Source organism: Haliotis cracherodii, unplaced genomic scaffold (genome assembly GCF_022045235.1).
Source record: "Haliotis cracherodii isolate W230 unplaced genomic scaffold, xgHalCrac1.p SCAF_15, whole genome shotgun sequence".
Lineage (NCBI taxonomy): Eukaryota > Metazoa > Mollusca > Gastropoda > Lepetellida > Haliotidae > Haliotis > Haliotis cracherodii.
In genome coordinates this window covers 18,615,184-18,899,291 of record NW_027266270.1, presented here as the reverse complement: position 1 = coordinate 18,899,291, position 284,108 = coordinate 18,615,184, and the positions used below count along the sequence as shown (strand labels likewise).

At 40.7% G+C, this 284,108-nt stretch overlaps 11 protein-coding genes across 12 annotated transcripts; 6 read left to right on the top strand and 5 right to left on the bottom strand.

Annotated features, from left to right (window-relative positions):
- Positions 1-11,109: 11,109 nt before the first annotated feature.
- Positions 11,110-62,887, bottom strand: LOC139461900 (tyrosine-protein phosphatase non-receptor type 5-like). The gene is made up of 15 exons (XM_071243389.1): positions 62,653-62,887; positions 62,216-62,448; positions 28,546-28,668; positions 23,626-23,790; positions 23,177-23,287; positions 22,274-22,485; positions 21,710-21,796; positions 19,562-19,661; positions 18,507-18,585; positions 16,954-17,030; positions 16,332-16,469; positions 15,847-15,960; positions 14,347-14,513; positions 13,454-13,567; positions 11,110-11,267 (listed from the first exon to the last, which is right to left on the bottom strand). Exons 1-15 carry the CDS (start codon positions 62,720-62,722, stop codon positions 11,171-11,173), a joined length of 1,887 nt encoding a protein of 628 aa, XP_071099490.1. The 5' UTR covers positions 62,723-62,887; the 3' UTR covers positions 11,110-11,170.
- Positions 62,888-77,756: 14,869 nt separating this feature from the next.
- Positions 77,757-160,201, bottom strand: LOC139462350 (tetraspanin-11-like). The gene is made up of 8 exons (XM_071244006.1): positions 160,062-160,201; positions 105,133-105,333; positions 99,369-99,443; positions 98,378-98,488; positions 93,737-93,949; positions 91,172-91,255; positions 83,245-86,600; positions 77,757-83,204 (listed from the first exon to the last, which is right to left on the bottom strand). The coding sequence occupies exons 1-7, from the start codon at positions 160,125-160,127 to the stop codon at positions 86,451-86,453; spliced, it is 900 nt and encodes a 299-aa protein (XP_071100107.1). The 5' UTR covers positions 160,128-160,201; the 3' UTR covers positions 77,757-83,204; positions 83,245-86,450.
- A 3,771-nt stretch (positions 160,202-163,972) lies between these two features.
- Positions 163,973-168,892, top strand: LOC139461899 (probable methyltransferase-like protein 15 homolog). The gene is made up of 5 exons (XM_071243388.1): positions 163,973-164,230; positions 164,983-165,119; positions 166,431-166,625; positions 167,518-167,712; positions 168,405-168,892. The coding sequence occupies exons 1-5, from the start codon at positions 163,979-163,981 to the stop codon at positions 168,820-168,822; spliced, it is 1,197 nt and encodes a 398-aa protein (XP_071099489.1). The 5' UTR covers positions 163,973-163,978; the 3' UTR covers positions 168,823-168,892.
- Positions 168,893-170,844: 1,952 nt separating this feature from the next.
- On the bottom strand, positions 170,845-185,032 carry LOC139462349 (endoplasmic reticulum-Golgi intermediate compartment protein 2-like). 2 transcript variants are annotated; one of them, XM_071244005.1, is made up of 10 exons: positions 184,586-185,032; positions 183,827-183,935; positions 182,843-182,889; positions 181,093-181,309; positions 179,221-179,316; positions 178,193-178,251; positions 175,180-175,278; positions 174,324-174,421; positions 172,148-172,310; positions 170,845-171,117 (listed from the first exon to the last, which is right to left on the bottom strand). In XM_071244005.1, exons 1-10 carry the CDS (start codon positions 184,698-184,700, stop codon positions 170,936-170,938), a joined length of 1,185 nt encoding a protein of 394 aa, XP_071100106.1. In that variant the 5' UTR covers positions 184,701-185,032; the 3' UTR covers positions 170,845-170,935. The 2 variants fall into 2 exon arrangements, with proteins under 2 accessions (XP_071100106.1, XP_071100105.1); XM_071244004.1 differs by lacking the exon at positions 178,193-178,251 and adding an exon at positions 176,923-176,984.
- Positions 185,033-188,831: 3,799 nt separating this feature from the next.
- On the top strand, positions 188,832-204,825 carry LOC139462347 (autophagy-related protein 101-like). The gene is made up of 9 exons (XM_071244003.1): positions 188,832-189,206; positions 192,008-192,044; positions 193,864-193,904; positions 196,197-196,280; positions 197,251-197,378; positions 199,194-199,203; positions 201,160-201,274; positions 202,034-202,200; positions 203,046-204,825. Exons 1-9 carry the CDS (start codon positions 189,177-189,179, stop codon positions 203,130-203,132), a joined length of 699 nt encoding a protein of 232 aa, XP_071100104.1. The 5' UTR covers positions 188,832-189,176; the 3' UTR covers positions 203,133-204,825.
- An 8,241-nt stretch (positions 204,826-213,066) lies between these two features.
- On the top strand, positions 213,067-218,381 carry LOC139461565 (uncharacterized). The gene is made up of 3 exons (XM_071243045.1): positions 213,067-213,153; positions 216,227-216,439; positions 217,963-218,381. The coding sequence occupies exons 1-3, from the start codon at positions 213,120-213,122 to the stop codon at positions 218,379-218,381; spliced, it is 666 nt and encodes a 221-aa protein (XP_071099146.1). The 5' UTR covers positions 213,067-213,119.
- Positions 218,382-223,839: 5,458 nt separating this feature from the next.
- LOC139461898 (cytochrome P450 3A8-like) lies at positions 223,840-235,972 on the top strand. The gene is made up of 13 exons (XM_071243387.1): positions 223,840-224,003; positions 224,978-225,074; positions 225,873-225,925; positions 226,151-226,247; positions 227,613-227,732; positions 228,303-228,391; positions 228,957-229,105; positions 229,697-229,821; positions 230,745-230,862; positions 231,517-231,674; positions 233,265-233,491; positions 234,114-234,276; positions 235,554-235,972. The coding sequence occupies exons 1-13, from the start codon at positions 223,930-223,932 to the stop codon at positions 235,629-235,631; spliced, it is 1,548 nt and encodes a 515-aa protein (XP_071099488.1). The 5' UTR covers positions 223,840-223,929; the 3' UTR covers positions 235,632-235,972.
- Positions 235,973-238,710: 2,738 nt separating this feature from the next.
- On the top strand, positions 238,711-250,350 carry LOC139462129 (uncharacterized). The gene is made up of 9 exons (XM_071243633.1): positions 238,711-238,732; positions 246,809-247,350; positions 247,503-247,709; positions 247,963-248,085; positions 248,627-248,785; positions 249,052-249,174; positions 249,421-249,456; positions 249,628-249,756; positions 249,970-250,350. The coding sequence occupies exons 1-9, from the start codon at positions 238,711-238,713 to the stop codon at positions 250,348-250,350; spliced, it is 1,722 nt and encodes a 573-aa protein (XP_071099734.1).
- Positions 250,351-253,869: 3,519 nt separating this feature from the next.
- Positions 253,870-254,931, top strand: LOC139462200 (beta-1,3-galactosyltransferase 1-like). The gene has a single exon (XM_071243774.1). The coding sequence runs from the start codon at positions 253,870-253,872 to the stop codon at positions 254,929-254,931; it is 1,062 nt and encodes a 353-aa protein (XP_071099875.1).
- A 9,906-nt stretch (positions 254,932-264,837) lies between these two features.
- LOC139462118 (beta-1,3-galactosyltransferase 5-like) lies at positions 264,838-265,887 on the bottom strand. The gene has a single exon (XM_071243625.1). The coding sequence runs from the start codon at positions 265,885-265,887 to the stop codon at positions 264,838-264,840; it is 1,050 nt and encodes a 349-aa protein (XP_071099726.1).
- Positions 265,888-282,482: 16,595 nt separating this feature from the next.
- LOC139462126 (beta-1,3-galactosyltransferase 5-like) lies at positions 282,483-283,532 on the bottom strand. Its single transcript, XM_071243630.1, has one exon. The coding sequence runs from the start codon at positions 283,530-283,532 to the stop codon at positions 282,483-282,485; it is 1,050 nt and encodes a 349-aa protein (XP_071099731.1).
- Between the last annotated feature and the right edge of the window lie 576 nt (positions 283,533-284,108).

Sequence of the window (284,108 nt, the reverse complement as noted above, 5' to 3'; positions counted from 1 at the left end):
AAGAGGCTGCACTTCTTAAAGCTGCATTATGATTGGTTCGTATGTTATTCCTTTCCCTCTTGCTTCACCTCTCCATTCATTTGATTGGCTGGAGTAATACGATTTGAAACTCATTCACACGGTAAATGGCTGTGAAATGTTCAGGTCAGTTGAACAACATGGTTGAGCATGGAGTCTTTCAGTGAGCATTGTGTATGTACAATGGAGGACCAGTAGGGCATCAGCTCTTGTTGGCCAGGGCGGTCGGGTAGCCTTGTGGTTAAAGAATTCGCTCGCCACGCTAAAGACCCAGGTTCGATTCCCGACATTTGTCCAATGTGTGAAGCTGTCCCCCACCGTGATATTGCTCGAATATTGCTAGCGGTGTTAAACCAAACTCACTCACTTACTCACTCTTGTTGGCCGTGGACACTGTTTTGTGCAACTTCATCCGTTCACACAATTTGTTTGTGAAAGACGGTGAAAAAGTGGAAGAAGCTTCTGAATGTGATTGTGAAATGTTATGTTTACTCTATGCAACTTTGTTATTTATGTCATTCATTATTTATCTATTAATAAAACACCCTCACCATGTTTACATGTCTCTTGGAATGTTTTAGCATTGTGTGAGTGAATGGTGTTTGATGCCCATGTCAACAATATTAACGGTATCTCATGACAGCCTGTAAATAATCGAGTCTGGACCAGGCAAACCAGTGACTGAAAGTATGTGCAACAGTCCAATACATTGAGGAACAATCAGGGAGTGTGACCACCATATTCATTGCCTCTTACAACAAGGTTAAGAGATGTGGATTCTGGCTAAGAATATAGGTCCCAAACAACCCATGCTTGTTTCAAGAGGCAACTTCATGGATGGGTGGCAATTGACTGCATGTCATCGTGTCCCAGTTGCATGGATTGATGCTCATGATGTCCATCACTGGATTGTCTGGCCTAGACTCGATTATTTACAGACCACCATCATATGCGACCAAATCTAATCTGTAATTTGCCCAAGCTAAATGAAAACAGAACAAGTGACAAATGTTTAAAGACAATGTATTGCACAATTCGCCATATTCCAACAGGGTACAAACAGTAAATTAATAATTGTGTCCTATATCTCATATCACAGACTGCCCAGAATACAAATAATGATAGGTAATAGAGACAAACTCACTAATATTCAACAACGAAACCGTCCAAGCTTTACAGCGCAAATAAATCAACAAGTCACAAACATTGCAGGCCAACAATTCACCAACAGTATAACACGTTACACATATTTACAGTCAGTAGGTACCAAATTGCCTCTAATAAATGCCAGAGTGCTTCAGATTGACCGACAAACGGGTCACCGACCCTTGAAAAAAATATGTCATAATGGTCCATCCCCTGGCCTGTATTTCCTTAGGTTTGGCACAACTCCGCTTTTAACAGTATTCCAGTTATATCATGGAGTGTCAGTGAGTGAGTGAGTGGTGTTACGCCGCTTTTAGCAATATTCCAGCAATATCACGGCGGGGGACACCAGAAATGGGCTTCACACATTGTACCCATGTGGGGATTCGAACCCGGGTCTTCGGCGTGACAAGCAAACGCTTTAACCACTGGGCTACCCGCCCGCCTCCATAGAGTGTCAGCTTAATATGGGAGGAAAGCCTGAAGTAATGTAGGTCTTACACTTGAAACACCCTCGGTGCTGACAAACCAAAAAACGCATTCCCTCCAAATTTGGGATATGAACCCACAATTATACGATACAGGGACCCAAATCTACACATTGAATTTGTAGAGCCTTGGGCGACTGGGCAACCCGTGTCCCCTTAAGGAAATGAACAATCCCTTTATCAAAGCAACATAATGAATGAGCCTACTGCTGCCATTACTGTTGTCTACATGGACCATAATCAGATGTTTTGTTTGTTTGTTGCTTTCCGCCACACTCCGCAATATTCCAGCTATATGATGGCAGTCTGTAAATAATCAAGTGTGGACCAGACAATCCAGTGATTGACATCACGAGCATCGATATACGCAATTGGGATATGATGACATGCTAGCCTGACCACCCGATCCCGTTAGTCGCCTCTTATGACAAGTATGAGTTGCTGAAGACCTATTTGAACCCTCTCCTCATGGTCATATTGAGATGGAGGATGCACTGCAGTCTTCATTAGTGTGCTCACTAATTAGCCCAATCAACACCCTCAGCCAATATTATTTAATGAACCAAAAAAGTAAATCATCATGAATACTTGGGGGTATTTTTTTTTTAGTAGTGAAGACTTAGCGAATAATTTCATAAAAATATCCCCCAAAATAGCCATGATCCCTAACTTTTTTTGTTCAGTATATGTGGGCATTCACCCTTTTCCTTTCAATATTACAGATGAATGTCAATACTGTCTCCCATGGAGCTATGTATGATATGGTCAGTAACAATACCATACACTGAAATTTGTTACAGGTCACCGAGAAGTTGAAATATTGACACTGGTTTTACTTAATGATATTGCCATGGCCACTTTGTAAACTTAACCTTGTGTCCTTACGTAAACTAAAATATCCTTGTAAATGTTTTCAAATTGCTGTGAAGACCAACTATGGTGGTAGTACTTGAAATGAATGATACCAAACTACGATTAATTTAGCAACTTACAAAGCAACGTTAGCACAATTTGATGCAACACATATTTCAATCTGCGATAGATGACGAGAGAAGACATCAAAAGGAAGTTCAACAACTTGAACAAACCAAGCATTCTACAGTTATTATATCTTCCTGAGGCAAGACTGTCCACTAGTCTTTTCATCAAAGTCTTGTTTCCACCCTTGACACATCAAGCCCACCCGTATCGCCCATCATATCGATAGTCCAATCAGAAAACATTTCACAAAATCAACATCCACGACTGGTACACCTTCGTATGAAAGTGATTTACCGCTGCCTGTTTTTGTTGACACAAATCTTTTAACAACAACCCCCCCCCCCCCCAACAATTGCCTATGATTTTGTATCAGGGATGAAATAGCGAATATTTTTGTTATCTAATCGACTAGGCCGTCGCCTATGGTAGTTGCTATGTTTGTGAAGCTATACGAGATAACAGCAATCTGATTGGATATCACACTTTCATTACATGGGGCACAACTCGTGATGTACATGAGGTGGCACCAGGGTCGAGTCAAGAAAAGTGGCCTTGATGTGGCAAGGGTAGAAACTAGGCTTTGATATAAGCTAGTGGACACGCTTGCCTCAGGAAGATGCATTTTTTATGAAATGAGTAATCATATAGAAATAATGATTCTATATTTATTGAACGACTTCATTTCCCTACAATGTCAAGTTCTTTGATTTTACGCCAACAATGCCATTTAACAGCCTCACAATAGTTTTATGGAACTTTCTGCTCTCGACAACAAGAAAACAACCTTACGTAGCCTGTAAGTAATGGAGACTTACAGAATGATAGATCTAACTACTTAATGACGGACTAATTAGGATACCTTGATGGGGTCATCAGGTAATACACATCAATAAAAGCGTTATCTTGTAATTATCAGTTTGTGAAAATTATAGTCCAATAAACCCATCCTTCTGGATTGTTCAGGCACATTGAAATCTATCATCAGGGTTAGAAATTATTATGTTCACCGGTTCACCAATCTCATGTGGTACACAGTTACCATCTACCTAATGGTGAAAATGGTCGTTCACATCAAATATCACTAGTCCCTTTTGAAAATACTAGTCTAGTGGGGGAAATTGGGTAGCCTAGCTGTTAAAGCGTTTGCTCATCAAGCTGAAGGCGCGGGTTCGATTCCCCACATGTGTACAATGTGCGAAGCCCATTTCTGGTGTCCCCCGCCGTAATGTTGTTGGAATATTGCTAAAAGCGGCGAAAACCCCATCTCACAAATTCACTCACTAGTCAAACGAACTTATGTTAGTTTCAAACCCTGATCACAGACCTATGTCTATCACTGAAGACTCCTCTTACTTCCAACACTGTACCAACTTATTGCGGGAGGAAAGCCTGAAGTGTTCCAAGAGACAGGTACCACTTTGGTGAAACCTGCTAGAGTGAGTGAGTGAGTGAGTTGGGTTTAACGCCGCTTTTAACATTATTCCAGTTATATCACCGCGTGTCAGCTTAATGTGGGAGGAAAGCCCGAAGTGATGCAGGTCTTAGACGTTTACCACTTCGGTGAAACCCACGAGCACGGGTATGGTGCTGACAAACCTAGAAACATAATCGGGGCGAACCGGGATTCGAACCCACAGTCATAGGTTTCTGGCGTGCCTAAGGGAGGCAACTCTGCACAGCGAATCGCGAAACCTGCTAGAACGGGTATTGTTAGACAGGCTGGTTGCCTGGCAACCAGGGATCCCCAAGGAGCAAATTCTTGGTGATTACAGGCTAGATGCAACAGCAGATATGACAACTCGTCAAATTGTCAATAACAACATGCAACAAACAAAAATAAATACCAAGATTGACAGAAATGGCAGTTTTGTTTAAAAAACTTGAACATACATTATTATTTGAGTTGAGGTCAATATTGTGCAGTTGTGAACAAAATGGCATATACGTTTCAAGTGGGTTCTGCTTAGTGATGTTTTTTGGGTGCTACAATAATACAGTCAGCTTCCTACAACCACAAAACAAAACATCAGAAAACGTTGGGTCAGGACTTCACCTAAATTATATTGGATTTCCCATAAGGCCACAAGAAACTAATTAGAACTTCATCAAAAATCTTCAAATTCGGAGGCGGGAGGCATTTTATGTTTTGACATTTTACTCTATTTAAATGAACAGACTGTGCAAGGCATCTGTTTATATTAGCTGTTAACAGTGAGTGAGTGAGTGAGTTGGGTTTAATGCCGCTTTTAACAGTATTCCAGTTATATCGCGGCGTGTCAGCTTGATGTGGAAGGAAAGCCCGAAGTGATGCAGGTCTCAGACGTTTACCACTTCGGTGAAACCCACGAGCACGGGTATGGTGCTGACAAACCAAGAAACATAATCGGGGTGAACTGGGATTTGAACCCACAATCATAGGTTTCTGGCGTGCCCAAGGAACGCAACTCTGCACAGCGAATCGTGGCGCTTTAGAGGACTGGGCCACCCGTGCCCCCTGATTCACATAGATCATGTTTGGTAGGACTATGTAATGTATACGACTCTAAAGAAGTTAATGAATGCCCAAACCTTTTATATGACCATAAGTTAATATGTCATGGCATTAAAAGATTAACTGTAGTCATATAAAAGAATCGGGTGTTCTTTACCTTCTTTTGAGTAGTATATATTATGACCTAACAAGCTTCGTATTTTCCGCTGGGTAGGTACAGGTAGGTTATTCTCATATCTATTATATATGTTAATCATTGATTCTCAAGTTGACACTGATATACCTTAAAGTTGTCCAGTTTGCTGGTTATTTCTGTCTGTTGTCAAAATGTATACATCTTATCAGTACTAAACAAATTTTTAATTTTTTGTTGTTGTTTAATGCCGCACTCAGCAATATTCCAATATACCGTAATCGAGTCTGCACCAGACAATCAGTGATTGATATCATGAGCACCGATCCGGGCAATTGGGATTGATGACATGCATCAACCAAGTCAGCGAGCCTGACCACCCGATCCCATTAGTCGCCTCTTACGACAAGCACACGGTAGTCCCTTTCTACAGCAAGCATGGGTTGCTGGAGACCTATTCTACCCCGGAATCTTCACGGGTCTCCTCATCAGGTACATGGGAGCACTAAATGCCAGGCGGAGTATTTGATGAGGGGGAAAGAGGGATGGAAAATTATTATGGTTTTAACATTAGGAAGTTATGATGTTCTTGGTGAAAAATATCAGTTTGTGGTGTGAATGAATGAACGAGTGAGGTTTAACGCCGCTTTGAACAGTATTCCAGTTATGTCAGCTAAATGTGGGAGGAAATCCTGAAGTGATGCAGGTCTCAGACGATAACCACTTTGGTAAAACCATCGATCACGGATGTAGTGCTGGCACACCTAGAAACTAATCGGAGCGAACAGGGATTTGAACCCAGAATCAAAGGTTTCTGGCATGCCCAAGTGACAACTCTGCACAGCGAATTGGAGCATCTTAGACGACTGGGCCACCCGCTCCCCCCTCACTTTGTGGAGTGAGTGAGTGAGTATGGTTTTACGCCGCTTTTAGCAATATTCCAGCAATATCATGGCGGGGGACACCAGAAATGGGCTTCACACATTGTACCCATGTCGGGAATCGAACCCGGGTCTTCGGCGTGACGAGCGAACGCTTTAACCACTAGGCTACCCGACCGCCCCCTCACTTTGTGGAAGAGGTTTAGGTATGTAGGTACAACACACAACAGTCTTATACTGCAACTATATAAAATGATTTGACTGGATATTGTGACCACATGCCAAGACAGGACAACAGAGAAATGGACACTTTGAAAGAGATAAATCTGGTCTGTACAAGTTGTACAGTAACGTCGAGCTACGGTTCAAGGGTTGTGGGATTTGATTAGTAATGTATTTTAATATCCTGAGAAAAGAACACACTTGTATCTACACAATAACATACATTTACAGGGAGACCACAATCTGGAGGCTGTGAGGAGAGAGAGTGAGTTGGGTTCTTCAGGCTCACGTGTGGAGATGGTCATGAATATGCATGAGGGCGTCTATTTTTAGATACGGACTCCTGTGGTTCAACACCATTCGTATTGGTTTGGTTGGTTTGTTGTTTTACGCCGAACACAGCAATATTCCAGCTATATGACGGCGGTCTGTAAATAATCAAATCTGGACCAGACAATCCAGTGATTGATATCATGAGCATTGATCCACGCAGTTGGGATCGATGACATGCATCAACCAAGTCAGCGAGTCTGGCCCCCCGATCCCATTAGTCGCCTCTTATGACAAGCATATTCGTCTTTACAGCAAGCATGGGTTGCTGAAGACCTATTCTACCCTGGATCTTCACAGGCCAAACACCATTAGTAACAGTAATATTGTAACAACACGATGTGATATTGGGAAATCATGACACCTCATGGACAGAAATTCACACAGCCCATTAGGCTAAGTCATTCTCACTCATGTTTAAGGTATCCTAAGGGCTGGGAGAATAGTGAACACTTTTGGGTGCTCCAATCAAAGCTATAGACTATAGGCTACCAGTTAACACAGTTAAAGGCTATAGACTGAGAGCTATTGGATAAGACTACAATACCCCACCCAGCCCTGATCCCTAATCCAGGTCTTGAAATTGATTTTTCAGTTGGATTAGAACACCCCTCTCATCTATATTCAGGCTAGTAGACTTCTTGTGACAATTTCTATCCATGCACTGTCAGCGATGTATACTACAACCAACAATACCCTAAAAAACATTTGATATTCTTGGAAGCATGAACCTTCTTGCATAAATCAATTTATTTTGGAAAATAAAGGGGGAAAATAATATTGCTGCAATTATTACAACAACAAAATTGTGACACATGTTGGATGGCCTTTAAAATGTTTTAAAAATTGTATGTCTTGATGCAGAGACAAAAATTGCAAAAGCTGACCTCGATACAACAATGTTGAATAGTAATTTTTAATAGAAGACCACTTATTTAACGGTACCTTAGCCCTTATACTTCAAAAACAATACTTATATTCTGTCAACAAATCGTATTATTTACTATTCTGCTCCATGAGCAAGTTGCCTTGTGCAGGGAATATAAAGTCTTGTCATTGTAAACAGATATTGTGTCTCACAGCTCCAAAGGGCATTATATAGGAAGAAAGACAAGATCAATGTGTAACAATACTGACTCAAGCAATACATTCTGATTATTCCTGAATAGGACCATAACAAATGTATGTATCATGCCTGGATAAGGGAATTTGTGTATCGCGATACTATGTGCCTGAATAAGAGAATTTGTGTATCGCGATACTATGTGCCTGGATAAGAGAATTCATGTATCGCAATACTATGTGCCTGGATAAGAGAATTTGTGTATCGCGATACTATGTGCCTGAATAAGAGAATTTGTGTATCGCGATATTATGTGCCTGGATAAGAGAATTCATGTATCGCAATACTATATGCCTGGATAAGAGAATTTGTGTATCACGATACTATGTGCCTGGATAAGAGAATTTGTGTATCGCGATACTATGTGCCTGGATAAGAGAATTTGTGTATCGCAATACAATGTGCCTGAATAAGAGAATTTGAGTATCACGATACTATGTGCCTGGATAAGAGAATTTGTGTATCGTGATACTATGTGCCTGGATAAGAAAATTTGTGTATCGCGATACTATGTGCCTGGATAAGAGAATTTGTGTATCGCAATACTATGTGCCTGGATAAGAAAATTTGTGTATCGCGATACTATGTGCCTGGATAAGAGAATTTGTGTATCGCGATACTATGTGCCTGGATAAGAGAATTTGTGTATCGCGATACTATGTGCCTGGATAAGACAATTTGTGTATCGCGATACTATGTGCCTGGATAAGAGAATTTGTGTATCGCGATACAATGTGCCTGAATAAGAGAATTTGTGTATCGCGATACTATGTGCCTGGATAAGAGAATTTGTGTATCGCGATACTATGTGCCTGGATAAGAGAATTGATGTATCGCAATATTATGTGCCTGGATAAGAGAATTCATGTATCGCGATACTATGTGCCTGGATAAGAGAATTGATGTATCGCGATACTATGTGCCTGGATAAGAGAATTTGTGTATCGCGATACAATGTGCCTGAATAAGAGAATTTGTGTATCGCGATACTATGTGCCTGGATAAGAGAATTGATGTATCACGATACTATGTGCCTGGATAAGAGAATTGATGTATCGCGATACTATGTGCCTGGATAAGAGAATTGATGTATCACGATACTATGTGCCTGGATAAGAGAATTGATGTTGTGATATTATGTGCCTGGATAAGAGAATTGATGTATCACGATACTATGTGCCTGGATAAGAGAATTGATGTCGTGATATTATGTGCCTGGATAAGAGAATTGATGTATCGCAAAACTATGTGCCTGGATAAGAGAATTCATGTATCACGATACTATGTGCTGACTAACCCATACAACTTCTTGACAAATAAAAAAAGATATAGATATTGAGATCTACAATTAAAAAAGAAAGAAAAGAAAAAGATGTGGCCTTTGAATAATTTTTAAAAATTTACTTCGCATGCTTGGGTTGGGACACCAGTCCTTTCATTTGTGATGGTGTACGTCTCCATGAAATGAGTTGAGTCATAACATTACGACAAATATATATAGATAGATAGTAAGGGCTGAACTGAGCTGAAAGCGCTCTCCAGTAAAAGGATCATCACTACTCCAAGTCTTATTATTATTTAAGATCACAAGTATATGTTACAGTCAGTCCTGTTCCGACCTCTCTCACCTCATAACCTCCACAAAATGATATTAATAACAAACAATGGACAACATGAACCGGTACAAGATTGACTGAATCATTTCTGTCCCCATCTTACCATGAAGCCAGTCAAGTCGCACACAGACATCACACATGAACATCACGAACAAATATCAGACAGTGATTTATATTTCTTGTCGCAAACATATCCTACCGTATTCAAAATATTAATCACCCTGCTCCAAAATGTGACCCCCATATTTTGAAAAACAAAATTTCAAATCTTAATGCAGTGTCAAAGTAGACACAATTTATGGATAACAACCTCTTAAATACTGTAATAGTATTTTGGTATAGATCCTTATACCGTTGTCAGGCAAGACTGAATGAGGGACATTTTGCTTGACAACGGTAAAAGGGTCCATACCAAAACGTCCCTTTTTACAGTAGTACAGTGTCTACTTTGTCACCCGTCAACTTCTAAGTAATGCCTATCAAACAAATTAATGCAGTGTTCAAATTTACACATGAAAGTCCTTGTCATGAACTCAATGTTAAAAGTTGAAAACTTTTGGGGTCCTTAGATCCCAAAACTACAGCAGCAAATTTTAAGGACCCGAGGATACCCCTTAATTTCAAAGACTAATGACGCTTTCAGATAGTTATTTTCAAATGTCCATACGAATAGTTATTCTCAAATGTCCTAAAGACATAGTTATTCTCAAATGTCCTAAAGACACAGTAATTCTCAAATGTCCTTAACACATAGTTATTCTCAAATTTCCTTAAGAAAAAGTTATTATCCAGTGTCCCTCATGAAACTAATAACAGAGATTTCAGTCCCATTTGTCGATTAAATATCAGATCATAAGCATAACCAAGTTCTAAATAATAGGAATAGGCAGGCTTCTTCATCTTGGGCATTTTCCTGAGCACTAGGCCTTAATATGTTGAACATGGCCTCTCCTATACTAACACTGCGGTCTCAAGCTGCTAGGCACTGAAGGCATTACATCTCACCAATCCAGACATTTTCCTCAAACTCTAAAAGCCAACAAAGACTACTTCAAATCGATAGCCATGATTTCCTGTCAGCTTGGTTTGAAAACAATTCAACGCGAATCTAAAATGAAAGCAGAAGAAGAACAACTCTCCCTGAAGTGATAAGTAAAGAGTCACTACATACTGGTTCTCCAAACTTCAGTCAAAATTATAAAAATGATGTTATGCACAATGAAATTCAATGATATGATTAAAATCTTGAACAGGTTGAATGACTTACAATAATTACTAAAGCAAGTATCGAAAAAGTAGAAAAGTATCTAAAACTTAAATTACATGCAAACTTTCTGTACAGGGGTATCAAAAGAACACGGAATTTATTGCAAAATGATTGGTGTTCAACAATGAACATGTAAACGTTTAGCAAGTATCTTACTCCAGATCTTTACAAACCACAACAGAGAGATGAAGTTATCATTCGTGATTTCAGCAATTTTTCATGAAAAATTGTCAACGTAGGATCACTTTATCAGATCCACGTTCATTTTACAATTTCAACCACCAGCATTATATTCAACCATACCACTCTTATCCCTGACCAAGTAACCTTCATGAAGGGAGATAACTCTTCCCTTACAAACCAGGAAGTGGAAGTGGACCATCATACTTCAGTCAAGATGGCGACCACAGAAGACAAGATTTGTCTGAATCAGTAGCATTAGGTGAGAGATCCCTCGTTGACGCGTGGTGAGCTTCACTCTGTCAGGTATGGGTCTTCCAGATCACGCTCGAACTGACTCAACATCTTGTGAATAAACTCATACTGTTCATGCGTTTGGATCATCCCACCCCTGGAAGAGAGAAAACATGTCATGAGAAGAGGTGAGGTGAAATGGGTTTTAGCGAGTGAGCATGGTTTTTTGCCGCTTTTAGCAATATTCCAGCAATATCACGGCGGGGGACACCAGAAATGGGCTTCACACATTGTACCATATTGGTATGTGATTCATGGAGCTCCCAAATACTGCAAAATACATACAGTAGAATATTGTACTATTGAACACACCCCCTGTGTTTTGATGCGATATGAGTAGGCTGGTAGCTGCATTTTACAACGGCTGCAGAGATAAACTTGCTTAACAATATAAAGAAAACAGGATTAATCTCATGCTTAGATTACCTCAATCTCATTAAAATGAGATACAAGTTCTCGCTATCGCCGAGGGCAGATCACATCAGAATAACCTTTCGTAAACTATGGCTGACCAATGAAATGACTAACAGGAAAATCAACGTAAGCCACTAAGAAAGCAGCTTTCTTAAGCTTTGGGGTACCAGTTTCAAACTGGCGACTTCCATTGCAGACTCCATTGCAGCCAGTAACAGTAGTTTGGTGTTAAGCTTTAATAGAGGTTGCATATTTAGAAAATATATTCTGCTGACAATGTAACATAACAATATGAATATTTCATTTTCCATTTTTATTACGTGTTTGCATCATCATCTATCGTGTAGTTGTCCGTTTTTCGATCACGAACGTTGATACAACTTAATTACATTTATTCGACATACTCGTTAATCCGACCTAATCATATGCAACCAACCATGTCGGATTAACAGGACTTGACTGTATAAGCATATGTACCGCACATATACAGTCAGTGAGTGAGTTTGGTTTAACGCCGCTTTTAACAGTATTCTAGTTATATCACGGCGTGTCAGCTTGATGTGGGAGGAAAGCCCGAAGTGATGCAGGTCTCAGACGTTTACCACTTCGGTGAAACCCACGAGCACGGGTATGGTGCTGACAAGCCTAGAAACATAATTGGGGCAAACCGGGATTCGAACCCACAATCATAGGTTTCTGGCATGCCCAAAGGACGCAACTCTGCACATTCAATCGCGGAGCCTTAGACGACTGGGCCACCCATGCCCCCCGCACATATACAGCAAATGGACGGGACCAAACAACAGTTCGTTATATCTGTCATTTTGTTGTAAGTGTGTGCGTACAGTTTACTTTTCTTCAAAAGTCCTGACTGCTGAATACAATCATATAATATTGAGGCAAATAATGAATCCTCTATGATGAATTAACAGTGATTCTTCTCCCCAAACTGATAGTCATCATTAGTTATGAGGGAGTGAGTGAGTTGTGTTTAACGCTGCTTTTAACAGTATTCCAGTTACATCATGGCATGTCAGGTTAATGTGGGAGGAAAGCCCGAAGTGATGCAGGTCTCAGATGTTTACCACTTCAGTGAAACCCACAAGCATGGGTATGGTACTGACAGACCTAGAAACATAATCGGGGCGAACCAGGATTTAAACCCATGATCATAGGTTTGTGGCCTGCACAAGGAACGCGACTCTGCACAGCAAATTGCAGGGCCTTAGACAACTGGGCCACCCGTGCCCCCCCCTCATTAGTTATGAATAAAAGGTGTACTCATTATTATCCCTTTCTCACAAGAAAACAATAACAATGAGTGAACCTTAATTATTGGTAATTACAATGAGCAGTGAATCCCCACTCGTCCAATCAGAGACCTTGTCACAACGTATTGTAGTGAGTGAGTGAGTGAGTGAGTATGGCTTTACGCCGCTTTTAGCAATATTCCAGCAATATCACGGCGGGGGACACCAGAAATGGGCTTCACACATTGTACCCATGTCGGGAATCGAACCCGGGTCTTCGGCGTGACGAGCGAACGCTTTAACCACTAGGCTACCCGACCGCCCCACAACGTATTGTAAGCTTAATATGCATTGACAAGCAGACAAGGCTTTTGCAAGTAAAAATCTACTGACATAACAAAAAAAATTCAAGTCTCTTAGTATTTGCTCAGTTTGATATATTTATCATCATATTGTATCTTGCCTAGTATGCTTAAAAACGTTTTGACTCGAGTTATTTCCATCCTTCATAGATCAGAAATATTCCCCCGACAAACAATTAAGACTTGGGGTATAAATATTACTAATACTTATAAGCTACATCAAACAAAGGGAGACAACTGTCAGCCAGAAAACCCACCTGTCAAGTCTCATGCTGCACACAATTCCCAACACGTCCACAGAATGTTCCTCTCTCAGCTGTCGAATGCCGATGCTGGTAGCAACAAAACACCCTGTTCTTCCTATACCAGCGCTAAAAATGAAATTTCAAGTTTCTATCAAACGAACGAAAGTTATGTATGCTATTTCCGGTGTTACCTGTTCATTGTAATATCTTTGAAGGAAAATACATCAAAACTTGTATGTGTGTATTATGTACACCCCACTCCACACAAAAAGTGTGCAAAAGTCAACAGAAGATGACAAACTCCCCCGGCCCCAACAATTTCTAAAGAACAATGAATACCAAGTAGTTTCGGAGGTATGGTCCAGACAAACACAACAATATGAACAAAATGAGTCAAAGTCAAACTTGTTGCTGTGGAAGTAAAAAAAAAATATAATTCTAAAACTCCCCAAAAAGCAAAAGACACCACATGGCAATCTGAACATTGTGGTTACAAAGTTTCATGAAAGATTACCTATAAGTTATACCTGTAAGTTTTAGAGATATGGAACAGGAAAACACACCACTATAGTACAGAGTCAAAGGCAAACTTGTTGCCATGGAAATGGAAAAAAAAAATAGTTGTGCAAAGTTTCATGAAAAAATACCTATAAGTTATACCTGTAAGTTTTAGAGATATGGACCAGGAAAACACACCACTATAGTACAGAGTCAAAGTCAAACTTGTTGCCATGGAAACGAAAAAAATAAAAAGTTGTGCAAAGTATCATGAAAGAATACCTATTAGTTTTGGACATATAATCCGGACAAAAAGTGTTTACAGACACAGGGACAGACAAGCTGATTATCATATTCCTCCCGTATCACATTTCAGGGTTATATTAAACCAGTAGATGTAGCAGTACCTGCAGTGCACAAGGACTGGCCCTTTAGGCGTGACGCCATCGGCCTTGTATCTGCGTAGCTCCACTTCCTTCACAAGCTCCAGCAGCATACAGGGGGATGTGGGGGGCTTGTGGTCCGGCCATGCTGTGTACCAGTAGTGGATCACATTCCGCGTCTCGCCTTGAGACTGCAACACAGCGTGGAAATGATGGTCTTACACTGCCCTTTGTTTCTTTGTTGTTTAAGGCCACACTTAGCACTCTTCCAGCAATATGATGGTGGCCGACACATAATCCAATCTAGACCAGACAACGATCCACGCTATCAGGGTACGATAATGCGCAATCAACCAAGTCACCGAGCCTGACCACCCAATCTATTTAGTCGCCAGCTACTACCAGCAATTAGGCTGTTGCCGGGCTATTCTAACCCGGATCCCCATAATAGGTGCAACAAACAATATTCCAGATAGAATACACTAGGTTATAATGAACTCAAAGGAACCCCTAATTTTAGTTCGTTATAATCGTATTTCGTAATGAAAACCATATCATGTAAGCAAACATCCGGGACCAAAAATAAGTTTGTTATGTCCGTCACGTTGTTATAAGCATGTTCGTTATAAAAGTAGCTTTCTGTATATCGCAGTGGCCTGTAAATAATCTGGTCATGCAAACAAGTGGTTGATAGCATGAACACACAAATCATCATGGCGTTTATTCTAATTCAGTTGGTGTAATTATATTATTTATTTCCCCAAATCTATTACAGACAGATCACAAGCTATGCAGAATATATCTTCCTACCCAGACTGGATTTTCCTGTCAGTGTTCAAAATTCAGGGGGAAGCCTGGGGCCCTTGAGGAGTCACTTCTGTGGTATTTGATGGTGTAATTATATTATTTATTTTCCCAAATCTATACAGACAGATCATGAACTATTCAGAATATATCTTCCTACCCCACAGAATGGATTTTAAAATTCAAAATTATCAAGAAGTCTGGGGCCCTTGAGGGTTTGCTTCTGTGGTATTTGAATCTAGGGACCCCGAATTCTTTACTTACCGTATTCGACGTAATAAGCGCCCCGCTCCAATTAGCGCCCAGGGCGATATTTGTTAATATATTGGCAAGTAAACAATCCCAATTAGCACTCCTTCCAACTGATCAATGTACACAAGACTTATTTATTCGTGTATGATACACACTCGTGTGTTACATGCACCCTTAATTATGGTCAATTTAATTCTGGAAAAATATATCTGTCATACATAAACATTTCAGGTTGTCAGCTTAAACCACAAAATTTATCTTTCAACTCTGTTTTTTTCCACCAAAAAAATATTCTAATAAGAGCCCCCTATTCCTAATTTTGAGAGCGCCTGGGAGCTTATTACGTCGAATAAGGTATTAATATTATTGCTGTGGCAAGGACCCCTTGATTTTCATGCTGTATTTTGAATACTGGCTGTAGATACGACAAAAATAAACTTGAAAAACATGTAAGAGAAAAAAGTTTACTCGTAAATGTAGATGGCGTATTTCATATCCGTTGCGCTCTATTGCTTTGTCCACGGTGACCTCTACGTCTCCGAATATGCCATATCTCTCCGTGAGGTAGTTCTCACACTTTGGCTGAAACACAAGACATGGATAACAGTCATCACACACAGCGCTGGCTTATTCTTGTGATTGTTTATGCCACTCTCAGCAATATTCCAGCTATATGATGGCTGCCTGTGAATAATTAAATCTGGATTTTGCATGACTGATTTATCACAGTAATATAAAAGAATCGAGTGTTCTTTAACTTCTTTTGAGTAGTATAGCTTAGTTTTAGAAAATTAACCTCATAAGACCATTTAAAAAAAATTTCTTCTGCTTCTTGCCAAGAAAAAAAGAAATTAAATTTGTCTGGCCTTATCAATACTTGCTTTCTTCAGAACACAAATGAGATGGTTGTACGAAGAGTCACAGTTGGCAGTCAAACCTCTTCATGAACCTACCTTATTCTTTTCTTTTAACTTTGTGATCATGACAACAATGGGCACCCTCTCGAACCATATCAGCCTCCAGATATCTACAATGGTGTGTGCCATAGGTCCCTGTGTAGCGATGTAGGCCTTCGGCTCACCCTCATAACCCTGCATGGATACATCACGTAACATTACACAAACCTGTCAGAAAAATCTTATCCTTTCATAATGAAAATTTCAGTTCATTGGTTTTGGTTGGTTTGTTGTTTAACGTCGCACTCAGCAATATTCCAGCCATATGACGGCGGTCTGTAAATAATCAAATCTGGACCAGACAATCCAGTGATTAATACCATGAGCATTGATCCCCGCAATTGGATCGATGACATGCATGAACTAAGTCAGCGAGCCTGACCCCCTGATCCCGTTAGACGCCTTTTACGAGAAGCATAGTCGCCCTTTACAGCAAGTATACCTCTTATGACAAGCATTGGTTGGTGAAGCCCTATTCTACCCCAGATCTTCACAGGCCAACAACCACCTTTTCTGACCCAGAATTCTCATTCAGATTATGTGTAATGGTTATAGTGGTTTTGCAATTGCAGAAAATTCTCAATCTTTTATCATCTAATTCATTGAGAGATGTACTCACCCTTATGTAGTTTGCATTGATGTAAGAAGAGAGAGGGTCCCTTTCTCCATCTGGTAGAATAGCTCTACTGTGCTCGTCTGAAACAGAGACCAGCCATGGGTTTGTCCGTATCGTGTGGGCAGAAAACTATTGTGGCCGTCCAGTTCTCAGTAGTCAGCCCTACTGGTGAGCATGGGGTACTATGGGCCTATTCTACCCTGAATCACACCAGTTCTCAGTAGTCAGCCCTACTGGTGAGCATGGGGTACTATGGGCCTATTCTACCCTGAATCAGACCAGTTCTCAGAAGTTAGCCCTACTGGTGAGCATGGGGTACTATGGGCCTATTCTACCCTGAATCAGACCAGTTCTCAGAAGTCAGCCCTACTGACATCAGGGGTGAATCCATACACCAGTGCATCGTGAGTATTCATGCGATGATACGATACAAGATAGTTTTCTTTCTGTATTAATACAAGATGATACACATGCTGAAATAAATTACTTACTACACTCGTTTAATGACCCCCATCCCAGCATTTTTGTCTGTCAAATATTGCAAAATGTGTTGTAATTAGCTTTTCAAATTCACAACTAAAAATAGCCACTACGAACATGTGTCAACAGACAGCTTTCCTTTGGAACCTGCTCTGAAATATTTTTAGTCAAGAAGTTTCCACATGATTTGACGTTAATATGAGTATCGTATCATCTATTCCACCCCTGAATCATTAGTCAGCCCATACAAAAACAATGGGGTCCCCGCAAAAGACATTAAAAGATGGTACTTGTTGTTACCCTGTCTGGCGCTCGGCATTAAGGGGCTAAAACAAGGACTGGTCGGCTCGGATTCAGTATACTGTATCTGAGTAGGGTATTCATGTTAAACTGGAGCATGGTATATCAGTGGGCTAGCACTATAAATCGGCATTAGTCCGGACTAGTACAAGCAAGAGAGCGCACACACACACACACACACACACCACACCACACCACACCACGACACCACACCATGACACACCACGACACCACACACCACACCACACCACACCACACCACACCACACACACACACCACACCACACCACACACCACCACACACACCACACCACACCACACACCACGCCACCACGCCACGCCACGCCACGCCACGCCACGCCACGCCACGCCACGCCACGCCACGCCACACCACACCACACCACACCACACACCACACCACACCACACACCCAATTCCACCTCACTTTACATCATAAACAGCATACAAGAACAAATGTTTAAACCATTATGACAACATCACGCTATTGTTGTTGTAGTTAAACCAGGAATTCACTTGCCATTCTGAACATCATCTCAACAAGTAAAACTGAGGCAACTACAGGTCATCAAGCAAAATTATCAAGAGAAAATATATATCAACTACAACATGGTTTAAGCCTGAGAAAACACTTGAATCTATTGATTCCGGATGTAGAAGCCACGAGCCCTGGTGAGTTGATAGAGCTCCCGGAATCAACAGATTGGAGTGATCTCCATTACAGAGACAAGCACAATCATTACAGTGTAGTATACTCACTTGGTATAATAGTTTTATATCGGTTTTTCATCCCTGAGCCAGCCACGGATACCTTTTCTGTATGATTTGTTGGGATTTCCTGAAATAACACAACGTTGACTCATGGGTCAGTCAACACACACCATGGAAAGTTCAAGTCAAAAGCAGTACAAGTCTGATCAAAGTTTAACATGAAAGGTTGAAATATGCACCATGTGAACCCAAATAATTAACCATAAATGAGTAAGTGAGTGAGTGTGCAAGTATGGCTTTAACCCACTTTTAGCAATATTCCAGCAATATTTCAGCAGTATTCCAGCAATATCCCAGCAATATTCAAACAATATTCTAGCAATATCCCAGCAATATTCAGCAATTTTTTAAACAATATTCTAGCAATATCCAGCAATGTTTTAAACAATATTCTAGCAATATTCAGCAATATTCCAACAATATTCCAGCTATGTTCCAGCAATGTTCCAGCAATGTTCCAGCAATGTTCCAGCTATGTTCCAGCAATATTCTAGCAATATCCAGCAATTTTTTTAAAAATATTCTAGCAATATCCAGCAATATTCCAGCAATATCCAGCAATTTTTTAAACAATATTCTAGCAATATCCAGCAATATTCAGCAATTTTTTAAACAATATTCAAGCAATACCCAGCAATATTCCAGCAATTTTTTAAACAATATTCTAGCAATATCCAGCAATGTTCCAGCAATATCCAGCAATGTTCCAGCTATGTTCCAGCAATGTTCCACCAATATCCAGCAATGTTCCAGCAATGTTCCAGCAATATCCAGCTATGTTCCAGCAAAGTTCCAGCAATATCCAGCTATGTTCCAGCAATGTTCCAGCAATATCCCAGCAATATCCAGCAATATTCCAGGAATATCAATACCACAGCAGGTGGACACCAGAATTAGCTTCACACACTGTACAAATGTGTGGAATCGAACCTATCGGCCTGATGAGCGACAGCTTTAACCTCAACACTACCCCACTATCGCTGTAAATGAATTCATTCATTCCGACATGTAATTTGAAGGATTTGTCTGATTCTGCTCCTCACCCAGAATTCCTCATATAAAGCTTTAGGGTGCTTAACAGCATTTCGTAAGTCTCTGCGACTGAGTCTGTTTCCTGCAGAGAGCAAAAACTCCAGTCCCGAACTGTGGAGAAAAAACAAGACCATGAACACTGTATGCACTGTAAAAACAAACACTGATATCATGAGGATAAAGTCATTCCTATTCTGGTTCACTATCAAAGATTATATGATTTTGAAGAAATAATTAACACTGGATTATTGTCAGATTTTCTATGGCAAATTTGGCTTGTGATGTGGTTATAAAAAAATCTAACTTAACAGACCCAGAAACAACAAGAGAATGAATGCACTAGTTGCTTCAAGACCATAAAACACTGCTTATACACATAAAAACATTCTCAAGGCTTTCTACAGTTACATTATGCTCAAATCAAAAACATTAATTAATTAATTCCAGGTACTGTCATGTTCAGAAGTTTCAGTCCTACTTAGTCCAATATGGCGACTACCTCTGGTTCGTTGGTTTGTTGTTTAACGCCGCACTCAGCAATATTCCAGGAAAATAATCGCGCCTGGACCTGACAATCCAGTGATTGATATCATGAGCATTGATCCAGGCAATTGGGATCGATGACATGCATGAACCAAGTCTGCAAGCCTGACCAACCAATCCCGTTAGTCGCCTCTTACAAGCAAAGTCGCCTTTTACGGTAGAGATGGGTTGCTGAAAACCTATTCTTGATCCTGTTTTTGATCCATTCCCATGATTTGGATCGATATTTTGCCTTTTTCTCCCAAAGGAATCTTTGGCGAATAATCCAGACTGCTTCTTGTCTGGCATTGATGTTTTATATTTAGAAAGGTCAGCCAAAACACTGAACAGGAACGTCTGCATGCTCTGCACCTGGAGCTTGTACCGAGTGCACCAGTAATCATGCAATATTAACCCACCGTCAATCAAGAGCTAATGTCCTAATTAACAGAAATTTCGTGCAGCTTTGAGATTGTACAATTAGGAGAGTTCACAAACATTACACTGCATGTCTTGATACTTGATGGCCCCACACAGAGTGGACTGAGTGTTTTGTTTGTTTGTTTGTTTGTTTGTTGTTTAACGACGCACTCAGCAATATTCCACCTATATGACGGCAGTCTGTAAATAATCAAGTCTGGACCAGACAATCCAATCTATGCAATTTGGATATGAGGACATGCATCAATGACAAGCATTCTTGCGACTGAGTTAGTGAGTGAGTTTGATTTGAAGTCGCTTTGAACGGTATTCCATTCATATGATGGCCTGTCAGCTGTGGGAGGAAAGCCTGAAGTGATGCTGGGCCCCGTTCCTGAAAGCAATCTTAGCGCTATGATGATCGTAACCATATGTTAAAGCATGGGACTTATGATCCCCTTAGTGCTAAGATCACTTTGTGGACATGGGCCCTGGTCTCAGGCATTTAGAAACCCAGGAACATGGGTATGGTGCAGACAAACCAAGAAAGCCTTAGACAACTTGGCCATTCGTGCATCCAAACCATCTTTGTGATCCTATGTTCCTTATCGTCCCTGGCTTCACTGACTTCACCGCTAAACATCATCACAAACAATTGTTGCTAAGCATAAATAATTCAGACTGCCCTTCTGGGACCAAATACATATTTTAACGGTGCCATGAGCACCAAAATAGTAACATTGAGGGGATTCTGAGCTAGTGAGTGAGTGAGTGAGTGTGTGAGTTGGGTTTAACGCCGCTTTTAACAGTATTCCAGTTATATCGCCACATGTCAGCTTAATGTGGGAGGAAAGCCCGAAGTGATGCACCAAAATAGGAGAAAGTTTGAACCTTTACCTTGGGACTTACTACAGTGGTTGTGATGTTACTACAATGGAGAGAGTGAGTGAGTGATGTTTAACACCGCTTTTAACTGTATTCCAGTTATTTCACGGTGTGTCAGCTTAATGTGGGAGGAAAGCCCGAAGTGATGTAGTAGTAAACGTCTGAGACCTACATCACTTCGGGCATTCCTCCCACATTAAGCTGACACGCCGTGATATAACTACAACGGAAGAAAGTTCCGGCGACAAGCAGGGGTTGCCATCAGGGGCTTATTCTGCCTTGGGCTCCCAAGGGGTTAAAACCTCCAGAAACCATCAACAATTAAGAGTTACCTTTCCTTGGGCGGTGTTCCATCCCATCTCGCCAGTTCTGGTGAGGGATTGAGATCAATTGTTAGGGAAGCGTTCGACCCTCGTCGACTGGAAATGTCAGCAATAATAAAAATCAATACAGCAACATGAACAGTTGGTGCAAAACCAGGTTTATTAGGCAGTGAGTGAGTGAGTGAGTATGGTTTTGCGCTGCTATTAGCGATATTCAGCAATATCACGGCAAGGACACCAGAAATTGGCTCCACACATTTTACCCATGGTGGGAATCGAACCCGGACTTTTGATGCAATGAGCGAATGATTTAACCACTAGGCTACCCCAACACTCCTCATACTGTGAGATAACAGCAGTCACTCAATGTAATTACACAACAACATCGGAACTTACAAAGTGTTGAAAATATGCATCATTTAAGAATCCAAAGTAAATTGTGGCTATGAATAACTTCAGTCACATGAAAGTCTAGTGCAATAATTATTCCAACAAAATAACCAAAGCGTAAATGCTCAGGGTGATTTTGCTAAAAGCAATAATTATCAATCATCGTCCGAAGAGGACACTGACCTTTCAAGAAGACCTTTGGCCTTCACCCTCATAGGTTGAGCTGGAATGGTTGTCATGCAGCCCTTAGCAACAAAAACTGGAGTGCCCTCTGGCTGTATAGTCAAAGGGTCCTTCACATCGGGCTTGATTGTCGGGTAGAATATCTGCTGGGTCGTCAGAGGCTCATTCAGCTTGTCCTTCTTATCATTCTTTCTACAGCAGCATAAGTATAGCTGGAAGATAAGACCAGAGGCGGCTTTGTTAATAGCGGTCTCCATTTACCATGTCCAGACCCTGTGTCTTTGTTTGTTGTTTAATGCCGCACTCAGCAATATTCCAGCTCTATGACTGCGGTCCGTAAATAATCGAGTCTAGACCAGAAAATCCAGTGATTGACATCATGAGCATTCATCTATGCAATTGGATACAATGACATGCATCAAAGAGCCTGACCACCCGATCCTGTCGGTCGCCTCTTGCTACAAGCATAGTCACCTTTTACAGAAAGCATGGGTTGCTGAAGACCCACTCTAACCCACATCGTCATTGGTTCCTAATGGCTTGTTGGAAAGGGACAAAACATATTCCAAAATCATTAAATTTGGGCAAGTGAAAAATATGTTTTCAGTAAGATCAGAATAATGAAATCCCTGAAGTAGATGAGAGGTTACAGGTTAAGGTGACATGCAATCCAATAGTGACTGTGCCTGCCATACTGACACCATGAGCAACTCAAGCTAAACCATGACATGACTATTTACCAGGAGGATAAACCTGAGCTACATGATTTGTTGCCATAGCAACATAACAGGCAATTCATCAGGAGGCTGAATCTGAACTATAACATGATCTGTTGCCATGAGGATTAACCTGACGGTAACACACGTAATATTAGTTGCCATGGCAACACGATGAGCTACTCACCAAGAGGATGAACATAAGGAAGAAGATGACACCGGTTCCAGCGATGATGTAGGGGAAGTAGGGCTGTGACCAGATGGGGGGGACATCATATGGATGACTGTAGATGCCGTGCTGTAACACACACATAAATGAAAACACAACCAGCATTCACAAACAAATCCAAAAATGTGATTTTCAGGCATGCTGATGCATTGGTCAAATTACCCCACTTGACAACACTTTACTGCTGTTTAAAAACCCTCAACAAAGTTTAAATTTGTTATTAGCCATCCCCAGAACCTCAATCCCATATAAAAATAGATTTCTTTTAACCATATTTTCTTAGTATAGTGCACACATTTTTTTAAATCCATAATATTGAATTTTTTTTCGAAAGATTTAGAAAACTCATGTCCATCGATCTATCCCAGTATATGTTTGTAATGTTGTCATGCTGTACATGTGCTTACATCCTGCATGATGCGGGTGATGTTGAGCTGCGGAGCCTCCTTCTGGACCGAGGCCAGCATGCCTGGTTGGAGGACCATTGTGGCCGGGATGAGATCGGAGGTCTGGAAGAAGTCATCCACACTTCCTGTTTGCAGGAAGTACAAGCTGATGACATTGCCTGCCAACTGAAACAAGGAAGTACAAGCTGATGACATTGTTTGCCAACTGAAACATGTACAAGCTGATGACATTGCCTGCCAACTGAAACAAGGAAGTACATGCTGATGACATTGCCTGCCAACTGAAACAAGGAAGTACAAGCTGATGACATTGCCTGCCAACATGTACAAGCTGATGACACTGCCTGCCAACTGAAACAAGGAAGTACAGGCTGATGACACTGCCTGCCAACTGAAACAAGGAAGTACAAGCTGATGACATTGTTTGCCAACTGAAACAAGGAAGTACAGGCTGATGACACTGCCTGCCAACTGAAACAAGGAAGTACAAGCTGATGACACTGTTTGCCAACTGAAACAAGGAAGTACAAGCTGATGACATTGCCTGCCAACTGAAACAAGGAAGTACAGGCTGATGACACTGCCTGCCAACTGAAACATGTACAAGCTGATGACATTGTTTGCCAACTGAAACAAGGAAGTACAGGCTGATGACACTGCCTGCCAACTGAAACAAGGAAGTACAAGCTGATGACATTGCCTGCCAACTGAAACAAGGAAGTACAAGCTGATGACATTGCCTGCCAACTGAAACATGTACAAGCTGATGACATTGCCTGCCAACTGAAACAAGGAAGTACAAGCTGATGACATTGCCTGCCAACATGTACAAGCTGATGACACTGCCTGCCAACTGAAACAAGGAAGTACAAGCTGATGACACTGCCTGCCAACTCAAACAAGGAAGTACAAGCTGATGACATTGTTTGCCAACTGAAACAAGGAAGTACAAGCTGATGACATTGTTTGCCAACTGAAACAAGGAAGTACATGCTGATGACATTGCCTGCCAACTGAAACAAGGAAGTACAAGCTGATGACATTGCCTGCCAACTGAAACAAGGAAGTACATGCTGATGACATTGCCTGCCAACTGAAACAAGGAAGTACAAGCTGATGACATTGCCTGCCAACTGAAACAAGGAAGTACATGCTGATGACATTGTTTGCCAACTGAAACAAGGAAGTACAAGCTGATGACATTGCCTGCCAACTGAAACTAGGCGGTACAAGCTGATGACATTGCCTGCCAACTGAAACAAGGAAGTACAGGCTGATGACATTGCCTGCCAACTGAAACAAGGAAGTACAAGCTGATGACACTGCCTGCCAACTGATACAAGGAAGTACAAGCTGATGACACTGCCTGCCAACTGATACAAGGAAGTACAAGCTGATGACATTGCCTGCCAACTGAAACAAGGAAGTACAAGCTGATGACATTGCCTGCCAACTGAAACAAGGAAGTACAGGCTGATGACATTGCCTGCCAACTGAACAAGGAAGTACAAGCTGATGACATTGCCTGCCAACTGAAACTAGGCGGTACAAGCTGATGACATTGCCTGCCAACTGAAACAAGGAAGTACAAGCTGATGACATTGTTTGCCAACTGAAACAAGGAAGTACAGGCTGATGACACTGCCTGCCAACTGAAACAAGGAAGTACAAGCTGATGACACTGCCTGCCAACTGAAACAAGGAAGTACAAGCTGATGACATTGCCTGCCAACTGAAACTAGGCGGTACAAGCTGATGACATTGTTTGCCAACTGAAACAAGGAAGTACAAGCTGATGACATTGCCTGCCAACTGAAACAAGGAAGTACAGGCTGATGACACTGCCTGCCAACTGAAACAAGGAAGTACAAGCTGATGACATTGCCTGCCAACTGAAACTAGGCGGTACAAGCTGATGACACTGTTTGCCAACTGAAACAAGGAAGTACAGGCTGATGACACTGCCTGCCAACTGAAACAAGGAAGTACAAGCTGATGACACTGCCTGCCAACTGATACAAGGAAGTACAAGCTGATGACATTGCCTGCCAACTGAAACAAGGAAGTACAGGCTGATGACATTGCCTGCCAACTGAACAAGGAAGTACAAGCTGATGACATTGCCTGCCAACTGAAACTAGGCGGTACAAGCTGATGACATTGTTTGCCAACTGAAACAAGGAAGTACAAGCTGATGACATTGTTTGCCAACTGAAACAAGGAAGTACAGGCTGATGACACTGCCTGCCAACTGAAACAAGGAAGTACAAGCTGATGACATTGCCTGCCAACTGAAACTAGGCGGTACAAGCTGATGACATTGTTTGCCAACTGAAACAAGGAAGTACAGGCTGATGACATTGCCTGCCAACTGAAACTAGGCGGTACAAGCTGATGACATTGTTTGCCAACTGAAACAAGGAAGTACAGGCTGATGACACTGCCTGCCAACTGAAACAAGGAAGTACAAGCTGATGACACTGCCTGCCAACTGATACAAGGAAGTACAAGCAGATGACATTGCCTGCCAACTGAAACAAGGAAGTACAGGCTGATGACATTGCCTGCCAACTGAACAAGGAAGTACAAGCTGATGACATTGCCTGCCAACTGAAACTAGGCGGTACAAGCTGATGACATTGTTTGCCAACTGAAACAAGGAAGTACAAGCTGATGACATTGTTTGCCAACTGAAACAAGGAAGTACAGGCTGATGACACTGCCTGCCAACTGAAACAAGGAAGTACAAGCTGATGACATTGCCTGCCAACTGAAACTAGGCGGTACAAGCTGATGACATTGTTTGCCAACTGAAACAAGGAAGTACAGGCTGATGACATTGCCTGCCAACTGAAACTAGGCGGTACAAGCTGATGACATTGTTTGCCAACTGAAACAAGGAAGTACAGGCTGATGACATTGCCTGCCAACTGAAACTAGGCGGTACAAGCTGATGACATTGCCTGCCAACTGAAACAAGGAAGTACAAGCTGATGACATTGCCTGCCAACTGAAACAAGGAAGTACAGGCTGATGACATTGCCTGCCAACTGAAACAAGGAAGTACAGGCTGATGACACTGCCTGCCAACTGAAACAAGGAAGTACAGGCTGATGACATTGTTTGCCAACTGAAACAAGGAAGTACAAGCTGATGACATTGCCTGCCAACTGAAACAAGGAAGTACAGGCTGATGACACTGCCTGCCAACTGAAACAAGGAAGTACAAGCTGATGACATTGCCTGCCAACTGAAACAAGGAGTACAGGCTGATGACATTGCCTGCCAACTGAAACAAGGAAGTACAAGCTGATGACATTGCCTGCCAACTGAAACTAGGCGGTACAAGCTGATGACATTGTTTGCCAACTGAAACAAGGAAGTACAAGCTGATGACACTGCCTGCCAACTGAAACAAGGAAGTACAAGCTGATGACATTGCCTGCCAACTGAAACAAGGAGTACAGGCTGATGACATTGCCTGCCAACTGAAACAAGGAAGTACAAGCTGATGACATTGCCTGCCAACTGAAACAAGGAAGTACAAGCTGATGACATTGTTTGCCAACTGAAACAAGGAAGTACAAGCTGATGACATTGTTTGCCAACTGAAACAAGGAAGTACAAGCTGATGACACTGCCTGCCAACTGAAACAAGGAAGTACAAGCTGATGACATTGCCTGCCAACTGAAACAAGGAAGTACAAGCTGATGACATTGCCTGCCAACTGAAACAAGGAAGTACAAGCTGATGACACTGCCTGCCAACTGAAACAAGGAAGTACAAGCTGATGACACTGCCTGCCAACTGAAACAAGGAAGTACAAGCTGATGACACTGTTTGCCAACTGAAACAAGGAAGTACAAGCTGATGACATTGTTTGCCAACTGAAACAAGGAAGTACAAGCTGATGACATTGTTTGCCAACTGAAACAAGGAAGTACAAGCTGATGACACTGCCTGCCAACTGAAACAAGGAAGTACAAGCTGATGACACTGCCTGCCAACTGAAACAAGGAAGTACAGACTGATGACATTGCCTGCCATCTGAAACAAGGAAGTACAAGCTGATGACATTGTTTGCCAACTGAAACAAGGAAGTACAAGCTGATGACATTGCCTGCCAACTGATACAAGGAAGTACAAGCCTACTCCAGTCAAAGTTGGTATGAGATTATTAAACAGTCAACCATAACTGGATATTACATTTAAAGACAATCAGTGCATGAATAAAAAATCTGTCTATTTAGCTATCACTATATTTCATCAACAACCCGACCTGTTCTTCAAGGGTGGAACGAGTTTTCATTTAAACAGCCATCTGCATAATGCTACCCTGCGCCACAGGGCCATATGACACAGTTGAACCAATCAACTCAACTCGAAAGGATGCATGGGAATCAAGCACGTTGAGATGCCCAACGCTAACACCATATTCATGTGTGCTTCACACATTGTACCCATGTCGGGAATCGAACCCAAACGCTGTGTGAACATGAAAACAAATATTTGTGAGATTATTTTTTTTAAGCAAAAATGTTTTTTTATGACATCAATGAAAGAAGCTATTAATGTAAACTAATAGTGGGATAGAAAAACAAGCTCCTCATTTTTCCCACACCTGGTCTTAAACACAATATTGTTTATCTAGTCTTTGAGTGAGTGAGTGACTGAGTATGGTTTTACGCCGCTTTTAGCAATATTCCAGCAATATCACGGCGGGGGACACCAGAAATGAGCTTCACACATTGTACCCATGTCGGGAATCGAACCCGGGCATTTCGGCGTGTCGAGCGAACGCTTTAACCACTAGGCTACCCGACCGCCCCTTCTAGTCTTTGAAGACAACTTGATCAATAATGTAGTGTTTTAAGACATAATATTCTCTCCCATATATTCTGCAATAATTAAACACTCACACTGATGCGATCTACTCTGATATTGTCAATGGGCCAGTTGAGGACTCGAGCGAATGCCTGACGTAAGCCACTCACAGCACTGTCAATGGTTCTGTTGGGGCTCTTCACTGCTACACCCAGTGTCTGCAAGAGAAAAAATAAGAATTCTGGGTTAGACAAGGCCTCTACCACTAGTCCAGAGACAACCAAAATCTTGGTGGATTCCCCCCTCCCCCCCTCCCCCCCCCCCCTCTTCACTGCTACACCCAGTGTCTGCAAGAGAAAAAATAAGTATTCTGGGTTAGACAAGGCCTCTACCACTAGTCCAGAGACAACCAAAATCTTGGTGGATTCCCCCCCCCCCCCCCCTCCCCCCCTCGAAATGTTGTTATTTAGGAGAAATCCATACAGCTTTAAACTTTGAGGTGTTTCGTTGTTGTTTTAACATCACAACATGTCATTTAAAAACGAATTAAATCAAAATCTTTGATTTTAACCAAAATCTTTGTGGATTCCCCCCCCACACACACACCCCCCACACACACACCCACCCCACCACACCCCCCACCCACCCCAAACGAAATGTTGTTATTTAGGAGAAATCCATACAGCTTTAAACTTTGAGGTGGTTCGTTGTTGTTTTAACATCACAACATGTCATTTTAAACCGAACATGTTAACGTAATGTTACACATAGCATTGCTTAATCAATGAAGAAACCCCCTCAAATTCAAAAACAGAAAGGGTTTGTCATTACACAAAATGCATTTTTAGCAAATTCTTTTTGCTGTGCACATAATCCGTGCAGTGATGCAGTCAGAAGTGGTTATCACTCATTCACCACTTCAAATTCGGTAAAATTAACAAATCAAATTTGATCATCCTTCAATGGCATGGTAGAAGGAGCTGCCATTAACCACACGACTGAAATGAGGTGAAGACTACCTGATTCAACTCATGGTGTCTCTGTGATTATTAGCTTTACAGGGTATTGTAACTTGCACAAGTCACCCGAAACAAACTTAATTGAAGCAACTCGGACAGCAATCTCATTAAAATCAGATCTTAGTTCTCGCTACCACTAAACTAAGATCTGACATCCAGTTTGGGGTCACGTCAGAACGACCTTTCACCCGACCAATCAGAGCGTCGCTTACCAGATCATGAAAGTGACAGTCGGATGTGATTTCTTGTCTGCAACCCCGAAAATCTTTTACACAGGGTATTCCGAACGATAGTCACGGGGTTAACGACTGAATCCATACAATCTAGACCATCTATTAGCCATTCCAGAATGTTCTTATGTTCAGGTTTCAAATCTTTAATCAATAATTTGTCAAAATATGTTTCGAAGCGTAGTTGCCAATTTGAAATTAGTGCCGTAAAACACGAGGAAGCTGCCTTCTGATTGGCTAATGTCGACTTCTCGTCAGTCATTCCATTGGTCTATCAAAGTTCGCGCAAGGTCGGTCTGACATGACCCATAATGGGATGTCCTCAGATCTTTGTTTAGCGGTAGCGAGAACTAAGATCTGATTTTAATGAGATTGCTCGGACAGAAGCCATGGTCAACATCAGCAGTGACTCCTGAAGAGAAGGGCTTCACACTCATACAGCCACACAAAAATAGACATAATTTATTATTTAATACAACTTCTTTATTTTACTGTAAAGGCAACGTTTCGGTATAGATCCTCATACCGTTGTCTTGCTTGACATGGTATAATGATCTATAAGGATCTGTACCAAAACATCACCTTTACAGTAAAATAAAGAAGTAAATTGTGTCTACTTTGTCATCTGTCACCTTCTAAGAAATATCTATCAAACAAGCAACATCTGGATAGCATCATTTGGGATGTGCAAGAGATATTGTGTGGGTGGATGTGCAAGTGGTATTGTGTGGGTGGATGTGCAAGAGGTATTGTGTGGTTGGATGTGCAAGAGATATTGTGTGGGTGGATGTGCAAGAGGCATTGTGTGGGTGGATGTACAACAGGCATTGTTTGGGTGGATGTGCAAGAGGCATTGTGTGGGTGGATGTGCAAGAGGCATTGTTTGGGTGGATGTGCAAGAGGCATTGTGTGGGTGGATGTGCAAGAGGCATTGTGTGGGTGGATGTACAACAGGCATTGTTTGGGTGGATGTGCAACAGGCATTGTGTGGGTGGATGTGCAAGAGGCATTGTTTGGGTGGATGTGCAAGAGGCATTGTGTGGGTGGATGTGCAAGAGGTATTGTGTGGGTGGATGTACAACAGGCATTGTTTGGGTGGATGTGCAAGAGGCATTGTGTGGGTGGATGTGCAAGAGGCATTGTTTGGGTGGATGTGCAAGAGGCATTGTGTGGGTGGATGTGCAAGAGGCATTGTGTGGGTGGATGTACAACAGGCATTGTTTGGGTGGATGTGCAACAGGCATTGTGTGGGTGGATGTGCAAGAGGCATTGTTTGGGTGGATGTGCAAGAGGCATTGTGTGGGTGGATGTGCAAGAGGTATTGTGTGGGTGGATGTACAACAGGCATTGTTTGGGTGGATGTGCAAGAGGCATTGTGTGGGTGGATGTGCAAGAGGCATTGTTTGGGTGGATGTGCAAGAGGCATTGTTTGGGTGGATGTACAACAGGCATTGTTTGGGTGGATGTACAACAGGCATTGTTTGGGTGGATGTACAACAGGCATTGTTTGGGTGGATGTGCAACAGGCATTGTTTGGGTGGATGTACAACAGGCATTGTTTGGGTGGATGTGCAACAGGCATTGTTTGGGTGGATGTGTAAGAGGCATTGTTTGGGTGGATGTACAACAGGCATTGTTTGGGTGGATGTACAACAGGCATTGTTTGGGTGGATGTACAACAGGCATTGTTTGGGTGGATGTGTAAGAGGCATTGTTTGGGTGGATGTACAACAGGCATTGTTTGGGTGGATGTACAACAGGCATTGTTTGGGTGGATGTACAACAGGCATTGTTTGGGTGGATGTGCAAGAGGCATTGTTTGGGTGGATGTACAACAGGCATTGTGTGGGTGGATGTACAACAGGCATTGTTTGGGTGGATGTGTAAGAGGCATTGTTTGGGTGGATGTGCAACAGGCATTGTTTGGGTGGATGTACAACAGGCATTGTTTGGGTGGATGTGCAAGAGGCATTGTTTGGGTGGATGTGCAAGAGGCATTGTTTGGGTGGATGTGTAAGAGGCATTGTTTGGGTGGATGTGCAACAGGCATTGTGTGGGTGGATGTACAACAGGCATTGTTTGGGTGGATGTGCAAGAGGCATTGTTTGGGTGGATGTACAACAGGCATTGTGTGGGTGGATGTACAACAGGCATTGTTTGGGTGGATGTGTAAGAGGCATTGTTTGGGTGGATGTGCAACAGGCATTGTTTGGGTGGATGTACAACAGGCATTGTTTGGGTGGATGTGCAAGAGGCATTGTTTGGGTGGATGTGCAAGAGGCATTGTGTGGGTGGATGTGCAAGAGGCATTGTGTGGGTGGATGTGCAAGAGGCATTGTGTGGTGGGATATCTTCATATGTGCAAGAGGCATTGTGTGGACTCTAGTGGAGTAGAGGTGATGATGAAGTCTATTTGGATTGGGACTGGGGTAGTTTCAGGCTGCATGGAGTGGAGTGGTGATGCACTTCTAACAAGATGTCCTCCAACAAACCAGACAATCTAACAAATACATAAACCCATATATATACCAAGAAATGATTTTCTGTTTCAAAAGTGACAACTATCACTCTCAAAGCAACAATATATGCGACAGGCAGTAACAACTACTGTAAACAGCTTTATTTCTGCGCCGTGAAAATATTGCGAATACGACACCAAAGACAATACTGCGACGAGATATTTTTGTGAGATGCTGTGTTGAGATGACCTCTCGATTACCAAACAATAGACGGCTTCTCTCCGAAGATAGTTAATCTGAGTTGGCCGTAAAATTGACCGGAAGGGATTGCGACCAATTATCAAATATGATAATTGACTCAACTCAGTGTCATGACTGTGAGTTTGAATGCAAACAAAATTGTGGACAAAATTGCAAAGGACACTGACGCAATCAAGCGAGGTTGGAAGAAGGCAGGATTACTGTGAGGTAACAGTGACACTGACTGGTCTGTTTACACTGTCATTTGTGATTTATTGTGTGACCATTCTGCATTCATTTGTGTTTTTAACTTATTGAGTAACTTGTGGTTCTGGTTGATGATTTCAACATTTGATGACGTGTTGCAATGAATAAAGTATGTATGTATTATTTATACTTATTTTTTGCGTTTTTAATTTTTGCGATTGAGTCTCGTTCGCAAAACTCGCAATAATAAAAAGGTCGCAAAAAATTCCCTGTTAACAGAAACCATATCACTGTCATAAAAAGACACCAAACTAAACCACCTTATTGCACCAGAAATACCACAGACCACAAGCCGACACATGGGCTTTCATTGCCTGACAATAGTTGTCAGCAAGAACTCTCTGCACTGAGCAACATCACAGACAGGACCAAATTGTCCCACAATTACACACCAGGCCCTTCAGCCATTTGTTGTGTCCGTATCCACTGCATATTTTAGTTCGAGCAAGACTAGCCTGCTACCTAATCCCATTATACCCCTATAATCAAGTCATGTCAGAATCAGATCACACCGAAACCAAGATGCAAGCAAAAATAAGTAATGGATGCAAAGACTAATGGCATTACAGTAGCCCTGATGCAATACTGACCTATACAAGTCCTAGATTTGGGGGAATCAACATGAAGTTGTCTTTGTCAATAATCAAATAAAGTTAGCTAAGTGAAATACTCGCCTTCCGAGGCCAGACAGCTATTGGCTATTCAAATTAGATTTCCCAAAGATAAATCGTCTTCAAGATTTACCTTGTTTGAGGCTGAAGGCGAATTGCTTAAGGAGTCTCATCAATAGCAAATGGGGGTTATTATAACAGAAGATAGGCTGCTCTGGTGTGGGATGTGCTTAAGTGGCTGCGGTTTATCGGATAAATAAAGGTCAAGACTACAGGTACTTAGATGAGACTGATATGATCCGTACCGTCAGAAAGTCAGAACTACCCTAAAGGATACAGCCTGGATAAATCTCTGTTGAATTAAAATTTATTCTTTGAGTGAGTGAGTCAGTAAATCACTGCTTTTAACGATATTTCCGTCTGGCATGGCATTCAAGCTCAATGTTGCTGGTCCAAAGTGATGACAAACATTTCAGCAATAGCACGGCGGGGGACACCAGAAATTGGTTTCACACATTGTACCATGTGGGGAATCGAACCCGTGTCTTCGGCGTGACGAACAAATGCTTGAACCACTGGGCTATGCCACTGCCCCAAAACATTTCATATGTGTATTTGAATGGTGTGAATCAGGGCAAACCTGGAACTCAGGCACGACTAAGCGACATAATTCTGGAATTCTGGGAATTTAACTGAACTGAGATTTTTGGGAGGGGAAGTTCAATAATATGTTCTTGTAGTGTGGACATAAGAGCTGTTAAACCCAATCACACAAGAAAAAAAGAGAATACTACCTGAAAGTCAAATTACACATTGACACCTTCTTCCCTTGGCAAGGGAGTTAATTGACTGTGAAAGACCAGTTCCACCCTTGCCCTACTAGGCCTCAATTTCTGGGTTCGATTGTAGCGCCACAAGTGGATATAACTACTTATGCCCCTTCTATGTCCCTCCTATTGTCCAATCAGATTCCTCTGATATCACTTGCATTTGTTTCAAACAAAATGGCGGTGCCCAGGGAGGCGATCTGATCGATAATCAAGTTCTATATTATAATAAAACAAAGTACATCAAATCAAACGAGCACCTTGATTGAAAAGATGAAAAGATTTGGTGAGTGAGTGAGTATGGTTTTACTAAGCTTTTAGCAATATTTCAGCAATGTCATGGCAGGGGACACAGGAAATAGGCTTCACACATTGTACCCATGTAGGGAATGGAACCACTAGGCGACCAGACCGTCCCTGAAGAGATTTGGAAAGTATCTGTTGATACTAAGATGACGATACACATGCTTTGTAAATCCTGCAATCGACCGAAATCTGCACTGCAGTTTACAAACCGGATGTTGACTTATATGCATAGACTGTTTAGTCCCATGCATAGACTCTTTAGTCCAGTCAAAACATAACTCCATAATTCCAGCCTAGTCCTGCAAGGGTATAAACTGAATTTTAAAGTCGCTTAACTCCCTTGGCTTTGGAAGAATTTTTAAGCACTGACACATGCAGGAGTGAGTTGGGTTTAACGCCGCTTTTAACAATATTCCAGTTATATTACAGCGTGTGAGCTTAATGTGGGAGGAAAGCCTGAAGTGATACAGGTCTCAGACGTTTACCACTTTATTGAAACCCACGAGCATGGGTATGGTGCTGACAAACCTAGAAACATAATTGGGGCGAACTGGGATTCAAACTCACAATCATAGGTTTCTGGCGTGCCCAAGGGACACAAATCTTCACAGCGAATCATGGTGCCCAACACATGCAGGAATGGCAAGGATATCCAAATATGGCTGCCTTAGCGGCCATGTGTATGACTTTATGTGAGCAATATCAATGACTCTACTTTTCGGAGTCATCTATCAGCATGCTGAAAGTCAATGTTGACTTGAAATCAAAATAAGATTGTTATAATGATATTGTCAAGATGGTTAATCAATGATGACATTATCATGTCAGGTCAAGATTACATACAAAATCTCATTAGCTATCAGAAAATGTATAAATAGACCCTCAAAACAAACAGCAAAAGATAAATAGAGTTTATCACATGAGCATGCTGTGATTTGGTAAATACCTGTACTAGGATAGATAAACACTGTATTATTCCAAACAAGAGGGTATTCACTCCCCAGAAGTATGATACGCTATTTATCCCATAATGTCATTATTGAATTCTATCATCAAAAATAAGTATATTTATCTCTCACAAGTGGTATCTAAACATTGCAAGCTTTCCTGGAATGAGGTCATGAATATATTTCTCACAATGTCAGTGATAAGTCAGTTGGACAATGACAACAGTCAATATAGTTCCAACTGAATTTTTCTTTCAGACTTTGGCATAGACAAAAAAACAACTGCCTACACACAGATTATATTTCAACTTTGTCAACTCGGTACATCTGCAGTGAGAGAGTGAGTATGGTTTTACGCCGCTTTTAGCAAATTCCAGCAATATCACGGCGGGGGACACCAGAAATGGGCTTCACACATTGTACCCATGTCGGGAATCAAAAAGGGTCTTCGGCGTGACGAGCGAACGCTTTAACCACTAGGCTACCCGACCGCCCCTGGTACACCTGCAAGTAGCTGTAGTTGTGGTTGTAGTTGTGGTTGTAGTTGTAGTTGTAGTTGTAATTGTAGTTGCAGTCTTCCTATTCTAGTCTATGAAACATCACGTTTGTCTTGTCTGACTGTCCTGTCATAACGTTTTGTAATGGGATTATGAAATTCAGTCAGATATCCAACACAGCTACGAGGGCTGGCTGAAAAGTTCTAAGCCAAACTGTGAAAGACCCGTACCAAGTTGATGGTTTTCATTTATTTCTCCACATAGTCCCCTTCCAGGTTTACACACTTTTGCCAGCGATGCTGCAAGGCCTGGATGCCGGTCAAGAAGAAATATTCTTCAGCCACACTAAAAAAGTCATTCACAGCGGAAATGACGTCAACATTACTAGGAAAATGGCGACCGGCTAGTTCCTCTTTTTCATATTGGGAAACAGGTGGAATTCTGACCGTGCCAAATCGGGTGAATAAGTGGGGTGGATAATGAGTTCGAAGCCACAATCATGGATCGGTGACATGGCAACCACCTATTTGTGAACAGGAGCATTGTCTTGGTGGAACAGGACTCCTTTAGTGAGCATTCCCCGGCGCTTAGCTTTGATAGCTTCATGCAACTGTCTCAGTAGGTCAGCATAATCTTCCATTGATAGTCTGGCCTTTTTCAAGATAGTCAATCAGCAGAATACCCTTGGAATCCCAAAAGACCGAAGCCATCACCTTTCTAGCAGAAGGAACTGACTTGGCTTTTTTTTTGGGGGGGGGGGGGGGGGGCTGGTGATTCTGGATGCTTCCATTATTTAGACTGAATTTTGGTTTCTGGTTGAAAGTGATGAATCCAGGTCTCATCCATGGTTACAAATTGGGCCAAAAAATCATCGGGATCTGCTTCAAAACGGCATAAATTGTCACGGGACGTCAGGAATCTGACACGTTTCTGATCCGCTGTCAAGAGCTTTGGCACCCATCTTGCAGAAACTTTTGTCATTCCCAACTCGTTGGTGATAATGTGCTCAACCCTCTCATGAGAGATGCCCACAACACTGGCAATATGTCAAGTGGTCAATCGTTGATCATCCATCACCATGTCATGCACCCGGGTAATGTTTTCCGGAATGGTTGCTGTTGAAGGTCTTCCTGGACGTAGGTCATCGTCAAGGCTCTCTCTGCCACGCTTGAATTCCGAGGCCCACTTCTTTACAGTGGAAAAGAAAGGGGCGTCATCCCCTAAAGTGGAGACCATGTCAGCATGTATCTGTGTTGGAGTTAGCCCTTTCAGTTGCAGGTACTTGATGACTGCCCTATGGCCAGTTTTGTCCATTTCTGGTGATTTCAATGGGTAGGTTCACAAGATGGTCTGGTACAAAGACAATAATAACATTACAGTTGCAGTTCTTATGTCTATGATTCATTAAATGATTGTACTTGTTGGTGGCAAAGGTTTGTTTCAATCCGATTGAGATATCCCACTTAGGCTTAGAACTTTTCAGCCAGCCCTCGTATATAATGAAACAAGGTAAAAAGTTCAGACACATTTCATCCAAATCCAACTGTTTTTTTATTCAGGAAAAGACCCAAGCAACAGATGTCAACAAGCACAGGTACGGAAACAAAAATCCCAACCGGCCTTGCTAAATTTCTTTGCAACTTTGCAAGGTTGCCTACACTTGTTCAAGTCCTCAGCTATGCCCTTTAAGACACCAATTATTGGTATCTTACACTATTATTTGGATAATGATAACCATTATCTTAGTATTTTGTCCAGGTCCAATGGTCAATTCTCATTTGATCACCGGCAGGAAAGAGCGATTCCATACTTGTTAGAAAACACTGAAGGTAATAAAAACCTTTCCCATTTGAATATTTAGCAATAAATACCCCCAATACTGTTTGTTTTTATCCGTTGACATTATCCTGCTGAGAAACCTACCAATTGTATGATAGAGAAAAGTTTGTGTAACATTGTATATCACAAGGCTACATTATTTACGTTAATCTCAAGGTGATCTGTCTGAGACTGTCCAGACAACAACAAAAAAAAGTTCTAAGGATATCTGTAGATGAGATAATTACTTCTCGTGGTATTTGAAAAAGGCAATGTGATATAGATCAAAGTTCTCAGACAGTACAAACACATATGACATAACCAGGGTAGCATAAACCTATAGAGATTATCTTTCAATTCCAAAGTAAAAGTGTTGAGCTTATATGGATATCTATAAAAGCAAAAACACAATTTTAATTAGGAATAAATTTGTGAGTAAGTTTTGTTTGGTCATTTTTAACATTTGATTAACTGATCGATAGAAACTAACCCAATATATCTACTTCTAATGGCTCAAAGGTACCACACCAAGAGTTTGAATTTCTACCAGCACTTAGGATATCTATGACAAGACACAAACAGCTACAGGCTAGCAGTCTTTTCCTAATTGCCATCTGGGCCAATTACAATAAATTTAAGTATGATTTAGTGCAGAAATATCTGCAACAAACTCTACATTCAATATTCAAGCTAAATGACAGCGGTCTGTAAATAATCGCAGATGGACCAGACAATCCAGTGATTGACATCATGAGCATCGATCCATGCAATTGGGATACGATGACATGCATCAACCAAGTCAGCAAGCCTGACCATCCAATCCCGTTAGTCGCCTCTTACGACAAGCATAGTGGCTTTTTACAGCAAGCATGGGTTGCTGAAGACCTATTCTAACCCGGATCTTCACTGCCCAACAGTCAGTTGAGAAAACCCAGTTGATGCTTCTGTGAACACTTCATATGGGGCCACACATATCTCTTCAACTCCCATGTTCCCCAACAATGTTGGGAAATCCCAGATCGACAGATCTTCCAGCTGAAAATAGTTCTGTGAACACTTCATGTAGGGCAAAACATTTCTCGACAATTGCCATCTTAATCCACACTGTGAGGAAATCACATGATTGAGTGCATTCATTTTTGGTGAGATATGTTTGTTTTAGCGAGCACTTTGAAAGGTACTATTCCTCCTGACCATCTTACGGTTAAAGTCATTTCCAGCACTGCTCTTGTATCCACTCCATCATCAGAGATCATGAAGAGTTTGAGGTGAGGTGAAGGTGAAATTGGGTTTAACATCGTGTCCAAGATGATTGCACTTATGTAGCGACATGCATGCATGTGTGTGGCTCCTTGTACTAGTCCGGACTGATGCTGATTTATAGTGCTAGCTCACTGAGATACTATGTCGCAGTTTAACATGAATACCAAACTCAGACACAGTATACTGACTCCGAGACGACCAGTCCTTGTTTTAGCCCCTTAATGCCGAGCGCCAGACAGGGTAACAACAAGTACCATCTTGGAACGTCTTTACGTCCTAACCCCGGACCTTCTGCTCTCCGGGCGGATGCTCTACCACTAGACCACGGAGGCGGTCTGAAGAGTTTGAGATATTTATGTAATTTATTTTAGCTGACAATGTTCATTGGATAAGCATAAATAATCTAGTAACATAAATTGTATCATTGTCTGAGTCACATGTACCAAAAATCAAGAACAGGTTTCACTAATATACAATTTCAAGACTAGTGCTATGACTTGTACATATTATAATAGTTATTTGATAAAAGATAATTTCATTTGCTTTTGGCTACCTACAATATTGGCTTGACTTCTTGATTTTACCACTGGCTACCTTGAAAAATATACTTATAGCCATATGGCTACTTGGTAAAAATTTAAACTTTTAGGCCTGAAGAAACTGCCATATGTAATTACCATGCCTTCATTAATAGCTGCCCCCAATGCAATAAAAAATGTCATCCCAAGCACCATTTGGCATTACACCAATCAAGTTGATTACAGTTAACCACAAATTCCAAAATAACCTGTTTACAAACATCCTATAAAATAGATATGAATAAAGCAAAGATGTCATGAACAAGATGAATCATTGATCAAGCAAGCTGCTACATAAACAAGCATCAAACATTGGCCTACATTGATTTTGAAAAAAACAAATACACGATCACATAGCAACTAATGACCGATACTTCACACAAACAATTTGTTCTATGAGAAATAGTTCCTCCCCTAGTGGTACCAAGACGTAACACAGATCAATATAGGCCGTCTAAGCATCGTGAGTTTGACCCAGTTAACTCCGTCTGAGGAATATCGACTGACAACCACAGTTCACACAGCGGCCGAGTCTTGCACAAGGCGCTGTGATGCCGTACTCCAACACGTATCTGTTGCCTCGCGAGGATTGGACCTGTGGAAGACTGTGTGTATATTGATCGATTAATTATGGATTATGACCATCAAAGGTTACATGTGATAGCTTTGCCAGTCCTCCAAGCATATTCATGGAGAGGAGTGAGCTGCAATTCTCTATGCATATCATCATCGCACACTTCTCCCTAATGTTGTAATAGTCTTAGGAAAGCAATACATTGCCTTGAAGGTTTAATTAGTTAGAGAAGCTATTGATTATTGTGTACTATTACAGACCCGTGTTGGCCTGGGAGCTATAGGTGGCCCAGTGGTCAGGTTCCTCCTCCTGGGGCTGAATTCCCGATTCCCCTGATTACAACCCTAAACTAGTCAGTGTGTTTATTTGTTTGTTTGTTATTTAATACCACACTCAGCAATATTCTAGCTTTATGACGGCGATCTGTAAATAATTGAGGATGGACCAGACAATCCAGTGCTCAACACCATGAGCATCAGTCCATTTGGGATACGATGACATGCATCAACCAGGTCAGCATGCCTGACCACCCGATCCCGTTAGTCGCCTCTTACGACAAGCATAGTCGCCTTTTACGGCAAGCATGGGTTGCTGAAGACCTATTCTACCCCGGATCTTCACGGGTATCTCGGGTAGAGTAAAGTGTGAGGTACTAAGATATAAGTCGCCTCTCATGACAAGCATGGGTTGCTGAAGACCTATTCTACCCAGGATCTTCACGGGTATCTTGGGTAGGGTAAAGTGTGAGGTACTAAGATATAAGTCGCCTCTTATGACAAGCATGGGTTGCTGAAGACCTATTCTACCCCGGATCTTCACGGGTATCTCGGGTAGAGTAAAGTGTGTGGTACTAAGATATAAGTCGCCTCTTATGACAAGCATGGGTTGCTGAAGACCTATTCTACCCAGGATCTTCACAGGTATCTTGGGTAGGGTAAAGTGTGTGGTACTAAGATACAAGTCGCCTCTTATGACAAGCATGGGTTGCTGAAGACCTATTCTACCCCGGATCTTCACGGGTATCTTGGGTAGGGTAAAGTGTGTGGTACTAAGATATAAGTCGCCTCTTATGACAAGCATGGGTTGCTGAAGACCTATTCTACCCCGGATCCTTACGGGTCACATTAACATTACTGCCAGGACTACTTCCTCCTTGGATCCGTTAATTAATAACTAGTCAGTGACCATGCTATTTCAGGCACTGAGTGAGCAAGTTGCTTTTAACAGTATTTCAATGATATCATCGCAGGATAGTTTAAAGATGCAGAAGCCCATATAGATGTTTACATTTTTATGAAACCCATGATCACTGGTATGGTGCAGAGAGACCTTGAAGCAAAACCAGGATGTGCAGGGGATTCGAACCCCAGACAAATAGACCCTGTAGGGATTCCGGGTAACGATAAAATGAATTTTGCCACATTTTGCCTTCAGTGATAAGTGTCCGCATTTCAGTCTATACTTGCAAATTATTTTGTTTCAAGAAATGTTCAGATAAAAAAATGAAACAACCTAAAAGCATTTTCAAAATATATCCATAACAACAGAAGAACATGCAGTCTCATATCGCTGGCAATCTGCTTACCTCAAAACACGAGTAACTAGATCTGATTAGTCCTAAGACTTGGAATTCAACAAAATGTTAGTGTAAGTTATTTTCACTTTCACTTTAATTAATCAAACCTCCTGTCAACCATGAAATCCTTGTTTCTGCCTCCTGCATCTTGATAAAAAAATAAAATTGCAATATATTTCATTACCGTATTCGACATAATAAGCGTCCCGCTCTAATAAGCGCCCATGGCAATATTTGCTAATATATTGGCTAGTGAACAATCCCAATTAGCACCCCTTCCGATTGATCAATGAACACTTATTTATTCGTGTATAATATGCACTCGTGTGTTATATGCACCCTTAATTATGGGCAATTAAATCCTGGAAAATATATCTGTCGTGTATAATACGCACAGACTTTTCATTTGTTTCTTTTCAGGCTGTCACCATAAATCACGAAATTTACAATCTTTCAATTCTGTATTTTTTTCTCACCAAAATTCTATTCTAATAAGAGCCCCCTATTTCTAATTTTGAGAGCGCCCTGGGCGCTTATTACGTTGAATACGGTATCTTAGTTCCATAGACAATTATAAACAGTCACCCAATGACTAATGTTTCAGTAGGATCTCCCATCAGGTGGCTGTTTCTGTTGATTCCAAAAGTAGGGTCTGGGAACCAACACAATCGCGTAATTTCTCTGAATACAACCACGTTATGGTTGATATGTAAATTTTCTATAATTTAGCATAATGACCTACTCTTGTGTCATTCAACTTGTTGAAATTCATGTGCAGAATTGCCAGTGACTTTCTGGCTCAGAATCAACTGCAACAAAGAGTTTTGTCATGATGGCTTAAACTCTGTTAACCAATCTCATTAAAATCAGATCTCAGTTCTCGCTACCGCTAAACAAAGATCTGAGGACATCCCATTAGGGGTCACGTCAGAACGACCTTTCATCCGACCAATCAGAGCGTCGGTTACTAGATCAGGAAAGTGACAAGCGGAATGTGATTTCTAATCATTCAAGCTCGATAACTGTAAAACAGGGTATTCCGAACGATAGTTACGGGCTTAACGACTAAATCTATACAATCTAGACCAAATATTAGCCATTCGAGAATGTTCTTTTGTTCAGGTTTCAAATTTTTAAACAAGAATTTGTCAAAATATGTTTCGAATCGTAGTCGCCAGTTTGAAATTAATGCCGTAAAGAAAAAGAAAGCTGATTGACTAATGTCGACTTCATGTCAGTAATTCTATTGGTCAGTCAGAGTTCACGAAAGGTCGATCTGACATGACCCGTAATGGGATGTCCTCGGATCTTTGTTAAGCGGCAACGAGAACCAAGATCTGATTTTAATGAGATTGCTCTGTTAAGTAAAAATATCAACTTTCAACTCGGACAATGAATGTTTTAATGTGTATACCAGGTCCATTCGACTCTCTTTCAACATATCCGAAGCGCGAAGGCATAACTTGTCATCCAATCACGTTGCTACGCACTGCTGACTGCGTATTGAAAATCTAGTATCATACAGAACGATTGATCTACATTGACGGAATATCAAATAATATTGATTAGCTATAGGCTACATGCCACTCATCAAAGATGAAGCCCTGTTTAAAAATTAATTGCTGCACTGTGTATTCATTTGCTAATGCTAGAGGGGCCTGATGGTGTATTGCTGAGCGTAAAACAACTAAAAACTATTGCATACGCAGAGCTACAAATAACCAAAATTAATGAACATCGTAAGATTTTCAAAAATGAAATAATGTTTTAGATGTATATAACTGTTCTAAATATATAGACTTGACTTGGAAAGTAAATTATTTATGTTTCGGAAATTAGCTCCTTTGAACGCATGCTGAAATAACTTCATTGGGTATTTACTCGTGCTGTTTTTATACATTTGAGTTTTTCATTTAATGCATGTGTTTCTGTATGCAAGTTAATTGAAAGTAATTGGGTTTTGAATATTTCTAGGGGTATTTTACGCAAATACACTGCTTATCTGTAGCTTTGTATACGTAAGATGCGTCTAATGATTATAGTAAAAGATTAATATAAAATGTCCATAAAAACTGCTTAGTGTCAATTAAAACTTTACTGTTTATTGTGGTAGTCCTAAATCTCGTAAAAGTCATGTATGACTAGATATAATGACACAACAAATGTTGGTATTGGCAAACCATGAAATCTAGTAATGAACCAAAAGTAGAACCAGCTGTCCCAATGTTTCCTCACAGACAGACAATGTGCATTTGCATAGAGATATTTCACATTTTAGATTCAAGATTCAACTTAAAAGCTTGTCCTATTTTCAAGTGAGCTTCTTAACCAACTGAGCCGAAAAAATAATGACTACTAACGAAAGGCCCCAAATTGTACTGACAACTGACTTGTAACACCCCCTTATTAAGAGCCTCATGCAAGCATTTCCTTTGCAAGCATAGCATGTCACATAAATAGTTCAGTGTTGTTAGGAAATCAGTATTTGCTTTCACTATGGAATCAGTCATTATCTGAAGTTTTTCGTTTCATTTTGATGAAGAGATTCTGTATGTAATATGCAGGTTTCCACCTAAGATATTTAATAGATGTCATTTCCTGAACTCAAAATGTGAATTCATTTTTTAACATTTATTTTAAAGCATCACAACACATGTTGCAAGGACTTTTTTTCAGTATTTGGTCTACACACATTTAAAAAAATTACTGAGAGTGATTGAGTTGGGTTTAGCTTTACTTTGAACAGAATTCAAGTTACATAAGGGCGTGTCAGCTTAATGTGGGAGGAAAGCCCAAAGTGATGCAGGTCTCAGACATTTACCGCTTCAGTGAAACCCACAAGCACGGGTATGTTCCTGACAAACCTAGAAATATAATCATGGTGAACCTGAATTCGAACCCACAATCATTAGTTCCTGGCATGCCCAAGGGATGCAACTCTGCACAGCGAATTGCAGCACCACTGGGCCACCTGTGCCCCCCCTCTACAGTGAAGTAAACACAGCCAAGTGACACAGATTTCAGGGCACTTGGAATATAACCATACCACAATTTACAACCATAAAATCAGCTTACAACCATTATCAGCAAATCCATTGCACAAGGCAATATATTTCAGCCCAACAAAACAATCGCCAAGTCTTTCTCGAGAAAACATATGCATAGTCATCAAACTCAGGAAGTTTAGGAAAACCAAATTACAATATCAATAGAACACAAAGTGGTCCTACATGTTTACAAAACACAATCCTGCCAAGTAATCGCCCCATTGGTAAGATCAATATTGTATCCTGCCTCTAAACGATCGGCATGGCAATTCCACCAGCACCCGCACTCCATCAATGACAGTCATGCAACACTACCCAACCAACAAATTAGGCAGTTATGTTTTGAAGTTTTTAAAACTGCCAAAACATATAGTTGTGTTACATGAATAATTTTGAAGAGTCCTGAATGAATTGATTTCTGACACTCGTTCATGCACAGGTAAAGCAGAGTTCTAGTCAAACAATAAAGGCTAGGTGTTTTCTGTTCTGTCATATTTCAAATGAGTCTGGGTCAAACAATCAAAAATTCAAAGGAAAACAGTATCTTTCGTTTGATTTTAATATAGACCATTGAACACATTGTGTCGCTATGTCTTGTTGTTCTCAGTATAACACATTGTGTCACAAAGTCCATGTATTGTTCTCAGTATAACACATTGTGTCACAAAGTCCATGTCATACTGTTCTCAGTATAACACATTGTGTCACCAAGTCCATGTACTGTGTTTTCAGTATAACACATTGTGTCACCAAGTCCATGTCATACTGTTCTCAGTATCACACATTGTGTCACCAAGTCCATGTCATACTGTTCTCAGTATAACACATTGTGTCACCAAGTCCATGTCATACTGTTTTCAGTATAACACATTATGTCACCAAGTCCATGTACTGGTCTCAGTATAACACATTGTGTCACCAAGTCCATGTACTGTTCTCAGAATAACACATTGTGTCACCAAGTCCATGTACTGTTCTCAGTATAACACATTGTGTCACCAAGTCCATGTATTGTTCTCAGTATAACACATTGTGTCATCAAGTCCACATTGTGCCATGTATTTGGCATATTCCAGGCTCTCAACCAATGAAAGTATGAAGGTACCAGGAAGCTGTTTCGGCCAAGTTAAAAATGACTTTTGCTATATCCTTCTTGTAGGTTAATGGAGAAATAAGCCAGGAGAAAATCCTTTGTCCGTGCTGCGGGGCAGATCACGTATCAGTCGGCCTTGACTTGGCTGTCTTCAGGTCGGCATCACTCCTCCCCATACGAGCATTAGGTATTGATCTTCACACCCAGCAACAATATCCCTGTGTCATTTCACTTGGTCTTTTTTCCCTCACAATTTGCCAGGAATGGTGTAACATCAAAATTGATGGGATAACACAACTTATGCCCCATTTAGCTGCTCACAGTGTCGTTTCACTTGTTTCGTTTTCCCTCCCAATTTGCCAGGAATGGTATTACATCAAAACTGATGGGATAACTCAATTTATGACCCATTTACCTGCTCACGGTGTCATAGCTGTCATAGTCATAGTTTCTTTCCTTCAAAATTTGCCAGGAATGGTGTAACATCAAAATAGATGGGATAACAGAATTTGAGGACCTTGACTAAAAACATGAAAACGTTTGTAAAATATCTGTTGACGCCAAGTTGGCAGTACACATCACATCACCCAAGCTTTGGTGGGGGAAGGGTCAAATAAATCTGCACTGGACAATTGAGGATGTGCTTCCACAGGAATATAACAAATCGCTACAGAGGCGAAGGATATCTCTGATGTTTGTTGTTAAACGCTGCACGTGGCAAAAAATATATATCCAGCTATATGACGGCAGCCTGTAAATAAATTAATATGAACCAGATAATCCAGTGAATCATATTGTGAGCAACTATCCACACCATCAGAGTATGACATGCAATCAACCTGCCCATGGCTCATAACTTTTCTGTCGGGCTGAATTAAAGTTTCTTCCACCTGCCCAACTGTCTGGCAGACACTATTTGTTTCTTAATTTTTGTGAGTGAGTGAGTGAGTGAGTGAGTGAGAGAGTGAGTGAGTGAGTGAGTGAGTTCAAACACTGAAGTCAACAAGTCTTACCCCTGACCCATGATGTCACCTGTTACAATCAGCATAGGTTGCTGGGGAACAATTCAAATCCCCGGCATCCCCAATGGGGATCTCTACCTCAATTTATAGAACCTGTGTGGGAAGCTTATTGGAGCATACACATACATACCACATCAAATATTTTTTTATTATAACCCAAATAACTTAAAAGGGACTTCCCCAATAGCTCATTTCATTTACTCCAGTTAGGCCAAACAAACACATTACCAATGATTATGTTAGTAAAACAACTTAAATCCAAATTAATATATCCGAAATTTTCATTTTGAGCAAAAGGACTTCCTTATTAAAAGTTTGGCACACTGCCATGCCAACTCGTTGTCAAGTATGAAATCTAGTGCTTAGCAACTCAGTAAGGATTAACCAAAATATCTGGCAATCATCACAAGATGTTAATTGCCAAGAAATCAGTGTCCTGCTGCGTAGGCGGTGTTGACAACAGCTTGTCTATATCGGGAGGACAGCTGGCAACATGGTAGAGATGACGTTGGAAACTCAGTCAACCTTGTGCCAGGGTCCACTGAGAATTTGTTTTACAATGAACACTGATGCCTTGTAATCAGGAAGGCACCAAATAGCGTACAGTGAGTGAGTGAGTTTGGTTTTACGCCGCTTTTAGCAATATTACAGCAATATCACGGCGGGGGACACCAGAAATGGGCTTCCTACATTGTACCCATGTCAGGATTCGAAACCAGGGCTTCGGCGTGAGGAGCGAACGCTTTGACCACTAGGCTACCCGACCGCCCCAAAATAGTGTACAGCAACTCTTCATTGAAACTGTTCAGTGTTCGTAGATTCCTGTTGTTTCCCCAACACCCAAAACACACAACACACCATGATGTGCATCATCTGATAAAGTTTTGGCAATGAAAAGCCTTCTGCCTTTGCCTTTGTTGAATTTGTGAAGCTGAATTACCATCAGATAAGGGTAATCAACATTTAGAAATAAATTTTAAAAAAGAATTAGGAGAATGGGAAATATTGACTTATTTGAACATCATTTATCGTTGATAAAAGGAAAGCAATGTGTTCATGAATAACACATATTGAATGCTGAACGTGATGGGGCTGTTTATACAGAATCATTCAATATTGCTCCTTCCCTCGGGCAATCCATCAATATGGATCATATGTCTATCTACCACGGTGCTGATGCCAAACAGCCGATGCAGAATCTGCCCGTCACCGACCTAGAGGTTTTACCATTGTATTTGTATCAATACAAGTCTTTGTCCACTTTGACACTTTCCACTTTTAATAGCTCTGAGCATACCTTATAGTGTTTAGCACTATACAAGTGACATTGCTGTTGTTGCTGTTGTTTTTGTTGTTGAGTTTAACAACATCTGAAACTGACATTGAAAGGACGCATTTTCTAAATCTCTTTCATTACCCAAAAACAATTCCACATTTTTTGGCATCTATTGATAACGACAGTCGAAAGTCCCAAGATGGAAACCCATCCCTATCAAAATTATGTCAAAAATACAAATACCATCACTACATAATATATGTATATAAGATGAAAGATCAACCCCTACATGTCCCAAGATGGAACCCATCCTACATGTCCCAAAATGGAAACCCATCCCCACATATATTCCAAGATGGAAACCAATCCTACATATCCCAAGATGAAATCAGCCTACATGTCCCAAGATGGAACCAATCCTACATATCCCAAGATGAAATCAGCCTACATGTCCCAAGATGGAACCCAGCCTACATGCCCCAAGATGGAAACCAAGCCTACATGTCCCAAGGTGGAAACCGAGCCTACATGTCCCAAGATGGAAACCCAGCCTACATGTCCCAAGATGGAACCCAGCCCACATGTCCGAAGATGAAACCCAGCCTACATGTCCCAAGATGGAACCCAGCCCACATGTCCCGAGATGGAACCCAGCCCACATGTCCCAAGATGGAACCCATCCTACATGTCCCAAAATGGAAACCCATCCCCACATATATTCCAAGATGGAAACCAATCCTACATATCCCAAGATGAAATCAGCTTACATGTCCCAAGATGGAACCAATCCTACATATCCCAAGATGAAATCAGCCTACATGTCCCAAGATGGAACCCAGCCTACATGTCCCAAGATGGAACCCAGCCCACATGTCCCAAGATGGAACCCAGCCCACGTCCCAAGATGGAACCCAGCCCACATGTCCCAAGATGAAACCCAGCCTACATGTCCCAAGATGGAACCCAGCCTACATGTCCCAAGATGGAACCCAGTATTTGTTGCCTACTAACACCATGAACACCACACAGCAGTACTCCTGCAATACAACGGAAGATTGCTAACGATCAAATCTTGACCAGACAATCTAGTGATACTGGACCAGACAATCATACAGCGTTTACTGATAAAACTAAAACGTATCTGTCAATTCTGAACTAGCGATGCTGCAAACAAGTGCAGAGACACATATTCATAAATATGCAAACCTAATTCCAGCACTCCAAATATTAATTAGATATTAATTTTACTGTCTTATACTGTACGACGGTGGCTGAAAGCTGAGCCTAACTATGAATAATGACAACAACAACAACAACAACAACAACAACAACAACAACATGTCAAATTCACACACTATTCAGTGCACTACATTATTACCCTCGTCAATAGATCAATGTGCACACGATTTTCATTCTCAGCTCCTTTAGGAATATATAGCCGAAGCTGCCTGTGAGGCACTAGAAGGTTAAGACTCACATTACCATCTCATCCTATTGGGAGAACAAAGTTACTTGCATTAAGGAGACACACGTAAATGGTGCTTCAATGTTGGGCAGGACCAAGCACCTGTACGTCCTGAACTGTTTCCATTGGCTAACAGGGCTACAGATAGGCTGGTGTTTGCGTAAAATACCCCCCCAAAATGTTCAAAACCCAATAACTTTCAATTAACTTGCGTACAGAAACGCATGGATTATATGAAGAACTCAAATATATGAAAACAGCACACATAAATACGCAATGAAGCTTTTTCAGCACGAATACAACAGAGCTAATTTCAGAAACACAATTACGAGCTTTTATGAGTCCAGCCTATTGTTAAAACCGTTATATACATCTTAAAACATTTTTTTTTTTTTATCTCTCAAAATGTTTACTCATATTGGGAAAAACCCAATAGAGTGGTGAAAGATGAGTGAAAAAATGTTGGTTACCCAATAAAAAATGTAATAACCCAACTAAAATAGAAACCTTTGAGTAAAAACTCAATTGCTCAAAAAGTTATCTGGGCCTCTGGCTATATATGCTATATATATTTACTAGCAGTGAGTTCATGTGTACCTAGAAACCAGCCCCATGACAATAACGCCTTCATTCATATTTAACAAGGATATCGCAGCGGATTCCAAGTGATTGACATAATTGACTTGCCAATTACAACCTACACATATACATAGTCTCCGACAGCGCCAGCTGATGTCAGGACACACTGTGTGTTGTTCATACTTGGTAGTACGTTGCCCAACATTTTCTCTCGAAAATTAATCACTTAAGACCCCTGTTTTTAAGAGCAGTCTTTAAATTGGCAAGTTTGTTAACCTCTAAAGGAGATTGTTATATGTGGTGTAGGAAAAAAACATTTGAATTGTCATTGAAAGAAACATGTTTGCTTAGTTTCCTTCCACAGATCAGACATGTTGGACACTATGTTGATTAACTCAGCTAGGAGTTGAGGTGAAGCGAGGTGAAGTGAGGTGAAATGGGGTTTAACCTTTAGCCTGCTGAATTGTTTAAGCACAGGGCGCTGTAAAGATGGTGGACGATTTCAAACAGTCGGTGCTTCATTAAACAAGGGCCAATTGAAGAAATATGTGGTACCCCGGTACATTTATTCATTTGAGGGTGTCCAACTATGCCCCTGTCGAAAGTCTTCAACAGAAGCGTTGAGTGTGAGTGAGTGAGTGAGTGAGTGAGTGAGTGAGTGAGTGAGTGAGTGAGTGAGTGAGTGAGTATGGCTTTACGCCGTTTTGGCAATATTCCAGCAACATCACAGTGGGGGACACCAGAAGTGGGTTTCACCCATGTCAGGAATCAAACCCGGGTCTTCGGCGTGACAAGCAAACGCTTTAACCACTAGGCTACCCGACCGCCCCTAGAAACATTTAGAGTATTAACAGCAATATTATTGGATTGATAGAGCATTGTGCGTGAACATGTCTGGCTGTACGTACTAGTCCTAACTAAAGCTGGTTTTATAGTGACAGTCAACTGAGATATCATGCCACAGTTTAACATGGATACCCTATTCAGACACAGTATATTGAAGTAATTGTTCTATCAGTTAATGCCAAACAACGGCAGGGTAACAACAAGTACCATCTTTTGGTATGAAGCGGCCAGAGGATTCACTACAGACCTTCCACTCTTCGGGGGCAGACACTCTATCCACTACACCATGAAGGGAGTCCATTAAGGAATCTGCATGTTGAAGTGAGTGAGTGAGCATGGTTTTATGCCGCTTTTAGCAATACTCCAGCAATATCACGACAGGGCCACCACAAATGGGCTTCACACATTGTTCCCATGTGGGGCATCGAACCCAGGTATTTGGCGCGACCAGCCAACACTTACCACAGCTAGGTTACCCGACTGCCCCTGCATGTTGAAAGGAGGCCCAGAATACCATCACAATCCCATAACCATAGTGGTATCACCAGTGTGATATGATCGTGAATGTTTAACTGATAAGTCTGCAATACTTCAGCTATAGTCTGTAAATTGAAAAGTCTGCACCAAGCAAACTGGTGGCGATAGCATAAGCGACAAACTACCCAGCTGCAATGACACACAATAAACTACATCATGTAGATCACACATTGTGTCACACACAAGTCAACTGTTGCACTGACATAAAGTAGGATCTGTGTGATGTGGACGTTCTTGTGTCGTACACAATCAGCTATCATGTAGATCACACATTGTGTCACACACAAGTCAACTGTTGCACTGACATAAAGTAGGATCTGTGTGATGTGGACGTTCCTGTGTCGTACACAATCAGCTATCATGTAGATCACACATTGTGAAACACACAAGTCACATGTTGCACTGACAATAAGTGGGATCTGTGTGATGAGGACGTTCTTGTGTCGTACACAATCAGCTATCATGTAGATCACACATTGTGAAACACACAAGTCAACTGTTGCACTGACATTAAGCAGGATCTGTGTGATGTGGACGTTCTTGTGTCGTACACAATCAGCTATCATGTAGATCACACATTGTGTCACACACAAGTCAACTGTTGCACTGACATAAAGTAGGATCTGTGTGATGTGGACGTTCTTGTGTCGTACATCACACACAAGTCACATGTTGCACTGACATTAAGCAGGATCTGTGTGATGTGGACGTTCTTGTGTCGTACATCACACACAAGTCACATGTTGCACTGACATTAAGCAGGATCTGTGTGATGTGGACGTTCTTGTGTCGTACATCACACACAAGTCACATGTTGCACTGACATTAAGCAGGATCTGTGTGATGTGGACGTTCTTGTGTCGTACATCACACACAAGTCACATGTTGCACTGACATTAAGCAGGATCTGTGTGATGTGGACGTTCTTGTGTCGTACGTCACACACAAGTCACATGTTGCACTGACATTAAGCAGGATCTGTGTGATGTGGACGTTCTTGTCATGGCGCTGGCATGCTGATGGTGCCAGGCTGTCTCTGAAATTGCTTGGGGCAAACTAGTAATTAAACAATACAAACGTCCCTCATTTCAGCAACCACCTCTGTGATTGGAGACTGTGTGGGCGATGTCCCACTAGAGAGCAGGCTGAGACAGATCTGCGTTAGGCATAACTGAACCTCTCCTCCAGGGACTACCTACAACTGTGACAGGGCACTTAACATTATGAATATCTTGTTGAACAATACTATCACAAACAACATCATCAAAATAATGACAACTGTGTATTATTCTATAAAAGTACTGTAAGATAGTGATCTGGGCTGTTTCAAAGAGCCATTGCAGCACTATGGCCGACCGCCTTTTTTGTGGCTCCTTTGTGGTATCACTGTTGTTTCCATTTTCCACTATAAGTGATAAAATAAAACATTCGATGTTTGCATAGGGTCAGACAGAGGTGGATACAGGATTTCAAAAAGGTTTGGGGGGAGTTTGTTTGTTTGATTGTTTGTTTGTTGTTTAATGCTGCATTCATCTATATTCCAGCTCTTTGACGGCGGCCTGCACATAATTGAGTCTGGATCAGACAATCCAGTGATTTAACTCATCACCATCGATCTAAGCAATTGGGATATACGATGACATATGCATCTGGAGAGCGGAAGGTTGGTAGTTCGATCCCTGGCCACGTCATACCAAAAGCTGTGAAAAGATAGTACTTGCTGTTTTCCTGCCAGGTGATCAACAGACAGACAGACAGACAGACAGACAGACTTCAGACAGAGAGACAGACAGACAGCAGACAGACTCTACATGGGGCATGGTGGTACAGACAGACAGACTGCAGAGAGACTGCAGACAGACTGCAGACAGACTCTACGTGGAGCATGGTGGCCCAGCGTACCTCATCTCACCTGGAATCCCCACAGGGTTGGAGATTGAGCTAGTCAAGGGTTAATAATACACCTCGAAGGCACACTTCAATCAACATTGTCATTCCAGACAGGAATCTTGATACAGTAAACCTTTGTAAGTTCAGTAAATTCTTCAAGAACAAAGGAAGTAAAGAAATTAGCTTGATGTCATTTTACAGGTATTAGCAGTTTATTCAAACATTATTCATAAAAGCCGAGTCAATACACTTAATAAATATATGAGACAACACGACAGTAGAACTGTAGTACAGGGATTGTATAAAATCTTCGAGACTAATTTTCTTGCAGGTTCAAAAGCTATGACACAGACTGTGATATAGTCATGAAATTGCTTAAAAGGGGGTAAATCTACACTCATTCATTCCCTGGGGGAAACTCAAGAAACTTGACAGGCTATTAGTGGAACCTTAATAAAGTGGATGTATGGTTGAAAATCCCCTTAACCAAGAAAGTGTCGCAAATATATCTATTCCTGTAGTACTAGAATATTTGAAAGTACTACAAATTACTCTTTTGCCTTGCCAGCTTAATAACGAGGAGCTCCTCAGCACCGTCACCTGCTGTATGGAGCTCGTATTTCACTGGTTCTGTCTGGTACAGAAATCTTGTCAGACTGATTGGGTTTAGTGCTGCTTATTATTCCAGTTATATCACGCGTGACAGCTTAATGTGGGAGGAAAGCCCCAAGTGATGCAGGTTTTTGATGTTTACCCCTTTGGGAAAACACACAAGCAGAGTTATGGTGCTGACAAACCTCGAAATATAACCGGTGCGAAACAGGATTTAAATCCACAATCATAGGTTTCTGGTATGCCCAAAGGACACAACTCTGCACAGCCAATGTGTTGATTTGACAACTGGCTACCCGTGCCTCCAAATCTTGGAAGAAGAGTCAGTTTTGGTTATCCCATTGTATTAATCACTGTGTTAATCTAACTGTCGAGACAGTTAATTGTAGATGGAAGGTTGTTTTTCTAGCAGTTGCCACAAATCTTTTGTGATGAGCCCTAAAGGAAGAGGAGTGTGAGTGAGTGAGTGGAGGTGAGTGAGTGAGTGAGTGAGTGAGTGAGTGAGTGAGTGAGTGAGTGAGTGAGTGAGTGTGGTTTTACGCCGCTTTTAGCCAAATCTAGCAATATCATGGCAGGGGACACCAGAAATGGGTTTCATACATTGTACCCATGTCGGGAATCGAACCCGGGTCTTCGGTGTGACAAGCGAAGGCTTTAACCAGTAGGCTATCTGACCGCCCGAGGAGAAGTGTTTAATCTTGTAATATATGGTAGCCTGTTTGTACTGCCCCTGGGGTCCAAGGCTTAGACAACCAGTCGGATGAGAAAGGACACATGGTATTGATGGAATTAGTGATTAATGACAAGAACCTGTGATACTCCATCACCTCGAGCAAGTCCCCATACCGTCCCCACAAACACATTAATCTGCTGTACTCGTATCAGTTGATAATTAGTCCAGTTAGAAATGTTTGGCTGCGTCTGATCAGCTAACAGAGGCCTAATGTTTTGAGTGAGTGAGTGAGTGAGTGAGTGAGTGGGTGGGTGGGTGGTTCAAAGAGATATGGGTGAGAGAGCTGATGTTTTTCCTGTGTGTGGATGGGTGGATCAATGGTTGAGTGAGTTGGTGAGTGAGTGAGTGAGTGAGATATGGGTGAGTGAGCTGATGTTTTTCCTGTGTGTGGATGGGTGGATCAATGGTTGAGTGAGTTGGTGAGTGAGTGAGTGAGTGAGATATGGGTGAGTGAGCTGATGTTTTTCCTGTGTGTGGATGGGTGGATCAGTGGTTGAGTGAGTTGGTGAGTGAGTGAGTGAGTGAGATATGGGTGAGTGAGCTGATGTTTTTCCTGTGTGTGGATGGGTGGATCAGTGGTTGAGTGAGTTGGTGAGTGAGTGAGTGAGGGAGTGATGGGTGGTTGAGTGAGTGAGTGAGTGAGTGAGTGAGTGAGTGAGTGAGTGAGTGAGATATGGGTGAGTGAGCTGATGTTTTTCCTGTGTGTGGATGGGTGGATCAGTGGTTGAGTGAGTGAGTGGATAGTTGAGTGAGTGAGTGAGGGAGTGGTGGGTGGTTGAATGAGTGGGTGTCTGGTTGAGTGGTTGAATTAGTGAGGAACGCCCATACTGACGTGAATTGAGCAGACGCACTATCTACTAGACCATGGAGGCGGCCCCCTACAATTAGTGAGAGAGTGAAAGGATCTTAACACACTACTCAGTACAAACACAATCAGAAAAACCTACAGTTGACACCATGAGCACTGGAGTTAACCATCCCCTTACGTAATATCTAAATGGAATTCTACTGACTCCAAAAGGTGCAAGTCATTGTTTTTTTTGTCGACATCAATGACTGGATAATATCAACAGTAACATGAAAAAGTCTGGCAGACTGTCAATTTCAAGCTCTGTTCCACAGAACTACCCAAGTGCCTAATTACCCACCACTACTTCAAAACGGAGTGAATGTTGTTTTATGCAACACTGAAGCAACATACAGAGATATGGTGATGGCCAGTAAATTATCGAACACTGGCCACACCCCACCCCTCACAGCAGGAGTGAGTGAGTGAATTGGGTTTAAAGCCGCTTTGAACAGTATTCCAGTTATATCGCGGCGTGTCATCATGATGTGGGAGGAAAGCCCGACGTGATACAGGTCACAGACGTTTGCTACTTTGGGGAAACCAACGAGCACGGGTATGGTGCTGACAAACCTAGACACATAATTGGGGCAAACCGAGATTCGAACCTACAATCATAGGTTTCTGGCGTGCACAGCGAATCGCGGCACCTTAGATGTCTGGGCCACCCATGCCCCCCTCACAGCAGTAAGATTTTTATGACATCAAGCTCTGTGATCTCAAGATAGGCTGCGTATGTGCATGAAATAGGCATAATAGATCTCTATCACCAAATTACTTTTGTGTTCATTGCATACAAATACATATTCAGAAATAAAAAAAAGAACAGTAGTAACAAAACACTCAGCGTACATGGCGTATACCCAAAGTATAAACTTTAACTTGTGTATCTGTATTTCTCTTCTTTTAAGATTCATATTTCATAATAATAATAATAATTACAGACTATTTATATTGCACATATTTCCACACCACTCACTGGCATGCTCAAAGAGCTATTATTACCATGGTCACCAGATCAATGTGCACTAAAGAATCATTCTCAGCTCCCTGGGGAGTATACAACCCAAGCTGCCTGCTAGTTGCTAGAAGGTTAACAACCACATAGCCATCTCTACTGGGTACCCATTCACTGCTGGGTGAACAGAGGCCCATATTCCAACAAAGTCTCTTGCCCAAGGAGACGCCACATGTGACATATGCTTCAGTGTGGGGCAGGACCGAGGCCCTAGAATTGCAGGCATCACATGGCCATCTCATCCTGCCGGGTACCCATTCACTGCTGGGTGAACAGAGGCACATATTCCAACAAAGTCTCTTGCCCAAGGAGACGCCACATGTGACATATGCTTCAGTGTGGGGCAGGACCGAGGCCCTAGAATTGCAGACATCACATGGCCATCTCATCCTGCCGGGTACCCATTCACTGCTGGGTGAACAGAGGCACATATTCCAACAAAGTCTCTTGCCCAAGGAGACGCCACATGTGACATATGCTTCAGTGTGGGGCAGGACCGAGGCCCTAGAATTGCAGACATCACATGGCCATCTCATCCTGCCGGGTACCCATTCACTGCTGGGTGAACAGAGGCACATATTCCAACAAAGTCTCTTGCCCAAGGAGACGCCACATGTGACATATGCTTCAGTGTGGGGCAGGACCGAGGCCCTAGAATTGCAGACATCACATGGCCATCTCATCCTGCCGGGTACCCATTCACTGCTGGGTGAACAGAGGCCCATATTCCAACAAAGTCTCTTGCCCAAGGAGACGCCACATGTGACATATGCTTCAGTGTGGGGCAGGACCGAGGCCCTAGAATTGCAGACATCACATGGCCATCTCATCCTGCCGGGTACCCATTCACTGCTGGGTGAACAGAGGCACATATTCCAACAAAGTCACTTGCCCAAGGAGACGCCACATGTGACATATGCTTCAGTGTGGGGCAGGACCGAAGCCTTAGAATTGCAGACATCACTGTCACACATACCAGTACATGAACTCTACTGCACTGCATAATGCACAAAGAAGGTGTCGTGTATCGCTTGTTGTAAATTAGACATGAATATCCCTGAGAGTTTAAGCAATATGTTACACACTTAGGGCAGCACACGGGCAGAAGTCACCTGAAACAGCATCTTTGAGATTTAATGGAAAAAGCTGTCTACTCATTGGTGTAAAAATACCCATTAGACTGGACCTAAGGGAGTTAAACATATTGAATACCCAATGGAAACTATAAATACCCAATGTGAAAGATAATTTCTGAATAAGTACACTGTGGCTGAAAACATTATCCGGAGCCCTGGAACCTTTGAAGAAGAAAAAGAAACGTTTCTCATAATCTTGCAGGTCATTTTAAACCTAGCCCGATTCCGAATTCAGCCATTGCTTATTTTCCCCAATTTAGATTTTAATTACAGTTAACTTTCCTTTATTGTGTGACCGCCAAAATATGTATACATATACTAAAGCCCTGGGATCATGCAGTTTTTTCTAAACCAGTATTGTAAATATGTAGCCATAATCATGACAGTGCTTGTTAGCTAATCAGTGACGTTAGGGAGCCAAGTAATTGATTGTTGATGTAACGGAAAGTGCAACAATTTTGGAAATTTTTACTGGCTTCTCATCGGTAGTTCTTTGGATAGGGCACCACTTCATCCTACGACAGAATTACGAGCTCATGATGATCACAGCAAAGTCTGCCCTTGCATGTCAGGAGCATTTCAGACGGTAAACATGGTAAACATTTAAGAAAAACAGTAAGATGTTTCTGAATTAGGAAAGTATTTTCCTTTTGCTTTGGGTTCTTATGAAATGGATGCAAGGAAAACTTGTCAACAAAGCTTTTGACGTAAGTACAAAATAGGCATACAGGAGTGAGCGAGTTGGGTTTAAAGCCGCTTTTAACAGTATTCCAGTTATATCACGGCGTGTCAGCTTAATGTGGGAGGAAAGCCTGAAGTTATGCAGGTCTCAGACGTTTACCACTTCTGTGAAACCCACGAGCACGGGTATGGTGCTGACAAACCTAGAAAAATAATCGGGCGAACCAGGATTCGAACCCACAATCATAGGTTTCTGGCGTGCCCAAGGGATGCAACTCTGCACAGCGAATCTGGGCACCTTAGACGACTGGGTCCCCCAGGCATACAGGAACCATGTGACAATCTCTCTTCGTTTTTCCTTCCTTCATGCCTTGGTATGTGACCATCAGTCTTCAAAGCTTCTATGGAAAGTACTATTTAAGTTTGCCAGATTTCTATTTCATCTTTGACAGAAAGATTTATATTTCTACATGTTTAAATGGTACACTTTTCTACGAGTCTTCAGACTTAATGACAACTTTGAAAGATGTGTGTACTTAGAACATAAGTTGACATTTCTTGAAGTACAAAATAAGGTGAGTGAGTGAGTGTGGTTTTATGCCACTTTAAGCAATATTCCAGAAATATCACGGCGGGGGACACCAGAAATGGGCTTCACACATTGTACCCATGTCGGGAATCGAACCCGGGTCTTCGGCGTGACGAACGAACGCTTTAACCACTAGGCTACCCGACCGCCCCATTTGTTGTTTGAAACCATGTATACAAAAACTGTGGTTAAAAAACGGAAGAAGAAAAAACTGGTCACCTTGCCATTTACAAAATCTGGAACTGCTGAGAAACATTTTTTTTCAAGTTGCCTAAGCAAGGTGAGTTGTCAAGTGTGATACCACTTGGCCTTACACAGGATGGACGTCCTGTCCATCATAAAGACTTTATAGGAACCTAAGTTATTGCAGGGTGAGTGAGTGAGCATGGTTTTACGCAGCTTTTAGCAATATTCCAGCAATATCACGGCAGGGAACACCAGAAATGGGCTTCACACTTTGTAACCATGTCGGGAATCGAACCCGGGTTTTCGGTGTGACAAGCGAACGCTTTGACCACTGCAGAGAGCAAAACTAAGATCAATGTCATTTTTGTCATTTGTTCTGCCTTTTACGGCTCCTGGAATGTCGGCAGTGTGTTTAAGGGAGTTGCAACAGCTGCTTTAACAGAAAAATGTGCTACCTGAAGCCATGAAAAAAATATAAAACACAACAGGCTGGTATAATGGATTGTGTGGGTGTGATAGAAACGGTTATGTAACTCGTCAGTCTTTGGAATTATACTTCAGTGTGTTAGATGCATACCATCACTGAGACAAGGGTAAGTCTCAAAAGTGTTGATGCATATTTTTTCAGAGATCTTTTACGAACTATCCCATGTAGAGAAAATCTTGCATCACTCAAACCTGATCTTCACTGACAGAAATTCTGCAAACTAAAAATTTGTATCAGATTTGTATTTGTCAATTACATGCATACCCTCATAATCATAATAATGCCCATGTTATATCAACAATGTTTTGTTGTGATGATATATAATAACAGCTCCACACAGGGCCTTTCCCATGTTATAACAAAAATGTTTTGTTGTGATGATATATAATAACACATCCACACATGGTCTTGCCCATGTTATTTCAACAATGTTTTGTTGTGATGATATATAATAACAGCTCCACACAGGGCCTTGCCCATGTTATATCAACAATGTTTTGTTGTGATGATATATAATAACAGCTCCACACATGGCCTTGCCCATGTTATATCAACAATGTTTTGTTGTGATGATATATAATAACAGCTCCACACAGGGCCTTGCCAATGTTATATCAACAATGTTTTGATGTGATGATATATAATAACAGCTCCAAACAGGGCCTTGCCCATGTTATTTCAACAATGTTTTGATGTGATGATATAATGATAACACAGCTCCATCACAGCATGTCAGTTTAATGTGGAAAGAAAGCCTGAAGTGATGCAGGTCTCTGACGTTTACCACTTTGGTAAAACGACCATGGGTACGATGCTGACAAACCTAGAAACATAATCAGGGCAAAGAAATATTTGAACCCACAATCATAGGTTTCCGGCATGCCTGAGGGATGTCATTCTGCATAGCGACTTGCAGCGCCTGAGACGACTAGGCCCCCTTTGCACCCATATAAACACAGAAATATCTAGAAAATGTACTGAAATATTAAAACAAAGACTATTCTAATTAAACATGAGTTGTTTTAAGAATCCTTGACTAAAAAAACATCCTTTAGTTCCAGGACAATTATTACACTTATAACGAACACAATCATATTAAATATGTATCCCAGTCTTTGAGATGACCCCTTCATGATGCTAATAATTCATAATCCCCAAAGTGCATAGAGCTGGTACTGGATCGAGAGCTGGCTTATTTCATTGTTCCTGAGGGAACCCTGAAAAAGGTGATTACATTATATGGAAAACAGACTTAGAAGCGCAATTACAAATGTATTGGGTCTGTTGATCATGAAGCATGATAATAAATCTTCACACATATAATGATATAACAAAGGGTCCCCCCTTTCCAGTTTTTGCACAAACTAAAAATATTTTTAAGGAAACAAAAAGAGGGGATTTTTTTCCTTTGAAGGTTTTTACATTCCGCGAGTAAAATTCATGTTTTAAAAAAAATACTTTCACCAAGACAATTCTTAATTTCTGTAATTGAGGCCAGTAGCCAATTTACAAGAATAATATAATATAGTATAACAGTTATAAGATATCAGGGTGGTACACAGAAGATATTAATAATCTTTATATACTGATCAGTGTATATAATTTTCACTGAAATCATGCAATTATGTTATTAATCTTAATATGCGACACCTATACCAGCAAACGACAATGAACCAGTAGCTAGATTTATATTTGAGCAACGTGCCTTTCCTTTGCTTCAGTTGAGGGGCCTGAGTAATTGCCGTCAAGAAAAACCAGTTGATCATCCATTATTTACAAAACAACCATATGGGGATTAATTGATATATGCGTAGCTGTGGTTACCATATCCTCTGATTTCCTCATCACTGATTATGTATTTTTTCTATATGTCACTACGGGGGCTTAGGATTAACTAGTCAGGCAATATACTTTTTTCATTGATTTATGAGACCAGTTGACTCAAAAAACACCTGAAATTAGACAAAAATAAAAAATGACTTTTGACCTTTCCTTTTTGTCCTACTCTGTTTTACAATTAGGTGAAATGTATAAACCCACAAGATTTTATCCCCAACAACACTGGAAAAGTGTTATCAGCTGATTTTCAACAGCACTAGTAGAAGTGATATCAGCTGACATACAACAGCACTGTAGAAGTGAGATCAGCTGATATACAACAGCACTGGAGAAGTCATATCAGCTGATATACAACAGCACTGGAGAAGTCATATCAGCTGACATACAACAGCACTGGAGAAGTCATATCAGCTGACATACAACAGCACTGGAGAAGTCATATCAGCTGATATACAACAGCACTGGAGAAGTCATATCAGCTGATATACAACAGCACTGGAAAAGTCATATCAGCTGATATACAACAGCACTGGAGAAGTCATATCAGCTGATATACAACAGCACTGTAGAAGTGATATCAATTATAACTCTGAGAAATCAATTATTAATAGTTTGGGAAACGGACGAGTTCGTGAGGCTACAGAATCTGGTTTAAATAAGATGTACTCACCACCACGACAATATACTCCGGAGGTATCTCGCTTCGAACGCTCACAGACGGAGCGTAACGCTTCATTCGTCCATGGGTCTCTCTCTCCTTCCCCACGTGGCTATATTTAGTAACATCTATCCTCAACATGTTTGCCAGAAGCGATCGTTTGTGTATATTTTCCAACTGACGTTTAACATACACATTATTAAACTGTTCCTCGCTAACAACACTTCTCCCTTCGCTATTTTGAGCTGAAAAACAAAAATAACAATGGTCATATTTCCATATGACATTTGACATTGCTCCGCATTATGCTGCGGTCCGGTATTACAAAACGGATCCATTCCGCACGTTATGCACGTGCATGTTGGGTCGAACATGTTTACACACACGGCTGTCAATCTAATTATTTACTTATTTTAGCATGCATGCGTAATTTAAAGCATTCTACTCACCGCCAAACCCAGCTACCATCAAACATACAATCACCATCCATCGCCACATACTCCGATGCTCAGAATCCATTTTAGTCAGTGAAGGCTGTCGCCTTCCTATTCACGGCGATGTGGAACGCAAACAGTCATGCGCAGCGGAACATAGGTCCTTTTCCTGAATTCAAACACCTCACGTCGTAATACTACAACTTAAATAACGAAAATCAGCATTGTTTCATGACCAGTATAGCGTATATTCGCCCGTGTCGCGCGCTCAATATCATAATAATTGTATTACAGTATCACTGCGCCGGAGCCGTGACGTCACATGTAAACATTAAATGAGCACATTCCGTTTCTCCATTAATTATGAAATGTGTGTTGAAGTCGCACTAGGTACCGGCGCTCGCTGTCGATATCGATTTTCCAACATGCATTTGTCATTAAAGCGATTTTTCATTAAAAAAAATAAAAAAGCAAGTCTTTGTTTTTTTCACAGTTAATTTGACATTGCTTGTTCAATCGACGCGGTAGATCTATATCGATCTAGGTCTATATATGAATGATGACAGGCTGGTATTGTTTATGAATGAGCATTGCAAATTGACCCATTTAATATACACACACAACCATATATATACTAGTATATATATACGCATGCGAACTGACGTATTCCCCAGGCGTGTAGCAACGTTTATTGCAACTGTTACATTAAGTCTTTTTGAATATAAGCGAAAGAGAAGCGAGAATGTCATCAAAGAATTATTATTATTATTTCATATGTCAAAGTAACGGTTTTGTCTGCCTATAAATGTTTTGTGTTATTAAACTCATAAGGTTACAAATATGCGAATTCATAAATATCGACTAAGTCCATGCCTAATAAATACTTTCACGAGCTCGACAGCTTAAATACGCAATGCAGGTATCATTGTTAACGAAATTCATAATTGTTAGACACATGACATCTAATGGAATTTGCGTAGATCGATGCTCATGACGTGAATCATTGGATTGTCTGGTCTAGATTATTTGGTTGGTTGGTCTGTTGTGTAACGCCGCACTCAGCAATATTCCAACTATATGACGGCGGTCTGTAAATATTCGAGTCTGGACCAGACAATCCAGTAATTAATATCAAGGGCATCGATCCACGCAATTGGGATGGATGACATGCATCAACCAAGTCAGCGAACCTGACCACCCGATCCCGTTAGTCGCCTCTTACGACAAGCATAGTCGTCTTTTATGGCAAGAATGGGTTGCTGAAGACCTATTCTACCCTTCATCTTCACGTTTCTCCAGATTATTTACAGACGGCTGTAATATGGCTGAGTGCGCCGTTAAACAACAAAGAAACAAACAAAATAGTAGATGATTACGTCACGTTGATTATGAGTCTCACGTGTCACTATAGCGAGGTGGGATTGGTTTTGAAAGATGAATGGGCTTACTTTATCCATAACGGCACGGATATTGGAAAATTTATTTTCAGTAATTCTCACTGAGCATCACATCAATTGTTCCCTGATTTCATTGGTTGCGAAGATGCCCATGGCAACATGACGTCATATGAACGCATTGTCTGGTCTTTATCCATTGATAATAGCGTTATGACGATTTTATGTGACGTCGTTACAACTAGAGAGAACAGAATATGCTGTCTTTTATCACTGATAGCGTATGAGTATAGCGTTCTTTTCTTTTTTGTAGTTAGTTGTAGGTGAGGTGAGGTGAAATTGGGTTTAACGTCGCGTTCGAAGATTATTGCACTTATATAGCGACGTGCTTGTATGTGTGTGGCTGCTTGTACTAGTCTGGACTGATGCCGATTTATAGTGCCACCTCACTGAGAAACCATGCCGCAGTTTAACATGAATGCACCACTCAGACACCTTTTACTGACTCCGAGCCGACCAGTCCCTGTTTTAGCCCCTTAATGCCGAGCGCCAGACAGGGTAACAACAAGTACCATCTTTTGGTATGACGCGGTCAGGGACGCTCAACCACTAGACCAGGGAGGCGGTCTGTAGTTAGTTGAAATGAAGTAGAAGAGTCTTTTGTCAAAAAGCTTACCAATCTCGTTAAAATCATTTCTTAGTTCTCGTTGCCGTTACACAAAGATCCTTGTTGAGCAGTAGCGAGAACTAAGATTTCTTTATTGAGATTGAGAACCTTACATTCAACGTGACGTCAACAATAAAATACATGACGTCATAACTAATGTGATGTTATTGCAAATAATGTTAAGTTGATGTGTGTTTATTATATGGAGCCTATTATTCTATTTATCAAATACTTAGTGATCTTAGCCAGAAAACAACATTGTCATTGACGCAGACTGAAAGTAGTTCCGGCACAAAAGTTTCTTTTACTTTGTGTAATTTCATCTGAGTGAGTGAGTTTGGTTTTACGCCGCTTTTAGCAATATTCCAGCAATATCACGGCGGGGGACGCCAGAAATGGGCTTCACACATTGTACCCATGTCGGGAATCGAACCTGGGTCTTCAGCGTGACGGTAATTTCATTTGAGATCGTATTTCCGTAGCGTGAGTGAGTATGGTTTTGTGTCGCTTTTAGCAATATTCCAAAAATATCACGGCGGGGAACACCAGAAATGGGCTTCACACATTGTACCCGTGTGGTCTTTGGCGTTACCAGCGAACTCTTCACCCACTAGACTACCCCACCGGCCATTGACGCTGAACAATTACGAGTTTGCATATACACGCTAAATTAAACTGATAAGATCTTCGTAAGAACTTTTTACCGATGTAGTGTTTCCATGGTGACATCCGAAACTTCCTGTTGCCTCACCTTGTATTACCGTAATTCTTCTGGGGGACGCCAGCCCTCGACGGACCCCGGGACAAAACCAAACTGAAGAATAGAGGTCGTGCTGTAGTATTCTATCTAAACAGACGTCCGTATACACCCATGCTTGTTGTGTCCAAGAATAAAACAAGAAATGCGTATTCGATGGTGATGTATTTTATACGGGTATTATAGTTATGCTTTGTACCTTAACTTTGTAGTGTTTCGGCGACTGTTTTAATCCAAGGAACGTTTTGATAACGTTTGTCCTTTTTTAGTCAAATCCAATTTTCAAGAGTATACTTTCTTTTGCCCGGCAGTTAAGTAAAACAGTAAAATAAATGGTTCTCCTTTAGAAATCAGATAATGAATAGTCCCTTACTTACTGAAGTTGAGCACTGATACCTGGTCTGAAAAATGATTGGTCATCATAATTTCCAAAAATATACATGCACCCCAGTGGCGTCTATTAGAAAAAACACGGCTTTCGTCTTGTGAATTGAAATGACAGGATGTTTTTCACCCTCACTAATGATTTAATAAAACAACGGTTACCACCGCACGTAAGTGTGAACATCGAACCAACAGTTTGTAAAATCATGTGTAGAGTTCAATGAAATGTTGGCGAAACATAAAAACGTACGTGTACACTGTCATTTTCCCCATCTCCTTTATGTGATGGCTGACACGTCTTGACTATCAGGGTCACATGATTGATTAACAGTCTCTTGAACCAGGTCTTTGAAAGGCATTTAGAAGTGATACACAAAAGGAAGAGAATATATGGATGTCAACTTCTTTATCATAATATAGTAGTTGGCATCCATATGTTCTCTTCCTTAGAGGGCGGTCGGGTAGCCTAGTGTTTAAATCGTTCGTTCGTCACGCCGAAGACCCGGGTTCGATTCCCGACATGGGTACAATGCGTGAAGCCAATTTCTGGAGTCCCCCGCCGTGATATTGCTGGAATATTTCTAAAAGCGGCGTAAAACCATACTCACTCACTCACTCTCTTCCTTAGTCTCTTGAACGGTTTTATAATGACATGATGTTCACTGATTTACTATTCAAAATAAGTTAAAGAACACCGGGTTCCTTTCATATTACTGGCGGTCGGGTAGCCTAGTGTTTAAATCGTTCGTTCGTTCGTCACGCCGAAGACCCGAGTTTGATTCCCGACATGGGTACAATGCGTGAAGCCCATTTCTGATGTCCCCCGCCGTGATATTGCTGGAATATTGCTAAAAGCGGCGTAAAACCATACCCACTCACTTTCATATTACTATACATGGCATGAAAGATTAACTATATATACATGTAGTAATATGAATGAGTTGGGTGTTCTTTAACTTCTTTTGAGGAGTATATATTGACATTTCAAGCATTGCGAAAAAACACTTGGACAGAAATATGATACCTAAGATATTCTTCGTTATGGAGAACCGGGTTTCCATCAAACCTTTCCTGTGTCTGTATGGACATTAACCTGAAAGTTTAATACAGTAGAACACGGATATAACGAACAAACGGATACAACGAACTGGTAAAAAATCCCCGATTTATCTCCAATATAATATCATATAAAATTTACGTATGTAACGAACTCTCTACAGCGAACTAACTTACTTACTTACTTTGGAATTTTAACGTGCGCTTTCCGACGGATGCGTTTTTCGCACACGGGCTCGGCCAGGCCATTTAATGTGTTTCCGAAAGGGGCGAAAGTGGTCTGTGCAACCCAAGAGGGGGCTTTTAGGGGTTGCTTATATAGAATTTGGGAGTTTTGAGATTTGGAATAGATGCCGATGGGGTTGGGAAGGAGAACTAAGGGAGCTGGGTATGGTGGATGTTTGTTTGTTTATGTGATTTTGATTTGGTAGATTATTGTACTTACTTACTGTGTTTTTAGATGCGTTTTATTAGTTCCGTTTTGATTAAGAATACGCCTAAGGCCTTGAAGTTTTCTAATTTATTTTGTGGGTTTAGTATTGCTTCTAGCGAACAAACGGATACAGCGAACTGATATCTGATCACCGACAAGCCCATCTATCACTAATTAATGACGTGTATAGCGAACTGAGAAATTTCACTCAGAGTCAAGTGTCACTGACAATTGGCTGTACGCAATCAGCGGCGAATAAACACAATCGCGGCAAATCAATACAATCAGCGGTGACGGATCAACCTTGCTAAACTTGCATTGTGTTAATCTTACCTGTACACGTAATCTTGTCTGTAAAACAAACATTAAACATATTCATTTAACGAGATTGTGTCCAAGTGTCAGTTCACTTGCATATGCTATCATGGCTTAGAAAATTTACTTTACAGGAGAAAACTATCCGACCTTCATAATACCTTAGAAACATACAACCTTACAAAATATCTCTTTGGAGACAGCCTGTCGGAAAATACCTTCCGAATACACTGCTGGGCAAAAGAAAGTATACAGCCATGTTTGATAGTGGCTAATAATGAAACAAACAAGAAATGGTGATTCGATGGTGATGTTTTTTATACAGGTATCATAGTTGTGTTTTGTACCTTAATTGCAGCGTTTCGGCGATTATTTTCAGCCTTTGTAATTTTTTTGGTAAAATCCAATTTTCAGGTGAATATTTTTTTTGCCCGGCTGTATACTTTAATTGATAGTTCTTATGATTTAATATTAATGACATTTCATTTATTTGTACTTTTTTCTCTTCTTCTGTTTAATCTTACTAGTTCTAGGTTAACTTTAACATCGGGGAATCAGGGATGACGGTATAATGGTCTGGAATAATAGACGTCACAGGGATTATAGTATGGAGAATACAAATAATTCCAGTTTAATAGGTTTCCGGAGTAATATACGTAACCAAATAGTATTTTCCAGAATACTTTCTTTCCGGAATAACAGGGGTCGCCAGGTTGTAGTGTCACTCGGCTTTATACCGAGTGAGAAAATGTTTTTTAACGCTGCAGGAGGCATTATTTCAAATGCGTGCAGGGTAGATCTTTTTTAAAGTGAATTTGGATGAATAAACAAACACTTGCGAACGGTTTTTTTCCTTTTGAAAAATGTCATGACCAAGGGTTTAGGACTTGAGTCTATCAACCAGGCGCCAACTGGGCATTAAACACGGACATGCTATAGCATTAAACACTGTTATTGAAGTCTGCTACAAGGTGATCGCTTCATTCACAGAGATATACATACAGCGTTTCCGGAATAACAGACTTCTGGTATATGAACTAATTGTTAATGAGCTGCCCTCGTTTGACCTTTCCCAAATTAACAAGGTCCATATTATAGATGTTCCACTATAAGTAAAAACAAGAATTATAATAACTTGTTATGTTACAAACTAACGATTTTCTATCACAATACAGTCAGTGTATATATTTTACTGTGTTGTTATCGCTGTATGCCAGAGCGTTGGCGGATGTGACCGAGTTTTTACCAAATTCCGATTTGATATTAACATACCGATAGTATAGGATTACAGAAAAAGAATCAGCTTGAAACATGAATATTTTAGTAACGCTTCATTCGTCCTTCGCCTCACAAAGCGATAGGGGGATAACACGATGAACTGATACTGTGCGCAATAGTCTTTATAGATATCTATAATCAAATTTACCGTAATGCTGAACCCACGGTATAAGCTGTTGCCCAAACCAACCAGTCTATATAAGGGTATAGTCTCCCTGCCCAAAGAGAGATACATATATTATTATTAAGACTGTATAAAAACCTGTCGTCGATGGACAATACAATAAGAAGGTTTTCGCAAATTTTATTTAAAACTAGTATTAGAACATTAAAACGAACGCCAGCAACCAAAGGTAGATCCCCATAGTAGGGACCATGGGGACTTAATCCTGCTACCTGCATGGATCCCAGCAGGATTTACACAATCCTTTTAGTCGCTGACGATAATTTAGCCAAAAACTGAAATGAAAAAAATCTAGGTTTGAAACAATGGTAGTCATGATTTTTTTTCAATGACATGGACAATAATTTTACACTACCTCAGCCCCCACAGTCTATAGTCATATACCAACTTATTAAATAACAGTTCGTACGTCAATATTTTTGAAACAATTCTATTTCTTTAAAAATCAACAAAAACTGTATGAGAACTAATATCACTAAAAAGATCCTTTATCCCTTGTGATTGAAAAATATCAACACAGTCAAGTAGGACATGCTTGACCGTGATTCTTTCATTACCGTGAGTGAGTGGAAATTAAACGTCACATCAGCAGTATCTCAGCCATATAGTGCGACGAGGACAGTTATGTTGATAAATACCTGTCACACAAATTGGCATGACATCACAAAATTCGAGCCTAAAAATTAACTTTTGTTTGTTGTTTAACGCCGCACTCAGTAATATTCCAGCTATATGACTGGCTAAAAACTAATTTGGATTGTTTGTTGTTTAACGCCGCACTCAGTAATATTCCAGCTATATGACAGCCTAAAAACTAACTTGGATTGTTTGTTGTTTAACGCCGCACTCAGTAATATTCCAGCTATATGACTGGCTAAAAACTAATTTGGATTGTTTGTTGTTTAACGCCGCACTCAGTAATATTCCAGCTATATGACTGGCTAAAAACTAACTTGGATTGTTTGTTGTTTAACGCCGCACTCAGTAATATTCCAGCTATATGACTGGCTAAAAACTAAATTGGTTTGTTTGTTGTTTAACGCCGCACTCAGTAATATTCCAGCTATATGACAGCCTAAAAACTAAATTGGTTTGTTTGTTGTTTAACGCCGCACTCAGTAATATTCCAGCTATATGACTGGCTAAAAACTAACTTGGATTGTTTGTTGTTTAACGCCGCACTCAGTAATATTCCAGCTATATGACTGCCTAAAAACTAACTTGGATTGTTTGTTGTTTAACGCCGCACTCAGTAATATTCCAGCTATATGACTGCCTAAAAACTAACTTGGATTGTTTGTTGTTTAACGCCGCACTCAGTAATATTCCAGCTATATGACTGCCTAAAAACTAACTTGGATTGTTTGTTGTTTAACGCCGCACTCAGTAATATTCCAGCTATATGACTGCCTAAAAACTAACTTGGATTGTTTGTTGTTTAACGCCGCACTCAGTAATATTCCAGCTATATGACTGCCTAAAAACTAATTTGGATTGTTTGTTGTTTAACGCCGCACTCAGTAATATTCCAGCTATATGACTGCCTAAAAACTAACTTGGATTGTTTGTTGTTTAACGCCGCACTCAGTAATATTCCAGCTATATGACTGCCTAAAAACTAACTTGGATTGTTTGTTGTTTAACGCCGCACTCAGTAATATTCCAGCTATATGACTGCATAGAAACTAAATTGGTTTGTTTGTTGTTTAACGCCGCACTCAGTAATATTCCAGCTATATGACTGCCTAAAAACTAACTTGGATTGTTTGTTGTTTAACGCCGCACTCAGTAATATTCCAGCTATATGACTGCATAGAAACTAAATTGGTTTGTTTGTTGTTTAACGCCCCACTCAGTATTATTCCAGCTATATGACTGCATAGAAACTATTTCTAATAGTAACATATTCTAATCGACACATACATCAGTATTACATTTTATACTATTAAAGTACGAGCTATACACCGCCAGAAGCCAAAGCTAGACTACCTAACTGTGGTACCATGGGGACCTGCAGAACATCAGCTACGAGGGCTGGCTGAAAAGTTCTAAGCCTAAGTGGGATATCTCAATCGGATTGAAACAAACTTTTGCCACCACCAAGTACAATCATTTAATGAATCATAGACATAAGAACTACAACTGTAGTGTTATTATTGTCTTTGTACCAGACCATCTTTGGAACCTACTCATTGAAATCACCAGAAATGGACAAAACTGGCCATAGGGCAGTCATCAAGTACCTGCAACTGAAAGGGCTAACTCCAACACAGATACATGCTGACATGGTGTCCACTTTAGGGGATGATGCCCCTTCCTTTTTCACTGTAAAGAAGTGGGCTGCGGAATTCAAGCGTGGCAGAGAGAGCCTTGACGATGACCCGCGTCCAGGAAGGCCTTAAACAGCAATCATTCCGGAAAACATTACCCGGGTGCATGACATGGTGATGGCTGATCGCCGATTGACCACTCGACATATTGCCAGTGTTGTGGGCATCTCTCATGATAGGGTTGAGCACATTATCACCAACGAGTTGGGAATGACAAAGGTTTCTGCAAGATGGGTGCCAAAGCTCTTGACAGCGGATCAGAAACGTGTCTGATTCCTGACGTCCCGTGACAATTTATGCCGTTTTGAAGCAGATCCCGATGATTTTTTGGCCCGATTTGTAACCATGGATGAGACCTGGATTCATCACTTTCAACCACAAACCAAAATTCAGTCTAAACAATGGAAGCATCCAGAATCACCAGCCCCCCCAAAAGCCAAGTCGGTTCCTTCTGCTGGAAAGGTGATGGCCTGTCTTTTGGGATTCCAATGGTATTCTGCTGACTGACTATCTTGAAAAAGGCCAGACTATCAATGGAAGATATTATGCTGACCTACTGAGACAGTTGCGTGAAGCTATCAAAGCTAAGCGTTGGGGAATGCTCACTAAAGGAGTCCTGTTCCCCCAAGACAATGCTCCTGTTCACAAATCGGTGGTTGCCATGTCAGCGATCCATGATTGTAGCTTCGAACTCATTGACCATCCCCCTTATTCACCCGATTTGGCCCCGTCAGACTTCCACCTGTTTCCCAAAATGAAAAAGGAACTAGCAGGTCGCCATTTTCCTAGTAATGATGACGTCATTTCCGCTGTGAATGACGTTTTTAGTGTGGCTGAAGAAAATTTCTTCTTGAAGTGTGTAAACATGGAAGGGGACTATGTTGGAGAAATAAATGAAAACCATCCACTTGGTACTGGTCTTTCACAGTTATGCTTAGAACTTTTCAACCAGCCCTCGTACTTGCATTATTCCCCACCAGGATGTAAGCCATCAATCTAGCCACTAATAGTTGTAGACAATTCTAGCCATACATTAAACATTGTCCAAGAGGAAATGCGTTAAAATTCCATTCCCAGTGTACTTTGGTTCTATTAGGACTTACGTGTCACCACTAGGGGATACTAATTTTACGGTAATTCAACCTCAATAAACAGTAATGCGTTTATATTATAAGTACTAATCAATTACACCAAAACTAAGTTAAAACAATTTACTCAAACGCTATTGAGCAATCCTATTTCTTTTCAAAATGAATAAAATTGACATTTAAATTTGAAACTTGATACAAAGTGTCCATCGTGAGAGTAAAGACTTCACAATCCCTCAAAACGTGTTGAATGTGCTTCTCCCATCACGAGGGTAACAGGATGAAGGATCCTGAACGTTCAACAAATCTATCAATGTGTGTATCTGCTATGACCAACACGACATCGTCGCATTACGACCTCTTCAAATCTGGACTGACAACCCAAGTAGGTGTAACCGATAGTTGTTTTTTTGCATGTAATTTATTTTTACCTACTTGGGAGTCCCACTTCTTTCGATCCTTCGATAAGATCCTTGCTGTAACATCTAATAACAGGTTTATAACCATGGTTTTTGGTTTTGGTTTGGTTTGTTGTTTAACGCCGCACTCAGCAATATTCCAGCTATATGACGGCGGTCTGTAAATAATCGAGTCTGGATCAGCCAATCCTGTGATTGACATCATGAGCATCGATCCACGCAAATGGGATTGATGACATGCATCAACCAAGTCAGCTGGTCTTACCACCCGATCCCGTTAGTCGCCTCTTACGACAAGCGTAGTCGCTTTTTACAGCAAGAATGGGTTGTTGAAGACCTATTCTACTCCGGATCATTACGGGTCAGTTTATATAAGGTAATAAGGTAAGAACCACCTGCGGAAGAGAGGAGAGGAGAGGAGAGGAGTGGAGAGGAGAGAGCGACACAAGTAGGGTGGTGTAACAATATCCGGTGTGACCACCCTTTGCGTTGATACAGATGAGACAGCGTGGGCGCATTGAAGACACTAATGATGGAAAACAGCCAGGCGAGTGTTGCTCCAAATGTCAAACAAAGATTTTCGCTGGTTCGTATCCTGCTGCAACGTGGCGTTACGTCCCTGCATTTGCACAAAGGGAAGAACATGATCTCGAACGATGTCGTCCATGTAGCGTACGCTGTTCTGGTGCCACGACCAATAGTGAGTTTTGTTCTCTCACGAGTTGTGATGCGAGCCCACACCATTACACTAACACTGACGACGTTGAGTAACGCAAACGTCGCTAAAACGTCCTCCTGGGCGCCTTGTACCGCCATCAGAACTGTCCAGATGAAACCTGGATTCATCTGTGAACATTTAACTGTCCCAGCCTTGTCTTCCGAACTTCGGATTCTGTTTACACCAAGCTAGGCGTGTCTGACGGTGACGTGGAAGCACAGTTCGGCCTGTCGCTCGACGTCGGGACCGGATGTTGTGACCCATCAACCGGTTGCGACGGTTCTGCCATTAATTTCTCTCAACCCAGGAGTTGTCCGAGCTGTTAAAGTGGCAGTTTGGTACCGATTCCGTAGATGAACCAACCGAATATGGTTGAAGTGACGTCAGGTCCGTGGCAAGTGTTGACCTGCTGTAGATAACGCCTCCAAAGAGATGAGAAGTTGACGTCAGGTCCGTGGCAAGTGTTTCCCTGCTGTAGATAACGCCTCCAAAGAGATGGGAAGTGACGTCAGGTCCGTGGCAAGTGTTGCCCTGCTGCAGATAACGCCTCCAAAGAGATGAGAAGTGACGTCAGGTCCGTGGCAAGTGTTGCCCTGCTGTAGATAACGCCTCCGAAGAGATGGGAAGTGACGTCAGGTCCGTGGCAAGTGTTGCCCTGCTGTAGATAACGCCTCCGAAGAGATGGGAAGTGACGTCAGGTCCGTGGCAAGTGTTGCCCTGCTGTAGATAACGCCTCCGAAGAGATGGGAAGTGACGTCAGGTCCGTGGCAAGTGTTGCCCTGCTGTAGATAACGCCCCCAAAGTGATGAGAAGTGACGTCAGGTCCGTGGCAAGTGTTGCCCTGCTGTAGATAACGCCTCCACAGAGATGAGAAGTGACGTCAGGTCCGTGGCAAGTGTTGCCCTGCTGCAGATAACGCCCCCAAAGAGATGAGAAGTGACGTCAGGTCCGTGGCAAGTGTTGCCCTGCTGTAGTTAACGCCCCCAAAGTGATGAGAAGTGACGTCAGGTCCGTGGCAAGTGTTGCCCTGCTGTAGATAACGCATCCGAAGAGATGAGAAGTGACGCCAGGTCCGTGGCAAGTGTTTCCCTGCTGTAGATAACGCCTCCGAAGAGATGGGAAGTGACGTCAGGTCCGTGGCAAGTGTTGCCCTGCTGTAAATTGAGTTTCGATGATCAATAAGATGTCCAGCAACATTCCTGTTTGCAGCATACCCACAGCGCGTAGGCGTTATTTTTAGCAAGTTAATGGACTGCACTGTCTCATATGATGTCTCTAAAATCAGTTGATGTCATAGCCATTCAGTTTTGCCAATACGATGTGTCAACTTTATATTGGTAAATAGTTTTTGTCGCACATGTTTCTCAATTATATGTATACCCGACCTGTGAAGATCCAGGTAAGAACAGGGCTTCAGCAACCCATGCTTGCCGTAACTGGCGACAATGCTTCTCGGAAGAGGCGACTAACTGGATTGGGTGGTCAGGCTCGCTGACTTGTATACCCATATTATTGTGTAACATGGAAATTCTAGTGGACTATACTCGTTTCTATTTGATGTGGTCACAAACGGTTGTCAAAATGAACAAAAAACGTATCTTAAGCAATAATTCGCTTGTTGACTTCCATCAAGTATTTTGTTTTCTCATCGGTATATATGATTGGTGCAATATCTTGGTGTCAAATGCTGTTACACAGGACACTAGTCGAGAAATATTACTGTCACAAGTAATAAGATGCGATCTCTATATCACTTGTTGGTTTGGTTTGTTTGTTGTTTAACACCGCACTAAGCAATATTTCAGCTATATGACGGCGGCCTGTAAATAATCTAGTCTTGACACCAGACAATCAGTGGTTAATATCATGAGCATCAATCCACGCAATTGGGATCGATGACATGCTTTAACCAAGTCAGCGAGCCTGACCATCCGATCCCGTTAGTCGCCTCTTACGAAAAGAATAGTCGCCTTTTACGTCAGGCATGGATTGCTGAAGACATATTCTACCCGCCATCTTCACGGTTCTATCTCACTTGTAAATTGAAACTGTTGGAGAAACCATTTTCCAACAAATGAGCATTTTTATAAGGCCATTCCCTGATATTGTAGAATTTTGTCAACCAACATTGTTTTCCAAGACGGTATGCATCTCACCAGAACGTGTTATGTACAGTGAGTAGTCTGTCAAATACCTTTGACATGTTTTGCTTGTCGTAAGAGGCGAGTTACAGGGTCGGGTGGCCCTGTCAAATACCTTTGACATGTTTTACACATTTCATAGATCCGTGGAGATCCGGGTAATGTTTTGGCGATTATGCTTGTTGTAAGAGGCGATTAACGGGGTCGGGTGGTCAAGCTCGCTGACTTGGTTGATGCATGTCATCGTATCCCAATTGCGTGGATAGATGTTCACTATTTCAAACACTGGATTGTCTGGTCCAGACTCGGTTATTCACAGACCGCCGTCATATCGCTTGAATATTGCTGCGTGCGGCGTTAAAAAACACAAGCATATTTATAATTACATGAATAACTATTGTTACAAATTAGAAGGATTTATAACACGCCAAAAAGTATCAATCTAAAGGAGAAGTAGGCATATTTTGATAACATTTCTAAGAATAAAGTATTCAAAGTATTCTCGAGATTAATAAAAACTTGTTTATCTGGGTTTACTCTGAAAATTTCAGGTACTAGTATGTATTTGTCTTGAAAAAAAGCAGCATATCTTCGACATTCTAAAAGGAAGTATTCATTTCAATAACATATTTGTTTTAAAAATATGCAAAGACGTAATTGGTTTGATATATGGCCCAAGGACGTGGAATCCGAGGACTTGGTGAAGAATCCATTGGTCTGATGAAAACAGATTCTTGCCGCACGTCACAGATCGGCGAATGTGGGTTTGGAGAGACAAAATCACTGCTTATACCTCCAGGAACATCGTACGAGGGGCGTTCAATAAGTTTTGCAACTTCAATATAAGACCAAGTCGCAGAATATCTTTTGCACTTTTATTTTTCAATATAATCTCCATTCACCTCCATATACTTCCATTTGTACTTTAAGCTTTTAATACCACTTTTATAATAATCCGCAGTTTGGCCTTCTAACCACGCCTCTGTGGCAGCCTTTATGTCCTCGTCATCCTGGAAGCGTCTTTCACGTAGTGCAGATTTCATTTGCCGTAACAGTTAGATCACCCGCCCTACTTCCCACATCCATCGTTTTCGTGGTTATCAATTTTGCTCCAATGCAGTGTCATCGCAGTTGTGTTGATTGGCAGTAATAACAGGACCATGTGACCAAGGACATGTTTTTTCACAGGGAGTGAGTGAGTATGGTTTTACGCTGCTTTTAGCAATATTCCAGCAATATCACAGCGGGGGACACCAGAAATGGGCTTCACACATTGCACCCATGTCGGGATTCGAACCCGGGTCTTCATTGTGACGAGCGAACGCTTTAACCACTAGGCTACCCGACCGCCCCTTTTCACAGGGAAGGTAATTAAACCTTTGCCAATTAAGATGAAACTCAAAAAGAATACTTTGTTGGGGGATAAAGAACAGTTGGCAACCTTGATCTTTTGGTGAAAATCTTTACTGCCCCCAAGAATGAGCTGCATCAAATTACTGACAAGAAATTCATTCCTATGCTGTTGCAATGTGATCCCTGTCAAAAGTCGATTTTCGGTATGGCAGCATTCAGGCTGTGATTGGGGGCACCGGTGGCCCAATCATCTAAGGCGCCGCGATTCGCTGTGCAGAGTTGCATCTCTTGGGCATGCCAGAAACCTATGATTGTGGGTTCGATTCCCCGTTTGCCCTGATTGTGTTTCTAGGTTTGTCAGCACCACACTTGTGTGCTCGTGAGTTTCATCGAAGACATGCATCACTTCGTGCTTTCCTCCCACATTAAGCTGACACACCGCGATTTAACTGGAATACTGTTAAAAGCAGCGTTAAACCAAACTCACTCACTCATTCCCTCAGGCTGTGATACCAGTTGCTGAATAGAGCATCGTGTTAATGTTTATATAAATAGCATCTTGCTTTGATAACAATATATACAACTCCACAGTTTGGTCCACATTAAACATAAGGATTTATTCTACAGAAACAACTTACACCAATTACATTCAATCATATCAAATACTTTTCACACATAAATAAATATGTTCTCATGCGATGTACAAAACTGAAATTCATAACGGACATTGACATTAAGGCCATTATCGTCTTTGCAAATGCTAACTGCACATGCTAAGTTTAAAGGGAGATAATTCATGTCCAATCTTCAGCTTCAGCATTCTCGTCAGTTTTTGTCTCAATACTTGAAACGTTATGTTATGGAAACAAAATCAGGATCCATAACTGAGACTTCTGAACAAGAATTATCCACTTCACAAGCCTGGGTTGGACATTATCATTTTTGCAAAGTAGAAATATTTAGTGACGAACATTTCTCAGGTTGTATTTTGACTTCCATATGAAAACATAAGTACCATGAGTTACATCTGAGTAAATAGTCAGAAACGCAATCCCATGTTCAAAGAGTGACATTAGCCGAAATTATTGAATAACCACTCTGTTAGAAGCATTTATCAGCTCCAAAGTGATGTTCAGGTAGCAAAGTATTCTTCATAGCAGGGATCCAGAAACCGTCATTTGCGCCGAACATGTCCGATTGAGAATCTCAAATGTCCTGTTTAAAATATTGCTTACCGGACATTGACATTCTTCTGTCCGGATATTTTAAAAAGTATTGTCCGGACATTCTTAAATTTTGACCGGACATGATCAACAGTTAGTTCTAAGTGCCATTTATTTTAATTAGCTGTATATTGTATTAACGTCAAATACTTTATGTTGTATACTGTTTTAATGAGGTCTTTTACATGGAATTTTTCACAAAAAAACATGTCAATAATAAGAATTCTAATGAAAAGTTAAACATTAGTGTCGATGCCCGAAAGAAAGTGTACAAAGACGGAGACATACAAATATCAAACTAAGATAGGTCCTAATAATCAAATAATGATACAGATCTGCATTTACACAAAAGAATATAAAAGTCTGCTTAGTGGGTTAAAATAATTATACAAAATAGAACCACCTGATGTTTATACACCACTTCGTCATGAACGACTTGTAATGTATTGAAATACTTCCTGGGGAATTATGAAACATTTCCAGAAAGACTTCATTTTTTTGTGATATTTGTTGTACAATTTGTTTCATATTTTCTCGCTACTCTAATCACCTTAAGCTATCAGTTGTTTTTTTAAATTGAAATACTTGAATCTTGGACAGTTGTATTCATGCTGGAATCACAACTCATGGCCAATGATCTGTTGTGGGGATGAAAATATCATACCGTATTCGACATAATAAGCCCCTCTCTAATAACGCCCATGGCGATATTTGCTGATATATTGGCTAGTGAACAATCCCAATTAGCACCCTTTCCGATTGATCAATGTACACAAGACTTATTTATTTGCGTATAATACACACTCGTGTGTCATATGCACCTAATATGGGCAATTAAATTCTAGAAAAATATGTCTGTCGTACATACACATTTCGAAATTAATCTTTGAAATCTGATTTTTTTCACCAAAATAATATTCTAATAAGAGCCCCCTATTTCTAATTTTGAGAGCGCCCTGGGTGTTTAATACGTCGAATATGATAATTCATAAACAGTTATTAATTACGATGTCCCGTTATTTACCGATTCCTTCTACTTGTCAGTACATGAGCCTCCCCAGATGTTATTCATTCTCCCATTTAACACATCTATTACCTATTAATAACTGAACATTATGACCATTGCTTTCAGCACAGTCAAGAATAAACAACCTTTATCTGTGATTTAACAAAAACATTTTTTTATAAAAGACAAAAAAAAATATTTTGTTTACTGACTGAGACAATAATGAGAAGTAAACAACTAGGAAACCAACATGAGGATATGTACAGTTATGTGTAACCATGGTAACAATTATATCATAAAACATGCAGTCATTGTAAACTCTATATAGTGGAATGATGTTAGCTGACTTCATACAACAATGCATATCAAATATGTCTCAAATATCTTTGTTTCTACAATAACAAGTAAGTTAAAATTAAAATTTATTATTTTGTTCATAGATAGTCATTATTTGTCAAGCCCTGGGATCTTTGCATCTAAAACATGTCATACAGACACAAAATTACAAACATCAAAGAAATGTAAGTGCTACATGTGATGATAGAGTGAGTATTGTTTTACACCACTTTTAGCAATATTCCAGCAATATCAAGGTGGAGGACACCAGAAATGGGCTTCACACTTTTACCTATGTCGGTAATCGAACCTGGGTCTTCGGCGTGACGAGCGAACGCTTTAACCACTAGGCTACCTGACCGCCCCGCTTCATATGATGAGCAAAGTCAATTTCTAACATTCACAAGATCCTAAATATTACAGTGATTGTCGGTGAATTCTAATTCTGCCATGTTTTGCACTTTGTATATCCAGAAATGTCATAACTCACCCACACTCATCCAAATGTATGTCTACATCCCACAATACAAAACAACTTCAACTCAGTAGAAACAACAGTATTTAAGTCAAATGTAGCACATAGTTGCCACACGTTGTTTTGCAAGCAATAATACTGATGCCACTTTTTTATGCTATATTTCAGGGCGGTCGGGTAGCCAAGTAGTTAAAGCGTTCGCTTGTCACACCGAAGGCCCGGGTTCAATTCCCAACATGGGTACAATGTGTGAAGCCCATTTCTGGTGTCCCCCGCCATGATATTGCTGGAATATTGCTAAAAGCGGCGTAAAACCATACTCACTCACTCACTCACTTATGCTATATTTCAAATAGATCCTAGGGCTTGTTTTCCTAATGAAGGGTGTTAAGTTAACAAATCGGAGCCCAATTTCAACAAGATGTTGTAGCAGTATGAATGCTGTGATTGCTTTGGGGAATGACGCCATGAATTCCATGTTATCAAGGTTTCTTAAAAGAATTTAATCCTACTTTGAAAACTGAAACATAGATACTTGTGACAAATAATGTTAACATAAGCAAATTAATATCACTCAAAAGCTTTAAGACAATATACAAACTATCAGTTTCTAACAATGCACCATTATCAACAGCTGAGGGTGGATAATGGGTCGGGTCAGTGAGGGCTGGGTGGTTGGTATTGCTGTTAACTGAAGGGTGTCTGCAGTCTAAAGATAGGGTTCATAATTATGGCATAAATATTATTATTTGAAAGAGAAGTAACACATTAAAAGTGAGATCACTCATTAAAAGAGCAGTAATTGATGAGAAGAGGAGAAAACACAATTAGAGAAGTTACAGGTATCAGGAAGCTGGTGAAAAGAGAGGTAACTAAGGGAGATAAGAAGGCTGATAGAAGGGAGATAACTCAGTAAATAGAAGCCACCCAGCTGGTAAAGGGAGATAACTGTATAGTGTTTCTGACTGGTGCACAATATCCACCCACCATTCCTCATATTGCTGTGGACAGCCAATGGTACAGTCGGGTCAAAATAACAGTAGAGATTGACAAGCAACATTGAATTTGTACATTATATCAAAACCATTCCAAGTACTCAGGACATTGACCGAAGGATCTTTCAACATTGGCTAAGATCTGACAAAAGAGTTTGCATTTGCAGTGTCAGCATTGGACATTTTTTAAATATTTTATGTTTATGGATTTTTGGCCCAAAAATTAAGGTTGGCAGGTCAAAATATATTTCTTCTTAATTCCAATTTCAATTATTTATTTCTCTCGTGAATCGTACTTTGTTTTGAAGTGTTAAAATGAATATGAATTTTCAACATTTTTTAAATGTGTTTATATTGATAGCAACAGTAAATGAGTAGTTGTATTTACATTTTATTTAATTCTGGTCAGCGAAATATAAAAACAAATGCTTTTAATTTATTATTTTTTCACATTTCGCTCTGTTGGATTCAGCAGAAACATGTGGCCTTAATTGTGTTAAACCCTTAACCCAGAGCTATCCTCACTATATGGCCAGGGTTGATCTTGGTCATGTTACGAGAATGTCTTTATTCGTGAATAAGTGTAATCAGAAGGGTCAAAAGTCATCTCTCTAACTTAGAATGGGCAATCATTCTGTGGCAAGTGAGCTATCTTGCCCAAGACAAAAGTACAAAATGGGAAATTATCAGAATAAGATTCCATATCTGGACAAGAAACTTTACTACAAAAATAACAACTTGATATAAAATATGACACAACTTTGAGAAATGGTTTCAGTGAAAAACTTGAAATTTTACGTAATGTGAAGCAAGCCCAATTCAAACTTTAAATGATGATTCGATGTGGGCTGTATTGAGCTTTGAAGTTAATCAACACTTTTGGCCATGATATCAAAGCACCACAATAACAATTTGGTATTTCAAATAATGCCTCAAAAAGCTACATATGTTAACTAAATGATTCAAATTATTCAATATACACAAATAAAACTGTTCAGCACATAACTAGCTCTCTACATGAGCAATCATAGCAAGGCATTTGAGTTGCCTCCCTTGGACAACGCAATCCCAAATGGATCAGTCATTTTCATAACTAGAGCGTTTATAAAAGAAAGCTGAGCAAGCAATAAAGAAAATACAATTTGATTGAGATATAAAATGTACACAATATCATGGTTAGCGTATCAAAAGTACAAATCTTACACTGCCATCAATGACATATATAGGACATTATACAGTAATAAAACTATTATTTCTGTGTTTTAACATAGAACTTATCTACAGATCTAAGACCATGAACAGTCTAAAATGTTTCTCATCAATGTGCAAGTCCTCCAAAACATGCTCACCATTTGTCAACAGGGTGATCAATATTTGTTGGTTTTGCCTGGAAAAATAATTGGTTTGAATATGAATGTCCAGATTGCCCGGATCATAAATACACAGGATGAGTTCATCATCATCTGACATATGATGCCATAGTTGATAATGAGTGCGAGTTATCTTTTATGCCGACTGCGGACAGAGGACATAAAAGCCTCACCTGGTCATTTTGGAAATAAGTTGCCAATGAAAAACATGTTTTTCTGTCACGACTTAGGTCTGTTTGAAATCATAGAAATCATAGTTTTAACGAAAACGAGTAACATCACTGCAAGTGTTAGTTTATCAATATTGAGAATGAAATTTTATACAACAGAAATGATACAATCTGCACCGTGTAGTAAGTTGTAGCAAGCACATAACACAAGGAAAAGCATTGCACAAACCCTGCTTCAAATGAATGAATCTGCCAAATGAGACCTAACACGCCACCCCTTCCCAGAAAACAGCTTATCATGTGTTAACACGCCACCCCTTCCCAGAAAACAGCTTATCATGTGTTAACACGCCACCCCTTCCCAGAAAACAGCTTATCATGTGTTAACACGCCACCCCTTCCCAGAAAACAGCTTATCATGTGTTAACACGCCACCCCTTCCCAGAAAACAGCTTATCATGTGTTAACACGTCACCTTTTCCCAGAAAACAGCTTATCATGTGTTAATACGCCACCCCTTCCCAGAAAACAGCTTATCATGTGTTAACACGCCACCCCTTCCCAGAAAACAGCTTATCATGTGTTAACACGCCACCCCTTCCCAGAAAACAGCTTATCATGTGTTAAAACGCCACCCCTTCCCAGAAAACAGCTTATCATGTGTTAACACATCACCCCTTCCCAGAAAACAGCTTATCATGTGTTAACACGCCACCCCTTCCCAGAAAACAGCTTATCATGTGTTAAAACGCCACCCCTTCCCAGAAAACAGCTTATCATGTGTTAACACATCACCCCTTCCCAGAAAACAGCTTATCATGTGTTAATACGCCACCCCTTCCCAGAAAACAGCTTATCATGTGTTAACACGCCACCCCTTCCCAGAAAACAGCTTATCATGTGTTAACACGCCACCCCTTCCCAGAAAACAGCTTATCATGTGTTAAAACGCCACCCCTTCCCAGAAAACAGCTTATCATGTGTTAAAACGCCACCCCTTCCCAGAAAACAGCTTATCATGTGTTAACACGCCAACCCTTCCAAGAATACTTTTAGCAGAACAATTCCGAAGCGGACATTTTGTACTCAACTCTTGAAACTTACAGCGGGTACCTGGGCAGGGTAGGGAAATGGGGGTTGGGGTACCCCTGTGGTAAATTTGGACTCATTTCATCCTAATCACATCAGGTGCAGCAACAACAGGCTCGCCCCACTCAGTGTAGTGATGTTGGGAATACAACCCAGGTCTTTGGAGTTACAAGTGAATGTCCAAGTCTACCGGTAGTCTACCCAACTGCCCCTAAACAATACAGAGCTACTATTTGGGGAAGAATTTAACAATTAAGAATGATTAACTTTAGAACAATTAATGTCGTTGTCTAAAATGTCTTGTGAGTTCCTGAAGCTTTCGGCAACCTCCATTCCTGCATCTTGTCTTCATGATCAGAGCAGTTGTCTCCCCTTGTCCATCAACATGATCGCTAGACAGACTGTCAGAATTCAATCGATCCTTTCAACAAATTTAACAACTTTAACATTCGATATCATGATGTTTGGATTTCCATAATTTTCTGCTCTTAAGAACTGAAGTACTGAGAGCTATTTCTTCCTCTTTAGCAACTAAGTTACCATTAGATTTCACCTCATCTATGGATGTTACGTTAGCAATGTATAACCTCAAAATAATATATAAACTAAGAGATGATAAAACAGAAAAAAACTATTTTACCTTTTAACCTAAAAACAACATAAAAATATTAATGAATGTGTTGAAGTAAAGTTTTGAGAAATAAAATTATTTCAGTTGTCAAAACTTATAAACCTGCTAAAACACTGAACTTGAAACAATCCTATACCTGAATATTAAACTAAGAAAACAAAACAACAAATAGTCACAAAATATTTTGCGTGACTGGTCTCATTTTGCCCCTCATAACTAAAAATACTGCTAACGTTTTAAAAAGAACATGGAATTACCATTCCTAAAACCAATTAAAAGTCTGAAAAGAGTATTCCAGAGTGGAAACATTCTAATTTGAGCAAACATATGGTACAAAAGGCTGGACTAAACTCCACAAGTCTTGTTTGTAGCCGAAGGTACCACATTTAAAGTCAAGTTAGGACGATAATGGACACACTATGTATATTATCTGCCAAAGGAATTGTTCAGTCCGAATATCTTTCCTTTATAAAAAATTACTTCCCATTCATTTAATATAATTTGATATCATTACTGATTAAGAAACAAGCTTTAGGGTGTATTTGTCTGCTTGTATTTAGCTGCATTGTCATCTATTCCCCAAGGGGTTAGGCAAATGTTCAAATAATACAAAATATCACAATTGAAAAACATCTGGAAGTAAATATGAAAATGCAAACAATCCTAGTTTTTACTCTGCTAGAACTTTCAAACTCTGCTAGAACTTTCAAAAGCTATAGAACATGACCTCACACTTACAAGGGTCTCTGAAGGAGAAGGGTACAAGAGCATGACCCTCCTCAATTACTGGTTTAAAAATGGTTTAACTTGAACACACTATTGAGACAGAAATATTTCATACATCGACATCCAGAGAGTAGGAAACAATTAATACTTATACCCCTAACAAGAAAAGGTACTTGGATTTAATACAGCCTTCCTCTTCTCATATATCAAACAGAACCTGACTATTGCAGTGAGTAAACTAAGCAGCAAAGCATTAGCTTATCAATATTTCTAAAAGAGAATATTTTATTACGTTACAGACAGTTTGATTGTAAGTGGCTGGTGTTAACACTTCAGGATTGTTACAAAGTTGGGGCCAGAAGCATAGAACATGTGGCCCTGACCAAGGACAAGCAACATCCACACAGTACACAGTACACCTAGTATAGAGATTCTGCAAGTCCCAGTTCATCGTTGTCAAGATCACACAAATCTTTTTCCTTCCATTATGTTAACAAAACTAATCAAAATCTACAGCGCAGCATGCTGGATGACATATATACATTATCAGGGCTGCGATGAAGAAAGTGTATGAGCCCTAACTGAGCATGAGTAACATCGGGATCAACCTCAATGAATATTCTTAATGTATGACCAGCAAACATATAGAACAAACTTAGCACATATATTACTCTTGTCGCCTGTTCTTTTCAGTTGGGGACATCAGAATTGATATTTGTCACACTGAAAGGGTGTTTTTCTCATAGTTTGTTTCTTTATTCAACATCAGCAAAGCTAATGATCCGAGAACGACCACAAAGCCAAAAAGCTGACAAAGCTACACAAAAATTCAAAGGATCACTTAAAAAATTGGTGCCATTATTTTCTTTGAACAATAATTCAAAGATCAGCTGTCCTCGAATGATTAAACAAGCCCTTCAATGATCTCTTCAAGCCAAATGGATCAGGACATGAGAGAATTGTTTGCTTTCATCTTTCGGATAAGTTCTAAATGTTCTATTTTCAAATGACAGGAATATGTCTGTGTATGTCAAGGAAGCATGTCTATGTATGGTAAACAGTTAACACCTTTATCATAATTGTTTCCAAAACATACATGCATTCCCCTCATCTTCACACAAACTTTGACATTGCGAGGATGATGAAGACGTTTTCGGAGAAATTTCCTCAATTATGCTCCTCCCAGACCAAACAGTGTGTGTGAGTTGCCCAGTTGTAGATGATTGACACAATGTGATCCAATGGCAGGTGTGATGTGATGGTGTGCGGGGTGGTCTATCTGTAGTAGTCACGGTAGTCGCCGCGGGAGGGGTAGGGGGACTTCTCCTGGTTGTGGGCCATGTCGTACACGATCTCCTCCGGCTGCGGGATGTACAGGCTGTTGAGCACCTTCAGCAGGCAGGAGATGAGGATCAGGGTCACGACCTGGGGAGATAGCGGTAGATACTGAACTGTGGAGTAATGGTAGATACAGAGCTGTGGAATAATGGTAGATACAGAGCTGTGGAGTAACGGTAGATACTGAACTGTGGAGTAATGGTAGATACAGAACTGGAGTACCGGTAGAAACAGAGCTGATAACAGATGTAGAACTGTGGGGTAACGGTAGATACAGAGCTGATAACAGATGTAGAACTGTGGAGTAAGGGTAGATACAGAGCTGATAACAGATGTAGAACTGTGGAGTAACGGTAGATACAGAGGAGATAACAGATGTAGAACTGTGGAGTAATGGTAGATACAGAGGAGATAACAGATGTAGAACTGTGGAGTAACGGTAGATACAGAGGAGATAACAGATGTAGAACTGTGGAGTAACGGTAGATACAGAGCTGATAACAGATGTAGAACTGTGGAGTAACAGTAGATACAGAGCTGATAACAGATGTAGAACTGTGGAGTAATGGTAGATACAGAGGTGATAACAGATGTAAAACTGTGGGGTAACAGTAGATACAGAGCTGATAACAGATGTAGAACTGTGGGGTAACGGTAGATTCAGAGCTGATAACAGATGTAGAACTGTGGAGTAACAGTAGATACAGAGCTGATAACAGATGTAGAACTGTGGAGTAATGGTAGATACAGAGGTGATAACAGATGTAGAACTGTGGGGTAACAGTAGATACAGAGCTGATAACAGATGTAGAACTGTGGGGTAAAGGTAGATTCAGAGCTGATAACAGATGTAAAACTGTGGGGTAACAGTAGATACAGAGCTGATAACAGATGTAGAACTGTGGCGTAATGGTAGATACAGAGGAGATAACAGATGTAGAACTGTGGGGTAACGGTAGATACAGAGCTGATAACAGATGTAGAACTGTGGAGTAATGGTAGATACAGAGCTGATAACAGATGTAGAACTGTGGGGTAACAGTAGATACAGAGCTGATAACAGATGTAGAACTGTGGAGTAACAGTAGATACAGAGGAGATAACAGATGTAGAACTGTGGAGTAAGGGTAGATACAGAGGTGATAACAGATGTAGAACTGTGGAGTAACAGTAGATACAGAGGAGATAACAGATGTAGAACTGTGGAGTATTGGTAGATACAGAGGTGATAACAGATGTAGAACTGTGGAGTAACAGTAGATACAGAGGTGATAACAGATGTAGAACTGTGGGGTAACAGTAGATACAGAGGTGATAACAGATGTAGAACTGTGGAGTAAGGGTAGATACAGAGGTGATAACAGATGTAGAACTGTGGGGTAACAGTAGATACAGAGCTGACAACAGATGTAGAACTGTGGGGTAACAGTAGATACAGAGCTGATAACAGATGTAGAACTGTGGGGTAACAGTAGATACAGAGCTGATAACAGATGTAGAACTGTGGAGTAACGGTAGATACAGAGCTGATAACAGATGTAGAACTGTGGAGTAATGGTAGATACAGAGCTGATAACAGATGTAGAACTGTGGAGTAACGGTAGATACAGAGGTGATAACAGATGTAGAACTGTGGAGTAATGGTAGATACAGAGCTGATAACAGATGTAGAACTGTGGAGTAACGGTAGATACAGAGGAGATAACAGATGTAGAACTGTGGAGTAACAGTAGATACAGAGGAGATAACAGATGTAGAACTGGGGTAACGGTAGATACAGAGGAGATAACAGATGTAGAACTGTGGAGTAAGGGTAGATACAGAGGAGATAACAGATGTAGAACTGTGGAGTAACGGTAGATACAGAGGAGATAACAGATGTAGAACTGTGGAGTAACGGTAGATACAGAGGAGATAACAGATGTAGACTGTGGGGTAACGGTAGATACAGAGCTGATAACAGATGTAGAACTGTGGAGTAAGGGTAGATACAGAGGTGATAACAGATGTAGAACTGTGGGGTAACAGTAGATACAGAGCTGATAACAGATGTAGAACTGTGGGGTAAAGGTAGATTCAGAGCTGATAACAGATGTAAAACTGTGGGGTAACAGTAGATACAGAGCTGATAACAGATGTAGAACTGTGGAGTAATGGTAGATACAGAGGAGATAACAGATGTAGAACTGTGGGGTAACGGTAGATACAGAGCTGATAACAGATGTAGAACTGTGGAGTAATGGTAGATACAGAGCTGATAACAGATGTAGAACTGTGGGGTAACAGTAGATACAGAGCTGATAACAGATGTAGAACTGTGGAGTAACAGTAGATACAGAGGAGATAACAGATGTAGAACTGTGGAGTAAGGGTAGATACAGAGGTGATAACAGATGTAGAACTGTGGAGTAACAGTAGATACAGAGGAGATAACAGATGTAGAACTGTGGAGTATTGGTAGATACAGAGCTGATAACAGATGTAGAACTGTGGAGTAACAGTAGATACAGAGGTGATAACAGATGTAGAACTGTGGGGTAACAGTAGATACAGAGGTGATAACAGATGTAGAACTGTGGAGTAAGGGTAGATACAGAGGTGATAACAGATGTAGAACTGTGGGGTAACAGTAGATACAGAGCTGACAACAGATGTAGAACTGTGGGGTAACAGTAGATACAGAGCTGATAACAGATGTAGAACTGTGGGGTAACAGTAGATACAGAGCTGATAACAGATGTAGAACTGTGGAGTAACGGTAGATACAGAGCTGATAACAGATGTAGAACTGTGGAGTAATGGTAGATACAGAGCTGATAACAGATGTAGAACTGTGGAGTAACGGTAGATACAGAGGTGATAACAGATGTAGAACTGTGGAGTAATGGTAGATACAGAGCTGATAACAGATGTAGAACTGTGGAGTAACGGTAGATACAGAGGAGATAACAGATGTAGAACTGTGGAGTAACAGTAGATACAGAGGAGATAACAGATGTAGAACTGGGGTAACGGTAGATACAGAGGAGATAACAGATGTAGAACTGTGGAGTAAGGGTAGATACAGAGGAGATAACAGATGTAGAACTGTGGAGTAACGGTAGATACAGAGGAGATAACAGATGTAGAACTGTGGAGTAACGGTAGATACAGAGGAGATAACAGATGTAGAACTGTGGGGTAACGGTAGATACAGAGCTGATAACAGATGTAGAACTGTGGAGTAACAGTAGATACAGAGCTGATAACAGATGTAGAACTGTGGAGTAATGGTAGATACAGAGGTGATAACAGATGTAGAACTGTGGGGTAACAGTAGATACAGAGCTGATAACAGATGTAGAACTGTGGGGTAAAGGTAGATTCAGAGCTGATAACAGATGTAGAACTGTGGGGTAACAGTAGATACAGAGCTGATAACAGATGTAGAACTGTGGAGTAATGGTAGATACAGAGGAGATAACAGATGTAGAACTGTGGGGTAACGGTAGATACAGAGCTGATAACAGATGTAGAACTGTGGAGTAATGGTAGATACAGAGCTGATAACAGATGTAGAACTGTGGGGTAACAGTAGATACAGAGCTGATAACAGATGTAGAACTGTGGGGTAACAGTAGATACAGAGCTGATAACAGATGTAGAACTGAGGAGTAAGGGTAGATACAGAGGTGATAACAGATGTAGAACTGTGGGGTAACAGTAGATACAGAGCTGATAACAGATGTAGAACTGTGGAGTAACGGTAGATACAGAGCTGATAACAGATGTAGAACTGTGGGGTAACAGTAGATACAGAGCTGATAACAGATGTAGAACTGTGGAGTAATGGTAGATACAGAGCTGATAACAGATGTAGAACTGTGGAGTAATGGTAGATACAGAGCTGATAACAGATGTAGAACTGTGGGGGTAACAGTAGATACAGAGCTGATAACAGATGTAGAACTGTGGGGTAACGGTAGATACAGAGCTGACAACAGATGTAGAACTGTGGGGTAACAGTAGATACAGAGGAGATAACAGATGTAGAACTGTGGGGTAACGGTAGATACAGAGCTGATAACAGATGTAGAACTGTGGGGTAACAGTAGATACAGAGCTGATAACAGATGTAGAACTGTGGGGTAACAGTAGATACAGAGCTGATAACAGATGTAGAACTGTGGGGTAACAGTAGATACAGAGCTGATAACAGATGTAGAACTGTGGAGTATTGGTAGATACAGAGTTGATAACAGATGTAGAACTGTGGAGTAACGGTAGATACAGAGCTGATAACAGATGTAGAACTGTGGGGTAACGGTAGATACAGAGCTGATAACAGATGTAGAACTGTGGAGTAACGGTAGATACAGAGGAGATAACAGATGTAGAACTGTGGGGTAACGGTAGATACAGAGCTGATAACAGATGTAGAACTGTGGGGTAACGGTAGATACAGAGCTGATAACAGATGTAGAACTGTGGAGTAAGGGTAGATACACAGCTGTGTAGAACTATGGAACTAATGGTCAGAGACAGTCATGTAGCAGTCATCTATAGAAAATATTTCTATATTTTTTTTTTTATAATAGTGAACAACTCTGAAATCATGGTTTAAAATTTGAAGCTATGTTCAAGTCTGACATACGTAAAATCATCAAAACCCAGCTTACCCTCAATAACAACGTTGCTATGCCAATCCCAACTACAGTGTAGATGTGATCGGAGAAGAAAGTCGAGAGAGCTTTGCCACAACCCTGTAAGTAAAAGTAAACTGGCTAGTCAGAGACAAGTAATAATGTTATATGTCACAGTCAGCAATATTATACTCCATCATATCTACCAGTAAACAAAGCATGAAACACTCATATACCCCGCCAATATGATTTGTCACGTTGTGTGCCAGGCAAGAAATATTGTACGGTTTTCAAGATCTCCGAGAGAAACGGGCACGACAGGTCATTTTCAGTATAAGTCAAAGTCGTTGGAATGTAACTCAAAAAAATAATTTTTTTAAAAATCCCAAACTATCAAAAGGCACCAGTTCACCACTAGGCCTATCTATGTGCCAAGTTTGGTTTACAGGTCTCTCATGGTTTTTGAGTTCTGCTCTGGTAACAAAACGTGACGGACAGCACCCATTCCTATAAATATCTTCCACTTCGTGACAGGAATAATAAGTAAGTCAGGACCAGATACACCAGGGCCCACTTGCACAAATCGATCTTAGTGCTACGACTATTGTAAGCCTATGTTAAAGTATGGGAGTTACGATCATCTTAGTGCTAAGATCGCTTTGTGCAAGTGGGCCAGGGCTGGATGGTGTAAGGCATCGATTCATTCTATGACTTCAAGACACATAATTAGCATGTATCCTTTGGTGGTTATTCATCCATCTAATCACAGGGTTAGAATAGGTCCCCAGCAATTATGCATGACATTCAAGGCAACTTAATGGATCGCTCTGTCAGGCTTGGTGATTGTATGTCGTCATACAAGGACGACATGGGACATTGCTGATAATATTATCAACACCAGTCTGTCTGGCTATTTACATGCCGCTGTCATACAGCAGGAATATTGCTGAGTGCAGCCAGTCTGGGCTGGGTTGGTTGGTTGGATAACGCCGCACTCAGCAATATTCCAGCTATATGACGCGGTCTGTAATTAATCGAGTCAGGACCAGACAATCCAGTGATCGATATCATGAGCATCTATCCACGCATTTGGGATCGATGACATGTATCAACCAAGTTAGAGAGTCTGACCACCTGATGCCGTTAGTGGCCTTTACGACAGGCATAGACACCTTTTACGGCAAGCATGGGTTGCTGAAGACCTATTCTACCCCGGAATCTTCACGGGTCGTCTAGGCCGGGGCAAACCAGTGTTTGATAGCATCAACACAGATCCCTGATGTACAAGGACACAGAATCAGTCAGTCAAACATTGTGACCATCTGACCCTCATTTCAGTCAACTCAAATCGGATGTACTGTGGATTTCTGCCCTGAGGGGCGGTCGGGTAGCCTAGTGGTTAAAGCGTTCGCTCGTCACACCGAAGACCCGGGTTCGATTCCCGACATGGGTACAATGTGTGAAGCCCATTTCTGGTGTCCCCCGCCGTGATATTGCAGGAATATTGCTAAAAGCGGCGTAAAACCATACTCACTCACTCACTCTTCTGCCCTGAAGTCCTGCTATCAGCTATCAGATGCAAAGAACAAGCTTATTCATGATGTCAAACCCTGGATTGTCTGCTCCAGACTTGAATATTTACAGACAGACGTGTCATATAGCCGGAACATTGCTAATGTCTTAAATTAACTTCAAATTAATATATTGCGAGTGATTTGGGGGCCTTTGATTGGCTAACCAAGCAATTTGTTACACACTAATGTTTCCATAAATCAAAAATAGGCCAAGCCTACTAATGGACAACTGTTTCCTGACTGGCCAATAATAGAATGGGCGAGGCTTGTGTTGCATTATCACGCCCAATCATGTCAGGGATCGTGCCTTGGTTTCTTTGTGTTGTTGATTAAATAAGAATTTGTAATCGTACAAACAGATGTTTACACTTACATGGATTTACACAATATGCACACAGGTTTCTACGTAAATACCTTCATAAAGGCAAACACAAAGATTGAAGTCTAATTGTCTCCACTATACCATTACACTGCCATAACCCTTAATTTGTAATACTCCAGTTATCTCCCTTTGGTCACTTCAATGCAATGAAGAGAGTAACCCCCCCCCCCCCCCTCAAAGAGCAAAGGAAATTTGTATGCTTTGCTTGTTTTATTTGTGGTTTAAAGCCGCACTAAGTATTATTCCAACAATATGACGGTGGTTGGTAAATCATCAAGTCTGGGTCAGACAATCCAGTGATTGACATCATGAACATTGATCCACGTAACTGGGATACGATGACATGCATCAAACAAAGTCAGCGAGCCTGACCATCCAATCCTGTTAGTCGCCTCTTACGACAAGCTTAGTCGCCTTTTACGGCAAGCATGGGTTGCTGAAGACCTATTCTAGCCTGGATCTTCAGGAATTTTGTATGCAATATTCCATCCTATCAATATCAATAACCATTGTATTTGTTTCTGATCTTCAAATATAAAACTTCTGTCAACGAAGGATACAGTTCACCATATTCCAAAATATTGTCAAATAATTCCTTTTGTCTTATCTTATGATAAGCAAACAACAAATTAAAAACATGAATACCTTTCTATTGAGATTGGGATTATACACATTCTCCACATTGCTGGGCTGCTGAAAGATGGAGCAGGTCTGGGTGTATCGGTCTTCGCTGTTCTGGTAGCGCTCATAATCTTTGCAACAGGACAAAGGCGCCCGACCTTTCCGTTCTTGTTCTTGTTCCTTCTGCCATGTTGACTCATTGTAGTCAAGCGGGGCGGAGCCACCACAACACTTCAGCTGAATCAACAACAAAGTCAACAATGAGGTCATTATAAAGCCATATCTCCCAGCCAGCCAGACAATAGAACTTGTTTTACAGGATTTATGTTTTAAGTATCCTAATATGGGGAAGAATTAAATGAAAACACAATTATTTGTTAGTGTTCTTTAAAATATTATCAAAATATATTGCCGTGACGTTCATTGGTATTCTAGTTGAACATCAGAAAAGACACTTAAAATTACAAATGTATTCAGACCATATATGTTGTCAACCAAATTTGAGGGTTATATGGTGTGATGCACCCCTGCTAACACAAGGGGTACATATGCTCACACAAGGGGTACATCACACAAGGGGAACACAGGCTCACACGAGGGGTACACAGACAGGCTCACACAAGGGGTACACAAGCTCACACAAGGGGTACATTGGCTCTCACATGGGGTACACATGCTCACACAAGGGGTACATCACACAAGGGGTACACAGGCTCACACAAGGGGTACACAGGCTCACACAAGGGGTACACAGGCTCACACAAGGGGTACACAGGCTCACACAAGGGATACACAAGTTCACACAAGGGGTACACAGGTTCACACAAGGGGTACACAGGCTCACACAAGGGATACACAGGCTCACACAAGGGGTACACAGGTTCACACAACGGGTACATCACACAAGGGGTACACAGGCTCACACAACGGGTACATCACACAAGGGGTACACAGGCTCTCACAAGGGGTACACAGGCTCACACAAGGGGTACACAGGCTCTCACATGGGGTACACATGCTCTCACAAGGGGTACACAAGCTCACACAAGGGGTACACAGGCTCACACAAGGGATACACAGGCTCACACAACGGGTACACAGGTTCACACAACGGGTACACAGGTTCACACAACGGGTACATCACACAAGGGGTACACAGGCTCTCACAAGGGGTACACAGGTTCACACAACGGGTACACAGGTTCACACAACGGGTACATCACACAAGGGGTACACAGGCTCTCACAAGGGGTACACAGGCTCACACAAGGGGTACACAGGCTCACACAAGGGGTACACAAGCTCACACAAGGGGTACACAGGCTCACACAAGGGATACACAGGCTCACACAAGGGGTACACAGGCTCACACAAGGGGTACACAGGCTCACACAAGGGGTACACAGGCTCACACAAGGGGTACACAGGTTCACACAACGGGTACATCACACAAGGGGTACACAGGCTCACACAAGGGGTACACAGGCTCACACAAGGGGTACACAGGCTCACACAAGGGATACACAGGCTCACACAAGGGGTACACAGGCTCACACAAGGGGTACACAGGCTCACACAAGGGGTACACAGGCTCACACAAGGGGTACACAAGCTCACACAAGGGATACACAGGCTCACACAAGGGGTACACAGGTTCACACAACGGGTACATCACACAAGGGGTACATTGGCTCTCACATGGGGTACACATGCTCGCACAAGGGGTACACAGGCTCTCACAAGGGGTACACAAGCTCACACAAGGGGCACACAGGCTCACACAAGGGATACACAGGCTCACACAAGGGGTACACAGGTTCACACAACGGGTACATCACACAAGGGGTACACAGGCTCACACAAGGGGTACATCGCACAAGGGGTACACATGCTCACACAAGGGGTACATTGGCTCTCACATGGGGTACACAGGCTCTCACATGGGGTACACAGGCTCACACAAGGGGTACACAAGCTCACACAAGGGGTACACAGGCTCACACAAGGGATACACAGGCTCACACAAGGGGCACACAGGCTCACACAAGGGGTACACAGGCTCACACAAGGGGTACACAGGCTCACACAAGGGGCAAACAGTCTCACACAAGGGGTACACAGGCTCACACAAGGGGTACACAGGCTCACACAAGGGGTACACAGGCTCACACAAGGGGTACACAGGTTCACACAAGGGATACACAGGCTCACACAAGGGGTACACAGGTTCACACAAGGGGTACACAGGCTCACACAAGGGGTACACAGGCTCACACAAGGGGTACACAGGCTCACACAAGGGGTACACAGGCTCACACAAGGGGTACATCACACAAGGGGTACACAGGCTCACACAAGGGGTACATCACACAAGGGGTACACAGGCTCTCACATGGGGTACACAGGTTCACACAAGGGGCACACAGGCTCACACAAGGGGTACACAGGCTCTCACATGGGGTACACAGGCTCACACAAGGGGTACACAGGCTCACACAAGGGGTACACAGGCTCTCACATGGGGTACACATGCTCACACAAGGGGTACACAGGCTCTCACATGGGGTACACAGGCTCACACAAGGGGTACACAGGCTCACACAAGGGGCACACAGGCTCACACAAGGGGTACACAGGCTCACACAAGGGGCACACAGGCTCACACAAGGGGTACACAGGCTCACACAAGGGGCACACAGGCTCACACAAGGGGTACACAAGCTCACACAAGGGGTACACAGGCTCTCACATGGGGTACACAGGCTCACACAAGGGGCACACAGATTCACACAAGGGGTACACAGGCTCACACAAGGGGTACACAGGTTCACACAACGGGTACATCACACAAGGGGTACACAGGCTCACACAAGGGGTACACAGGCTCACACAAGGGGTACACAGGCTCACACAAGGGGCACACAGGCTCACACAAGGGGTACACAGGCTCACACAAGGGGCACACAGGCTCACACAAGGGGTACACAAGCTCACACAAGGGGTACACAGGCTCTCACATGGGGTACACAGGCTCACACAAGGGGCACACAGGCTCACACAAGGGGTACACAGGCTCACACAAGGGGTACACAGGTTCACACAACGGGTACATCACACAAGGGGTACACAGGCTCACACAAGGGGTACATCGCACAAGGGGTACACAGGCTCACACAAGGGGTACACAGGCTCTCACAAGGGGTACACAGGCTTTCACATGGGGTACATCACACAAGGGGCACACAGGCTCACACAAGGGGTACATCACACAAGGGGTACATCACACAAGGGGTACACAGGCTCACACAAGGGGTACACAGGCTCACACAAGGGGTACACAGGCTCACACAAGGGGTACACAGGCTCACACAAGGGGTACACAGGCTCACACAAGGGGTACACAGGCTCACACAAGGGGTACACAGGCTCACACAAGGGGTACACATGCTCACAAGGGGTACACAGGCTCACACAAGGGGTACACAGGCTCACACAAGGGGTACACATGCTCACAAGGGGTACACAGGCTCACACAAGGGGTACACATGCTCACAAGGGGTACACAGGCTCACACAAGGGGTACACAGGCTCACACAAGGGGTACACAGGCTCACACAAGGGGCAAACAGGCTCACACAAGGGGTACACAGGCTCACACAAGGGGTACACAGGCTCACACAAGGGGCACACAGGCTCACACAAGGGGTACACATGCTCACAAGGGGTACACAGGCTCACACAAGGGGTACACAGGCTCACACAAGGGGTACACATGCTCACAAGGGGTACACAGGCTCACACAAGGGGTACACAGGTTCACACAAGGGGTACACAGGTTCACACAAGGGGCACACAGGCTCACACAAGGGGCACACAGGCTCACAAGGGGTACACATGCTCACAAGGGGTACACAGGCTCACACAAGGGGTACATCACACCATATGTCCCGAGGACAAATCTATCTTTCCAACAATCATGCAGGTCCGTAAAAAATGTCCACAATTTCACTGACTCAGCAACATTCAGTGCAAATGATGCAATCAAACAGAGTTACTTCCCTTTACCCAATGTATTTGGATAAACATTGGTTCATTTCAACTCAGTGATTCTTATCAAAAGTATGCAAGTTACCTACAATTGGTTCTGATTAATTTCTCAGCAAGCTACATGAAGAGGCTACATAGAAAATAACTGCCTGCTACTTTACCAATCAGAAGATAGTATTTTAATGTGAGGTGAGATTATGGCATATATGTGTTAGACATGTAACAAGTTATCTCGCATGTATACCTCATCATGTAACCTATTACAATGTCCTGAAGAGTTCAACTGCATTCACTAATATACATTAAACCATGGCTCCTGAACCAACTGAACTGTTAGTTAAACACGACACCGCAGTGACAGAACTCCTTATTTTCACTATCATTTCTCTTGATGACAGAACAATTTCACGAAAAATACATGTCTTACCACCTGTATTTTCGAACCTACGAAGTCTGTACCTAAGGCTAACAAATGCCGTCTTCACAACCAAGTCAGCAAGCCTGACCACCCAATCCCGTTAGTCGCCTCTTCCGACATGCATTGGTGCTGGGGAGCTTTATTGTTAGCCAGAATCTCCCTGGCATGGCTAGTGGACATGACAGGTAGGATCATCTTACCTCCGACTGCATGAGATCGATGACGTATGTGGCCCTGTCAAACTTGATGCCCTTGTAACGCTGCAGGATGAACTGTCTCACCAATGTTCCTCGGGATATCGTCTCTTCCAACTGGAAAAATATCCACTTCATGAAACCAAATTTTCTACCAAATTAATGTAATACAATGACATTGTTAAACCACCTAAACCATGGTTACTCAAATTCTAAATATATTTAAGATGACTCATCTTTAACATGGTGCCCAAAACATCCTTACTGGCAGCATGGTATATTATCGACTGGTATAATAAAAGCACTCCAATTGTTACAGTACAATTTCATATATTTTCAGTGGTCCTTGGAGTTAATTAGGTTTCAAAGAGCTACAGATAAGCAGCGTATTTGTGTAAAATACCCCCCCAGAAATATTCATAATCCAATTACTTTCAATTATCTTGTGTACAGAAACGCATGCATTAAATGAAAAACTCAAATTATGAAAACAGCATACATAAATACCAAATGAATATTTTTCAGCATGCGTACAAAGGAGCTAATTTCTGAAACACAATTACGAGCTAATTTTCTTTCCGAGTCAGGCCTATATATTTAGAACAGTTAGAAAAGTGAAAAATTTTGGTTAACCAACGAAAAATGTAATAATCCAGTTAAAATAGAAACCCTAGAGTAAAAACTCAATTGCTCAAAAGCAGCACTGGTTTCACTGTACATAACTTTCTCAGTTTAGACTAAAAATGAGTTCCCCCCCCCCCCATTTCGTTTGTTTTTACAGTGTGTATGACAGTCCACATAATTATATAGTACAATCCAATAAAAGAGAACCGAGAGCATGTTAGGACCAGAAGCTGGTACGTTTTTGCACAGGCTTTAGCATGTTTGGGGGCAATGAAATGAGGTAGGCACAGAAGAAAGTACAGAAATTCAATTATTTTTGCCACATGAATCTTGACTAAAACTAAAATAGGAGTGTCCTGCTCTTCCTGCTTACCTCTTCTCGGTAGACAATTCCGTAAGCCATTCCTGCCACAGTGAGGATGATAGCCAGCACCATTGCCACAATGAACTGCAAGACAACATCAGGAGTCAGTCAGTCAGTTAGTTAGTTACCGTATTTCCTCTATTAGACCCCGGGTCTCTAATAGAAGCCGGGTCAATTGTTCAGTGCAAAAAATAGAATTGATACAATTAATGATCCCTTTTGGGGACCTAAATTACATAATGAGGACTCCCTTTCTCTTCCGGTAACTCTACGTGACTCGTGGCATTCGTGATCATAGTGAAATGGGGGTATTAATAGAAGCCGGGACTCCAATAGTCGCCGGGCCTCTAACTGATGCCGGGTCAAAGGCTTGTCTGAAATAAATAGAAGCCCGGGCTTCTAATAGAGGAAATACGGTAGTTTGTTTATTGTGTAACACCACACTCGGCAATATTCCAGCTATGTGAAAGCAGTCTGTAAACATGGCAAATAATCGAGTCTGGACCAGACAATCCAATGATTCACGTCATCATCTATTATTTTGTTTGTGTCTTTGTTTGTTGTGTAATGACGCACTCAGCATTATTCCAGTTCTTGACAGCAGTCTGTAAATAATCGCTTGTGGAGTGATGAGCATTGTCCTACGTACTAGGTTTACAATGACATGCATCCACCAACACAGCCAGCTGGACCCTCCGACCCACCTCTTCACACAAACATTGGTTGTATATGCATTTTACCTGTTGATATATATTACTTGCTAAACTATAATTATATGAAATGTTGTATAAATGTTACACAATGATAACCTATAAAAGCCCTTGCCATGGATCTAATTATTATACGAAAACTTAGTATACATGTCATATCATGATATACTCACCTATGCCATCTCTATATTCCTTCAAAATATTATCTACACCCAAATGTCCATAAGTTTAATATTCTTTTATCTACAACTATCACAAAGCTCATTATTAATATCGCTCAATATCTGAATCACAGTAAAGAGTGATTGAGTGAGTGAGGTTTTACGCCGCTTTTAGCAATATTCCAGCAACATCAAGGCGGGGGACACCAGAAATGGGCTTCACACATTGAACCCATGTCGGGAATCAAACCCGGGTCTTCGGCGTGACGAGCGAACGCTTTAACCACTAGGCTACCCGACAGCCCCTATCACAGTAAAGAAGAAAGAATAACTATTTTATCATTGTGACTGTTGCCATAAATATGTTATATATTTTGTACAAAGGGCCTGTGGCCTGTATACTGTAAACAGATTTATTTCTGCGCTGTTAAAACATTGCGAATACCACGCCAAAGACAATACTGCGACGGGATATTTTTGTGAGTTGCCGTGTTGAGATGACCCCTCGATTACCAAACAATAGACAGCTTCTCTCCGAAGGTAGTTTTTCTGAGTTAAATTGCGACTAATTATCAAATACGATAATTGACTCAACTCTGTGTCATGTCATGTGTGGCCAAAATTGCAAAGGACACTGACGCAATCAAGCGAGGTTGGAAGAAGGCAGGATTACTGTGAGGTAACAGTGACACCAATTGGTCTGTTTACACTGTCATTTGTGATGTATTGAGTATTACTTATTGAGTAACCTGTGGTTCTGGTTGATGATTTCAAATTTGATGACGTGTTGCAATGAATAAAGTATGTATGTATTATTTATATATGTCCTTATTTTTGCGTTTTTAATTTTTGCGATTAAGTCTCGTTCGCAAAACTCGCAATAATAAAACGGTCGCAAAAAATTCCCTGTTTACAGTAGTACTGAAGAAGAAGAAGAAATAATATTTTTTAATAGGATCGTTAGTTGCAATAAAAATAAAATAAGAATATTAAAAAGACTACAATATTGAGATCTCATAAAAGAACAAATAGTTTTGGTAAAGAAAGGTAAAATGTTTCCTAACTTCCTTTTCCATAATAACAAATTTGTTTTAATTTTGTATTGAAATTATCCAACATTCTATGAAAGGAAGGAAGAGATTAAGACTTATCTAGAGTTTCAATTCTATTCTATATTTGTGAAAGTTTGAATCAGCAAATGTACAAGCAGGTAGACATACCGGTAAACAACCTCAGAAGCCTATGGCATTGTTTACATCTCACAAAAACATTTAACACTTTTGACATCCATTTGCAATTTAAGTGTAATTTGACCCCTGCCCTACATAACATAAGCCAAATTTTCGGGGTAGTTTCCTTGGTCAAATGTAACAAAAAATATAAACTGCCCTTCCTTCACTGAAATTTCAGGTTCTTTTTTCTTTTTTGGTACATTGAATCACGTTTCTTAGTTGATGCTATGCCTTTACTTGTGACCTTTCATAGCATGTCGTGGCAAAACATTAAACAAACTTTAAAACAGCTGTTCTACTAACACGCTTATCCAAACAGCTCAAAATACAATCCTAACTCCATCAATAAATCCCCCCCTGTTTCAAGATGGCTCAAGCAGCCACTGTTCTGATGTTTGTTCAAGGTCATTGGCAATGCTTTTTGTCCAAAAGCTTATCACAAGTTATCTTCTAAGCTTCATATTGTGATATGTGCCAGGGCAATGTTCTTAAATCCATATTTAATCCAATACTTTTTCATTTAATCATATTCATACCTTTCTTGTTATAATCCATTCAAGTGAATTAATTCTTTACATAAGAATGTAAAGGAGCCTTTTTGCCCAAGCATCACAAAGGCATTATTTTAAATTAAACAGTGACAGCGAAGTGGCATTTATTCAAGGCTGAACTTAAGACAAGAATTCACATCAAATATCTGGAAGGTTTTTACTTGAATTTGAATGAGTTACAACAGCAAACACATTTGATGTAAACGTAAAAACAGAACGGATATGGGAACAGTCACCAGTTTGGAAATTCTAGGACATCATGGAACACAAACTAACAAATAGTTATCCCAATAGTTTTTGATTTGTAAATATCCCACAAACAAAAAACAGCCATTTATTTTTAGTCCTTTGATATTTCTTCCTGTCTTGGCAACAACACATGTCCTGTAGTTTTCAGCCTAATGAGTTAGGAAAGCCCAACATGTTTCCTTACGCAGGTCACACAGCTAATTACCATCCATGGACAATGAAGAAAACAGTGTAGTACCGCTGCCACCATTGTTATATTGTATGTATCACCTCTCTTACATTGTATCATACTGCCTCTCTTATATTGTGTATATCGCCTCTAGTATCGTATCACCTAGCTTATAAAGCTGTGTAATATCTCTCTTTCATATTGTATTGGATCACCTCTCTTAGATTGTATTTTACTGCCTCTCTTGTATTGTAGCGTATCACCTCTTTCATATTGTATCATATCACCTCTCCGAAGTTGTATCAAATCACCTCCGAAGTTGTATCAAATCACCTCTCTTATATTGTAGAGTGAGTGAGTGAGTGAGTGAGTGAGTGAGTGAGTGAGTGAGTGAGTGAGTGAGTGAGTTAGTGAGTGAGGTTTTATGCCACTTTTAGCAATATTCCAGCAATATCACGGTTGAGGACACCAGAAATGGGCTTCACATATTGTTGGTTGGTTGGTTTGTTGTTTTACGCCGCACTCAGCAATATTCCAGCTATATGACAGCGGTCTGTAAATAATCAAGTCTGGACCAGACAATTCAGTTTTTAGTGCCATGAGCATCAATTCACGCCATTGGGATTGATGACATGCATCAACCAAGTCAGCGAGCCTGACCACCTGATCACCTTTTACGACAAGCATAGTCACCTTTTACGGCAAGCATGGGTTGCTGAAGACCTATTCTACCCCGGAATCTTCACGGGTCTCACATATTGAACCTATATTTTATCAAAGGTCAAATATACTGATATAGGTGAAATACAATGAACACTCTGTTTCAGTCCCCTCATCAGCTGCTCATTGCAAGATGGCTTTAAATGTGGTATGAAAACCCCAAAGTGAAGCAGGCTTAAGATGTTTGGTGAAACCCCTCAGTGTGGGTCTGGTTCCGACAGACAGGGATCATAATCGGAACGACTCGGGGACTGGAACACATGGCCAGAGGACCTTTGTGCAACTACAGGATGAAACCTGCACAGCAAATTGTCATGCCTAGTGTCAGTGTTTCCCATGGCTTTTAGAAGAACAAACACAATGAAATACTGGACATTCCTACATATTACCAGTTTCATTCAACCTTTCATATTCATACCAAACAGAGTAAATTCAAAGCAAATGTTCATAAAGAAATATTTCTCAGTGTCCATATCCTCAGAGAACAAGAAATATAAGTATTTTTATTTGTTTGTTGTTAAACACCGCACTCAGCAATATTCCAGCAATATGACGGTGGTCTGTAAATAATCGAGTCTGGACCAGACAATCCAGTGATTGACATCATGAGCATCGATCTCCGCAATTTTGATACAATAGCATGAATCAACCAAGTCATCAGGCCTGACCACCAACCTGTTAGTCGCCTGTTACGACATAATGAATGGTCCCCTGCAGTTTCCCTCCATTGTGATTAACATCCATCAAGATATGTTCAAGTTATAACCCAGAAACAAAATAATATGTGAAGGTAATGATGGATTATGGTAGCAGTGTTACAATAACCATATTTATCTACAACCAGTTGAACTAATACTAATTGGTCCCAGTCTCTCTCATTAACTCATTGCTGTAAATATATCCTGTGTGCTCATTAACTCATAGTCTTATACATAGAGCATAATGCTTACTCATGAGAATTCACTCATCAAGTGCACATACATAGTGAGTGAGTGAGTTTGGTTTTACACCGCTTTTAGCAATATTCCAGCAATATCACGGCGGGGGACACCAGAAATGGTAACCACACACATTGTACCCATGTCGGGATTCGAACCCGGGTCTTCGGATGATGAGCGAACACTTTAACCACTAGGCTACCCGACCGCCCCTTGCAGATACATAGAGCATAATGCTTACTCATCAGAATTCTCTCATCAAGTGCAGATACGTAGAGCATAAAGCTTACTCATGAGAATTCTCTCATCAAGTGCAGGTCTGACAAAGATATTTACAAGCATTTCACATAAATGAAAAAACCCACTAAAAATGTGAAACACTGTAAATTCTCACAAACAACAGCATTTTGACAATTACCTCCTGTTTTTTGCAATGTTTGTTTGTTGTTTAATGCCACACTCAGCAATATTCCAGCTATATGACGGCGGTCTGTAAATAATTGAGTCTAGACCATACAATGCAGTTCTAGACACCACGGACATGATCTACGTAACTGGGATATGATGACATGCAGCAACTAAGTCAGCAAGCCTGGCCACCTGATCCCCTTCGTCACCTTTTACTGCAAGCATGGGTTGCTGAAGACCTATTCTACCCCGGATTTTCACGGGTGTTTGTGCAATAATGTCATGCTACTGTCCCATGACACGAATGGTATTCTACAGACGCCATGCTATTGTCTGAAGACATCATGTCATGGTGTCATGTCATAGCTACTGATCAATTGAAAAACGTCATTTGCAACATTGTGAGTGAGTGAGTGAGTATAGTTTTACGCCGCTTTTAGCAATATTCCAGCAATATTACGGCGGGGGACACCAGCAATGGGCTTCACACATTGTACCCATGTCAGGAATTGAAAGATGGGTCTCCGGCATGACGAGCGAACGCTTTAACCACTAGGCTACCCAACCGCCCCTTTTTGCAACAATGTTATTTCCCTGGTTTCACAGCCTGGTTTACACCTGTAAGTAATACTCACTACCACAATGGCCCATTTGATGGCTCGCACTGCAGCTACAATTCCAAGGATGGCAAAGCCTACGATGAGGCCTCCGACGACGATGAAGATGTAGAGCAGGATAAGGTAGCGGTACAGTTCCTCATCCACTTCCAGGTACTCATTGGACCAGAAGTCCAGGCGGAACCACAGCAAGATGCCAAATATCACTGCCCCCAGGAGCTGCAGGAGAAACAAGACGGTTATTATATAAAAACTGAAACAAGATATTCAGTGAACTTCCTGAAGACAATGGAAGTAGGGTCGTTTACTTCAGCAACATTTGAAAGGAAATTCTTTGGTATCTTTACCAAATATGACTGAAAATCACCTGGGCTATTCACAGCAAAAGAACACTTTTCTTGATTATTTGTTTTTCTTTCTAAATTCAATTTCTGAATAACGTTCGGTTTGGCGAAATGGATACATGTAAACTAAATACTAAGCTGGATCCAAATTTATCAGAAAAACTTTATGATTTATTTGTGTTTTTCCACATCCTGCCTAAACCAGGCGAGTTCATTTGTGGTGGAAGCATGTGACGTCATCCACTGTAACATGACGTCATCCACTGTAGCATGACGTCATCCACTGTAGCATGACGTCATCCACTGTAGCATGACGTCGTCCCACTTCAGCAGACGACTGGAAATTTTATCATCTGAACCGTCAGCTAATGTCATCACTTCCAAAAGAAACTCATTTGAATACTAAACAAAATCTGCAAATCCGAAAACACATAAAGTTTATCCCCTAATAGCAATCACTCAAAATTCCCATATGGTAAAGTTTCGGGTACAGGGGCCTATTCTTCCCCTGAAACCCCCCGGGGCATCATAAACATGTTGTCTGTTGCCTCAACAACAACACTGCCACCCCTCTATCGTGTGATCAATGTAAACCAAGATCACACAGATAGTATGCTGTATAATTCATAACCATCAGTTATTGATGTACTTGAAGCAGGCCTAGAAAGACAGAAATAACATCTGCCCAACAATCACTGCTTCTCTGAAACACTTCCTGCATAGTCAATCAGGGATTTCATGACGCTGCTATTGCATGGACAATTCTACCAAAACTGTTCGGCAGATACAAAGTAGAAATTGCAGTGAGTACACCAGCAATTCAGGGCTCTGTATTGGCAAAACAATTTATTGAAATATACTGCGATACTGGAATATGTATTGCATCATGTACTGCAACATATTTTGGGGTAACGTGTTTGACAGTGAGTGAGTGAGTGAGTATGGTTTTACGCCGCTTTTAGCAATATTCCAGCAATATCATGGCGGGGGACACCAGAAATGGGCTTCACACATTGTACCCATGTCGGGAATCAAACCCAGGTCTTCAGCGTGACGAGCGAACGCTTTAACCACTCGGCTACCCGACCGCCCCGTGTTTGACAGTGATTGACACTGATCGTGTATGCAGATCCTAGTTTCTACTTTGGTTGGTTGATTTGGTGTTTTACGCTGCACGCAGCAATATTCAAGCTATATGGCGTAGGTCTGTAAATAATAGGGCTGCAACGATTACACTATGAGGTGAATACGATTCATATCACGAATATAGGGTAACGAATACGAATATTTATTCACGAATACAATAACAAGTCAACAGTTGATGTACAATTTATTATATTCAGTGAAAAATAACAACATTAATTATTTGACATGGTTGGTTAATTATTAATATATTATACATTCATATACTGCATTTATCCAGGTACTAGTATCTGCTCAAATACCACAATGACTGATGACCACAATACTGTCAAATTATATATATGAGTGTTGTCTTTAAAGACATCTCTGCATATAATATGTTCTTAGGGATATTTTTAGGTACAGGGTATGTAGATGCACATGACTGCATATTCATAAATATTCGATTCTAGTGACCACGAATAACGAATTCAATTCATAAATGGATACGGTTCGATTCCCCCGAAAATGCGAGTGTATCATAACAGCCATAGTAAATAATCAAGTCTGGACCAGATAATCCAGTGATTGACATCATGAACATCGATCCACCCATTTGGGATCGATGATATGCAACAACCAAGTCAGGGAGCCTGACCACCAGATCCTGTTAGCTGCCTCTTACCACAAGCATAGTCGCCTTTTACGACAAGCATAGTTTCTACTTACTGAAGTAAATATTACAATGTCAGCATAGCCAGTCATCACCACCGTGAGAGTTTGTTTGTTTGTTGTTTAAAGCCACACTCAGCAATATTCCAGCTATATGACGGCGGTCTGAAAAGTATCAAGTCTAGATCAGATAATCCAGTGATTGACATCATGAGCATCAATCTACGCAATTGGGATACAATGACATGCATCAAGCATAGTCGCCTGTTATGGCAAGAATGGGTTGCTGAAGTCTTTTCTACCCAGGATCTTCAAGGGTAACCACCGTGAGAGAAAAATCACTTCTGTGTTTCCGCATTGGTCTATCAATTTCGAAGGGAAACATCATTTGTGAATGAACTTCTGTGTAGATTTTAACGAGACTTGTCACATATTTCTTACCCAATCTACCGGAACACAAGAAAAAATATTGCAATACCTATCGTTTGAAAAGCATATCGCAGCATAGCGGTAATAACTTGCAGCCCTTAAATAGTAATGTTTGCTCATGAAAGCAGTTGGAGACTTGTCTGGAGATTGATTGGAACTTTCTTTCTAGTCAGCTCAGCTTGTAATGATCAATATATAACACAAGTAAAACATACACAGGAAATACTGCATCATGACAAGTTGGGACAAGTTGTTTTTGCATAGACTGAAGGAGAGACTTAGGATGTTTTACCCTCGTCTGTTTAACTACAAGTGCACACTGTTCTTATGACTTTCCATATTCCGGACTTAACAACATTATTCTGAGAATGATTTCCACACCTTCTGCATATTTCTTAAGTTATTAAGGGAATGTTGACAGCAAAAACTCAAAACCAAATACTAGAAGTCTATTGGGAAACTTGGATATTAGAACCCAAATACTAGAAGTCTATTGGGAAACTTGGATATTAGAACCCAAATACTAGAAGTCTATTGGGACACTTGGATATTAGAACCCAAATACTAGAAGTCTATTGGGAAACTAAACACTTGGATATTAGAACCCAAATACTAGAAGTCTATTGGGAAACTAAACTAAACACTTGGATATTAGAACCCAAATACTAGAAGTCTATTGGGAAACTAAACACTTGGATATTAGAACCCAAATACTGGAAGTCTATTGGGAAACTAAACACTTGGATATTAGAACCCAAATACTAGAAGTCTATTGGGAAACTAAACTAAACACTTGGATATTAGAACCCAAATACTAGAAGTCTATTGGGAAACTAAACACTTGGATATTAGAACCCAAATACTAGAAGTCTATTTAGGGACACTTGGATATTAGAACCCAAATACTAGAAGTCTATTGGGACACTTGGAGATTAGAAATGTATTATTCACATAAACATTTCTTTGTGAATTACACAGAGTATTCTAGGTCAACCTGCACTTTACATTGTGCCCCAAATACATGCCACGTAGTTGAGGCTTGTCTGATATGGAGCTGGTATGAATGTTCCAGACATTGCCAAAATTGGGCCCTATTTTTTCAGTCTTGGGATTAATTTCAATGGAGATTTAAAATAATACTCCAGATTATTCTGTATGTTAAGAATACAGGAGCAAGTCTGGACCCAATCTGTTCTGACAGGCATGCAGGAGACGGAAGAGGGAAATATTCCCGCTTGGATTGTCCATTCATCCCTTGGTGACTGGCTGACGGAAGCCACAATCAATGAGTCTGGGACAAAGACTCCGGTGACATGAAATTGATTGACGCATTTTACTCCAGTTTGATTCATTTTGCCAGAACAAAACATTTGGAGAGCCTGGACGTATTTCCAAATGATTATGATTAATATAGTGATCATTGACACAGTATTGAGTACTGGACAAGGTATTTGTACATGTCTCTCTAACATCAGGTGTTGAGTTCCGTGTCCATACATATAGGGTCCAAATTACATAGATCCCAATCTTATTTATGCTCAACTATGGCATGTGATTTAGCAATCATGTGATCTGTAATATTGATTAATTTGACATTGAACTGTGTTAAAATGGCCAGTTTAGATATTGCATTTCATCTTATATAAATTACTATTCATGAAATGTTAGGTTTGTGTTTCTGCAAAGCAATTAGTTAATCAATACACTGCATTCCAGCCTCATCCTTCTAATTTATAACAAAAGGTTTGTCAACAAACAATAATTGAAATATTAACATATCGAACATACTTGATTCTTATACTGATCAATAATAATTAGTGTGTGATAATGTGAACAATGGACCAGACAAACCAGTGTGTGATAATGTGAACAATGGACCAGACAAACCAGTGTGTGATAATGTGAACAGTGGACCAGACAAACCAGTGTGTGATAATGTGAACAGTGGACCAGACAAACCAGTGTGTGATAATGTGAACAGTGGACCAGACAAACCAGTGTGTGATAATGTGAACAGTGGACCAGACAAACCAGTGTGTGATAATGTGAACAGTGGACCAGACAAACCAGTGTGTGATAATGTGAACAGTGGACCAGACAAACCAGTGTGTGATAATGTGAACAGTGGACCAGACAAACCAGTGTGTGATGATGAGAACAGTGGACCAGGCAAACCAGTGTGTGATAATGTGAACAGTGGACCAGACAAACCAGTGGGTGATGATGTGAACAGTGGAACAGACAAACCAGTGTGTAATAATGTGAACAATGGACCAGACAAACCAGTGTGTGATGATGAGAACAATGGAACAGACAAACCAGTGTGTGATAATGTGAACAATGGATCAGACAAACCAGTGTGTGATAATGTGAACAGTGGACCAGACAAACCAGTGTGTGATAATGTGAACGGTGGAACAGACAAACAAATTTGTGATAATGTGAACAGTGGAACAGACAAACCAGTGTGTGATAATGTGAACAGTGGACCAGACAAACCAGTGAGTGATAATGTGAACTGTCGAACAGACAAACCAGTGTGATAATGTGAACAGTGGAACAGACAAACCAGTGTGTGAAAATGTGAACAGTGGAACAGACAAACCAGTGTGATAATGTGAACAGTGGAACAGACAAACCAGTGTGATAATGTGAACAGTGGAACAGACAAACCAGTGTGATAATCTTAACAGTGGAACAGACAAACCAGTGTGCGATAATGTGAACAGTGGAACAGACAAACCAGTGTGATAATCTTAACAGTGGAACAGACAAACCAGTGTGATAATGTGAACAGTGGAACAGACAAACCAGTGTGTGATAATGTGAACAGTGGAACAGACAAACCAGTGTGGTAATGTGAACAGTGGAAGAGTGGGTTCCTTGAGGTTTGCTCCAATGGTGTTCAAATGGGACACCATAACTTTAAGTCAGAAGAACCCAAAGTCATGGAACTTTTTACAGATAAAAAACAACAAAGACATTGTTATCTATAAATAGTTCTGTTGGACTCCAAAGCTCAATTTCGACCATTGTTTACAGTTGCATTTCTTTCTGTATCAAACCAGTACATTACCTTAGAGCATTATTATCTATAACAAAGCACTGATATTCTGTGATGGCTAAATTCTCTGTTAACAGCCTATTGTCCTGACATTATAGCCAAATGGGATACACAGTGAAGTCGATGTCCCAGGAGAACTCTGACATGTTGTCTGCCATCATCTGTTTGTTGCTTTAGGCTGCACTATTCAAGCTAAATAATGGTGTCCTGTAAATAATGCATCTGAACTCGAAACCCAGTGATTAATAAAATGAGAAATGATCCAAGCCGTCAGGATACAAACTACAAAGTCACTCTATTAATCCAAGCTCGACTACACGATCCAAAAGTCGCCTCGTACAGCCAAAATAGGTTGCTTTGGAACAATTTTATCCCCGAATCCACACACGGCTAACATCATTGAAGTGTCTATTATAAACATTCAAGAGGCTTCCTCAGTCTGCAAGGAGAGGTCTTTAACAAATATGAAGCATGTTTCCACATGCTAATTCCTTGGTTATGTCATTCAAGGATGAAGATGTTTAATTAAGAAGGTCCCTTCCTTTATTTCTTGGAATAACCAGTGAGAGTTCAACAGTCTGCATGCATCAAGAAAGCAATCACTCTGATCATAGCGACGTTCAATTTTGCAAAACACATCTCAACTATTTAATGATTAAATGTCAGTTTTGTTTTCTCGAAGATTCTCTTCAGTGAACCATAAACTCTCAGCTGATCAGGTAAAGAAAGAACACAAGATGAATAATATAGGAAATTCAAGGACTTTTCAAGCCTGTAAGCATCAGGCAGAGTTATTTCAATGCACAGTAAAGATACGATACTTCTTGGAAAGTGATACAACCTTAAAAGATAAAGACATGGGTGGTTAGGTTCACTGACTAGGTTGATGCAGTGGGTGGATCGATACTCATGACATCAATCACTGGATTGTCTGGACCTGGCTCGATTAATTACAGACTGTCGTCAATAGCTTGAATATTGCTGAGTGCAGCATTAAACAACAAACAAACAAAACATGGGCAAGTGCATTATGTATCATCAGCTAAAAATTGTGATGCATTGGTTAATCATGTTAGCCTGCTACTGAAAATTCAAGGGGGCTAACTGAGTGAGTGTATGAGTGTGCTTTTAGCAATATTCCAGCAATATCACGGCGGGGGACACCAGAAATGGGCTTCACACATTGTACCCATGTCGGGATTCGAACCCGGGTCTTCGGCGTGACGAGCGAACGCTTTAACCACCAGGCTACCCGACCGCCCCCGCTAGCCTAGGAACTAACCCTTCCAAAAAGACATACAACCCTCCATTTGAGATTAATATGGAACATTTGACCTTATATTTCTGAAATAAGGCCCATCAGGCAGGCTAGACCCATCCAATACTATTCGAATCAATCTGCCTGGAGTCTGATGCCCTGTGTCCTTCCACCTTCAGTTGCCCCCATAAGCCCACATGTAGCTGAGCATATACTCCATGTAAATGACAAGGTCCTCTGATCCTGTTTAAACATTCTGACCTTCAGATTACTGAATACCTTTTTTAGCAATCAATGTTTGCTGGTTGCTGCTTCATAAAAAAATCGGCCAATTAATCAATAAGATATGTTTACCGTTGATGGTGCATCTCACCATTCCGCAATACAACCCAGGCCATAACAGGAAGCCTAGGTTAAATTCTGAACTTGTTCCTCGACACTAGGACTATTGTTAGTGTATTTCAATATTTTCCAGCTCTGGGTCTTGTTCGATACTAAAAACGAATTTAGAACAATAACTAACATTTGTCCACGTTGGTGGCTGAGTTACGAATATCGTCATGCTTTAGACCAATTTTTTTTTATTTGGGTATTCTGCCTAAAATTCAATGTAAATGATGGATACAATAAATTTACGAAATTCCACTTCCAGATTAGTACTGCTACTAAAGGATGAAAAACAAACTCATTAGTCACACAATCATGGAATTACGATTGCAAAACAATACCAAAATGTAACTGATTTTTTGTAAGAATAAAGACCCTAAATACATATATTTAACCACTAGTCCACGAGTGAGTGAGTGAGTGAGTGAGTGAGTGAGTGAGTGAGTGAGTATGGTTTTACGCCGCTTTTAGCAATATTCCAGTAATATCACGGCAGGGGACAGCAGAAATGGGCTTCACACATTGTACGCATGTCAGGAATGGAACCCGGGTCTTCAGCGTGACGAGCGAACGCTTTAACCACTAGGCTACCTGACCACCCCCATAGCAGTGAGTGAGTATTGTTGCCTTCAGTAATGATTCCAGCCATAATAATGGCAGGGGAATCCAAGAATGGGATTGACAGACTGTAACCATGTGAGGAATCCAACCCTGGACTTGACTACTAGGGCTATCAGGGCTAGCCCACTACCCCCATATGAATGGAGTGAGTGAGTGAGTTGGGTTAAAAGGCGCTTTTAACAGGATTCCAGTTACATCACAGCGTGTCAGCTAAATGTGGGAGGAAAGCCCGAAGTGATGCAGATCTCAGACATTTACCACTTCGGTGAAACCCACGAGCACGGGTATGGTGCTGACAAACCTAGAAACATAATCGAGGCGAACCGGGATTCAAACCCACAATCATAGGTTTCTGGCGTGCCCAAGGGATGCAACTCTGCACAGCGAATCGTGGCGCCTTAGACGACTGGGCCACTCGTGCCCCCTCAACTGAATGGAACATCAGACTACAGATAATTCCATCCTATACAACCAGTTATTGATGCAATGGGCCCAGTGTCCATTTTACAATTGGAAATGTGAACAATGAACATGAAAAAACATGCTTCTGGCCTCAAGCAATAAATTGTACAAGACAATAAGACTTCAGCAATTAATAGTGATCACAAATAGAACTGGCAAATTCCCAATGTCAGCATGCCATTAAATTTGGAACAAAAAGAAAATCTTATGTAAAGTTAGGAGAGAATAAATTGATTTTCAATCAAATTAGAATCAAAAGGTCCATCATCATCAGTGAACATACTGCACAGTTAGCTGCAGAAAAATTATGTGATTTTCACGCTTAATCCCTATATTAATACCTAAATTAATACCAGCACACAGCCCAAATCGACAGCAGGATCAGCCAATCCTGTATACAGACACTTCTAGTTCATGCAGACAGCACACACTGCCCCATTCCACAGCAAAATCAGCCAATCCTGTACACAGACACTTCTAGTTCATGAAGATCAGAAGGTACTACCCTGAGTCTACATCAGGACATAATTCTGTACACAGACACTTCTAGTTCATGAAGACAGCACACACTGCCCCATTCTACAGCAGAATCAGCCAATCCTGTACACAGACACTTCTAGTTCATGAAGATCAGAAGGTACTACCCTGAGTCTACATCAGGACATAATCCTGTACAGAGACACTTCTAGTTCATGCAGACAGCACATACTGCCCAAGAAAACAGCAGAATCAGCCAATCCTGTACACAGACACTTCTAGTTCATGAAGATGAGAAGGTACTACCCTGAGTCTACATCAGGACATAATCCTTAGACTAACATATAGTCTCTGAAATGAACATACCGTACAGAAAAAACAGTTGTTCAGTTATCTTAATAAAAATATAATAAAAAGGGAGCCCAGTGATTCTCTTCATTTCCTGATACTGCAGTAATCTAGACTTGCCAAACATTATAGACTTGCATGGGCTGTAGTTGATATATTTGTATCAGGGTCTGTAAGACAGACTACATAATCCCACACAGACACTTCTAGTTCATGCAGACAGCACATACTGCCCAAGAAAGCAGCAGGACCTGTCTAAGCAGATGCAGACACTTCTTGTTCATGCTGACTGCTCAATACATGTACATCTAGCTGGACATCAAAGTCTGTAGACTGCCAGTCTGTTTAAAAGGGCATGTAATACCTCTTGTTGACCTAATAATCTGTTCAAGTGAGTGAATGAGTGAGTTGGGTTTTAAGGCTGCTTTTAACAGTATTCCAGTTATATTGCGGCATGTCAGCTTAATGTGGGAGGAAAGCCCGAAGTGATGCAGGTCTCAGACCTTTACCACTTCGGTGAAACCCACGAGCACAGGTAGGGTGCTGACAAACCTAGAAACATAATCGGGGCAAACTGGGATTTGAACCCACAATCATCGGTTTCTGGTGTACCCAAGGGACGAAACTCTGCACAGCGAATCGCAGTGCCTTAGACGACTGGGCCACCCGTGCCCCCAATTTAGTTACTAAATTTCTTACACTGGTAAAGGATAGTTAGAGGTTAACAGTTTGTCATTTAATCAAGTTTGCAGCTGTGAACATATCTCATTTCTCCCCACAGTGTCATGATGGCAAAACCTATAACCTGACATTATCCATTCAAGGACACCTTGTAATTGTTTAAATATGTAACACTGAACCACAATATTCAAATCACTAAGATCGTTATCATAAATTTGTCAAAATGTGAATATCTGTTGATTGCGATAAAATTTCACAAAGGCAAGTAAAATCCCCTTGCTAAAACCATAATCTGCTTTAACGTCTGAACAAGTCAACGTGAAGTCTCAGCTTATTTTATCCTAGTGTGTGAAACAAAGGAAAGAATTCAAATATTGTCTGTTATGTAATCCCCTAACTGAAAAAAACCCAACATTCTCATAAAATACAAACATGCACAAGGAAAATAGCTGCACATCTATGCTATTCAACTTTTGACAGGGATCAATATTCTGATAATTCCATTTCACCAATGTTGTAAACATCTGAGAGCAACATTACTTTGGGCTTTCTTCCCACATAAAGCTCACATGCTGTGATATAACTGAAATACTGTTGAAAACGGTGTTAAACCCAACTCACTCACTCACTCACTCACTCACTTACAATTCCAGGTTCAATGTGACTGATTGCTTGGGGATGTTGTTTTTTATATTATGTGTTCAATATTGCCATATGATTGATGTAGCTGATGTATTATCAGCCTACATAGCTGTGTCTGGCTGCTTGTATGAATCTGAACTAATGCCTAGCCATTGAGACACCAGGCTGCACTGCACATTAGCATGGATACCCGACACTTTGTACTAACTCCAAGCCGACCAGTCCTTGTTTCATCCAATGAATGCTGAGTGCAAGACAGGGAAACTCCAAACACCAACATTCAACACATATTGGTCTAATGCGGCCAGGGGATCTAACCACCGACCGTCCACTCCCTGGGATCTATCCACAACACCATAGAACTGCTAATATTCAAGTTAAATTTAACATAAGATAACATTTCCTTATGCTTGTTAAGTTGTCAAATATCTCAATATCCCTAACATACGTTGTGTAGTATACATCCAACCCTCTAATTTCCACTCTTTGAAAAACATCACATGTTCAACAAATTGTAAAGAATAGGTTTGAAATCACTACAGACAGGGCAAAAAAGATTTCCTGTTTGCCATAACCATATTGTGTTTCCACAACGATCACAGCTTTGAATCGGCTTGAGAAATGTCCCGCTGTTGACAGGCCTCAAGGCTCTGCCAACAGCCTGGCGGAACAGGCTCCGAGATGTCGTAAAAATCAACAAGTCTTCGTGCACATCAGAGCTTGACCTTGGAGACACTTTGCGACCCTGGAGTTGGTAGTCTAGGGCGTCGTGACCAAATTGACCATAGTATCGTGGGGATTTAGACTATGGCTACAGTTTGCCTTAACTTTTACACTACTTGCAGTACAGCTAGTTCCAACATCAAAGTGTTTCCCCAGTGCCTTAATACTGTGGCTAAAAGATTATTTTTTTTTGAGTCAAACAAGTAAACATGTTTTACACACCTACATCCTATCTTCAAAGTATACCAAAGGATGTGTTGGTTTTTTTAACTTTCGGAACAACATCCCAGTTTGATCAAAACTTTAAAGGGCAAGTTTGAAATGTTTACATGTGAGCCTGAGTGTGTGTTACTGAAGAGAAGGGTTTGCTGCACACATGCTTCTTTCTGGGGGTTTCTAGTTCGTGTGAGAATTTTCCATTGACTAGCAAGGCTACGATTTCACCTTTTACCCTGTAGCATGAGTCTGGTGATATCAAGTTTAACATGTTTAATGATAAAGTAGCTAATGATACCACATTAGCACAATTATCAACTCAATATAATGTTGGTTGGTTTGCTGTTTTACGCTGCACTCAGCAATATTCCAGCTATATGACGGCGGTCTGTAAATAATCGAGTCTGGGCCAGATAATCTAGTGATTGACATCATGAACATCGATCCAGGCAATTGGGATCGATGACATGCATCAACCACGTCAGCAAGCCTGACCACCCGATCCCATTAGTCGCCTTTAACGACAAGCATGGATTGCTGAAGAACGTATACTAACCCGGATCTTCACGGGTCGATAATAATGTCAATACACATTTGGAGAAAAGTTTGGGTACAGTTCCAAGTTTAGTACAAGAATAACATATTAGTCTAAATATTACCCAAATCTTAATTTCTCTATCTTAATCCCCAAAAGCGTTAGCTCTACTGTCATGCTATCCAAATACATAAATAATCAACTATTTATGAAGAAGACACTTGATGTTTCAAATAAGTAAAAAAACTCTCATGATGACATCACAAGAATTATCATTTCATGAATCAGGAATAGATATGGTTTAACTTTTCCAAACAATTCAACATCCAACATGTAATAGTGAAACACATAATGGCATCTAGCAGGACAATGACAATTTTCCCTTGATGAGCCATGGCTCCGGGAACAAGTCCCGATAGTACCGATGGCCTTGGTCGCTGCTAATACCTGTCAAATGACCTGATGCGGAGCTGTGAAAGCTATTTCTGGTGCTGTGAGTATAGATGTGCTGATCGCAGGCTCTATGAATGGACCCAGCCCTTTAACAAGGGTCATAACGTTTCCTCTGGTACAAATCATTTGCAAGTGGAATCAAATGCTTCCTGTTCATCAGATCAATGACAAAGAGGGACTTCAAGCTTATACATATTAGAATAATTGAGTGAAATTGAGTGAGTGAGAGTAAGTGAGTGAATCTGGTTTTGCAGCCTATAGGCATAGTTTTACAGCTAATATTTAGTGTGGTGAGGTGAAATGAGGTTTAACGTTGCGTCCAAGATTATTGCACTTATATAGTGACGTGCATGTACGTGTGTGTGTTTGTGTGGCTGCCTGTACTAGCCCGGGATGCCGATTTATAGTGCTAGCTCACTGAGATGCCATGCCGCAGTTTAACATGAATATCCCACTCAGACACAGTATATTGACTCCGAGCTGACAAGTCCTTGTTTTAGCCCCTTAATGCCGAGCGCCAGACAAGGTAACAACAAGTACCATCTTTTAACGTCTTTTGGGCGGATGCTCTACCAATAGACCACTGAGGCGGTCCTAATATTTAGTGAAGATTTGACTTGACCTCATCTGGCAATTAGTACTATAATAGTAGCCGGGTTTTATCCGACACATGGTTGTTACAGATATAGAAACATGGTAACCAATAGCTGCACTAACGGTAGAATCAAAACATTTCAGTCTAGTAAGCTTGGCTTGACAACTAACCATCATGCAAAGTGTAAACTTACTGAAAAAGTTAAGAAAACACAAGTTTGGGCCATCATTGATTATTTTATATTTTTCCATTATATTATGATAAATACAATGGACACATTCACTCCAATTCGTTTTAAGACTGATTTGAATGGTACAACTCTAAAAATAGCAGTCCATGAGCGAGAGAAATTAAAAATTTACTGATAAGAGTGAGTGAGTGAATTTGGTTTTACACCGCTTTTAGCAATATTCCAGCAATATCACGGCTTAGGACACCAGAAATGGGCTTCACACATTGTACCCATGTCGGGAATCAAACCTGTATCTTCAGCATGACGAGCAAACGCTTTAACCATCAGCCTACCGGACTACCACTACTGATAAGAGTCCCGGGGACAGTGATGTCATCCCGAAAAACAAAGCAATGGTACAAAATTGGTCCAAGGTCCAGGGTCCATGGGAAACTGCCCCTACTGACAAAAGTGCCGAGGACAGTGATGTCATCCCGAAAAACAAAGCTATGGTACAAAATGGGTCCAGGGTCCATGGGAAACCAGCCTTAAACTAAAGAAAGATCTACAATGGAAACAATTTCAACCACAATGCTCCTGCCATCTACTCGAACATTTCAAACTTTTAAATCCTGTCAATGGGAATGTAGAGTGGACATGTGATAACCCGTAACATTTCCCTAACAACTCCTCCTCATTAGTGGCCAACAGATAAGTATGAGCCTGTGAACATAACTGTCATAGTTTAAGTCATATGTGATGACATTTAACCACGAGCTATAATCACAGAAATAAATTTGAGTGTGTCCGGAGTCATCAAATACTGCCTGCAGGAAAAGTACGACAAATTCCATGGGGTGAAACTGTGTTGCTATCACGAAGCATTTTCACACTGCCAGTGTCATTGAGCAGAATTGTTTGAATGGGTGAATGAGTGGAGGTAGGTGGGTGAGTGAGTGAGTGAGTGAGTGAGTGGAGGTGAGTGAGTGAGTGAGTGAGTGTGTGAGTGGAGGTGAGTGAGTGGAGGTGAGTGAGTGAGTGGAGGTGAGTGAGTGGAGGTGAGTGAGTGAGTGGAGGTGAGTGAGTGAGTGTGTGAGTGAGTGGAGGTGAGTGTGAGTGAGTGTGTGAGTGAGTGAGTGTGTGAGTGAGTGAGTGGAGGTGAGTGAGTGAGTGAGTGAGTGAGTGAGTGAGTGGAGGTGAGAGTGAGTGAGTGAGTGGAGGTGAGTGAGTGAGTGAGTGTGTGAGTGAGTGTGAGTGAGTGTGTGAGTGAGTGGAGGTGAGTGAGTGTGTGAGTGAGTGGAGGTGAGTGTGAGTGTGTGAGTGAGTGTGTGAGTGAGTGGAGGTGAGAGTGAGTGAGTGAGTGAGTGGAGGTGAGTGAGTGAGTGAGTGAGTGAGTGAGTGGAGGTGAGTGAGTGGAGGTGAGTGAGTGGAGGTGAGTGAGTGTGTGAGTGAGTGTGTGAGTGAGTGGAGGTGAGTGAGTGGAGGTGAGTGAGTGTGTGAGTGAGTGGAGGTGAGTGAGTGAGTGGAGGTGAGTGAGTGAGTGAGTGAGTGAGTGGAGGTGAGTGAGTGGAGGTGAGTGAGTGAGTGGAGGTGAGTGAGTGAGTGGAGGTGAGAGTGAGTGAGTGAGTGAGTGAGTGAGTGAGTGGAGGTGAGTTTAGTGAGTGGAGGTGAGAGTGAGTGAGTGAGTGTGAGTGAGTGGAGGTGAGAGTGAGTGAGTGAGTGAGTGGAGGTGAGTGAGTGAGTGAGTGAGTGGAGGTGAGAGTGAGTGAGTGAGTGGAGGTGAGTGAGTGGAGGTGAGTGAGTGAGTGAGTGAGTGAGTGGAGGTGAGTGAGTGAGTGAGTGGAGGTGAGTGAGTGAGTGAGTGAGTGAGTGAGTGGAGGTGAGAGTGAGTGAGTGAGTGGAGGTGAGTGGAGGTGAGTGGAGGTGAGTGAGTGGAGGTGAGTGGAGGTGAGTGGAGGTGAGTGAGTGGAGGTGAGTGGGGGTGAGAGTGAGTGTGTGAGTGGAGGTGAGTGGGGGTGAGTGGAGGTGAGTGGAGGTGAGTGAGTGGAGGTGAGTGAGTGAGTGAGTGGAGGTGAGTTGAGGTGAGTGGAGGTGAGTGAGTGAGTGAGTGGAGGTGAGTGAGTGAGTGAGTGAGTGGAGGTGAGTGAGTGAGTGAGTGAGTGGAGGTGAGTGAGTGAGTGAGTGGAGGTGAGTGAGTGAGTGAGTGAGTGAGTGGAGGTGAGAGTGAGTGAGTGAGTGGAGGTGAGTGGAGGTGAGTGAGTGAGTGAGTGAGTGGAGGTGAGTGAGTGAGTGAGTGAGTGGAGGTGAGTGAGTGAGTGAGTGAGTGGAGGTGAGTGAGTGAGTGAGTGGAGGTGAGTGAGTGAGTGAGTGAGTGAGTGAGTGGAGGTGAGAGTGAGTGAGTGAGTGGAGGTGAGTGGAGGTGAGTGAGTGAGTGAGTGAGTGAGTGGAGGTGAGTGAGTGAGTGAGTGGAGGTGAGTGAGTGAGTGAGTGAGTGGAGGTGAGTGAGTGAGTGAGTGGAGGTGAGTGAGTGAGTGAGTGAGTGAGTGAGTGAGTGAGTGGAGGTGAGAGTGAGTGAGTGAGTGAGTGGAGGTGAGTGAGTGGAGGTGAGTGAGTGAGTGAGTGGAGGTGAGTGAGTGAGTGAGTGAGTGAGTGAGTGAGTGGAGGTGAGAGTGAGTGAGTGAGTGAGTGGAGGTGAGTGAGTGAGTGAGTGAGTGGAGGTGAGTGAGTGAGTGAGTGGAGGTGAGTGAGTGAGTGAGTGAGTGGAGGTGAGTGGAGGTGAGTGAGTGAGTGAGTGAGTGAGTGGAGGTGAGTGAGTGAGTGAGTGGAGGTGAGTGAGTGAGTGGAGGTGAGTGAGTGAGTGAGTGAGTGGAGGTGAGTGAGTGAGTGAGTGAGTGAGTGAGTGAGTGAGTGAACAGGTTTCCAATCATATAAAGGCATCCAAAATGACGCAGGTCCCAGATGTTACCACTTTGGTCAAACCCAAAATCCAACCCAAACATTTGGGTTATGGTACTGATACATGAAGAATAACCTAATCTAAATTGTAATTATTGTAATTACTTACTAAGAACCACTGCACAGTGACTATAGGCACCTCAGCAACTCAGGGCTAGCTTATATCCAGACCATATTATGAAGACAGTACAAAAATATTAACTTTCCAAAACCATCATAAGGATCAAACCTTATGTTTTAACACCCAGTGTGTCAACAAGAAAACAGCAACAAAGTTCCCAGCATGTTAGCACAGTCCTCTCAAACAAATACAAATTTCTTTTCTCATTACTGCTAGGTTCACAACAAAAAACAAATTCTATTTACAGTTCAATTTTCTTCCCGATCTCACGCAACTAAAATTCCAGCAAGCTTTGTCCGTCTTTTTCCATCACTTGATGTCAACATGACAATGAAATATTGATTTTGATGTCTGCTTGTTATGATGCGTCCAAGGCAAGCTGAAAATTGTGCTACTAAGGCAAATTAACCATTTTTCAAACTACATTTTGGGGGTTCTCCTTCACTAAGCTAAGGAGATATTTCCATTTATTCCTGATTATTTTAAAAAAGATTCATGTCAATTGAGGCATGACGTTGGACAGTAAATGTGTCGAGTGACTCAAAAGGAAATTAGTTTGGGTTGTTATGAAACAGACAAATAAATCCATTATATGGACGCTTTTTAACATCAAGTGTCCATGTTTCTTTCCTTTCCTACGAAAGCAGATTCTTGTATAATGTTAAAGGTACATTTGTAGAGCTATTGGTTAAAGACATAAGCATTTCTGAGTTTCACATCAAATATCAATGGAATATTTATAAGGCATACATGATTCATAGAACATAAAAAAATACTAATTTGAACCATTTATCAAAATGTGTGTCAAATCATCTCATTAAGTGGCCTACACACTCCGGGTCAACTTTTAAGCATAAAATTACTCTTCGATTCACGTCCAATTTACAATTTTACTGACATATTTGGCAAGCACTGTCAGCTAAAAGTTTGCAAATTACAACATATAATACAAACAGAAAACAACACAACTCTGAAGCATTCAGATTGTCATGTTAAAGCTGGTCTTACTTCTCCTCCGCGAAGCATTGTGCATTACTAATTATTAGTATTTTTATATGTTTTTAACGCCACACTCAGCAATAATCGAACTATATCATGGCAGTCTGTAAATAATCGAGGCTGGAGCAGACATTCCTGTTATTGACATCATGACCATCGATCTACACAATTAAGATACAATGCCACGCATCAACCACATCAGCAACTCTGACCACCTGATCCCGTTAGTCGCCTTTTGAACAATCATGGGTTGGTGAAGACCATGTCTGACCCGGATCTTCTTAACATTCACAACACCAAACTGAGGTCCCTTTATCATGTTAGCCCTTGGGCACAGTTTCCTATCAGAAGATGTCTTGTCCTCAGGGTCTTTATTCAATTTATAGAATTATTATTCATTTTTATAACAGCAGCTTCAAAATAGCATATGTTGGTTGGTTGGTTTGCTGTTTTACGCCGCACTCAGCAATATTTCAGCTAAATGACGGCGGTCTGTAAATAATTGAGTCTAGACCAGTCAATCCAGTGATTAATATCATGAGCATTGATCCATGCAGATGGGATACGATGACATGCATCAACCAAGTCAGCGAGCCTGACCACCCGATCCCGTTAGTCGCCTTTTACGACAAGCATAGTCTACTTTTACAGCAAGAATGGGTTGCTGAAGACCTATTCTACCCTGGAATCTACACGAGTCAAAATAGCACATGTACACAGTCGTAGCAAAATTTGATGCCCCATATTCCCAAATGTTGGTTCGCATATGTGTCAACTAGGATATAATAACATAATCTGGCATGTTTGTGGACAGGCCATAGTTAAGTTCACCATGGATCAGATATACCTAGATCTTATCCTATGGAGTGCTTGAAACTATCTGAGGACTAGACGCTTTATAATCTTGGGACCCCCTAAAGCTGTAACTTTTAACATAAGAGTTATGACAAGGATCCCTTGACTTTCAGGCTTGTTTAAAACCTTGCTTTCCATATCTGAGTCATACCATAGATCAGTCTTAAATATAGCACCACAGCTGGTCTCATTTGAAAACCGCCTTAATTTAGATTCAGCAGCAGAATCCTGTCTAGTCACCCAGGTTCGGCCTTTTGTTAGTTATTGTGGCCTAAAACATAGGTGGCCGGAACTTCCAGATTAGCATGATTAGTACTGCTTCTAATGAATGAAAAACAAACAATTTTAACACAAGACACCAAAAGATAATTGATTGGTTTCTTTTGTAAGATATTATACATATTTAAACATATTTAAACATATTATTCACCATTTTTTACAAACAGCAGCAAAAAAAATCATCTTCTTTTCATTTCAGCTACTTGTCAGAGTTGGCCAAAAAATGAATTGCTAAAAGTCATTTGTGTTTTTTTCCTAATTTGAAGGGATTATTTTGGTCTTTAACACCAACTTGCTTGTTTCCATGATAAAATATATAATACTTGGTACTAGCTGAATACATGGTTTAGACAGTCTGGTAATTATTCCATCTTCTATCCCTTCTGCCAAGGTAATACTGTATATAAGCTTTGAAGACAAAACAATAATAAAATATATATCCATATGCAAAGTATTTAGCTTCAGTATAGAAAAACAACCTGTCTTCCCCTAGCTGGCTATCTTTACTGTAGGATACTACGATGAAAATCTGCCATTTGAAGAGTTGACCCCTGAAGCTCCTCAGAATAACTGTCTAATTAAACCCCTCCTAGCTTATCAGTTTAAAGAGCAAGTCAATATTATTGTGACTCGGGAGTGACCTCCCTTTCCCCCACCCCTCTTCTGTCCCAATCTCCTCCTCCACAAGTCTCAACTACAGACAGAAGCCATGATAAGGATAATTATAAACCTGTTTATATTTGTATTCGTATCTGAAAATAAAACATCTGAGTGTCAGGTTTTGTTGTTTCTATGCCTAACATTATTAACCCAAGTTTGGAAGGAAATAAATCGCAGTAAAAAGATCTTAGAAAATAGCAGAGCACAGAACTTTCACAAAATTGAAGAGGTTGCTGTCCGCACGGGTACTACAGATATGTACCCAAGGTTCATTTTTGCATACAGAAGTATCCCCCTTCAAAATCAGAATACAGAAAGGTACCCTTAGGGATCTTTTCCAACACACACCACATTGCCCAATGAGTTTAACTCGTTCTGTGAAGGGTTACGTATACGACACGTCTTGGATGCCAAAATTAAACATGGCTGAGTACCGAGTGAACAAGAAATATATGTATTTTTATTTTGTTTGTTGTTTAACACTGCACTCAGCAATATTCTAGCTATATGATGGTGGTCTGTAAATAATCATGTCTGGACCAGACAATCCAGTGATTGACATCATGAGCATAGATCCACGTATTTGGGATACCGAGTGAACAAGAAATATAAGTATTTTTGTTTGTTTGTTGTTTAACACCACACTCAGCAATAATCTAGCTATATGATGGTGGTCTGTAAATAATCATGTCTGGACCAGACAAGCCAGTGATTGACATCATGAGCCTCGATCTACGCAATTGGGATACGATGACAAACATCAACCAATTTCGGTAGTCACCTCTTACAACAAGCATATAAATCGCCTTGAATGGGAAGCATGGGTTGCTGAAGACCTACTCACGACACCCAGACCGAAAGACTGGTCGTCTACCGGTGATTTCACGCCCTCATCTTGCTTTTGAAGAGTCACATCTTCACATGTCATATAAGTATTACTTTTGGCTACAAGAAAAGAATACTTATTTTTGTCTGCCCTAAGAATTTGAAAACAAAATGTTGCTTATTTAATCATTTACAGATAAAATAATTCACAAATAATACTTTTTTCGATTGCACTAAAGATTTTGTCCACAGGCATAATCAGTTCTACAGGTCGTAAGCATTTAACTATTTAATCCTCATCAACATTTATCCCAGGGTTGGGTGGGTAGAGTTCAGTCCAGGGAATATAAAATAAACTTTCTTCCATGTTCATTCCTAGTGAAAATACATTCAGGAAGGCGAAGAGAAAGGAGAAATGTAAACCAGTTGTGACCTCATCAGTTACATGCACATCCCTCCCACACTTCATGAGTCCTATTTACAGTGAGGGGTGCCAGCAGCAGGCAGGGGGGGGGACCGGGAGTTGATGTAGGCTGTGTTACATCTGAAGGGGTTCTTCACGTCAGGATATATGCTCAACATGCCGACTCTGGACTCTGTGAGTACATGTCTGGAGCTAATGTGTTGACTTTACGAAGCTCGCCCACCTACAGACATGTTTATGTATCTATATAGTATATTCCTGTAAGCAAGAGAGTGATTCGGGTTTAACATCATTTAAACAGTTTTTCGGTTCAATGGGAGGAAAGTCCAAAGTGATGCAGGTCCTCGATGTTTCTTTTGGTGTTGTTTGTTTGTTATTTAACGCCACAATCAGCACTATTCCAGCAATATGACAGCGGTCTGTAAATAATCCAGTCTGGACAAGACAATCCAGTGATTGATATCATTAGCATCGACCTGCGCAATTTAGTTGGTTGGTTTGTTGTTTTACGCCGCATTCAGCAATATTACAGCTATATGACAGGGGTCTGTAAAATAATCGAGTCTGGACCAGACAATCCAGTGATTGATATCATGAGCATTGATCCACGCAATTGGGATCGATGACCTGCATCAACTAAGTCAGCGAGCCTGACCAACCGATCCCCTTAGTCGCCTTTTTAAACAACCGTAGTCGCCTTTTATGGCAAGCATGGGTTCCTGAAGACCTATTTTACCTATTCTTCACGGGTCCTGCGCAATTTCGATATGATAACGTGCATCAACCCAGTCAGCGAGCCTGACCATCCTCAGTTAGTTACATCTTATAATAAGCATGTCCTGTTGTTGAAGACTAATTCTAAATTAAATGTTCACTGGAACACACCACTTTGGTTAAACTCAAGCAGTGGTGCATTGCTGCCTTATCTCAAGGATCATAATCAGAGAAATCTAAAAGAGGGTTTTCTGGATGCAAAAATAATGGAACCTATTCATTCCCAAACTCAATGGTTGATATTAATATGCATTGCAAGTCCAGTGGGATGCCTGTGTGGCTGTATGAATCATTATTGAATGAACTAATTCAATTGTAACATGCATGTTGAATTAAAATAATTCCATTCTGATTTGAATACAGATCAGACAGTCAATGTCTGATTCTAACATTCAATCACTAATTTTCTTTTCAAACCAGGAAATCCATAGTCAAGCTCCAGATCATGTCTAGTGCCATGACTATCTTTAAATTGTTGAAGTCAACTGTTGTGGGCTGCATGGTGCTTGTAGACATCAATGTCACATTTATTCCTTGGATCCCAAGAGTATTCCTGGAAGCCCTCCACAACATTATGCTGAGTCCCCAGGATAAATAGATACACCTAGGTAAATCCCCATGGGATCTGAACCCAACCAGCGACCCTTGCATGCTGGCACCACTAGGCCACCTTCGATCCCGATGTTCCTGTGCGTTTAACATGTTTAAGGCAAAGTTCGAAACTCTAATCTTGTTACCTTCCATTTTGTTGCTAAAAAAATAAAACATTAGCCTGAAATTAGTAAACAATCACACAACGATGGAGTGTATATTGATACAAAGGTATTTGTTTTTTAGTTCATATAATCGGTGATTATCAAAAGTTGGGGCTGGCTTTGAACCCATGAACTGATGCAACTCATACCAGTGAGTGAGTGAGGTTTTACGCTGCTTTTAGCAATATTCCAGCAATATCATGGCGGGGACACCAGAAATGGGCTTCACACATACCCATGTCGGGAATCGAACCCGGGTCTTCGGCGTGACAAGCGAATGCTTTTAACCTCTAGGCTACCCGACCGCCCCTCAACCTATACCAGAACCAGTACACCGAGTGACTTGAGTGAGTTGGTCATAAGTCACTTTCAGCAATATTCAAGCACTATCACGGCAGGGGACACCAGAAACGGGCTTCACACTTTGTACTCATGTGGGGAATCGAACCCGGGTCTTCGGCGAGATGAGAGAACGCTTTAACCACTTGGCTACCCCACTGCCCCTGACCTACACCTATGTTCGCTGTACATCACCATGACAACAGTACTATCTTTCAATAGGCACAAGGTGAAGTATGTGATCACATTACCAAAGTTGTTTGTTTTTGATCAGATTGTAGCAGATTCATGAATAATGGGCAAATCTTCCCACAAATCCATCATATTTCACTGATTATAAGTTTAGTGGTAAAATGACTGTTGTGGGTGCAGCTAGACTTGGGATCCTTTTAAATTTCCTATTCCATCAATGATTTGTTCCAACTGGGATTTTATATCGTAAAAAAAGTCTTTTCTTAATTAGATGAATAATGCTGATGAGTGTGTTAATGATGTGTATTAAGCCAAGACCAATCTAATTTTCTTGATCACTATTTCAAGAGTTAGGACAATATTTAAAAATATATTACCTCTGAGTTGATTTGAGGATTTCCAGAAAACACTTGAAAAAACAAACAAAATCAAAATCATTGGGGGGTAAATATTGTTTTTCCTTAAAATAAAAGGAGCCGGCTGAACTGTTGAAACATGAAAATAAATTGGTATGGCCTCACATCAGTCTTTGCCAAAAAGTGTTGAGTTTACAAGTACAATATATCAAATACAGTATACAGTCACCACAGCAAAGCTGCTTCAACTTATTTTTCCCCACTGTCATATGATGCTGATGCTAGCTAGGCGAAGTAACGCTCGGCCCAAAATTAACGAGCTGTGATCATATTATCCACTGCAAATTTGCTCATTAGGAAATTGGTTAGATTGTTGGAGGCTGTGACTTATTAGCATTGTAAACTATTTACCTTGCTCAGCCAATATTTAGTGGTCAAATGGCCAGGGGATAATCTAGTGTGTGAAGAGCTTGTCATGCCTGGATCATGCATATTTACTTTATGGGCTAGGGGAAGACGAAGGAGGGCAGCATAGAAATCATCCAAGGTAGCCAGCCGTTCAAACGTTTGATATTTTATGTCTCAAAATGTATTCCTTATTTTGGAGACATTCTCAAGGCTGTCAGCTTTCCCTCCCAATTTGTTGTGATCCTTTGGTCGGGACAGCTAAGCCTGACCATATGAACTGTCTTCAGTATAATACATCCTTGTTATTCTGAAATTTAAGCGGTAATTTTAATGTTTATCTCCTATTTTTGTCTCCGCAACAGCCCCTTGAATAATATGTCAGGAGTGTCTCAATTGGACAGATACAACACTATAAATAGTCGAGGCAGACAGTGTAAGGCTACATAATTTCCATCCCTTTACTTGGTCTCTATGAAAATTTGTGAAAAGTTGCAAATTCTTAACATGAAAAACAGGGGATAGTTGGAAGCTATGCCTACTCAACCCCCCCACCCCCGACACTGATGCAACTAACCCAAAACCTTTGGAGTCTACTTATATAAAGCTCATTTTTTTATTAGATTATTAGATCATAAAGACTATTATTAGCAGAGCATAGAAGACCAAACAGAATTTTACTAGACTCATGCTTCGTAAGAAAGGGTGAAATCCAAGACTGACATTTACTTGCACTTATCGTGATAACATAATGTTGTATTAATATTGCTCAAAAAGCCTGAACTCCTACTAGCTCCTGGGATACTTTCAAGATTAAAGACAAACCGACTGGGCCTGGCACACAGGTACCCATTTGCCTCCCTGCCCTGCCCATCCACATAAACAAAATGTTGACATTTCAAACAGTGATCTTCTCAAAATCGTGTTTGCCACATCAACAGTGTCCCGTCTAGCCAGGTTTCAGAAAGTACTCTCACATTCAGTGCCCAGCATTTTCAACAATGCATTTTATGCCCCACCTTCTTAATGTCTCCAAATCACATCTCAAAGTACTTAAGTGGATACAGCGTAAAGTAACAAGGTCTTCAAATTCACCATGCATCCAAATAACATTATTAACCAGTATCCATTTTCTGATTATTCACGAGGTTGATCGCACATCTATGAATTTGGTCTAAGTAAGGAAACGAGTCTCAACATATCAAAGCTAATTTAAAAACATTGATCTGTCATTATAAATCTTCTTTAGAACGATAGCGCCATTGACGGCTATAGATTTTACGTAAGTGCTCATCACTTTAAAAAAGCACCTCTAGTAGTTTGATCAGAGCTTTGCCATCATCGTCTGGTATTCCTCCACAAATAGCACCATTAAAATGGTGCCGCATGCCACTACAATACAGGATGTACACGATGCACCTTGTGCCACGATCAGTACCAACATCACTAAATGACACAACCAGATCTGATTTCAAAAGCAGCCACAAAAGAAGATTAAACCTAATCCAAAATAATTACAGCCCTGCATCCTGGAAAATGAGACACTGGAAAGTGCCTGAGATTTAGCCAGGACATGCCTGCCTATTCCTTGGCGACAAGGGAGGTTAGATGATACCGTGAATGACTCCTCACTTTCAGAGTTACAGAGCCCCGCTCTCCTTCATTCACAACAACAAAAGGATGCTGCTTGCCTTCACAAGTCGCTGTGCAAAGTTGCACTGACATTCAATTTGAAAGGGTTTTTTTTCATGCAAGATGTTCTTTTGTTATTTCACCAGGGCTTGGAAGGAGCTGACTGTATTAGCTGTGGCAGTGCTGTCCCCTGTTGGAGTGTTTCACACTTCTACAAATATCACAAGGAACTCTACGTAGATGATGGAATTATGGTTCACTGATCAAGACTTGTGTTACTTTCGCAGTCTGCCGTAATTTTTGTAAGCCAATAATGTTGAAATTAGAGTTTCACAGCATAAAGTTACAATCCAATTACAATCTATATTGGTTAGAAATATGTCATGATTGTATTGTTACAAGTATAAGCCTGACAAATTGTTCCCCCTATTGAAAACAAATGTAGCATGTTGTAGGCAGTAAAATTGAGAGGATTTTGATAGTTTGAACCCTTCTCTTTTAAAAAGATCCGCCCTTGGTAACTGTTTGAAATCAAGGTTCAAGGGGTGCCTTTTACAACAAGCATAATAAGTCGCCTTTAACGGCAAGCATGGGTTGCTGAAGACCTATTCTAGCCCGGATCCTCACAGTTGTCAAAATACTAGACCACCACATGACCACTGGACCACCATTTATCTAAATTTATTAGTCATTAAGAAAATATACTAGAATCGGACCAGCAGACCAGTCTGAGCTCCAGATAAGCTTCTGGTGTTGTGGGTATTTTACCCATACATTTTAAAATCATTGGGTATCAGTAATTCTATCAGGGTATTCAAATTTCTGTTACCCACTAGTTTTTACACATGTGGGTATTTAAGTTAAATATTTAAGAACACTATTCATCTAGGCCCTGCAAACTGGTGTCGTGTGGGTTCCAGAGCTTTATAGGACTCAAAAATACCACGATACTTCCACAAGAAAGTGTGATGGCAAATGATTATGATGTTACTGTCATCGTGGAGTTTGGCAAGGTTGGCGGAATGCCCGTTTATAATTTCAAAATTAGTTGCTGATTTGCAAGGCGAATACGCAGGGTTACTTCACAATATTTTGATGATACTCACAAGTTTTATTTTTGTAGCGTATCTGTAATGTTCTTTGCGTATTTGATACGCTTGGATTTTATTTTACTGCATATTTCTGCATTTCTGATGCGTATTTTATGCAGATACGCAGCTTATCTGGAGCTCTGACCAGTGTAAGTGTCGACCACTGAAGAACCCCAGACCCTTTAACATCTAACAACACATGTCACATGGCGACTCTTGTCCCATCATCCATCATTCCTTGAAAGACAGGTGGCCTACAGGTACATGTACATGAATATTGTGGAGTCAATCCACAGCCACATGTTCGGCATCTCTTCCCTACAAACGTGACACATGGACATACATCCCAGGGAGTCCAGACCTGGCGGACAGCAAGGGTCTACATGATGGTTGTCTGAGACATTTATAATGTTCTGGCATGTCATCTGTCCAGCACAACATATTCCTCCAATGTCATAAGCATATACATCAGATATCTGTCTGTCGTAACGATAACCATGTTGTATACCACCTGGACTCTATATCCTTCAAGTGCACTGACAAACAAAACATGGGCAAGTGCATTATGTATCATCAGCTTAAAATTGTGATGCATTGGTTAATCATGTTAGCCTGCTACTGAAAATGCAAGGGGGCTAACTGAGGAGTATGTGAGTGAGTATGGTTTTACGCCGGTTTTAGCAATATTCCAGCAACATCACCAGAAATGGGCTTCACACATTGACTTTGTTCGAAACAAATGACATGAAGACATTATTCTTATCATCAACTTGGATATTCCAGCCTGCAGTGTATAATGTTTTTGTAAAATCCATCTGGAATGAATAAAAAAAGTAAAAAACAAAACAAAAACCCCAAGCTGGGGACATTCCTTTCAGGCACTACCGAATTTGAAAAAAATCTTCAGAACATTTTGGATGAAAATTCATTCGAAGCACTTGAAAGTAAAGTCAGCATATACATTGGAGCAGGGAAAACAAGGTTATCAGGTACACTCCTACTTGCAACGACCAAAGTGCTACATGAGGTTACCCCTGAAGTTTCCTTCAGCTCAAGGGGCGGTCGGGTAGCCTAGTGATTAAAGCGTTCGCTTGTCACGCAGAAGACCCGGGGTTCGATTCCCGACATGGTTACAATGTGTGAAGCCCATTTCTGGTGTCCCCCGCCCCAATATTGCTGGAATATTGCTAAAAGCAGCGTAAAACCATACTCACTCACTCCTTCAGCTCAAACACATTTTTAATAGTTTAATCAAGTTTTCATTATATATGTTACTGCTGAAAAAAGCCAAACTCTATGATTTTCCATCATTATTCACCATACCAAAAATAATGTTATCCTTCAGCTAGTTTTCATACTATTCTCTTAACCAGAGAGCTTCCCTCACAAATATCGTCAAGTCTACAAGACAATTTATTGAATAATAGCCTTTTGGCAATCTTTTGCCAAGCTTGCCAAGTTACTAAGGTCACTGATGTCATAAGTTATATTGACATATTTCTAAAACCAGGTCTATCATTTTCACCAGTAATGGGTTACTTGACCCGTAAGTTGCCACATCAATCTGAGCTCTGCCAACACCACCTATCTGACAAGGTTAAAATGATTGTCTTGTCCTTTAACCATGTTTACCACACAACTATCCATAAACAGGTCTGCTTGACATGTGTCCATCAAGATGTCCCATGTCTGTAACAAGATCACAGCTTCAGAGTGATGGCCTTCCACAGGCTTTTACTGTTCTCCAGGTCTTCCCTCAGAGTTAATCAGTTATTTTGAGAGTTAATTAGTTGATTCAACCACCCAACGCTTCATAAATCTTGGTGAGATTGAGTCTAAAGCCTTGGAGGAAGGTGATGCGATTCTTCCATTATCAAGTGAACCATACAGTGTCCCAAGTGCTTCAACAGTCTTCAAGTGCTTCTGGGAGCTCTCCCGGCCAGCTGTCTGGAGAGACAGTGATGAGCCAGTGGTGACACACTGGCTACTATCTCTTATCAGAAACTGCATTGCGTTATGAGTTCTAGAAGAATTATCATATTACACATATAGATAACTCTAACATGGATTCAATCACTTTGACACTGTATCATAATGTATTCATGTTTTGACAACATTAATATTCAAACATTCTGATACTGATTCCACATATTCTGGTATCATATTCCCCCATTCTGACATTGCTTCCAAATATTCTGGTATTATATTCCCACATTCTGATATTGCTTCCACATATTTGGGTATCATATTCCCACATACTGATACTGCTTCCACATATTCAGGTATCATATTCCCACATTAATTGTTTGCTTCTGCACATTCTGACATCAAAATCGGACATCAAACTTATCTCCACACTTATCATTTCTACAAATGCTGACATCACTGTGACCTGGTGACATTCTGACATCCATATCCCTCATACTAATCACATTTCCACACTGTATCATAATGTATTCATGTTCTGACAACATTAATATTCCCACATTTTGATACTGCTTCCACATATTCTGGTATCATATTCCCCCATTCTGATATTGCTTCCACATATTCTGGTATCATATTCCCACATTCTGATACTGCTTCCACATATTCTGGTATCATATTCCCACATTCTGATACTGCTTCCACATATTCTGGTATCATATTCCCACATTCTGATACTGCTTCCACATATTCTGGTATTATATTTCCCCATTCTGATACTGCTTCCACATATTCTGGTATCATATTCCCCATTCTGATACTGATTCCACATTCTCTGGTATCATATTCCCCATTCTGATATTGCTTCCACATATTCTGGTATTATATTCCCACATTCTGATATTGCTTCCAAATATTTGGGTATCACATTCCCACATACTGATACTGCTTCCACATATTCAGGTATCATATTCCCACATTAATTGTTTGCTTCTGCACATTCTGACATCAAAATCGGACATCAAACTTATCTCAACACTTATCATTTCTACAAATACTGACATCACTGTGACCTGGTGACATTCTGACATCCATTTCCCTCATACTAATCATACTTCCACATTCCAAACAATATTCCCTTCCCTGACAACCACATAATCTCCACATTTGATATCGAACATATTACTCTCAAGGCATGTTGATGATTTGGCCACAATTATTTCCACAGTGATTTCAACATGTCATTTATTACAGAAGCTATGTAAAAGGGCACCTTTATGAATCACTGTCAGAAGCAGACCAACCATTGCCATTCACATGATGAAACAAATGCAGAGTGGCACTTTGTTGAGACACTTTTCATTCATCATTTTCATGTGTGTGTATAAATATGCCGCTTTCCAGCAAACTAGACCTTCCGCTGGGATCTCCACCAATCACAGATAACAGACCTCAAGTGGGCCTCACCAATAGCAGGATACTTTTCAAAGGCCGAAAAGTCAAACCAGGAAAAGGTCAATGGACTAAATAGCAAAGCATACAACTCAATCACACAGCAAATAACAAGTGTTAACAATAGTTGATTATATTGGGATATTTCATGGCGTCAAAATTGTCATAACAAAATGACAGTTAAACCATGTGAAAAGGTGAATAAATAGACTAACATGTGGATCCTGAAATAAAGTTTTGTCTACGGACAAAAACAAATTCTATAATGGAAACTTGGGCCGGTTGTTTAATTAAATATATGCTGTGGGGTTTGTAAGAGGGACAAGTGTATATGGTGACGGTGTTGTCTGAACACACTGATTCTCAGAGATAATTGTCCAATTACATTTGGCAGTCTGAGACTCCTACCATTATCCCTACGCTCAAGTATAGTAGAATGTTTAATCTTGTAATCATAGAATGGTAAGCTTAGATTTAGATATTACAAGGAGTAAAATCTTCTGATCATGCTGCAAAAGATGAGATAGGACAATCTGGGTCGGCAAGACTTAAGGTTTTTTTTAAAAGTCTCTGACACTGTTCTCATGACTGACATGACATCTGTCTTCATAACCTATAGTCTGGAAGGTAATTTAAGGTACCAACGTTTACTACAATATCTGAAATACTATCGGACCTACTCCAGTAAACGTTGGTATGAAATTATTAAACAGTCATACATAACTGGATATTACATTTAAAGACAATCGGTGCATGAATAAAAAATCTGTCTATTTAGCTATCACTATAGTTCATCAACAACAAGACCTGTTCGTCACGGGTGGAACGAGCATTCATTGAAACAGCCATCTGCATAATGCGAACCCTGCGTCACAAGGCCATATGACACAGTTGAACCAATCAACTCAACTCTAAGGGTGCACGGGAATCACGCACGTTGAGACGCCCAACGCTTACACCGTATTCGTGTGTGCGTGATTCCCGTGCACCCTTTCGAGTTGAGTTGATTGGTTCAACTATGTTATGTATGACTGTTTAATAATCTCATACCAACTTTGGTGTAGGTCCAATAGCTTTTCAGATATTGTAGTAAACATCGGTACCAGTAACCTTAAATTACCTTCCAGACTATAACAAATGGTCTGAGTGAATGAAAGAGTGAGTGAGTCGGGTGGGTCAACAGTGTGAATGTTTTCGTTCTATCATGGCGTGTCAGCTCAAGATGGGACAAAATATGAAAGTGACACAGTTCTGTCACGTCTCCCACAACAGAGTAACCTACAAACACTGTGGCTGAGGAATAATAAGGACAAACCAATGATCATACAATAGGGTATTGTGGATTCAAACTCATCACCAGCAGATCCTGTTGTGGGTAAGGGATGCAACTCTCAATGAATTCTGGTGAAGAAGAGGTTCCCAAGTATGCAATGTTTGTCCTGAGAGCTTTCTAAAGAACATTGTGTTATCAGTGCTTCAGTGACTCGTGCCATGGTGTCATGAATAATTTTTCACACTTTCAGTCACTGGTTTGCCTGATTAAGACTTGATTAGTTACATCAGCAATATAAATTGACATCAGTCCTGTAGTCAAACTGCCCATAAGTTCTGGTATCATAAATACTTGTGACATATTTAGTATTTTAAGGGATTTTGCTACATGTTATCATTAAATTGATTGATTGATTTCTTGTTTAACGCCGCACCCAGCAATATTCCAGCTATATGACGGCGGTCTGTAAAATAATCGAGTCTGGACCAGACAATCCAGTGATTGACATCATGAGCATCGATCCACGCAATTGGGATCGATGACAAGCATCAACCAAGTCAGCGAGCCTGTCCATCCGATCCCGTTAGCATGGTTAGTCGCCTTTTATGACAAGCATAGTCGCCTTTTATGACAAGCATAGTCGCCTTTTACGGCAAGCATGGGTTGCTGCAGACCTATTCTACCCCCGAATCTTCATGGGTCTGTTATCATAAGAAGGACTAGTGGATTAAAAATGTGAGTTTCTACGGCTGTACTGGCTGCTGCTGCCTGCGCTGGCACTGCCATGATTTGGTGGAATACTGCTGACAGCGGTGTCCACAACACTCACTTTGTACATGGAACTGTATGGCTTCAGACAATCAATGAGTATGACTTGGATGAGTGAGTGAGTGAGTGAGTTTGGTTTAACGCCGCTTTTAACATTATTCCAGTTATATCGCGGCGTGTCAGCTTAATGTGGGAGGAAAGCCCGAAGTGATGCAAGTCTCAGACGTTTACCACTTCGGTGAAACCCACGAGCACGGGTATGGTGCTGACAAACCTAGAAACATAATCGGGGCGAACCGGGATTCGAACCCACAATCATAGGTTTCTGGCGTGCCCAAGGGACGCAACTCTGCACAGCGAATCGCGACGCTTTAGACGACTGGGCCACCCGTGCCCCCCAACTTGGATGATTTAATTGGATGTATTGCAGCCTTTGTGCATCCCTTCTTTGTGGATCTCATTAAACAAGAACTTTTCAAGCTGAGTTCAAGCATGTGGACCCATCTGTTATCTACTCAACCAATTTTCTCTTCAAGGCTCAACAAATTTCAGTCTCCTAGCCTTGATAGCAAAGAAAGTTACACATTTTACAACCCTCTTGCAAAAATTTAGTTTCTCCTTATCTTTCATGATTAGAAAAACAGCTACAACCCTAACAGGACCCCATAAGGACAAGATACACTAAGTAGGGGATCTACAAGTCCAACCATGCTTAACAGGGCATGATACAAAAGAGACAGGTACAGAAAATATAGATCTACAACCGTAACACCACCCCATGCAGACAAGAGAGAACATAACATGTCAGCAACCCTGACAGGGCCCCATGGAGTGAAGACAGATTAGGAATGGGCTCTAGAACCCTAAAGGGCCCCATGAAGATAACATTGGAGGTTACGGATCTTTACCCAGAGCAGCAAAGGTGTTATTCATTTTCCAGCCTAATGATTAGTTTTGAGTCTGGCAACATCTATCACAAGACTGTCTGAGGGACAGGGTCTGTTTCACGTCTGCGATACCGCTGTACCCCCTCCATTTTCAAGTAGACTTATGACAGCTGAAGCCATCTTTTTGAGAAATGGTTGCCAGGTAGACTAACATCTAGTCTCTGAAATGAACATATCGTATAGAAAAAACAATTGTTCAGTTATCTTAATAAAAATATGATAAAAGGGAGCCCAGTGACTCTCTTCATTTTCAGATACTGCAGTAATCTAGACTTGCCAAACATTATAGATGTGCATGGGCTGTATTTGATACATATTTGTATCAGGGTCTGTAAGAAAGACTAGTTGCCAGGCTGTACATATATAATTCTCATTTGCTGTTTCTGGAACTGAAAAAGGTATATTTGCAGTGTGGGTGTTTTTGTCATGTTGTTTAACCAGTCTCTACATAACATATCCAATTTTCAGCTTTGACAATTTCAAGACTGAATCTAAAATAAAAACATGAGATATTAACCTCAAACATGTCCTGTTTTAAACGTCCCCTACCAGACAGGGAAGGAATGTCTTCTTTACGACAGTTTGCCCATACAGTGTTCAAAATTCAGGGTTGACAATCTGGTCCATGTGGTTTGCTTCTAATAGTATTTGAATGAGCATGCTTGCTAGTTGTTTAACGTCACACTCAGTAATATTCCACCTATTATGATGATGGCCTGTAAATAATTGTGTCTGGACAAGACAATCCAATGATTGATATTGTTAGCAACCATCCACACCCACCTGATCCATTTAGTCGCGTCTTACGACCAGCATTGGTTGCTGGGGACACACTCTAACCTGAGGTACCCTGACCCAGGAACAAGTATATGTAAGTCTATAATAAGTTTGAAAGTCTAGAACACTGAAGAGAGTCTCTGCACTCCTTTATATTATATATTATGTAGGTATTCTAACAACTGTTTTTTCTGTAAAATATTTTAAAAGCAGCCGGTCCAAGAAATAAACAAAACATAAATATATTATTTTTATTATGTCTCCCGCTAGCAATATAGATCCCCTTATACAATATATATAAAACAAGAAATCCATGTCTACATCACTCTCAGTGATTCAAGAAGCCAGCTGCAGTTTTAACTAACTAACCAACTAACTAACTAACTAAAAGCAGGAATAAATCTGTGAAACATAAAAACAAAAAACGGGTGGCCTGAATACCATGAAAAACACCCCAGGTTAATGGCACAAACAAAATCACAACTTATAAAAAGAAGCCCAATCTGACATTTATGACATGTTGTTTAATCTTACAGAAGTAGAGTCAGCAATGGTGGACATACCTAGTGCAGAAAAACACTCCATAAAAACTGGGCAATAAAATCAATCAATATATCCAGTAACAGCTGAAAGCATGTCTACATTACTGAACAAAAACACAGATATCCTTCTCCACCTGTCTGGTATGAGTGAGTGAGTGAGTGAGTGAGGTTTAACATCGCTTTTAACAGTATTCCAGTTAAATCGCAGCGTGTCAGCTTAATGGGGGAGGAAAGCCCGAAGTGATGCAGGTCTCAGACGTTTACCTTTTTGGTGAAACACACGAGCATGGGTATGGTGCTGACAAACCTAGAAACATAATCGGGGTGAACCGGGATTCAAACCCACAATCATAGGTTTCTGGCGTGCCCAAGGGACGCAACTCTGCACAGCGAATTGCAGCGCCTTAGACGACTGGGCCACCCGTGCCCCCATTGGCATGAAAGAGTGAGTGAAAGGGGTTTGTGCCAGATTGGATAATATTTCAGTTATATTATGTTGTCAGGTTAATGTGGGATGAAAGCCTAAAATGAGGCTTGTGGTACTCCCATACAACCTTGTTTTTTTATTTGTTGTGTAACGCCACACTCAGCCATAATTCTATATATTCAAGATGTCTGTACATAATCGAGTCTTGATCAGTCAATCCAGTGAATGATATCATGAGCACCAATCCACACAATTGAGATACGATGACATGCACTCACCATAGTCACCGAGTGTGACCACCCAAACCATAGTTGCCTCTTACAATCAGCACAGGTTGCTAGGGACCTAATCTAACCCGGAATCCCCATCGAGTGAAAAAACTTTACGATTGTGCCTAAGAGAACAGGTGACTCTTTAGTGCTCAACAGTTTAAAACAGTTTATTAGTTTTCATCCCTGTTATCACCATTAACCAAAGAAACCTGACAAGAGCTGCCAGAGTTGAGAACTGCTTGATCAGCAGTCTGAGAGAGCATCTTGTGGCAACGGCCAACGTAATGATAGATGTCAGATAGCCATGGTGGAAGGAACAGTCTAGCCAGGTGAGGCAATAATTGACTTGTACAGCCAGGGTTCAACAAGGTTGATAGTCATGGAGAAGTACATGGACTAACGTACCCCAGAATGATTCTGTGGTCGCAGTAAAAATGATGACATCTTCTTATTGAGTTGGAATTACAGCCTCATACCTTCTGTAAATGAATTTTTATGAAGATTCAATGTCAAACTCAGCACTGCATAACAGTACTCGTGAGTTTCATCCCACTTTTACAAGAGGTCACCATTAGTCAAATTTAGCTAGTCCACTGATCATTTCAGACTGGTGTTTTATAGGGCTGTTACGATTCACTCGCATATTCGTTGAGTCGAACCACTAGAATCGAATATTTATGAATATGCTATCATGTATATTTACATACCCTGTACCTAAAAATATCCATAACAACATCTTATATGCATAGATTTCTTTCAATGACAACACTCTAATAATATTTAATTTGATAGTATTGTTTTCTCTGGTCATTGTCACATTTGAGCAGATACTAGTACTTGGATAAGTGCAGTATATAAATGTATAATTTATTAATAATTAACAAACCATGTCAAATAAATTATGATGTAATTGTTTCACTGAATATGATAAATAATACATAAATTGCTGACTTGTTATTGTAATTGTGAATTAATATTCGTATTTGTTACCCTATATTCGTGATATGAATCGTATTCGCCTCAGTGTATTCGTTGCAGCCCTAGTGTTTTATGTAAACAACTTGATGTTTAGAAAACAGCTAGTCTTGGACTAGTCACTAATTGACTAGTGGCTGTGTCTATCCCTGTTTAGGTGAAATGGGGTTTAACGTCGCGTCCAAGATTATTGCACTTATATAGCGACGTGCATACACGTGTATATGTGTGTGTGGCTGCTTGTACTAGTCCAGACTGATGCCGATTTATAGTGCTAGCTCACTGAGATACCATATTGCAGTTTAACATGAATACCCAACTCAGACACAGTATACTGACTCTGAGCCGACCAGTCCTTGTTTTAGCCCCTTAATGCCGAGCGCCAGACAGGGTAACAACAAGTACCATCTTTTAACGTCTTTTGGTATGACGCGGCCGGGGATCGAACCCCGGACCTTCCGCTCTCCGGGCGGACGCTCTACCATTAGACCACCGAGGCAGCCATCCCTGTTTAGGAAATATTCACATATTATACCGTTATGGGGAATCGAACCCAATCTTTAGGGGGATGAGCGTATGCCTTGACCACTAGGCTACCCCATCAACCCTTAAGATACATGCTAAAGAACTAACCTGTCCTTATGACTGAAGTACCTTATGGATATATAATAAAGTGTGGAAGCGAAATCAATACACATAATAACAGACTGATTGTTGACATTCAGACAGAAATGATGCAGAGATGAAATTACCATACATGCTCCAATATACAAAAATCAATGTTGTAAAAACATGGCAGATATAAATGGTCATCAGATTTAGTTCTCCCAAGAAATTTATTTTCAGCTTGTGAAATGCTAGTAAACAATATCTGCATTAACTAAAATCAGGCCTCAAAGTTTAAATTTTTACCAAGTAGCCAAATGGCTAAAAGTATTTTTTCAAGGTAGCCAGTGGTAATATCAAGAAGTCAAGCCAATATTGTAGGTAGCCAAAGCATTTGAAATTATTTTTTATGAAATAACTATTATATGTACAAGTCATAGCACTAGTCTTGGAATTGTATATCAGTGGAAGCTGTACTTGAGTTTTGTTATTTGTGACTCAAATTTTATGTTACTAGATTATATAGGTATGTCCTTGCTTATCCAAGAGACCAATAACTGCAATAAAATACTAATTACATTAATATATATGTATTTCGGTTCATTGTTGACTTTAGGAGGAATTATTTGCGAGTACAATCAGTAACAGACATGTTTTCCAAGATCAGCCGTTATGTATTTTTGTGTCTAGATATGTGTAGCAATAGAATCTAGTCACCACAAGATATTTTTCAAAGTACATGTAGTCATTTGGTAACCTCTGAATTTTTTGACAGTAGACAAATTGAAATTTAGGTCACATTGGTGACCATTTTAGTCGCCCCTTTGAGGCCGGTAAATGTATATTTCTATTACAGAAATTGCTGGGTTGCATCCCTATACAACATCATAACCATGTAACACATGCAGTATCCATTGTGCTCAATCCCCAATGTCTGGTTGTAGGAAGTGAACATGCCACATGAATCAGAGCAGGGCTGGTTGTTCTCTGTTGACCAATAACCCAGTGTCACCGTGACCTAGTTCCTGCCCGAGTTCCAGGAAGTGCTGATGTTGGAGTGTTAAGTGCAGTTCACACATTGAATGGTGCATACAAGTACTGGAGGGAGAGCTGGCATGTTTGACAACACTCCTACTGACACTTGCTGCTGATACTAATGGGCAGTGATGGAGTGGCCAGGATATCTGGAGCAGATCTAATACAATTTATCTCCTGTAGTGGTTCAAACAAAACTTCAAATCAATTTGAAGGCCTGTCCATCACATCTGAGGAGTTTTCAAGGCAATGGTAACTTTTTGAGGCAATGATCACTCTTTTATGCACAATGATTGAACTTTTCAAGGAAATGATCACCTTTTCAAGGTAATGATCACTTTTCAAGGCAATGATCACCCTTTCAAGGCAATGATCACCTTTTTAAGGCAATGATCACCCTTTCAAGGCAATGATCACCCTTCCAAGGAAATTGGGTATATGTGGATAAATGGGTATGTGGATAAAAGGGTGTGTGGATAAATGGGTATGTGGATAAATGGGTGTGTGGATAGATGGGTGTGTGGATAGATGGGTGTGTGGATAAAAGGGTGTGTGGATAAAAGGGTGTGTGGATAAATGGGTATGTGGCTAGATGGGTGTGTGGATAAATGGGTGTGTGAATACATGGGTGTGTGGAAAAATGGGTGTGTGGATAAATGGGTATGTGGATAAATGGGTGTGTGGATAAATGGGTATGTGGATGAATGGGTGTGTGGATAAAAGGGTATGTAGATACATGGGTGTGTGGATAAATGGGTGTGTGGATAAATGGGTGTGTGGATACATGCGTGTGTGGATAGATGGCTGTGTGGATAAATGGGTGTGTGGATAAATGGGTATGTAGATACATGGGTGTGTGGATAAATGGGTGTGTGGATAAATGGGTGTGTGGATAAATGGGTATGTGGATACATGGGTGTGTGGATAAAAGGGTATGTGGATAAAAGGGTATGTGGATAAAAGGGTATGTGGATAAAAGGGTATGTGGATAGATGGGTGTGTGGATAAATGGGTATGTGGATAGATGGGTGTGTGGATAAAAGGGTGTGTGGATAAAAGGGTATGTGGATAAAAGGGTATGTGGATAAAAGGGTATGTGGATAGATGGGTGTGTGGATAAAAGGGTATGTGGATAAAAGGGTATGTGGATAAAAGGGTATGTGCAGAGATGGGTGTGTGGATAAATGGGTATGTGGATACATGGGTATGTGGATAAAAGGGTATGTGGATAGATGGGTGTGTGGATAAATGGGTGTGTGGATAAAAGGGTATGTGGATAGATGGGTGTGTGGATAGATGCGTGTGTGGATACATGGGTGTGTGGATAAATGGGTGTGTGGATAAATGGGTGTGTGGATAGATGAGGATGAGGATGGCTGTTGATATTTGGTAAGATGAATCACGCTTTTGAAAATATGGATTGATGGTTCAGTGGATTGATGGCAGGGTTGGAAATATTTCCTAAACCCAACTTGTCCTGCAGGGCAAGTAGATATTATTTTGTACTCGTCCTGCAATATTTATACTTGCCCTTTTAAATTCTATACAGTTTTATGTTCTCAGATATTATCATCATCTTCTGTATTTAACCTTTGAGTTGAGGGTATTTATGACAGACCGTACAAAATAATTGGCAGTCACTGCCACCTACATTCATCTCTGCCCATTCAAAGTCATTCAGCCATGAACATTTTGTTTACGTTTTTTACAGTCATACTGGGTATTTCAAAATAAATTCATTTCTGGGACTGTTTGGTATTCAAATCATGTTTTTTCCTCGTCAGCCCAATCATACTCTTCACTATCCTCACAAAATCATTCACTTTCACTTTAACATTTGAGAATCAGCAGCAAGTCGCTTACAACAAAAAGATATATTAAATGCACCCCTTTAATAAATAGTTTTGAGACTTGCCGAGCAAGTATATTTTTGTTTATTTCTAAAACAGACAGTTGACAAGTATGCTTTCTATTTATGATTTAAGAAACATGTATTTCGTAATTATTACCACGAATGTACGAGAAATGAAACCGTATTTCAGGTTCGAAATTATCCTGCACATCTGATTGAAAACGATCAGAGATGAATTACTGTATTCGACGTAATAAGCGCCCCACTCTAATAAGCGCCCACGGCGATATTTGCTAATATATTGGCAAGTGAACAATCCCAATTAGCATCCCTTCCGATTGATCAATGTAAACAAGACATATCTATTTGTGTATAATACACACTCGTGTGTTATATGCACCCTTAATTATGGGCAACTAAATTCTGGAAAAATATATCTGTCGTATATAAACAGTTCAGACCGTCAGCATAAACCACGAAATTTATCTTTCAATTCTGTTTTTTTCCACCAAAATAATATTCTAATAAGAGCCCCCTATTTCTAATTTTGAGAGCGCCCTGGGCGCTTATTACGTCGAATACGGTAATACGATTGAAATAAATGAACTCGCCCCGCAGGAGAAGTGCTCCTTCACATCTTTCTGGCCCTGCACATGCTGCCAACCAAAATTACGAGCAGACAAGTAGATTTTTCAAGCCTTGGAACTGGAAGGGTTAGTGGACAGATGGGTGGACGATGAATAGATGAGAGGATGGAGTAGCCACACAATTTCATTACACTTTCCACAATGCAATCTGATGAAACAGCTCTTTCTCCAAAAACATAAACATACAGGAAAACTGTCAAAAATAACATTTCACATGAGACAGATCATCATGATCAAATGGATTAAAGCAAGAACAGGCATGTCTAATCATAGGGACTGACTTCAAGAATTGGTTCTGCTCTGTTTCCATGGAGCCTGCCTAATCACAGCATATACTACAAGCTTCTGATCCCGCTCTGTTGTGTATCTGAGGCAAGGGGCACATCCTGAATGATTAAGTGAGTGAGTGAGTGAGTTTGGTTTTACGCCGCTTTTAGCAGTATTCCAGCAATATCATGGCGGGGGACACCAGAAATGGGTCTCTAATGATTGCCCTGATAGAATCCGTGTTAGAATAGGTCTGCAGCATTACCTATGCTCGTCGAAAGACACGGCCAAATGGATCGGGTGGTCAAACTCGGGGACTTAGAATATCCTGGAGTGTAGTCTTAACAAACAAACAATTTCATGCCTGTTCAACACATACTCAGGTGAGTGAGTGGTTTTACACTGCTTATAGCAATAGTCCAGCATTATCACGATGGGGTACAGAAATTGGCTTCATACATTGTACCCACATGGGGAATCGAACCCGGGTCTTCGGTGTGATGAGTGAATTAACCCTTGAACCACTGGTCCCCCTTAACTAGGTGCCCCACTTGATGTCCTATCCAATTGAGAACTTAAAAATGGCAAATTTCTACAAGTCCCATCTTCCGTAGGCAAGGGACTAAAAGTCCAGTTTCTACCCTTGCCGAACTTGGTTATAATTTCATGGCTCCAGTAGCGCCACCAGTTTTGTCCCTTCCATGTCCCTCCTATTGACTAATCAGATTCCACCTCTCATATCACTGGCAAATGCTTCAAACAAAATTGTAATAAAACCTCGCAAAGTGCATCAAATCACTTGAGCACCTAGATCAAAAACAGGAAAAGACATGGAAAATATTTGTTGATGCCCAGTTGACAGTACACATGCTCTGCAAATCCTGCAATCGCCCTAAATCTGCATGGCTGTCAACATGCTGTCTACGAACCGGATGTGAATAACGTTACACGATTTTGATTGGACTATTTGTTATGAGACTCATTCGTCCAGCCAAAATATAAGTCGATAATTCAAGGGTGTAAACTGGACTTTAATAGTCAGATAAGTCCTTTGCCTCTGGAACCTGACTAGTCCTTATAATACCTTAAACTGTTGGGCAGTTTGGTAAGGACTATAGGACTAGCGCCAGTTCCCATATGCAGCTTTAGAAATTGGCACTAGTCCTGTAGTCCTTACCAAACTGCCCAATGGTAAAGGTATCCTAAGGACTAGCAGAAATTGGCCCATTTTAAGGGTTTTACTATATGTTATCATTGTAAGGACTAGTGGACAAAAACTGTTATATGATATGCTGACATCAACTTTAACAGTGACTCTGACTGAATGATTTTGAATCTGAGGCAGGCAAATTATTTATAGTAATAGAATGAGGAGTGAGTGAGTGAGTGAGTGAGTGAGTGAGTGAGTGAGTGAGTGAGTGGTTTTACGCCGCTTTTAGCAATATTCCAGCAATATCTCGGCAGGGGACATCAGAAATGGGCTTCACACATTGTACCCATGTCGGGAATCGAACCTGGGTCTTTGGCGTGACGGGCTGACGCTTTAATCACGAGGCTACCCGACCGCACCCCATGAGGAATGATCCCAGCCAATGGGGTTGCAAAGATGACACACATAACATAAGGTCGCACATTCCAAACCACCTAATCCTCTTTAGTGAGCTCTTTGGTGATGCAGAGATACTTATAGCTTCAGAAATCCTGATGGGGTCATCACTCCACATTCTGCCTGTTATCTACTGCAGAAAGCAGGACATGAATATTCACAAGCAATGGTTACAAATAGCATGATTAGGTGCCAAATTCTACCATCAGGCCCCAGAGGCATATCGCAACATGGGTGTTGGACAAAGTGAAGATACGTACAGCGAAGACTCATGAACATGATGCTACGAATTATGCCTAAATTAATGATGTAATGGCCTGACCCGTGAAGATACTGGGTAGAATAGGTCTTCAGCAACCCTGTAAAAGGCGACTATGCTTGTTATAAGAGGCAATCTGGTGGTCAGACTTGCTGATGCATGTCATCGTATCCCAATTGCGTGTGTCGATGCTCACTGGATTGTCTGGTCCTGACTCGATTATTTACAGACCGCCGCCATATACCTTGAATATTGCTGAGTGTGGCGTTAAACAACAAACAAACAAACAAATGTAATGCCGTGTTGTAATTCTAAGGAAAGCTTCCTGGACACCTGGTGTCTGGATTAATGGCATTAATTAATAAAACTTTGAAATTAAAATTTGACAAGTATTCACTCTCTCTCACTGTACCCTTCTTTACAATTTCAGTGCTCAGATCATTTTGTCCACTAAAGCCCTGTTCCAGACCCTCTGCTACCTCCCAGACTTGTGTGGGATGCTGTCTAAGGACAAGGGGGGTTATAAGGAAATGAGCTTAATCCATGGCCTTGACATCACACGAAGAGTTTAAGTGCCTGCGTCTCCTGCACCCACTTCAACTCGGCCATGTTAACAAGATGCCTTCTACACCCAGCCCCAAATGATGTAAACACATGCTGGTATAAACTAGCTATAAACTAGCGTGTGTCTGGTGCAAATCTCAAACAGAACTTGTGGCTATGCTTATAATTCAGAAATAGATCAACCCCAATTTCTTTGGGAGTAGAATTTAATCACAGGGTCAGATGCTAATTATGCTAATGGGGCTCTAGAGGTGTTGGGCTGTGGTATTTTCATTGAGGGAGGATGTTTATGTCAACATTCGGGTGATGACAAGAGCTCTTTTCATTCCTATATTTAACAGAGAAGTGAAACCTTGTTATTCTAGACCCTGTTAATACATAGATTTCATCTTCAAAACAGCCAGTGCTGAGAATTTCTACATACATACAACATTTATTAATCTGGATGAGGGAGTGAGTATGGTTATATGCCGCATTAGCAATAGTCCAGTAATATCACAGCAGGGGACACAAGAAATGAGCTTCAGACATTGTACCCATGACGGGAATTGAACCTGGGCCTTCAGTGACAAGCTAATGCTGTACCTACTAGACTACCCCACTGCCCCTTATCTGGATGATAACACACGATAATACCATTTTATAATTACATAATACTGTATTCGACGTAATAAGCGCCCCGCTCTAATAAGTGCCCACTGCGATATTTGCTAATATATTGGCTAGTGAACAATCTCAATTCGTACCCCTTACAATTGATCAATGTACACAAGACTTATCTATTTGTGTATAATACGCACTCATGAGTTACATGCACCTTTAATTATGGGCAATTAAATCCTGGAAAAATATATCTGTTGTATATAAACATTTCTGGCTGTCAGCATAAACCATGAAATTTATCTTTCAACTGTTTGTTTTTTCTCACCAAAATATTATTTTTACGAGAGTCCCTTATTTCTAATTTTGAGAGCGCCCTGGGCGCTTATTACGTCGAATACAGTAGAGAAGGAAGCCCAAAGTGATGGTTGTTGGTTGGTTTGTTGTTTAACGCCACACTTAGCAATATTCCAGCTACATGACGACTGTCTGTAAATAATTGAGTCTGGACCAGACAATCCAGTGATTGATATCATGAGCATCGATCCACGCAGTTGGGACCGATGACATGCATCAACCAAGTCAGCGAGCCTGACCACCCGATCCCGTTAGTCGCCTCTTACGACAAGCATAGTCGCCTTTTATGACAAGCATCGTTTGCTGAAGATATATTCTACACGGGATCTTCACGGGTCCCAAAATGATGGCAGGTCTCTGACGTTTACCACCTTGGTGAAACCCACGAGCACGAGTATGGAGATGACAAACCTAGAAACATAATCGGAGTGAACTGGGATTAGAACCCACCACCATAGGGAGCTGGCATGCCAAAGGGACACAACTCTGCAGCACCTTGGACGACTTGGCCATCCGTGCCCCCTGACAATCATAAAAGAGAAAAGGAAGAAGGAAGGATGCTGTCTCAGTTTCCTCATACAGTAGAGCTTAAGATGCATTCAGATAAGTACTTGTTTATTTTGATACCCAATTCACCACCAAGGTTAAATATTATTCCTTGTTCGATACACTCTGATCAAATGTTTGAAAGATCAAGTCTGCCTGGTTTATGGAAGCCAAGACTTGTACTCCAAGGGAGACCTCCTATCATCTTCAAGTCTTCAAAAGCTAACTAAAACTTAACTCAATACAGACTTATCATGGCAATTGGGATATATGCCTATTGCCCTTTGTAACAGACTTAGACCACACTCAACAAATTGCATTTTCATATTTCCTATTTTATTTTGTTTAATTTCTGCAAGAACATTGTCACATGATACCTACATTTTTTAACTGATCTGCAATTGGGGATTTCAAATTTGGATTTCTTTGAAAAAAACGTTTTTAATTATTTGTCATGTGTTCGTGTCATAACAGTGACATGGGACTGTACAGAAGATTTAGGAAACATCTTAAGGGCCTTACAAAGTCAGGTGGAAAACCCTCTGTATCATGTCGATATTACTTGTCTGAGAAAGCCAAACCAAATTATGGTCTTGTTTTATAGGTCTATTTTTTTTCAATTTTCCTAATCCTCTCCTTTGGCCTATGATATTGACCAAAAGCATCCTTAGTAAAGTAGTAGCAAATAAACTGATCTGGCCTTATAAATGATACCCATTCCTGTGTCCCCCGAGGGACTCGTCTCCGCACTGTGCCATCGCGACAAATGGGAACTGTGGGCTCTTTACAAAGTCTATCTCTCATAATAAAGACCATCATTTTCTTCCATGCAGAATTTCAAGACAGTAACTATAAAAACCACAAGAAACTTCCTAAAAGCAGGTGTTTTTTGTCGTCATCACTGCATGCCAGGAGGCTATTATTAATTGAATGGATTTTATCCATGGACACCTCACTTTAAATTCCCTCGCCTCCCTCGATTGTGTTAACCCTAATGGTGTGTCATCATTACTGGATCATGGCCTATGAAGGACTCACTGAACAAATAACAAATAGAATTTAAGTATGAGCTGGTTCAACATGTCCAGGAATGGGCTTTAGTTAATACATAATGCTCATGCACACTGGCCAAATTAATTATTGGAGGCAGTAGTATGGTAGTATCGTGTTCATGCCATGGATGCAAATATTTTAGCTATGAAAAAGCATATCTCTCCTTTTATACTATAAAGGAACACACAGTACCAACATGTCCAACCCTTGAAGTTCCGGGTAGAATACAACCCATGCTTGCCATCAATGCTGACTATGCTTGTCGAAAGAGGCGACTAACGGGATCAGGTGGTCAGGCTCGATGACAATGTACCGTATTCAACGTAATAAGCGCCCAGGGTGCTCTCAAAATTAGAAATAGGGGGCGCTTATTAGAATATTATTTTGAGTTGAAAGATCATAAATTTCGTGTTTTATGCTAACAGCCTGAAATGTTTACATACAACAGATATATTTTTCAAGAATTTAATTGCCCATAATTAAGTATTATACACGAATAAATAAGTCTTGTGTACATTGATCAATCGGAAGGGGTGCTGATTGAGATTGTTCACTTGCCAATATATTAGCAAATATCGCCGTGGGCGCTTATTAGAGCGGGGCGCTTATTACGTCGAATACGGTATTCCAATTGCCTGGATCGATGCTCATGATATCAATCATTGGATAGTCTAGTCCAGACTCGATTATTTTCAGACCGCCGTCATATAGCTGAGTGTGGCGTTAAACAACAAACAAACATAAATCAGATAAATTTTATTCAAAACAGATTTTTCTTGGCCAAATTCTTTGGATGAGAAATCAACTTTGATACTTCACTTCAAAACTGTTTGCAACTTTCATTGAGATAAGAATGGTTGTGGGCATTAGTCCAATTAGAACTGTTTAACCCAGTCATATTCCTATTTAGTTACACTACAGAGATATTTTAGTCGCTTCTCCGTTTACAGGTGTGTGGCAATCTAGGAGCCACGACCAGTGACGCCATGCTGCATCCTTTCACAGACATTGAGAACTTCTTGAACAGGATTTGAAACCAAATGCTTGAATGGGTGCCAAAATAGATTTCCTCATTCTTGAAGGAAAGGCGGACACAGAAAAAACAAGTTTTGCCATGGAAGAAATGGGGGTAAACTGGAGAGAGCAAACACAAGTGGGGCACCGACTTCCCCGGAACACAATCACAGAAAACAATCGATGGCAACCTGTGGTACTACTCCTTGGACAAACCATGTCACATGGCATGTGTAGCCTGGATTACTGGAGAAGGGGGGGAGGGGGGAGGATTTAACACTGTTGTGGACACGAGGCTGGCTACTGTTGACTGAAAAGCAGGTCAGATGGGAGACATGAAGAGCCTAGAGAAGCAGTGTTGAAAATTCAATATTCAATGTTGGGATTTAATGAATCCTTGACTTTCATCCTTGAGATTTGTTTCTATTGTATTTGAATTAAGGGACTCCTCAGTCATTTAACATTCAACATTGGGATTTAATAAATCCTTGACTTTTCATCTTTGAGGTTTGTTTCTATTGTATTTTAATTATGGGACTCCTCAGTCATTCAACATTCAACATTGGGATTTAATAAATCCTTGACTTTCATCTTTGAGGTTTGTTCCTATTGTATTTTAATTACGGGACTCCTCAGTCATTCAACATTCAACACTGGGATTTAATAAATCCTTGACTTTCATCTTTGAGGTTTGTTCCTATTGTATTTTAATTACGGGACTCTTCAGTCATTCAACATTCAACACTGGGATTTAATAAATCCTTGACTTTCATGCTTGAGGTTTGTTCCTATGATATTTGACATACACGACATTAGCCTCTCTCTATCAGTCATCATAGCATTGATCTAACATTATCCTAAGTATTGCAATATGTTTTACATACCAATGTTTATAATCTAATACAGGGACAGATATTTGTTCCATGATATGAAACTCATATATTTCGTAACATGCTGGCACAAAAACTTCCATTTCACACAAAAACAAAATTCGAAGAACAGTTGCCATGGTTACAGCTTCACTGTTCTGTGAAGTGACATTATATTTTGTCAATATTAATAGTGTTGTTTGTTGTTTAATGCTGCACTGGGAATATTCTAGCTATATGACGAAGTCTGCAAATAAGTCTACAGAGTTGACGGGCCAGACAATCCAGTGATTGCCGACATCATGAACATGGATCTACACATATTGGGATATGATGACATGCATCAACCAAGTCAGCAAGAATGAACACCCGATCCCACCAGTCGCATCTGGTGGACGACAAGAATGGGTCGCTGATGAACACTTCTAACCCAACTCTTCAAGGGGGTTTAACAGTATGGTTGGTTGGTTGGTTGGTTTGTTGTTTAACGCCGCACTCAGCAATATTCCAGCTATATGACGGCGGTCTGTATATAATCGAGTCTAGACCAGACAATCCAGTGATTAATATCATGAGCATCAATCCACGCAATTGGGATCAATGACATGCATCAACCAAGTCAGCGAATCTGACCACCTGATCCCGTTAGTCGCCTTTTACGACAAGAATAGTCACCTTTTACGGCAAGCATGGATTGCTGAAGACCTATTCTACCCCGGAATCTTCACAAGTCAACAGCACAGAGGACGGTATCCAATGTCAAGCTGGCACAGGTACCAATGCCAGGAATACATCAGCATCTCTATCATACTGCAATAGAAACACTTACACCCATCAATAAACATGTCCTCGGAATATCATATTGGGGCTGTATTGTATCCTCCTGTTCTCAACTTATTTATTGACATGATGAATGTGTGCCTAACCCATGTCTACATTTCTTTTAAACACATGGCAGACGAAAATCTGCATGTTTTTCACTCAGGTCTGTGAGTAATCACAGATTTCTGTGTAAACGCGACCTCTGTGCTGTCTCTGTGTCTGTGATAAACTGCCGAACTGTCTAACATCCCCAACAGACTCTCACAGGCACCATCAACCAAGGGCTTGCTCACTCATCTTGAAATTGTAGTTGTCGGCCAACTTAATGTCATGTCTTGAGGACTTTCATGGGGTTCAATACGGAAAACCTCAAAAGCCTCTTATCTTTTTCCAACAATTTACACGAACTGAAACATTTATTTCAATAAGCATCTTAAAGTGAGAAAACCTGGTCTCTCTTGCAGACTCTTTAGCATACTTTTATAATAAAACAATGACCACCAATGCATTATTAACCCCTTTTCAGCTGTAGCAGCCTATACTCAGCCCTTTTCCTGGCTCCTGAAATTAAGAGGCATGAGGGATCATTGGGGGTGAAACGATACCGTAACGTCACAATATGATACGTATCTCGATACAGTGAGTGAGAGTGTGAGTTGGGTTTAACACCGCTTTTAACATTATTCCAGTTATATCACGACGTGTCAGCTTAAGGTGGGAGGAAAGCCCGAAGTGATGCAGGTCTCAGACGTTTACCACTTCGGTGAAACTCAAGAGCACGGGTATGGTGCTGACAAACCTAGAAACATAATCGGGGCGAACCGGGATTCAAACCCACAATCATAGGTTTCTGGCGTTCAAGGGATATGATACATTTCGCGATACACATATTTACGTCAAATTGGTGGAAACTTGACCATAAATAATTCAGAGCATATTCTGAATTAAAATCTAGCTGTAGACACATATGTTAAAAGCCGTTATTTTTAGTAGTGAACTTGGAACGCTAATTACAACACATCTTGTCATTTTTAACTGACAAAATAGCTGGGGGTCATTAAAGGATGAGTAAGTAATATATTTTAGCACGTGTATCGTCTTGCATCGATACATGTATTGTATCGCCACATGAAAAATTAAGATGCGCCCCCAGGGTTCATGACTACCGTTTCCTTCATAGGACACTGACAGAAATGTAAACAGATTTCATGCTTACCACCGGGCACTCTTGTGAACCTATAGTGAGTGAGTAAGCTTTTTTGCCGCTTATAGCAATATCAGAGCGCCCGGGGGACACCAAACATGGACTTCACACATTGTACCTATGTGAGGATCAAACCCAGGCCTTTGGTGTGACAAGCAAACACTTTAAACACTTGGCTACCTCACTCCCCTATAAAATCTATAGGTGTGCTCTCTGAGATTTAAGTTTGACAACCAATGAATATTTTTCAATGAATAAGGAAATGGAAAACTTGATATTCTGTTCAATAAATATGTTCATACGTCATCTATCATCATAATATTCCACATGTTTGTCTGGTCTACTTGTGTGAAGTAAATGCATCACTGGCTTCACTGAGGTATTTTTATAAAAACAAAATCTGATTACGAAGTGCACCCATAATACAAGGGACCCGTGAAGATTCCGGGCTAGAATAGGTCTTTAGCAACCCATGTTTGCCGTAAAAGGCGACTATGCTTGTCGTAAATGGCGACTAACTGGATCGGGTGGTCAGGCTCGCTGACTTGGTTGATGCATGTCATCGATCCCAATTGCGTGGATCGATGCTCATCATGTCAATCACTGGATTGTCTGGTCCAGACAAGATTATTTACAGACTGCTGTCATATAGCTGCAATATTGCTGAGTGAGGCGTAAAACAAACATAATCCCAGGATTTTATTTCAACCATACCATTGTGAAATTAATTGTGATAATACAAGGGACTTCAAACCCTGTACTGTAGAATTATGATTATTAAATGATATACATACTTTATTCTGGTCACTATATGTTAGTCTAACCCTGCTGAAACAGTATCTCAGTTATATCATAGCTGATGTGACTTTAAAACTCTCCCCACTGTCACTCACAATCATGGCACATTGGTGAATTATGGGAGGAAAGCCCAAAGTGCCTCAAGTAATAGACTTTTACCACTTTGGTGAAACCTACAGATAAGAAAATGATGCTGCTGCCAAACCATGGCTCATAAACAGAGCACTTAAGGAATTCATTTTGGACAGATGGTTTTCCTATATATATATATAAAAAAAAAAAAATAATTAAAAAAAAAAATCAAAAAAAAAATCTATTACATTCACGTAACAAAAATGAGCAAAGAAACTTAATATCAACATGATATAACGCTAAGCAAATAACACCATTACTTACACATGTACTACCTATTCTGTTGTGATACTTATCTCTGCTGCTTAACCATGTGTAGAAAACAGTTCATTAACTTCTAGATACTTGACTTAAGTACCCATCACAAAGGTCAACATTCCCACCAGGAGATAGAGACCCCCATGGGTGTACAAACGTGATAAAAGGTACCAATAGTCTAACACCACACAACAACACCATCGGTAAGGCATAATGGGGTGAGGAAGTATTCTTCCTGTCAAGTACCATCCTCCTTAGTCATGCTAGGGCAACAAAGGGTGGCGGGTAGCTGGTGAAATGTACGACTGTCTATATCAACAGCTGATCTCAGAGGCTGATACAATAGCTGTAGCCTGTGCCTGAGGCTGTCACGCCCACATAGGGATGGCAATGAGATTACATCAGTGTTACTGTGAGTTTCCTCTCCGAAGTTAAATATTTTGGCTTTCATGTATTGAGAAAAACTATTTCCAGAATATTTTAAAATCGTAAATTCAGCGTTGGCGTTCTCTTATCTGATGCTTCTGTGATGGCGCTTGAATTATTTAAAACAGATGACACTGTTGGAAATCAACTTAATAGTTTCAAGATTTGAAGTGAATGCTTGTGAACATCATTAATTAATTATTTTTTATGCATATATATTAAAACATGCTTTATCAATGTGAGAAAACCCCAAAATAAGACAAAATTTAAGAAATCATTATCGCAAACACAGAAATACGAAGAAAAAAAGTTTCAAGATTTGAAGTGAATGCTTGTGAATATCATTAATTAATCATATTAATTTGCATATCTATTCAAACATGCTTTATCAATGTGAGAAAGCCCCAAAATAAGACCCAAAAAATCAGAAATCATTACTGCAAACACAGAAATATGAAAAAATTTATCAAGATTTGAAGTGAATGCTTGTGAAGATCAATAATTAATTATTTTAATTTCCAGATCTATTCAACGTGCTTTATCAATGTGAGAAAAACCCAATATAAGACAATTTAAAAAACCCAAAACATTCTTGCAAACAAAGAAATATGAAGAAAAAAAGGATTCTACCATTGGCATTTGATTGCTTCATACAACATGTAAGATGTATCCGAAGCAGTTGGCATTTGACAGTTAATTATTTACTGCATTATTCATGATTAAACTGATGTAGGATATCTATCAAGAAGAAATGCCATGTGTACCAAATGTCACATACAATCGGTTAATACCAACACAATAGCCAACATAACCCATATACCATGCTAAATATAGCTCCACCAAAACAAGAGACTTAGTGTGAACACTGGACATTCAGGTCAAATAGGGTGGGATATATATGATGTATCACATATATAACTGTTGATAACATGTGTCGAGGTGTGTCCATGAATAAGCCAGTATCTCACTCGAACCAGGAAAAACCAACCCACACAATCTTAAGAGTCCTATTTCAATTAGACTTGTGAACGTTTTAATGACTAACACAATGCTGCATTATAGAGGAAATAATGCTGTATGTCAAGGGCTGATACAACCTTCCACAAATTGATAATTGGCAGTGATATATTTGAATAACATGCAGGCCTTAAAGTTTAATTTTTTCCCAAGTAGCCATATGGCTACAAGTATTGTTTTCCAGGTAGCCAGTAGTAAAATCAAGAAGTCAAGCCAATATTGTAGGTATCCAAAAACATTTGAAATTATCTTTTATCAAATAATTATTATAATATGTTCAAGTCATAGCACTAGTCTTGGAATTGTATATTAGTGGAAGCTGTACTGTTATTGTAGTTTTATTATTGGTGACTCAAACAATGATACAATTTATGTTAATTTATCCAATAAATTATCAACTAAAATAAAATACTAATTAGATTAATATTGATGTATTTCGGTTCATTGTTTACTTTAGAAGGAATTATTTTTAAGTACAATTACTAACAGACATGTTGTGTCTACATATCAGTGTTAGAAATTGGCACTAGTCCTGTAGTCCTTACCAAAATGCCCAATGGTAAAGGTATCCTAAGGACTAGTAGAAATTGGCAATTTTTAAGGGTTTTGCTATATGTTATTATTATGAGGACTAGTGGACAAAAACTGTTAGTTTCTAACCCTGCATATGTGTAGCAATAGAATCTAGTTGCCACAAGATATTTTGCAAGGTAGTCATTGGGCTACCTCTGAATCTTAGACAAAAGACAAATTGAAATTTAGGTCGCACTGAGGTCTGACATGGAACACTTTATACAATATTATAGAAGAATGTTAGGGCTGGGACGGGTAACTCGGGTACTCGGGTCGGTTGGGGACTGAATAGGACCCGGGTACCCACAGGACTACCCGGACCCGTGGTTAGTCACGTGATTATATTGTTTAATGACAAAAATGATCTAAAACTCTATGGTTACACTAAAAGTGACAAATGTTCACATTTCTCTCCAACTCTGCACACATTCCTTCTGAATTTATATGTTTGCATAAAGATAAAACTTCAGTCAACTTCAGTGTATGCATGTCCAGCTCATTTTAAACCTGTATCTAAATACATGTTGCCAGGTACGGTCAAACGTTTCCCAATCCGACATTTTGTACCTATCTCTTGGGACCTACAGCAGGGACCCGGGTAGGGTCGGGTAAAAGGGGGTTGGGTACCGGGTAGTCAATTTGGACTCGTCCCAGCCCTAAAGAATGTATTTATGCACAGAAACATACATTCATGGTCTCCTTATAATGTAATGGCTGATGTCAACATGACCCTAACAATATATTCTTACATAAAGTAGTCACAAACAGGAACTGAAGAACTTTATTCCTTTGAAACAAATTAAGAACAACTTTAAGGATAAAGAATATAAATACAGTTGGTTCTCTGCTGACGAAATACTGGAGTGAGTGAACAGAAGAATTTTAATGGTGACAATAAGAATAGCAACCGGAAGCAAAACTTTCATTTTATTTTGTCTCAAAGCACAGGTAAAATTCCTTTATGTGTGTGCTTTGGCTGAAATTTGGGTGAAGATTTACAAGGAACTCAAAATTCCAAAGGCACAAGTTATGACAATTTCACTGTTTGAAAAGTGATTGAAAAGTGTTTGAAAAGTGTTTTCTCTTGTTTTAATTGTCTTGTTGATGCTAGATAGTTTGGGCTAGTCAGCTATGACAGATGATCATATTAAACTGGTATGCCATGAACTGATGCAGGGAGTGAATCATCCAGTGTACAAGTAACAAGGCTGAAGCTCAATTCTGTTGTAATTCTATTAACAGTGGTAGAAACCAACAGTTTTAGCCCACTAGTCCTTATAAAGATAACATATAGCAAACCCCTTAAAAACCTTAACTATTGGGCACTTTGGCAAGGACTACAGGACTAGTGCCAATTTTTAACGCTGATTAAAATTAAAATTCTGTCACAAACATCAGCAAAAAACAATCTGTATATCAATGCTAAACAACTGAATCCGATGCCAAAAGACAAATTCAGGGTAAAACACTGTTACAAGTGAAATGACTGAAGGTAAAAACTATTTTCGACACAAATGTTATTCTTCAGCATGATCAGATTTATGCAATATGAAACAAAGTCTCATCAACATCAAACCATTCCAGAAATGTTTGGTATGTCAAGACTTGTTTGACCATGTTTACATTTGATTATTGTTATACACAATGTTAATGACTGATTGGTCAATTTAAACATACCAGTACTAACTGATGACTGATGCTGACATCCCAGCCAATTGTCAACACTTAGCTACAGACAGCAAGGACTTAGTATCTATGTACTGGTCATAAGAGTAAGAGTTTGACACAACCAAGACAACTATCTCAAAGGTATTTCACTAAATACCGCCACACAAGCCCACTGCTTTAATGTGCTGAAGGAGAGATTGAAATTTAGGGAGCAATGACAAAAGCTTCTACCATCCAATTTGGTGTCAAACAGCATGTTAATAGCAGAAACAGATTTTCACCTACCTCTGGTTAACCACAGCACATGCAATAGTTACACAAGTTTGGCTGCCATTAGGATTGCCAGGATGTAGTGATACAATTGTGCGTAATGATACACATATATACTGGTACGAAACATGTCCTATTCTTAGAATATGCTAACATGTTCTCATCTGTCACATGTTTGTACTCGTATAAATATATAAAGTCATATAAACAGCCATATAAACTTATTAGCCAAGGCTGGTTTGGGCATTATTTACAGTTGATACTGATAGTAGACATACTTTACGGACAAGTACAAGCTGATTGTAATAAATTTGACTGGACCACAGGAATATGTACTTTATATAATTTTAAAAAAATAATTCACCCATGTATCACATATTCCTGCAACTAGACAAAAGTTTCGAACTTGTGGCAAAAGTTGCCGATTGTAAAGAGTGTGTAAACAACATAAAGTCACTTTTACACCTTGGCATTGTCACATCTCTAGTATTCATAAATATGCATTATGCAATACAGACAAGTGTGAACTACAAAGTTAAATTCATATTTAAACTGATGTTCCCTGTACATACTTATACAAAGGTGAACTTTACACTTTCATCAGTGATAGCAGTTTACTGCTAATCTTCACATCCTGCCCTTACCATAATTTGGAGATGTTACAGTAGGTAACAATTCTATATTGACTTTGAAGTGGCAAACAGTGTTACAGACTGTGCATGGAAAATCCTGATATTTCGAAGTAACTAGAATGCAAAGTAATAGGATTTTTTAATCAAATTCTGTTGATTAGTTTAACAATGACTCACAGATGTGCAGTTACCTTAAATAATTCTTGCCGAAAAAGGTAACTTGAAGAAAATTAAGGATCATTATCGACCGGCATCCTTGGAGAAAAGGGTGTCTCGTTGTTGCTAACACAAAAATTGATCAATCACACAATCACCTTCGCCTAATCTGGGTAATTTTGGAAATTCCTTGTTGGAAATTGCAATGATGTAAGGCTCCAGAGAAGAGCTTCATAAAGAACAGACGAGATAACAAATTGTATGACTGGTGTAGTTCAAATATCCAGTCGGGAAAATAATTGCGAATGTGCGGAAACTGCAGATTCTTAATCCATCCGCTGTCAACACTGACGATTAATCCATTCACAGTTCACAACATCTCTCGGGTCAAAAACTACGCGACTGCCGATCGAATTTCGACTGTCAATGACAGAACTGCCTGCATATGTTACTGGAATGTTGAACGCATGCGATTAGGTTAAATGGTAACTTACCCAGAGAAGAATAATAAAGATCACACTGGAGCTCTTAAGACAAAATAATTTCTGATCCGTCCTCATGATTACGTGCTGTTTATACTCAAAGTAAGAGCTGTCGCATCGCACCTGCACTTTTGTTTTCTAACACACTTCCGGTTGACCTCAAACTTGGCCGCCAGGGGGAGCCCCGTGCGTTTTTCTTTATAATACTTTCTGTCAAACTAACGTTCATTCACACTAAGTTGTTGATGCATGAAGGGAATTGCTACAATATTGTTTCGTTGGCGCGTGTTATTTCAACAAAGATTTCATGTTTGTTATGCAAGACGCGTTTAATGAATGAATTCCTAGCCATGTTAGGTCCTTCTTGACTACAGGAAGAAAACGCTTCGACCGTTTATCAGTAACAGTATTGTTATTTCTCGAGTTAGATCTGTCTCGCTTCAACGAACTCACAGCTAATTGGTGTTGAGGTATGCTATGGTAATTGCAATTATACTGCTTGCAATTACAAATTCCAGTAGCTGTGATTGTTGTTTATTGACACTGTTGTTCTGGAGACTAGAGGTCAATTGATAATTCTCATAACTGCAGGGGGATTATGCAGCTGCATTACACACCCTCTTATAATAGTTATTGTTTCTTGCTGTTGGTTCAAACATTAGACAGTTAGTAAAGCAATATTTTAGATCGCCATATGGTAATCTGGAAAAAAGAAACGAATAACAAACAAACCAGTTTGTACAAGAAAATAATATAAAAAACAACAAGAAATACGAAACTTATAATTCATCTTTCATTTCATTCATACATTACGTGGTAAGAGTAAGTTAAGACTTGGATGCAGGGATCTGATCATTACAAACTGGAAATATTTATTAGTCATAACGCTGAATTTCCATGTGGTATTTTCAACGAAACTGCATTACACTACCGGTTTTCCTGTCCAAATTACACTGAGATCAGATCTGAAAGTTATCAGCATCTGAATGGTTATGATCTTCGAACCGTCTTGTCTATGGTTTTTGTTTGTTTGTTGTTTAACGCCGCACTCAGCAACATTCCAGCTATATGACGGCGGTCTGTAAATAATCGAGTCTGGATCAGACAATCCAGTGATTGACATTATGAGCATCGATCTACGCAATTGGGATCGATGACATGCATCAAACCAAGTCAGCAAGCCTGACCATCCGATCCCGTTAGTCGCTTTTTTACGACAAGCATAGTCACCTTTTACAGCAAGCATCGGTTGCTGAAGACCTTTTCTAGGATGATCACGGGTCTCTTGTCTATGAACGTCAATTTAGATAACAAAATACTTCTTGATATCATTGATTCTGTACACATTTTATTCCACTAACAACAGTTGACCTTTGCTGTGTCTCATGTGACATAATATTAAGTTCATACTATTGAATAATATTTGTACTACTGCTGCATATATAGATAGTGGAAATAAATACTTGTTTAAAAGATCAGTTCGAAGCATGCAAGATTCCTCCTAAAAATAGAGGCCGCAAAAATTATGATTAAAGTACGAGATTTGCATTCCACTCAAATCATTCACCTGGTCGGTATATAGTCTCTGATCTGGTATAATATGCACATTTGGTTGTGTCTTAAATTTTTTTCTAACGTTTTGTATTTAATACATTCATCTAAATATCTGATTTCCCAGTAATAGTTTCTACAGCATGTTCACTAATTTCCGATATGTATCATAGGAATACAAATACACGTATGTGTTATCCTTTTTCTGTTTCCCTTTCCGTTTCTTTCCCAGTTCCTTGTTACCTATATTTCCTCCCAGGACACTCCACTCTCTTGGAAATAAAGCTCTGTCGCCCAGTGGTTATAATTATTATTTATTTTAACCGATAACTCGTCACGCCGAAGGCCAAGGTTCGATTTCCCGGACAAGGTGTGAAGCCATATGTTGGAGTCCCCCGCCGTAAAAGACTTAAATCCACCAACCTTTCACACTCTCAAGGGGTTTTATAACATCATTTTCTGTTTCGAACTCAAATTCCGATATTTGACTTCCATTTTACCAACAGATGGCCTTTTCAGAATAATGTATAGAATAAGTTGGTAGGAAAGTTGTACCTGATCGGAGCGGCGTGTTTACATCGTGAAAACACACGTGGGCTCTTGCATTTGACATTGTTAATCATTATTTGACACAACCAATTTCACACTGTCATCACATAGGCATTACACCAGGTATCGAAATTTACAAAGGCACGTATCAGTTAGGTTTTCAGTGAATAATAAGATTATTCTATGTTGAGTATAATTTTGATGATGAAGGACCCCAGTTTTCGTTAAGCGTTATACTTGCGACTAATTCATATCTTCGTTGCTTAATGTCGTGTTCAGACGACACTTGTGTGGAATTAATTGTGTATGAAAAATTGTCGATGATGATTGTACAAATATAGCCATGAGTTAATTTAAACTCATTTATTAGTTCATTGAATTTGATAATAACACATGAACGGTCCTAAATTAGTGGGGTGGGGTTTGTTTACTATTTGTTGCCTGACACATGAATTTACGAGCATACATATAATACATTCTTCTTCCTATAATGAAAAGTTAGACTCCACAGTCCTGTGCCAATTCCAGTCTAGACCATTGTGATTGATACATTTCCCAACATTGAGACAGAAGAACTGGTGTAATTATATGGCTGTCAGTTGTTGCTAGACTATGTTAGATCATATGACTATCAACGGACAAATAAGTGCCTGAGCTAAACTGTGTATATCTGGACACCTGGCTGAGAATAGTAGCACTAATATCTGGTGGTCAGTTTCAGTTACAAAAAGACACTGTTCTTTGTGTGAAGATTTAACATAATATTTATGTAGTTAGGATAATACAGTTTACTGCATTTCTCGATTAATCACTGACCTACATTATTAAATATGACTTAAAATGACTTCACATTCTTTGTTAAAATAATTGCTGTGCTTCATACCCCTATTCCCCAACTGCCTTTATTGTTTTTATTTTTTGTTTAACGCAGCACTCAGCTATAGTCCACCTATATGTCCTCGGTCTGTTAATAATTGAGTCTCCACCAGACAATCCAGTGACTATCATCATGAGCATAGATCTACGCAATTGAGATATGATGACATGAATCAACCAAGTCAGCAAGCCTGACCACCTGATCCTGTTGGTTGCCTCTTACGACAAGCACGGGTATCTAACCATGCTAACCTTGGACAAATGAGAAGAAAATGAGATTGTTACACTGGGATAATATTGGGTGCCTTTACCCTAAGATCGAAAAGGGGATTTTTTACACCCTCCCATACTGTAGTAAATGGGTCTGTAACACTAAGATACTGAGTGAATATGGTTTTACACTGGTTTTATATATATTCCAGTAATATCATGGCGGAGGACACCAGAAATGGCTTCACACATTGTACCCATGTTGGTAATCGAACCTGGGTCTTTGGCGTGACGAGCGAACTCTTTAACCGCTAGGCTACCCGACCGCCCCAACTTAGAGTTCATGCCTAAACTTTTATAAGTGTGTGAAGAAAGAAAATCAATTCCCGAAGGGCTACATTATTGGATCACTCCAGAGAAAGAAAAGTGCAATCCCTGAGCTGATTGGTTGATCCTCATCCTGCCGTTAGTTGCTTCTTACGACAAGCATGGCTTGCTGTAAAAGGTGACTATGCTTGTCATGAGAAGAGATTAACAGGATCAGGTGGTCAGGCTTGCTGACTTGGTTGATGCATGTCAGCGTATCCGAATTGCATGGATCGATGCTCATGATGTCAATCATTGGATTGTCTTGTCCAGACTTGATTATTTACAAACCGTTGTCATGAAGCTGGAATATTGCATTAAACCTCAAAGAAAGAAACAAACAAACATCTTGCCATATTCTGTTTCAGACTGAGCCAATGAGCCAGGTGAAACAGCTCAGCAGACACAAGCTGTCCTTCTGTCAGCTGAGACTTCTACAGCAGGTATGCAGCAGTAAGTGTCAACCAGTGAGAGCTTCCCACAATGCAACGGATACTGAGGGGAGGCAACTGGATCAACAGGGGAGACAACTAGGTCAGAAACTGAATGAGGACCGTCACAGGAGAGTGCCCCACATCCCAGTGATGTTGAAGGAAGTGTTGGATGTACTTAAACCTACTGATGGACAGGTTTGCATCTATTTATAGTTCTGTAGGATGTCACTGTCGTCTTCCTGTGGGGATTCGACCTGTGAACATCCAGGTTTGAATAGCTCTTCAGCAACCCATTCTTGCATGTGTTGCTGAAGACCTTTTCTACCTTGGGTATTCATGTGGGTAATCAGCACATGACAGCAAGTGTGGATTGTGTTTTGTTGTTAGGCCAGAAAAAGTTATGTACTTACTTCATGAAGGGCACGGGTGGCACAGTCATCTCAGGCGCTGCAATTTGCTGTCCAGTGTTGCGTCCCCTGGGCATGTCAGAACCCATGATCATAAAGTTCTAATCCTGGTTCGCCCCAGTTATGTTTCTAGGTTTGTCAGCACCAAACCTGTGCTCATGGGTTTCACCAAAGTGGTAAATGTCTGAGACCTGCGTCACTTCTGGTTTTCCTCCCACATTAAGCTGACACGCCGTGATATAGCTACATTAAGCTGACATGCCATGATATAACTGGAATGCCGTTCAAAACGGTGTTAAACCCAACTCACTCACTTTATGAACAAGCCGACCTAAAACAGTACATTCAAAACTATTAAAGTAACCAGTTTAAAAAAATGCTTGTTTATAATATTTCTGTTATGTTTATCTATTTCAATTATGTTATTATAACACAACTCTGACAACTATGTTTTATATTTTGCCTCTTGCCAGAACATATGTGAAACAAATAGATAAATTTGTCAGGCATTAGGGAAATATATGAACCTATTTCATTCAGGTTATCGTGGACATGACCTTTGGAGGTGGAGGTCATACAAGGGAGATAATCTCAAGAGCACCAAATGCCAGAGTGTTTGCCTTGGACAGGGATCCAGTGGCGTTTGAAATGGCAACCCAACTATCACAGGAATGCAAGTATGTTGAGGTCACACCACTTTAATTACCGTGTTCAACGTAATAAGCGCCCAGGGCGCTCTCAAAATTAGAAATAGGGGGCTCTTATTAGAATGTTATTTTGGTGAAAAAAACAGAGTTGAAAGTAAATTTTGTGGTTTATGCTGACAGCCTGAAATGTTAATGTACGACATATATATTTTTCCAGAATTAAATGCCCATAATTAAGGGTGCATATAACACACGAGTGCGTATTATACGCGAATAAAGAGCTCTTGTGTACATTGATCAATCGGAAGTGGTGCTTATTGGGATTGTTCACTAGCCAATAGCTTAGCAAATGTTGCCATGGGCACTTATTAGAGCGGGGCGCTTATTACGTCAAATACGGTATCTATTAAGATAACAAAAATGTGAGAGTATAGATGACAACTGTAATATCTTACAAATGACATCACTAGTCAGTCCTGTGGCATTAAATCCTATGTTTGACACAAATGGTTTATCATGAGGTTGCTAAGTGGCTGCCTCATAATCTCTTGATGAGTGCCAGGTTGGTGGGTAGCCAAGTGGTAAAAGTGTTCGCTCATCACGCTGAAGACCCGGGGTCGATTCCCCACAAGAGTACGATGTGATAAGCCCATTTCTTGTGTCCCCGTCATGATATTAGGGGTGAAATGATACAGCAAGGTCATGATATGATAAGTATCATGGTACATAGGTCACGATACCATGTGTATTGTGATACGCATATTTATGTCAAATCGCATTGAAACGTCTTACACTAAATATTTCAGAGCAGGTTCAGAGCAAAGTGAGTGAGCGAGTGAGTGAGTATGGTTTTACACCGCTTTTAGCAATATTCCAGCAATATCATGGCGGGGGACTCCAGAAATGGGCTTCACACATTGTACCCATGTCGGGAATCGAACCTGGGTCTTTGGCATGACAAACGAACGCTTTAACCACGAGGCTACACAACCGCCCCTGTTCAGAGCAAAGGAAAAGCTAGCTGTAGACACATATTCAAAGTGGCTATTTTAAGCAGTGAACTTCAAATGCTAATTACAACATATTTTGTGATATATGACAAAACGCTGAGGTTATCAAATGAGTAGTAAGTAATTTATTTTAGCAATTGTGTCGTTTTGTATCGATACAGAAGAAAATGTATCGTGTATTGTATTATCACATGAAAAGTCATGATGCACTAGTCTCTGATGTATCGTTTCACCCTTATGTGATATTGATGAAATATTGCTAAAAGCAGCATAAAACCCAACTCACTCACTCAATGATAACCATGATTCAAGTATCGACCCTGTCAAACAGGGAAGGGCAGATAACTCCATTACTTGGTCGCTTCTCTGACGTGCCTCAGCTGCTAAGAGAGCATGGTGTGGAAGGTGCGTCTGTGGACAGCTTCCTGTTTGACGTGGGGGCGTCGTCCATGCAGTTTGACCAGGCTGGCCGGGGCTTCTCTCTCAGTCAAGATGGACCTTTGGACATGAGGATGGATGGAGACAGGTGACAGTATGGGCATTAAATGAAAATATGTAGCTTGGATTTCAAGACGTTCTTAATCATCGTGATGCCAAAAGTTCTAATCAAATACGCAGTACTCAAAATATCTTTTTCATAGCTGAATTAAAAACACATTTAACATTTGTGTTGTTGTTTTACAAGTTTATTGACTTTTAAAGTTTTGGTTCAGACACCTTTTTTATGGATTTAAAAAAAATATCTTTTTCACACAAATGTATAGGAAGGGAGAATGATGCGTGGCCAGATCATAGTTGTCAGATCAGCTCTTTCACATGCTTGCAATGTATATGTTACAAATGGGGAAATATGAGATGTTATTACCCATTGGGTTAGAAATAACTGAGTCCCTAACAATCGCGCGCACCAGTGTATTGTTTCTGTCATCCTGAAAATTGTTGATGTCTTTCGACAATTGTCTAAGATGTGATCAGTGGATTTTTCTCAGGGGAAGCTCATAAAGAAATTATTCACTGTACTGATTTTACGAAACTCGTGTAAGAATTCATGCATTACCCTCATAAATATAAACATTCTGACTCTCGTTTAGTAAAATCAGTAGAACACATGCTCGTATAATAATCACCTTGTATTTCTGGGTATGATAATGTTTCGTTTGTAGCATATGTTATTATTTCTGAGGCTCCATAGGGGTTCTGTGTTAGAATTGGTCCCCAGCAACCTATGCTGCTCGTAAGATGCAACTTAATGGATCAGGTGGTCAGACTCGTGACTTGGTTGATTGCGGAGTATCCTGACGGCAGGGATCGTTTGCTCACAATATCAATCACTGATTGTCTGGTGCAGATTGGATTTTTTACCATCATATAGATAGAAAACAAAAATTATTTCTGGGTCATCACTGTTTGTACGCTAGGCTCCCGGATCAGCCGACAGCAGCCGATGTTGTCAACCACATCGACGAGCAGGACCTGTATGTGATCATCAAGAAGTATGGAGAGGAGAAACTTGCCCGCAAGATTGCCAGTGCCATCGTCGACACACGCTACGCCTTCGGGAACATCACGCGCACACGACAGCTAGCAGACATAGTAGCCAGCGTGTTCCAAGGGTAAGACGTTCCTCAAGGTCATATAGCATGTCACTTTACTTCTTACAAATAAGGGTTTAATCCTGGGATATTCAGACAAGTAATATGTTTTCAGTGATGTGATATGGATCTCCACCCCACACCTCACCAGAGCCAATCCATGGACATTCCGGGTCAGAGTAGGTCCCCATCAACAACCTATTCTGGTCGTACGAGGCTACCAAATGGATCAGGTGGTCAGGCTCAGTGACTTGGTTGATTGCGCGTCTTTGTACGGCATGGATTGTTTTCACAATATTGGATTGTCTGGTCATATAGCTGGAATATGGCGCGTTCATATAGCTGGATTATGACTGAGTGCAGTGTTAGACAACAAACACAAACACGCACTCGCCCTGCCCTGCCCTGCCCTGCCCTGCCCTGCCCTGCCCTGCTCTGCCCCTGCCCTGCTCTGTCCCTGCCCTGCCCTGCCCCTCCCCCTGCCCTGCCCTGCCCTGGTTTCCCCGTCCTTTGATCTTGAAAGGGTGGAAGCACTATGACCAACAGTAGGTTAAGTTTAGAAAACATATTTTGTTCATTATCAAATATAGTTTGAATTTTAAACGTCTGAGACTGACATCACTTCGGCTTTCTTTCTAGATTAAGCTGACACGCCATGATATACACTCCCATATTCCGAATATTCACTCTGAAATATTTTCCTTTCTCTCCAGTGATCTCAGACGAGATAAGATGATGAGACATTCTCACGTCGCGACAAAAACATTTCAAGCTCTGCGTATATTTGTCAACGATGAACTGAACGAGTTGAATAACGGCCTTGAACTTGCCCACAGATTCCTCAAACCAGGAGGACTGTGTGTCGCTCTGTCATTTCATTCGCTTGAGGATAGGATCGTCAAGCGGCATTTCCATGGCATCGACATGGACCTGCCACTCAACATGAACTATCGGGATCACCTTAGAAACCCCTCAGTCCTGCATGAAAGAAAGGATGTTGTGGACCTTTTGAAAAAACGATGGCTGCCTTCATCGAAGAAAGTGTGTGTGCCAACATACACGGATTGTTTGGACAATCCCAGAGCAAGATCGGCTAAACTGAGAGCGGCAGCCAAGATACAGTGTAACTAAGATGTGTAAATCACAGTAGTCATGCATAGAGGACACACCCTATTATGTTTAATGAAGTGTTTTACTCAGGTTGGTCATAAATATCAATTTGAGCTTACAATAAAAAATGCAATTGAGTGCTAGATTTAGACAGTGCTCGTCACCAAGTTCTGAGTCAATTGTGGTCATTTTACGTAAGTTGATCAAGCTGTTGTGACAGTCTCCAACCCTGTGTTGTGGTGTTTTTAGTCTTGGTAACCTTGCTATCTCATTTGATGCTGGGCTACTCACACTACTTAATTTCATGACCCAATTTGGGCCAGGGTGAGTTATGATAGAGTTAAAATTTAACGTCGCATTCAAATTATTTCAGCTATATAGTGACGAGAACAAGTTATATATATATACAATTGAGTCATGAATACAAAGTTAAATTTAAAAAACATTTTGTCAAACATATTTTATCATTATTATTATTCACAACTGTTTAAAACACGGGCTATGCGCTACCAGCATCCTAAGCTAGGGAATCTCACTGGGGATCATGGGGACTTACAGTGCCTCAGCTTCCTGCACGATACCTGGCAGTATTTACGTCATCACTTAAGCTACTGGTGGTTGTGCACAATACCAGCCGATATTCAAAAATGCTCAGCAATGAGTTGGCTTTTAGTGGAGGTTTAGGGATGACTAAATAGAGGTCATCAAGCGCATGTATTTCGTGATGATCAATATCAGGAGTTGCAGGAGTAAGGATTGTATTTGGCGAGCCTTGGTGGAGAAAAGACCCCAAGCCGCAGCAGTCTACACAAATACGGAAGCGATCCCGCTGGTGTCCTTTTCCCCATCTGTCTCCAGTAGCCTCAGCAACATCCATGTTTCACTCGATTTTCAGAATCTTAAGCTATTATTTTTAAAATGATAATAATTATCACTATTATTTGTCCAGATCCCCAATTATTAATTCTTACTCGATCCGGGATAGACAAGGGCGATGCAAAGTTTGTAAACACTGAAAGTAGTGCCTACCTGACCTTTTATATTTGCATATTTGTCCTTAGATGACCCCACCATTTTGAATCCTACTCATATGAAAAAAAATTCATGATTTACACCATACTGACCTATTTCATCTTTATCATGACTGCAATAGATAACCGAGTCTGGGCAAGGCAAAACAGTGGTTGATAGCATGAGCATCTATCCATGTCTCTGGGCTAGATGGCACGCGATCAGCCATGTCAGATAATGTGACCACACGATCCCCATCTCTTTGTCTGCCGAAATGAGGCAAGGCGAAATGGGGTTTAACATTGTGTTCAACATTATGTGAATCTTATCTTGCATGTACATGTTTGTGTGGCTGCTTATACTATTCCAGACTTACAGCAGTTTCACATGGATACCACAAATAATACCTGTTTTCGGCGTAATAAGCGCCCCGCTCTAATAAGCGCCCACGGTGACATTTGCTGATATATTGGCTGGTGAACAATCCCAATTAGCACCCCTTCATACATATTTTTTAGTGTATAATACGCACTCGTGTGTTATATGCACCCTTAATTATGGGCAATTAAATTCTGGAATAATATATCTGTCGTACATAAACATTTCAGGCGGACAGCACAAACCATGAAATTTATCTTTCGACTCTGTTTTTTTCACCAAAATAATATTCTAATAAGAGCCCCCTAGTTCTAATTTTTAGAGCGCCCTGGGTTCTTATTACGTAGAATACGGTATGATGCCAGTCTTTGTTGATGCCAAGCACCAGGCAGGGCAACAACAAGTACCATGTTTTGACATGTTTTGACATGTTTTGAGGTGATGCGGCCTGGGGATCGAACTACCACCGACCTGCTTTCTGGGCATATCCATTATGGCTTTATCCACTATCCATAGAGGCGTTTTTTGTATAGAATGAGTGAGTGAGTAGGGTTTTATGCCAGTTTTCGCATAATTGCTGTCCTTCAAGCAACATGTACTGGAGACTTTCCAACCCATGAGAATACAGGAAAAAACAAAACTCCAAAATTTAAAATTACCCCATTTATTGTCATCCAACATTCAACAACTACAGTAGATTTTAAAAAATATAACAGTAAATTGGATATAAAATGAATAAAATGTGCTATTGAGGCTGAGCAAGCAGTGACACCCCGGCAGGATCATCTTGTGGAGGGTTGGATAGGGATGGAGACGGGGGCGTGGCACTTTGACTTGCTTCCTCGAAGGATTTCGGTTTATATTTGCCCATCTTGAATCTACAGCAGAATAGGTCCACCAGAAAGCCAGAGAGACCATGCATCATTCCTGCAAAAAATAAGGATTTAAATTCATGACTTCCTTCTTAGAAGAATTGCAAACACCCTTTAAGTTACTTTTTGTTTAACAACTTTTAACCATTTTACAATCAGTGATGTACTCCAAGTTATTCAGATTGTACCTATCCCATGAAGTCAGTAGTGAGTGTGTGAGTGAGTTGGGTTTAACGCCGATTTTTACAGTATTCCAGTTATATCGCGGCGTGTCAGCTTAATGTGGGAGGAAAGACCGAAGTGATGCAGGTCTCAGACGTTTACCACTTCGGTGAAACCCACGAGCATGGGTATGGTGCTGACAAACCTAGAAACATAATCGGGGCGAATATGGATTCGAACCCACAGGGTGTCCAGGAGACGGAACTCTGCACAGTGAATCGCGGCGCCTTAGAAGACTGGGCCACCCGTGCCCCCCACGAAGTCAGTAAGCAGGCACATGACAATGTCCCCTTGTACAGATAAAGATGTTCCTAGCAGTACACATACAGGAGCTTAGGTTTAAAAAAAAGGGTTTCTAGCAAGGGTTTCCAGGCTAACAAATATTTCCCGGCTAACAAAAATTTCCAGGCTAACAAGGGTTTCCATACTAACAAGGGTTTCCATACTAACAAGGGTTTCCAGGTTAACAAGGGTTTCCATACTAACAAAGGTTTCCATACTAACAAGGGTTTCCAGGTTAACAAGGGTTTCCATACTAACAAGGGTTTCCAGACTAACAAGGGTTTCCAGACTATCAAGGGTTTCAATACTAACAAGGGTTTCCTTACTAACAAGAGTTCCCAGATTAACAAGGGTTTCCATACTATCAAGGGTTTCCAGGCTAACAAGGGTTTCCATACTAACAAGGGTTTCGTGACCAGCAAAGGTTTCCAGAATGATACGACAGGGTTATCTATTTTTAGACACGGTGCCAATTAGTGTGATTGTTAATCGATCATGGATCAAGGGTGTCTGGGCTTCCCTGTACTGCTTCCTGTGGTTTGAACATGGCGCTAGAAGATGACGGAGATATGCTGACTTGCCTGAGACGGAGAACACTCCTCCTATTATTCCACACAGTCGGATCATGAACTGCCAGTACGGCTTGTGCTCCTCGCGCACTCTGATCATCAATGACGACAAGTCATACTTGACAAAAATCCCTGGTACGCCATGGCTGCCTTTGGAGTGATCAATTTGACGGCTCTGAAACACAGTGAGGGTCAAGTGATACAGGGGGGTTTGATGTTGCTTTGGACAGTAACTCCGACATACCACGGCATGTCAGCTTTATTTGGAAGGATAGCCTTGTGAAACCCACTAGCAAGGGCAGATGCAGCATTTTCAAAAGGGAGGTGTCCAAAATATCAAAATCCTCTCTCAGATAAATTTACTGCCTACAACATACAACATTTACTTTTCAAAGTAGGGGGTGGGGATCCCCTGGATGGGTCTATGCACTGGCTCAGGTATGGTGCTGACAAATGAATGATAATTTTGGGGTGAATCTGGGATTCGAACACTGGTTTATAGCATGCCAAAGGGATGCAACTCTGCACAGATAATTGAGTGTTTTAGACTGGGCCACCCATACCACCTGCTGCACACTGAGTTAGTTTGGAAAGTACAGTGAAACCCTGATAATCAGGACAGTTCCCACTGAAAAATCTACAAATATCCTAATTTACAAAAAAGATTTTTTAAAGAGTTGAAAGTGGATTTTATTATCAGAATCACGGGGGAAGCAAGGATCTTCGAAAAATTGGGATAAACTTACATGTTTAACTTCAGTTTTATCTGTATTCAGCTTTATGAGGGAGAAAACTAAACTGATATTGGATTTTCAAGGTCTACAAGCTTGGTTAAACAAATCAGCAAAAGCAGGTATTGCGCAAACATGTCAAGGATTGTGGCAGATCCAGGTGGTTCAGTAATGGTGCAAGTCTACACAGTGATATAACAGGATCGGGTGGTCAGGCTCATTGACCTAGTTGATGCATGTCATCATATCCCACTTGTGGAGATCAATGCTCATAATGTTAATTACTGGATTATTTACAGACTGCTGTCATATAGCTGAAATATTGCTTAGTGCTGCATTGAACAACAAACAAACACATTGATATCCTGGTAATATAACCTTGATCTTAATAGTGATCTTTCAAGTGACAGGGGACTAAGCATAGCTGTTTGATGCTGAGATGAGTGAGTGACTGGGTATTATTCAAAATCTAAATGTTTACTTACGTGTTGAACCATATGAGATACAAGCAGACACGAAGCCAGGGTGCAATAGCATCTCATGCTGAATTGTGTTAATCCCTATATAATGCCGGAAGTGCTACAGTAAACATGCTATAATGCCTGACTTGTGCTTATTCCTATATAATGCCGGAAGTGCTACAGCAGACATGCTATAATGCCTGACTTGTGTTAATCCCTATATAATGCCTGAAGTGCCACAGTAGACATGCTATAATGCCTGATTTGTGTTAATTCCTACATAATGCCGTGAAAGCTACAGTAGACATGCTATAATGCTTGACTTGTGTTAATACTTATATAATGCCAGATGTGATACGGTAGACACGCCATAATGCCTGACTTGTGTTAATCCCTATATAATGCCTGAAGTGCCACAGTAGACATGCTATAACGCCTGATTTGTGTTAATTCCTACATAATGCCGTAAAAGCTACAGTAGACATGCTATAATGCTTGACTTGTGTTAATACCTATATAATGCCAGATGTGATACGGTAGACACACCATAATGCCTGACTTGTGTTAATCCCTATATAATACTGGATGTGCTACAGTAGACATGCTGTAATGCCTGACTTGTGTTAATCCCTGTATAATACCGGATGTGCTACAGTAGATATGCTATAATGCCTGACTTGTGCTAATCCTTGACAATGCCAGATATGCTACAGCAGACATGCTATAATGCCTGACTTGTGTTAATCCCTATATAATGCTGAATGTGCTACAGTAGACATGCTATAATGCCTTACTTGTGCTAATACCTATATGATGCCGGAAGTGCTACAGTAGACATGCTATAATGCCTGACTTGTGCTAATCCCCATATAATGCCGGAAGTGCTACAGTAGACATGCTATAATGCCTGACTTGTGCTAATCCCCATATAATGCCGGATGTGGTATAGTAAACATGCTATAGCGCCTGTAACTGTCCAGGACTGACTGTACCTACCCTCTGTGATACCGCAAACTGATATGTGTTTTCATTGACCAGGTACGTCCTCACTTCTGTCGGAACCACCTGTATGTAGTACTGGAATGTGTGGAAGTCTGAAACACAATGTGTCACACAGCTTTGTATTAGGGGTGAAACAATACAGCAAGGTCATGATACGATACAGCAAGGTCATGATATGATACAGCAAGGTCATGATATGATACAGCAAGGTCATGATACGATACAGCAAGGTCATGATACGATACAGCAAGGTCGTGATACGATACAGCAAGGTCATGATACGATACAGCAAGGTCATGATATGATACAGCAAGGTCATGGTACGATACAGCAAGGTCATGATACGATACAAATCATGATACATAGGTCACGATACCATGTGTATTGCGATATTCATATTGATGTCAAATCACATGGAAACGTCTTACTATAAATATTTCAGAGCAGGTTTAAAAGGAAAAGCTAGCTGTAGACATGTTCGTAGGTGCTATTTTTAGTAGTGAACTTGAAACACTAATTACAACACATTTTGTGATATTTGACTGACAAAAATGCTGAGGTCATTAAACAAGTCTTAAATATTTTATTTTAGAAAGTTTATCATTGTTTTGTATCGATACAGAAAAAAACATATCGTGTATTGTATCGTTGCATGAAAAGTCCTGGTGATGTTACACACATACACTCGCTCACCTCTGAAAATGAAATGAATGGCCGTTACAAAAAGAAAAGAAGTTGTTATCCTTAAATGTTTTAACATGTCGTCATGTTCTTCTAACTGACTTGATCCAATGTAAGTATTGGAACTATAGCTACAATTCCCACATTATGGTCATAAGGATGGACTTACGTGCTTTTGTAGACTGCAGTTCCCCATCCAAAGGGTAGATAACTCCAGATACTGGCTCCCCAAAAGAAAGGTGATCAATTCGATGAGAGAAGTTATAATCTGAAAGTAGCAGCAAATTCATATTGTCAATATATATTTACTTGTGTTCTTTAAATGAAAGCATGTTACAAGAGACAGCAATCCTCAAGGAAACAAAGAAACATTTCTTGCCCTATACAACAGCGCTAGAAATTGGCACTAGTCCTATAGTCCTTGCCAAACTGCCCAATTGTAAAGGTATTATGAGGATTAGTAAAAAATTGCCCTTTTTAAGGGTTTTGCTATATCTTATCATTATAAGGACTAGTGGACGAAAACTGTCAGTTTCTAACCCTGTACAATATATTGTAATGTTTAGAAACTTTGTTGATATTTGGATATTGATTAAACATTAATCTCAACAGAGTCAACACAGTGATTATCTGTTAACCACAGACAAATAATTATCAATAATTCTTACTAGCAAACTAGCAAATGAAATAGTAGCCTAGATTGCAATGTGATATCGGTAGTGATTGAGTTTGGCCTAACACCACTTGAACAGGATTACAATGATATTAAGGTGTGTCAGCTTAATGTGGGAGGAAAGACCTAAGTGACCGAAAGTCTTCACATTTACCACGTGTGAAACCCATGAGCATAGGAATGGTGTTTACAAACCGAGAAACATAATCAATGCAAACTGGGATTCGAATTTCATTACTGACAAAGTTGAGCCAATGGATAACTTGTATCAGAAGAAAGTAGTTTTCATCACAGCAATACTATATCATGTATATGTAAAATTCCTTTTTAATTTACACTTTTGCAGTGCTTCTTCTATCAGCGTACAGATATGAAAGTGTAAATAGAGAAATATTTATCTACACCATTGGCTGCGATTAACTACATCAACTTAAAGAATGCCAATCAAAGTCCTTCACCACAATAGCAAAATAGGCAGGAAGCATAAAAGCATTGTCCTCTACAAAAACACATTCACAAAGTTACCTAACCAAAAAGGATGGAGTTACTTCCCCTAGACATGACATCATACATCTTCCCGAGGCAAGCGAGTTAACTGACTATCAAAGTCCAGTTTCCACCCTTGCCGAACTAGGCTGGTATTATGGAGTTACATTTTAGCTGGACTAACGAGTCTATGCATAGTCCAATCAAAATCGTGCAACGAAATCGAAATCTGGTTTGTAAACTGTCGTGCAGATTTTGATCGATTGTAGGATTTGCAAAGCATATGTACAGCCATATTTTACAAATCTTTTTATGTTTTTAATCAAGGTGCTCACATGATTTGATGCAATTCCCGGTGTAAGACCCGTTTTATCACAATATAGATCTTGAGTTTTGATCAGATCGTCTTGACTGGGCGCCGCCATTTTGTTTGAAGCAAATGCAGGTGATATGAGAGGTAGAATTTGAATGGTGCATAGGAATTCCAGCCTAGTTCGGCAAGGGTGGGAACTGGACTTTTATAGTCAGTTAACGCTCTTGCCTCGGGAAGATGGACATCATAAAAACATAAAATACCTACAAAACTAATCTTAATGATATTTTGAAGTAATAATGTATTTCAATGAGGGAATGTAAGGACCAAGAATGTACCCCCGGGAAGAAACCAAATAGAAAATATGGAAGACGGTTAGATCTTGCAGGACTGGAGGTGTTCCTCTAACCATGGACTTATATAGGTCCGTGCTAACCTACCTTTCACAAGGACTAAATTAGCCATGTGAGTGTGGTAATTAGCTCCCCGTATCTGCACTGCTCTAAACAAGGAGGAGAGAGAGTATAGCCTCTTGAAGTGAGTGATATATGAGAACAGGTTTTAAATACAAAGTTTAATGGCACACATACTGTGTTTATACCACAATCAGACCATGCTTCTGAAAGAGCAGATGGTTTCTGGAGGCTCCTGATGGGGTGGTCATTCCTCTGACCCACCCACGCCTATAATAAATGACCAGTCCCGAGGACGTTTCAAGCCCATTATTCAGTAGGCAGTAGCAATCATATAGCTGAAATACTGCTGAGTGTGGTATTAAACAACAAACAAAGAAAAGAACAGAAAAAACCCAGAAGGCAGTTTTAATTTAATTTGATGACAAAAAGGCTTTAAAATCTGAAAAATACAGTAAATGGTTGAACAATTTTTATTTTTAATTCTGCGTTCGTGCTTTCTTAATGGAATTTGCTTTTTACAAAAAAAGTTGTGTTGACCAGTCTCTAGGCTATCACTAACAGTCCAGAGTCTATTTTTGTCATACTTTAACAGCAAGCAATAAACATGATATATTTATAGTTTCCACCAAGCAGTATTGCATCAATCATTTTATTTTGAACTTTTATGATAATCAGATTATATCCTTATTTGTTTTTGGATGGTTTTACGCTAATCAGTAAACCCCATCAGGAGACTCCGTCAACCCCGTGATTAGTACAGAGCTCTGTCGACACTCGTGGGAACTTGCTACTGTCCACGTCTGACAGTCTTTTACTCTGGTCAGTGCTGCTGTGTCATGTTCAGCTTCAAAAGTTGAGAGACAAAACCTGAATAATCTTAAATTACCTGGCCAGTGGAGTTTCAGTCATGAAAAGTACCTCAATTTAGGAAGGATGGTACGGTAATCCATTAAACTGTCACCATGGTAACTTAAAAGAAGGTTTTTCACATTTTATTTCTTCACTTCATCCAAACAACAATACTTATAAGAGATGTTGCTGTTGATTGTTTGGAAAATACTAGACACCTGCTAAGGTCATTGATCGTTCCTATGAAGGTCGACAGAGCAATATGTGAAAAGGAAGCAGATTACAATGGTGATATTCGGTGCAAAACAAGCAGGCCCAGCGTCAGCCTCAGCGTCATAGTACACGACACACACACACATTCCACATGTTAGTGTCACAGTACACAATACACACATTAGTGTCACAAAACGCAGGTGCACACACTGTAGACACAGACACATCTTACCCCTTTCAGATAACATTATGGCGATGTGAGCGTGTCCTCTTGGAATCATGGGAACAGATCTAGCATCGTAGAGAATATAAACATAATGTTTTATAACACCTCCATGACAGAATGATGAGATCTGATTGGTTCACGTGATTGTGATAAAAACAAAATACTATGTATCTGGCCTCGGACAAGAGGGAAATAAATTTGTCAGGGGGAGTATAAATCCCTTATACCCCATTTTGAAGCAAAAACCCTCGTGATTATTCTGAGTCAATTAAAGTCACTTGACATAGCACTAGTTAACCACAGCTCAATCGAACAGCTGTTTTCTATCAATTTTGAATTTGTTTTTATTTTTTAAATGTCACATAAAACATGTCGGTAAGATAAATTTGTTGTAGCAGTATCACTCGGGGTACATGGGGTTTTATGCGTCACTCGTTGGGTTTAACACCAATCAGCTCCGGCTCGTGGCATAAAACCCACCATGGGAGGCAAAAAACCACACATACCGCTGCAACAACTTATATTCTCATTCCCACATACTTTCACTCTCTTTTAATCTCAACATTGTAGAAATGTAATAATTGGCAGCTATTTGACCTGTTTGTTCACGACGGATAATCCACAATTCCAATTTCAAGAAGGTTATTCTATATTACTCATTGAACTTTAAAGAGAGAAAATGACAAAAAATGTATGAAAACTCAAACCTACAGAGAAGCTTCACTGAAGCAGCCTTCTGGCATAATGGCATAATGTCGTCAATTGATGACATCATGTGAAATAGTCATCTTATTTTTCTCAATAATAATGAGTGAGTGAGTTTGGTTTTGCGCCGTGGGGGACACCAGAAATGGGCTTCACACATTGTACCCATGTCGGGAATCGAACCCGGGTCTTTGGCGTGACGAGCAAACGCTTTAACCACTAGGCTACCCGACCGCCCTCAATAATAATGAAGCGGTTTGACATGGTTTAACTTCCAATGGCAAGTCAATGCTAAATATAGAACTATTAGAAGTTATTAACCAACTTACTTTCCAGCAGTAATGTGAAAGTTGCCGGCGACCTTGTTGACCTCCAGTGACCCATGAACCCTACAGGCATCCGGACCATGTTCGGGGTTTGTTTCCCTGCCAAAATAAAAAAGAGTGACTTAGGCTTAAAAAAATTAAAAAACTGGTTCTCAGGCGGTGTCTTTTATTGTTGTTGTTGTTGTTATTGTTGTTTTTAAGGACTTTGGAATTTTTGCGATGAACTTTATGACGATGCAGGCGGTGCCTGAAAAGCAATACTATTATTATTTTTAGCCTTAGTGAAGAACATTTTTTCCAAATATCAATGTTGCAGGTATATCATAGGGGCCGCTGAAAATTGATAAGGACTAAACAAACCAGTGGTTGATATAGTGAGCGACAATCCACGTTTTAGGGTCAAATATTGTAACCACTCAATCCTTTATTTGTCAGCTATTACAATAAGCACAGGGCACTGGGCACTGGGGACTTGACCTGGAATTCACATATCACTGTGTCAGTATTAACTGTTCCCTAAGAGTGAGTGAGGGGTTTAACACCGCTTCGGATAGTATTCTAGTCAACTTAATGTGGGAAGAAAGCCAAAAGTGATTCAGGTCTCAGATGTTTACCACTTGGTGAAACCCACAAGCATGGGTATCTTTATGACAAACCTCGAAACATAATCCGCGCAAACTGGTATTCAATCACATGATCATGGGTTTCTGCAATGCCCCAGTGACGCAAATCTGCATTGCAAATTGAGCCGCCTTAAACAACTGGGCCATCAGTGCCCCCTGTTCCCCATACAAGACGTGCTTAGTATGAACAATCCATGGATGAGTGACCATGTGATCATTTACCCCAATGAGATACCTCTATATGAACGTAAATACCCCAACTCAAACGTTAATTACAGAAGATGATGATAATAACTGAGAACATAAAACTGTATAAAATTTAAAAGGGCAAGGAAAATATTGCAGGAGGAGTACAAAATAATATGTACTAGCTCTGCAGGACAAGTTAGGTTAAAGACATTTTTTCGAGCCCTATCATGAACGATGGATACCTCACTTAGACACAGTGTACTGACTCTGGAGACGACCAGTCCTTGTTTTAGCACCTTAATGCCGAGCACCAGGCATGGTAACAACAAGTACCATCTTTTAACGTCTTTTAGTATGACACCCCCCGACCTTCTGCTCTCCAGGCAGACGCTCTATACACTAGATCACAGAAGCGGCTGTTGTTTAATGGACTGCTAAAAGAAAACATGTCTTCAAAATTGTAAACCTATTACTACTTCAACCACCAAACTTATCACGCATTTGATTTTTGAAAACAATCTCATTAAAATCAGATCTTAGTTCTCGCTATCGCTAAACAAAGATCTTAGGACATCAGGCCGACCTTTCATCCAACCAATCAGCATGATCAGAGCACCGCTTACCAGATCATGAAAGTGACAGTCGGAATGTGTCATGCAAACCACGAAATATTTAAGACGTGGTATTCCGAATGACAGTTACAGGTTTTATGATTATATACATACAATCTAAGCCATCTGTAAGCCATTCCAGAATTTCTTCTTATCACTTTTAAATTTTTTAATCGAGAATACCTCAAAATATGTTTCGAAGCGTAGTCGCCAGTTTGAAACTAGTGTCGTAAAGCTCGAGAAAGCTGCCATCTGATTGATTATGTCGATTTCTTGTCAGTCATTTCATTGGTCGGTCAAAATTCGCGAAAGGTCCTTCTTACGTGACCCGTAAAGGGATGTCCTCAGATCTTTGTGTAGCAGTAGCGAAAACTAAGATCTGATTATAATGAGATTGTTTCGAAAATAACCTATAAACCAAGCCTAAAAAAAGAGCTCAATAATCACCATACCTCGGAGGCATACCGCCACGGAAGGCTGGCGTCTTGGACTTCCACATGAGGTCCTGGATAGCATGATACTCCTCCTGAAGATACCGGTTAATTTCCTGTAAAAATGTGTGGTATTTCTGCTGGTTTGGAGTTAACTCGAAATAGGTGTCCTCCTCCTTCAGTCTACCATAGCTGTGGACATCTTGTCCCGTAAGGTCAAGAACATCAGCACCAATACCTGAAGGTGAAGGACAGAACAGGTGACAATTGATAAGGTATTTTCAGGTTTACTTTCTGGAAAACAGAATTGTAATTTTCAGTTTTTGAACCATGTTGAAATTATTGCAACAGCAATTTTATTCAAAGACAAAAAGACAAATCCAACAACACAAGAACAACCATCGTTAGAACTAAACTCAAACGCGTTACGATTCCGGGTAAGATATAATACCCTTGAAATGATATGAGTATGGAGAAATTGGAAAATTTGTAATTGCTCACAAGAATTTGTACTAGCCCCAGGCTAGCATTAACTTCTAACCCCTGACAACCACTTTGAGAAAGTGAATATCATTACTGAGTGAAAAGATGTTATTAAACACTACATAACCAATATAAAAGACACATCACCATTGTCCTAATGGCCTGTCAGTACCTTAGTATGGACCAGTGGTTGGCAATGATAGAATAAGCAACATAGAAATCCAATGGGTAGAGGACATACAACCAGCTAGTTTGCATATAACCTTTTTAAACGTGTACCATGACCACTGTGTGGTACAATGGGATCATTCTGCCCTGGAAACTACACAGTTTACAACTTGTACAAATAAACCTCAAAAGCACTTCTCGGGTGAGTGAGTGAGTTGGGTTTAACGTCGCTTTTAACAGTATTCCAGTTATATCACGGGGTGTCAGTTTAATGTGTGAGGAAAGCCCGAAGTGATGCAGGGCTTGGATGTTTACCAATTCCGTGAAACCCACGAGCACGGGTATGGTGCTGACAAACCTAGAAACATAATTGGTGCGAACCGGGATTCGAACCCACAATCATAGGTTTCTGGTGTGCCCTAGGGATGCAACTCTGCACAGTGAATCGCGGCGCTTTAGACGACTGGGCCACCCGTGCCCCCCACTTCTCAGGTGAAGCTTTCAATGGACTTCACAGTTTGTAAAGTGATGATATTGGTGAACATTGAGATGTATTTCACATGTTGCATAAATTCTAGCCTTGCTCAAAGTCTGTACTGAAAGATAAGTCCATGGATGTAAAGTAACTGTATCCTCATAATCAGCAAGTGTAGATAAGCGACAGTAAGAACGCCAGTCTTTCATTGGGACCAATTGTTCTACTATTCATATAATCTAGCAATTATACTTGTGTAAGTCTACATAAATTCCTTTCACATATTTCTGACTAGTTCATATGTTAGACTTATATGCAAGTGACATGGGTTTGGCGCGACTTTCACAAGTACTTCAGCAAGTTCAATGACATCACAACGTGTCAGCCAAAGTGGCACAGGTTGTAGACGTTTACTACTTTAGGAGATGCAACTCTTCACCACCCATCAAAATGCTTGGGTTGATGTCATGAGTTAAGGATATTGGTTTTCCTCCTCTCAAAAAGAGAAAACAAAGACAAGTTCTTCCAGTGGACACCAATTAAAAATGGAATCCATGTGAAATGTCTGACAACAAGGGCAAGCAGTTCTTTCGTCCAGTCAAATACCTATACTGAACATAATGAGTCCAAAACAAGATTACTCACTGCTGCATTTCATGGCCACCGTCAAGTCAACATTGATCTTGATTTTTCTGAAAAATAAAAAACTGTTTATCAACATAATAAATGACCACAACGCTCAGTTTTTAAAAGCTTAGACATTAAAGGCTGCATATCAAAGGACCACAAACTCCAAAACAGCCAAAAACTTAAACGGACTTAAGCTTAAAAACAAAAACAGATGGTGGTCTGTAAATAATCAAGTCTGGGCCAGACAATCCAGTGAATAACATCATGAGCATTGATCTACGCTACTGGAATACAATGACATGCAGCCAGACCACCCGTTCCCGTTAGTCGCCTCCTACGACAAGCATAGTCGCCTTTTACGGCAAGCATGGGTTGCTGAAGACCTATTCTACCCCGGGTCTTCACTGGTCTGTCATAACGTCACAAGAAGTATCAAAGCTAAATGCATGCAGCATGTTAGACACATTACCTGGACCAGGCTATATTGAGTCTTCCTTGGTAGGTGTTCTTACTGGTACATGTCGAGTATTCAGTGACCACATGATTTGTTTGTTTGTTTGTTGTTGCTACGCTCAGCAATATTCCAGCTATTTGACAGCCATCTGTAAATAATCAAGTCTGGACCAGACAATCCAGTGATTGAAATCATCAGCATTGATCCATGCAGTTTGGAATTGATGACATACATCAACCAAGTAAGCAAGCCTGACCACCCGATCACGTTTAGTTGCCTCTAACGACAAGCATAGTCGTCTTTTATGGCAAGCATGGGTTGTTGAACACCTGTTCTATCCCCGATGTTCACGGATCAGTGTGACCACATGATTCCCATCTTAGTGAATGACAAAAAATGGGATACTGCAACCATTCTGTCAAAAAAAGAATGTCACGTGAAAAGTTGATAAAATCATGAAAATGTCCTTTTGCCATTTGTCTCCAGCGAAAGTGTTAGTAAATAAGTGAGGTCCTGACCACTGGACAAACTTGCACCAAACTTACCCTGTGACATTTGTGTCCACTTCATAATCAAACTTCAGCTCTGTGTCTGTGTAATACTTGATTTCGGAGATCACTAGAATTGCTATGATGATGAAAGTTATAATAGATACTGAAAGGAAGAAAACAAAATGGATTATAAACATAGGGCTGTTGTAAAACTGGTGGAAAAGACATTTGCTGTTGCATGTTGCTCAATACCAAACTGTCATAAATCATCCCTTCGATCTTCCCATGCTAGTTTGCAGTAATAACTATCAACTGATACTGATTCCAGTTATTAAACATTTTCAAACTCTCCTTTGTCCACAAACTCAAATTTTGTGTAAATGAATTTAATGGTTAATGATTATTCAAAATACACAGAGAAGACTATTGATTTCAGTTTCATCCAACATTAGTAACAATGTCTAAACCATATGTAGACTTTGGCTAGAAATGGGCACCAGACTTTTGAGCATTTAGAGCAGCTGTTGTGCATAGTTCATATTTAAAGTAGTAGCACGAACCTTTAAAAAAAAGCTTAATTCCAATTACATTTTCATTACCTGTGTGACCAGTAAAGTGTGAATAAATTAGCATGATAAACGTAGTCCACCTAATAATCGCCCATTATTCTCAAAAACCTAGCTTAGATCTATCCTTTCTATATCTTTATGTAGGTCAATAGATCATGTACAAATGCACTCATTCAGTGTCTATAACTTTTAGGTGAAATAGGGTTGGAAGAAAATAACTGAACAATATCAATGTCAAACTTACATCCTCCGCCAGTGGCTGTTGTTTCTTTGTAACTTTCTGGAACTTTGGGAAAGGCATCAAGTTCTTTCACAACTTTCAGTGCCTTGTTCTTACTTGCAACATTAAGACGCCTCATTATCACTCAAATTGTTTCACGGGTATGAACGACAAGAGAATGGCAAATAGAAACGAACCAGTCGCATCTGGAAATATACAGCTGAAACCACTTAGGCCCGTAAATTATTCATCACTTTAAAATTCCACTGACAAGATGCTGTGCTATCGAATGCTTGGTGTGCACTAACTACGGTACGAATACATAAGTTTTGTTAAATCAGCTTCTAATTGGAAATAAATTGAACTCATGCACACAATGCATTCTCCATTTCTGAATATCGACCCATATAGCTACATCAGCCAGTCTTTGGATCGTTAACCATTGAAAACATTGCACGTCCATCGACGTGTATCTTTAACCGGAAGTTATTAATTTTAAGAGAAGCTATGTTTAGGCCAAGTTGCGTACTAAAATATGTTCATCGAAACACTGCAATAAATAAGAATGCAAATAATATTGGATTAAAAACAACAACATTTAATAACAAAATTGTCATTCACATAACACTTCGGCAGTACTTAAAATCTCTACACTCTGTATCTTTAACTGGTTCCACTGTTGGTACGCGACGCAAGCTTAGCGCATTTAGCCTTTATGTAAACAGGAGCCCAGTCTAAAAGATTGCAACCAACGCTTTTAAGCCTGCTCCCGGCTCCTTTTGCGGAGCCCACCTTTTGTTCTTATGTTTTCGAATACCAACAGAGTCGACTTACTAGATACAGTGACTTTGACACATATTTGCATCTTTCAATAATAATTTCGTTAGAAAAGGTTGGCCAAAATGCGGTCTCGAATTATTGTACGAAAAGGAAGTTAAAGTGTTACCTTATCTTATGCTATCTTACTTCAATGAAATAACTGACAAATTCTCTTCTAACAATCATCGATAATCAAACACACTGGAATGTTCCAACTGCCAAGCTTCATATATTAAATGGAACGTGCGTATATCTTATAATAACACCTCATATTAAATTTGCATAAAAGGTCAATTTCTATTTTGATAGCAAAAGGAATATGCATAATTGATAAGGTCTATAAAATGAGTGAGAAGGAGTGAGGGAGCATTTAAGCGGTTTCGGCAATATTCATGTAATATAACGGCTGGGGACACTAGAAATTGGCTTGACACATGTACTTATTGGAAATCGAACCCGGGCCTTCGCTTGGACCAGCGATCGAATTACCTTTAGGTAGGCTTCCTAAGACAAAATGTCCGTTGACCCCAAATCTTAGAGTATAAGAACTCAAGTATACTAGATATACTCAGCACTCCGGTTGGTATTTTCGTTTTCATTTAAAAGCTTTTTTTTCAAGAACAGTTTAAAGAAAATAGAACAAGTAACTTATCACCAACATGCATTTTGAAAAAAGAAGATTTCCCTGAAGCTTTGGTTATTACAGCTAATAAAGCAGAACTTTGTTCACTTTGAATGTCCACCTTGGCTTTTAAGTAACAAAAGCCGTTAAAAACGGCACATAGCCACGACTGCATAATACTATATCATGGGCTGATACAGCTTTTTTGAAAAGGTGTGTGTGTGGGGGGGTACAAACCCTGCAGGCTGCGTGTTTAGTTGGTAAATGTTTAAACCAACTAAACACCCTCTGCCACATAATATTGTTGTTTACCAACTTAATGTCACAATGGACAGTGGTTCACCCGGGTTATGATACCAATCGAGGAAGTTTGCTTTGATATCGCTTTTACACATGCTTAAAAGAAGTAACAAGATTTCGCTGGCTTTTCCCTACATCCTCTCCGTGGGATTCAGAGGTAGATATTGGTCTCCGTTAGCTTATCGATACCTTTGTCATAAGAGCCGGTGAAATTAGGCTTAAAATTAGGCTTGATTGGATACATGCCTGAATAATATGTCATCGTGCCCAGGATGGTTCATTATATCAACCACTGGTTTGTCTGTGACAGACTGTCGCTATATTTCTGTAATACTTCTAATTTGGTTACAAAAGAACATTCACTCACTCACATTGACCACTGGACAATATCTGAACACGCAAGCTTATATTATGAAGTGAAATCCACGACCATCCGGATATCTCGGACAATACACCACTCCTAATCAGGATATTTGTCCGAACGTCTGCAACTGTTTGTTTGTTGTTTAACGCCGCACTCTGCAATATTTCGGCCACATGACGGCGGTCTGTTAATAATCGAGTCTGGACCAGACAATCAAGTGATTGACATCATGAGTATCGATCCACGCAATTGGGATCGATAACATACATCAACCAAGTCAGCGAGCCTGACCACCCTAGTCTGCAACTGAAACAGATCCGTCCGGGGTGAAGAGGGACAATGTCCCTTAGTGTACTGTCCTTATTCACGGTCCAGATTCGGTCTACATGTTGAAATAAGCGTCTTGTGTCAAACCGAGACATCGTATCTATGGAATGAGGGTAATTATTAACTTTAGGATTATATACTTCATACAATTTCAGGGGCGGTCGGGTAGCCTAGTGGTTAAAGCGTTCGCTCGTCACGCCGAAGACCCGGGTTCGTATCCCGACATGGGTACAATATGTGAAGCTCTTTCTGGTGTCCCCCGCCGTGATATTGCTGGAATATTGCTAAAAGCGGCGTAAACCCATACTCACTCATACAATTTCAGTTGTTAGTTGATGTTTGAACGATTTAAATAAAGAGTATGTGACCCTATCGCGCAATAATTTTCAATCAATATGATCAATTGCACCAGAGTGTCCCCCATTTTGCGAAAGGATCAACTTTTTGTATGTGTATTAGAGTTAATGTTGTTTCACGCTGTAATCAACGGCCCACCCCCGTGGTCAGGCGGATAGGGCGTCTGCCCGGATATTGGAAGTTCGCTGGTTCGTTCACAGTCAGTGTCATACCAGAAGACGTTAAAAGATGGCGCTTGTAGCTTCCCTGCCTGGCACCTGGCATTAAGGGGGTATGGGTGGGGGTGTTTCTACTTTTTATTTAACACCCAGGAGCGTCTGGAGACGTCCCGGTGATTTCATCAGGCGTCCGGGAGTTAAATAATGCAGTGCAGTCAGTAAATAAAACATGTCTTTCTCAGTTTGGTTGGATCGTGAGAATATCCACTGTTAATGGCATAAATAGTTACTTTTATACTCACATGTGTGGCATACTGATATGTCAGAATTCTTGTATTTCCCGAGCGAGTGCGAGGGCAATACATGAATTCTAACACGAGTTTCTGAAGTCACTATGAAACATGTGAGTATACAAAATTATTACTTATCAATTCTGTCAATCTCATAAAATCAGACCTTAGTTCTCGCTACCGCGGTAGCGAGCGAGAACTAAGATCTGATTTTAATGAGATTGCAATTCTGTGTAAGTGATATGTTAACTGTGGCATGGTATCTCAATGGGCTAGCACTATAAAACCGGCATTAGTTCGGACTAGCAAAAGCATCCACACCCCGCGCGCGCACACACACGCACGCACGTACGCGAAGGTGCATGCACATCGTATAGAAGTGAAATAATCTTGAATGCGATATCATTATGAGAAGTGTCAGAATCTGTCTCAGGCCAGCACAAGCAGTGATCCACCCTGGCGACGTACATCCAAACATTATCATGTTAACATGCATGGGTTCTGCAACTAACAGGGGGCACGGGTGGCCCAGTCGTCTAAGGCGCCGCGATTCGCTGTGCAGAGTTGTGTCCCTTGGGCACGCCACAAACCTATGACTGTGGGTTCGAATCCCTGTTCGCCCCAATTATGTTTCTAGGTTTGTCAGCACCATACCCGTGCTCGTTGGTTTCACCGAAGTGGTAAACGTCTAAGACCTGCATCACTTCGGGCTTTCCTCCCACATTACTCACCCACTCTGCAACTAACGCTACACTAAGAACAAGCTATACCCCTTGGGTAAAACAAACCCAACAAAAACGTGCATTAAAAGAGAGAGAAAAAACCCAGCAAGGCACTTTTCAAATATGATGATTGTGAGCATTCAGTAAGATAATTCCATGCCGCGATATTTGAATGATACTTTAAGACAGATGAGACAACCTTTCATAAAAATCCTAGATCTGAGACAAACCGATTGCCCCGCAAACAAACACGCCCTATCAATAGTCATCTAGAGTTACTTCCCTTAGAGGAAGTCGAAATTGTTTTCATTTGTGACGCAAAATCATCTGTTTACCAGTGTTTACAAACACCATACTTTTGTCTTCTATACTTACATTTTACTCAGCATAACAGTTATCAGAGATTGTCCGATGGAATGAAAATATCTCGATAACGATGGTCTAACAAGAATACAATAGCCTGGATGGGTATTTAGCCCAGGAGACTGCGAGAAACATCCGTTTATCAGCCAAACTCAACAATTGCAAAGGACATTTCAGAAACTCGGTCAGAGGGAAATAATTTTGAATCGGAGTGGCGTTTGTGTTTTGAGTTTACATGATTATGATACGTGATCGATATTTCCTTTAAAGTCGCAGAAGTGAATTTGTGGAGAATGAACGCAAGGTCTCAGGTGTTTGAGCTGGTGAGTAGAACTTTGAAATATCGAATAATATTCAGCTGATCATTGTCACTTGTTTTGGTGTATGCTACATAGATTCTAATTATAGAATACATTCTAAAATGTTGGAATCCTGTGGGTTTGAATAGTATTAGAAGATGATCAAGGCGCAGTTATTCGGATCTGAGGAAAGAGTTGATGAAAATAGAAGAGAATACCCAACCTGATATTATTGTTATAATAGGAACGCAGTCATAGTGTTACTATTAACTGTCCAGGATTCTACAGAGATGATTATATGCTGTCCTGTATCTGCATATTTCCTCTGTTAGTCCCTGAACCTCCAATACATGGCAGTATCTATTTTATACTGGGTCATATGCTCTAACAAAAATACAAAAAATAGGATCAGGGCCTCTAGACACTTTATTCCGAGATAACAGTTTCCTATTTGTTACTGAGATATGTTGGTGATTAATAATGGCAATTTCCTGCAAATGTACCTTTTGTATGACTGTAGAATTTGGGATTCAGTAAGGTAGTGAGTTGCCACTGTGCTAGCATTAAACAGAATATATGCTAGGCCTCTAAAAGACACCAGGTCAACGACTTGCGTGAAGTCAATAGATGCCATGTTGTTTAAAAGAGGAAATATGTGGAGTAGTGCACTCTACCGGCCACACTTTTTCAGATTTCAGTTTGCACCGCGTGGGTGATCAAACTCAAGTTGTCAGCTTCAAGCTAAGCAAGGCGAATGAGTTCATCTAATTTGCCAACACTTTACCTCTGGACCACAAGAACTATCACAAATAGTTAGTGCTCATTTACCAAGTGATCAGTACCAGATTGTTTACCTTTATGCGCATGCATAATAGCCATTTTCTCTAAAAAACTTTTAAAAAAGTATGGATTTTCCTCAAATTATATTGGATTAATTCATTAAAAGAGATAGCTAACCCATATCCTACCTTACAACTAACCCTAAGGATCATACAGGGGTGTTTGTTTGGCAAAAGGTTCCCAACCCTTAGAATCTTACAGGGATGTTTGATTGGCAAAAGGTGCCAAACCGTAAGGATCATCAAGGGGTGTTTGTTTGGAAAGGGGGCACCTAACCCTAATGATCGTAAAGGGGTACCAACAAGGTGTCAGTTTTAATATTGTACTGTGTTTGACATGGTATGTGCCAATCTGTGGTTATCCCCGACCTGATCATGACAAAATGTAATTTAAGAACTAAGGATCGCTATCAATATAGATCTTAGAGATCGTTAAACGTTAACTAAATATTGATCAATTATCAATTAATATCAGAGCAGTAAAAAGAAATCAACATATTTCGCTCTGCTGGTGAGTGGTGGCACATTTATTCAGGGATTAATGTGTGGACATTTGATATATAACAAAAACAGTTACCATGGTTACTATCCATCTTCAGCAATTGACATTATTGACAATAACAAGTCTGTTTTAGTAAACTTAATCTTTATTTCATCCCAATAGTTTATTTAACATATCATTTATGACACAATTTTCAAATCGATAACCGTTCATATTTCTTCCCATTGATGATAATTCTGATTATCAATCTTTCTTGCCAGTCTTATTAACATGATTAAGAAATGGTACACGCAAACCCAGACAGTCACTGCTGGTAATGTGTCTGACCCGAAGGAAGTGGTGTCCTCGGTATGCCAAGTGCCGATATAGAATATACTACGACATGGTACGACATGGTACAACATGGTACAAATGATACATGCTATGGCACGTGTATATGTGTACTGTACATGCTGTAGGCCTGCATGATTCTGGAGAAAGGGGGATCCTCATCGCAAGATTTTAATCTCTGAGAAGTGGATGTTTATTGATTTAGCATAAATTTTATGTTCACATGTTGTAACTCTTAGTCTCTTACTAATCAGTAATGAGTGACGAGGCTGCAGTTATCTGTTGTCTCGATGTGGTTGGACGCACTTATCTTGTGCACCATTACTATCTTAGCCCTTTGACCCCATTAATCTTCCAGTTTGCAAACATGTGTCTTTGTATTGTTAGCCTATTAGGTTTAGATGTACAATTTTTTCCATTTTGTTGTTGACTATCTTAGGGTTTGTGCAGCCTCTATTGTAGAGAGATGAGCTCACAGCACTTATCCATATGATCAATGCACTGACAATGAAATGTAAACGGGTTGACCTTTAGCATGTTGTTTGGGTGTAGCTTCATGTTAAGGTGTAACGTTTATCTCATTTTTTGAACATTGTCATGATTTTTCATTGAATTCATTCAGCATGATTAGTTCAGTATTCTGGGCAAAATAGTCACTTCGTTCTTGTCCTAGGAAGACAGATGATTTTTCAGCATTTTCGAACAAATGGCCTATAGTGCAATCAAAGACAGTACAATATTTTAATCATACATACATTTATGAAGAGTAGTAATTTCATTCATTGATTTCGGTAGCTAAACATATTTTTCAAATCAAAAGCGACAGATAGCGTTCATATTTCATGAGTTAAAATGGTAGCAAGAACTAAGATAAAATTTTAATGAGATTGTACTGTTAATGTTTTAGATTTATCATATTCATAATAGTTTATGATTGAAAGATGTAAGAGGGTGGACTAATGAGCACCTGTTGGTGTTAGTGTGTGACCTGGTTCAGTGTGTGATCGTGTCCTGATGGCATGGATCATTGCCTATTGTATCTTCCACTGACCCAGACTTCATTCTTTACACGCAAATAAATTTACTGTGGCATAAAACACAATTCATTCACTCTCATTCTCACATTTGTGGTAATATGTTTCTCTCTGTTCCAGTCTGTGGAAGGACGACAGATCGAGGAGGTTGTACAGAGTATGTATACAGCTATTATTTGTTATGTTTACCATGTGGATGGAGTGACATCTGTACAGATAGCATGGATACCACGATGATCATCACTATTACCATGGTAACAGCCTGACATTTGTACAGATAGCATGGCTACCACTATGATCACCATGATTACCATGGTAACAGCCTGACATTTGTACAGATAGCATGGCTACCACTATGATCACCATGATTACCATGGTAACAGCCTGACATTTGTACAGATAGCATGGATACCACTATTATCATCATGATTACCATGGTAACAGCCTGACATTTGTACAGATAGCATGGATACCACTATGATCACCATGATTACCATTGTAACAGCCTGACATTTGTACAGATAGCATGGATACCACTATTATCATCATGATTACCATGGTAACAGCCTGACATTTGTACAGATAGCATGGATACCACTATTATCATCATGATTACCATGGTTACAGCATGACATTTGTACAGATACCATGGATACCAATATGATCATGATTACCATGGTTACAGCACAACATTTGTACAGATAGCATGGATACCACTATGATCACCATGATTACCATGGTAACAGCATGACATTTGTACAGATACCATGGATACCAATATGATCATTATGATTACCATGGTAACAGCATGACATTTGTACAGATACCATGGATACCAATATGATCATCATGATTACCATGGTAGGTCAAAAGTGTAAATGATATGGTCCTGATTACATGACTGACCCTAGTTTCAGCATGTTCAGTAGTACTCACTGTTCCTGATAAAACAATGAGCACACATTACACTACATACCAAACACTGCTAAGTTTACCCATGAAGATCCGGGGTAGAATAGGTCTTCAGCAACCCATGTTTGCTGTAAAAGGCGACTATGCTTGTCGTAAGAGGCGACTAACGGGATCGGGTGGTCGGGCTCGCTGACTTGGTGGATCATCGTATCCAATGGCGTAGATTGACTCTGATGATGTCAATCAATCACTGGATTGTCTTGTCCAGACTTGATTATTTACAGATTGCTGTCATATAGCTGAAATATTACCAAGTTGGGCGTTAAGCACCAAACAAACAAAAACTGCTAAGTTTACTATTTGTTTGCAGAAAGACCCAACCATGTTTTGAAACTTAGTGTAATTGAAACATTATTTTTGTTATGCCTTGCTGCTAGTTTTGCATAAAAATATGATAAAAAATATTTGATCTGACCATAATGGCAAGATGATGGTGAACGCTTTTGCTTAAAAATCACAATCTTTGGATTTCCAGTTAACTTGATTTAACAATGAAAATGTTTCCTTTGCTAGAGTAGAGCTAAATCTGTGCACTTGTCTTATCACAATGATGATCAGTTTATTATGATACACAATTTTGCACAGATATTGTAAAGTAGGGTCAAATTGGTATCAAAAGGAAACAGACGCCTCATGGAAAGTTGCCATTTATTCTTCTAAAAATAGGATTTTACAAAAACTTGGAATCAACAGGAATCAGGTAGTCACGAAACGGAATCGGAATCAAGGCTCTTCAAACACTCCCTCATAGATATGGAGTAAAACATTCAATAAAATTAAGTAATTGTATTGCAAAGATTAACCATGTTAACGTCAGATAATTTTTTCCCTTAGGCTGAAGACACAGAACATATGTCTTGACTATTTCCAAAAGAGCCTTACAGTTTTTGCATGTTGTACCTCATGACAACTGATTACATTCATTAGTATTTAGTGTGAGAATATTGAGTCACCATGGTTACATAACTCGCCATCAATGTTATATCATTTTGTCAATGTTTCAGGTATTTTCCACACGCTGCTCATGCATCGAACACTGGGAAAGGTGTGTATCAGCATCCTGATGTTCAAATATATTAAGAAATAGCATTGTTTACATGTTAATTATGACACAAGGTTTGCACAGACCTGAAAAGTCCTGGAAAGAGACCTTTGTCTTGAGAAGGCATTAAGATCAAATTCAGAGAAAATGCATGTGTGTGTATGTTGAGAACATATAATTGTATAACAACAATCTTAATTTTTGCAACAGACTTTTTAAAGAGAACGTTTAAGTGTGAGAGTTACCTCCCTTCCTCTCTCTGCACAAAATTTGTATATATTGGCTAATGAACAATCCCAATTAGCACCCCTTCCAATTGATCAATGTACACAAGACTTATTTATTCGCGTATAATATACACTCTTGTGTAATATGCACCCTTAATTATGGGCAATTAAATTCTGGAAAAATATATCTGTCGTATATAAACCTTTCAGGCTGTCAGCATAAACCATGACATTTATCTATCAACTCTGTTTTTTTTCACCAAAATAATATTCTAATAAGAGCCCACTATTTCTAACTTTGAGAGCGCCCTGGACTCTCATTACGTCGAATACGGTAGGTACAAATACAATACCTGGAAAAACAATGAGACAACAACATCTCTGTTAGTAATGGCAGCAGTAAAATTTAGATTTTTTTATTACCTTATTCTCTTACCATCTTCCCGAGGCAAGGGAGTTAACTGACTGTAAAAGTCCAATTTCCACCCTTGCCGAACTAGGCTGGAATTCCTAGGCTCGATCGTAGCGCCACCAGTGGTTATAACGAGTAATGTCCCTTATAAGCCTCTCCTTTGGACAGATTCCACCTCTCGTGTCACATTGCCTTTGTTTCAAACAAAATGGCGGCACCCAGTCAAGACGATCTGATCGATAATCAAGATCTATATTGTGATAAAACGGGTCTTATCTCGCGAAGTGCATCAAATCATGTGAAAATATCTGTTGACAACGAGCTGGCGGTGCACATGCTTTGCACATCATGCAATAGACCGAAATCTGCATGACAGTTTACTAACCGGATTTCGATTTCAGTGCATGATTTTGATTGGACTATGCATAGACTTGTAAGTCCAGCCAAATTGTAACTCTATTATACCAGCCTAGTTCGGCAAGGGTGGAAATTGGACTTTTACAAGTTAACTCCCTTGCCTCGGGAAGATGGTCTCTTAGACTCCAGAGAATATATTTATTTAAACAATCATCCCCTATTCTACTCTCATCCCCTTATCAGCTCTATCAGCCGATACTCGTGCCCTTTTCAGTGCTGAAAATTAAGAGTTTTCCTTTCATACTCGTAGAATGAAATTTATTTAATCTTACAAATGACTTTATTTCAAGCACTATGTGTCAGTCTAGTTGTTAGGTATTTCCAGCCATTCCATTGGCTGGTTACTCAAAGACTCGATGAAACATGATTCAAGGTACCCCAGTATGTGATTCGACAGAAGTCATCAACTATATCACCAGTACCTTGTGGTTATTGCAGCAAGGCAAAATTAAAATGGGTAGAACTGACAGCTACCATTTAAGACTAGTCTAACCAAGGATGCCGAGCGCCTATGCCATATGTTCACATGGTTGTATCTTAACAATAATTTACTTATCCTGCACTTCTTCTAATGCATTTACTGCTTACCTTACTACAACAAAGACAGCGCTCAGCGATGGTCCAGGGTGAATAAACGTTTCTTTCCGTTTTTAACTCCTGCTTTTCACACCAACCCATCGCAGCTGTCATGTGACCTTGCTTGACAAGTCACCTGCATATTACTGCCTGTCGCCCAGGTTTAAAAAACATAATAATTTTGTGGTTATCTGAAGCCACAGTGGGGAGGCAAGTCTGCGACGGGTGGGCCCTTAGATGTAGTAATCATGGTAATGTGGGATAAGTATACAAATGTAAAAGATATTTAGATTTTACTAAAATGTTTTACTTATCCTGCATTACTCCTTAATGCATCTGCATCGGGCGGTTTGGCAGAGGGTAAAGGTAAACCTTCAGATGTCCAAAACCTCAATAACTTCCAACCCCCCAAAACAACACATGTTTGACAATATCCATGAGGTGGAAAAACCTTGAAAAAGACGTCATAATGGTAGGGTTAGTTCAATCGTATTTACTGATGTATACAAATGTAAAAAAATATTTGAATTATGCTAAAAAATGTATTTTCTGCACCAGTCTATTGGCGCTGTGCTGAGGTGAAATACTTCTAAAGTATGTAAAAACATGGAAAGTTGGAAACATAACCAAACTCAGTGTCACACCGTATTGTATTTTCCTCAGTTCCACTACAAGCAGGAGGGAAGCTACTCCATCGGCACTGTTGGAATCATGGACGTCGACTGTGACTACATTGATTTCACCTATGTAAGTTTGGCTGATATGCTGGAATGTTTGGGAAGGGACATCATCCCAACACATACAAGGGTTTATTGAAAGGCTCTGAGACGCACATTGAAGGGATTGTGTAATGGTGAAATACTGTAAATCGTGAAATTAATGCGTCTCCAAAAGAATGCGACCACTGGACCCTAGCCAAAAATGCGACTCAATATGAATGCGACATCCCCTCCTCTCAAGCATCAGTGGGTTTCTATCTAAAGAAAATGTCCTCAGTCAGGTTTAGAATCCTTACATTAATCCAATCACACACCAAATAGCACTGCTTATTAGCGCTGAATAAAGTACTTCCGCAAAAACAATACATGCACGCAGGCTCGTGTCGGACTTTGACGCAGTCGCAAAGAACAAAGGATGGCATCTGCCTGGACTGGCAGGTGTGAACAGTGATGACATAAGTGAGTAGAACTCTTGTCTTGATCCCAGCAGTGACAATTCACAGGATGTAATTAGTGTTTGAATGACATTGATTATATACTTTATATACAAGTGCTGCTCAATAAACAGTGGTGTGGAATACATCAGCGTATGTCTAAGTTGGTATTTTTGCTATCCAAAATGACTTATTGTTGATATAAATGCGATGTTTAAAAATGCGAGCAAAGACCACTCGCATTTTTCGCATTTAATTCACGCTCGTGTTAATTTCAAGATTTACAGTATTTTTGTGTGTGGACTCTACATGATGTTATAAAGGCATATCCACAAAAACTTGAGTCAGTTGAGAAAATTGTCTTGCTGTGACAAGTCAGTAAAATAAGCAGGGGTCTATGACCTTCGGAAAATGGACAAAAATTGATGAATGAGCAATAATTAAGTTAATGTGTTTATGTGTTCAGGTATAAATGTAGAAACCGGTGTGCACACCTTACATTTACACAGTCTTTTCGTTATTGTCAATCCCTAAGTAACTGTATGTCCTTGAATATTTTCCCAGGTCCGTGTAGCGTCTGAAGAACTGGACCAGAATCTGCGCAGGGAAGTCAGCATGTTCCGAGACACGCTCCGTAGCCATGACGGTCCAGGATCTGGTCAGGTGGGTTGTATAGATTTCAATCACAGTTTGTGTAGGACTTAGAAACAGGGAAGACAGCATGTTCCGAGACACGCTCCGTAGCCATGACGGTCCAGGATCTGGTCAGGTGGGTTGTATAGATTTCAATCACAGTTTGTGTAGGACTTAGAAACATGGAAGTCAGCATGTTCCGAGACACGCTCCGTAGCCATGACGGTCCAGGGTCTGGTCAGGTGGGTTGTATAGAGTTCAATCACAGTTTGTGTAGGACTTAGAAACAGGGAAGACAGCATGTTCCGAGACACGCTCCGTAGCCATGACGGACCAGGGTCTGGTCAGGTGGGTTGTAAAGAGTTCAATCACAGTTTGTGTAGGACTTAGAAACAGGGAAGACAGCATGTTCCGAGACACGCTCCGTAGCCATGACGGTCCAGGGTCTGGTCAGGTGGGTTGTATAGATTTCAATCACAGTTTGTGTAGGACTTAGAAACAGGGAAGACAGCATGTTCCGAGACACGCTCCGTAGCCATGACGGTCCAGGGTCTGGTCAGGTGGGTTGTATAGATTTCAATCACAGTTTGTGTAGGACTTAGAAACAGGGAAGACAGCATGTTCCGAGACACGCTCCGTAGCCATGACGGACCGGGGTCTGGTCAGGTGGGTTGTAAAGAGTTCAATCACAGTTTGTGTAGGACTTAGAAACAGGGAAGACAGCATGTTCCGAGACACGCTCCGTAGCCATGACGGTCCAGGGTCTGGTCAGGTGGGTTGTATAGATTTCAATCACAGTTTGTGTAGGACTTAGAAACAGGGAAGACAGCATGTTCCGAGACACGCTCCGTAGCCATGACGGTCCAGGGTCTGGTCAGGTGGGTTGTAAAGAGTTCAATCACAGTTTGTGTAGGACTTAGAAACAGGGAAGACAGCATGTTCCGAGACACGCTCCGTAGCCATGACGGACCGGGGTCTGGTCAGGTGGGTTGTATAGAGTTCAATCACAGTTTGTGTAGGACTTAGAAACAGGGAAGACAGCATGTTCCGAGACACGCTCCGTAGCCATGACGGTCCAGGGTCTGGTCAGGTGGGTTGTATAGATTTCAATCACAGTTTGTGTAGGACTAAGAAACAGGGAAGACAGCATGTTCCGAGACACGCTCCGTAGCCATGACGGACCGGGGTCTGGTCAGGTGGGTTGTAAAGAGTTCAATCACAGTTTGTGTAGGACTTAGAAACAGGGAAGACAGCATGTTTCGAGACACGCTCCGTAGCCATGACGGTCCAGGGTCTGGTCAGGTGGGTTGTATAGATTTCAATCACAGTTTGTGTAGGACTTAGAAACATGGAAGTCAGCATGTTCCGAGACACGCTCCGTAGCCATGACGGTCCAGGGTCTGGTCAGGTGGGTTGTATAGAGTTCAATCACAGTTTGTGTAGGACTTAGAAACATGGAAGTCAGCATGTTCCGAGACACGCTCCGTAGCCATGACGGTCCAGGATCTGGTCAGGTGGGTTGTATAGATTTCAATCACAGTTTGTGTAGGACTTAGAAACAGGGAAGACAGCATGTTCCGAGACACGCTCCGTAGCCATGACGGTCCAGGATCTGGTCAGGTGGGTTGTATAGATTTCAATCACAGTTTGTGTAGGACTTAGAAAAAGGGAAGACAGCATGTTCCGAGACACGCTCCGTAGCCATGACGGTCCAGGATCTGGTCAGGTGGGTTGTATAGAGTTCAATCACAGTTTGTGTAGGACTTAGAAACAGGGAAGACAGCATGTTCCGAGACACGCTCCGTAGCCATGACGGACCGGGGTCTGGTCAGGTGGGTTGTAAAGAGTTCAATCACAGTTTGTGTAGGACTTAGAAACAGGGAAGTCAGCATGTTCCGAGACACGCTCCGTAGCCATGACGGTCCAGGATCTGGTCAGGTGGGTTGTATAGAGTTCAATCACAGTTTGTGTAGGACTTAGAAACAGGGAAGACAGCATGTTCCAAGACACGCTCCGTAGCCATGACGGTCCAGGATCTGGTCAGGTGGGTTGTATAGAGTTCAATCACAGTTTGTGTAGGACTTAGAAACAGGGAAGACAGCATGTTCCAAGACACGCTCCGTAGCCATGACGGTCCAGGATCTGGTCAGGTGGGTTGTATAGAGTTCAATCACAGTTTGTGTAGGACTTAGAAACAGGGAAGACAGCATGTTCCGAGACACGCTCCGTAGCCATGACGGACCGGGGTCTGGTCAGGTGGGTTGTATAGATTTCAATCACAGTTTGTGTAGGACTTAGAAACAATGGGGAGTCATGGAAACAGTCAGTCCGCACTACTCCATGTTATTAAGAGGCAGAGACTAGGATTCTAAAGTACTCATGGGAATGAAAAAAACCCGTTTTTTCGACCTCAGATCTTAAATAAATGCAGTTAATATACAAAATATGTAAATATTCAAACAACCCAATTAGTACTAATTGGGCCTTGGCACAAATACAGCGTATCAAAGGTTTTTATGCCTTTTTACAAGTAAAAGTGTGTAAAAATGTGAATAAAACAGACTATTGTGAAACAGGGCATAACCAGGTGTAAGTAGATCAAGGTGAATGTCCATGACCTATGACACCTTGACGACAGGTGAGAACGGGTGCATAATGCCTATATAGTCTGTTTCTGCTATGTCAATTTGGACTTAGTTTTATTTTTGAATGTTGAAAGTGACGGAATGTTGAAAGTGACGACAAATTACCTCCTGTAAAGTACATTTTGTATTGTTCACTGAGATCAAACTAGCAAATCCAGACTAGTACTTTTCGAGTTGTTTTGTTATTTCGTATTTACAGCGACGTAACACTTAGTGTCTATTTTGAAATTGAGAAAAACAGGTTTTTTCCATTTCCGTGAGTACTTTAGGATTCCACACTAAGTGCTTTGGCAGCCAATTTGGGAAACTATGGCTGTCTTGTTCAAACTTGGGATTTTGGACGCTTAACATGTTTAACATTGTATTGTAACATTGCATTTAGTACAATTATATTACATTAAGCATTCAAGGGTCTTCTTCTTAATTGGTCCTGTTATCAGTATAATACAAGTTACCTTGATCAAGCCGTCTAGGACAGGGACGAGTCCAAATTTACTACCTGGGTACCCGACACCCTATCACCCGGCCCTACCCGGATACCCGCTATAGGTCTCAAGAGTTGGGTACAAAATGTCCGAAAGGGAATTGTTTTATTGCTGCCCTGGGAAAAACTTTTTAGATACACGTAAAAAACGATCTGATCAGGCATACACTGCAGTTGATAAACTTACTCGAACATCTAAAAGTCGGAACAAATGCCTGCATAGTGAGAAAGAAATGTGAACATTAGCTATACTTGTAGTGAAACCATTGAGTTTTATTGTTAATGTCATCAAACAGTATGTCACGTGCCTAACCGTGGATCCGGGTAGTCATGTGGGTACCCGGGTCCAACTGAGGACCCACCCGACCCGGGTACCTGAGTTACCCGTCCCAGCCCTAAAGCCATCAGATTAGTAACACTGGTAACTGCATTAACTTATGGGAATTTTGACTGGCAATTGCTTTCAGACTTGGGGACAAATATTGTCATCTGAGCAGATCTAAATTGATCCCTCGTTGGTGAAAGTAGATGCAGTCATTGACAGTCAGTGTTCACCATGTTCACAGATACCTTGAACATTCTATTTTGAAAACAAATGTAAAAAAATAGAATGCCTCCCACATAATTCTTTTATATTTTTCGATGAAAATATAATAATTATTTCTTGCTGACCTATATGATGTCTAGATGTGAACATGTCTACTTTTCCAGATATCCCTGGAATTCTACCAGAAGAAGCGAGCGCGTTGGCCCTTCCAGTCGGAGTGTATCCCGTGGGAGGTGTGGACGGTCAAGCTGGACATCATCACACTGGCCAATGAGCACGGTTGGTTGTTTCTTCATATATGAGGGGCGGTCGGGTAGCCTAGTGGTTAAAGCGTTCGCTCGTCACGGCGAAGACCCGGGTTCGATTCCCGACATGGGTACAATGTGTGAAGCCCATTTCTGGTGTCCCCCGCTGTGATATTGCTGGAATATTGCTAAAAGCGGCGTAAAACCAAACTCACTCACTCACACTTCATATATGAAGTGCGAGCATGAGTAGCCAAGTGATTTAAGGTGCAGCAATTCTTTGTACAGAGTTGCATCCCTTGTCCATGCCAGGATCCACTGGTCATGGCCTTCAATCTTAAGATTATGGACCATGGGAGGTCAGCAACATCACCTGATGGGTGTCAGCAACTCTTTTGTTTCATATTCAGCTTTCTTCAAACATTAAGCTGACACGCCATGATATAACTGAAATTTGGTTCAAAGTGATATTGGACCCTGTGAAGATCCAGGGTAGAATAGATCTTCAGCAACCCATTCTTGCCGTAAAAGGGGACTATGCTTGTTGTAAGAGGCAATGTCTAATTGTGTTTTGTGTGCAGAGCTGCAGGTGTGAGAACTACAAGTCTAATGTCTAATTGTGTTTTGTGTGCAGAGCTGCAGGTGTGAGAACTACAAGTCTAATGTCTAATTGTGTTTTGTGTGCAGAGAGGCAGGTGTGAGAACTACAAGTCTAATGTCTAATTGTGTTTTGTGTGCAGAGCTGCAGGTGTGTGAACTACAAGTCTAATGTTTAATTGTGTTTTGTGGGCAGAGCGGCAGGTGTGCCGGGAGAGGCTGGGCGAGGTGTTAGCGGAGAAGGTCATGTACGTGGCCGACACCATGAACAGACACGAATACGTCCCCAAGATGCCAAACCAGTCAGATCTCGATCTCATCTTCGACACTGTGCATTTCGACGTGCAGCCATATCTCTACAGGGTGAGGAAGATAGACAGATGGAATCAGATTTGTGATAGTTCTTTGGCGACATTATTTATATCATTTGGTTTTCGGATTGAACCTACAGGAGCCACATGTCACAATACCAAAATAAAATTAAAATATAACTACTCCAATTTTCATCAAGTGAAAAGAATACAGATACGAATACAAAATCATTACGACATTTAAACATGTTAAAGTATCTATTACTTTCTTAGATAATAACTGATCAAATACGTTTTAAGTAGTCTCTGGGTGTTGCTTTACTCCTATTAAGTGAAAAAAAGCCTTCAAAAGGAAATATATATATACATGGTGCTGAAAAGATATTAAACATAATACTCCTTGATCAATATATAGTTTACTTTAAACAAAAATACCCAACCCAAACAACCTAATGTCAAATTAAGTAATAAATATGGAGCTGCACAAATTTATTTGTCTTTGTATTTCGAGCAACCCAAGTTTATTGGTTTGCAAAAATCTGTAGACGGTATATAAACAAGGGCGGATCCACCCTTTTAAATGGAGGGGTCCAAAATATCAAAATGCTCTCTTAGATAATTTTACTGCCTAAAATATAGTACATTGATAATTTTACTGCCTTAAATATAGTACACTCACAAAAATTAGTGGGGACTGGTAATTTTTAGAGTTACCAGTCCAGCAGGATTGGCAGTTTCAAAAGCCAGCGGGAACACTGGGTATGGGTGGAGGAACGTAGAGTGTATAAAACCTGTGAAATATCGAAGATCGAAGATTTCAATTATATCCCACCTGTGAAGTATTGACAATGACTCAGTGTTAATCCCATGTGAACTGATTGTGTGATGTTATTTCAGATATCGCATCAGACGACCGGCCCAGCAGCATCTGCATCAGTCGGCACCACCATGAGGAAGTTCCTGAAGGACACGTTAGCATTATAACAAATACCCGGCATAGGGGATAATAACTAGACCAGTAGTACGTTATACTGATATCTCCCTCTTGAAACACTCACTTGAGATTAACTCAGTGTACAATGTATACAACATAGGTCATGCCTCAAGGAGGACATGCTTTCTGTCCTTACAGCCCCAAATAAGCATTTTCAACATAAGATTTCATGCTTTTCACAGTACAATGCATGAACACAAGTGAGGATCATGTGATTATTGTCTCCCCATGACTGTTTCTCATCCAATCATCATGGTGTTTAGTTAGGGAAGACGTGCTTATGACCTGTTGTAAAGCACTTGTATGAAAGGCTTTGCACACATTGGGCAATATATAGGGCTGCATGTTGCCAAAATGTTCGGGGCTGATATTAGGGCCGATATTAGGGCACAATATTTTCTCTTGAAAAACAAAGGCAGGATTCATTTCAGAACCAATAAATGAACCAGCTCCAGGTTTAGCATGTTTAGACGATCATTACTGAATGTTATTATTATTTGTTTGTGGTCATCTTGGAAATGTTAAGGAGCTTCTTTATGTATCAGGGGGCACGGGTGGCCCAGTTGTCTAAGGCACTGCAATTCGCTGTGCAGTTGCGTCCCTTGGGCACGCCAGAAACCTATGATTGTGGGTTCGAATCCCGGTTCGCCCCAGTTATGTTTCTAGGTTTGTCAGCACCATACCCGTACTCGTGGGTTTCACTGAAGTGGTAAACGTCTGAGACCTGCATCACTCCGGTTTTTTTCTCCCACATTTAGCTGACACGCCGCGATATAACTGGAATACTGTTAAAAGCGGCATTAAACCCAACTCACTCACTCACTCTTCATGTATCGTGTAGATGTATTAGATAGGTTATGAATTCTGTTTAAAGAAGTTTGAATGAAAGAATGTTAGGTTGTTATAGTTAGCCACTTGTGTTCAGTTTTAAAACATCCAGATTTGACTTGAGAGAGTTTGACTTAAAAGTCTCTTAATCAGAACTATAATCATTCATGTTTTATCTTTGACTTCCAGTAACAAAAATAGCATTTGTGGCTTGAGTTGTTTACCATCTTCCATTTTATCATTAAGCAAGATTGTAACCACTTTAGCAATCCATCATTGTTATATTGTGGAACATGAAGTTTGCGTACTGGATGATTGAGTTGGAGTAGATTTGTTTAGTGTGTTAGATGATATTTAAATGTTGCCAGTCTCTGTGATGATGATGATGATGATGATGATGATGATGATGATGATGATGACCCAGATAATGCTGATTGTCATGATTCACATGTTGACCTTGTTTGTGATTCACATGTTGAACCCGTTTCACAAAGACCTTTAACTCCATTAACATTTTGTGAAGAAAACATTTTTGGGTACTTCATGGGTAATTGTTTTTATCACAAATGATAACAATGTTATAGTCAATGTGTGATCGTTAATATTGTTTTAAAATACCCCTGGTTGTTTGAGGCCCCACAATTCGCTGTGCAGAGTTACATCCCTTGGATATGACAGAAACCTTTGTTGGTTGGTTCAAATCCCGGTTCGCCCTGATTAAGTTTCTAGGTTTGTCAGCACCATATCCATGCGAGTGAGTTTCACCAAAGAGGAAATCTCTGAGACCTGCATCTATTCGGGCATTCCTCCCACATTAAGCTGAAACTTCCGTGACTTAACTGGAAAACTGTTCAAAGCAGCAAAATTATAGGTTAATATAATGTTTATACAGATATAAATATATGATTGCTAAGTGAAATGAGGGCTGAATAATTACGTTTTATGTGTCAATTTTCGTTTCCCTATAATCCCTTGGTCAAGTTGTCACTCATCTGAAATGTGTGAGAATTGTATCTGGCCTTGTGTCTTTTGTTGTTGTTTTCAGTGGGATATAGTTGACCTTGGACTATAACATGTATATTGATAGGATGCCCAGGACAGATGGTATCATTCCAAAATCAGTCGGTACCTGACTTTGTCATGTTTATGAGGCTGTTTTCCACTTTAAAAGAATATTGGGAGAATCCAAGCCCATAAATGTTCAGAGAAATTGAAAATGTAACAGCCCCAAGTCATATTTTCTACATCTGGAACCTGTTCCACAAAGCGATCTTAGTGCTAAGTTGGTCATAACTCCCATACTTTATCATAGGCTTAAGCTCAATGTAGCACTAAGATCGCTTTGTGGAACAGGGCCTGGAAGCATGGTACAGTAAAAGATACTTTGATTTTACTGGAGCGAAAAGGCAAAGGGACATTTTCTTGTCTTTGGCAACTTTTGCAGGCTGTTCTATCCGTCACCAAATATGAAAAATCTTCTGGACATTTTGGATGATGATCAATGTCCTGGAATATGAACCGATCTGAAAAACATGTGATTATTTTGAAGACTATGTATAAATAATACAACGGATGTTATTGCCCATGATGATTAATCCAATACATTGTTAATCCAGATGAAGATGGTTGGGATTGTGCACAGAAAACCTCTCATTGTCTTGTGCTGTCATACCAATGTCATATGATATTGACACTTCCCTGAAACTTCCAGATCTTGCCCCACAGAGTTACCTGCTGTAGAAATATTAATAGAATTAGTCTAGTCTAGGGCTGGGACGAGTCCAAATTTACTACCCATACCCGGTTATTACGCGACCCTACCCGATACCGCTATATGTCTCAAGACTTGGGTGTAAAAAGTTTGATTGGGAATAGCTTGACCGTAGCCCTGGTAAAATGTATTTAGATAGATGTATAAAACGATCTGGTCATGCATACACAGAAGTTGACTGAAGTTTTATCTTTATTCAAACCTATAAAGGTCAGAAGGAATGGGTGCATTGTCAGAAAGAAATGCAAACAATACTGACTTGTAGTGTAACCATAGAGTTTTAGATATTATTTGTCAATCAACTATATATCACGTGATTAACCGTGGGTCCTGTTAGTCCTGTGGGTACCCGGGTCCTACTCAGTACCCGAGTACCCGAGTACCCGAGTTACCCGTCCCAGCCCTAGTCTAGTCCTTGTGGTGGCTATGGGACAAGGGTTGGATTCCCCTCCAGTTTCTTGTAATCGATAGTAAACTGTATTAACTGCTATTTGTATGGAAATCGGTATGTCCATAAGTGAATAGCTTGGTAACCATATTGTGAGGATTATGACACCATTGTATGAGACGTTTTTGTAGATAATGCCATTGTTCATCATGTTGTCCAACTGTCCATCATGTCCCATTGTGCATGATATTGTCCGATTGTGCATGATATTGTCCGATTGTGCATGGTAGCAGACTCCTCCATGTAAACATGTGCAATGCTGTAGTGAGGGCAACCTTGTTTTACTCCGCCAAATCAGCAGGATATAATCCTTACCCTATATACATATTGCTATGTACTTGTATGGTAATATAGTTAGCGTTTTGTATGCATCAGTTGTGAGGAAAGTAACACTATTGTTGGAGAAAACTTCATTCGTGACCACTCGCCTCTTTCCATAACCTGCAAGAAGATCGGCTTGTCCCGGAATAACATGAGTTGGTCACAAATGGAGAAAACATATTGCAATATCAGTTTTGAGGAAAGTAACACTTGCTGGAGAAAACTTCATTCGTGACCACTCGCCTCTTTCCGTAACTTGCAAGAAGATCGGCTTGTCCCGGAATAACACGAGTTGATCACGAATGGAGAAAACTTGGGAGATATATTGCAATATCAGTTGTTAGGAAGGTATCACTATTGTCAGAGAATACCTAGGAAAGTTACACATATATTTTGCAATATGTGAGAAAAGTAATACTATTGTCGGAGAATACTGGGGAGTGATATGTGTATTGCAATTTCGTGTTCATTTTCATGTTTGTAACTGATTCAACTTTTATATGATTTCGTATACATAATTATGGATTATCTTGACTGACATTTGTATATGGTGATGTGTGTCATGTTAGTAACATGATCATAATTACTTCAGGTATATGGAATTAATTTATTGACCTGAGAGTGTACAAATACTATCTGTTGTTATGGGTTTTTAGAAAAGATTAGTAAAACGTAAACTATATTTAATTTGCTGGTTTAGATAGTTTTTATTGACGTCTTGTATGTTGAAGTATAAACTACCCACAACACCCTCTTCTGCAAATTCAGCTTCATAAAGATTCATGGTGGCAGTTGAGAGTTTGAATTTCCATCCATATCACACAGGGCAATGCACATATTTTGCAGTATTTTATCCTCATAATTCCCAAATACCTCACGTAGAAACATTAACTCAATTTCCACTCATTTGTTAATATATATACCCTATCTTACCAGTAGGCGATACCATGATTTGGAATCTCCTTAACGTATAGGGAAGACGTGGTTAGCCGAAAGGTTAGAGCGTTTGCTGGACAGGCTGAAGGCAGGGGTTGAATCCTCACACAGGTTTAGCTTGGGAGCCAATGTTGATGTCCAAGTTGTAATATGGCTGGAATATTGCAAAAAGCATCGAACCATACCAGAGTCCAAATTTACTACCTGGGTACCCACCCCCTATTACCCGAACCTACCAGTTTACCCACTGTAGGTCTCAAGAGATGTACAAAATGTCTGACTGAGAATTTTTTACCATAGCCTTGGCAAAACGTATATAGATACATGTATTAAACAATCTGGTCACGCATACACCGAAGTTGACTTAAGTTATATCTTTATTCAAAAATATGAAAAGTCAGAAGGAATGGGTGCATAGTCAGAAAGAAATACGAATATTAGTGACTTGTAGTGTAACCATAGAGTTCTAGATAATTTTTGTCATTAAACAATAAATCCCGTGACTAACCACGGGTCCGGGTAGTCCAGTGGGTACCCGGGTCCTACTCAGTACCCACCCGACCCGGGTACCCGATTTACCCGTCCCAGCCCTAAACCATACTCACATCCTGCTTTAAAACTAAACATCAATTTACTAATCATGGCTGGTGCATTGACCTATTAGCTGCTGTAAATTAGACTACTCTTATATCCTCGGCTAATTGTTGATGTGTATGTGTTTACCACAAGACCAGACAGCAGTAGTTATTCCCCTTCCTTCCCCATGTAAATCCATGTCGTGAGCCTCCTCACGCGTGATTCTCCGGTACTTTGAACCCAGCTTGTAACATTGTATGTTGAACTGTTCCATATTATACCGTATTTCCTCTAATAGAAGCCGGATGAATTGTTCAGTGCAAAAATTAGAAGCCGGGCCTCCAATAGACGCCGGGTCGATCAATTGATACAATTAATGATCCCTTTCATAGTGAAATTGGGGTATTAATAGAAGCCGGGCCTCCAATAGACGCCGGGCCTCCAATAGACGCCGGGCCTCTAATAGACACCGGGTGGATCAATTGATACAATTAATGATCCCTTTCATAGTGAAATGGGGGTATGAATAGAAGCCGGGCCTCCAATAGACGCCGGGCCTCTAATTGACGCCGGGTCAAAGGCTTGTCCGAAATAAATAGAAGCCCGAGCGTCTAATAGAGGAAATACGGTACCCACTTTATCACTAACGTCTACGTTGTCGCACATGTAGGGCCCATGCACTCAATGTGTACAGCTGCTACTGTTGCTGTTGAGGTGTATGCATAGATTGGTGAAAGGGGTACGCAAGTGTTGGTGTGAGCTATTTAAGTTATGGAAGTATGAATGGTTGGTCGTGCAGTTTGTAATGATTGAATAAAGTATGCATTTTATGAGCATTGTTTTTTGTAGTGATTTTTCTAAAAACTCTAAAACGTCTACACAAGAGAATTAGATCTTCCAGTCTCGAACACCCGTGACGAGCCGGGTTAGAATTGGCCTTCAATAACTCGTGAATGTCGTAAGAGGCGACGAAGATCGGATTTGGTTTGGTTGGTTGGTTTATTGTTTAACGCCGCACTCAGCAATATTCCAGATATATGACGGTGGTCTGTAAATAATCGAGTCTGGACCAGACAATCCAGTGATTGATATCATGAGCATCGATCCACCCAATTGGGATCGATGACATGTATCAACCAAGTCAGCGAGCCTGACCACCCGATCCCGTTAGTCGCCTTTTACGACAAGCATAGTCACCTTTTACGGCAAGCATGGGTTACTGAAGACCTATTCTACCCCGGAATCTTCACGGGTCGACGAAGATCGGATGGTCAGTCTCGCTGGCTTGGTTGGTGCACGTCATCGCGTCCCAACTGCCTTGATCGGTGCTCATGATGTCAATCACTGGGTCGTCTGGTCCAGACTCGATTATTTACAGACCGCCGACATGTAGCTGGGGTATTGCTGAGTGCGGCGTTAAGAAACAAACAAGGTATATATGGGGATATTATACAAACATGCTTTCGGAAAAGTCATTAATTTCATTTAAAGTTAATTTTTCTATTAAGTATACATGTTATTTGTGTTGAAGACAAGCAGTGACGTCATAATGCAAACATGCTTTCTAAAATGTAATGAATTTCATATCCCTCGATTTTTTTACACCTCGCCTTCTTAGGCCACACATTTTTTATTTTTCGTTTCACGAACCCGCCGCCCCCTACTGACAAGCAGCTGGGAAATAAATAAATTAAACATAAAAATATTTAATTTATTATGTCTCCCGCTAGTAATATAGACACTCTTATACAATATTAAATGTCTACATTACTACCAGTGATTCAAAAACCCAGCTGCAGTTTTAACTCCACGGCAGAATGACTTTCATATAAATAAATAAATTTATTGACAGCTATTTATTTTTATTTTTATTTCGACCGACCTTGTGCGGAAAAGCTGGAATAAATCTGTGAATTATTAAATTATAAGAATGTGGCCCTATATAGCTCAAATATTGTAATGTCTCAATTGAAAAAAATGACATAAATAACCAAGCATTTCAGAAGCCTAATAACAAGTTCACACGTTGAATGCATCAATACACTACTTCTGCGTTGAATTTACTGCTTATATTTATAAACTTACATGATTTCCCTGCTGATATATATCTATTCTGAAATATATGAAATAAATTCCAAGTTCATGATCAGTTGAACATACATACCTCTGTTCCATGATTTCGCATTTTGTAGAAAGGGGGGTGGGCGTATAAAATTTAACGAAACAGATTAACTGAACAGTGAATATTGATAAAACTTTAGAATTAAATCCAAAGAAGGATGTATATGATAATAAAAGAAAGTGTTTTATGATTTTCAAAACTGCCAATTATACAGGGAATACCTTAAACAACAAACAAACGTTGACGATGTGTCTCTTCCGCCGGAATCGTGCTAGACTCACTCACTCTGCACTTAATTAAGAGGATTCAGTATTGTCCACGCGTCGACAGAAACGTAATATCGCTAAACCATCAGAGGGAAGTCAGTATTTGCGAGAAGTGACCCGTTGACCTCATTCCTTACTGGTATAGGTTTATTCAGAACTTTATTTGCATCTAGATAAAGATGACACGCAGGTGACAGACATTGACCTCTGTCAAGAGGTCCATGATCTTCAATTGAACACAAATGAGCAGTCTTTGTATTCGTGCGGCACGAGTTGTGTACATTGGGGTAGCTGGAGGTAGAAATAGTTAGATCTGAAGACAACTAGCGCTCTGAACTAAAACGGATATAAAGTAAAGTACGGTTATAACGAACTCAAAGGGACTACTAATTTTAGTTCGTTATAAACGTAGTTCGTTATAAGCATATAAACAGCATAACTACAGCAAATAGTCGGGACGAAAAAAGTAAGTTCGTTATATCCGTAAGTTCGTTATAAGCGTGTTCGTTATAACCGTAGTTTACTGCAACACATATTTTGCCACACGTCTGATTTGACTTACAGGAAATGTTGCTTTCTTCTTATTTGGAGTTTCCCATTTTTGTTCAGTTACTGTCTGTTTTCGCAGCTACTCCTATTGAATTTTAATACAATTGTTTTAAATCTGACACTCTGTTGACAGCTGAAAATTGTTGACGTTGGCGTTAATCGCACGATCGCTAAATTGTTTGTGTTGCTTTTGTACTTGTGGATTTGATTATATCTGTACTGCTTGACGGTACAGAAATGAGTGTCAACCAAGCGAAGTGCCATATCATAATCGGCCCAGACTCAGTTTTTCATGGAGTCTATCTGAACGACCACTGCATAGATTTTACAGAGTAAGAGAGAGTGAGAGTGAGAGTGAGAGTGAGAGTGAGAGTGAGAGAGAGTGGGAGTGGGAGTGAAGTGTCTAAAGCACAGCGATTCGCTGTGCAGAGTTGCGTCCCTTTAGCTCGCCAGAAACCTATGATTGTGGGTTCGAATCCCGGTTCGCCCCGATTATGTTTCCATGTTTGTCAGCACCATACCCGTGCTCGTTGGTTTCATCGAAGTTGTAAACGTCTGGGATCTGCATCACATCGGGCTTTCCTCCCACATTAAGCTGACACGCCGCGATATAACTGGAATAATGTTAAAAGCGGCGTTGAACCCAACTCACTCACCTATGTACAGTGTGTGGAGAGGATCAGCAACCCTGCAGAGTCCTTCGCTTGGATGAAGTCGGCTGGTCTGAAAAGTGCAACTGAAGGCATTCTGGTTGCTGCCCACGACCAGTCACTTCCCACTCGAAACCGTCAATGTGGGATTTTGCATCAAAATGTATATATGAAATGTATATTATGCAATGAATGTAACGAGACTGTCCAACTCATTGTCAGTGGATGCCCAGCTTTGGCACAAACACAGGATCTTAAGCGACATGATGGAGTGGCTCGATCATTTTATTTCCGTCTTCGCCTATTTGTGGTTTTGACACAGAACTTCATCCATGGTACGACCCAGAATATGTAGAGGGCGTCATGGAAAATGATAAATATAAATTCTTTGGAATAGGCCCGTATATGCAACCTCAGACCTATCCAGGCCAACAAACCTGATCCTGACCTTTTTGATAAATCCAATGAAATGATTTATATCATTAAATTTTCTGTCACTTTTCACAGTAATGCGATTGACAATATTCAGGGAAAACATGGCAAATATGCGGACCTGGCTTTCGAAATGTCACGCTTGCATCCAATGTACCAAGTTGTCGGACTCCCTATTTTTCTTGGTGCCCTAGTTTGGTACGTCCCAATCTGTTGACTGACATTGGGAGAGTACCCGGATTTTCTGCGGGGAATACAGCCCTTCTGACAATCTGGATAATGCAGAAGGCTGCAGTGATGGGGAGTCATTACATTCTCCGAAAAGTTCGCTGTCTGGGCTGCGTGTTGAGGGGCAAGGGCCCTGAGCTGACGATGAGCCTAACCAGCCTGACTGCCAGGATCACCCAAACCCTCTTTGCTGCATTTTTAAAAATATTAATCTGTAAATAATAATTACAACAATGATAAGTAAATAATTCATTATTAATTAAAGCAAGTATATAAAAAATGACACAAATACTATATATAAATATCAGGAACATGGTTAAAGAGGCAACGGCACCTATGTGTGCGACTACTACTTGAGATCCTAATCACGTAGTTCCATTTATAAAGCCCAAAGCGGCAATACGTATCCCCTACCAAACACTCAAACACCCCTTCACTCTCAATAAATAGGTTCATTCTATAATATATACATCACTAAAAGATCCTTATCGCGAGATCCGGAATAAGTACACCCACTAATTTAGTCAATGCAGTGTCAAGCTGACGATTGTGTGAGAGAAGGGGGCAATTTCTACAAATGCTAAGGTCAAAGTGGGAAGTTCACCGCATTAGTCACAAGGGTAGGGTTACGTACCCGCCAAATACAGGTGCCCGGCTACATTGAAGCCACGGCGGCTCTGCAAATATGCTCCTCTGTTCGTGTACAGAGTAAAAAGCTCAACAATGGTGTTTTGATATCAAGCAATTAAAGGAAGGTCAAAGCTAAAGGATCCCGTTCTTAAGGCGATTTGGGATATCTGGAGTTGAGAGATGACGTGTGAGGTTGGGAGACACCTTTTGCGAAACTGACATGGAGTTTATGTGGTTGCTGCGACTGTCCGTGGGTAAGTAAGTAGATACGTGAGTATGGTTTTGCGTAAATATTCAGTAATATCACGAATATCATCTGAAATAGGATTCACACACTCTACCCATGTGGGGAATCGAACCCGGGTTATCGACGTGACGAGCGAACGCTTTAACCATTAGGCTAAGTGTGAGGAGTTGGTTTCTGTATCCACCGAGGTATCTTGTTAGAAAGTGTAATTAATTACTGTAGATTTTAGGACGTCTTTGAAGGCAGAAGCAAATTACTTTGTGTGTCATTTTTAGAAATCTAAACCGACATTCGTTGTATTCTATATTCTTTTTATAATAGTCCAGTTGTGAAAGTCTCAACTCGTCATGCCGAAGGCCCTGGTTCGATTCCCCACATGGGAAGACGTGTGTAGACAGTGGCTTTTAAACCAAACTCCATCATTTGGTAATATATAGATTTTAAGGACTCGTCTGTTTCAGGGAAAGTATTATAGGGTAATATGTGACGATGTTTAGGACTAAACAGTTTTAAGTAATTAGCCAAACATATACTAGTACTTATTTTGTTATTTTCTAGATCCCGTCAAACTATAACTTTTCTTGGGGCCGCGATATTTTCTTTCTGTTCCTGGAAACACATCATTAACGAGCAAGGGATACTGTGCATGCTATCTGTATCTCGTGGCATGTTGGTTATCTATCGTCTCACGCTTTCGACAATATACTCTACAAAACAAAAAAGGAAACGCAAAAGTGATTTTAGATGTAGATCTATATTTTATATCATATAAATAATCAACAGATGGTAATCGAGTGTTCACAATTGGCTCACATCATTGTGATTCACTCAGGTTCTATATGGCACCCATGGAACAGTAGATTTTCAAGGTGAAGGTCACCTGTTCTCAATATCTTTTATGGCCGCTATTAGAGTCCAAAAATGACTGACATCGTCGTACCATATAAGCAGTCAAATCCCGAATTGTGTCCTAGAGAATGTTCACTCATTCTACCTGCAGTGCTTGGCCAAATAGTGGAGGTTCTGTGAGTGAGTGAGTGAGTATGGTTTTACGCCGCTTTTAGCAATATTCCAGCAATATCACGGCGGGGGACACCAGAAATGGGCTTCACACATTGTACCCATGTCGGGACTCGAACCTGGGTCTTCGGCGTGACGAGCGAACGCTTTAACCACTAGGCTACCCGACCGCCCCTGGAGGTTCTGTGGCTGTTGCCGACGTGCTCGTAGTCGTTCATCTAGTGCATTCCATAAATATTCTATTGGGTTTAACTCTGGAGTCCTGGAAAGTAATGGCTGGACCTGGATGTTGTGATTCCTGAAAAAGGCTGTTGTCAGTCTTGCCCTGTGAGGTCGGGCGTTGTCTTGTTGGAAAATGACGTTCGCTTGTTGCATGATGTAAGAGGACGTGTGGCCGAGGAATCTCATCCGTGTAACGTTGTGCCGTTAAATTCTCCAGAACGTGCACTATGTCTGTTCTACCAGTGTAGGGGATGCCGCCCACATCAACACCCTACCACCATCAAATCTGTCCACTTCATATATGCAGTTTCGGGCAAAACGTTCCCCGAGAAGCGTGTAAACACCGACGTCTACCATCCGCGCGGCGAAGCATAAAACGTGTCTTGTCACTGAACCAAATTTATCCCCCTCGCAGTTGTGGCATACTCTGTGCCCTTGATACCATTGACGTCGCAGCCGACGATCTAGTTCCGTCATAATGACACCTCGAACTGGTCTTATAGGGGGAATACCTTCAGCGCGTTAACGGTTCCCCACTGTCTGGGCTGATATCCTACGCAATCTTGGTATTGCCGCTGTTGTAGAGGTGGCAGGGGATAGCGTCAGGTGAACTTTCTAGCCAATCAGCGTCAAGGCTTCTAAATTCACGGTACGAGTTATCGAAGCGTTCAAACCAGCATCTCTGATTTCTGTACCTCAAGATGAGATGACAAGTTCCTAAAGTAGAAAGTATAGTGACGTCATCATATTGTAGAAGATATGATTTATCATACACCCTCCCGTTTCTGAGCGCGATGGTATGTACACCCAAATTACCGAAGGATAAGGTGTGTTCTGTGTGGTTCATCATTTGTACAAAAGCCAAATTTCCAAATCTGGTGAGGTAAAAATGAAGCCGAATCGTCCTTGAAAGCTGACAGCTTATTCGCTCAAGAACAAATAAATCCTACTTTTTGATTGGGCGGTCAAAGTTCACTCAATGTTCATTTTCTATAAAAGTGTCCTCATATCTTAACGAATGGTAAACACCTGAGACCTGAATCACTTCGGGCTTTCCTCCCACATTAAGCTGACACGCCGTGATACAACTGGAATACTGTCAAAAGCGGCGTTAAACCCAACTCACTCACTCACTCACTCATATCTTAACGCATCGGACTTATAGATCTGATTCTAACGAGACTGTATGTAAGCATGTATGTAACTTATTTAATATTTAGAGGCGGTGAGGTGGTCTGGTGATAAATGTGTTTGCTCGTCACGCCGAAGACCTGGGTTCGATTCCCCGCTTGGGTACAATGGATTTTTCTTTATAAAAGGCAGTTTTATTTGAATCATGAAAATACAAGTTAGGGACAAGTGATACTTGTACAAATATTTGCCCCCACTGTCAAAAAAAGTTAACTACGACCTTGGACATGAACTGGTATCATGCTTGGCACCTTGCGTGAATTATTCCATCTTCCCGAACTGGACTACTTTTACAACTCCCTTGGCTCGATTAATTCTAATCTTGTGGTGAATTGTCTGCTTGAAACTACCGAGTCTTCTCATTTGCACTGCCAGGTCGCCAGTGCAACACCATTAGCTGGGAAGTTCACAGAATGTCCCCACAAAATGTGAGGGTTCTTTTTTCCCCACAATGCGTTAGTGACATTTGTTTTTGTCTGATCTCTTAAATACCTTCTTTGATAGGCATTTAGAAGTTATAGTACTAAGTAAGGATAATTAATCTTATCCTTATCCTAAATTCGTATCCTTACTTATCCTTTCTATTAAATACCGTTAGCATCCTTATCATTTTTATCTTTTATTAATTTACTTATTATACATTTCAGTGATGGCCATTTTGGGTACCGGAAGTTCACTCGGCAACTCGTGCTGGAACTCACGTGACTTTGACATCATGCCTGGTGAAACATGCTTCAGTTTCATCTTCTGTTACTATGGTTACCCTATCAACAAAGGCTGGTGCTACAGAGGGTCAGCTTTCGATGCCGAACTCAAACAATGTACAACCAAGGCGTACGAAGTGTGCATGTCTCGTAGAGGTAACGCCATTTTGTTTCAAGCCATTGTTTACGGACGGGAACGCGTATGCAGTTAGTATCATATTCAGTGTATGATTTAATGTCCAACGTTCAGTGGCCAGGATGGCTCGTTAACAAACCATGCTGCAAGCCCATATCATATGTCAATTACTAGCCCCAAACGCTTCCAATAAACTACGAAATGAAAACAAACAGATTTTGACATTAAATGACGTCTCAACTGACATGATGATTCGTAGAAATAAATGACAAGGATTTTCAACTTAACAGTCGGGCCCGCTTTACGAATATGTTATCGTGGATATGTTACTGGTGGATATGTTAGTGGTGGATATGTTAGTGGTGGATATGTTACTGGTGGATATGTTACTCATGGATATGTTAGTGGTGGATATGTTACTGGTGGATATGCTACTCGTGGATATGTTACTCATGGATATGTTACTGGTGGATATGTTACTGGTGGATATGTTTCTCGTGGATATGTTACTCGTGGATATGTTACTCGTGGATATGTTACTCATGGATATGTTACTGGTGGATATGTTACTTGCCCAATTAAAAGTAACTGAGAATTGGGTAGCGGACATGCAGCTATTTCAAACACTCAAATAATGTGACCTGTTTCCATTGTTCTCTAGTTTTGTAGAAGATAATTATTCAGGAAGCAGTTGAAAGATATAATTTCTTGTGTTTTGGCTGTTTTGTCCGATGTTTTGAAGATGTGAACGGAAACCCAAACTTTGCCAAAATGTCTCTTCAAACACGTTTTTTTTAAAATAAAAAGTTCTTGTAAGATTACTATCCTGGGCCCCGTTCCACAAAGCGATCTTAGTGCTACGTTGATAGTAAGCCTATGATATAGTATGGGAGTTACGACCAACTTAGCACTAAGATAGCTTTGTGGAACGGGTCACTGATCATATTACATCTATAACATCTGCAATAGTCGACCCCACAATACCACATGGCCTTCCACATGGTGATTCCGGATTTAAGTAGATCCAAAGCAACCTGACCTATGCATTTTGTTAGAAGCGACATATTACATCAGTACTGGCCTCGGTGACTTTGTCTGCGTGCCATCTTACCCGGATTGCGTGATTAATACATGCCAACGTTATATGGGTTGAATACAGCTGAAAGGGCGAGGTCACACGAAAATTAACATATTTTTCTTCTACTTTTTCAACATGAAAAGTATTAACCTTGTAGTTTCATAGCCAAAACACTACAAATATCACAGTAACTAATTTATTTCTTGCATTAAATCGGTTCGTATTTTTCACTTTTACCGAGAGTTCTCTTTCCTTAATGAGATTCCGGAATTTAGTAGATCCCCAGCAACCTGGCCTATGCATTAAGTAAGAGGCGACTTTTTACACCAATACTGGTCATACTCGGTGACTGTCTGTCATCTTACCCGAATGGCTCGATTATTACACGCCAACATCATATGGATTGGATACAGCTTAATATCGGCGTTAAACAACAAACAAACCTATGACTTATTGATGCTTCAGATTCGTTGTCATCCCCAATCGCCAAGTTCAGCTGCCCGGTTGATGTTAGTGAAGGTTTCTACCCAGATTATTCCAAGGGCTGCCCAACAAAACAGTTCTACAAATGTCGCCGCGGCGCGGTCCAGTCAATGACGTGCGAGACGGACCTCGTTTTCAACGAGGGCACCGACAAGTGCGACAACGCAACAAACATACCGTGCGGCGCCATCTTGGTCTGTCCGCCATCTTTACAATATGGCGTCTATGCGGACTACACAAATGGTTGCCCGCCTAACAGGTTTATTAGATGTTTTGGAGGATCTGGGGGAGAATCGATCAAACTTGAGTATACTTGTCCAGATGGTTTGTTCTATAACGAAGGAATTAAAACATGTGACTACAGTAAAAATGTACCCTGTCTTGATAATAAAAAGGAATGATGATATGACTGTGTTTTCGTTATTTATCCTCGCAACTGGGAAGGACGATAGACACTTCTCTATTTAGTCAGTCGGCGAGGACAGGGTTAGGGTAGACCCCTAATACGCCATTTCTTGTCGTTAGATGCGGCTAAAGCGGATCAGATGGGCAGGTACAGTGACTTGTGATACATGTTATATTTGCTTATATCGCCCGTACAATATTCCCAGGGAATGTCCCAAGAGGAGACTACTCTGAAGATTTTACTTTATTAGACCAATGATGTAGCTTATATCTAGCCACAAATTCAATCGAAAGGTGTAAATGAGAATATGAAAAGATGGAAGGGGTATCTATAAACCCTCTACATCTGAAGTAAACCTGCTTTAAGTTGGTTTGTTGTTTTACGCCGCATTCAGATCAAATATTGTTTTGCAAAACTGGCAGCAAGGCCCAAATAAACATAATGTCGTTTCGATTACACATAATTTCCAAACATGGTAAGGTCTTCATAATTTCGGATTGGTTGGTTGGTTGGGTTGTGGTTTAACGCCGCACTCAGCAATATTCCAGCTATATGACAGCGGTCTGTAAATAATCGATTCTGGACCAGACAATCCAGTGATTACCATCTTGAGCATTGATCCACACAATTGGGATCGATGAAATGCATCAACCAAATCAGCGAGCCTGACCATCCGATCCCGTTAGTCGCCTCTTACGACAAGCATAGTCGCCTTTTACGGCAAGCATGGGTTGCTGAAGACCTATTCTTCAGCAACTTGCATTAATACTTTAAATGATCAACGACTTCACTGTGTTTTGAAGGACTGTGTAAGTAAAGAGTTATGGAATTTATGTATATATATTATTATTATGATCTCATAAGGTAATTATCTTATTGGGCTATATTATAGTTAGTTTGGGTGGGAGGAGTATTATGTATCGTGTCAGAGCTTTTGGTTGAAACTATCCCGTGACTAATGGGTTTGAGAGTATCTCACTACTATAGGGGCGAGCGCCTGACCGCGTCACTCAGCGGCCATACATAAACTACGTCTGACACTGACTTGTGTAATCCTTGGAGAATAAACGATATGTTTATTCAAGACATGTTCAAGATATGTTTATTCAAGACATATTCAAGGTATGTTTATCCAAGATATGTTTATTCAAGATATGTTTATTCAAGATATGTTTATTCAAGGCATGTTTATTCAAGACATGTTTATTCAAGATATGTTTATTCAAGATATGTTTATTCAAGGTATGTTTATTCAAGACATGTTTATTCAAGACATGTTTATTCAAGATGTGTGTATTCAAGATATGATTATTCAAGACATGTTCATTCAAGGCATGTTTATTCAAGACATGTTCATTCAAGATATGTTCAAGATATGTTTATTCAAGACATGTTTATTCAAGACATGTTTATTCAAGGTATGTTTATCCAAGATATGTTTTATTCAAGACATGTTTATTCAAGGTATGTTTATCCAAGATATGTTTTATTCAAGACATGTTTATTCAAGACATGTTTATTCAAGATATGTTCAAGATATGTTTATTCAAGACATGTTCATTCAAGACATGTTTATTCAAGACATGTTCATTCAAGACATGTTAAGATATGTTTATCCAAGACATGTTATTCAAGACATGTTTATTCAAGACATGTTTATTCAAGACATGTTTATTCAAGACATGTTCATTCAAGACATGTTTATTCAAGACATGTTCATTCAAGACATGTTCAAGATATGTTTATCCAAGACATGTTATTCAAGACATGTTTATTCAAGAAATGTTTATTCAAGACATGTTTATTCAAGACATGTTCATTCAAGACATGTTTATTCAAGACATGTTCATTCAAGACATGTTCAAGATATGTTTATCCAAGATATGTTTATTCAAGATATGTTTATTCAAGATATGTTTATTCAAGGCATGTTTATTCAAGACATGTTTATTCAAGGTATGTTTATTCAAGACATGTTTATTCAAGGTATGTTTATCCAAGATATGTTTTATTCAAGACATGTTTATTCAAGGTATGTTTATTCAAGACATGATTATTCAAGATATGTTCAAGATATGTTTATTCAAGATATGTTTATTCAAGGCATGTTTATTCAAGACATGTTTATTCAAGGTATGTTTATTCAAGACATGTTTATTCAAGGTATGTTTATCCAAGATATGTTTTATTCAAGACATGTTTATTCAAGGTATGTTTATTCAAGACATGATTATTCAAGACATGTTCAAGATATGTTTTTGTCAACATTGAATAGTTGAGATACCTGAAGTAGAACACGTGGGATTAGAATTGTGCATGCAGGTTCCATTCCAGCGGGACGCGCGACATCAAATTACCCGCTCTTGATTTGATTTAACATTTTGCCTACCAATGAAATGTCAGTCAGTTATTCAATGTTGATTGTTTTCGCAAATGATATCCAATCAATGGGACTGGCCGCCATATTGTTGATATCGCCAACCAAACATTGAGGATGGCTTGTAACTCGCATTCTGATTGGTCAGTTAGAGTGAATAGCGTAGCAAATCAAATAGGCGCATGGAAATCAACGGCGGGTAAATATGAGATCGCGAGTCCCGCTGGAATGGATCCTGCAGGGGTTAGAGTATGTTTACCCCAAAAGCAGACCCAGAGAATACAGTGGATACTGTATGGATGGCACTGACTATATTTATTATGTCGTATATTCCACTTTAAATGACCATACTTTATGTAGCACTCTGTTGCTTTTGGTTTAACATGCCACCTAATTGGATCGGGTTGTGCGGATTGGGTTTCATCGAACCCCGAAGGCGTGGAACGTTGTTCATGATATCAACCACTGGCTTGTCAGACCAAGGCTCGATTATTAGCAAGCCACGTTCATATAGCCCCTGGAAGTAGTATCATACAATCTCTTCAATCACGGGCACTTAGATTTAATTATAATGAGCTTAAATATTACTGAAATATTCTGGAGGTGCCCTTAAACCAAGTATTGTTATGATCGTTACATCCCCACACGTTCCATTTAAATAAAACATGACGGTATTATTCATAACGAACTGTCCTGTATTACCCACGTGGTGAAGATACGTGTCTTACAAGGTTGACCTCGTTTTATTATTTTGATTGGATTGGTGTGACCTCGGTCACACCGGAACTACTTTTTTCATTCATAAAACATCAGGAAACGTCATTCACTTTTACAAATACAAGGCAGAAGTATTCTGGAAGTATTCAGACCAGGTCACAGTATGTCATGCTTGTCCTTGGAGTCGACTAACACTTGGATTGGGATGTCAGGCACCGTGACCTTCGTGTCATCGTTTCCGATGTTTTATTCACTGGTTTGTCTGGTCCAGAATCGATTATTGACAGGCCGTCGTGATATAGTTGGAATAGTGCATAAACCAACATTCACCACAAGACTTCCTACGCTGCACCCGGAACTATTGAAGGGAACGTATTGACGTTGCTTCATCCGTTTGCAAATGGGACAATTGTGTACTTTGCCCTTGACGGCTGAAGATTTTCGTCACTGCTTATCCTCAACACCAGTAGCATGTACAGCCAAAGGGAAAAAAACTGTATATGAAATTCGTGAATTTATGAAAGCATGTTTGCATTATATCCTCATACACCTTTGTTTGTTTGTTGTTTAAAGTCGCACTCAGCAATATTCCAGCTATATGATGGCGGTCTGTAAATAATCGAGTCTGGACCAGACAATCTTATGATTGACAGTTAGTCGCCTCTTACGACAAGAAACATAGTTTGCTGGAGACATAACCCGGATCTTCACGGACGGAGATAAGCATGGGTAGCTGGAGACCAATTCTAGCCCGGATCTTCACGGGCGGAGACAAGCATTGGTAGCTGGAGACCAGTTCTAACCCGGATCTTCACGGACGGAGACAAGTATGGGTAGCTGGAGACCAGTTCTAACCCGGATCTTCACGGACGGAGACAAGCATGGGTAGCTGGAGACCAGTTCTAACCCGGATCTTCACGGACGGAGACAAGCATTGGTATCTGGAGACCAATTCTAACCCGGATCTTCACGGACGGAGACAAGCATGGGTAGCTGGAGACCAGTTCTAACCCGGATCTTCACGGACGGAGATAAGCATGGGTAGCTGGAGACCAATTCTAACCCGGATCTTCACGGACGGAGATAAGCATGGGTAGCTGGAGACCAGTTCTAACCCGGATCTTCCCGGACGGAGACAAGCATTGGTAGCTGGAGACCAATTCTAACCCGGATCTTCACGGACGGAGACAAGCATGGGTAGCTGGAGACCAGTTCTAACCCGGATCTTCACGGACGGAGATAAGCATTGGTAGCTGGAGACCAATTCTAACCCGGATCTTCACGGACGGAGACAAGCATGGGTAGCTGGAGACCAGTTCTAACCCGGATCTTCACGGACGGAGATAAGCATGGGTAGCTGGAGACCAATTTTAACCCGGATCTTCACGGACGTAGACAAGCATGGGTAGTTGGAGACCAATTCTTACCCGAATCTTCACGGACGGAGCCAAGCATGGGTAGCTGGAGACCAATTCTAACCCGGATCCTCACGGACGGAGACAAGCATGGGTAGCTGGAGACCAATTCTAACCCGGATCTTCACGGACAGAGACAAGAATTGGTAGCTGGAGACCAGTTCTAACCTGGATCTTCACGGACGGAAACAAGCACGGGTAGCTGGAGACCAATTCTAACCCGGATCTTCATGGACGTAGACAAGCATGGGCAGCTGGATATCAATTCTAACCTGGATCTTCACGGACAGAGACAAGCATGGGCAGCTGTATGTCAATTCTAACCCGGATCTTCATGGACATAGACAAGCATGGGCAGCTGGATATCAATTCTAACCTGGATCTTCACGGACAGAGACAAGCATGGGCAGCTGTATGTCAATTCTAACCCGGATCTTCATGGACGTAGACAAGCATGGGCAGCTGGATATCAATTCTAACCTGGATCTTCACGGACAGAGACAAGCATGGGCAGCTGGATATCAATTCTAACCCGGATCTTCACGGACAGAAACAAGCATGGGTAGCTGGAGACCAATTCTAACCCGGATCTTCACGGACAGAAACAAGCATGGGTAGCTGGAGACCAATTCTAACCCGGATCTTCACGGACGTAGACAAGCATGGGCAGCAGGAGACCAATTCTAACCCGGATCTTCACGGACGGAGACCATCATAGGTAGCTGGAGACCAGTTCTAACCCGGATCTTCACGGACGGAGACAAGCATGGGTAGCATGAGACCAATTGTAATCCAGATCTTCAAGGGATTCATTCAGCTTGACCCCCATAGATTAACCGTATGATAAAAGCACCCTCGAGCTGGCGGATATAACCCAACAACGCAGATATGGCAAAGCTTGATGCAATAGGGGCTCGGTGTTGCTATATAGGTCACATGTACATAGCGACTCAGTTGACAGATCTCGACTGTCGTAGTCGTATATAAGAGACAGGATCTATTGTATGAAAGGTTTAAGTGTGTAGAAACTCATCATGGATATTTTTGGTGTTGTCGACCTCCCATTGTGGTTAGTTCTCATCTGTCTCCTTGGCCTACTTTTTTACTGGTAAGTTTGTCTTGAGTTCTGCACTACTACTACTACTACTACTACTACTACTACTCTTGACGAGGTCAATATGCGAAAACAAGGACCCGAGGACCCGACCACAGAGGTGGTCTGACCTGACCGAGTCCTCATGCCTGTTTTTTAGCATATTGACCTCGTCAAGAGTAATCATTCGTTTTGTTATGCCGAGTTCACTTTTAAGTTTAAGAAGTCTTTAAACCGTCCATTGGTTCATAACTGTAACTTAGCTGCGAACCGTGAAATGTTCGTACCAGACGCCGTCTTGTTTTCTATAGCAGACGAGTCAATATTAATCACGTGACAGGTCAATACTGATCATGTGACGAGTCAATATTCGAGGCAGGCTAATTTGCATTTCACGTGACCAGATTTTTATCTTGCTTGTAAAAAAACTCGCTTATTCTGAAATCAGAACAAATAAGCCTAATACAAGTATTTTAGGGCGCTTTACATATTGTTTTGCATAATTATATAGATATGCTACTACAACTGTGACAGTTAGGTGCATGCCACTGTATATTTATTCATCAAAGTGACCATATTGCGAGCTCCCCAATTGTTTCGGAGTTGGGAAGTCAGAGTAAAGACAATAACAAGCATTCTTTTCACACGAGTATGAAGACGGATCCCGATTCAGAGCAGAATTTCTGCGCGATAACCTCCGCAGTGAGCTAGAGATTTCGTAAACACTGGTGTTACCGTAGGAATGCGCAATCAGCTTTATGTGTAGACAGATGCCCAGTGTATTCAGCACATGCTGGTTTATACACGGGCAGGGCTTCAACATAAAACGGTACCATAAATGTCTTTTTCATCGACATGAATGTGTTGTTTTCCATACTGAGATGGTCTAATTCTGAAATCGACATATGCATATTACACAGTTTTTGACAGGCTTTTGTAATCTCTTGTTACCGGTATCACCGATTTGTTAGCGTTGTTTCCCTCCACAGGTACGCCACACGACCCTACTCTCTGTTCGCATCCCTCAACATTCCCGGCCCTAAACCAGTACCATTGTTTGGTAATCTGCTGACCGAGACAAAACAGGTGCGCACCACAAGTATCTCCCCCCTGAGGGGATGTCATGCTTGTCCCCGGGGTCGACTAACACTTGGATTGGGATGTCAGGCTTTGTGACCTGCGTGTCATCGAATCACGATGGCGTGGATCGTTTCCGAGGTTTTATTCACTGGTTTGTCTGGCCCAGAATCCATTATTGACTGGCCGTCGTGATACAGTCTGAATAGTGCATGAAATAACATTCACTCGCAAGGCTTCTGCCATAAATGCTTGTCGAAAAGATAAACTGCCGTAAAAGAAAATATACACTTGAAAATACCTGCTTCACTCACTGCTCATTTCTGTATACTTGGAATTTTTAGCTCCCGTCAAACATAGATGTCTACTTTCTTTTACCTGTCAGTATATTTCATATCTCTTGCACCATGCGGTCTTAAATATGACAATATAGAAACAATTTGCACACAAAAGTTATAACTATAGAAATGATAATGATTTATTACTACTTTGACAACTTATTTTCATGAACTAAGGAGAAGAAGTGTCAACTGAATCAGACAAAAATGTGCGTGCGCATGCGCGTACGTGTGTTAATGAAAAAAATGCATCAAATGTAAAACACAATTTGTATTAAAACTATTTCAGCTCTTCGGCAACTGGAAGAATCATTCGATTCCACATAAATCGCTATATGGCTGAAACATTGCTAATGCGACGCTAAATATTTACTCACTCACTACTGCTCAGATCAGTGTGTTTAATGTCACTTCATCTTGTGACAATATTACACTGCAGCTAGACATACGGTTATATTTTTTCTTTAAGGGATTCCACGTGGCACATCAACAGTGGTTGAAACAGTATGGGAATATTGTCGGGTACGTATTATCAAATTATGTCTTTCGGTGTTTGCAGTTTGAAATTATGTTTTGAATTTGATAATAAGAAAATTAATTTTTTTAATTTGATTGATGATGTATGATGTACTATAATGTAAGTTTTGATATTATAATGTTTTCTTTCTCTGTGAATGTGAACGAGCATGTTTATAGCCCCTTTCTTAAGAAACTTTACAGAAGTAGGTCATTGTCTATCACGTCCAGGTTCTACGAGGGGCAGCACCCCTGCATGCTGGTCGCAGACAGAGCCATGCTTAAAGAGATAATGGTGAAACAGTTCAACAGCTTCAGGAACAGACGGGTAGGTTTCATGAAAAGACGATTTTTCAAAATGATACCTTTTATTCTGGATCAGATAATGGCACAAGCCTTACAGGTACGATGCTAATGATACTATCCTATCATTAGGACCTCCCATAGGATATGTCGACAAGATAACTTTGATCCAGAGGCTCAACAAGGCCCAAAGAAATCTTTAAGCATACCTACCTGTTGATGCAAGTACCTATATATACTGTCATAAAGCGCACATGTATTACTAAGAACCTCGCTATACGGAATTGGTCATATCGCATATCCGCATCTCGATATGCTGGAGGCCTGTACCCGTCCCTCTCGACATACAACCTACTTCACTGAAATGGGTGAACGTTCACCGCATATCGATATGCTGGAGGCGTGTACCCGTCCCTCTCGACATACAACCCACTTCACAGAAATGGGTGAACGTTAACCGCATATCGATATGCTGGAGGCCTGTACCCGCCCCTCTCGACATAAACCCCACTTCACGGAAATGGGTGAACGTTAACCGCATATCGATATGCTGGAGGCCTGTACCCGTCCCTCTCGACATACAACCCACTTCACAGAAATGGTGAACGTTAACCGCATATCGATATGCTGGAGGCCTGTACCCGTCCCTCTCGACATACAACCCACTTCACAGAAATGGGTGAACGTTAACCGCATATCGATATGCTGGAGGCCTGTACCCGTCCCTCTCGACATAAACCCCACTTCACGGAAATGGGTGAACGTTAAACGCATATCGATATGCTGGAGGCCTGTACCCGTCCCTCTCGACATATCAACCCACTTCACAGAAATGGGTGAACGTTAAACGCATATCGATATGCTGGAGGCCTGTACCCGTCCCTCTCGACATTCAACCCACTTCACGGAAATGGGTGAACGTTAACCGCAGCGAAATGCTGTATGGGGATAGGAAGGAGCCAGACTGGTACCCTGCCTTTCGCCTCCCAGCGCCTGCAGGCGAGGAACGCACGCGCTCTAGGGCAGTAAATCCAGTCTAGGACTTGACGTTGCTCCCTGTTGTTATTATTGACGAATAACATGAACATGTTTACAATAAGGAATGTTTTCAAAAATATTTTCATTATCATTTATATATTTCGTGTGTACGCATATCATTCCAACGATTACTCATCCCCCATGTCCCTATGCCCCCATGTAATTTTCTCAAACCCATAACAAATAAGCAATAACTACAAACAGAAGTTCAAGCTCCTCACAGCGATAATCAGTTATCGCCCCGTAGAGCCCTGTATACAATGCGATGATACCGGAGGAGCTTGACTGAAGTTTGCCAAAGGGAGATAATTTGAGCATTCACTGTGTCAGCTTACCAATGTTTCACTTGCAGCCTCTGGGAAGAATCACTGGCTATCCAATGAGTGACGGCATCATGCAACAAAGGGATGAAGACTGGAAGCGTTCTCGGAGTATCCTCACGCCGACCTTCAGCTCAGCCAAACTCAAACAGGTCAGAGGTCAAGGTCAACGTACAATCGTCAAAGGGAGACTATGCTCCCCGGGCTGGGCGTCAGTTTCAAGTCTAGGTCTAGACAATACTGCACGGGTGAAATTGAGACAAAGTCCTTGTATGATTGGGGTAATGATTAACCGTTAGGTCGATCTACATAATACATATTGAGGTGGCAGATAAACAAAACATTCTGGTACACTTTACCCGAGAATAGCCCCCCTTTACAATTGTTTACAAAAAGCCCAACAGGCATTATCAAGATATTCAGTGACATAGTTTGTTGCAGGCCCGTGGGGGTAGGGGGGCCCTACAAAACATTGTCTTACATTAAAGACAATATATTTTGTGGATAACAACTTATATGATGTATATAACGTTTCAGTATAAATCCTTTTATCGTTGTCAAGCACGTGTGACAACGGTATACGGATCTATACCGAAACGACGCTTCATAATCGAATAAAGAAGTTGATATCCATAAAATGTCTATTTAATGCTACTTACCAACTTCAAAAAATACCAATCAAACAGTTCATTGTCTAACATTGTTTGATTACGTTCTACCAGGTGTGTGAGTTGGTGAGCGTGTGCAGTGACACGCTCGTGGTCAACTCTCGGGCGCTGGCCCAAGAGGGGCGAGAAGTGGAGTTGAAAGAGTGAGTCGACTACTATCTGGGTAACTAGGTTCACGCGAACATGGGCACGGGCAAGAAACTGTCATCGGCGCTGAAATTCGCCATGCCGCGTTGCGTTCCCAAGTCTTGACAGGATCCGCTCATCATGGGTTTGAATCCCGGATTCGCCTTCGTTATGATGAGGGGCGGTCGGGTAGCCTAGTGGTTAAAGCGTTTGCTCGTCACGCCGAAGACCCGGGTTCGATTCCCGACATGGGTACAATGTGTGAAAGCTAGCGGGATCGGGTGGTCAGGCTCGGTTGAAGCATGTCATCAATCCAAATTACGTGGATCGATGCTCATGATGTCAATCACTGGATTGTCTGGTCCAGACTCGATTAATTACATACCGCCGTCTTATAGCAGGAATATTGCTGAGTGCGGCGTAAAACAAGAAACAAACAATTTCGATATCGCTAAATATTTTCAAGTGGCATAAAACCTAACTCACTCACTCACTCTAGTGTTTGACCATAACAATCTCTTCATGTCGATTTAAAGTGCGAATGTGTTTCAGCACTCGTTTGATAATTTTTTTTAATTGAAGTCACTTCTCCGCCTTCACGCTGGACGTGATCGCAAGCTCCGCGTTTGGCCTTCAGATCGACTCTCAGAGTAACCCGGATGACAACTTCATCAAGCACGCCAAAAGTCTCACCAATATTAAATTTGCCGGTCTGCTTTTCATGTCCTATTGTAAGTATTATCTGTGGGGCCTATTTGAATAGTGTCTCCTTCCCGAGATGTCCCTTATAGAATAAGGTTGTTTAAGAAACCAAAGCACTGCAAGTTCACATAATAATTATTCATACGATCGAATTAACATAAAACTGTCTGGATTAACAGGATTAACTATTCATATCGTAAATGAATAATACCAGTGCGTACCTGTTACTGAATATTTTCTTTTCACATTTCTTCAATTCCGTGCTGGACTGAGTGCTTCTAAACACGTCAATACATATAAAGTCGAACCTCGTTGTGTCGAACTTCGATCTGTCGATTTTCCCGTTGTCTCGAACTCATTTGGGAGACCAAAGTATCCAAATTCAGCATAAAGTCCCCTGATGTCACGATCCCTGGATAACTCGAACCTTATTCCAGGCCCCAAAGAGTTCGACACGACGAGGATCAACTGTATACTACTCAAAAGAATGAAAGAATACCCAATGTTTTCATACTATCGTTAATGTGTCATGTCATTACGGATTAACTAAAGTCAAATGAAAAAGACCGTTTGTTCTCTAACTTTTTTTGAGTAGTGTGTCACCATCATGTGCTGTCTAGTTTTAGTGCCGTTCGTGCTGCCAGTGTTCAGACTGCTCAACTTGTCAGTTGCGCCAAAGCAGCCATTAGACTTCTTCCTCAAGGTCGTGGACCATGCTGTGAAGGTCAGACAATCTGGAGAGGAGGTGAGTTTCCGCTTCCGGGCACAACTGAGTTTGCTCTCAAGTTGTTGTTTTTAAATGAAAGTTTGTATTCGAGTAATATTATCTTATGTCAACTTAAGCCAAGATATTGTATTTATGATCTTGCTGTCTGGTTCTTGCTTCGCTGGTTCTGGTCATTTCAGTCTCCGTGGTCTAGTAGATAGAGCGTCTGTCTGGTGAGCGGATGGTTGGGGGTTCGATCCCCGGCCACATCATACCAAAAGACGTTAGAAGATGCTACTCGTGGTTTCACCTCACCTCTGGTCTTTCTGTATTAACTTGAATTTGACATCAGAATTTTTCATTCCTGGTTTATTTCTGATTTCAAGTATTGAAAAGATGCACAGTGTTTAATATCAGCATTTCAGTCGACATTTTGAGTTGAGAGTATTGAATATTTCGATTATATCACACACATCCCTCCCCTAAAGAAAATGTCAATCCCTACACGGATTTCAAGTACATTTGATTCGTCTGAAGTCGATGTCTCTACATAACAGCACATTCAGCTTGGAACCAGTCTATATATGAAAATGGATTAAGTGTTGCCATCTTTCGTAACGTTGTCTTCGGGATTTTATTTGTTTGTTTGTTATTTAACGCCGCACTCAGCAATATTCCAGCTATATGACGGCGGTTTGCAAATCACCGAGTCTGGACCAGACAATCCAGTGATTGACATCATGAGCATCGATCCACGCAATTGGGATCGATGACATGCATCAATCAAGTCAGCGAGCCTGACCACCCGATCCCGTTAGTCGCCTTTTTACGACAAGCATAGTCGCCTTCTACGGTAAGCATGGGTTGCTGAGGACCTATTCTACCCCAGGAAAGGGTGTAACTGTTAAACAAATGATGACGAAAATGGTAATATGATGTGCATGTGACATCTATGTCTACAGACGCGGACAGATCTACTGCAGCTGATGATGAACGCTCACCATGAAGATTCTGGGACGGTCGAACCAGAGGACGGACTCAGCAGCAGCCTGCAGTATGAAGTCAAGGGAACGAGGAAAGGTCTGTCCCAGTTTTTACTCAAACATAGCCATGCCAGTGCTCTCCTTGAATTCTATTCCTGGTCTGTCAGGTAGTGTTCATGTGAATCCAATTCAGCCCGGTTAGATTTTCAGCCTGATTCCTTTCGTAACGTGTTCTCTGAGAAACATCTGATCTTATCCGAAGGTTATATCATAAAAAAGAACAACCCCAAAACACAGACAATATTTGCTTCAAACCTCAGCATACGTCTTACTGAATAAAGTATCAAATATATCATAAGTACTTCTTTTAATACTATTATTATATAGGTTATAAGGTAAATTAATAATTAGATTTTTAAAATAAAAGGAATTGCATTCTTGAAAATGGGTGCACCGATGGGGCAGGATACGCCCACCTTTTCGCGAACACGTGGTATCATCACTATCATGATACAGTCGGAATCGTACAAGCGACACTGCTTTTTGTCGTGTTTTATCATTATGAAAGATTTAGCTATGAGCAAACGAAACAGAGCCCGAGAGGTACAAATAATTATTTCAGCTGTGTCATTGTTTATACTTGACACAAAATAGCCAGTATAATGAAGTTGGTCTCAGAACTGGAAGTGGTAGTATGGCCCACATTTAACTGTTTTGTGATGCCACTCGCTTTTATTTCTTTGACGTTCAGGGCTCACATCTACGGAGATGCTGGCCCACTCGGTAACATTCTTCCTGGCGGGCCACGAGACTACCTCAAGCACCATGTCTTATGTGGCATACAACCTTGCTCTTCACCCTCAGTGGCAGGACAGGGTTGCCAAGGAGATAGACGAGATCCTTGAACAGGTAGGCATACCATTACGACTGACTCGGTGTCCCAAGTAACAAAATGAAGGACCCAACTCAGTTTCACTATTAAGGATATTTTATTATTACCGAGACCTACAATTATTCAATATTTACACAATTACGAATATAATCTGGCAAAGTAACACATATGTGGCAAAGAAAAATACTCAACGTGATACAGAATCTCCTCCAATCGGACACAGTCTGGATCCTGGTCAGAAATAAATTCCGATCACAGTTCAAATAGCCAACGACACATTGTGCACAGATTCAGTCAAACTCAAATCACAGTTTCACTTTTCTGTCGCTCACGACTGACCGACATGGCCGAATACATAATAAGATTCCACTGGTAGGAATGTCACAGACCGACATTGCTGAATACATGATAAGATTCCACTGGTAGGAATGTCAAGACCAACATGACCGAATACATAATAAGATTCCACTGGTAGGAATGTCAAGACCGACATGACCGAATACATAATAAGATTCCACTGGTAGGAATGTCAAGACCGACATGACCGAATACATAATAAGATTCCACTGGTAGGAATGTCACAGACCGACATTGCTGAATACATGATAAGATTCCACTGGTAGGAATGTCACAGACCGACATGACCGAATACATAATAAGATTCCACTGGTAGGAATGTCACAGACCGACATTGCTGAATACATAATAAGATTCCACTGGTAGGAATGTCACAGACCGACATTGCTGAATACATAATAAGATTCCACTGGTAGGAATGTCACAGACCGACATTGCTGAATACATGATAAGATTCCACTGGTAGGAATGTCACAGACCGACATGACCGAATACATAATAAGATTCCACTGGTAGGAATGTCACAGACCGACATGACCGAATACATAATAAGACTCCACTGGTAGGAATGTCACAGACCGACATGACCGAATACATAATAAGATTCCACTGGTAGGAATGTCACAGACCGACATGACCGAATACATAATCAGATTCCACTGGTAGGAATGTCATAAACCGGCATGGTCAATACATAATAAGATTCCACTGGTAGGAATGTCACAGACCGACATGACCGAATACATAATAAGCTTCCACTGGTAGGAATGTCACAGACCGGCATTGCTGAATACATAAGATTCCACTGGTAGGAATGTCACAGACCGACATGGTCAATACATAATAAGACTCCACTGGTAGGAATGTCACAGACCGACATGGTCGATACAGGGAATGTAGTCAGTGTGAGACGTATAACCTCAATAACCTCTTTGGTTACAATACATGGTTACTCTTTGGTTAATATAAATAATGCTCACATATAACAATACAGAGAAATAATCACAGTTAAGGTATATCACAGCTGTCTGTATAAGACCACAATAAGTTGATCATTTGTATGGAATGCTCGATCTATTTATAAACTAGGAGACAGCTGAGTGACTCCAGCGTTCGCCCTTCACGTCGAATGACAACGATACCTACTACAACCATATCGTCAATACTGCACAAACGCAAACCACATAAGTAAGCAGTGACGTTGCAAAACATAAGCAGGCAACTGAGATTTCAAGGCCCTCTCTTCCTAGACTCTCCCGACATACGACAACGTGGGCAAATTGCCACTACTGGAGATGTGCGTGCTGGAATCTCTGCGCCTCTACCCTCCAGCCGTCAGGTTTGAGCGGGAAGCAGCAGACGACATTGTCATCAATGGCGTCTGTATTCCAAAAAACACCATGGTCATCGCTCCCGTCTATGCAATGAATAGGGACCCGGATGTGTTTCCGGATCCGGATTCGTTCCAACCAGAGAGGTATATTTATTGTTCGATATGGGAATATCCACAGAAACAACAAGCTCGCAGCACCATCCGCATTCTGGATTATCCAGTGTCTTCTGTCTCCATTCCATTTTGATTAATTTTATCATACACTGGATAATCGAGGATAATCTCAAAGTAGAGTTGGGTGTAACGCCACTTTGAACACTATAGCATGGCGTGTCAGCTTGTCGTAGGAGGAAAGTGGAAGTTCAGGAAGTGGTGCAGGTCTTAGACATTTGAGAAACGTGTTTGGTGCTCATTTATCACAGATAAAGTCCTTGCGCGTCAATGAGACGCACGTCTATTAAGCGACTTGCATCTCAGACAGCTGACTTCTAAACAGCGCCGTCAAATAAATGATGCAACAAAAATATATGCAAAACAAATTTACCAAAACATATTTTAAGTCAAACGCAGCATTGAGGATGAGTGGCCTGGTTGTGGTAAGAGGCGATTAACGGGATCGGGTGGTCAGGCTCGGTGACTTGAGTGATACATGTCATCGAATCCCAATGGGGTAGATCGATGCTCATGATGTCAATCACTAGATTGTCTGGTCGAGACTCGATAATTTTCACCGTCATCTAGTTGAGTAGCCTTTCTACTCCGCCAGGTTCAGCGCTGAGAACAAGTGCCGTCTCGGCCAGTGCGACTTCATGCCGTTCGGGATGGGCCCGCGGAGCTGCATTGGGATGAGGATGGCGATGGTGGAGACCAAGATGGGGCTGGCCAGAATGCTGCAAAACTTCAAGTTCGTCAGATCTGCACGAACGCAGGTATTTCGTTGTAATATGAAAACATCTTCAGCTTTCGCAACCACGCAAACCATCACTCAAGCCATGACGCCACACGACAAACTCCGTGGCGAGTCCGTGTTAGAAGTAGTCCCCAGGAACCGACGCTGGTTTTAGGATGCGACTAAATTTGTTTGTTGTTTAACACCACACTCAGCAATATTCCAGCTATATGACAGCAGTCAGTAAATAATCAAGTCTGGACCTGACAACCCAGTGACTGACATCATGAGCATCGATCTACGCAATTGGGATAGGATGACATGCATCAACCAAGTCTGTGAGTCTGACCACCCGATCTCGTTAGTCACCTCTTACGGCAAGCATAGTCGCCTTTTACGGCAAGCATGGGTTGCTGAAGTGAGGCTTGGTGGTCAGGCTCGGTGACTTGGATGATTGCATGACTTTGAACCTCGATGGCGCGGATAATTGCTCACAATATCGATCACTGGATTGTCTGGTCCAACAGCAAAGAAACATTATGTTAGACTAATGCTGGTTTGAAATTGCGACCCCATATTGCTGATACGTCATGTGCACGTGACCTGTTGTGAGATAATCATGTTATATGTAATATTGCCTATGATATCCGTATCAAATACATCACCATCGTATAAATATTTCTTGTTTGTTTCATTTTGAACACCCATCAAACATGTGTGTGTACTTTCTTTTGTCCGACAGTCTACTTAGTACTACAGGGGCGGTCGGGTAGCCTAGTGGTTAAAGCGTTCGCTCGTCACGCCGAAGACCTGGGTTCGATTCCCGACATGGGTACAATGTGTGAAGCCCATTTCTAGTGTCCCCCGCTGTGATATTGCTGGAATATTGCTAAAAGCGGCGTAAAACCATATTCACTCACTCACTCACTTAGTACTACTGTATTCCAAAGAAAATTTGTATTCTAGCAAATTTAATAATACATATTATTACATAAATATAGCCGATGATGCTGAAATATTGTCTTGAAGATGAATCGATAGTGAACATTGATTTACTGGTATAAAGAACTGGCGGAACCGTTTATTCTTGTTTTCGGCATCCTGAGAGCTAAAGGTATATCAGGTGATCTTGTGACACGGAACCTTTTTCTTCTTGTTTTCGGCATCCTGGGAGCTAAAGGTATATCAGGTGATCTTGTGACACGGTGAATTGTTACGTCGTTACTGAACCCATAGCTTTCACTTTCAAAGGTGTGTGAATAATATCGATAGGAAGGATGCACAAAGACATATTCAATGTCTCTGACAATGTTGCAGGTGCCTTTGACGTTCCGAAAATCCCCCCTACTACAACCAGAGAAGGGGATATGGCTCCAACTCGAAGCCAGAAAATGACATGTTTCCTATGGTTTGTTCCAAGTGTCTGTTCAACGGTAACCAAGACGTAACAATATATACAACATGTAACGTCTAACGCTAACTCCATTAACCTGTTGCCCATGTGACGTTAAATAATAACTCACTCACTCACTCCATTAACCCGACATATCATTTTAAGCGTGTGTAAAGTTAGGACCCTTGCACATTCCTGACGAATCTGTGGTCTAATATCGACACTGAGCGTAACATGAACTAACGGATAACGAATGGTCCCTTGGATATAGAGTTGTTGGTTGTACGTTTTATATATTCAAGGCCAACAGGTTAGAGATGTTGAACTTTAATTAAGTTTCGAAATAGTTGACCAAATAAGGGTTTAAATTTGAAATGTACATGATGTCCATGTGAGGCCCAACACGTGCCTGTAATATGTATAGATTGTAAAGTGTGATAATGATACGATTGAATGAACATTAGCTGTATGATTTAGTGAAGCGTTCCCGAGTATGTAGAACACAAATTTGTTTACGTAATAAAGTTTTGTTCGTTTTTGTAGGCGTTCATAAGTGTTTTTGTTTGTTTCATCTTTGACTTGAAAGGGCTTGATGGATCAGCTGAAAAAGTGTCTCGATGTTTGGACAGCAACGTTTTATATTGTGACTCTCTTTGTTGACAGTAAAAACTAGTGACCAGTTTATTTAAGAAACTATATATCCAGGTGATCGAGCCACAGTGCCGTGGCACTCTTTTTGTTTCATGTTTGTGTTGGATGAGACAGCTGCGGTTAAGATCTGTGATTCTAATGAAGAAGAGCGGAATTGGTGGCAAGAGGGAACATTCACATGAGACACATGCTTTACAAATGGAAAAACAACTTTGATATTCAATCATTACTCAAGCGACCCGTTCGAGATCCCGAGTCAACGTCTCAAAGGGAGATCACTCTGAACGCCTTATACATTATTAGAATGAATGATGCAGTTCATATCGTACACAGTGCAATGAGAACATTAAAAGATGCAGGCTATCGATATGGATGGCACTGACTGTATTCATTAAGGAGTATATTCCTGGTAGAGCGGAAGGTCCGGGGTTCGATCCCCGTCCGCGTCATACAAAAAGACGTTAAAAGATGGTACTTGTTGTTACCCTGTCTGGTGCTCGGCATTAAGGGGCTAAAACAAGGACTGGTCAGCTCGGAGTCAGTATACTGTGTCTGAGTGGGGTATTCATATTAAACTGCGGCATGGTATGTCAGTGGGCTAGCAGTATAAATCGGCATCAGTCCGGACTAGTACAAGCAGCCACACTCACACGTGCATGCACGTCGAAATATAAGTGCAATAATCTTGGACGCCACGTTAAACCCAATTTCATCTCACTCATATACTTAATGACTAATGTAGGTGCACAAGACCCGGTTCCACAAAGCGAGCGTAGTTAAAGTATGAAAGTTATGATCGACTAACGCTGAGATCGCTTTGTGTCCCCAACGGGGCAGGCGCTGTACATGATGCTGGTGGTATAATATGCGTCTAATTTGGATCGGCTTGTCAGACACGTAATTTCTAAGTCTCACGCACTTGGTGTTCATCAGTAAGTTGAGAAGTTCGCCTGTTGCATTTGTTGATTGCTGGAACGCCACGCTGACACAGTGGTGAATGCCGTGATAAGTATAAAGGCAAATTGAGGCTCTGGCTACAAAGCGATGCAGAAATTAGAAAACGATAAAACGATGTTTTGATTGGTTGTTGTTTAACACAACTCTGCAACATAATATTCCAGCTTTATGGCGGTGGTCTGTAACAATCGAGCCTGGACCAGATACTCCAGTGATTGATATCGTGAGCAACTATCTACATCGTCGGGTATGAACACACGCAATGAAAGTCACTAGGCCTGCCTCGTTTACACTCATTCGACTTGCAGACCCCTTCATATATCTAATAGATCGGGAGCTATCATATATGAGTGAAACTTCTTGATTCAAGTGAAACTGAGAGTGTCGACCACGGTTGTGTTCATTTAAGAACAAGACCGCGCGGACTAAGAATATAATGAACACACAAAATTGGATCGACTCGTCAGACTCGTACTACTTTTAATATTGTTAAAGTTGAAACCCACAACGCGGTGAGTGCGGTTTCGTTAAACAATGAACCATACTTCTCTATGAGAGTTAACTCCCAACTGCTAATATGTTTACCCATATTGTCTGACACGTCAACTATTCACACTGTCTAAAAGTGCTAATACCTCACTACACAGGAACTGGGTCAACGTTTCCCGCATAGCGATATGCTGTTGGCCTGTCCCCGTCTCTCTCGACAGGGAGACCTTGCTACCCTGAAATGGGTCAACGTTTCACCGCAGCGAAATGCTGTATGGGAAATAGGTCGGTTGGAGCAACACTGGTACCCTGCCCTTCGCCTCCTAGGGTCTGCAGGCGAGGAGCGCACGCGTACTAGGGCAGGTAAACCAGCCAAGAACAAAGCGTGACTCCCTCTCAAGACTGTGTCGAATAAATCAAACACGTTTCATGTAATCATATACATTTTGGAATGTTTAAGACAATATGTTCATAATTATGTTAGTATTTCGTATGTCGGCATATCATTATGTATATGTGAGACAAATATAACGTTTCTTTTAAAAGTTTGTATACATTGTTCCAACTCATCCCTATATAATTTTCTCAAACCAACAACAAATAAAGCACTGATTTGCAATGAAGGCCCTAAACCACGTTTCTGGCTACAATCGCGAAAACGGACCCTCGTGGACAGCCAGAAGTCACTATGACGTCATAAAGCTAATGACGTCAAAATAATCCCGCTCCAACGTGACTTTGTATTTTGAAACTAAAAACATATTCAACAGTACATTGAAATGTTCAAAACAATCGTGCTTCTATTATCTAGTACAAAACATTATTGGTGAAATTGGCACCAAACAATTTATATTGTTTACAGGTCGTCGCTAAGCAACGAAAGCCATCTTTGATGATTGTCTTTTGAGTGATCACACGCGCCTTCAAGATTCTCGACATTTCTTGCTTTTTCTGCTGCCATTTTGTTCATTTGCCCGCTCAGATATGCACCAAGGACGTTATCCAGGTATTTTATTTCATTTCTTTGCTTGCTTTTCCTTTTTTGCTTTTGTCTTTTGTATATTTTTTGCCTAGAGTCGGGGCAGGGTGTTGAAACTGTCTGACGGGACACCATATTGGATCTGATATTTGGTTTGATTTGGATGTTTTGTGACTTGGTTCACAGACGTTAGACAAGCATTTGTATAATAAACATGCACCAATGCTACACAAATTAATTTTTAAATTTATTCTCAGTACAAAATGGGAGATAAACAAAACACACTCATGTCCCGAAAGTTTTTCAATCAATAATAAAACAGAGGATTCACGAGTAAGTGTTAATAAATCGATAAGTGTAGAACCGTTACCGGTTACCTAAGTCTAATTTTAATTTGCCTACTCGTGTCATGTGAGTATGACATATATGTTTTATGTCACAAACATATTTCATGGATAAATGCTTCAGTTAAAGTTATTCTGACATTGATAAATCTTGGCACGGAGATTCAGTAATGTTAGGAAAATGCGTCTACTTCTTCAATGCTATCTGGATATAAAGAGAGTGGAAGTAACAAGGGATATCCTTCTGTATTGTCATAGTTATTGTTACGTGCACGAGCATGCATCCAACCTTCAAAATCACGCTTGTCCGCTAACCCGAGACTACTAAATTGGTCATAATAAATTGAACGTACCAAACACTACAGTTGACCCCTAAATAGTGCTGAGGACAAGTAAAATCCAACTGTGATAGTCCTTATGACTAGCAGCACTTGATGGGTAGGTCTCGGGCTATAATTCTAAACCAGTTCTCAATGCTTAAATTTTGCTTCAATTTGGAACTGAATAAAAACAGTAAACATTTTTGTTTCCTTGAAACAGGACTATCTACAAACTCTGAGGACTACTTAAATAAGATTTACACTTGAGTCTTGAAAAAAAGGAGGTTTTCTGAGCCTGTGCACCGACCTCGTAAATATTTTTTTTATAGCTGCCAATTGTTTGTAGGACACTGATTTAATATCCTGTAAGGTCAAGGCCAAAGATAAGCAAGAGCATATGGAGATGATGTATGCTACAAAGAAATAACACAGGAAACAAATAGATTTAATGTATAGTTAAACTTTTGTCATGTGAGTGTATGAACCCTGCTGGTCCGGTACCTGTTGGTCGAACCACTCATTCCAGCATTCGGAGAGGAAATTACATTTTTAAAAAACCCATATTAATAGTACTCAGAACATTAAATAAATAAAATATTGAATCATGCAACACACATCAATATGACTCTTCTTTGTATCGATTATCTTCATTTTTTGGTATCGATTATCTTCAGTTTTATCATTTCCTACCATTATAATAATAAAGACTTGCTGATATGATGAAGATTGATGTTATATGTTATGGCGTGTTGTGTTTTTACTATTTCTGAGGTCTATTATTATGTATACATGTAGCTTTGTATTTAACTGGTATTTTAACAAAAAAACAATGTGCAGTACGTGTGTCTCATAATACTAAGTTTAGGGATCCGACTTTACCAAGCACACATTTCTCTTTTTCATTCTCGCGTTATCACCTGTGGAAATACTTATGTCAGTAAAGTGGAGTAAGATTGAACACAGTTTTAATAGGCTATTAAAACTGTGTTCAATCGTACTCCGCTTATTTAATTATTACTATATTGTGCCTGAGAGTTAGAACTTTACTGTGCTTTATATATATATATATATATATATATATATATATATATATATATATATATATATACAAAAATGAGGTAAATGTTCACTCGGTGTACATGTAATATATAATAAAATAATAAAGTCCACGTTAGTCCATCATCTTCTTTATATCAGTTTCATATACATAGTACTTTCGCTGTACAGCGAAAGGACTTTGTATATGAAACTGATATAAAGAAAATGATGGACTAACGTGGACTTTATTATTTTATTATATATATATATATATATATATATATATATATATATATATATATATATATGTGAGTGTGTGTGTGTGTGTGTGTGTGTGTGTGTGTGTGTGTGTGTGTGTGTGCAGTCAAAGGCGTACAAATTATTCTTTGTGATAAAATGTGCAATAAATATGAATGTTTGTTTCTGACACTCTTCTCAGACTGTTTAAACGCTCTAATAATTCGATAGGTACGACCATAGAGCAGGAACAATGTGTGGAACCCCGTTCATCCGGACACCTCCAGATTTCTGGATAAAAGGGCAATTCCTATATATTTACACAAAAGTAGTTATGACCACCTAGTCCTATTTGTCATGCTATGGCCGATTAATTATTTTCATGTGAAAAAATCTTTTTTCTTTGAATTAGTATATTAGACGAGGTGTCTGGAAACACTAAGTACATATAAGAAAGGTATCCTTCGCTCACAGGGGCTTGTAACGCAAAAATAGCAGATTATATGGTCACACCCAGTGTCAGTATACCACATAAAAGGATCAAAAGTAAACTACGGTTATAACGAACTCAAAGGGACTACTAATCTTAGTTCGTTATAACCGTAGTTCGTTATAAGCATATATAAGTATAACTACAGCAAATAGTCGGGTCCAAAAAAGTAAGTTCGTTATATCCGTCAGTTCGTTATATAAGCGTGTTCGTTATAACCGTAGTTTACTGTATATAAAAGGAAGGAAGAGCTGCGGCACCACGCGGAGGATCCAGGACCCAGGCTAAACATTGCTTAGCTTAAAATGAGGCCCCACCTTCCCAAGGCAGGGGAGATAACTGACTGTTACAGTCCAGTTTCCTCCTCGCCGAAACCGCAGCGCTAAGATCACTATGTACGCGAATCCAACGCGAGAACCTGACCAGGGGAGATAACTGCCACCTTCACTTCTCTAAAACGCATGTTGAAGTTATGGCAGTGAACCGGTAGTGCCTGCGCGCATCATTTCGTCAAAAAACATTTCCAATGGAGACATTTATCAGAAAAAAGAATAAAGAAATATTGTAGTTATGTAAAATACATTACAATGCGGCCTAGTTTACTTACATTCACTTGTAACACGTGTTATCAACATGCATATTATTTTGGATATTGTCTTGTGAACTAAATGATTAACCTGACCTAAAGTAGTGTCGGAAATGCTAGAAAAATGCTTTTCTGCTTTCATTTAATAAATACGAGTCACAGAGCTGTGAAAATAGCATATATCAAAGTAACGCAAATTGACCTAATCTAGGCTTTCCTAAATGACAGTGTGATTACCCATAAAATGTACTTTTACAGGTAAAATGATGATAAACTTTGTGATGAAAATATTCGTGTGTTGTCATGCTTGTATGAAATGGCCTATAACCTGGGGTAATTACCTGTCTCCAGGTGATGACCTCACACCGGCCCGTGCATTCTCACAGGTGCAAAAGTCACCCGAGTTGGGGTGGTCTCAGAATATTGCTGTTATTGTTCTCAATTGCGTGTTCGTTGATGGGGTAGCTATTTAGGATATGTACTGGATTATATTTGCTTGGGTAAATGATGGACTAATTAAAAGCTATTAGACAGGATGTGTACTGGAAGGTTGCGGTTTTAGAATGAAGAAGTATTTGTTTTTCTATAGATGCTTTCGTGAGGTAGCGTGAGGGAGCGTCATCTCCGCTGATGACGTATATGAATATGTACTGTCTATCACCCAAAGGTATGATAACTGGTTCATAACTGGTTTATAGCTAGCACAGGCTGCGTTGATCCTCCCTTTGTTATGAATGAGTTTGAATGTTGTGCTGTCTTGCCACGAACCCTGCACAGTTAGCCAAGATAGACTCAACAGGGTTGAGCTCACAATGTCTGACTGGCGTTCGGACAACGTGACCGTGTTGTGCCGCCATCACATATGTCTTGTACTTTACTGGTTTCTTTTTCAGCCGAACTTTCTTCATGAGCTTTCGTTTCATATGGTCGACAATGTCATATATTCCTGAATGGTCGCCTTCAGACTACTCATTGTCGGCGCCACTGTATCTGGTTCCCAGACGTTGTATTAACACATTACTAGGACAATGGGGTTGTCTTAAATGGGCAATAGCTGATGTTCCAACCAGTCTCCTCATACAGTTTCCTTATGGAAATCACCAGTTTTCTTTTTCACCTCGAAAACTAGCACATATCCATCAATTCGTCCCAGATCACAGGTTTGGGCGTGCAAAACAATGACACGATTACCTTTACCGGATGGTACCATGGGTGTTTTTTGTCCATCTGCCGATAGCCACATGTAGTCAGTGGAATGATTCATCGCGTAAAATGATCTGGAACCCCTGACTGTGATAGTTAGTTACGTATGGTGTGGAGATAATGTGTCCTCATAGACGTGATGGAATATTTCACCCTGAAAACTGCTCCGTCATCGGGGATACCTTCTGCTCATAAAGCTTGTACACCATACACCTAAGTCACCCTGTATCAAATATCCTTTTACGGTCCGGTTTGGTTTTTTAAGACCCCCACCTATACCTTTTTAGTTTTATTTATCATACCGTAGACTTGATGGAATGAATCGGAAAATCCCATAGCTCGGGCTATATAAACTAATAAATGGTTCCCTCTATCGCTCTAAAGTGTAAAGTACTTGTATGCATCGCCTAGTACTCCATGTCGTGCAAGTCTAATGTAACATACATCATGGGAGCGTGGGAACGCAGCGTCAATTTGTTATTTTAGAAGATGCACATCTAGAAATTTCTCCATGTGATTTTTTTGGTGTTGATTAGATGTTTCCGGATAACATGCATCGTAGGTATTTGAAAAGAACTGAAACTAAAACGGGTAGGGTCGGGTAATAGAGGGGTGGGTAGCCGGGTAGTAAATTTGGACTCGTCCCAACCCTAATTCAATGTGTTCAAAACGGTATCAGCCGACAGTCTGAAAGCAACATCGATTCAGCCTATGCATGATACAGGCTTTGAAGACAGACCATGTATATATGTCGTGTCAACGAAAAGAAGCGTCTGTTCGAAGTAATAACAGAGAATGCTCTACCTACAAAGAAAGTGTCCCCCGAGCTCCACGTTGTCACGTCTTTTGCATCGGGAAACTCGACCCCGCCTAATCCCCGTCATCAGCAGCTCATCTCGCCGTGGGCGGTCGGGTAGCCTAGTGGTGAAAGCGTTCGCTCGTCACGCTGAAGACCCGGGTTCGATTCCCGACATGGGTATGTGTGAAGCCCATTTCTGGTGTCCCTCGCCGTGATATTGCTGGAATATTGCTAAAAGCGGCGTAAAACCCCACTCACTCACTCATCTCGCCGTAGTATGACTCAAACACACCCAATTTCACAGAACGTTCACATCAATCCATAGCATCAATCGGTTCTGAATTTCTTTCCAAAGGTGCAACTTCTATTCAAGTGAATGACATTACCGTAGCAGCGGCAGGGCCTAGCTTTTCGAAACGATCATAGCTGTTATCGTAGCGACTGTCGAGCCTATTTTCGAAACTATCGTAGCCCTAAGATATCGTAAGAATGTCGTAAATCTACGACAGCTCCATACCTGTCGTAAGTTTGTTCATCTTAATCCAGATGGTGGTATACTTGCCATAGATATTTTTCAAACAAATAATCTGCTTCACGTTCAAACATTAATTGACATTTCATTTTGTTAAACTGCGTGATTCAAATTGACACTTCGAAAATACGGACTGTGACGGAGTACCCATTAAGGATTTCACGTCAGATATGTTGTCAATCCGCATACTAGTAACTATGGAGTCGATAGCTTATAAGATATTTCTATCCGTGTCTATTAGACTTTTTGTTGAAAGAAGTGTGAAACAACGTACCTTTTCGATAATTTGGGAAGGATAAAAACGGAAGGTATTGACAGGCTGTATTTATGACCGTGACCTTATTGGTAACTCAGGGGCAGCTAATCTTAGTTCATACTCAATTTGAGAGTGGTTTCCCTTTGTATTCGCCCAGCAAGACCATGCTCAATGTTTTCATCTAAACGCACAGAGAGATCCGCCGTTATATTTTCTTTACCGCATTTGGGTCAATGCTTAAGTCTTAAAATTATGTCACTCTACATATGTGACAAAGTACAAACCATAAGCGTTTCTCCGATACGTTTTTACATCTAAATAGTGTGGAACGAGCGGTTTTTAACTATAGTGTAGTAATATATAGATTTAACAAGGAAATACATATGGTAAATATTTGTATATTCTATTTGTATAAGAGTATATATATTTTTTTCAAGCAAAAGTAATTGTATTTTGTTTCGTTTTAAAAACAACACCTAGATAATCCAAATTATTGAAAGACAATTTAAATATTAAAAAAAACAAATGAATAAATATTGTCTGTTGATCAACCGCTTCTTTAAAAGCAAGTGATTGACTGCATAGAGGTATTCCCTTAAATATTGCAATTTATTAAAATTTTGACAGCATTACTAAAGCACAGATTTTCGTATCGTATTTTCAAGATTGACGATTCCAAAAATGTAATAAAACATGGGTTCCCATGCACTTTTAGGTTCAAAAGGTCGCAAAAAGTAGCATATTGTGAACGTTGTCCAAAATTCACTTTCCAATATTTTTTGCAGAAAATGTTAATTAATTAAATTAATTGAACATTATAAAATCGACACATATTTTAACCACAATAGTCCTTTTATTCTGCAGTCAGTGGTCCGATTTCAAAATAATAATTGATAAAGGTACTTTTAAAATCCAAGTGCAGATTTACCCGGTTTATGCCGTTTGTACCAGCTCCTCACAGCGATAGCCCGTTCTCGAAGCTCTCAATGTCCTATATTACCGAGAGTATAACGAAGGTGTCTGGGATGTTTGGGATGAATGACGTCACGACTTTCCGCGTTAATATAGTTCGCTTTAAATAATTAAAGTTTGGTGTTTAATGGATTATTTTAGTATTATTTATGTATCTGTCAACTCTATGGATTAAAATTGTATTTGTTGACGTTCATCAGCTGATGAAGGCAGTGCAAGTGAGCAATGGAACAGCATGTAAGCCACATGTCGAAGACTTGTTCCTTTCATCTCCGGAACATAGGAAGCATTCGGCATCTGCTTCCAAAAGATGGTGCACATCTCATGGCGAGATGTTGAGTCCTGTCAAGGCTTGACTATTGTAATAGTCTGATGGGTAACATACAAAATGGACCCGTGAAGATTCCGGGGTAGAATAGCTTTTCAGCAACCCATGCTTGCCGTAAAAGGTGACTATGCTTGTCGTAAAAGGCGACTAACGGGATCGGTTGGTCAGGTTCACTGACTTGGTTGAAGCATGTCATCATGGATCGATGCTCATGATATTAATCTCTGGATTGTCTGGTCCAGACTCGATTATTTACAGATCGCCGTCATATAGCTGGAATATTGCTGAGTGCGGCGTTAAACAACAAACAAACAAACAGAATTTGCTCACGCGAGGCACTGTCTTCATCAGCTGATGAACGTCAACAAATACATCTTTAATCCTTAAATTACATTCGCGAAGACAAATCGTCCAGCTCACAGTCGTATGAAAGGCATTCAGTAGTACATTTAACTCACTATGAATACGCCTATGTGTACGTGAAGACATGAAGATGTATGGTTTAAGGCTAGAAATGCCCGTTTAGTGCCAGTTATCCATGCAAAGCTGATGTCAGTTATCCATACCAAGCTAGTCAAGCTCGAAATGCCCCTTTAACCTCAGTTAACCATACTAAGCTGCTCTCATACACGAGAGGCTAGGAATCCATGGCTCCAATCATCATCCACAGCATCCTGTTTTCGTAGATGGACGACCTTGCTACGAAGGAAATATCAAAAGCTATAAAGAACAAAATGTATTCTGTGTCACGATGTGTTTAAATGTGTCATTAGGCAAAAGCATAAGCTTTCACACGTTGATGCAGTTTGACAGACCAAGTTGACTCAGTTGAAACAAAGCCATTAATTGTGTTTATCAATATTCATACCCTAAGTGATAAAACAATAGCTTCTTATTTTGAAATTGGACAGTCTGGACCGAGCCTGAATGCCCATCATGCATGTTTTCGATCTTAAACTTTCCATTAACATACAAATAACAAATGATTTACAATGCAGGTTACGATCCTCCCAGACGAGGCGTGTCTCCACTCAACAGATACCAGGACCCCAGACGCGTGTGTCCCGGGAACAGACATCAGGACCCCAGACGAGGTATCTCAGCCCTATACTGTCAGGAAGAGGGCACCTGTATGGGGAATCTGTCACGGGACAGGCTTTTTCCAAATGGAGCAGGACGTTACGCCATGAACAGAACTTGGACGCGAACATCAGCCCAGGGAGCCGATGTTCAGAGGATCAACTTGAGAGGGTTGTCTCCCCTGAATCGGTCCGAGCGTACAGCACAAGGCAGACGTGGCGTTTCTCCCCTGAATCGCGAGGATGGAAACCAAGTCTCTGGACAAGATGCCACCCTCAACAACGCTGCGGCGATCAGGCCAAATCCCGTTGACAGGAGTCATGTGAATGGAGATCACGTGACTCCCAGCATCAAGCCTGAAACAAACAGGGTCTCTCTCTCGGCCTACATCGGGATTCGCCAGCCTCGCTTCAAGCCTCCTAAACTCAACCTTGGCATCAAGTCGTCCACAAATAATCAGGTAGTCGTTCTTCTCAAGAGTTCTTATCCACACTTTGAATCACCTTTACTTAGTCCCTACTCGCAACGTAATTAGATAATACACTAGCGTCCACAATAGATTCTAATGATACTGCATTTAATACATATTACTAATCCTCACTGACATTCCAGAATATGCCGACACCAAAGAAGGAGACTGCCACAGTTCCTTGCGCATCAACCTCTGAAGCCAACAAGTCCGGACCGGTGAAAGTTATCTCCCCTGGCAGTAAGGCGGAGTCACTGAACCTGGCAGATATTGTGGCACCAGAGCTGCTGGAGTCGGCTAAACACGCCCAGTCTCCCCTGGAGCTGAAACACCTGCGCATGATGAGTGAGGTGAGCAGATGACGTGCCGACATGGCACATGTTTGCTAAATGCAGATACTGTCTTTGAATTAAGAATGAGTGAGTTGGGTTTACCCCTCTTCTGACATTCTTACAGCCTGATCACGGCGGAGAACACCAACAATAGTCTTCACACTGGATTAAGTCATTCACAACTCAAACATTAAGGTACATTTGATCTATATGTAATTGAACGTAAGGATGGTTTGTTCTGGGTGATGTAGGTGTGTGCCTTAAATTACAGTTCATAAAGAGCGTTCGCCGGGGTGATGCTGAACTGAAACCTCTTCCGTCATCTTCAGAGGAGTCAGCATCGGAGGACCAGCCTCCCACTGTAAAGACAGTTACTCCAACCCACACACAGAAGGTGAACATTTCTGTTATTGTATACTGACATTTAGCCGTTAGCCAGGATCATCTATGCAGATCAGCTAGGTTACCTGTTTTAGGCATAAATACAAGCAAGGCGACTACTAACTAGATGCAGAGTATGTTTGAGTTAGTGAGAGTCTTGTGAATAGATCCACAATTAATCTAGTGTCCCGTGCTGAATCTGTTTTAGATCACTGGTACGCTCTCAGTGTGGTAGTCACGTTTAACGTTTTTCCTTCTCGTCGCCAACCTTCTATATCTTGTTGTCTGTGAGTGTATGTCTATATATGGTAAAGACCACGGTGCTGGAATCTGAATGTTTCTGACCTTAATGTTTTCCTCTCTGACATCCTGGCTGTCGTTCTGGTCCACAGTCTCTGTATCTCCATCGGGAGTCTGAGATGACATTGATTCTAACCATATTTCAGTCACACTGGGACATCATTCTGTTTCCGATATTGACTCCGTGTCTTCAGTTCTGATTAGTTCAAAACATATCCCTTCCTTTATGACCTGACAATGTGTTGCTATTTCAGGCTGTAGACGCGTCCACTGTGGATCTGCCAGAGACTGAGTCGGATAGTGACACCGATGTATCCCGCTCCTCCTCAAGCACATCCTGCTCAGCCTCCAAAAACCTGGACTCCAATAAGGAGAAAGAAAAAACCAAACAAGCCACTGCACGTGCTGATCAGGTAAACTTCACATGAACTGAAGAATGAATACAACGCTTGGCCTGTACACAAAAATAAGATTTTAATTGTTTGTTGTTTAAAGCCGCGCTCTGCAATAGTCCAGCTATATGACGGCGGTCTGTAAATAATCGAATATGCACCAGACAATTTCAGTGATTGACACCATGAGATTTACGCAATTGGGATAACATGGCATGCATAAACCGTTTACACAAAAATAAGAATAACAATCATGTATTAAACTTATAAAACATTGTTCGTTTCAGACTGGCCTTATTACAAAGAGTTCTCCTGCTAATGTACGAACCAAGAAGGTCAAATTCAGCCAAGTATCTTGGACATCTGACATCGATGAGAAAACCCTAAAACTAAGATTCTCACAACCCCAGGTCAGTGGACACGTGTATATTTCAACTCTGCAGCTGTAACATGTGTCAGTTTCCATGGCAATACTGAAAACAATTTGATTGACACTCACAATATCCCTATGAAAGGTAGAGTTGTATGTGTATTGCTTTCCCGCCGTTACTAAGGTGCAGTCATTCCCTGCCCGTATCATTCAAGCACATGTGGTTATGGAAGAGTTGATTTATTTATGGGTGGCATAATTATAATAAAGGCCTTTTGTATTTCAGGCCCGAGCATCTGCACCTTGGTATGATGAGAATCAGGTAAACAAACGGAATACGAATAAATATACTATTGATGTAACTGAAACTAAACAACGTTGCTATTTGGTCCAAGGAATTTGAATTTTATTTTATGAATATAGATTGTTGTTAACCAAACCACATGCTTGTAGTTGAAGTAGAATTGTGCACGTCCTTCATCTTACATTACAGCCAGACCAAGCCAGAGACAACAAACCTCGTCTTCGCCCACCACCCCCTCCTCTCGTCCCCTACACCGGCAACGCCAACCGCCGCCTGGTGCCACCCATGTCCAGACTCAGTCTGGGGGACATCCAGCTGGTAGGTAGACCAAGGAGACCACGTGTCAGGCTACTTCCTGGTGTGGTCTTCGTTCTGGCGTTGAAAGATCTTGACAATAGCCAAACATCATGTAAATTCAGAAAACATGTTCTTTAGTATGTAGTTGATACTTAACTCGCGTTATATTGATGAATGTGACGTTCAGCAACAAACAATAGATTATTGAGAGTTCATTATCTGCTGTTTTGACAGATCACTGAATCCAGAAAGAGAAGAAGGAATATGCTAGATGTACACACGGGCGATTCTAAGAAGAGGAAGGTAGCATCTTCTGAGGACTCAACTGAGATCAAATTCGTTGCCCGACCCAAGCAATGGTGGCTGAGAAAACGCCGTCAGCAGAAGAGGAAACAGGACAATCCACCCTCCTCTTCAATCTCTTCCTCTACTGCCATCTCTACCGCTTCCACGGCCACGGCTACCGCCACCACGTCGACGACCACGTCTGCCTCTTCCTCGAGCTCAACATCTGCCACAACCGCCTCCACTTCCTGCAGGAGATCTGTCAAGAGGAAGGCATCGGAAGATGATGCTTGCTCTGGTGATGGCGTGAAGAGGTCTCGTCCCAACTAGACCTTGCAGAGACAATAGAGCAACAGAAGAACAATGCCTCTGACAATTCAGTCCAACTGTTAGAAATAGGATGTATGTTACTTATTGGGGCATTACGTGTAGTCTGATAATTGAACATGTTAAACTCATCTAAGGATAGGTATCTACCTAAATAACTGTTCTGATACAGTCATTTGGGAGAACGTGTGGTCAGTCATCTAAAGATAGGTCCCAGTACTGCACGCTTGTTGTAAGAGGCGACACAGTGGTGGTCGGGTAGCACTGATTCCATGCAAGGTGCTTGAATTGGGAAACCACCTCGAAGACTGTTTCTCAGGTGTGTCATCTCTGCTACCTCACACCATCGATCAGTGGTTTGTCTGCTCCAGACTTGACCACACTACAGGTCGCCGTGATGTAGCTGCAATACTGCTGACTTCGGTAGCCCTCCATTCTCCACTTAGAATAATGTATTGGCCTCAATTAAATATAATGACAATGTGTTCATTAATTGGTGATGAAATTCAGATTTTATGCCACCCGCGAGTGAAAGAATTGGTTTTTTTCCATTAAAGCACGTTATGTAAATAATTGTTTGAAGTTGGGCGAGTTTATTTTATATATTTAAATATATATTACATACAATCAAAATATGTTGAACATACATTTACGTTTTTAAATGTATAAAATTGATAAAAAAAAATTTGCTATGGAATATTTTAAATGGCCCTTGTAAATCCAACGGTACAATTTGGTGCTTTCCTATCTATAAAGTTTTATATCGTCATTTCATTGGGTATATTTTTACCATTTGCTGTAGGATATATATTCACTGTTTTTGTTGCAATATACACAAGGTGTTTCTTTGTTACTGTACAATAGTTGAGATATACGTTGTTATTAAATAAATTCGTGAAAGCCTTTTAGGTCCATTTGCTTTTTTGTTTGTTTTTCTTGAAATTTCAAGTTAATATCTTGAAAATTCAGCCTATCTATCTTGAAATTTCAACTTATGTATTTTGAAATTTCAACTGAGCATCTTGAAATGTCAACACTGTATCTTGAAATTTCAAGATACCAAGTTGAAATTTCAAGTTAACATCTTAAAGTTTCAACTTGTTATCTTGAAATTTCAAGATCATTTTCTTGAAATCTCAACTTAGTATCGATCTTCAAATTTCAACTTAGTATCATGAAATTTCAACTTAGTACCTTGAAATTTCAACTTAGTATCAGGAAATTTCAACTTAGTATCTTGACATTTCGAAATAGTATCTTGACATTACGAGTTAGTATCTTGAAATTTCAACTTGGTGTCTTGAAATTTTTACTTAGTATTTTGAAATTAAAAGAAGAAAATAAAAAGGCTTCTCAATATGTCTAGTCAGACAATGAGTGAAAATCAGAATCCTTTGCAAGACAATGATGGGGTGTCTTACCTGAAGAGCCTAAAAATATGTATTTCAGTGCAGTTCTCAGTTTTCAAACTTGTATTCGGTGATAGTCCTTATTTGGAGTTGGAGGACACGTTGGCGACAAAAATATTATTTGACCAATTAAGCAATTTGTTTATATAATAAATGAACCTATTATGACAAGTCTTTAACAATTGGGTAATTAATACAGCCGTGGGGTATGCATTTACACAGGCGAGGTGTACACTGATATAGGCGTGCTACAAGTGTTTCTTCAAGAACAGTGCACTGTTAGAAGCATTCTATCATTCGGAAATTTAAAAAAATGTAAAAAAAAATGTATCTTCAACTGACGATACGTGAAACCATTCTACTGTGTATAACTCCTGTCGATACCATTGTTTTCACACCAGTTACATTCTTCAAGAGTTCATCTTCGGGAAGTGAGCTTAAATTGCGTTTACCGTTGTATTCAAATATATTTCACTCATACAGCGACGTGCATGTACGTTTGTGTGAGGTGCCTGCGCTAGTTCAGACTTAAGTTGGTCTTATAGTGCTAGCCCACTGGATACGCCACTTAGACACAGTATACTGACTCCGAGCTGACCAGTCCTTGTTGTTTTTCCTTAATGTCGAGCGCCAGGCAGGGTAACAACAAGTACCATATTTTAACATATTGTAGTATGATGCGACCAGGGGATCGAACCCCGGACTTTCCGCTCTCCGATCACACGCTGTAACGACTACACCAAGGAAGCGGTAGGAGGGGTCATGACAAATATTTGGGTCACCCAAAAACGTATCCACATGAATGAAGCATGTCATCGTATCTCCAATTTGGTAGATCAGTGCTCACGAGGTCAAACACAGGATTGTCTGGACTAGACTCGAATATTTACAGATCGTCGTCATATATCTGGAGCATAGCTTTGTGGAGCGTTAAAGAAAAAATACATACATACAGAAACAAACAAACAACATTCTTAAATCTTCCATACGCAGACATGTTTCTTAGTGTAGTAGATATTCTGTCTACGACACTCCCCCTCTCCACACCCCACATGATATTAAATAGCCTTTAAATAGTCGATATGGTTGGTGACATGTGAGCATTGATTCCATAGGCTGGAGACAGAGGGATTGGCTCTGCCATCCATCATTATACACGTAAACGCCGTGGAGAAGAGTCGTCCCCTATGTGCAACGCATGACTGACTCAGATCTGTACGGTAAGAAATTCTAATGAAATTGTAAAACACATAAACTCCCCGCCAACCTTATTTTGTTTTTTAAAATTTGAGAATTCTTTGTTCTTCTCACAGCTGTTTGCTGTCCTGCCCATAAATACGAGCAACCGAAAATAACTGAATAAAGTTGTGTTTTGATAATTTGTTTTGGTATTGTGGACGATTTGATGCGTGCTAAATTTTGACATTCGATGAGGTTTCTTAAACCTACACAGCCAGCGCATTGAAAATTCTAGATTCATGATTTCAGAAACCGAAGTATTATATTATGTTAGGTGTGCGGCCAGTTGTTTGCTCAAGATGAATTGATTAGTTACCAAATAGGATGAAAATTGTTTATTAAACATCGCTCATTCTAATTTCGAAACAGTGAGTGGGGTAGGTTTAACGCCTCTGTAAACTTTCAGATATATTGAGAGAGTATGGCTTTACGCCGCTTTTAGCAATATTCAAGCAATATCACGGCGTTGGACACAAGAATTGGGCCTCATACATTGTACCCATGTCGGGAATCAAACCCGGGTCTTCGGCGTGACGAGCGAACGCTTTAACCAGTAGGCTACCCGACGACCCCCTTTCAGATATAAGTCGTAACGTGTATGAACAAAGTTTCAAGTAGATTTTATCACACAGTCAAAAACCAAAAGCAGGCGTATAGGGGTGTCAATCCAAAGATCAAAATCTGAATCACGTCCACGGTTTAGAAATAACAACAATAACTGACATATCGATATTTACAATTGTTATGACTTGTGATAAATATTGTTTTTACATTTTTCAGAACGTAATATTACCGGTTATGAATAATTAACTAGCGAAGATCAAAGAAATTGGTAACGACGTCTTCAACAAAAGCGCCCATACCGAGTCCCACCATGACGATAGTGCAGCAGCTGCCATTGATGTTTCTGTTGTGTTGCCAGACATGTGTCCTGTTGTTTCTTCTGTGGAGGGACATGGCTCCTGATGTGAAACAATGGAAACGAACAATTAACGATGAACACACATGTCACTGCAACGTGACAGGTTGCGGTGAAGAGACAGTTCAACACCAAAACATCAACTGGAAGAGCAAGCGCCACACGCTTCCACAATATATTGACCACCGGAATCTCAACGTTATATTAGGCGACAAGTCGATTTGTGGCGACGTCGCATACGTACACGCGCTTTTTGTCGTTCACAGTGCCGTTGGCAATTACCAAAACAGACAAGCAATTCGACAAATATTTCGAAGGGATCCTTATTACAAGAAATACACCATACGTCTCCTTTTTCTCTTGGGACAACCAAACGAAATGAAACTACAGAATAAAATTTACGAAGAATTCAGACAATATGGTGACGTGATCCAAGGTGTCTTTCTGGACACGTATCACAATTTGACGTACAAAGCAGTCATGGGAATGAAATGGATTAGCCAAAACTGCAGGAACGTCAAATACATCGTCAAAATGGACGACGACGTTTACGTTGACCTTCACAACTTTTTCACACACCTCTACAACCCGTTCAGATCTTCAGACCATACTGTCATATGCAGAGCAATGCTACGAGGTCAAGTAAAAGTCAACAGAAAAGGGAAATGGGGTGTTGAGAAAAATCATCTCCGGTACTACAAACAGTTTCCCTTTAGTTATTGCAGTGGTTTTGCTGTCGTCATGCCGGCTGCAATGATACCGGTCTTGTACAAGGCGACACTGACCGTGCCTTTCTTCTGGATAGATGACATATATCTGTTCGGAATGGCGCGCGGATTCATACGGAAGTCAGTGTTGCATGACATTACACGTAAGAAGTATTTTGAGCATGACATCAAAAAGAATTGGAAATGTTTGAGGCGAGCAGGATGTGAGCTTGTTTTTGCATGTATGAGTTCAAAATTGATGCTCCACGTGTGGAAAGAGAGACAGAAGTATCTGAAACATAAACAATGATTATGAGTGAGTGAATTGGGTTTAACGCCGCTTTAAACAGTTTTTTAGGTAAATCACGTAAAGCCCGGACGATGCAGGTCCAAGACGTGAAACCCATGATCACATTTACAGTGTTGGAACAAGGAACATCACCAGGGCGAACCTGGATTCGAACCCATGATCATATGTGCTATATGCTAATTATCTGCTCCTGCTTTGGCATATACGTAATTAAATATTATAGGGGACCTAATGTTAAATTTTCTCAATTATTTCAAAATGAAAATAAAAGCGAAAAAACCATTTCATAAGAAATCTCCGCTGAAAGTACAGTCGATTGTACGGTTCCGACTATATCATGAGCATGTGTTTATGAATCACTATCAAATAGCGATGGTACTAGGTGTTTGCGAAAAGGTGATCGTATCCTGTCCCAACAGTGGTACCGTCACAAACACATGCAAATGCAAGTCAATTGTTCACCTGACAAAACACGGGAACATGTTGTACAGGTCAAAAAAGGTAATTGCACCGAACATAATTTTTGACTTGTCTTGACTTGTGTTGCATTATATTTGTGACTCATAAGTCCTCTATGCAAAATACGGCCACTTATCATTTACAAATTTAAACGCCATGTGTGGTGTATTTATTTGCCCTGTCGCCAAATGGTGATATGTATCGTCAAATGCTGGCCTGAATGTTAATATAATTCTGTTGTGTTCACGAAGCCTTAAATCTGAAGACAACACTGATAGTGTACAGCGAGGACTTTAGTGAGTGAGTGAGTGAGTGAGTGGTATGGTTTTACGCCGCTTTTAGCAATATTCCAACAATATCACGGCGGGGGACACCCGAAATGGGCTTCACACATTGTACCCATGTCGGGAATCGAACCCGGGTCTTCGGCGTGACGAGCGAACGCTTTAAGCACTAGGCTACCCGACCGCCCACGGCGAGGACTTTAAACACAAGCCAGGACCTCAGTAGCAGAGGTAGCCTTGGGTTTAACGTCGCGTTCAAGATTACTGCATAAGCTTCCGTGAACATCCGGGTTAGTGTACGTCTTCAGCAACCCATGCTTGTCGTAGAAGGCGACTAAAAAGTATTTTCGGAAAAGCTCGAAAAATGCTTTTTGCCCATTAAAAAAGGATATAATTTTTCACAGACTGTTCTATTGAAATACCGAGTAACCACCTATCGACCTTCCTGTGGTTTTAAGTATTTCAGTCACAAGGAGTCCTGTCGACATGTTTACAGGGGAAAAATTCGAACGAAAACAGTTCACATTTATTCTATGTCCAATAATGGCAGTCTGAAACGGATTATAGAAATATGCTCACGTGACTCTGTTATAATGATAATAAAGTAGTCTTCATAAAACATCTAATCCACACACAAAAATCATGTGGAGAAAATTCTAGATGTGCATCTTCTAAAATAACAAAATGACGCTGCGTTTGTTTGTTAACACTGCTCCCATAATGCTTGTTACATTACACTTGCATGGCCATAGCCATTGTATATGAGGTGAGGTGAAATTGGATTTAACGTCGCGTCCAAGATTATTGCACTTATATAGCGACGTGCATGCACGTGTATGTGTGTGTATGGCAGCTTGTACTAGTCCGGACTGATGCCGATTTATAGTGCTAGCTCACTGAGATACCATGCCGCAGTTTAACATGAATACCCCACTCCGACACAGTATACTGCCTCCGAGCCGACCAGTCCTTGCTTTAGCCCCTTAATGCCGAGCGCCAGACAGGGTAACAACAAGTACAATCTTTTAACGTGTTTTTGTATGACGCGGCCCGGGATCGAACCCTGGACCTTCCCCTCTCCGGGCGGACGCTCTACCACAAGACCACGGAGGCGGTCTCTGTACCAGGAAATGTATACAGGTTTTGTACACTTTAGAGAGATAGAGGGAAAACATTTATTAGTTAAGATTGGGTGAATTACCGAAATGTCCAAGCTAGAGGGTTTTCAATTCATACCTTCAAGTTTACGGTATTATAAATAAAACAAAAAAGGTTTAGGGGTGGTCTCAAAAACAAAACGGGGACATAAAAGGATATTAGACAGCTTTGATACAGGGTGATTAGGCGTACAGTGTACAAGCTGTATGAGCAGAAGGTAACCCTGACTTGTAGTAGAATTCGGGAGGAAATTAAAGATACAATTCATGTTTCCCGGACTGCACTAACTATTGCTCTCCACGAGATGGGATTTCGATACACTGCTCGCGATGACAGAGCAGTTTTCACGGAAACATATTCCATCCTGTCTATGAGGTCACATCATCTCTGCACCATTCATAACTATCACAGTCAGGGTGTCCAGATACTTTACCTTGATGAATCATTCCACTGACTACATGTGGCTATCTATGGGCGACCATTCGGTCAAAAAGTACAAAGTTGAAAAAAAGGACAAAATTACAAAATAAAGGTCAAATATTAACATAATATTGATATAACTAAATGTTAATAATAAAGGTCAAAATACAAAACAAACAGACGCCGGTTAAACAAATACAAAATTGAAACGAAGGTCGAAAGTATTAATATCAATAGTCAAATGTTACGAAAAGACGTCATAAGAAAAGAAAAGACAATGTGTTCGGAAGAACGTCAGTGAGGACGAAAGGACGTTGACAATAAAGAACACCAGATGGCGCTGCAACTTGTAAAACATTCCGAGTTTAATCGGCTTGTTCCGCCGTGTATATGATAACTGAATGCATGCCGAGATGCACAGTGTATTACGTCATCTTTCTTTTCGTAACTATTAATAGTGTGTACTTTTAACCTTTCTTTCAACTTTTAATTTTTTAACCGGCGTCTCATTGTTTCGTATTTTGACCTTTATTAGTAACAATTAGTTCTTTATTAGTAATATTTGGCCTTTATTGTTTACTTTTGTCTATTTTTTTTACGTGACCACGAGTAGTCTCAAGGTGACCATACGGGAATATATGACATTGTCAACTCATGGAGAAAATTCGGCTGAATAAGAAACCAGTAAAGTAGAAAACATATGCCTAAACACGATTACCTTGTCTTACGTACGCCAGTCAGACATTGTGAGCTCAACCCTGTTGTGTCCATCTTAACTGTACAGGGTTCGTGGCAAGACATAGCACAACATTCAAACTCACACATGTCAAAGGGAGGATCAACGGAGTCTGTGCTATTTGTCAGCCTTGTTGAACCTTTGGGTGAGAGTACAGAATCATATACATCATCAGCAGAGATCAATGCTACCTCAAGAAACCATCTGTAGAACAACAAATTCTTCTTGATTCCAAAAGCGCAACGTTCCAATACTCATCCTGTTTCGTAACCTTTTACTATTCCATCACTTTTCCAAACAATATAATGCTGTACATATCCTAAATAGCTACCCACATCAACGCACATGTCAATTAAGTACAATAACAGCAATATTTTGAGACCCCCCCCCCGACCCCGCAACTCGTGTGACATTTGCACCCGTGAGAATGCACGGGCCGGTGTGAGGTCATCACCTCGGGACAGGTGTTAGGTAATTACCTCAGGTTATAGGCCATTTCATACATGCATGACAACACACGAATATTTTCTAAGTTTATCCTCATTTTACCTGTAAAAGTACATTTTTGGGGTAATCACACTGTCAGTTAGGATAGCCTAGATTAGGTCAATTTGCGTTACTTTGTTATATGCTATTTTCATAGCCCTATGACTCCTATTTATTAAATGAAGCCAGAAAAAACATTTTTCTAGCATTTCCGACTACTTTTTTAGGCTTGATCTTGAGAGGCGACTAACGGTATCGGGTGGTAAGGCTCGCTGACTGGTAAGGCTATCCCAATTGCGGCGATCGATGCTCATGGTGTCAATCATTAGATTGTCTGGTTCAGACGCGATTATTTACAGACCGCCGTCATATAACTGGAATAGTGCGGCGTTAAACAACGAACAAACAAACTAAGCAGGGTCGTACTTGGTTTTTACTGGATTTTAATCATCTCGAGGGTGGCATCCAAATACTGCGATCACAATCCAGTTTGTTAGTTTGATGCCACCCAAGAAGAAGCAGCATCGAAAGCTTGACTGTGCCCATGAGAGGGAGAAAAGACAACTTCTCGCCAACCAGAAACGATTGTCACAATGCATTTTCACTGTTTGTTGGACTGTGAATTATGTAAACGTGAGATCGGACTGAAAAACGTATCTGTTGTGTATTTTTTATGTTGCAAACTCACAAAAGGCATTTGAGACAAGAAGGCGCTGCACATAACTTGGGCAAACATTTGGCTTGTTACAGGTGGAGAGGGTGTACGCATGTTGTACACGTGCAGATCATGACGATGAAATCGACTCCCACTCCCGTGGACACACGTGTTATTCATAAAACTATTAAGAGTGCGTGAGTATGGTTTTACGCCGCTTTTAGCTATATTCCAGCAATATCACGGCGGGGGACACCAGAAATGGGCTTCATGTACCCATGTCGGGAATCGAACCCGGGTCTTCGGCGTGACTAAGAGGTCGGTGTGACAAGTCGATACTAGAATTCTCTACAAGTCGTCTGATAGAAGTTGATTGCCAACAAATAAACAGGAAACCCCCTAAACAATCACATGGAATTAATTATTTATTTGTTTGTTTGTTGTTTAACGCCGCACTCAGCAATATTCCAGCTATATGACGGCGGTCTGTAAATAATCGAGTCTGGAACAGACGATCCAGTGACTGACATCATGAGCATCGATCCACGCAATTGGGATACGATGACATGCATGGATTTAATTGAGGAACATGTCATTGTCAGAGTTAACTATCACTATGTTAAGGTCTCAACCTTCACAATCATTTGACGAATGACGTGAAAATAGTCATTATTGTTTTCTGGGGTTAAAAAAAAGGATTCCATTTTTACAGCAAATGAATTCCCTTCATTGTCACGATACTTCTCAATTGTTGTTAGCTATGCAAATTTGCTGTCACCGTTTTCACAGTCTTCGGCTACCTCACATCAGCTTATACCATTTTGTGCTAAGAACTCGCCACTAGAACTCATTGTTAGCCTGGACAGGAGTAAATGAGTGAGTGAGTGAGTATGGTTTTATGCCGCTTTTAACAGTATTCCAGTTATATCGCGGCGTGTCAGCTTAATATGGGAGGAAAGCCCCAAGTGATGCAGGTCTCAGACGTTTACCACTTCGGTGAAACCCACGAGCACGGGTATGATGCTGACAAACATAATCGGGGCGAACCGGGATCCACAATCATAGTTTTCTGGCGTGTCCAAGGGACGCAACTCTGCATAGCGAATTGCGGCGCCTCAGATGACTGGGCCACCCGTGCCCCTTCTAAACGAGAGATGACATAAGCGTATGTATTCGAAACACGCTCTGCAGGAACAACGTTTGTAGGTTTTTCTACAAGATCATTTGTTGAGAAAGGACTGTCATGAACTACCTCAGTGATACACCCACAATGACAGAGCGTCGTAATACAATTATATCAAGTACAAGACGTCAAAATGGCCGCCACGATAAACGTGACGGGAGAGATTTCCGAAGTTGTTATGTACCGGTGGCTATTACAAGTGTTACTCATCACTGATCAATCATCTTCCCGAGGCAAGAGAGTTAACTGACTATAAAAGTCCAGTTTCCACCCTTGCCGAACTAGGCTGATATTATGGAGTTAGATTTTGGCTGGACTAACGAGTCTATGCATAGTCCAATCAAAATCGCCCACCGAAATCGAAATCCGGTTTGTAAACTGTCGTGCAGATTTCGATCGATTGCAGGATTTGCAAAACATGAACACCGCCAACTCGTCAGCAGATATTTTCCAAATCTTTTCATGTTTTTAAGCAAGGTGCTTACGTGATTTGATGCATTTCGCGATGGAAGACATGTTTTATCACAATATAGATCTTGATTATCGATCAGATCGTCCTGACTGGGCGCCACCACTTTGTATGAAGCAAACTCAAGTGATGGAATCTGATTGGTCCATAGGAGAGGTTTATTACCTAACTGGTAATAGCCACTGGTGGCGCCTCGGGAAGATGTGATCAATTGGCCGATCATTGATAGGTGATTGTAAAGATGTGTCACATAGATACTAAGGTAAATTCATACATTGCTGTAGACTGCCACTGTAGTCAAGACACGGATCGAGTCGATACTATGATAGTTTGGGGGACGGTCGGGTAGCCAGCCGTGATATTGCTGGAATATTGCTAAAAGCGGCGTAAAATCATACTCACTCACTCACTAAGATAGTTTGGATGTACTTTTTGCGTTTTGTTCTCCAGGATGGGTTGTAGCGAGGATATCCTTGAACCGTCATGCAGTCAAACTCGCTCACTTATCTCAATGTATGCTAAAACGGTAAGTTCAAGATTAAAGGGTCCAAATAATGAGAAACCGCGCTTCTGTATTTATTTGTGTTGGGGATTTCCCCAGGAAAGTGGAGGAGTCCGTCAGTGTTTACGTCATTTCAAGAATACAGTTTGGTGAAAAACTTATTAACGTCAAAATGTGTCGTTCATGCAATAGAGTTCATGCAATTCTTTTATACATAAGAAAGTACACTAGATATACTTACAATACTCAACACACTCGGCCTACCGAGGAGTTTCCAATTTGTAACCTTGGGCGGCAACTTTTTCAGCAGGACAACGCCCGACCACATGCTGCACGTGCGTGTCATTATAGATTTCCGATAAAATCAGAAAAATAACTGTGCTTCCATGGCCATCAAGATCGTCCGATTTACACCCAACTGGTCATCTATGGGATGAACTAGATCGCTGTGTTCGACAACGTCAACCGCAGCCTCGAACGCTTCCGCAAATTTCAAGATGAATGGGCACGAATACCACAGTATCGAATTCACCGACTCATTCAGTCAATGGGTAGGCATTGCAGAACTGTGACACAGGCCAATGGTGGTCACAACATGTACTGACGTTAACGCTGCGGGAAAGTTTATGTGACATTTATGTCAGTCTGATTTGAAAACAGACATTATGACTTTTATCCTGTGAAGTTTGACTTTGATAGATATATGCTTCGGCACAGTAATATCTTTTAAAATAGAGATGTTTGTAAATATTTGCACCGGTGCGTTTCGTTTTGGAGAGTATTGATTATAGGTGAGGTGAAATTGGGTTTAACGTCGCGCCCAAGATTATTGCACTTATATAGCGACGTGCATGCGCGTGTGTGTATGTGTGGCTGCTTGTACTAGTCCGGACTGATGCCGATTTATAGTGCTAGCTCACTGAGATACCATGCCGCATTTTTTAACATGAATACCCCACTCAGACACAGTGTACTGACTCCGAGCCGACCAGTCCTTGTTTTAGCCCCTCAATGCCGAGCGCCAGACAGGGTAACAACAAGTACCATCTTTAAACGTCTTTTGGTATGACGCGCCCGGGGAACGAACCCTGAACCTTCCGCTGTCCGGGCGGACGCTCTACCACTAGACCACGGAGGCGGTCTGTATTGATTATAACCATATAAGATTATAGCCACACACTAACATCTTTCTTTAGCTCTCATATGTGTCCCTTTTACTATAATTATCCCCCGCCGCGCGAAAGCGCGAAGCGGGGGATATAGTATTCACGACCGTCCGTACGTCCGTCCGTCCGTCCGTACGTCCGTCCGTACGTCCCACCTGTTTGTTGCCGCGATATCTCAAGAACTAAACACTGGATTGTCTTCATATTTGGAACTATGGTGTATATACAGACTCCGCAGACACCAGTCGGTTTTGGTGACCTTGACCCCATTTTCAAGGTCACAGCAGGCATATCTGCTTTTGGAGTTGGAAAACGGTGTTGCCGCAATATCTCAAGAACTAATCTCTGGAATGTCTTCATATTTGGAACTATGGTGTATATACAGACTCCGCAGACACCAGTCGGTTTTGGTGACCTTGACCCCATTTTCAAGGTCACAGCAGGCATATCTGCTTTTGGAGTTGGAAAACGGTGTTGCCGCAATATCTCAAGAACTAATCTCTGGAATGTCTTCATATTTGGAACTATGGTGTATATACAGACTCCGCAGACACCAGTCGGTTTTGGTGACCTTGACCCCATTTTCAAGGTCACAGCAGGCATATCTGCTTTTGGAGTTGGAAAACGGTGTTGCCGCAATATCTCAAGAACTAATCTCTGGATTGTCTTCATATTTGGAACTATGGTGTATATACAGACTCCGCAGACACCAGTCGGTTTTGGTGACCTTGACCCCATTTTCAAGGTCACAGCAGGCAAATCTGTTTTTGGAGTTGGAAAACGGTGTTGCCACAATATCTCAAGAACTAATCGCTGGATTGTCTTCATATTTGGTACTATGGTGTACAGGCGGGGGATATTTCGTCACTCTGTGACAAATACTTGTTTTGTATGTTTTAAGTAGTATTAGTACTTAGTATTAAGTAGTATTGATGGACATAAACTGATGGGCCGAAGAAACGATTTAAAAAAATCAGACTGTCGAAATTTTCCGTAAAACGCTGCATAATATCTATAAATATAGTATAATATGTTTCAACCAAACGCAGCAAACGAGACCGTTTGTGAAAAAGCTGAGCTCTTTTGATCGATAAAATACGTAGGAAATTACTTAAAAATATAATGTAAGATCAATCTTATCTCTAGGAATTGTAACAACTAAATAAACAATGTAACGATACGATGTTCCTGATAATTTCATATAAAAGGGGCTTTTTCGCATCTTTCATTGTATAATTTGGAGACAAAAGGACGAGCACATACAAGTCCAATGTTAAAATTATATATGTTGGTTTTGAAATATCCGTTTTAGTATATGGGTATGTAAAATGGATGCCTAAGAGGTGCAATCCAATCACACACAATCCGTGCACAGTGCATGCATGTCGCTATATAAGTGCTACATTCAGGCCATACACAACGGCATAGAAAGATACAAATTACACTTTTCATTGGGCGACAGGGCAAATATATACTACGTACATGACATCTACATTTTTAAAACTAAGTGCACATAATTTATATTAGTCACAGAGGACTTACAAGTTATAATTTTATTGCAAACAGTTTTCTAAATACACAATGTTTGTCAGTTTGTAATACCTGACAAAAACGTTACAACGTTATTCAATTACTTTCATTCCCCAAACAGAGGTAGATATATAATCTCTGTTTACAAATGGATAAAATGACAAGAATGAGAAACAATTACACTCCGTCAAACCAACCAATCAGCACATACCAAATATGATCATGGGTTCGCGTCCCGGATAGCCCTGAATATGTTTCTTGTTTCGTGCTCGCGATTCCACCAAAGTTAGAAACTTATAATGCAGTAAACCCACTGTATCCATTTCCGAGAGCGTGCCCTCGACTTTCTAATCTAACAGAAATCTGTTACATCACCAAAGGTTTATAAACATCATTTTAACATGCATCAAATGTGGAGTGCTTCAAAAGTAAAGATTCGTTTTATGAGATTTGGATGAAGTGAATCGAACCTGCAACCTCACATTCCATGTTTTGTATTGCAACCCAGTGTTTCCCCCCTGAGCCACCGAGGCAGGTGATGAGTGTTCAGTCTTCCATGCCATGACTTCAGTTGTCTGCATGCTGCATATGGTCTTTTGTCTCGCCTGCTGTCACCGAATTCGTTTTATACCGCGCCTACTGTATTGTTTGACTACAGGGTATCCATTTTTTTCATTTAGACAGTTCAGAAATTGATGAAAACACTCCCCAGCTTTAGCTTTTGGTCTTACATTTTGAATAAAAAACTGGAAATCTTGTTTTAACTGTATCACCTCACTCTCTTCAATTAACCCAAAATTCGTGATATATCTTAATACTGTTTAGAACGGCGTTAAACTAACTCACTCATAATCATTGTTAATGGTTCAGATGCTTCTGTTTCTCTTTCCAGGCGCGGTATAGCATCTTGTTGTAACTCAATGAGGCAAAAGTAAGCTTACATCCTGCTCGTTTAATACATTTCAGAATCTCGTTACCGTCAAAATCAAAATACTTTTTTCCACTGTCATGAAGCTCTAACTTCGGTATCATTCTGCGCACCATACCGAACAGATATATGTCATCTATCCAGAAGAAAGGCACGGTCAGTGTCGCCTTGTACAAGACCGGTATCATTGCAGCCGGGATGATGACAGCAAAACCACTGCAATAACTAAAGGGATAGTGTTTGTAGTACCGGAGATGATGTTTCTTAACACCCCATTTCCCTTTTCTGAAGATCTTTGGTTGTGTAATTGCATTGCATATGATTGTATGGTCTGAAGATCTGAACATGTTGTAGAGGTGTGTGAAAAAGTTGTGAAGGTCAACGATAACGTCGTCGTCCATTTTGACGATGTATTTGACGTTCCTGCAGTTTTGGCTAATCCATTTCATTCCCATGACTGCTTTGTACGTCAAATTGTGATACGTGTCCAGAAAGACACCTTGGATAATGTCGCCATATTGTCTGAATTCTTGGATAATGTTATCTTGTAGTTTCATTTCGTTTGGTTGTCCCAAGAGAAAAAGAAGACGTGTGGTGTATGTTTTGTAATAAGGATCCCTTCGAAATATTTGTCGAATTATTTCTCGTCTTGGGTAATTGCCAACGGCACTGTGAACGACGAAAACAGCATGTATGAGTGCGACGTCGCCACACATTGACTTATCACCAAGGATAACGCGTAGATCACGTTCGTCAATGTATTGTGGCAGGCTGTTCCGTTTGCTTTTTCTGTTGATTTTTTGGCGTTGAACTGTCTCGTCACCGCAACCTGTCACGTTGCAGTGACATGTGTGTTCATCGTTAACTGCTCGTTTCCATTGTTTCACATCAGGAGCCATGTCCCTCCACAGAAGAAACAATAGGACACATGTCTGGGAACACAACAGAAACATCAAGGGCAGCTGCTGCACTGTCGTCATGGTGGGACTCGGTATTGGCGCTTTTGTTGAAGACGTCGTTACCAATTTCTTTGATCTTCGCTTGTTAATTATTCACAATCGTTACTGAAAATGTAAAAATAATTATTATCACAAGTCATAATAATTGTAAATATCGATATGTCAGTTATTGTTGTTATTTCTAAGCCGTGGACGTGATTCAGATTTTGATCTTTGGATTGACACCACCATACTCCTGCTTTTGGTTTTTGACTGTGTGATAAATATCTCTAATATCGATCAGGGACACGGGTGGCCCAGTCCTCTAAGGCGCCTCAATTCGCTGTGCAGAGTTTCGTCCTTTGGGCACGCGAGAAACGTTTTATCTATGGGTTCGAATCCCTCATCGCCCCGATTATGTTTCTAGGTTTGTCAGCACCATACCCGTGCTCGTGGGTTTCACCGACGTTGTAAACGTCTGAGACCTGCATCATTTCGGGCTTTCCTCCCACATTAAGCTGACACGCCATGATATAACTGGAATAATGATAAAAGCGGCGTTAAACCCAACTCACTCACTTACCAGCGAAACTAATGCTACCCGCCCCCTTTCGCGATGTTAACCGCGATATATCACGATGTGTGAAATATGGTACGGGGTATATTGTATGTGAAAGAAGTTCACACGCCACTAGCACGATATGGCTGTACGTGCACGTCACAATCTTAATACGAATATAAAACGAGGTTAGCACACAATCATGTTACGGGCCTACTACGACAGTAACACAATCTCTACGAGTTTTTCACGAACTTAACATCGTGAAATATCGCGGCCAACAACGCGAAAGTGGACGTGTAGCCTATAAGTTTCGACCTGACCACACACCAGCTTGGCGGCCCGTAAAGGTATAACAGTCGGTGGCGATAGTTACACTCGGTAGCACCAAGGTTCTTAAACGAGGTGGGCATGGGTGGCCCAGTCGTCTAAGGCGCCGCGATTCGCTGTGCAGAGTTGCGTCCCTCGGGCACGCCAGAAACCTATGATTGTGGGTTCGAATCCCGATTCGCCCCGATTATGTTTCTAGGTTTGTCAGCACCATACCCGTGCTCGTGGGTTTCACCGAAGTGGTAAACGTCTGAGACCTGCATCACTTGGGGCTTTCCTCCCACATTACGCTGACACGCCGTGATATAACTGGAATACTCTTAAACGAGATGCGTGGACGTCGGAGAAGACAGCATCTCCTTGCTAGCCGGTGAAACGATATAGCGAGCCTACAGGATTGTATTTTCTAAAATAAGGATGACACGAACGGCAAACTACCTACTACACCCACATTGGAAATGAACGTACAAAAATAAAGGGCTGAACAGAAGCTACCAAAAGGTACCATTAAACATTTATACCCATATATGTACAATTAATAAGGTGGCAAATAAAATATGTACAATTAATAAGGTGGCAAATAAAATAAATACATGAGAAATATCTACGAAGTAGTAGATGATCCGCTACTGCGTGAACGGTACAAACATACTTCCAATACATGTTTGTTTGTTTGTTTGTTTGTTGTTGTTTAACGCCGCACTCGGCAATTTTCCAGCTATATGACGGCGGTTTGTAAATAATCGAGTCTGGACCAGATAATCCAGTGATTAACATCATGTATAAGCTTGCATGCATAAATGAGATAACATATATCAAATCAATACATGATAAAAACATGAGATTAAATTGCTAGAGAATAAAATATACAGACAACATATTCTCTTTTTCAATCCATTCAATTCTTTATTCATGTACATGTGTAGGCCAGCGGCCCATGGTACAATATTTGTATTTTATAGGCTTAGTGTTTGGAGTCTAACATTCATAGCATGGTATCTAAAAGTTGCAACATTTCTAATAACACTTTCATTGTTTACCGCCGTAAGCATATTGAATTTAGCAAGTGTAGAATGTACAAAATACTTCTGTGGTAAATACTGAAGACGAAGATATTCATTCTCGACATATCTTTGATTGCAACTATTGCACAATCTCTGCTCTCGTGGAAAATTAACGTATCTACCAGTCTCAATGTGGAGAGTGTGGGAGCTACAGCGAAACTGGGCTGGTGTAACACGAAATTTGTTTATAGCGATAGCAGACAAATACAACTCTAGACTAAATGAATTTTTGAAAAGTGTATATTGGAACATTTTAGAACTATTTGCTGAAGACCAATGCCAATCCTATTCGTAAGCAAATTTTAACCGATCTTCACATTCGGAAATAAATGATTCGGGGCAAATTACATATTGGTTCTCCCATATATATCAAAATCCAAGGCCGTATAAAAGAGTTTTGACTTTTGTAGCCCAATTAGTTTTACCATGTGTGGCTAGCTGAAATAACATATCATAACTTTTTTTTAGGATATTGTGAATTTGGGAGGGACATAAGTTTACACCAATATTTTATACAGCGTTTATACGCAGAAATGTACAGTGGGTATCTTCCACACTCTCCTCGCACAACATAATTGGGAGTAGACGTTTTAACACCTAGCAGACGTTTACAAGCAAGTACATGGATACTTTCTATTTCTTTACAGTTTTCAAAACTCCACATTTCAGCCCCATATAATATAATTGGAGCAATTTTAGTATCGAATATTTAAAAGAATAGTTTCAGTGGAATATGTTCAAGTGATGAAAGGGATTTTAGAACCGAGAACAATACCCGTTTAGCCTGTAATGAAGCATTGTAAGTATGTTTCGACCATGATAAATTCTTTGAAAATACAACTCCCAAATATTTGTACGATGATACACATTCCAACTGACAACCACTGAAATACCATTTCTCAGATCTAGAAAGTACTCCACCATTCTTAAAAACTACTATTTTCGATTTATCAAGATTTACCTTTAGGAAATAATTCTGGCAATAGTGTTCGAGTACATCGATGCGTTTTTGGAGGCCATATACAGCATCTGATATAAGAATTACATCATCAGCAAAGAGTAGCAGGAATAGTTGAATTATGTCTGGATGGAGCTGAATTCAGGGTTCACAGTTAGCCTCAATTACAACAGCTAGATCACTGATAAACAATGAAAACAAAAACGGGCTCAGTACACAGCCTTGACGGACACCCAAGTCACAATCGAATACATCTGAGAAGCTATTGTTAAACTTTGAACGGGAACGTACAGTCGTATATATGGATTGTATACATTTAAACATTTTAGGTGACACACCACACCACTGGAAGTCTACAAATTAGGCACATAGTTTACCTCGCTTCTTCCCCAGATAACGCTGTATAACTGACTGTAAAATAAACATATTATCAATTGTGGAACAGCCACAACGAAATCCTGCTTGCGACTCCACAACTTTATCATAGGCATCACACTGCAACCTTCTATTCAGAACAGAAATATATAACTTGCTAAAAATACTTAATACTGTAATCCCTCGGTAGTTATCGGGTGTATTAGTATCCCCTTTCTTGTGTAATGGTACAATTTGGAAATCGGAAAATATGCGGAATCAAACATGACGTTAAACAGACAGGTAATACAATGTATAGGGAACTAACACATCGTATGCGTATTTGAACATTTCAGCAATAAGCTTATCACTGCCGGCAGCTTTGCCTATTTTCAATTTGTTTATTGCCTCAATTACCTCCTGCTGTTCAATTGGCGAGTCTAAGATAGATTGAGTTAAGTCATCAAAATTGTTATCTGGTACAGTGTTATCTTCATCCCCCATTTCTGAATCGAACAACCCCTTAAAATGTGAAAACCATTGCTCAATATTTATATTTGGCTTAGGACGGACAGTGGTAGCAGACAGACGTTTCAAATTTGCCCAAAATATTTTATTGTTATCTAAGTTAGTCAAAATGTTACTCTGAACATTGTCTTGATATAACTTTTTTTTTCACGGATAACATGTGTATAAGTATTTCTTGCCTTAATATAGTTACAAAGTGATGACGAATCTTTTAGTGATCGGAAAACCTTAAGAAGCCTATATCTTTCACAGCGGTGGTATTCACACTCCTTATCGAACCATGGCTGTTTACTTCTAGAAATATAAGAAGGGCGTTTCATACATTTCGCAGCGGTACATAAAAAATCTGCAAATACCTCAACTGCTTTATCAATTTTACCTGAATCGATAAAATCGGAACACTTGTCAATCATTGAAATAGAATTTGTAGAAAATAAACTGTCTCTAAAAGTTTGAGTTTGTCCTCGTTCCACACAAAGCGGTAGCTGTCCCCTGGGTCTCGTGCAACACGCTCACGGCCTCTCGATCCAGAAATGGCACGTGCGTGAAATGAACATGTAACTGGCATATGGGTCGACTCTGTTCTATTTGCAATGTCAAACTGTTTGCACAACATAAACAGTGAAGGGGATGCAACAATATAGTCGATTACGCTTGTGCCATTCTGGCTGATGAAGGTAAGGTCACCTTTTGCCGCGTCTGATCCACATCGGCCATTGAAGATGCACAAATTCAAGGCACTACATACGTTTAGTAATATCTTACCAAGGCGATTAACAGTAGTATCACAAGAGAAACGTTTGGGGATCACATTGCCATAAATATCAGAGGGTTCCGGAATGCCAAGCCTTTCAGCAATATCACTCTCTGCGGCATCGGGCTCATTACCGGTTCGGGAATTAAAGTCACCTCCAAGCATGATAAACATATCACCATATTTTTGTATAACATCTAACAAGGATTCAAATAATAAACTTATTCCCCTGTACCAAGTTGACCCATCAGGATTGACATAAACACAAGCTACCAATACATCTTTTTCTAGCTTAAATACCGATTTATCCAAAATAACATATATGTCATTCTGTCCAATAATGTGCCCTTTGACATAATTAACTAGAGACTTTCTAACAAGTACTACAATCCCCCCTGATAATCTCCCAAAAGATGACAACCTCTCTGCAGACAAAACATATGGCTGGTAATCATCGAGCTGTTGATCAAAATCACAGTCCTTGGCCCATGTTTCTGTGAGTCCAATAAAGTCAAACTGTGTGATATATGAAACAAATTCATTGCCTTGAAGTTTATCATTAATACCAGAAATGTTCCATTATAAAGAATCTGAAATTGATTTAGTAACACAGCGATGATCCGGGCCTCGGCCACACCTCTATTTATAAGTAGTATCTGTATCCTGCCCATCTGAATGCTGTTGGTAATCCATAACTACAAGGGCACCATTCTTGTAATAGTCTTGCTTGTTGTTACTTCTCAAATCCTGGAGTACTTTCCTCTGGTATGTGGTGAGATCACTGCCTATACCATATCCACTCTCCTTCAGTTTATCGCGCAGGCTCTCACTTTGCAGTCCATAGAATTGAATCGAACATATTCTCTTACAAAACCTTAATGAGCATAAAGACACCGAGATGTACCGAGCGACTCCGATCTGGGCCGACCGCCGGACAGCGCGAGTAGGGAGGCGCTACGGTCACTGGGCGTTTTACGACCCGGTGACATATAGTATTCCAGTTATATCACTGCGTGTCAGCTTAATGTATGAGGAAAGCCCTAAGTGATGCAGGTCCCAAACGTTTACCACTTTGGTGAAACCCATGGATATGGTGCTGTCAAACCTGGAAACAAAATCGGGTCGAACCGGGATTTCAACGCACGATCATAGGTTTCTGGCGTGCCCAAGGGACGCAACTCTGCACAACGAATTGCGGCGCCTCAGACGACTGGGCCACCCGTGCCCCGCCAGCCTGAGAAGCCATGAGGCTGTTACAGATGGGAATCACAATGTTATATTGAAGAAAGTTAATGATTGCATCCCTGAACGCTGTGTGTCTTTCCTACAGGAATAGAAATGTTAGTCTTATGTCTGCTTAAACCATGCTTGGTGAATATTTCAGTTATTTTCCGCTTTCAAATGTTATTTGATAACATGCACCAAAAACGTTTGTTTTACAATTTCAATATGAGGTTGCCCTACCGTACAAATCGGAGAGGTCGGTCCTGTGTCACGGCGTTTTAAATGTGTAATGACGAGTGTGCAAGCCACTCAAGAGGTTGAAATCAATTCCCACACGTCCCTGACGATATCAGATGACTTTACGGAACAGCTATTTAAAATCATCACGCTCCCTTGGATTTGACATTAAAAAACACATTCGTCAAGAAAACGTTGTACTTGAAACCAATACCTGCAGCGATATCAGATAGCTGTCATGTACAGCCATATTGATATTCATAGAAAGCACGAAGCAGAGTTGGTGTATTGGAGGAAGCATTGAAGCATCCTTTTTGTTTATTTGTTGTTTATCTTAACGCCGCACTGATAAAGAGGCAAAGTGCGTCACAAGCTCCATGAACATATGTGACCTGTTCCATAAAAAGGGATCAAAAGTCGTCGACTATTGAAAACAGGTTACGCATATTTTCAATTCAAAATATTATCAAAGAACACTTTAAAAATTAAACTATTTCAATAGATCAATAGGTCAATCTTATCATTGTACTTTGAAGTAAGCAAAGGTAGAAAACACTATTTTATATTTAGGCCGTTGGTTCAACAGGTGATTCTTCTGTACTATATCGGCGTTAATCTTTTGCTTTTACAGACATCTAGATCTAGAGGTTTATATTCATGCATTTTACTTTTTATGCAAACAATCATTTAAGATATTTTATTTGCCGTAGACATGTGACCCATTTTCCTGCACGAGAAGTGAAAAGTAACATGGGTTGGATGGGTTTGTTTATTCATAAAGAGACAAGATGTCTTGAAACAAAATTATAAACACCAAATAACCTTTATTTCCTGGTGAGGAACACAATGACAGTTAAAAACCAGACCGAATCAAAGTTTCTTAAGCATACATTACATGTAAACCTTTCAAAACTTCAGGAAAACACGATGTTGTTGGATAATGTTACTTTCGACACGCTGACACAACAAACAATTACCTCAATTTAAATTCTGTGACAAACAGTCCAGTCAAAGTTAATGTAACCTCTACGTGTCATTTTCCTTCACAAGTTAAAAGGACGAATTTTGATGTTTTGTTTTATTCATCAAAAGACAACAAGATGTCTTAAAACAAGATTATTTAAACAAGAAAACACTTGTTCTTTAGTAAATACTAGAACGAAATTGTTGTCAAATTTAACCAAAAACAAACAAATAAGCGATTAACCTCAAATTAAATTTTGTGATAAACAGTCATGTCAAAGAAAACTGGACCTCTATGCTATCAGCGAAAGGTACTTAAACACTTCATCATACTGTTAATTAAGTGATGGATTCTGGATTCAGTGGGCACGACCATTGTCGTCACATTCAACTTCAGTGTCAGTGTCATCCTTTCTCTTAGGACAGCGAATGTGATCATGTATGACCACGCTCCTGTGTCCTGATTCGTCGCAGTAAGAACACGTAGGTCGTTTACGTGTTGGTCTTGGGAGCTCCGAGTCAGGATGACCACACCCCTGTGTCCTGATTCGTCGCAGTAAGAACACGTAGGTCGTTTACGTGTTGGTCTTGGGAGCTCCGAGTCAGGATGACCACACCCCTGTGTCCTGATTCGTCGCAGTAAGAACACGTAGGTCGTTTACGTGCTGGTCTTGGGAGCTCCGAGTCAGCATGACCACGCCCCTGTGTCCTGATTCGTCGCAGTAAGAACACGTAGGTCGTTTAAGTGTTGGTCTTGGGAGCTCCGAGTCAGCATGACCACACCCCTGTGTCCTGATTCGTCGCAGTAAGAACACGTAGGTCGTTTACGTGTTGGTCTTGGGAGCTCCGAGTCAGCAAGACCACACCCCTGTGTCCTGATTCGTCGCAGTAAGAACACGTAGGTCGTTTACGTGTTGGTCTTGGGAGCTCCGAGTCAGCATGACCACGCCCCTGTGTCCTGATTCGTCGCAGTAAAAACACGGAAGTCGTTTACGTGTTGGTCTTGGGAGCTCCGAGTCAGCATGACCACACCCCTGTGTCCTGATTCGTCGCAGTAAGAACACGTAGGTCGTTTAAGTGTTGGTCTTGGGAGCTCCGAGTCAGGATGACCATACCCCTGTGTCCTGATTCGTCGCAGTAAAAACACGGAAGTCGTTTACGTGTTGGTCTTGGGAGCTCCGAGTCAGCATGACCACGTTCCGGTGTCCAGACTCGTCGCAGTAAGAACATGTAGGTCGTTTACGTGTTGGTCTTGGGAGCTCCGAGTCAGCGTGACCACGCCCCTGTGTCCTGACTCGTCGCAGTAAGAACACGTAGGTCGTTTACGTGTTGGTCTTGGGAGCTCCGAGTCAGCATGACCACGCCCCCGTGTCCTGACTCGTCGCAGTAAGAACACGTAGGTCGTTTACGTGTTGGTCTTGGGAGCTCCACGTCAGCGTGACCACGTTCCTGTGTCCAGACGCGTCGCAGTAAGAACACGTAGGTCGTTTACCTGTTGGACTTGGGAGCTCCACGTGAGCGTGACCACGTTCCTGTGTCCAGAATCGTCACAGTAAGAACACGTAGGTCGTTTACGTGTGGGTCTTGGGAGCTCCACGTCAGCGTGACCACGTTCCTGTGTCCTGACTAGTCGCAGTAGGAGCTCGTAAGCCGTTTACTTGTGGGTCTTGGGAGCTCCGAGTCAGCATGACCACGATCCGGTGTCCAGACGCGTCGCAGTAATAACATGTAGGTCGTTTACGTGTTGGTCTTGGGAGCTCCGAGTCAGCGTGACCACGCCCCTGTGTCCTAACTCGTCGCAGTAAGAACACGTAGGTCGTTTACCTGTTGGTCTTGGGAGCTCCGAGTCAGCATGACCACGCCCCTGTGTCCTGACTCGTCGCAGTAAGAACACGTAGGTCGTTTACCTGTTGGTCTTGGGAGCTCCACGTCAGCGTGACCACGTTCCTGTGTCCTGACTCGTCGCAGTAAGAACACGTAGGTCGTTTACCTGTTGGTCTTGGGAGCTCCACGTGAGCGTGACCACGTTCCTGTGTCCAGAATCGTCACAGTAAGAACACGTAGGTCGTTTACGTGTGGGTCTTGGGAGCTCCACGTCAGCGTGACCACGTTCCTGTGTCCTGACTAGTCGCAGTAGGAGCTCGTAAGCCGTTTACTTGTGGGTCTTGGGAGCTCCGAGTCAGCATGACCACGATCCGGTGTCCAGACGCGTCGCAGTAATAACATGTAGGTCGTTTACGTGTTGGTCTTGGGAGCTCCGAGTCAGCGTGACCACGCCCCTGTGTCCTAACTCGTCGCAGTAAGAACACGTAGGTCGTTTACCTGTTGGTCTTGGGAGCTCCGAGTCAGCATGACCACGCCCCTGTGTCCTGACTCGTCGCAGTAAGAACACGTAGGTCGTTTACGTGTTGGTCTTGGGAGCTCCACGTCAGCGTGACCACGTTCCTGTGTCCAGACGCGTCGCAGTAAGAACACGTAGGTCGTTTACGTGTTGGTCTTGGGAGCTCCGAGTCAGCATGACCACGCCCCTGTGTCCTGATTCGTCGCAGTAAGAACACGTAGGTCGTTTACCTGTTGGTCTTGGGAGCTCCACGTGAGCGTGACCACGTTCCTGTGTCCAGAATCGTCACAGTAAGAACACGTAGGTCGTTTACGTGTGGGTCTTGGGAGCTCCACGTCAGCATGACCACGTTCCTGTGTCCTGACTCGTCGCAGTAGGAGCTCGTAAGCTGTTTACTTGTGGGTCTTGGGAGCTCCACATCAGCGTGGCCACGCTCCTGTGTCCTGACTCGTCGCAGTCAGAACACGTAGGTCGTTTACGTGTGGGTCTTGGGAGGTCCACGTCAGCATGACCACGCTTCTGTGTCCTGATTCGTCTTAGTAAGAACACGAAAGTCGTTTACGTGTGGGTCTTGGGAGCTCCACGTCAGCGTGACCACGTTCCTGTGTCCAGATTCGTCGCAGTAAGAACACGTAGGTCGTTTACTTGTGGGTCTAGGGAGCTCCACGTCAGCGTGACCACGTTCCTGTGTCCTGACTCGTCGCAGTAAGAACACGAAGGTCGTTTACGTGTGGGTCTTGGGAGCTCCACGTCAGCATGACCAAGTTCAGACTCATGACTACACTTGTCTCGTCTACATCGTCTACATCTGGCTTAGGACATAGTACATCTCTTGATTCCGACTTGGTCTGATCTTATTGTATAGGTACCATTTCCTGTCCACAGACAATCCAACAGGTTCAATAACTGGAGGCAGTCTTGTAGATGTCACCTTCTCCAGTTCGGTAGATTTCAAGACTTGAAATCTAGATCAAGGATCACTCAGATCAGACTTCAAAATAATAGAAGGTTCTGAGATTTGGCAGCTTCCTGAAACCAATATCGTTGAACAGCTTTTGTCAGTCTAAAGTGGGAACAACTGTCGATCAATCTTGTCTCATCACAGTCTGAGGGACATTCACGGTGTATGACTTGAGTTGTACATACACGTTTCAACATTGGCTATTGTGTGAACTTCAGACCTTCTGAATCTGGACTTGAATACTAAAAAAGCCAAGTCTGCGCTAAATTTAGTGTGACCCACAGGCACAGAGTTGTACCCTTTCATGCAGATTATTTGCAACTCTCCATGCGAAGTAGCCTATTAAAAAGCTGTTGTTTTTGTTTTGCCCTGTGCCACTGTCCGTGTGGAAAATGGCTCTGGTTTCTCCAAGCCGGTAGCTACACAAGTAGAAGTGTAACATGCTTATGACTGCGTTTGAACCCTTTCTTGTAACAGCACTCTCTGGAATGATGAAATTCACTTGCTTGTTGGTAGCTTTACACATAACTCCAAATATCCCAACTCTTGGTGCCAATCACTGACTGCACCAAGACAAAACTATAACCGCCATCACCCCAATCATCTTAGCTTTAACATCGTGCAACTCATACTTAATACGATGCTACGGATTGCGAAATATGGAGAGATAAGTAAAGTGGCTACTGCGCTTCTCGGCCTTTCTCTGCCATGTTTGAACACCAAGCGAATGACGGTGAATTTTGATTATGCACCCATGTCACATACACGTAAATATTTTCAGACAAAATCCTTGGTCATAAGAAATAATATGACCAGAGTGGTAAAAAAAGACATGTTTCTCACAACTGTATACTTATTCGCGTAAATAGATTTCTGTTCACTCCTTTACGAACAAGTTTATTTACACGTTTTGTATATTTTTATCGACTATCGGTAATCCACTGTAATGGCGGAATGGTCGGTACACATGAGAAAACGACAGTGTATATTTCCATTACATTTATGACGTTCATTGAATGAAATTATGACCATCATCACCCTAATCATCTCAGCATTAATATCGTGTAACTCATATTTTATACAATGCTACGGATTGCGAAATATGGCGAGATTAGTAAAGTGGTTACCGCGCCTCTCGACCTTTTTCTGACATGTTGCACTTCATGCGAATGACGGCGATTTTTTAATTATGCACCCATGTCACATACACGCAACTATTATGATAACAGACAGCCAATTTGAAAAAAAGAAATCCATAAGACTTGTCAGAAAGATTTACTGTTCCCCACTGTACAGTTACTGGCGTTAGACTACCAACGTTTAGTCCGCAACGGAAGTTGTTTGTTCAAATATTGCATATGTTTATCAACTGTTTGTCATGGTGATTTAGCTCCGCGCTAGAGACGAAACGACAGTGCAGATTGTATTTCTGTTTATGATGTTGATTAACAGAAAATATTCAAATCAAAGATATGGAAAGATAGCTAAGCCTATGATCGTTAATATTAAGGTGGTATAGTGTATATTTATGGGCAGGAAGTTCATGATCAAAACCTAAACATTGAATGCCCAAGCCCGAAGTGATCGACAGGGCACGTTCGCATCATATCTGTGCCGCGATTTCTTGTCTACCGGTTGCCCTGCATGCTCGCCCGTTTAGACAAATAACTGCTACTTTTTTCATATGAAATGACTTAGAGTCATGTGTGATTGCTCAAACTACCTGACCGTGTGAATGGCTTGCCCTAACTGTTTCGCATTTTGTCGCAAAAGGAGATTTCAAAAGTGTGGCCACGACATCTAACGTGAGTCGACGCCATATTGTAAACAAACTGTGTCAAGGCCGGTTTCAAAATGTGGTAGCTCGGTCCCCGTTTCTGTCGATGGTACACGCGATACAAACATAATACAACTACTGAAAACATTAACATAACTTCTACAATGATGATAGCAATACCTTTTTGCAATTGGGTTAACTGCTTATTGATACGATGTGCTGTAAAGTTCGATTACGCGATTTGTTTTTCCTTTCATTGAAAGTGTGATGATTTTCTTAGACAATGAAAAGGCTTTCGACAGAATATGGCAGGGCGGCCTTTTTCTTATAAATTACACCAAATGGGTATCAGAGGAAATACATGGAAGTTATTACACCACAGCTATACAAATAGCCATGCTTTTGTTACTTATCAGGGTGAGCAGTCAGATATATACCATGTAAGACAAGGTGTCGGACAAGGAAGATTTCTCTCTGCTTGGTTCTTCTTAGTCTTCATTAATGACCTTATAACATCCCTTAGACAAGCAAAAAGTGGTATTTGTTTATTTGGTCTAGATATTCCAACTGTTTTGCTTGCAGACGACACAACTCTTGTGAGCACCTCGCCACGAGGGCTTCAAAAAGCACTTGATACAGTACATTCATATGCCTCAAAGTGGCGACTAACGTATAACCCTTCAAAACGTAATGTTGTTGTCTTCTCTAAGAAAAAACAAAAGGGGTTAGATATAAATATAGCAACCTCTTACTCTGTCATGTATGGTGGCATACTACTAACGCATAACCTGTCATGTAAATCAAGTATTGAAAAATGTTGCCAAGAAGCAAGACAAAGTATTAATTCGTTAATATCGGTGGGACTCAAGCTACCAGTGTAAAAATCTGGTTAAGAATGATATTAAAAACAACTTTTGAACTGCTCTTTGATATTTAGGGTCAAAACATTAATGTCATTGAAAATACTCAAAGCTATTTCGCGCGAACTGTAAAAGGACTTGATAAAAGATCTCCATCAGAATCCACTATTGCTAATCTTGGGCTTTGGACAATGATCGGCTATATCGATAGGTGTAAACTTCAGCTGCTTGGCCGCTTATGTAACTTAACCTGTAACAATTTTGTTAAACATCTCTTTGGTGCATACATGGCAAATCCAACTAATCCTAAATCTGTATGTGGGGATTTATTATCAGTTCTTAACAAATATAACAGACGAAACAACCTTTGTACATATGTAAGCTGTGGTGTATTTCCTACAAAGAGAAACTGGAAGCAACTGGTTAATAAAACCATTCATGAATATGAAGAAAATATGTGGCGCAGAAAAGTTTCTGTCAATACAGGTCTTTCATGCTTCATGCTAATACATACAAAGCTTACTCACCATATATTATGGCAGCTAGCATATCTGTACCCAGATCAGAGGTCAAGTTTAACATTTTGTGTTAGAGTTTAATCACGAAACAAAACCTCCAGGGACTGTTTATTGTGTAACAAGCATGCCTTTGATTATGATAATCACATACTATTACATTGTGAAGCACTACTGCAGGAAAGAAATGAACTGTTTTCAACTTTTATTGATCTGCTTGATGTTGAAACCTATGTCCAGTTGGAATTACAAGATGAAGAAGATATGTTGTCATTTTTCCTTGGTGCTGATACTCACTTCTCACAATGTATTGATATAGTTACATGGGAATCTGTTATACTGATATTTTCTGCTTATGTACTTACACTTAAGCCTTACCTTGATTATGTCATCTGATCTAACCTTTTGTACTGTGTGAATGGCATAACACTGGTGCTACTGTCTTGTATTGTATATATGTACAGGTAATATGAGTTTGTGTGAATACGTTTCATTAATTATGTATAATCTTCGGCTGAACTTCTGGAGGAAATAAAGAATCTCTCTCTCTGAAAGACAACATGTTTTCAGTGTAAATGTGATTTCGTTTGGATGTTTTATATAGTTTTATTTATGTCTTTTTTCACTCTGCATTATCTAAATTACCAAATACTTCGACCAGTGACATAGTAGTAATTACTTTGTTTTGTATCCTTAGTATGAAATAGATTTTTAATAATATGCATTTGGCTAAGAGCAAAATCAAAGCAGTCTTGTGGTTCTATTTCAAACTTTTCCTTTAGTAGAATGGGATGGAATGGGAAACTACTGGAAATAAACTATCACGTATATGTCCTAAAATGTACATGTACATACATTGCTAGGTGTAAATACACTTCTAAAGTCGTATTTATAAATCAATATGAAATAGAAAGCAGTATTTCATGGACTGGCCATACAAGTATATTTTGAGCAAAGGTCTAAGTTAGGCAGCCAAGTGCGAAATACTACCTGATACGAGGATGTATGTTTTCTGGTGATCATAGTGAAACGATGACATATGGCGCCCTGGATGCGAGTGATCGAAAATAGGTCTGTTGAATAGATTTGCTGCCCATGAAAACGTTTCAACAATTTTGATTGTATCTTCATGTACTTACTCTTGGGTGGTATTTCGTTAGTATAATCTTGTCAATTATTAAGAAATGATAATGATGACCGATATTGAGCGATGTCAATGTGGAGTATTGTTAGGACTGTTCAGCGATCTTTCATATTTTGTCCTTTGAAAATGTACATGTCAATTACCCTGAAGTTGTTTTTATCACTGATAAAAGAGCACGGTCACTGAAACACACATGGACGTAACCGGGATTTCTTCAAGATATACATTCCAAACTGTCATTCGTATTGTGACATAATCTTTGCAACAGTCTGCGTATGAATTAATCACGACCACTTCCGTAAATTTTGTTTTGACGTCAAGAACACGAACAATTTCATTGCGATTTTTTATCGGTAAATATAACTCACGGAAAATTCTTAGTGAATGTGTACTTCAACATAAATGTCATATGTCTATCACTGTTAGGACATGTACTTGCCAATGATATGAATTATTGGACATTTAGATTTCAAACAAGGGTGTTTTTTTAATTTGTTTTTTTAATTTGTTTTTTGTTTGTTGTTGTTTTGTTTTATTTGTTTGTTGTTGTTGTTTTTGTGTGTGTTTTTTTGGGTGTGTGTGTATTTGTTGCTGTTGCATATTACATTGTCAATATGTCATGTTTCTATAAATAAAATAAGTGATAATCATATTTGTGGTGTGCACCATTAATGTCATCAATCACTCATTCATTATTTACCTAAACGATTTTATTGGAAACATCAGCAGATAGTTTGTAAGCCATTGTTACGCTACTATTCTGTAAAAACTGTGACAAAGTTATTCGTATACTCATACGTTTTTGATACAGCGACGTCATCACAGTGCGGCACTGAGAAGAATGCAGGTTGACTGACGTCCAGGCACCATGAGGGTTAAAGGGTCCAAATAATGAGAAACGATGCTTCTGTATTTATTCTAGCTGGGGTTTTCTCCAGGAAAGTGGAAGAAGTCCGTCAGTGTTTACGTCATTTCAAGAATACAGTCAAAATGTGACGTTCATGCAATAGAGTCCATGCAATTCTTATACACATAAGAAAGTACACTAGATATACTACCAATACTCAACACACTCGGCCTACCGAGGAGTTTCAAAATTTTACCGATGAGTGTTGACATATTTTATATGAAAAGAAACGAGGGTAAGAGTCGGTTTATCATCCTTCAAGATTTTTTTATTTTCTTAACAGTAATAACCAGTGTCTTCAGTGTAAATGGTACAGCGAATCAGCCTGGATAGCAGAGAGATTAGTGATTTCATTTGGTCGTGACGTCATGGTGACCGTTGACAAAGTTATGTTATGTCTTATATACTATTTAATGACTTACATTCCCCAAACAGAGGTAGATATATAATCTCTGTTTACAAATGGATGAAATGACAAGAATGAGAAACAATTACACTCCATCAAACCAACCAGTCAGCACATACCAAATATGATCATGGGTTCGTGTCCGGATAGCCCTGAATATGTTTCTTGTTTCATGCTTGCGATTCCACCAAAGTAAGAAACTTATAATGCCGTAAAGCCACTGTATTTATTTCCGAGAGCGTGTCCTCGACTTTCTAATCTAACAGAAATCTGTTACATCACCAAAGGTTTATAAACATCATTTTAACATGCATCAAATGTTGAATGCTTAAAAGTAACGATTCCTTTAATGAGATCTGGATAAAGTGAATCGAACCTGCAACCTCACATTCCATGTTTTGTATTGCAACCCAGTGTTTCCCCCGAGCCACCGAGGCATGTGATGAGTGTTCATTCTTCCATGCCATGACTTCAGTTGTCTGCATGCTGCATATGGTCTTTTGTCTCGCCTGCTGTCACCGAATTCGCTTTATACCGCGCCTACTGTATTGTTTGACTTCAGGGTCACCATTTTTTTTCATTTCAGTTCAGAAATTGAACACTCCCCAGCTTTAGCCTTTGGTCTTACATTTTGAATAAAAAACTGGAAATCTTGTTTAAACTGTATCACCTCACCCTCTCCAATTATACTGAAATTCGTGATATATCTGAATACCGTTTAGAGCGGCGTTAAACTAACTCACTCATAATCATTCTTAATTGTTCAGATGCTTCTGTTTCTCTTTCCAGGCGCGGTATAGCATCTTGTTGTAACCCATTGAGGCAAAAGCAAGCTTACATCCTGCTCGTTTAAAACATTTCAGATTCTCGTTACCGTCAAAATCAAAATACATTGGTCCACTATCATGTAGCACTGACTTCGGTATCATTCTGCGCACCATTCCGAACAGATATATGTCATCTATCCAGAAGAAAGGCACGGTCAGTGTTGCCTTGTACAAGGCCGGTATCATTGCAGCCGGCATGACGACAGCAAAACCACTGCAATAACTAAAGGGATACCGTTTGTAATACCGGAGATGATGTTTCTCAACACCCCATTTCCCTTTTCTGAAGATCTGTGCTCGTATCATTGCATAGCATATGATTGTATGGTCTGAAGATCTGAACGTGTTGTAGAGGCGTGTGAAAAAGTTGTGAAGGTCAACGATAACGTCGTCGTCCATTTTGACGATGTATTTGACGTTCCTGCAGTTTTGGCTAATCCATTTCATTCCCATGACTGCTTTGTACGTCAAATTGTGATACGTGTCCAGAAAGACACCTTGGACAATGTCGCCATATTGTCTGAATTCTTGGGTAATGTTATCTTGTAGTTTCATTTCGTGTGGTTGTCCAAAGAGAAAAAGAAGACGTATAGTGTATTTTTTGTAATAAGGATCCCTTCGAAATATTTGTCGAATTATTTCTCGTCTTGGGTAATTGCCAACGGCACTGTGAACGACGAAAACAGCATGTATGAGTGCGACGTCGCCACACACTGTCTTGTCACCAAGGATAACGCGTAGATCACGTTCGTCAATGTATTGTGGCAGGCTGTTGCGTTTGCTTTTTCTGTTGATTTTTTGGTGTTGAATGGTCTCGTCACCGCAACCTGTCACGTTGCAGTGACATGTGTGTTCATCGTTAATTGCTCGTGTCCATTGTTTCACATCAGGAGCCATGTCCCTCCACAGAAGAAACAACAGGACACATGTCTGGCAACACAACAGAAACATCAATGGCAGCTGCTGCACTATCGTCATGGTGGAACTTGGTATGGGCGCTTTCGTTGAAGACGTCGTTACGAATATCTTTGAGCTTCGCTTGTTAATTATTCACAATCGTTACTGAAAAATGTAAAAATAATATTTATCACAAGTCATGTCAATTGTAAATATGGATAGGTGTTCTTATCTCTAATATCGATCGGGGGCACGGGTGGCCCAGTCGTCTAAGGCGCCTCAATTCGCTGTGCAGAGTTTCGTCCTTTGGGCACGCCAGAAACCTATTATTGTGGGTTCGAATCCTGCATCGCCCCGATTATGTTTCTAGGTTTGTCATCAACATACCGTGCTCGTGGGTTTCACCGACGTTGTAAACGTCTGAGACCTGCATCACTTCGGGCTTTCCTCCAACATTAAGCTGACACGCCATAATAATAAATCTGGAATAATGGTTAAAGCGGCGTTAAACCCAACTCACACACTTACCAGTGAAACTAATGCTACCCGCCCCCTTTCGCGATGTTAACCTCGATATATCACGATGTGTGAAATATGGTACGGGGTATGGTGCATGTGAAAGAAGTTCACACGCCACTAGCAGGGACGTCGGAGAAG

Bases quoted from the DNA above. Each gene is read 5' to 3' on its own strand.
- LOC139462350 (XM_071244006.1), bottom strand. From the start codon at position 160,127: ATGAGGACGGATCAGAAATTATTTTGTCTTAAGAGCTCCAGTGTGATC. The intron at 99,444-105,132 runs GTGAGTATTACT...GTTGTCTTGCAG, and splicing joins TCAAATGGGCCATTGTGGTA to TTCATTGTGGCAATGGTGCT. The intron at 86,601-91,171 runs GTAAGCTGGGTT...CTATCTCCCCAG, and splicing joins TAGCAACGTTGTTATTGAGG to GTCGTGACCCTGATCCTCAT.
- LOC139462349 (XM_071244004.1), bottom strand. From the start codon at position 184,700: ATGAGGCGTCTTAATGTTGCAAGTAAGAACAAGGCACTGAAAGTTGTG. The intron at 181,310-182,842 runs GTGAGTAATCTT...CTTCACCTTCAG, and splicing joins GGTGGCCATGAAATGCAGCA to GTATTGGTGCTGATGTTCTT. The intron at 175,279-176,922 runs GTAGGTTAGCAC...TGCTACTTTCAG, and splicing joins TAATTTAGTCCTTGTGAAAG to ATTATAACTTCTCTCATCGA.
- LOC139461900 (XM_071243389.1), bottom strand. From the start codon at position 62,722: ATGGATTCTGAGCATCGGAGTATGTGGCGATGGATGGTGATTGTATGT. The intron at 23,288-23,625 runs GTAAGCACATGT...TGTGTGTTACAG, and splicing joins TCACCCGCATCATGCAGGAT to CACGGCATCTACAGTCATCC. The intron at 13,568-14,346 runs GTACTGCTACAT...TTTCATTTTTAG, and splicing joins CCAGTCCTTGTGCACTGCAG to CGCTGGTATAGGAAGAACAG.
- LOC139461899 (XM_071243388.1), top strand. From the start codon at position 163,979: ATGAGCCAGGTGAAACAGCTCAGCAGACACAAGCTGTCCTTCTGTCAG. The intron at 165,120-166,430 runs GTATGTTGAGGT...CCTGTCAAACAG, and splicing joins CAACTATCACAGGAATGCAA to GGAAGGGCAGATAACTCCAT. The intron at 166,626-167,517 runs GTGACAGTATGG...TTTGTACGCTAG, and splicing joins ATGAGGATGGATGGAGACAG to GCTCCCGGATCAGCCGACAG.
- LOC139462347 (XM_071244003.1), top strand. From the start codon at position 189,177: ATGAACGCAAGGTCTCAGGTGTTTGAGCTG. The intron at 193,905-196,196 runs GTGTGTATCAGC...TATTTTCCTCAG, and splicing joins TGCATCGAACACTGGGAAAG to TTCCACTACAAGCAGGAGGG. The intron at 202,201-203,045 runs GTGAGGAAGATA...ATGTTATTTCAG, and splicing joins TGCAGCCATATCTCTACAGG to ATATCGCATCAGACGACCGG.
- LOC139462118 (XM_071243625.1), bottom strand. From the start codon at position 265,887: ATGACGACAGTGCAGCAGCTGCCCTTGATGTTTCTGTTGTGTTCCCAG.
- LOC139462126 (XM_071243630.1), bottom strand. From the start codon at position 283,532: ATGACGATAGTGCAGCAGCTGCCATTGATGTTTCTGTTGTGTTGCCAG.
- LOC139462129 (XM_071243633.1), top strand. From the start codon at position 238,711: ATGCACCAAGGACGTTATCCAG. The intron at 247,351-247,502 runs GTAGTCGTTCTT...CTGACATTCCAG, and splicing joins AGTCGTCCACAAATAATCAG to AATATGCCGACACCAAAGAA. The intron at 248,086-248,626 runs GTGAACATTTCT...TTGCTATTTCAG, and splicing joins CTCCAACCCACACACAGAAG to GCTGTAGACGCGTCCACTGT.
- LOC139462200 (XM_071243774.1), top strand. From the start codon at position 253,870: ATGACGATAGTGCAGCAGCTGCCATTGATGTTTCTGTTGTGTTGCCAG.
- LOC139461898 (XM_071243387.1), top strand. From the start codon at position 223,930: ATGGATATTTTTGGTGTTGTCGACCTCCCATTGTGGTTAGTTCTCATC. The intron at 231,675-233,264 runs GTAGGCATACCA...CTCTCTTCCTAG, and splicing joins TAGACGAGATCCTTGAACAG to ACTCTCCCGACATACGACAA. The intron at 234,277-235,553 runs GTATTTCGTTGT...ACAATGTTGCAG, and splicing joins TCAGATCTGCACGAACGCAG to GTGCCTTTGACGTTCCGAAA.
- LOC139461565 (XM_071243045.1), top strand. From the start codon at position 213,120: ATGGAGTTTATGTGGTTGCTGCGACTGTCCGTGG. The intron at 213,154-216,226 runs GTAAGTAAGTAG...TATACATTTCAG, and splicing joins GTTGCTGCGACTGTCCGTGG to TGATGGCCATTTTGGGTACC. The intron at 216,440-217,962 runs GTAACGCCATTT...TTGATGCTTCAG, and splicing joins AGTGTGCATGTCTCGTAGAG to ATTCGTTGTCATCCCCAATC.